Raw genomic sequence first — 285,060 nt, forward strand, 5'->3', positions numbered from 1 at the left:
TCTGGTGGGTTTTTACCTTGCTTCTTCACCTGCTGTGTGTTTTTCTGTCTTCTCATTTTTGCTTATCTTACTGTGTTTGGGGTCTCCTTTTTGCAGGCTGCAGGTTCGTAGTTCCCATTGTTTTTGGTGTGTGTCCCCAGTGGCTAAGGTTGCTTCAGTGGGTTGTGTAGATTTACTGTTGGAGAGGACTAGTGCCTGTGTTTTGGTGGATGAGGCTGGATCTTGTCTTTCTGGTGGGCAGGTCCATGTCTGGTGGTGTGTTTTGGGTTGTCTGTGGCCTTGTTATGATTTTAGGCAGCCTGTCTGCTAATGGGTGGGGTTGTGTTCCTGTCTTGCTAGTTCTTTGTGGTAGGGAATCCAGCACTGTAGCTTGCTGGTTTTTGAGTGAAGCTGGGTGTTGGCTTTGAGATGGAGATGTCTGGGAGATTTTCACGGTTTGATATTACGTGGAGCTGGGAGGTCTCTTGTGGACAGGTGTCCTGAATTTGGCTCTCCCACCTCAGAGGCACAGCACTGACTCCTGGCTGGAGCACGAAGAGCCTTTCATCCACATGGCTCAGATAAAAGGGAGAAAATGTAGAAGGAAAGAAAGAGGATAAAATAAAATAAAGCAAGATTAAAAAAATAGTTATTAAAAAAATAATTATTGGGCTGCCCTGGATGTGCACTGGTTGAGGGTCCACCTGCTGATGCAGGGGACATGGGTTTGTGCTCCGGTCCAGGAAGATCCCACGTGCCATGGAGTGTCTAGGCCCGTTACCCTTGACCACTGAGCCTGTGCATCTGGACCCTGTGCTCCACAATGGTAGAGGCCTCAACCGTCACAGACCCGTGTAGCACAAATAAAAATTTTAAAAATTAAAAATTATTAAGAAAAAAATGTTTTTTAAAAGTAAAAGAAAAAGGATGGGCATACAGAACTCTAGGACATATGGTGAAAGCAATGCTGTACAGACAAAATCTCACACAGAAGCATACACATACACACTCACAAAAAGAGGAAAAGGGGAAAAAATCATAAATCTTGCTCTCAAAGTCCACCTCCTTATTTTGGGATGATTCGTTGTCTATTCATGTATTCCACAGATGCAGGGTACATCAGGTTGATTGTGGAGCTTTAATCTGCTGCTTCTGAAGCTGCTGGGAGAGATTTCCCTTTCTCTTCTTTGTTCTCACAGCTCCCAGGGTTCACCTTTGGATTTGGCCCCACCTCTGCCTGTAGGTTGCTTGAGGGTGTCTGTTCCTCGCTCAGAGAGTACGGGGTTAAAGGAGCTGCTGATTTGGGGGCTCTGGCTCTCTCAGGCCAGGGGGAGGGAGGCGTACAGGTGCCCAGAGAGCCTGTGGTGGCAGAGGCTGGTGTGATGTTGCACCAGTCTGAGGCGTGCCGTGCGATCTCCTGGGATGTTGTCCCTGGATCACGGGACTTTGGCAGTGGCAGGCTACACAGGCTCCTGGGAGGGGAGGTGTGGAGAGTGACCTGTGCTTGCACACAGGCTTCTTGGTGGCTACAGCAGCAGCCTTAGCATCCCATGCCCGTCTCTGGGGTCCGTGCTGATAGCTGCGGCTCGCGCCCGTCTCTGGAGTTCCTTTAAGCGGTGCTCTTAATCCCCTCTTCTCATGCACCAGGAAACAAAGAGGGAAGAGAAAGTCTCTTGCCTCTGCATCAGCTCCAGACTTTTTCCCAGACTCCCTCCCGGGTAGCTGTGGTGCAGTAGTCCCTTCAGGCTGTGTTCACACAGCCAACCACAGTCCTCTCCCGGGGATCCAAGTGAAGCCCAAGCCTCAGCTCCCAGCCCCCGCCAGCCAGAGCAGGTGAGCAGACAAGCCTCTCGGGCTGGTGAGTGCTAGTTGGCACCATTCGTCTGTGTGGGAATCTCTCCGCTTTGCTCTCCACACCCCTGTTGCAGCGCTCTCCTCTGTGGCTCCGAAGCTTCCCCCGTCAGCCACCTGCAGTCTCCGCCCGCGAAGTGGCTTCCTAGTGTGTGGAAACCTTTCCTCCTTCACAGCTTCCTCCCACTGGTGCAGGTCCCGTCCCTATTCTTTTGTCTGTGTTTTTTCTTTTTCCCTACCCAGGTACGTGGGGAGTTTCTTGCCTTTTGGGAGGTCTGAGGTCTTCTGCCAGTGTTCAGTAGGTGTTCTATAGGAGCACTTCCACATGCAGATGTATTTGTGATGTAGTTGTGGAGAGGACGGTGATCTCCACGTCTTACTGTTCCGTGATCTTGAAGCTCCTCCCTTTCTTGTTTTCTTCTTCTGGGACGCCTATAATTCGAATGTTGGTACATTTAATGTTGTCCCAGAGGTCTCTGAGACTGTCCTCAATTTTTTTCATTCTTTTTTCTTTATTCTGCTCTGCAGCAGTTATTTCCAGTATTTTATCTTCCAGGTCATTTATCCTTTCTTCTGCCTCATTTATTCTGCTATTGATTCTTTCTAGGGAATTTTAAATTTCATTTATTGTGTTGTTCATTGTTCTTTCTTTGCTCTTTAGTCCTTCTAGGTCTTGTTAAACATTTCTCGTATTTTCTCCATTCTATTTCCAAGATTTTTGGATCATCTTTTCTGTCATTACTCTGAATTCTTTTTCAGGTATGCTGCCTATTTCTTCTTCATTTGTTTGGTCTGGTGAGTTTTTCCTTGTGCTCCTTCACCTGTTGCATATTACTCTGTCATCTCATTTTGTTTAACTTACTGTGTTTGGTGTCTCTTTTTCGCAGGCTACAGGTTTGTAGTTCCTGTTGTTTTTGGTGTCTGCCCCCGGTGGGTAATGTTGGTTAAGGGGCTTGTGTAGGCTTCCTGGTAGAGAGGACTGGTGCCTGTGTTTTGGTGGATGGGGCTGAATATTGTCTTTCTGGTGGGCAGGGCTGTGTCCAGTGGTGTTTTGGGGTGTCTGTGAACTTAGTATGATTTTAGGCAGTCTCTCTGCTACTGGGTTAGGTTGTGTTCCTGTCTTGCTAGTTGTTTGGCATGGGGTGTCCAGCACTTGAGCTTGCTGGCCATTGAGTGGAGCTGGTTCTTAGGGTTGAGACAGAGACCTCTGGGAGAGCCCTCGCCGATTCATATTACATGTGGCCATGAGGTCTCTGGTGATCCAGTGTACTAACTCAGCTCTCCCACCTCAGAGGCTCAGTCCTGACAGCAAGCTGGAGCACCAAGACCCTGTCAGCCACACAGCCAGGTACGTGGGGAGTTTCTGCCCTCTGGGAAGTCTGACGTCCTCTGCCTGCATTTAGTAGGTGTTCTGTAGTTGTTCCACATGTAGATGTATTTGTGGTGTATTTGTAAGGAGGAAGGTGATCTCCACGGCTTATTCCTCCACCATCTCTATTGGATATCTATCTTATATTTTAAAAGCTCCTAGTTTCATTGATTGTTTTTCTACTCTCTTTTTAGTCTTTTTCACTTATTTCTACTGTGATCTTTTTTTTTCTTTCATTTTACTAACTTTGCATTTGCTTTATTTTCTTTTTCTAGTTCCTTGATATGTAAAGCTAGGTTTTTTGACACCTTTTTTGTTTCTTGACTTATCACTATCACTGTGAACTTTCCCTCTTGGAAATGCTTTTGATGCATAATGTAAGTTTCAGTTTGTTGCACAGTAGTCCCCCTTATCTGCAGTTTTGGTTTTTACAGTTTCAGTTACCTGCAGTCAACAGTGGTCTGAAAATATTAAATGGAAAATTACAGAAATAGACATTTTAAAAAATACTTTAAACATTTTTTACAGTACAGTTTTGAATTGTGCATTGTCCTGAGGAGTGTGATAAAACTTTGTGCCATCCTGTTCCATCTTGTCTGGTATATGAATCATCCCTTTGTCCATTGTATACACACTGTGTGTGCATGTGTATGCATAGGAAAAACCATAATATTTGTGGGGTTAATTACTATTCATGGTTTCAGGCATGCACTCAGTGTCTTGGAATGTATCCCTCACAGATAATGGGGTTCTACTATATTTCCATTTCATTTGTCTCAAGGTACTTTTTTAAATTTCTCTTTTGATTTGTTTAACCTATTGGTTGTTCAGTATCATTTTTAATCTCCACGTGTGAATTTTCCAGTTATCTTCTCATAATGGATTTCTAGTTGTATTGCATTGTGCTCAGGAAAGATGCTTAATATGACTTTAATCTTCTTAAATTTATTAACACTTGTTTTGTGGCCTAACATATGCTCTGTCCTGGAAAATGTTCCACGTGCCTTTGAAAAGATTGTGTATTCTGTTGCTTTTGGATGGAATGACTGGCCTAATGAAGGACCAGTGTTTCTTTCATTTTTTTAAACATCTTTATTGGAGTATAATTGCTTTACAATGGCTTTACAATGGTGTGTGAGTTTCTGCTTTATAACAAAGTGAATCAGTTATACATATATATATGTTCTCATATCTCCTCCCTCTTGCATCTGCCTCCCTCCCCCCTCTGTAGGTGGTCACAAGCACCAAGCTGATCTCCCTGTGCTATGCAGCTGTTTCCCACTAGCTATTTATTTTACGTTTGGTAGTATATATATGTTCATGCCCACTAGCTATTTATTTTATGTTTGGTAGTATATATATGTTCATGCCACTCTCTCACTTTGTCACTGCTTATCATTTCCCATCCCCATATCCTCAAGCCCATCCTCTAGTAGGTCTGTGTCTTCATTCCCATCTTGCCCCTAGGTTCTTCATGACTTTTTTTTCTTAGATTCCATATATATGTGTTAGCATCTGGTATTTGTTTTTCTCTTTCTGACTTACTTCACTCTGTATGACAGACTCTAAGTCCATGCACCTCACTACAAATAACTCAATTTCCTTTCTTTTCATGGCTCAGTAATATTTCATGGTATATATGTGCCACATCTTCTTTATCCATTCATCTGTTGATGGACACTTAGGTTGCTTCCATGTCCTGGCTATTGTAAATAGAGCTGCAATGAACATTTTGGTACATGTCTCTTTTTGAATTAGTTTTCTCAGTGTATATGCCCAGTAGTGGCATTGCTGGGTCATATGGTAGTTCTATTTTTAGTTTTTTAAGGAACCTCCATACTGTTCTCCACAGTGGCTGTACCAATTCACATTCCCATCAGCAGTGCAAGAGTGTTCCCTTTCCTCCACACCCTCTCCAGCATTTATTGTTTCTAGAGTTTTTGATGATGGCTATTCTGACTGGTGTGAGATGAAATCTCACTGTAGTTTTTATTTGCATTTCTCTAATGATTAATAATGTTGAGCATTCTTTTAGGTGTTTGTTGGCAATCTGTATATCTTCTTTGGAGAGATGTCTATTTAGGTCTTCTGCCCATTTTTGGGTTGGATTGTTTGTTTTTTTGATATTGAGCTGCATGTGCTACTTGTAAGTTTTGGAGATTAATCCTTTGTCAGTTGCTTCATTTTCAAATATTTCCTGTCATTCTGAGGGTTGTCTTTTGGTCTTGTTTATGGTTTCCTTTGCTGTGCAAAAGGTTTGAAGTTCATTAGATCCCATTTGTTTTTGTTTTTATTTCCATTTCTCTGGGAGGTGGGTCAAAAAGGATCTTGCTGTGATTTATGACATAGAGTATTCTGCCTATGTTTTCCTCTAAGTGTTTGATAGTTCTGGACTTACATTTATGTCTTTAATCCATTTTGAGCTTATTTTTGTGTATGGTGTTAAGGAGTGATCAAATCTCATTCTTTTACACGTACCTGTCCAGTTTCCCCAGCACCAGTTACTGAAGAGGGTGTCCTTTCTCCACTGTACATTCCTGCCTCCTTTATCAAAGATAAGATGACCATATGTGCATGCGTTTATCTCGGCTTTCTATCCTGTTCCATTGATCTATCTTTCTGTTTTTGTGCCAGTACCATACTTGTCTTGATTACTGTAGCTTTGTAGTATAGTGTGAAGTCAGGGATCCTGATTCCTCCAGTTCTACTTTTCGTTCTGAAGATTGCTTTGGCTATTCGGGGTCCTTTGTGTTTCCATACGAATTGTGAAATTCTTTGTTCCAGTTCTGTGAAAAATGCCAGTGGTAGTTTGATAGGGATTGCATTAAATCTGTAGATTGCTTAGGGGAGTAGAGTCATTTTCACAATGTTGATTCCTTGAATCCAAGAACATGGTATGTCTCTGCATCTATTTGTATCATCTTTAATTTCTTTCATCAGTGTCTTATAATTTTCTTCATATTGGTCTTTTGTCTCCTCAGGTAGGTTTATTCCTAGATATTTTATTCTTTTTGTTGCACTGGTAAATGGGAGTGTTTTCTTAATTTCCCTTTCAAATTTTTCATCATTAGTGTATAGGAATGCCAGAGATATCTGTGCATTAATTTTATATCCTGCAACTTTACCAAATTCATTGATTAGCTCTAGTAGTTTTCTAGAGCTACTAGTTAGCTTCTAGGTAGCAACTTTAGGATGCTCTATGTATAGTATCATGTCATCTGCAAACAGTGACAGCTTTACTTCTTTTCCGATTTGGATTCCTTTTATTTCCTTTTCTTCTCTGATTGCTGTGGCTAAAACTTCCAAAACTATGTTGAATAAGAGTGGTGAGAGTGGGCAACCTTGTCTTTTTCCTGATCTTAGTGGAAATGCTTTCAGTTTTTCACCATCGAGGATGTTGTTGGCTGTGGGTTTGTCATATATGGCCTTTATTATGTTGAGGAAAGTTCCCTCTATGCCTACTTTCTGCAGGGTTTTTATCATAAATGGGTGTTGAGTTTTGTCGAACACTTCTTCTGCATCTATTTAGAAGATCATGTGGTTTTTCTCCTTCAATTTGTTAATATGGTGTATCACGTTGATTTATTTGCGTATATTGAAGAATCCTTGCATTCCTGAAATAAACCCCACTTGGTCATGGTGTATGATCCTTTTAATTTTGGCTTCTCTTTGCTAGTATTTTGTTGAAGATTTTTGCATCTATGTTTATCAGTGATATCGGCCTGTAGTTTTCTTTCTTTGTGACATCTTTGTCTGGTTTTGGTATCAGGGAGATGGTGGCCTCATAGAATGAGTTTGGGAGTGTCCCTCCCTCTGCTACATTTTGGAAGAGTTTAAAAAGGATAGGTGTTAGCTCTTCTGTAAATGTTTGATAGAATTCACCTGTGAAGCCAGCTGGTCCTGGGCTTTTGTTTGTTGGAAGATTTTTCATCACAATTTCAATTTCAGTGCTTGTGACTGGTCTGTTCATATTTTCTGTTTCTTCCTGGTTCAGTCTCGGCAGGTTGTGCATTTTTAAGAATATGTCCATTTCTTCCAGGTTGTCCATTTTATTGGCATAGAGTTGCTTGTAGTAATCTCTCATGATCCTTTGTATTTCTGCATTGTCAGTTGTTACTTCTCCTTTTTCATTTCTAATTCTATTGATTTGAGTCTTCTCCCTTTTTTTCTTGATGAGTCTGGCTAATGTTTTATCAATTTTGTTTATCTTCTCAAAGAGTGAACTTTTAGTTTTATTGATCTTTGCTATCATTTCTTTCATTTGTTTTTCATTTATTTCTGATCTGATCTTTATGATTTCTTTCCTTCTGCTAACTTTGGGGGTTTTTTTGTTCTTCCTTCTCTAATTGTTTTAGGTGCAAGGTTAGGTTGTTTCCTTGAGATGTTTCTTATTTCTTAAGGTAGGACTGTATTGGTATAAACTTCCCTCTTAGAACTGCTTTTGCTGCATCCCATAGGTTTTGGTTCGTCGTATTTTCATTGTCATTTGTTTCTAGGTATTTTTTGATTTCCTCTTTGATTTCTTCAGTGATCTCTTGGTTATTTAGTGTACTGTTTAGCCTCCATGTGTTTGTATTTTATTACAGATTTTTGCCTGTAATTTATATCTAATCTCATAGCGCTGTGGTCGGAAAAGATACTTGATACGATGTCAATTTTCTTGAATTTACCAAGGCTTGATTTGTGACCCAGGATATGATGTATCCTGGAGAAGTTTCCCTGAGCACTTGAGAAGAAAGTGTATTCTGTTAAGTCCATCTTGTTTAATGTATCATTTGAAGCTCGTGTTTCCTTATTTATTTTCATTTTGGATGATCTGTGTACTGGTGAAAGTGGGGTTTTAAAGTCCCCTACTATGATTGTGTTACTGTCGATTTCCCCTTTTATGGCTGTTAATATTTGCCTTATGTATTGAGGTGCTCCTATGTTGGGTGCATAAATATTTACAATTGTTATATCTTCTTTTTGGATCGATTCCTTGATCCTTATGTAGTGTCCTTCTTTGTCCCTTCTAATAGTCTTTATTTTAAAGTCTATTTTTTCTGATATGAGAATTGCTTGTCCAGCTTTCTTTTGATTTCCATTTGCATAGAATATCTTTTTCCATCCCCTCATGTTCAGTCTGTATGTGCCCTTAAGTCTGAAGTAGGTGTCTTGTAGACAACGTATATACAGGTCTTGTTTTTGTATCCATTTAGCCAGTCTATGTCTTTTGTTTTTGAGCATTTAATCCATTTACCTTTAAGGTAATTATCAATATGTATGTTGTTATTCCCATTTTCTTAATTGTTTTGAGCTTGTTATTTTAGGTCTTTTCCTTCTGTTCTGTGTCCTTCCTAAAGAAATTCCTTTAGCATTTGTTGTAAAGCTGGTTTGGTGCTGCTGAATTCTCTTAGCATTTGCTTGTCTATGAAAGTTTTAATTTCTCCATTAAATCTGAATGAGATCCTTCCTGGGTAGAATAATTTGGTTGTAGATATTTCTCCTTCATCACTTTAAATATGTCCTGCCACTTCCTTCTGGCTTGCAGACTTTCTGCTGAAAGATCAGCTGTTAACCTTATGGGGATTCCCTTGTGTGTTATTTTTTTTTCCCTTGCTGCTTTTAATATTTTTTCTTTGTATTTAATTTTTGATAGTTTGATTAATATGTCTTGTCTTTTTTCTCTCCTTGAATTTATCCTGTATGGGACTCTCCGTGCATTAAACTCTGTGCATCAACCCCACTCCTCTCCCTGGACTTGACTATTTCCTTTCCAATATTAGGGAAGTTTTCAACTATAATCTTTTCGAATATTTTCTCAGTCCCTTTCTTTCGCTCTTCTTCTTCTGTGACCCCTATAATTCGAATAATGCATTTAACGTTCTCCCAGAAGTCTCTGAGCCTGTCCTAAGTTCTTTTCATTCTTTTCTCTTTATTGTGCTCTGCAGTAGTTATTTCCACTATTTTATCTTCCAGGTCACTTATCCGTTCTTCTGCCTCAGTTATTCTGCTATTGATCCCTTCTAGAGAATTTTTAATGTCATTTATTGTGTTGTTCATCATTGTTTGGTTGCTCTTTAGTTCTTCTAGGTCCTTGTTAAACGTTTCTTGTGTTTATTCTATTTCCAAGATTTTGGATCATCTTTACTATCATTATTCTGAATTCTTTCTCAGGTAGACTGCCTATTTCCTCTTCATTTGTTCGGTCTGGTGGGTTTTTACCTTGCTCCTTCATCTGCGATATATTTCTCTATCTTCTCATTTTGCTTAACTTACTATGTTTGGGGTCTCCTTTTCGCAGATTGCAGGTTCGTAGTTCCCGTTGTTTTTGGTGTGTGTCCCCAGGGGCTAAGGTTGGTTCAGTGGGTTCTGTAGGCTTCCTAGTGGAGAGGACTAGTGCCTGTGTTCTGGTGGATGAGGCTGGATCTTGTCTTTTTGGTGGGCAGATCCACGTCTGGTGGTATGTTTTGGGGTGTTTGTGGCCTTATGATTTTAGGCAGCCTCTCTGCTAATGGATGGGGTTGTGTTCCTCTCTTGCTACTTCTTTGGCATAGGGTGTCCAGCACTGTAGCTTGCTGGTCGTTGAGTGAAGCTGGGTCTTGGTGTTGAGATGGAGATCTCTGGGAGATTTTCACCATTTGATGTTATGTGGAGCTGGGAGGCCTCTTGTGACCAGTGTCCTGAAGTTGTCTCTCCCACCTCAGAGGCACAGCCCTGACTCCTGGCTGGAGCACCTAGAGCCTTTCATCCACACAGCTCAGAATAAGAGGGAGAAAAAAAAGAAAGAAAGAATGAAAGAAAGAAAGAAGATAAAATAAATTTATTAAAATAAAAAAATATTAAGAAAAATATTTTTGAAAGTAAAAAAACGGGATGAACAGAATCCTAGGACAAATGGTAAAAGCAAAGCTATACAGACAAAATCACAGAAAGAAGAATACACATGCACACTCACAAAAAGAGGAAAAGGGGGGGAAATATATATATCTTTGCTCCCCAACTCCACCTCTTCAATTTGGGATGATTCGTTGTCTATTCAGGTATTCCACCGATGCAGGGTACATCAAGTTGATTGTGGAGATTTAATCCGCTGCTCCTGAAGCTGCTGGGAGATTTCCCTTTCTCTTCTGTGTTCACACAGCTCCCGGGGTTCAGCTTTGGATTTGGACCTGCCTCTGCATGTAGGTCGCCTGAAGGTGTCTGTTCTTTGCTCAGACAGGACAGGCTTAAAGGAGCAGCTACTTCAGGGTCTCTGGCTCACTCAGGCTGGGGGGGGGGGGAAGCAGGGGCACGGAATCGGGGCTAGCCTGCATCGGCAGAGGCCTGTGTGATGTTGCAACAGCCTGAGGCATGCTGTGCATTCTACTGGGGAAGTTGTCTCTGGATCACAGGACCCTGGCAGTGGCGGGCTGCACAGGCTCCCGGGAGGCGAGTTGTGGAGAGTGACCTGTGCTTGCACACAGGCTTCTTGGTGGCTGCAGCAGCAGCCTCAGCATCCCATGCCCGTCTCTGGGGTCCACGCTGATAGCCGGAGCTCACGCCCGTCTCTGGAGCTCCTTTAAGGGGCACTCTTAATCCCCTCTTCTAGCGCACCAAGAAGCAGAGGGAATAACAAGATTCTACCCTCTGCGGCAGCTCCAGAGTTTTTCCCAGACTCCCTCCCGGCTACCCGTGGTGCACTAGTCCCTTCAGGCTGTGTTCTCACAGCCAACCCCACTCCTCTTCCTGGGATCCAACCAAAGCCCGAGTCTTAGTTCCCAGCCCTGGCGGGTGAGCAGACATACCTCTCGGGCTGTTGAGTGCTAATCGGCACTGTTCCTCTGTGCGGGAATCTCTCTGCTTTGCCCTCCGCACCCCTGTTGCTGCGCTCTCCTCCATGGCTCCAAAGCTTCCCCCCTCCGCCACCCATAGTCTCCACCCGCGAAGGGGCTTCCTAGTGTTTGGAAACCTTTCCTCCTTCACAGCTCCCACCCACTGGTTCAGGTTCCATCCCTATTCTTTTGTCTGTTTTTTCTTTTGGCCTGCCCATGTACGTGGGGTGTTTCTTGCCTTTTGGGAGGTCTGAGGTCTTCTGTCAGCATTCAGTATGTGTTCTATAGGATCAGTTCCATGTGCAGATGTATTTCTGATGTAGTTGTGGGGAGGAAGATGATCTCTGTGTCTTACTCTTCCACCATCTTGAAGCTCCCCCTTTCTTGTTTTCTTCTTCTTCTGGGACCCCTATATTTCGAGTGTTGGTGCGTTTAATGTTGCCCCAGACGTCTCTGAGACTGTCCTCAATTCTTTTCATTCTTTTTTCTTTATTCTGCTCTGCAGCAGTTATTTCCACTATTTTATCTTCCAGGTCATTTATTCTTTTTTCTGCCCCATTTATTCTATTGATTCTTTCTAGGAAATTTTTAATTTCATTTATTGTGTTGTTCATTGTTGTTTCTTTGCTCTTTAGTCCTTCTAGGTCTTGTTAAACATTTCTCGTATTTTTCCATTCTATTTCCAAGATTTTTGGATCATCTTTTCTATCACTACTCTGAATTTTTTTCAGGTAGTCTGCCTATTTCCTCTTCATTTGTTTGGTGTTCTGGGATTTTTTTTAATTTTTTTTTTTTTTGCGGTATGCGGGCCTCTCACTGTTGTGGCCTCTCCTGTTGGGGAGCAAAGGCTCCAGATGCACAGGCTCAGCAGCCATGGCTCATGGGCCCAGCCACTCTGTGGCATGTGGGATCTTCCCGGACCAGGACACGTATCCGTGTCCTGTGCATTAGCAGGTTGACTCTCAACCACTGCACAACCAGGGAAGCCCTGGTCTGGTGGGTTTTTATCTCGCTCCTTCATCTGCTGCATATTTCTCTGTATTCTCATTTTGTTTAACTTACTGTGTTTGGTGTCTCTTTTTCACAGGCTACAGGTTCGTAGTTCCCGTTGCTTTTGGTGTCTGCCCCCGGTGGGTAAGGTTGGTTAAGGGGCTTGGGTAGGCTTCCTGGTAGAGAGGACTGGTGCCTGTGTTCTGCTGGGTGGGGCTGGATCTTGTCTTTCTGGCGGGTAGGGCCGTGTCCAGTGATGTGTTTTGGCGTATGTGTGAACTTAGTATGATTTTAGGCAGTCTCTCTGCTACTGGATTGGGTTGTGTTCCTGTCTTGCTAGTTGTTTGGCATGGGGTGTCCAGCACTGGAGCTTGCTGGCCGTTGAGTGGAGCTCGGTCTTAGGGTTGAGACAGAGATCACTGGGAGACCCCTCGCTGATAGATATTACATGGGGTCGGGAGGTCTCTGGTGGTCTGGTGTACTGAACTCAGCTCTCCCACCTCAGAGGCTCAGCCCTGACAGCAGGCTGGAGCACGAAGACCCTGTCAGCCACACGGCCAGGTATGTGGGGAGTTTCTTGCCCTCTGGGAAGTCTGAAGTCTTCTGCCAGCGTTTAGTAGGTGTTCTGTAGTTGTTACACATGTAGATGTATTTGTGTGGAGGAAAGTGATCTCCATGTCTTTTTCCTGGTATCTACCTTATATTTTTAAAGATCTTAGTTTCATTTATTGTTTTTGTCTTCTCTTTTTAGTGTTTATTTATTTCCACTGTGATCTTTGTTATTTCTTTCATTTTACTAACTTTTCCATTTGCTTTTTCTTCTTTTCCTAGTTCCTTGATATGTAAAGTTAGGTTTTTTGAGATCTTTTTTGTTTCTTGATTTATCACTATCACTGTGAACTTCCCTCTTGGAAATGCTTTTGCTGCATCCTGTATGTTTCAGTATGTTGCACAATAGTCCCCCTTTACCTGCAGTTTTTCTTTTTTCTTTTTCTTTTTTAAGGTTTTTTAATTTATTTTTGGCTGTGTTGGGTCCTCGTTTCTGTGTGTGGGCTTTCTCTAGTTGCGGCGAGCTGGGTCCACTCTTCATGGTGCTGCACAGGCCTCTCACTGTCGTGGCCTCTCTTGTTGCAGAGCAAAAGCTCCACACGTGCAGGCTCAGTAGTTGTGGCTCACAGGCCCAGTTACTCCGCGGAATGTGGGATCTTCCCAGACCAGGGCTCAAACCTGTTTCCCCTGCATTGGCAGGCAGATTCTCAAGCACTGCGCCACCAGGCAAGCCCTGCAGTTTTGCTTTTTACACTTTCAGTTACCTGCAGTCAACTGTGGTCTGAAAATATTAAATGGAAAATTACAGAAATAGACATTTTTTAAATACTTGAAACATTTTTAAAAATAAAGTTTTGAATTGTGCAGTGTCCTGAGGAGTATGATAAAACTTTGTGCCATCCTGCTCCATCTTGCCTGGGATATGAATCATCCCTTTTTTCATTGTATACACACTGTGTGTGCATGTGTATGTATAGGAAAAAAACATAATATTTGTGGGGTTAATTACTATTCATGGTTTCAGGCATGCACTCAGTGTCTTGGAATGTATCCCTCACAGATAATGGGGTTCTACTATATTTCCATTTCATTTGTCTCAAGATACTTTTTAAAATTTCTCTTTTGATTTCTTTAACCTATTGGTTGTTCAGTATCATTTTTAATCTCCACATGTGAATCTTCCAGTTATCTTCTCATAATGGATCTCTAGTTGTATGGCACTGTGGTCAGGAAAGATGCTTTATATGACTTTCATCTTCTTAAATTTATTAAGACTTGTTTTGTGGCCTAACATATGCTCTCTCCTGGAGAATGTTCCATGTGCCCTTGAGAAGATTGTGTATTCTGTTGCTTTTGGATGGAATGACTGGCCTAATGTGTCACTGAAGTCCAGTGTTTCTTTATTGATTTTCTGTCTGAATGATGTATCCACTGATGAAATTGGGGCATTAAAGTCCCTTTCTGTTATTTTTTTATTATTTTTTATTATTTTTTTTGCTGTACGCGGGCCTCTCACTGTTGTGGCCTCTCCCGTTGCGGAGCACAGGCTCGGGACGCGCAGGCTCAGTGGCCATGGCTCACGGGCCCAGCCGCTCCACGGCATGTGGGATCTTCCCGGACCGGGGCACAAACCCGTGTCCCCTGCATCGGCAGGTGGATTCTCAACCACTGCGCCACCAGGGAAGCCCCCTTTCTGTTATTGTATGGCTTTCTACTTCTCCCTTTAGACCTGTTAAATTTTGTTTTACATATTCAGATGTTCCTTTTTTGAGTGCATAAATGTTTACAAATGTTATATTCTCTTTTTGGATTTACTCCTTTATCATTATATAATGACCTTTTTTGTCTCTTATAACAGTCTTTATCTTAAATTTATTTTGACTGTTACAAGTATATCTGCCCCAGCTTTCTTCTGGTTTCCATTTGCATGGAATATTTTTTTTCCATCCTTTCAGTCTGTGTGTGCACTTTTATCTCAGGTGATGTTTTTGTAGGCAGTATATAGGTGAGTCTTTTTTTTTTAATTCATTCAGCCACTCTGTGTTTTGATGGGAGAATTTATTATTTGTTTTACATTTAAAGTAATTATTGATAGGTATGTCCTTATTGCTATTTTGTTCACTGTTTTTTGGCTGTTTTGTAATTCCTATTTTCCTGTCTTCTTTGCTTGCTTAGATTCCTGTCTTTTTTGGTATGCTTAGATTCCTTTACCTTTTTCTTTTGTGTATCTACCACAGGTATACCACAGAGATATTGCAGGTTCAGCCCACTGCAATAAAGCAGTTATCACAATGAAGCAATTATCACATGAATTTTGGTTTCCTAGTGTATATAAATCTATGTTTACCCTATATTATGGTCTATTAAGTGTATAACAGCATTATGTATAAAAAGTATATATACCTTACTTTTAAAATACTTTAGAGCTAAAAAATACCAACCATCATCTGAGCCTTCAGTGAGTCATTGTAGTAACATCAAAGATCACTGATCACAGATAAACATAACAAATAGTATAATAATTTGAAAGGAGAAAGGGAAATCAAGATGACAGGGTAGGAGGATGTGGAACTCCCCTACCCCTACAACACATCAAAAATACTTGCTACAGTTCTCACAGAAAATTAACTGGAACCTGGCAGAAGAACTTTTTTTTTGGCCCACACTGCACAGCTTGCAGGATCTTAGTTACCCAACCAGGAATTGAACACATGCCCGTACAGTGGAAGTGCAGAGTCTTAACCACTGGACTACCAGGGAGGTCCCCAGAAGAACTTCTGTACAACCAAAGCCGCAAGAAAGATCTCCATGTAACTGGGTAGGACAGAAAAAAAGACATTAGGTTGGGATCTGTGCCCTTGGGAGGGATCTGAAAGGAAGAGAAGGTTCACACGGGCAGCCCCTCACCTTGGGGAGCAAGCAGGTGGAGCCACAGTCTGTGCATCCCAGTCCTGGCGTCCTGTGGAGAGGAGACTAGCCCTCTTGGCTGCTCGGAAAACCACTGGGACAGTCAGAAGGGCTGGAGAAGCCAAGATGCTACTCGCAAGGAGTGTGCACATGCTGGCTTGTCAACAATCAGCGCAGAGAGAGCCTGGCACTGGCAGCTGCTGCCTCGCCACTCCCCAGTGTGAATTGGGCAAAATTCACTCCACACCACAGCCTGGTGGGAGATCTGGGCCAACTGGGCCCTGGGAAAAGACTCGGTCTGTATACAAAGACAGACCAAGGGTCTTGGGTGTGATCTTGGTGGGGCAGCTGGAAGCAACCATTGTCCTTGCACACACAGGGCAGCACCCCAGGAATCCTGGGCAGACAGGCTCTGGGAGAGGACTCAGTCTAGCTATGCAGAGACAGCCCGGAGAACCCGGGTGTGATCCAGGCAGGGCAGCAGCAGATGTTGTCATGCGTATAGGAACATACAGCAACTCATCTCTCATTGCCCATAACTGGCAATTCCCTATGCATAGGGCAAATGAGAACACCCACATCAAAGTGGGTAGAAGCTGAGGCACTATCTTACCATAACCGGCCCCCAACCCATGTATGGCACCCCACCTTCAGGAAGGCACTCAAAACTCCAAGCTTCTCCTTAAGGAGCAAAGGGTTTAGACCCCACACTTGGCACCCCAGCTTTTAAGAGTCACACATGAAGACAAGCCCCCCAAACATCTAGCCTTTCAGGGGTGGGGGGCACAACCACACAGCATGTGGGATCCTAGTTCCCTGATCAGGGATGGAACCCACATCCCCTGCAGTGGAAGGGCAGAATCTTATAACCACTGGACCACCAGGGAAGTCCCAAAACATCTAGCTTTGAAAACCAGTGGGGCTTGTGTCCATGAGACCAACAAGGCTATAGTGAACTGAGAACAGCTCTTAAAGGGTCCTCTTTTCTAATGTTTCACCTGTTTATATCATTTTCAGACATACCTTATTTTATTGCGATTCACTTTATTGCACTTTACAGATAATGCATTTTTTGCAAGTTGAAGACTGGTTGTAACCCTGTGTGAAGCAAATCTATTGGCACCTTTTTTTCAATAGCATTTGCTCATTTTGTGTGTCTGTCACATTTTGGTAATTCTCACAGTATTTCAAATTTTTGTTACATTTGTTATGGTGGTCTGTGATCTGTAATCTTTGATGGTTAGCATTTTTTAGCAATAAAGTTTTTTTTAGCAATAAAGTATTTTTAAATTAAGGTATGTACATTGTATTTTTATACATAATGCTAGTGCACACTTAACAGAGTACAGAATAGTATAAATACAACTTTTACATGCACTGGCAAACCAAAAAATTCATGTGATTTGCTTTATTGTGGTAGTCTGGAACTGAACCCTCATTGTCTCCAAGGTATGCCTGTACCTCCTAATGAATTTCTTTTACTGTTTCTTGTAAAACCAGGTGTATTGATGTTAGAGTCCCTCAATTTTTTCTCAGAAAGTATTTCTCCATCACTGTTTTTCCTGAGATGCAGCAGTCCTAGAGATTTTTTTTATTACAAAGGCTTATCTGCTTTTTAATATTTTTTATTGAAGTATAGTTGATTTACAGTGTGTGTTCATTTCAGGTATACAGCAAAGTTATTCAGTTATTATATATATATTCAGTTATTTTATATATATAATTATTTTCCAGATTCTTTTCACATATAGGTTATTACAAAATATTCTCCCTCACTTTTGAAGAATAATTTTGCTTGACACAGTTTTAGGATGGTGGTTTTTTACCTTCTGCACTTTAAATATTTCCTTCCACTCTCTTCTTGCTTGCATATTTCGGGTTTTTTTGTTGTTGTTTTGTTTGGTTTTGGTATGTTAATGTTTACAGCAGCTTTATTCATAATCACCAAAACCTGGAAACAACTCAGATGTCATTTGGTGAATGAATAAATTATAGTACATCTGTACAATGCAATCCTACTCAGCAATAAAAAGTAATGAACTGTTAATATGTGCAACAACATGGATAAATCTTATATATATATTCATATATGTATGTATATGTATATATATGTATATATATTCATATGTATGTATATATGTGTATGTATATATATGTATATATGTATGTATATGTGTGTATATATATATATGTGTGTGTGTATATATATATATATATATATATATATATATATATCGCTAAGTGAAAGAACCCAGATTCCAAAGGATAAATATGATGTGATTCCAGTTATATGATATTTCTTGCGTGCATAGTTTTTGAAAAGAGGTCTGATTTAATTCTTATCCTTGTTTAAGTAAAACCAAGGTTTGTTTTTTCCCTCTGGCTTCTTTCAGAATGTTCCCTTTGTCTTTGATTTTTCTCCAGTTGAAAATGATGTGCTTGGCAGTGCAGTTTTTGGTGTTCTTTTTTTTTCATGTTTTGTGTTTTTCTTAGCTTCCTGAATCTGCAGTTTGCTGTCTATCACTAATGTTAGGAAAATCTCAGTGATGATTGCTTCACTTATTTTTTTTGTTCCTTTCTGCTTTTCTATCAATCAGATATTCTCATTTTGTGTATTTTACACCTGCTGTCATTGTCCCAAAGTTCTTAGATGTTGTATTCTTTTTTGTCTTTGCATTAAGCCCTGGTGAAACAGTCTCTTTTGAGGATAGGCCTTGTTAAGAATAGTTATTTCAAAATAGCTTCTTTCTTTTTTTCCAATTTTGGAAACAGTGGTTTGTTCTGTGTCTTCAGTTCTTTGCTTTTCTTCTTGTGAGGTTAGGAAGGATGATTTCTAAGTTCTTTATACAAAGAACAAGAAAAGAGAAGTCTCTGACTCCAGTTTTTTGACTGCTGACAGCTTTGAAGCCTCATCCCTCCTTCCTCCTCTTGTGACCCACATGTATCCATGATGATAGGAAAGCCTTAGTTTCCTTCCTGTGGCAGTGACAAGAGATTCAATTCATGCCTGCCCTTGTATGTGAACTCTCTCTTCAGTCCACCCACAACCTCAACTAAAAAATAAGTCCATGTACTTTTCCTTGCACTCTCAAGCCATTTCATGCCTTCTTGAGAGGCCTGCCTTACTCCCCAGAGACCTCAATTATGGAAGTAATAAACCCTTTGTACACTATTGGCAGTGTGTGGTGTCATCAACTTACATATTCCTGTACTCGGGGCTGGGCTGTTCTGCTTCTGTGCACCATATGGGAGTTCAGAAGTGAGAGATGTTGGGAGGATTGCCTCTGGAGTGGCTGGCCAGGAAACTTCCACCTGAAATTAGAGAATGGAGGTTTTACATTGTTTGGAGGAAAGCACTGTGAATTCTTTATGTATTATATAATCATGGGCAGATTCACCACCAGACCTTTGTGGAGTGTTGTGAATTCCTGTGCAATATGCAGCTCTTAGCCCATTTCTCGAGGTTATTTAGCAAGGGCTTTGACCAAAAAGAAATGTTTTAGCACTTTATCATTTCATTATGTGTGCCTGTGTGTGCTAAAAACTAGTGAGAAGCAGCCCTGAGGCTCATTGTGTATAGGGTTTTGTGGAGGTCTAAGTAGCTGTGTCTTTTTAGCATGTCATATCATGCAAAGTTGTCTGAGCCTTAACTTCTGAATAACTTCCTAGCTCCATGAATGGGACAGAGAGAGAATGGAGAAACTGAGTCTGCAATAAATTTTACACAAGCTAAAAGTACTACTTCTTTACAACAATACTTTAATCTAGCCAGTTGCACCTGGCTATTTCTTATCACCTGGAGTAATTCTCAGGCCAGTATGGCAAACTGATCCTTGTCACAAGTTGGATTTCCACAGGCCTCCTGGACTCTCATGTTTGGTGATGCGAATAGAAGAAAAAGCTTCCAGTTCTTCACTGTGTTTTATTCATTGAAAGCTCCTGCAGATTTGACCTCATACATCATGGAGTGTACTGAGTTAAATGGTGTGTAATAACAAGGGAGATAAGTTTTTCTCACAAGAGATTGATGTGTTTAAAATGATTCATTTGTGTAGCATTTCTCTCATTTCTCCAGGGTGCTCTAGACCCTGACATCAGAGAGCAATAACATTTAAAGTAATCACAGTGAAAATTAATAAATAATTTGCATGTGTTCATTATGCTGTTAAATTCATGAAGAAGTAAGGACATAGAGTCAGTTTCTGATGACCAAGACATAAAATAAATGTTTGAAGGTGACAGAATCATATGTAATCTTCCTGTAAATTGAGTATAAATCCCCAGTTCTGTCAGACTCACACATCTTACTGGAAACATATTTGGTCTGTTTTAGGACCCAGTGACCTTTGAGGATGTGGCTGTGAACTTCACCCAGGAGGAGTGGGCTTTACTGAATCCTTTGCAGAAGAAACTTTATAGAGATGTGATGCAGGAAATCTTGAGGAACCTGGCCTCAACAGGTAAGCATGACAACATTCCTTCACTTCTTCAGTTAGAGAACAAGTATTTCTTGCCCATCAACACTGTTCCAAGATGTGGAATATGGAAAAGTAATACAGTAGTCCCCCCTTATCCGCAGGGGATACATTCCAAGACCACCAGTGGATGCCTGAAACTGCAGATAGTACTGAATCCTATACATACATACCTATGATAATTTTAATTTAGAAATTTGGTGCACAGTAAGATATTGATAACAATAAGAATAGAACATGTAAAATAGACATGAACTTAACATGCATAAGTGTTAAGTGTCCATAACTTGCAGTTTGAGATGAGACAGCAAAACTAAGATCACCTTCTTTTTCCTTCTTTACAATTTCATGATAGAAGATTCATTTTTCCTATAGATCTTAGCAACATCAGTGTATGATTTTTTTCTTCCCTTAAATCAAGAACTTTCATCTTTTCACTGAAAGGAAGCACTTTATAACTTTTCTTTGGCATATCCTAATTACCAACATCACTATTCTTGCGCTTTGGGGCCATCGTTAATTAAAATAAGGACTACTTGAACACAAGCACTGCAATACCACCACAGTGATCTGAAAACTGAGATGGCTACTAAGTTACTGATGGGCAGGTAGCATATACAGCATGGATACACTGAACAAAGGGATGATTCACATCCTGGATGGGACAGACCTGGACATTGCAAAATTTCATCATATTACTTGGAAGGGTGCACAGTGTAAATTAGTATTTTCAGACTGCAATTGACCATAGGTAACTGACACCATCGAAAGCGAAACTGGGGGTAAGGGGGAACTGCTGTACATTGGTAAATAAACTAAGCATGGTCACAGCTCATTGTGGACCTAAAATCTAATATTTTTCTATAATTTCTAATAATTTGCATTATTTTTCTGGGTCTGCATTTTAGGGGAAAAAATGGGACAGTCATAACACTGAAGATTGGTACAAAATCCAAGGGAGAAAACTAAGGTGAGTCACACACACAGTAGATATCAGTGTGCCACATGAGAATCCTGGTATGTCATAAACTTTTTAAAATAAAACAACCCCAGCTTCAAAGTTATCCATAAATTTTTTTCACCAAAAACATTTACTTAAACGTGACATAGATGTCCAGTGTTTTCGGAAACAATATTAAGAAACCCAATATATTAATATTACTGTTTTCATAATAGGTATGTCAAGTCCTCTTACAGAGCTTTCAGTATAAATCACCCTCAAAAAATTCAGAAAGGGCAAAAAACCTTCACTTTTGCTATAAAATATAAAAATGTAATTCTAATACCCTACTAATAAATGTGAAATTGTTAAAGAAATCATCAATAATTTCTCATTTTTTACAGAAGTCATATGGTAGAAAAACTCTGTGAAAGCAAAGAAGGTAATCAAGATGGAGAAATTGTCAGCCAGATTCCAAATCTTAATCTGAACCAGAAAACCCCTTCTGGAGTAAAACCATGTGACTGTAACATGTGTGGGAAAGTCTTCATGCGTCATTCATTCCTTAATAGGCACGTCAGATCTCACAGTGGACACAAACCATATGAGTATCATGAATATGAGGAGAAGCCATATAAATGCAAGGGATGTGGGAAAGCCTTCAGTTACCACAAATCTGTTCACAGACATGAAAAGACTCACACTGGAGAGGAATCCTATGAATGTAAGGAATGTGGGAAAGCCTTCACGTGGTTCACAACCTTTCAAAGACACATGATAACACACACTGGAGAAGGACCCTATAAATGGAAGGAATGTGGGAAAGCCTGTAGTTATTCCGCTTCCTTTCGAGCACATGAAAGAAATCACACTGGCGAAAAACCCTATGAATGTAAGCAGTGTGGTAAAGCCCTCAGCTGTCCCAGTTCCTTTCGAAGACATGAAAGGATTCACACTGCAGAGAAACAATACGAATGTAAACTGAGAAAACCTTCAGTTCTCCTCTAGGTTTGCGAATACATGAAAGAATTCACACTGGAGAGAAACCCTATGAATGTAAGGAATGTGGTAAAGCCTTCATTTCTCTTTCAACCATTCGTACACACATGATAACACATACTGGAGATGAACCTTATAAATGTAAGGAATCTGGGAAAGCCTCCATTTGTCCCAGTTCGTTTTGATCACATGAAAGGATTCACACTGGAGAGAAGTCATATGAATGTATACAGTGTGGTAAAACTTCCAGTTGGCCCAGTTCATTTCGAATACACGAAAGAACTCACACTGGAGAGAAACCCTATGATTGTACAGAATGTGGGAAAACCTTCATTTATCACACAACCTTTCAAGGACACGTGAGAAAGCACACTGGAGAGAAACCCTATAAATGTAAAGAAAGAATGTGGGAAAGCCTTCATTTCTCCCTCAAGTGTTCAAACACACATGGTAACACACACTGGAGATGGACCTTGTAAGTAAGGAATGTGGAAAAGCATTCAGTTTTCCCAGTTCATTTAGCATACTTCAAAGAACTCACACAGGAGAGAAACCCTATGAATGTAAACAATGTGGCAGAGCCTTCAGTTGTTACACATCCTTTTGAACACATGAAAAAACTCACACTGGAGAGAAACTTTATGAATGTACAGAATGTGGGAAAACCTTCATTTACTGCACTACCTTTCAAGGACACATGAGAATACACACTGGCGAGAAACCCTACAAATGTAGATAAGGTGGGAAAGCCTTCAGTCGACCCAGTTCCTTTCGAAGGCATGAAAGATCTCATACTTAATGGAAACTTCTTGAATGTAAGCAATGTGGGGAAAACATCAGTTGGCCTTCATTCTTACATGTGAAAACTCCCACTGAAAAGAAACCCTATATGTGTAAGAAATCTGAGAAAGTCTGATACAAATTAATCCATGTATAATATTCCAGAAAAAAATAACACGAAAGAATAATTTTTAGAGTTACATCGCCTTTATCAGTGCCTCATTCTTAAAGGGGATCTCTCGACTGCATATTTACTACTTACGTTCAAAAATGAACACTGAAGGTTTTGGATGGAGCGCAGGGTGAGGACTGGGGTTGGCGGCTTGAACATAGCCTGAAGGGGTTAGTGCACCACGGCTAGCCGGGAGGGAGTCCGGGGAAAAGTCTGCACCTGCCGAAGAGGCAAGAGACTTTTTCTTCCCTCTTTGTTTCCTGGTGCGTGAGGAGAGGGGTTTAAGAACGCTGCTTAAAGGAACTCCAGAGACGGGCGCAAGCCGCGGCTAAAAGCGCGAACCCCAGAGACGGGCATGAGCCGCGGCTAAAAGCACGAACCCCAGAGACGGGCATGAGCCGCGGCTAAAAGCGCGAACCCCAGAGACGGGCATGAGCCGCGGCTAAAAGCGCGAACCCCAGAGACGGGCATGAGCCACGGCTAAAAGCGCAGACCCCAGAACGGGCAGGAGACGCTAAGGCTGCTGCTGCCGCCACCAAGGGGCCTGTGTGCGAGCACAGGTCACTCTCCACACCCCTCTTCCGCAGAGCCTGTGCAGCCCGCCACTGCTAGGTTCCCAGGATCCAGGGACAACTTCCCCGGGAGAACGCACAGCGGGCCTCAGGCTGGTGCAAAGTCACGCCAGTCTTTGCTGCCGCAGGCACGCCCCGCACTCCGTGCCCCTCCCTCCCTGCCAGCCTCAGTGTGCCAGAGCCCCCAAATCAGCGGCTCCTTTAACCCCGTCCTGTCTGAGCAAAAAACAAACACACTCCAGCGACCTACACGCAGAGGCAGGGCCAAATCCAAAGCTGAGCCCCGGTGAGCTGTGAGAACAAAGAAGAGAAAGGGAAATCTCTCCCAGCAGCCTCAGAAGCAGCAGATTAAAGCTCCACAATCAACTTGATGTACCCTGCATCTGTGGAATACCTGAATAGACAACCAATCATCCCAAATTAAGGAAGTGGACTTTAGGAGCAAGATCTATGATTTTTTTCCCTTTTCCTCTTTTTGTGAATGTGTATGTGTATGCTTCTGTGTGAGATCTTGTCTGTATAGTCTTGCTTCCACTATTTGTCCTAGGGTTCTATCCGTCCATGGTTTTTTTAAAATTTTTTTCTTAATAATTAGTTTTAATTTTAATAACGTTATTATACTTTACCTTCGTTCTTTTTTTCTTTCCTTCCTTCCTTCCCTCCTTTAGACAATGAATCATCCCAAATTGAGGAGATGGTCTCTGAGAGCAAGATTTATGATTTTTCCCTTTACCTCTTTTAGTGAGGGTGTATGTGTATGCTTTTGTGTAAGATTTTGTCTGTATAGCTTTGCTTCCAACATTTGTCCTAAGGTTCTATCCGTCCCTTTTTTTTTTCCTAAATAAGAATTTTTTAATTCAATAACTTTATTATACTTTATTTTATTTTTACTGTATCTGCTTTCTGTCTTTTTTCCTTCTTTCCCTCCTTCCTCCCTCCCTCCCTCATTTCTTTCCTTCTTGCCTTCTTGCCTTCTTTATTTCTTCCTTCCTTCCTTCCTTCCCTCCTTTCCTTCTTTCTTTCCTCATACTTCTACTAATTCTCTCTACTTTTTCTCCCTTTTATTCTGAGCCGTGTGGATGAAAGGCTCTTGGTGCTCCAGCCAGGAGTCAGGGCTCTGCCTCTGAGGTAGGAGAGCCAACTTCAGGACACTGGTCAACAAGAGACCTCCCAGCTCCACATAATATCAAACGGCGAAAATCTCCCAGAGACCTCCATCTTAACACCAGCACCCAGCTTCACTCAACGACCAGCAAGCCACAGTGCTGGACAACCTATGCCAAACAACTAGCAAAACAGGAACACAACCCCATCCATTAGCAGAGAGGCTGCCTAAAATCATAATAAGGCCACAGACACCCCAAAACACACCACCAGACGTGAACCTGCCCACTAGAGAGACAAGATCCAGCCTCATCCACCACAACACAGGCACTAGTCCCCTCCACCAGGAAGCCTACACAACCCACTGAACCAAACTTAGCCACTGGAGACAGACATCAAAAACAGCGGGAACTACGAACCTGCAGTCTGCAAAAAGGAGACCCCAAACACAGTAAGATAGGCAAAATGAGAAGACAGAAAAACACACATCAGATAAAGGAGCAAGATAAAAATGCACCAGACCTAACAAATGAAGAGGAAATAGGCAGTCTACCGAAAAAATTCAGAATAATGATAGTAAGGATGATCCGAAATCTTGGAAATAGAATGGACAAAATGCAAGAAACAGTTAACAAGGACCTAGAAAATAATGATGAAACAAGCAACGATGACAAACACAATAAATGAAATTAAAAGTACTCTAGATGGGATCAATAGCAGAATAACTGAGGCAGAAGAACGGATAAGTGACCTGGAAGATAAAATAGTGGAAATAACTACAGAGCAGAATAAAGAAAAAAGAATGAAAAGAACTGAGGACAGTCTCAGAGACCTCTGGGACAACATTAAATGCACCAACATTCGAATTATAGGGGTTCCAGAAGAAGAAGAGAAAAAGAAAGGGACTGAGAAAATATTTGAAAAGATTATAGTTGAAAACTTCCCTAATATGGGAAAGGAAATAGTTAATCAAGTCCAGGAAGCACAGAGAGTCCCATACAGGATAAATACAAGGAGAAATACACCAAGACACATATTAATCAAACTGTCAAAAATTAAATACAAAGAAAGCATATTAAAAGCAGCAAGGGAAAAACAACAAATAACACATAAGGGAATCCCCATAAGGTTAACAGCTGATCTCTCAGCAGAAACCCTACAAGCCAGAAGGGAGTGGCAGGACATACTGAGAGTGATGAAGGAGAAAAACCTGCAGCCAAGACTACTCTACCCAGCAAGGATCTCATTCAGATTTGATGGAGAAATTAAAACCTTTACAGACAAGCAAAAGCTGAGAGAGTTCAGCACCACCAAACCAGCTTTACAACAAATGCTAAAGGATCTTCTCTAGACAAGAAACACAAGAGAAGGAAAACACCTACAATAATGAACCCAAAACAATTTAGAAAATGGGAATAGGAACATACATATCAATAATTACCTTAAATGTAAATGGACTAAATGCTCCCACCAAAAGATACAGATTGGCTAAATGGATACAAAAACAAGACCCTTATATATGCTGTCTACAAGAGACCCACTTCAGACCTAGAGACACATACAGACTGAAAGTAAGGGGATGGAAAAAGATATTCCATGCAAATGGAAACCAAAAGAAAGCTGGAGTAGCAATTCTCATATCAAACAAAATAGACTTTAAAATAAGGACTATTAAAAGAGACAAAGAAGGACACTACATAATGATCAAGGGATCGATCCAAGAAGAAGATGTAACAATTGTAAATATTTATGCACCCAACATAGGAGCACCTCAATACATAAGGCAAATACTAACAGCCATAAAACGGGAAATCGACAGTAACACATTCATAGTAGGGGACTTAAACACCCCACTTTCACCCATGGACAGATCATCCAAAATGAAAATAAATAAGGAAACACAAGCTTTAAATGATACATTAAACAAGATGAACTTAATTGATACTTATAGGCCACTCCATCCAAAAACAACAGAATACACATTTTTCTCAAGTGCTCATGGAACATTCTCCAGGATAGATCATATCTTGGGTCACAAATCAAGCCTTGGTAAATTTAAGAAAATTGAAATTGTATCAAGTATCTTTTCTGACCACACCACCATGAGACTCGATATCAATTACAGGAAAAGATCTGTAAAAAATACAAACACATGGAGGCTAAACAATACACTACTTAATAATGAAGTGATCACTGAAGAAATCAAAGAGGAAATCAAAAAATACCTAGAAACAAGACAATGGAGACACAACGACCCAAAACTTGTGGGATGCAGCAAAAGCAGTTCTAAGGGGGAAGTTTATAGCAATACAAGCCCACCTTAAGAAGCAGGAAACATCTAGAATAAACAACCTAACCTTGCACCTCAAGCAATTAGAGAAAGAAGAACAAAAAAACCCCAAAGCTAGCAGATCATAAAAATCAGATCAGAAATAAATGAAAAAGAAATGAAGGAAACAATAGCAAAGATCAATAAAACTAAAACCTAGTTCTTTGAGAAGATAAACAAAATAGATAAACCACTAGCCAGACTCATCATGAAAAAAAGGGAGAAGACTCAAATCAATAGAATTAGAAATGAAAAAGGACAGGTAACAACTGACACTGCAGAAATACAAAAGATCATGAGAGATTACTACAAGCAACTCTATGCCAATAAAATGGACAATCTGGATGAAATGGACAAATTCTTAGAAATGCACAACCTGCCAAGACTGAATCAGGAAGAAACAGAAAATATGAACAGACCAATCACAAGCACTGAAATTGAAACTGTGATTTAAAATCTTCCAACAAACAAAAGCCCAGGACCAGATGGCTTCACAGGCAAATTCTATCAAACATTTAGAGAAGAGCTAACACCTATCCTTCTCAAACTCTTCCAAAATATAGCAGAGGGAGGAACACTCCCAAATTCCTTTTACGAGGCCACCATCACCTTGATACCAAAACCAGACAAGGATGTCACAAAGAAAACTACAGGCCAATATCACTGATGAACATAGATGCAAAAATCCTAAACAAAATACTAGCAAACAGAATCCAACAGCACATTAAAAGGATAATACACCATGATCAAGTGGGTTTATTCCAGGAATGCAAGGATTCTTCAATATACGCAAATCTATCAATGCGATAAACCATATTAACAAATTGAAGGAGAAAAACCATATGATCATCTCAATAGATGCAGAGAAAGCTTTTGACAAAATTCAACACCCATTTATGATAAAAACCCTGCAGAAAGTAGGCATAGAGGGAACTTTCCTCAACATAATAAAGGCCATATATGACAAGCCCACAGCAAACATCATCCTCAATGGTGAAAAACTGAAAGCATTTCCACTAAGATCAGGAACAAGACAAGGTTGCCCACTCTCACCACTTTTTTTTTTTTTTTTTTTTTGTGGTACACGGGCCTCTCACTGTTGTGGCCTCTCCCGTTGTGCAGCACAGGCTCCGGACGCACAGGCTCAGTGGCCATGGCTCATGGGCCTAGCTGCTCCACGGCATGTGGGATCTTCCCGGACTGGGGCACGAACCCATGTCCCCTGCATCGGCAGGTGGACTCTCAACCACTGCGCCACCAGGGAAGCCCTCACCACTCTTACTCAACATAGTTTTGTAAGTTTTAGCCACAGCAATCAGAGAAGAAAAGGAAATAAAAGGAATTCAAATCAGAAAAGAAGAAGTAAAGCTGTCACTGTTTGCAGATGACGTGATCCTATACATAGAGAATCCTAAAGATGCTACCAGAAAACTACTAGAGCTAATCAATGAATTTGGTAAAGTGGCAGGATACAAAATTAAGGCACAGAAATCTCTGGCATTCCTATATACTAATGATGAAAAATCTGAAAGTGAAACAGGAAAACACTCCCATTTACCATTGCAACAAAAAGAATAAAATATCTAGGAATAAACCTACCCAAAGAGACAAAAGACCTGTATGCAGAAAATTATAAGACACCGATGAAAGAAATTAAAAATGATACAAATAGATGGAGAGATATACTATGTTTTTGGACTGGAAGAATCAACATTGTGAAAATGACTCTACTACCCAAAGCAATCTATAGATTCAATGCAATCCCTATCAAACTACCACTGGCATTTTTCACAGAACTAGAACAAAAAATTTTGCAATTTGTATGGAAACACAAAGGACCCTGAATAGCCAAAGCAATCTTGAGAACGAAAAAAGGAGCTGGAGGAATCAGGCTCCCTGACTTCAGACTATACTACAAAGCTACAGTAATCAAGACAGTATGGTACTGGCACAAAAACAGAAAGATCAATGGAACAGGATAGAAAGCCCAGAGATAAACCCACGCACATATGGACATCTTATCTTTGATAAAGGTGGCAGGAATGTACAGTGGAGAAAGGACAGCCTCTTCTATAAGTGGTGCTGGGAAAACTGGACAGGTACATGTAAAAGTATGAGATTAGATCACTCCCTAACACCATACACAAAAATAAGCTCAAAATGGATTAAAGACCTAAATGTAAGGCCAGAAACTATCAAACTCTTAGAGGAAAACATAGGCAGAACACTCTATGACATAAATCACAGCAAGATCCTTTCTGACCCACCCCCTAGAGTAATGGAAATAAAAACAAAAATAAACAAATGGGACCTAATGAAACTTCAAAGCTTTTGCACAGCAAAGGAAACCATAAACAAGACCAAAAGACAACCCTCAGAATGGGAGAAAATATTTGCAAATGAAGCAACTGACAAAGGATTAATCTCCAAAATTTACAAGCAGCTCATGCAGCTCAATAATAAAAAAACAAACAACCCAATCCAAAAATGGGCAGAAGACCTAAATAGACATTTTTCCAAAGAAGATATACAGACTGCCAACAAACACATGAAAGAATGCTCAACATCATTAATCATTAGAGAAATGCAAATCAAAACTACAATGAGATATCATCTCACACCAGTCAGAATGGCCACCATCAAAAAATCTAGAAACAATAAATGCTGGAGAGGGTGTGGGGAAAAGGGAACACTCTTGCACTGCTGGTGGGAATGTGAATTGGTTCAGCCACTATGGAGAACAGTATGGAGGTTCCTTAAAAAACTACAATTAGAACTACCGTATGACCCAGGAATCCCACTACTGGGCATATACCCTGAGAAAACCAAAATTCAAAAAGAGTCATGTACCAAAATGTTCATTGCAGCTCTATTTACAATAGCCCAGAGATGGAAACAACCTAAGTGCCCATCATCAGATGAATGGATAAAGAAGATGTGGCACATATATACAATGGAATATTACTCAGCCATAAAAAGAAACGAAATTGAGCTATTTGTAATGAGGTGGATAGACCTAGAGTCTGTCATACAGAGTGAAGTCAGAAAGAAAAAGACAAATACCATATGCTAACACATATATATGGAATTTAAGGGAAAAAATGTCATGAAGAACCGAGGGGTAAGGCAGGAATAAAGACGCAGACCTCCTAGAGAACGGACATGAGGTTATGGGGAGGGGGAAGGGTGAGCTGTGACAGGGCGAGAGAGAGTCATGGACATATACACACTAACAAACGTAGTAAGGTAGATAGCTAGTGGGAAGCACCTGCATGGCACAGGGATATTGGCTCGATGCTTTGTTACAGCATGGAGGGGTGGGATAGGGAGAGGGGGAGGGAGGGAGACGCAAGAGGGAAGACATATGGGAACATATGTATATGTATAACTGATTCACTTTGTTATAAAGCAGAAACTAACACACCATTGTAAAGCAATTACACCCCAATAAAGATGTTAAAAAAAAAAAGAACACTGAAGTGAGATAATTCTGTAAGTACTCTGTAAGCAGTACTACATAATGATTAACAGGTATTGTTTTGCCCTTAAAGCAATTAACACTTTTCTCTTTTCATTTTGGAGCCTGTTTGATCCATGGTTGAACTGATATGTATTCCTAATATGCAGGTTGGTTTAATTTTTATGTTTTGATCATTTTGTATGGGGCTATTGATAAATGACATTTTGGTATTTGTTGGGATTTTCCTACTGGCCTCCTGTAGTGCCAGGTATTGGATATTCCTTACCCATTATATAGTCCATCCTTCTTATGAGAAAATCTACTCTTGTTTTGGCCAGTAGAGCCTTATTTCATTTTCCTTGCTAGTAAAAGATGGCATAAATTTGTAAATATCATAGTGTATATAGTCTCATGTGAATTATTTCTATGTTTTGCCCTTTGCTCTTTGTCATTCCTTCTGGCTAGGATTTGAATAATAAAGAGTTTGCATTAACACATAATTGACCAGGGGAGTTTTGCAGAAACTAACACCTGTGGCCGGCAATTTGTTATGTAAATGAATATTGAAACACCCACATTTGAGTAAATATCAACAACTTTTTTTGCACTTAATGTATTTATTTGAAACTTTGTACATGTCTTACAAAAGCATTCTAATATTTCTTTAGAGTGTGATAGGCAGTATAGCAAGCAGAACATCTATTACAAACATACCGTGTTTCACCGTGCTTTCCCCTGCAAGAGCAGACTTTCTGGCGGCATTTTTTTTTTTTTTTTTTTTTGGTCCTGTGGGTATTATTTCCTCTAAAATATGTTCGTTTATTTTACCTGATAGTCGACAAGGTGGATCTTTGCAGGGGACTCTTTTAAAAACGTCACAAGAAGGACCAGGTGCGGGACTACCACTGCATTCACCAGAATGGTCAGTTACCCATTCTCTAGCTACTGCTAACAACAATTGCTTGTAAGTCATTTCATTAAGACTACAATAAATTTTAAATGCATTGAATAAACCGCAGTTACTCAAATGGAAACCCACTTTCTTATACCATTTTCAAGTTTTCCAGAGGATATTGAAGTTTGCCAGATACTGATCAGATCGATCAACTCCTTTCATATATTTATTATACTCTAATATACAAATGGGCTTAGTTATCTGATGGCCAGTCCTCCTGTTTTCCTTTCCTGTAGATGCTATGGAAGCATCATGAATAGTTGTCACCCTGCGGACTAGCCTCTTGTCTTTCCATATAGGAAGAATCACTTCTCCCTTCCATAAGGATGTTATTTCTCCCCTCTGTAGATTTTTAGATTTCTCCTTTAATTGGTTTGGTAGACCATGATTCTCTTATAGTCCCACAAACTCTGGTTTTATATTTCAACAGTATTTCAGATGTGAACACACTGTTTTATTTTTCAGTAGTATTTCAGATGTGGACACACTGTTGTAATAATTGTCTTGGTAAATATGGTGCCATGAACCAAGATAAGGTTGTACGACTGATAATATTGTTTCTTGCAGTTTCTTTACTTCACCTGTGTAAATCTCAAGGTTGCATATATAACCAGTTTCACTTTCGCTAACAATTCTGACCAAAATTCCATATTTTGTAAGTTTTCCAGGATTTGAATCTGAGTTGTCCTCTCCACTTTATCATTCTCTCGTCAAGTGATAGCTCTTGTTTGGATATACAGATTGATTGAAATTTTGATAGAAAATAATCCAGAAGAGGTTTAACTTTTGAAATTCTGCAGGAAGTGGAGTTTTCCGAGTTATCATTAAAGTGAAGAAATGTCTATTTGTTCAAACCTTTTTCTCTTCATAATCTTTCGAAAGATAGGTGTTTCAATTAAGGGATCAGTCGACCAATATTCTTTCCAGTGTGACTTTCTTATTTGTCCCATCGAAAGTATTAACCCAAGAAACTTCTTTGTGTCACTGTTGGTTACATCAGTCCATTTTAAAGCCTTACCATACTTTTTATATGATTTTTCATTCTGTTGGTGATACAAGTTTGTTTGAGAAGGAACCAACTCAAGAAAGTTGTTACCAAATATTGTTATTTCACTAACACTTTGTGGGTTATTTGCACCTGGCACACTGTAGAGTCTTCTGATTTTCATGAAATGTTGTCTTCACTCTTCTGTAGAAGCAAAGGAGCATTCTCCAGCACTGTGAGTTTCATTTTCATTTCCTGTATCAGAATCAATCACTAAGGTTTTTTGTCTTTTTGTTGGTCTAATATTCACATCGTCTGAATCAGAACTATATTCTGAGACACTAGTATATATGTCACATGGACAATCAGAGAAAGTATCTGCATAAAATTCACCAAAAAATTCTTCTTCACTCAAAATTTCACGATGCATCATTTTTGAAAATTGTATGGCCATAAACTTGCGTTTATAATAGATAACAAGGTTGGAACAAAAACCTAATGGAGCAAAGTGTGAATGATAATGACAATCACAAGTTGTATAATGAACCTTGATCAGTTTTAAGCTCTAACAACTGCACAGTCATGTTAATTGTATCACTCTCTAAAAACGTATTGGTACATCTCTGGTCAATAACATTCAGGTAACAAAAGATATATTAATACACCTCTTGTCAATAATGTGTTAAGAGGGACTTCCCTGGTGATCCAGTGGCCAAGACTCTGCACTCCCAATGCCAGGGGGCCGGGTTCGATCCCTGGTCAGGGAACTAGATTCCACGTGCTGCAACTAAGAGTTCACATGCTACAACTAAAAATAAAAATTCCACATGCTGCAACTAAGACCCAATGCAGCCAAATAAATAAATAACTACTAAAAAAAATAATTGTTAAGACAGACCCGTCACTGAACAATAAAATGTAGAATTGGAGTTGGCTTTCCTACCTTGTTTTGTCACCTGGGTAATGTGACATTTTCTATAATCCATTTCTCTTATGGTTCCATGTGAGAATTCACATGTAGCCTCACTTGCATGAGATTTGAAATTCAGAAGTACAGGAGGCATTAGTCAGATTTCAGCAGCGTCCAGGGAGATAGACGTGCAGGAACTTTGAGGACACTTGTTCTAGCCTGTTTTCCTGATTCCTTACCCTGCCAATCCAGAGGATCCTGGAAACCATTATCAGCTGGTTGACTTCCATTTTCTTAGACGTGTAAGTTTCCACACATCTTCACAAGTTCCACATCAAAGATCCATCATATTTTGGATTTGGATTTTCCTGCAAGTTTCCATGAGTCCACCAGGCAACTAATTCTAACTTTCATGGTTCAGAGTGTTCTCTGATGCTTGGACGTCCATCTTCTCTAGATCAAATTCATATAAGGTCTAATTTGTGTAGTAAACACCTAATTCTGGTAATACTGATAGTGACCATGTGTTCCTGATTCCACTATGACAGCTATGGTTGCACAGTCCAAAAGAACCATATTGGAGTTTGTTCCTCTGCTGCACTGTTCAGTGACTGCCCTGGCCCAGCCCCTCCAAGTGAGAATTGGCACCTTCCTTATATCAGGCAGACTGTGGGTGCTTCCCGTTGCTCACAGCTGTACACAATTCCTCAGTACATTTTCAATTATGTTTGATTGTGATTACAAACAATACATTTTTGTTGAACAAAATCTTCTGTTGTTTCTTAGAAATATTTTCATTAACTGTTTTCATACAATTTGCACACTAATAAATGTGTTTTTCATTTCCTGAACACGTATATTTAAATATTCTGTTGTGACTATGAATTTTCAGGTGAACTTTGTAATTTGGTCAAGTTAATTGCTACACATTCTCATTCAATAGTCCCTTGTGTATACATGTTCCGGTATTTCTTTCCTCGGGTAAATTTTATTTTTATTTCTACATAGTTATGATTTTTGTCTTGAAACGAATTTCTCATTTGTTTTGTCAGTGTCATGTGGCCAGAACCCACTGGGATCACACCAGCAGTCAACAAGAGTGGTGTCATAAATTGTAGTACTCAGAATGACCACAAACCCTAAATGACTGGATTTATCAGTAAGGGTGCTCAAAAGGATTTACAATTTGGCTTTTGGTAGGTGATTTGATTACTCTTCAGGGAAGCAACATGTTTCTGGATGTACTGGATGCTGCAAGAAGGTGAACTTAATTCTATCATAGGTAATCATAATCAATGTTTTCTAGAAGACAAAAACAGTGTAGTGAAGCTAAATCTAATTCACAGGAAGCTCCACAGTCAGTCATATTATTGAGAAGAGCAGAATCTTGGTAATTTTTATGATTTGGAACTGGCTCATCGTTTTTAGTGATATGGTTACAAAATACCCTTATTTTTGTCTTGATCCATTTGTGATCACTGAACAGCTTTGTCTGATGATGCAAGTGTTTGACATTTTTCTCTTCAACATGATAAAAGAACACAAGGCCAGCATCCAGTCCCCTGGTGTTACTTTTTACCTTTCCTACCCATTATCTAAACACTCTTATACTTCCTGTGGTATACTGGATGGATAGTGTTTACCATAAAGTACCTCAGTGAAAATATATAACTTCACTTCTTAGTAAAGTATACGATACCTTTTAATATCTCCTTTATAACTCAGCTGATACCTATATGTTCAGGTAAATTGTGAGAGAACACAAACCTAGCAAGAGAGAAAGACAGGATCACTGTTCTAGTTAAGCATTTCTTGCTCAGAGACTATACTCTTGATGCTATTTCAACATGCCTGGCACTAGATTCAACACATACCCAGTTTAGCACAAATAAGGCACTCTAGGATTTGGATATAGAGGCATGAAACAAGTTCTTACAGTCCTGGTGCTCATATTTTTGTGGGAAAAGGGAGATAGTTAACAACTGATGAAGCTTTGGTTTATAAGATGGAAATGAGAGCTTTGAAGGAAAGTAAATAATGACATGTCAGATAATAGAGAGGCTGGGAGTGTGTGTATATCTTTCTTATGAGGGTAGGAGCCTCAAGTGAGTGAGGATGTCATTATTGATCACTTGCATTTCTATTAAGTTACAGGAACTGCTTGGGTGTGGAAGTAAATAGAGGGCAGCAGTGTAGAAAGTCCTGCTTTCTTTGATTAACAGTAAAGATTCCCCATAAAGGTAAAGATATAGATATGGTTCATCTTCATTTTTACAGTTTCCTGTACACAACATGTGATCATGAGTTTGGACATAGGTTTCTGGGACTTGAGACTTTCCTTTGATCTGGCCACAGATATTTGTGGCATCATTTTGTTTAACATCCTTTAAGAAACTATTCACTTTAACTATTTCAAGTTTTATATTTGGCATTTTCATTTTGCTTGTATACTGACTGAAACAGTATATACTCTATTAAACCCTGGAGTTCCCCCCAGTCTGAGAAAAGGTTATGTTCATCTGCACTGTTCTAGCCCAGCCTGAGTTTATACCGTGAGTAGAGTGATATTCATGTAAGTCTACTGTGATTTCCTGGTGGAAACAACAAAAAGAGCTATGGATGTTTAGAAGGCAATCATCCAAGGAATAACTGAGGTGAGCTACAGAGAGAGGGTATAATTTTGAGTAATATCCTAATTTAATGTGAAAGGAGATAGTGGAAAATTTTAATGCCTTTCTATAAGAGAATTAGTTGAAAGCTTTTTCTTTTCAGTGACCCACAAAGCCTCATATTCCATCTTACTGTTCACAGGTATCATTTCTATATGCTTAGACTTAAAGCACATATTCTAGAGTAGGAGGATACAAAAGTAACAGCTCTGAGTTTTATTAAAGAGCAAAGGAAAGCCAAATTCTGTCCATTTTTAGTGCTAACTTACATTTTCTTAGCACTGTAAAGATTGTCATTTCACAATTATTAGTCTCCCTTTTGACGTCCCTGCAAGTCATTCCTTCCATCATTTCTAACGTCTTAACGAGAAGGTTAACCATGGTAGAAGAGGTTATTACCCAAACGTACAGAGCTCACAGTAATGGAATCTCAGTTTTGAAAGCCTAATGTATGCCACCAACTTATCACTTGTCAAAATTTTAAACTCAGAATAACACTGCAAGGGACTTCCCTGGTGGTCCAGTGGCTAAGACTCTGTGCTCCTAATGCAAGGGGCCCAGGTTCAATCCCTGGTCAGGGAACTAGAACCCACATGCCACAACTAAAGATACTGCATGCTGCAACTGAAGAGCCCATATGCTGCAGCTAAGACCTGACACAGCCAAATAAATAATTTTTTTAAAAAAGAAGAATAACACTGCAAGAAATTACTCACTTTGAAAGAAAATATGGCATCAAATTTCACAGATGACTCAAGTGGCAATATGTTCTATTTATGTTACATTCTGGAAAGGCATACATAGGGATCTAAACCATCAGTCAGTGGTGAAGGGGTTTGGTAGAAAGGGGCATCACAAAAATGTTCTTTTGGGGTGATGGAGTATAACCCATCTTTTGGTGGTAACGTTACTGTACATTTGTGAAAACTCACAACTACACTTAAAATATGGTATATATAGGTATTTAAAATAACTAACAAAAAGCAATGCTTTCACATGCTAGGAAAATGTTAATCTTTACTGAATCTTGATTTTTACATGTGCAACAGTTATTTCCACCACCTTTTGGTACTACTTACAAAGAATTGAAGGACCAGGAAGAAGGACTCAGTCCTCAACAGGCCTCTCTTGAAATCTCAATTTAGAAAACACCCTCTAGGGCTGCACTGGCCCTCATCTCATAACAGGAGTGGAGTGAGAGGGCTCCCAGATCTTTTGAGTTTAAGTTAGGTTCCACGGTCAGATCTTTGGAAGTACTATGGTTCTGAAACATAAAGGTGTATCCCACAGTCTCCCCAAGTGGAATCTGCCTGGGAACATCCTAATTCATGATCATCAGCATCATATCTTTTCCAGGCTCATCTTTAGGCCATTTCCAGCTCTACATTTTCCAGCTCAAGCCTACTCTGTGCCCCCTACTGGCAAACATCTTTAGAAATCCACACCTGCCCCACTCTGGAAAATTTCTCTGTGGCAACACCAGGGGGTTGTGAGCCGAGATGGTGGAAGAAACAGTGGTCAAACCCATGTCATGGGTACATACCTCTCAGCTGCAACAATCCCAGGTGTCCCATAATTATCATCTCTACTTGCTTACAAAATACTTAAACATCAGCAGATTTTGAACAGGAAAACAAAAGGATCTAGACTCTGACCAAATAACAGGCACTACGTTAGCGTTGCCCTCCCCACACTCCTACACCACAAAGGCCCTAGCAGCCACCCCTCATGCCTCTCAAGTCTCTAAACCACCCATGATGGCCATAAACCAGGACATTCTGGTGTAAGAAACTATTCTCAGCCTAGTGCTAAACACAGAGCAGCCACTGTTGGTAATGGACACAGTCTGGAAATGGAGGATCTCAGAGGCCCTGAGCTGATGATTCAGTGTAGCCAGGTTTCCATTTTGTCTTGAGTCGTGAAGCCAGGATCCCTCAGGCTTTTTTCACCACAGAGGCTTCCTCATTGAAAGGATAATGGTACCTATAGGATAAAGCCAAAATTGGGACCTCTGGCACATCTCAACTACAGGAGAAAGTGTGTTCCCTTCTGAGTAATGCAGTTGTTCTGGAGGAGGTCACCCCTTTTCTAGACTCATTGGCCATTTGGAGAGTCGCTTAGGATCACATGAAGGACCATGAGAGTTCATATACTTTATAGACCATGTGCTACCACCACACCGATGGAGTCCACTGGAGAGAATGGCAGGTTCTGCCCCCGATCAAAGAAGATATCCCTGATAAAAACTGCACCCAAGCATCCGCTCAAATTCCAGCAAGCACACTAGCACTACAGGATGCCCTGGCCAATAGTCAAACTCATCTGCACATTTTCACAGATCCTCTGACCGTTGCCAATGATCTTGCTATCCAGTCCCACCAATAGTGACAAGAACTCCTTATCACCACTCTGGAATAAAGAACTCTGGGAATGTCTTGCTTCACAGTTACCCAATCAAGGTCACTCCTAACTCTGCACATATGAAACTCTGCACTCCCAACTCTGCACATAAGAAACCTCTCAAACCTGATGGTATTAATCTTGTCTCTGTGGGCCCATGATGTGTGAAACCGTTGAGAGACCTCTACCCTAAAGCTCTAGGCTAAAGCTCTACCCTAAAGCCCATAAGCTCTAGAATGCAAGGGACTCCCCTCTGCCATGGCTAACTTACTAACTGTCAAGTGTACCTGATAAGGAAAACAATGCCCCTAGTAGTATAATCAATGGACATAAGTTGCAGGCTGAGGAAGGGGTCCCTACAGCTGATGGAAAATAGACCTAATAGGACCCTTCATCCCCTCAGCAGGACTACTTGCTATGCTCTGACCATGGTATATACTTATATAGACATACTCCTCACTTATCCTATTAGACACACCACTGATGAAGCCAAAACGGAAGGACTCACCAAGACACTGATGTGACCTACTCATTTCTCAAAAACAAACCAAAAAAACCCTCAAGACACTGGGCTCTAGAAAAAGGCATTCTGTGGCACTTTTACTTCTTATGACCCCAGGATACAGCCCTCATAGAAGTTAGAATGGCTTCCTTAGACAAACTGTGTTAACTCCTAAATGAGTCTTCCTGCTGTTTGAGGCATTAGTTAGACCCTCCCACCCACCCCCCACCTCGGTACATGGGCCCATTACTTTGTTCTGATCCTCAGGCTTAGTGACACCTTATAAATAGAGGCCTTTCTGCACGAGACATTTCTGTCAAATGGTCATTCTCAACAATCCTTTTGTTTACTGTAAGAGTTTCCAGTAGCAAACACTCATATCCCACCACCGGACCTTCCTCCTAACACCACCTATACTCTGTACCCTGGATGTCAATATTTTATTTGGGGCATCCTCCTTCATAACACGCTGTGGCCCTTCCCAACACAAATGTGTTTTCCTACCGATTGCACTCACTGTCCTGAGAGTCACTGGCATTGCCCAGGGTACACACGATGCCATTCAACAAACTCACATCGCTGATCCCAGTCAAGAAATGTCTGAAACACTCTAAACACATGCAGCAGGCAACTAACATTCTAGAGACTTTCCATGAAGGGGAACTCCCTGGCAGCCATGGTGGCTGATAACTAGTTGGCTTTAGACTATTGGCCACCCGGGGAAAGTTCTGTTCCCTTAAAGGATTGCTTGCTGCCTGTGGGTAAACAACATGGCAAGGGGCCACCAATAACATGAGAAAACAAATGAAAATAATGAATAACATAACTAAGGTAATTGAATTGAGTTCTGGAACCCCACTGACATATTTTCCTGGATTTCTCCAACTCCTTAGGATGACTGGAATTGGAATGCTTTTTTCAAGACTTCCTCATCTTAACATGTTGCTTTTCACATGGCTACTCAAATTCTTGTGAGATGTGGCATAATTCCGTCCACAATCATCAGGAGTGACTTTAATAAAGACACTGATTCCACTTTCAATGTGTGACTGTTAATTGGTTTTAGATACTCACCCTGCCTGGTCCGCAATAGGCAATCAAGTTACAAAGGTAGACACATGCCTCTTTTCTCTTTGTGCCAGTGGATAGGAGGGTCAAACCCTGAATACCCAAACTCAACTCTTTGATACATTAGAGGCCCAACCCACTCTCCTCTTTGCTGCAGCCACCTGCACCCACTTACACTTGCCCTACTCTCCTAAAAATTGCCTTTGCGGAATAAACCGGGAGCAGAAGCCACTCGAGCCAGTAAACTGTAGGAACACATGAATTGCTGGAGACACAGTGTAAACTAGCTCGAGAATTAAAAGGTCTGCAGAACCCAGTCTTAGAGGGCCACCCACAATTCATGAATTCTTCCTGAAGGAGCCAAACCATGTTCTTACCATAAATATTTTTTTTTAAAAATTGCCTCATGCTTCATGCAGCAAACAGGGAAATATTTTGATATATACACAGTGCATTCTGTTCTTTGCATCTTAGGCTATTTCTCAAAGGAAACTAGCTTGCCAACGCTTTATCTGATTAGAGAAAGAGCAATTATGCAACTCCAGCCCTTTTCAGCTTTCCTCTCTGATTTAAAAAAAAAAAAAGGAAAAAAAGAAGGGCTGAGAACTTTCTCTGATTTTCATAGTCCAGTCCATAGAAACAGTCCTATGCACAGTCTCCTCCACCAAAACACTGCAGGCTCAATCATAACATAATAGAACATATTCCATCCCAAAGACCTTACCTAATATATCATTAGGGTCCCAATACAGTAACAGTGGATTAAAACAGAGAGCTGCAAGACATAGACTCTACTCAAGAATGAGCTTCTGGGAGTACTCAAACACGAGGAAGAAAAATTCAAGGGCACTAGAGGATATTGAAGCTCCTGATACTTACAGCTATGTCAAGCATTAAACATACTCTAATCTCCTGTTCAAGAACACATAAAACCTCACACTAAAGACCTATTTACCTCAAATTACCTGATACATCTGGTTTTCAACCAAAAATTAGAAGGCATACTAAAAGGTAAGAGAAAACACATTGTATGGAAACAACCTAAGTGCCCATCATCCGATGAATGGATAAAGAAGATGTGGCACATATATACAATGGAATATTACTCAGCCATAAAAAGAAACGAAATTGAGCTATTTGTAATGAGGTGGATAGACCTAGAGTCTGTCATACAGAGTGAAGTAAGTCAGAAAGAGAAAGACAAATACCATATGCTAACACATATATATGGAATTTAAGGGAAAAAATGTCATGAAGAACCTAGGGGTAAGGCAGGAATAAAGACACAGACCTACTAGAGAACGGACTTGAGGTTATGGGGAGGGGGAAGGGTGAGCTGTGACAGGGCGAGAGAGAGTCATGGACATATACACACTAACAAACGCAGTAAGGTAGATAGCTAGTGGGAAGCAGCCGCATGGCACAGGGATATTGGCTCGGTGCTTTGTGACAGCCTGGAGGGGTGGGATAGAGAGGGTGGGAGGGAGGGAGACGCAAGAGGGAAGAGATATGGGAACATATGTATATGTACAACTGATTCACTTTGTTATAAAGCAGAAACTAACACACCATTGTAAAGCAATTATACCCCAATAAAGATGTTAAAAAAATAAATAAATAAAGTAATGGAAAAAAAAAGAGAAAACACATTGTGAATAGAGAAAGCAATCATCAAAACAATACTCAGGTACAGGAGAGATTTTTGAATGACCCGACTATTAATTTAAAATAACTATTAATTTCACACAAAGCTGATTTCAGAACAAGGAAAATTATCAGGGAGAAAGAGGGGCATTACATACAGATAAAAAGTGCCAATTCTCCAGGAAGACATAATAAGCCTTTATTATACATGTGCTGAAACAGACTGACAGAATAAGTGATGCAAAAATGTAAAAAACTGGAATATGAGGTAGACAAATCTACAATTCTAACTGAACATTTCAATGTCACTGTCAGTAACTGACAAATCCTGCAGGCAGAAAGTCAGTAAACATATTTTTGAAGAGAACAGTACCATCAATCAACTGGTTTTATTTGATATTTATAGAATACATCATCCAACAACAGCAGACTAGCCATTCTTCTCAAGATAACATGGAACATTTACCAGATAGACCACATTCTGGGCCATAAAACACGCCTGAAAAGTAAAGAATAGAAGTCCTACAAATAGGGAGAGATGGAGGGAGAGGGAGAGATGGAGGGAGAGGGAGAGACATGGAGGGAGGGAGGGAGGGTTTATTATATCCTATAATATGGTTTATTATAGGATATTGAATATAGTTCCCTGTGCTATACAATAAGACCCTGCTGTTTATCTATTTTATATATAGTATATTTTATCTGCTAATCCCAAACTCCTAATTTATCCCTCCCCTACCCCCTTTCCCCTTTGGTAACCATAAGTTTGTTTTCTATATCTGTGAATCTGTTTTTGTTTCATAAGTTCATTTGTATCACAGTTTAGATTCCACATGTAAGTGATATCTTATGGTATTTGTCTTTCTCTTTCTTCACGTAGTATGATAATCTGTAGGTCCATCCATTCTGCTGCAAGTCCTAATGACCTCATTTTAATTCAATCACTTCTTTAAAGACTCTATCTCCAAATACACTCACATTCAGAGGTACTGGGGGTTAGGGCTTCAACATATGAATTTCGGGGGGACACAGTTCAGGTCATAAGACAACTCAAAAGTCTATCAACAAATGGATAGACAAAAAACTGTCTTCCATCTCTACAATGGAGTACCATGTAGCAATAAAGAGGGGCAAATGACATTGATGCATGGTGACATGGATGCATGTCACAGACACAAAACAATAGATACTATATGATTCCATTGGTATGAAATTCTCAGGCGAAACTAATGCTTAGTAACAGAAATCAGAACTGTGACCATCTCTTAATGGGGATGGGACCCACTTGCGAGGGGTGCCAGGCAGGTGATGGGAATTTTCTCCATCTTGATCTGGGCGGTTGATGACACAGACAAATACACACATTAAAAAATCCAGCTACCCTTAAAAAAAAGAGTCAGACCCTTAAAAAAAATCCAGCTGTACATATAAGATCTTTACATTTTAATAATAAAATCTGGAGAGGCACAAAGCAAAGATCAGAGTCACTCTATCCCAATTCTCTGCTTTATTTTGATTGTAGAAGTTCTCACTCTTTCAAATCCCCTTGTTCGTTGTGGAGTTTGCCTGCCTGCCTTGTTCTTGAGACAGGCCGGGGCGGCATTGGTCTGTCTTATTGCTACATGCATGCCCAGCCCCGGAACCAGGACTGTAACAGTCAGCAGTAGATCAGTGGTTATGTGACGATGTCTGTGTAAGTTTTTGATTAGTAGTTGCAAACGATTGCATGTCAGTGTGGACAAAGCTCACAGGCATATTACACATGTGCCTGACCATGGTCACTGTGGTGATGATGGGGTGTTAGAAAGGCTTCCTTATGACACAGAAAGAGGAAACAAGTGCTGACAATTCGTTTTGGCTGTCGTGAGATTCAATGTCTTTTTTTCTATAGCTTGCTTTTTAAAAACTGCAAACATGCTTGAGGGAGAAAAGCAGGTTGCAGATAGATATGTGTGGTAGAATAGATTAACCTAATGTGTTTTTGTTGTTGTTGTTTTCTTTTTGTGGTACACGGGCCTCCCACTGTTGTGGCCTCTCCCGCTGCGAAGCACAGGCTCCAGATGCACAGGCTCAGCGGCCATGGCTCACGGGCCCAGCCGCTCCGAAGCATGTGGGATCTTCCCAGACCGGGGCACGAACCCGTGTCCCCTGCATCGGCAGGCGGACTCTCAACCACTGCGCCACCAGGGAAGCCCTAACCTAATGTTTTTAAAGACACAGAATAACTGAGTTTAGGGACAAAAGATAACTGTGGAAAAACCTGGACAGGAAGGAGACAGACCAACACTTTCATAGTGGTTGTGTCTGGGGAAGCAGCAGACGGGGATCCGAGATGGCACACAAATGGGCTTCAGCTGTTCCTTGAATACTTATTTAACTAAATAAAGACAAAAAGAAAAACACCCTGCTGTTGTGGAAAACAGTATGACAGGTCCACAAAAAATTAGAAATAGAATTACTGTAGAATAGAAATATAACCCAGCAATTCTACTGGGAATTGCAAGTGTGGTCTCAGGACTTCCCTGGCAATCCAGTGGTTAAGACTCCACGCTTCCATTGCAGGGGGCATGGGTTCGATCCCTGGAACTAAGATCCCACATGCCATGCAGCATGGCCAAAAGATTAAAAAAAAGGGGGGGTCTCAAACAAATATTTGTACATCCACATTCATAGCAGCATGATTCACACTAGCCAAAAGGTGGAAGCAACCACAGTGTCCATCAACGGATGAATGAACAAAACGTGGTCCATTCATACAATGGAACATTATTCAGTCTTAAAAACGAGGGGGCTTCCCTGGTGGCGCAGTGGTTGAGAGCCCACCTGCTGATGCAGGGGACACGGGTTCGTGCCCCAGCCCAGGAAGATCCCACATGCCGTGGAGTGGCTGGGCCTGTGAGCCATGGTAGCTGAGCCTGCATGTCTGGAGCCTGTGCTCTGCAACGGGAGAGGCCACAGCAGTGAGAGGCCCGCGTACCGCAAAAACAAACAAACAAAAAATAAACACGAGGGACTTCCCTGGTGGTGCAGTGGTTAACAATCCGGCTGCCAATGCAGGGGACACAGGTTCGAGCTCTGGTCTGGGAAGATCCCACATGCCGTGGAGCAACTAAGCCCATGCACCACAACTACTGAGCCTGCACTCTAGAGCCCGCAAGCCACAACTACTGAACCCGCATGCCACAACTACTGAAGCCCGCGTGCCTAGAGCCTGTGCTCCGCAACAAGAGAAGCCACCGCAGTGAGAAGCCCACTCACTTCAACGAAGAGTAACCCCTGCTCGCCACAACTAGAGAAAGCCCGTGCACAGCCAAAAATAAATGTTTATTTAAACAATAATTTTAAAGACTATTAAAAAAAATAGGAAGGAACTTTTGAGAATTCCCTGGCGGTCTAGTGGTTAGGACTCTGTGCTCTCACCACTAAGCGCCTGGGTTCAATCCCTGGTTGGGGAACTAAGATCCCACAAGCTGTGCAGTGTAGCCAAAAAAAACCCAAAAGGCTAAAGTATTTTTAAAAAAAAAAAGAGAGGAGGAACTTCTGACACTTGCTACAATGTGGATGTACCTTGAGGACATCATGCTCAGTGAAATAAGTCAGTCACAAAGAGCAAATACTGTGTGATTCCACTCATATGAGGTCTCTAAAGGAGTCAAATCCAGAGAGACAGAAAGCAGAATGGTGGGTGCCAGGGGCTGAGGTTGGGGAGGGATGAGGAGTTAGTGGGGGGTTTTTTGCTTTTTTTGTTTTAATTGAAGTATAGTTGATTTACAATGTTGTGTTTATTTCTACCATACTGCAAAGTGATTCAGTTATACATATATATATTCCTTTTCATATTCTTTTCTATTATGGTTTATCGCAAAATATTGAATACAGTTCCCTGTTCTATATAGTAGGACCTTGTTGTTTACCCATCCTATATATCACAGCTTACACCTGCTAACCCCAAACTCCCAGTTCTTCCCTCCCCCAACACCCCTCCTCCTTGGAGACCACAAGTCTGTTCTCTATGTCTATGAGTCTGTTTCTGTTTCTTAGGTAAGTTCCTTTGTGTCATATTTTAGATTCCACACGTAAGTGATATCATATGGTATTTGTCTTTCTCAGTCTGACTGACTTTGCTTAGTATGATAATCTCTAGGTCCATCCATGTTGCTGGAAATGGCATTAGTTCACTCTTTTTATGGCTGAGTAATATTCCATTGTGTATACATACCACATATTTTTTAAAATTTTATTTTATTGAAGTATAGTTGATTTACAATGTTGTATTAATTTCTGCTGTACAAAGTGATTCAGTTATAAATATATATACATTCTTTTTCATATTCTTTTCCCTTACGGTTTATCACAGGATACTGAATATAGTTCCCTGTGCTATATAGTAGGACCTTGTTGTTTATCCATTCTCTATACAGTAGTTTGCATCTGTTAATCCCAAACTCCCAATCCATCCCTCCTCCACACCCCTAGGAGTTGGTGTTTAATGGGGACAGAGTTTCAGTTTCACAAGATGAAGAGAGTTCTGGAGATGGATGCTACTGATAGTTCCACAACGTGAAATTACTTAGTGCCATTGAACTGTACACTTAGAAACGGTTAAGATGGTTTAAAATTTTTTTTAAATCTCAGTCATGATTCTTGACTGAATAAATTAGATCATTAAGGATTACAAAATGATTACCTCAGTTTATTCTTTCACCTACATTTATTAATTGTCATTCTATTGGAAATAGAGCTTTCTTCTGATCAGCAGGCATGATCTGGTTATCGTGAAACACAGTCCCTGCTGGAAAGAAGGGAAAAGAGTCAATGATTTAAAAATGTGGCATTTGTAGGAATTCCCTGGTGGTCCAGTGATTAGGACTCAGGGATTTCATTGCCGGGGCCTGGGTTCGATCCCTGGTCAGTGAACTAAGATCCCATAAGCCGCGCTGTGCAGCCGGAAAAAAAAAATTGGCATTTGTGAATAGTCACTTCAAATGGTAATGAGGTTTTTGTGTGTGTGTGTGTGTGTTTGTTTGTTAATTTTATTTATTTATTTTTGGCTGTGTTGGGTCTTCATTGCAGTGCACGTGCTTCTCATTGCATGGCCTCTCTTGTTGCGGAGCACAGGCTCTAGGTACGCGAGCTTCAGTAGTTGTGGCACGTGGGCTCTAGAGCACAGGCTCAGTAGTTGTGGCACACGGCCTTAGTTGCTCCATAGCATGTGGGATCTTCCCAGACCAGGGCTCGAAGCCGTGTACCCTGCATTGGCAGGTGGATTCTTAACCACTGCATAACCAGGTAAGTCCAGTAATGAGGTTTTGAGCACCAGTGGATTTCCATTGATTAAATGTACTCCAATCTGCAGCCACTGTGGAAGACAGTATGGAGGTTCCTCAGAAAACTAAAAATAGAATTACCTCGGGGGTTACTTACAATTTGGGACCTCCCTGGAGGTCCAGTGGTTAAGACTTCACCTTCCAATTCAGGGGGTGTGGGTTCGTTCCCTGGTCAGGGAGGTAAGATCCCACATGCCTTGCGGCCAAAAAGCCAAAACATAAAACAAAAGCAATATTGTATCAAATTCAGTAAAGACTTTAAAAATGGTCCACATCAAAAAAAATCTTAAAAAAAAATTATCATATGATCCAGCAATCCTGGGCATATATCCAGACAAAACTCTAATTCAAAAAGATACATCCACCCCTATGTTCATTGCAGCACTATTCACAATAGCCAAGACATGGAAACAACCTAAATGTCCATCAACAGATGAATGGATAAAGAAGATGTGGTATATATATATATATATATATATATACACACACACACACACACACATACACACACAATGGAATATTACTCAGCCATTTAGAAAAAGAATGAAATAATGCCATTTGTAGCAACATGGATGCAGCTAGAGATTATCATACTAAGTGAAATAAGTCAGAAAGAGAAAGACAAATACCACATGTTATCACTTATATGTGGAATCTAAAATATGGCACAAATGAACCTATCTATGAAATAGAAACAGACAGACATAGAGAACAGACTTATGGTTGCCGATGGGGAGGGGGAATGGGGGAGGGATGGACTGCAAGTTTGGGCTTAGTAGATGCAATCTATTACATATAGAATGTATAAACAAGGTCCTACTGTACAGCACAGGGAACTATAGTCAACATCCTGGAATAAACCATAATAGAAAAGAATATTTTAAAAATGTATATATGTGTATAACTGAGTACAGCAGTACTTTGCTGTACAGCAGAAATTAACATAGCATTGTAAATCAACTATACTTCAATTAAAAATTAATTTAAAATAAATAAACAACATTCGTAAATAAAAACCCAACAAGGGTTTAAAATCAAGATTGAAAGTTACTTCACCACAGTGGAGTTAAAAAAAAAAAAAGGACAATGCAGAATATCACAATATATTGGTACCTCACCTTCACAACAAAAATATTTTTCTGTCTTTCACTACATTACAGATTTCATATGCATTCATTTAAGTTTATTTCATATCTTTACTATCTGATGTAACAGATGCATCTAATGATAATGATGACAATGAGTGTCTGTGTTGCCAGGATGCATGTAGAAAAGAGGATGTACCTAAGTAGTTTTAACCCTCCACTATGGTTTAGGGGGTGAAACAGAAAATCAGCTTTGCAACGGAAATAGTCTATATTAATTTTTAACTGGATATTTTTCTAATAAACATCTGGAGTTAGGCTGTTATAAAATTATAAAACAGACTCACAACTGTGACATTTAGCATTCTGGACCTAGGCCTGGCCTGCTCCTGAGGCTTTGTCCTTGTGAATTACACCTACTGGTTGACACTTGGTGTGGTACTTCTCCAGGAAGGGAAGGCTCACAGACAGTTAATTCCCCGAAACTCAGCAGCAGCCACTACGTAGATAAATGCTCATGATTTGTTTGGTTGAGGGATTTCTACAAAAAAAATGTACTTTTAATAAAATAATAGCATAGAGGACTTCCCTGGTGGCGCACTGGATAAGACTCTGTGCTCCCAATGCAGGGGGCCCGGGTTTGATCACTGGTCAGGGAACTAGATTCCCACATGCATGCCGCAACTAAGATTTCGCATGCCACAACTAAGGAACCCACGAGCCACAACCAAGGAGCCTGCCTGCCTCAACTAAGGAGCCCATGTGCTGCAACTAAGGAGCCTGCAACTGCAACTAAGACCCAGCACAACCAAATAAATAAATAAATATTTTTAAAATAAATAAAATAATAGCATAAATATAGTAGACTTTAAAATACTTTCAGCCCAGAAGATTTAAAGAAAAAAGCTACATAGACATTATTGAGCAGACTGATGTGAAACTGTCAGTGCCTATTTAAATAACTATTGTTTTGTAAGCTTAAAAAAAAATACATTCACACCTATGCTGACAGCAGCACTACTCACAATAGCCAAGACATGGAAACAACCTAAATGTCTGTCAGCAAATGAATGGATAAAGAAAATGTGGTACAAATGCACAATGGAATACTACTCAGACATTAAAAAGAACGAAATAATGCATTTGCAGCAACATAGGTGCAACTAGAAATTATCATACTAAGTAAGGTCAGTCAGAAAGAGAAAGACAAATACCATGTGATATTGCTTATATGTGGAATCTAAAATATGACACAAATGGACTTATCCACAAAACAGAAACAGACTCACAGACATTGAGAACAGACTTGCAGTTGCCAAGGGAGGGGCCGAGGGGGGAGGAATGGAGTGGGAGTTTGGGGTTAGCAGATGCAAACTATTATATACAGAATGAATAAACAAACAAGGTCCTACTATATAGCATGGGAAACTATACTCAATATCCTGTGATAAACCATAATGGAAACAAATATGAAAAAGAATGTATAGGGAATTCCCTGGTGGTCCAGTGGTTAGGACTCCATGCTTCCACTGCAGGGTCCCTGGTTGGGGAACTAAGATCCTGCATGCTGTGTGGTGCAGCCAAAAAAAAAAAAAGAATGTGTGTGTGTGTGTGTGTGTGTGTGTGTGTGTGTGTGTATATATATACACACACACACACACACACACATGTGTAACTGAATCACTTTGCTGTGCAGCAGAAATTAACACAACATTGTACGCCAACTCTACTTCAATTTAAAAAAAAGAACTGCTGTCATCAAAAAGTCTACAAATAATAAATGCTGAAGAGGATGTGGAGAAAAGGGAACCCTCATATACCATTGGTGGGAATATAAATTGGTGCAGCCACTATGGAAAACAGTATGGAGGTTCCTTAAAAAACTAAAAATAGAACTACCATATGATCCAGCAATTCCATTCCTGGTCATATCTGGGAAAAATGAAAACTCTAATTTGAAAAGATATATGCACCCCAATGCTCATAGTAGCACTATTTATAATAGCCAAAATATGGATGCAACCCAAGTGCCCATCATCGGATGAATGGATAAAGATGTGGCACATATATACAATGGAATATTACTCAGCCATAAAAAGAAATGAAATTGAGCTATTTGTAATGAGGTGGATAGACCTAGAGTCTGTCATACAGAGTGAAGTAAGTCAGAAAGAAAAAGACAAATACCGTATGCTAAGACATATGTATGGAATTTAAGAAAAAAAAATGTCATGAAGAACCTAGGGGTAAGACAGGAATAAAGACACAGACCTACTGGAGAACGGACTTGAGGATATGGGGAGGGGGAAGGGTGAGCTGTGACAGGGCGAGAGAGAGTCATGGACATATACACACTAACAAACGTAGTAAGGTAGATAGCTAGTGGGAAGCAGCCGCATGGCACAGGGATATTGGCTCGGTGCTTTGTGACAGCCTGGAGGGGTGGGAAAGGGAGGGTGGGAGGGAGGGAGACGTAAGAGGGAAGACATATGGGAACATATGTATATGTATAACTGATTCACTTTGTTATAAAGCAGAAACTAACACACCACTGTAAAGCAATTATACCCCAATAAAGATGTTAAAAAAAAAAGATGTGGTATATACACACACACACACACACACACACACACACACACACACACACACACACAATGGAATATTACTCAGCCATAAAAAAGAACGAGATATTGCCATTTGCAGCAACGTAGATGGACCTAGAGAATATCATGCTAAGTGAAATAAGTCAGACACAGAAATAGAAATACTGTATGATATCACTTATATGTGGAATCTAAAACATAATACAAATGAATCTATATACAAAACAGAAACAGACTTACAGATGCAGAAAACAAACTTATTGTTACCAAAGGGAGCAGGGAGGAAGGGAGGGAGAAATTAGGAATATGGGATTAACATAAAAAAACCACTATATGTAAAAATAGATAAGAAACAAAAATTTACTGTATAGCACAGGGAATTATACCCAATATCTTGTAATAACCTATAATGGAATATAATCTGAAAAAAACTTGAATCACTATACTGTACACCTGAAACTAAAACAACCTTGTAAATCGACTATACTTCAATAAAAATTAAAATTAAAAAAATAATAAAAATGAATGTATATGCAAAACAAAAACAGACTCACAGATATAGAAAACAAACCAGTGGGTATCAGTAGGTAGAGGGAAGCAGTGAGGGGCAGTTAGGGGTATGGAATCAAGAGGTACAAACTGCTATATATAAAATTCATGTGCAACAAGGATACATTGTATAGCACAAGGAATTATAGCTATTATCTTGTAATAACTTTTAATGGAGTATAATCTTTAAAAATATTGAATCACTATGCTGTACACATAAAAGTAATATAATATTGTAAATCAACTATACTTCAATTAAAAAAAGAAAATCAATAATGTAATCTTCCACTGTAGGAAACTAGGGTAAGACGAATTAGAAGAAATAAGATGATCAGAACATAAATCAATGAAATTAAAATAACAGGGAGTTTTTAATAGAGAAAATCCATAAAAACCAAAGCTAATTCTTTGGAAAGGTCAATGAAATTGATAAACTTCTAGCCAGGCTAGCCAAGAAAAAAAGAGAAGGCACAAATTATTAATATCATAAATGAAAGTGAAGCCATCACAAATGATCTCATTGGCAGTAAGGGATAACAAAGGAGTATTATGAACAATTCCATGCCCACAAAGTTGATAATGTAGATCAACGGAACCAATTTACTGAAAGACACAATCTACTAAAACCCCCGAAAAGAAACAGGTAATCTGAATAGACCTATATCTATTAAAGTAATTGAATCAATAATTGATGACCTTCTAAAAATAAGAAAGCACCAGGCCCAGATGAATTCACTGGTAAATTCTACCAAACACTTAAGAATTATATCAATTCTCTTCATTCTTTTCCACAAAACAGAAGCAGAGGGAATACTCCCTAAATCATTCTATAAGGCCACCATTACCTTAATACCAAAACCAGAAAAAGACATAAAAAAGGAGAAATTCAGATTATTATCTCTCATGAACATAGATGCAAAATCCTCAACAATAATAGCAAACTGGATCGAACAATGTATAAATAGAATTATAGACCATGACCAACTATAGACCATGACCAACTGGAGTTTATTCCAGGTATGCAAGGGTAGATCAACATTCAAAACTCAATTAAAGTAATCCATCACATCAACAGGCTAAAAGAGAAGTCATAGAATCATATCAATAGATGAAGAACAAGCATTTGAAAAAATCCAACACCCATTCCTGATTTCAAAACAAAACTATCAGCCTTCTAGGAATAGAATGGAAATTCCTCAACTTCACAATGAACACGTAAGAAACCTTTCAGCTAATATCATACTTAATAGAGAGAAACTAAACCCTTCCTCCTCCCACCCTGAAAACTGGGAACAAAATAAGGATGTTCTCTCTCACCACTCTTATTCATACTAGAAATCCTAGCTAAGGTTTTGGGGGAAGATGGCGGAAGAGTAAGATGCGGAGATCACCTTCCTCCCCACAGATACAACAGAAATACATCTACACGTGGAACAACTCCTACAGAACACCCACTGAACGCTGGCAGAAGATCTCAGACCTCCCAAAAGGCAAGAAATTCCCCACGTACCTGGGTAGGGCAAAAGAAAAAAAACAGAGACAAAAGAATAGGGACGGGACATGCACCAGTGGGAGGGAGCTGTGAAGGAGGAAAGGTTTCCACACACTAGAAGCCCCTTCGTGGGTGGAGACTGTGGGTGGCAGAGAGGGGGAGAAGCTTCAGAGCTGCGGAGGAGAGCACCGCAACAGGGGTGCAGAGGGCAAAGCGGAGAGCTTCCTACACAGAGGAACAGTGCTGACCAGCACTCACCAGCCCGAGAGGCTTGTCTGCTCACCCGCCAGGGTGGGTGGGGCTGGGAGCTGAGGCTCGGGCTTCGGTCGGATCGCAAGGAGAGGACTGGGGTTGGCGGCGTGAACACAGCCTGAAGCGGGATAGTGCACCACACGTAGCTGGGAGGGATTCCGGGGAAAAGTCTGGACCTGCCAAAGAGGCAAGAGACTTTTTCTTCCATCTTTGCTTCCTGGTGCGCGAAGAGAGGGGATTAAGAGCGCTGCTTAAAGGAGCTCCAGAGACGGGCGCGAGCCGCGGCTAAAAGCGCGAACCCGAGACTGGCATGAGAGGCTGAGGCCGCTGCTGCCACCACCAAGAAGCCTGTGTGCAAGCACAGGTCACTCTCCACACCGCCCCTCATGGGGGCCTGTGCAGCCTGCCACTGCCAGGGTCCCGTGACCCAGGGACAACTTCCCCGGGAGAACGCACGGCACGCCTCAGGCTAGTGCAACCTCTCGCTGGCCTCTGCCACTGCAGGCTTGCCCCGCACCCCATGCTGCTCCCTCCCCCTAGCCTGAGTGAGCCAGAGCCTCCAAATCAGCTGCTCCCTTAACCCCGCCCTGTCTGAGCGAAGAACATACGCCCTCCGGCGACCTACACGCAGAGGCGGGGGCAAATCCGAAGCTGAACACGGGGAGCTGTGCGAACAGAGAAAGGGAAATTTCCCAGGCAGCCTCAGGAGCAGCGGATTAAATCTCCACAATCAACCTGATGTACCCTGCATCAGTGGAATACCTGAATAGACAACGAATCATCCCAAATTGAGGAGGTGGACTTTGAGAGCAAGATATATTATTTTTTCCCCTTTTCCTCTTTTTCTGAGTGTGTATGTGTATGCTTCTGTGTGAGATTTTGTCTGTATAGCTTTGATTTCACCATTTGTCCTAGGATTCTGTCTGTCCATTTTTTTGTTTGCTTGTTTGTTTGATTGTTTTTTTGTTTTGTTTTTTTCTAACTTAAAAAAATTCTTTTTCTTAATAATTACTTTTTAGTTTTTATTTTAATAACTTTATTTTATCTTACATTACTTTATTTTATCCTCTTTCTTTCTTTCATTCTACTTTTTCTCCCTTTTATTCTGAGCCGTGTGGATGAAAGGCTCTTGGTGCTGCAGCCAGGTGTCAGTGCTGTGCCTCTGAGGTGGGAGAGCCAACTTCAGGACACTGGTCAACAAGAGACCTCCCAGCTCCACATAATATCAAACAGCGAAAATCTTCCAGAGATCTTCATCTCAACACCAGCACCCAGCTTCACTCAACGACCAGCAAGCTACAGTTCTGGACACCATATGCCAAACGACTAGCAAGAGAGGAACACAACCCCACCCATTAGCAGAGAGGCTGTCTAAAATCATAATAAGTCCACAGACACACCAAAACACACCACCAGACGTGGACATGCCCACCAGAAAACAAGATCCAGCCTCATCCACCAGAACACAGGCACTAGTTCCCTCCACCAGGAAGCCTACACAACCCACTCAACCAACCTTAGCCACTGGAGGCAGACACCAAAAATAATGGGAACTACGAACCTGCAGCCTGCAAAAAGGAGACCCCAAACACAGTAAGATAAGCAAAATGAGAAGACAGAAAAACACACACCAGATGAAGGAGCAAGATAAAAACCTACCAGAACTAACAAATGAATAGGAAATAGGCAGACTCCCTGAAAAAAAATTCAGAATAATGATAGTAAAGATAATCCAAAATCTTGGAAATAGAATAGAGAAAATGCAAGAAATATTTAACAAGGGCCTAGAAGAACTAAGAGGAAACAAGCAACGATGAAGAACACAATAAATGAAATTAAAAATACTCTTAAAGGGATCAACAGCAGAATAACTGAGGCAGAAGAACGAATAAGTGACCTGGAAGATAAAATAGTGGAAATAACTACTGCAGAGCAGAATAAAGAAAAAAACATGAAAAGAACTGAGGACAGTCTCAGAGACCTCTGGGACAACATTAATCACACCAACATTTGAATTACAGGGGACCCAGAAGAAGAATAGAAAAAGAAAGGGACTGAGAAAATATTTGAAGAGATTATAGTTGAAAACTTCCCTAATATGGAAAAGGAAATAGTTAATCAAGTCCAGGAAGCACAGAGAGTCCCATACAGAATAAATCCAAGGAGAAACATGCCAAGACACATATTAATCGAACTATCAAAAATTAAATACAAAGATAAATATTAAAAGCAGCAAGGGAAAAACAACAAATAACACACAAGGGAATCCCCATCAGGTTAACAGCTGATTTTTCAGCAGAAACTCTGCAACACAGAAGGGAGTGGCAGTACATATTTAAAGTGATGAAGCAGAAAAACATACAACCAAGCACTGAAATTGAAACTGTGATTAAAAATCTTCCAACAAACAAAAGCCCAGGACCAGATGGCTTCACAGGCGAACTCTATCAAACATTTAGAGAAGCGCTAACACCTATCCTTCTTAAATTCTTCCAAAATATAGAAGAGGGAGGAATACTCCCAAACTCATTCTACAAGGCCACCATCACCCTGATACCAAAACCACACAAAGATGTCACAAAGAAAGAAAATTACAGGCCAATATCACTGATGAACATAGATGCAAAAATCCTCAACAAAATACTAGCAAACAGAATCCAATAGCACATTCAAAGGATCATACACCATGATCAAGTGGGGTTTATTCCAGGAATACAAGGATTCCTCAATATACGCAAATCAATCAACGTGATACACCATATTAACAAATTGAAGGAGAAAAACCATATGATCATCTCAATAGATGCAGAGAAAGCTTTCGACAAAATTCAACACCTATTTATGATAAAAACCCTGCAGAACGTAGGCATAGAGGGAACTTTCCTCAACATAATAAACGCCATATATGACACACCCACAGCCAACATCATCCTCAATGGTGAAAAAATGAAACCATTTCCACTAAGATCAGGAACAAGAAAAGGTTGCCCACTCTCACTACTATCATTCAACATAGTTTTGGAAGTTTTAGCCACAGCAATCAGGGAAGAAAAGGAAATAAAAGGAAACCAAATAGGAAAAGATGAAGTACAGTTGTCACTGTTTGCAGATGACACGATACTATACATAGAGAATCCTAAAGATGCTACCAGGAAACTACTAGAGCTAATCAATGAATTTGGTAAAGTAGCAGGATACAAAATTAATGCACAAAAATCTCTGGCATTCCTATACACTAATGATGAAAAATCTGAAAGTGAAATCAAGAAAACACTCCCATTTACCACTGCAACAAAAAGAATAAAATATCTAGGAATAAACCTACCCAAGGAGACAAAAGACCTTTATGCAGAAAATTATAAGACACTGATGAAAGAAATTAAAGATGATACAAATAGACGGAGAGATATACCATGTTCTTGGATTGGAAGAAACAATATTCTTAAAATGACTCTACTACTCAAAGCAATCTACAGATTCAATGGAATCCCTATCAAACTACCACTGGCATTTTTCACAGAACTAGAACAAAAAATTTCACAATTTGTATGGAAACACAAAAGACCCCGAATAGCCAAAGCAATCTTGAGAACGAAAAGTGGAGCTGGAGGAATCAGGCTGGCTGACTTCAGTCTATACTACAAAGCTACAATAATCAAGACAGTATGGTACTGGCACAAAAACAGAAAGATAGATCAATGGAACAGGATAGAAAGCCCAGAGATAAACCCACGCACATATCGTCACCTTATCTTTGATAAAGGAGGCAGGAAAGTACAGTGGAGAAAGGACAGCCTCTTCTATAAGTGGTTCTGGGAAAACTGGACAGGCACATATAAAAGTATGAGATTAGATTACTCCCTAACACCATACACAAAAATAAGCTCAAAATGGATTAAACACCTAAATGTAAGGCCAGACACTATCAAACTCTTAGAGGAAAGCATAGGCAAAACACTCTATGACATAAATCACAGCAAGATCCTTTTTGACCCACCTCCTAGAGAAATGGAAATAAAAATAAACAAATGGGACCTAATGAAACTTCAAAGCTTTTGCACAGTAAAGGAAACAATAAACAAGAGCAAAAGACAACCCTCAGAAAGGGAGAAAATAATTGCAAATGAAGCAACTGACAAAGGATTAATCTACCAAAATTAAAAGCAGCTCATGCAGCTCAAGAACGAAAAAACAAACAACCCAATTCAAAAATGGGCAGAAGACCTAAATAGACATTTCTCCAAAGAAGATATATAGACTGCCAACAAATACATGAAGAAATGCTCAACATCATTAATCATTAGAGAAATGCAAATCAAAACTACAATGAGATATCATCTCACACCGGTCAGAATGGCCATCATCAAAAAATCTAGAAACAATAAATGCTGGAGACGGTGTGGAGGAAAGGGAACCCTCCTGCACTGTTGGTGGGAATGTAAATTGATACAGCCACTATGGAGAACAGTATGGAAGTTCCTTAAAAATCTACAAATAGAACTACCATATGACCCAGCAATCCTACTACTGGGCATATACCCTGAGAAAACCATAATTCAAACAGAGTCATGTACCAAAATGTTCATTGCAGCTCGATTTACAATAGCCAGGTGATGGAAACAACCTAAGTGCCCATCATCCGATGAATGGATAAAGAAGATGTGGCACGTATATACAATGGAATATTACTCAGCCATAAAAAGAAACGAAATTGAGCTATTTGTAATGAGGTGGATAGACCTAGAGTCTGTCATACAGAATGAAGTAAGTCAGAAAGAAAGAGACAAATACCATATGCTAGCATATATATATGGAATTTAAGAAAAAATGTCATGAAGAACCTATGGGTAAGACAGCAATAAAGACACAGACCTACTAGAGAACGGACTTGAGGATATGGAGAGGGGGAAGGGTAAGCTGTGACAAAGTGAGAGAGAGGCATGGACATATATACACTACCAAACGTAAGGTAGATAGCTAGTGGGAAGCAACCGCATAGCACAGGGAGATCAGCTCGGTGCTTTGTGACCACCTGGAGGGGTGCGACAGGGAGGGTGGGAGGGAGGGAGACGCAAGAGGGAAGAGATATGGAAACATATGTGTATATATAACTGATTCACTTTGTTGTAAAGCAGAAACTAACACACCATTGTAAAGCAATTATACTCCAATAAAGATGTTAAAAAAAAATCAACGCACGGAAATCTCTTGCATTCCTATACATTAATGATAAAAATCTGAAAGTGAAATCAAGAAAACACTCCCATTTATCATTACAACAAAAAGAATGAAATATCTAGGAATAAACCTACCTAAGGAAACAAAAGACCTGTATGCAGAAAATTATAAGACACTGATGAAAGAAACTGAAGATGATACAAATAGATGGAGAGATATACCATGTTCTTGGATTGGAAGAATCAACATTGTGAAAATGACTCTACTCCCAAAGCAATCTACAGATTCAGTGCAATCCCTATCAAACTACCACTGGCATTTTTCACAGAACTAGAACAAAAAATTTCACAATTAGTATAGAAACACAGACGACCCTGAATAGCCAAAGCAATCTTGAGAACAAAAAACGGAGCTGGAGGAATCAGGCTCCCTGACTTCAGACTATACTACAAAGCTACAGTAATCAAGACAGTATGCAACTGGCACAAAAACAGAAAGATAGTTCAATGGAACAGGATAGAAAGCCCAGAGATAAACCCGCACACATATGGTCACCTTATATTTGATAAAGGAGGCAGGAATGTACAGTGGAGAAAGGACAGCCTCTTCTATAAGTGGTTCTGGGAAAACTGGACAGGTACATGTAAAAGTATGAGATTAGATCACTCCCTAACACCATACACAAAAATAAGCTCAAAATGGATTAAAGACCTAAATGTAAGGCCAGAAACTATCAAACTCTTAGAGGAAAACATAGGCAGAACACTCTATGACATAAATCACAGCAAGATCCTTTCTGACCCACCCCCTAGAGTAATGGAAATAAAAACAAAAATAAACAAATGGGACCTAATGAAACTTCAAAGCTTTTGCACAGCAAAGGAAACCATAAACAAGACCAAAAGACAACCCTCAGAATGGGAGAAAATATTTGCAAATGAAGCAACTGACAAAGGATTAATCTCCAAAATTTACAAGCAGCTCATGCAGCTCAAGAACAAAAAAACAAACAACCCAATCCAAAACTGGGCAGAAGACCTAAATAGACATTTCTCCAAAGAAGATATACAGACTGCCAACAAACAAGTGAAAGAATGCTCAACATCATTAATCATTAGAGAAATGCAAATCAAAACTACAATGAGATATCATCTCACACCGGTCAGAATGGCCATCATCAAAAAATCTAGAAACAATAAATGCTGGAGAGGGTGTGGAGAAAAGGGAACACTCTAGCACTGCTGGTGGGAATGAGAATTGGTACAGCCACTATGGAGAACAGTATGGAGGGTCCTTAAAAAACTACAAATAGAACTATCGTATGACCCAGCAATCCCACTACTGGGCATATACCCTGAGAAAACCGTAATTCAAAAAGAGTCATGTACCAAAATGTTCATTGCAGCTCTATTTACAATAGCCAGGAGATGGAAACAACCTAAGTGTCCATCATCGGATAAATGGATAAAGAAGATGTGGCACATATATACAATGGAATATTACTCAGCCATAAAAAGAAACGAAATTGAGCTATTTGTAATGAGGTGGATGGACCTACAGTCTGTCATACAGAGTGAAGTAAGTCAGAAAGAGAAAGACAAATACTGTATGCCAGCACATATATATGGAATTTAAGAAAAAAATGTCATGAAGAACCTATGGTAAGACAGGAATAAAGACACAGACCTACTAGAGAATGGACTTGAGGATATGGGGAGGGGGAATGGTAAGCTGTGACAAAGCGAGAGAGTGGCATGTACATATATACACTACCAAACGTAAAATAGCTAGCTAGTGGGAAGCAGCCAAATAGCACAGGGAGATCAGCTCGGTGCTCTGTGACCACCTAGAGGGGTCGGATAGCGAGGGTGGGAGTGAGGGAGACGAAGAGGGAAGAGATATGGGAACATATGTATATGTATAACTGATTCACTTTGTTATAAAGCAGAAACTAATACACCATTGTAAAGCAATTATACTCCAATAAAGATGTTTTAAAAAATCCTAGCTAATAAGACAAGAAAAGGAAACATACTCCTTCCCCCTTGCTTACAGTTTTCTCTATTTTTAACATTTTGCATTAGTGTGCTTTTGTAAAAATGGATGAACCAACATTGGAACATTAACTAAAGTCTGTAGATAACATTACAGTTCATTCTTTGTTTTGTACACTTCTACGACTTTTGACAAATGCATGATGTCATATATGTACCGTTACCATATTTTCCAGATACTGTTCACTGTCCAAAAAATCTCCTGTACTTCACCTATTCATCCCTATTTACTTACCTCACCACACACTCCCATTTTTCAGATCCTTGGCATTGGTGATATTTTATTGTCTCCACAGTTTTGCCCTTTCCAGAATATCATATAGTTGTAATCATACAGATTGTAGCCTTTGGGGGTAGGAGGGTTTTTTCACTTAGCAAAATGTATTTAGGGTTCCCATATATCTTCCTGATAGTTCTTTTCCTTTTAGTCACTGAATAAATATTCCATTGTTTGGATATACCATGATTTGTTTATCCATTCGTCTATTGGGCCTCTAGATTGCTTCTAGTTTTTGGTATATATGAATAAAGCTTCTATACATGTGTGTGTGCATGTTTTTATGTGGCCATAGGTTTTCAAATCATTTGGGTAACTATGTAGAGGCACAACTGCTGGATCATATATATGGTAAAACTTAGGTGTAGTTTTGCAAGAAACTATCAGACTGTCTTCCAAAGTGAACTTCTCAGGCCCAAGATATATAGTTGGAATAGATGCACTTATTAACCTATATTGGTTTCTAACACTTTTGTTGAGGCACATTCTGGCAGGAAAGGCCAAATGGATGCTTCTTGATCTGTTCCCCAGCCAAGATAGTAACTCAGAAGTGACACCTTATCCATGGAAGAATTACATAGATAAGTTCTGTCATCAAAGACCTGAAAGATACAGGAGCATTTTTTTTACCACCTTCTTTTCAAATTCACATGTTTGTTACAATACAAAACTATGGTGAGTTTATAATATTACATACATAAATAGTTTGGGATGTTAATCACAGCTGTTTTCTAACTATAATATCATTACTGGAGCATAGGAACAAGCTTTGTGGCATCTGGTATGCAGCTTCTGCTTTTTGTCCATCTCTGCCAGTAGAGTTCATCAGAATCAATTTTCCCTTTCTTGGCAATCACAATAGTGTATTTTTACTGTCTTGTCTTAGGGCTAGGTCGTAAGTCCTTACCTTTATCAAAATAGAGTACAGACACGCATATCAGATATCAGGGTATAAGTGCCATGAACGCACATGGCCAGGTATGTTTGTGGATTTTCTAGGGTTTCAGTTGTCTGAGAACAGGATGAAATATGACCTGCAGTATGTGAGATAAATTGGTGCACCTTGTACTGTCCTCCATCAGGTAGGTAGCAAGGTCAGTGGGAATGTTTAGATTATGGAGACCATATACATATTTGAGCTTGCCACTCAGACTCATCTACTGGTCACACATAAGAGTGCCAGTTTTGCATAGGAACCAGAACAGGAAAAGTTCTGCATCATGTCCTTGAAGAAACTGCCTTTCTATTTAGGTCTTATTACACAGATCTGATTGGAATATGCTGTGTGGAACGGATGGAAATCCCAAATAGTAGAATCACAGAGTAGATCCCTGAAATTGACAGTCTGGTCATACCCTCTTCTCCTGAAAACCTTTCAAACTTTGAAAAATAACCTTGGCTTCCTACTGGGTTCTGGTACAGACTAAATTTCTGACCACAAGGGACTATATAACGTTGACCTTTAATGCCCATCATCCCTGGGCACTGAACCATAAAACTGCATTAAGAATAGCATTCATTATAATATGGGAAAGGTATACATATACGACTGGGCCTGAGCATGTTTCAGAACACAAATTCCAGGACTCCCCTGGCAGTCCAGTGATTAAGACTTCGCCTTCCAGTGCAGGGGCTGGGGGTTTGATCCCTGGTCAGGGAGCTGAGATCCCACATGCCTCGAGGTAAAAAAATCAAAACATAAAACAGAAGCAATATTGTAGCAAATTCGATAAAGACTTTAAAAATGGTCCACATCAAAAAATAAAAAGAACACAAGTTCCTTTTTTAAAAAATTAAGATACAATTGGTATATAACATTGTGGAGGTTTAAGGTGTACAATGGGTTGATTTGATCCATTTATATACTGTAATATGTTTACCACTGAAGCTTTAGCTAACACCTCTATCATGTCATGTAATTATTACTTCTTTTGTGGTGAAAACATTTAAGGTCTCATCTCTTAGCAGTTTTGAAGTATATAATACAGCATTATTACTATAATTACTGTGCTGTGCATTAGATCTCCAGAACTTTTCATCTTCTAGTTGCAAGTCTGTACCTTTGTAAAACATCTCCCCAATTCCCCCACGCCCTGGTAACCACCACTCTGCTGTTTCTATGAGTTTGACTTTTAATTAGCAGGTAGTTCAGACTTCCTTTGTACTTGTGCCTAGTAATATCCTATCATCTTCACCCTTAGCCCACATCTCTGTTCTCCTGGGTGTCTTGAGTCAGATTCTTTCAATGTATATTACCCAAAGATATTTAATGGGAAGTTTTGTACATTTCCAGGTGGAAGAGCCTTCTTGTCTTTTGTTTTTGTTAATTTCTATTTTTAGATGTGCTATTTTGCATTATCTTCTGAGACCATCTTAGTCATATTTCGGCATTATGGACACATTGATATTTTGTTATGCTTTAATCTATATTTTGGTGAATGCCATGTCACCTAAGACAAACGTACATTCTTATCATTAGAATGCTGTCTTCCATATATATCCATTGGATACATCCTATTCAGAAGTGTTATATTTTCATCATGAACTGTGGCTTTTAGCATCAAAAAAGTGTCCTTCAAAATAAATAAACAATGGAAACCAGGAAAAAGAAAAAAAAATTTTAAATAAAAAAGTGTCCATTATCACCTTTAATGCTTTAGGCTTCACTTCTACTTTGTCAGATACTGGAACATTACCCCTGCTCTCTTTTTGTTTACATTTGCCCAGTGTACCTTGTCTATCCTCTTGGGGTTTTTTGTTTGTTTTTTGGGTTTTGTGTTTTGTTGGCCGTACTGACTGCTTTCATTTTTTTTAACATCTTTATTGGAGTATAATTGCTTTACACTGTTGTGTTAGTTGCTGCCGTATAACAAAGTGAATCAGCTATACATATACATATATCCCCATATCCCCTCCCTCTTGTGTCTCCCTCCCACCCTCCCTATCCCTCCCCTCTAGATGGTCACAAAGCACGGAGCTGATCTCCCTGTGCTATGCGGCTGCTTCCCACTAGCTATCTATTTTACATTTCGTAGTATATATATGACCATGCCACTCTCTCACTTCGTCCCAGCTTACCCTTCCCCCTCCCCGTGTCCTCAAGCCCACTCTCTACGTCTGTCTTTATTCCTGTCCTGCATGTCTTCTGAATACAGTATACACTTGCATCTTGTTTTGTAAACTAAATCAAAAATATTTTTCTTTTAATATGTTTATATTCATATATGAATGGTATGTTTGGTCTCAACCCTGTCATAATAATTTTCATAAAACTTGCTATTTCTAACAATTTTAGATTTAGAAAAAATTTTCAAGGATAGTAAAGGGAGTTCTTATTTACTTGTGCTCAGTTTCTCCTACTATTAACATCTTAACATTAGTATGGGAAATTTGTTACATTTAATGGACCAGTATCCACAATTATTAATAATTTCCATACATTATTCAATTTTCTTGTTTTCCTTGATGTCATTTTTCTGTTCCAGGAGAAGATTAAGGCTATCACATTACATTTGGTCATGCATCCTCTCAGGTTCTCCTTCACTGTGCCCATATGTCACTTTCCTTGTTTTTTATTAACTTGAGAGTTTTGAGGAGTACTGATCAGATATTTTTGAAATTGTCTCACTTTGGAATTTTTCTGAAGTTCTTTCTCATCATTAGACTAGGATCATGGGTTTCGGGGAGGATAAGCCCATAGGTAAAGTACCATTTTTATTATGTCATATCAAAGGTACGTACCCTCAACATGACTTACCGCTGTTCATGTTGACCTTGATCACCAGACATAGGTTGTGTTTCTTGAGTACCTACATTATAAAGTCTTTCTCATCCCAGTTGCCTACTGTACTCTTTGCAAAGTATTCATTATGCAGAGGTCACACAGAGTGGGGAGTTACCTCCTCAAGGGAAAAGTATCTAAGAACATTATTTGGAATTCTTCTGCATGGGAGATTGGCTCTTCTCCTGCATTCATTCATTCATTCATATCAATAAGGATCACGGATATTTATTTTAAACTTTGGGTCATATCCTAATATGACATTATTTACTTTGTTGCTCAGATTGTTCCAGCTTTGGTCACTGGCAGCTCTTTCAGTTGGCTCTGTGTCTTTTTGTCATACTGTTTTTAAAGCATTTGCTGGTATTATACGATGCTCCAGGCTCATCTGTTATTTCCTTCCCAGTCCTAAAATCAGCAATTTCTCCAAGAAGCTTTGGTTTCTTTTATTCGGTAATAGTCTTAGTGACCAAGACACGGGTATAGGTAAGCTTTTTGCTATTAGGATGTCCTTTTTTTCTAAGTATCATAAGGTTTTACAATTATGCATATTTTGTTTTCTATGCTGTTTCTTTATGAGATATGTATTCTTTGCTCCTTTTGAAATTTAAGGCTTGCAGTTTTGTTCTATCGATAATTGTTATCTTGGTACTTATTCCTTTTTAATACTTCTATTTCTGTTTGCTTATTTAACTGTTCACTATCTGGGTAACTGTCAGGTTTGTTTTTATATCCTTTAATGCCCTCCTATTGCCTATACATCAATGAGCTTTACTCTGCTTCATTTTTCTATCTCCCTTTTCCTCTCATTCACAATTACATTATTTCTACCTTGTCAGAATGTGAATATTTGTACCTTTGTCTTCCACCCTCATTCCCATGTTTGGCTTAGTCTGCGACTTATATTTACATATTTTAAGTGCTCATCATCAGTCCTTTTGCTGCAGTTTCCCAATTCTCACTTGGGTGGAAAATGTTCATCATCGAGTAGACTCAAGAAGCTGATGGTAGCTAAATACTCTATGTTCTTATCTGTTGCAAGCTGTCTTTACATAGCCCTGACACTTGACGGAAAGCGTGTAAAATCCTTGGTTCATAATTACATTGTCTTTTTAAAAACACTGATCCACTGTTGACTTTTTTGTACAAGAAACTAATAAAATTATTACCTACGTACTTTGGGGTAAGGAGACAGAAATGTGAGTTGACATACTAAGAGCAAGTCCTCAGGTAGACTGTTAAATGTCAGGCTGATTGTTTGAAACTTGACATTTGCTGTTAATTCATAACAAACAAAAATTTGTATTAATCATATGTGATGTTTAATTTTACAAGTCAAGTTGGCTGGGACATGGTGCTCAGATATTTGGTCAAACAGTATTGAGCATGTTTCTGTAAAGGTGTTTTTTGGATTAAATTAACATTTAAATCAGCTGATGTTGAGTAAAGCAAAGTACCCTCCAGAGTGTATATACCTCATCCAATAAATTAAAGACATTAATAGAGCAAAGACAAACCTACCCTGAGCAAGAAGGAATATTGCCAGCAACTGCCTTTGGAATGGAACCACAAGTCTTCCCTGGGTTTCCAGTCTGCCTGCCTACACTGCAGCTTTTTGACTTTTCAAACCTTCAGCATCACATGATCCCATTCCTTAAAATTAATTAATCTCTGTCTTTCCATCTCCATATATATACGCATACACATGCTCCTGGTTCTGGTTCTCTGGAGTACACAGAGTGGTTTTGGAGGAATATAAGCTTAAGGATTCGTTTTCTACAATGTTTTTGGAGTCTCTGGAATTGGCTAATATGATTAGATTTAAAGACATTAATGACTCTATTTCCAATAGTAAAGAGAGCACTGATGGTGCATAATGTGATGTGGCAACAGAGGTACACAAAATACCACCACTGCATATTCCTAATCAAAGAAGTATAAGAGGCAGAGTGCTGTATGCTCATGTATATGATACCTTTGAACATTTTTGTGAAACTAATGAGCATAAAGAGATTGGCTGGTTGCTCCTAATATGATTCATCAAAGCAGGAGAAGAAGAGGACAGGCTCAGAGATAGGAAGTCCCAGATAAAGCTGCATAAATGATATGAAAGTTGACAAATCTGCCCTGAAAAAGACCCATATCTCCTGTAGCTGCAGAGCTGAGGCTGCTAAAAACCAAAACGTAGAATCTCATGCTTTGAACGGCTGAATTACAAGATAAATTGAATTCCCAATTCATAAGACGTCTACTGTTAAAGTGAGGGTGGGCATTGTCTGGGAAGGAGTTGGATCCTGAAAATTGGAGTGGGGATGTACGGAAAGACCCTGATGAAGCAGGGGTCCTTGAACCCCTAAATTGCGACGAGTCTTCTTTGCCAGAAGAAGCAGCCTCTCCACCCCCACGTAAGGAAATTAACCCTGCATTTATTCAGGAAACTATAATAACACAAGACACTGCTGATTCTCCTCAGGAACTACCCCTATTAGCCCTCTTTTCTTCTAGACTTATAACTAGACTCAATTCCCAGCAAGCCCCTAAGGGTGAAGTACTGAGTGTGACCCATGAAGGGAAGCATTACACTCCAAAAGAAATACTTATTTTTTCTAATTTATAGAGAAAGAAATCCAGAGTATATGCATGGGAATGGATATCAAACATGTAAGATAATGGTGAAAGGAACCTAATGTTGCTTCAGGCTGAATTTATTAATATGGGCCTACTTAGCAGAGATTCCACATTTAATGTTGCACCTTAGGGAACTGAGTATCTATCTGCCAGTTTTGTTGGTTAGGTAGGTGAAACATAGACAAAAAGGCAACTAAAAGTAAATGAGCCTGCAATGCCAAGACTCTCTTGGTTTACTGCAGCGGAAGGGATTCAAAAATTTATGCAGGGCTTCCCTGGTGGCGCAGTGGTTGAGAGTCCGCCTGCCGATGCAGAGGACACGGGTTCGTGCCCCGGTCTGGGAAGATCCCACATGCCGCGGAACGGCTGGGCCTGTGAGCCGCGGCCGCTGAGCCTGCGCGTCCGGAGCCTGTGCTCCGCAACGGGAGAGGCCACAACAGTGAGAGGCCCGCGTACCGCAAAAAAAAAAAAAAAAAACTTACGCAGAATGGAATTAAAGTAGATTTGTCACCAAAGATCTACTCACTCACAAGTTGGACACACCTTTTATCACAACTGTGAGAAATTAGTTTATGAGGGGAGCTTCGGCCTCCTTGATGAGCTCTGTGATAACTGTTTTCCTTAGCCCAGAATTTACACTGGGAAATCCTGACACTGAGTTGGGAAATCTAAATGCAATAGGAGTAATTAGATCCTGGGATAGCAGGGGCCAAGCGGTAGCATGGAATTCGCCAAAGGCAAGATGGACATGGTTACCATCATGGACATAAGAGTCAAAGCAGGAATCAGAAAAGTTTGTCTCAGGGAGACCTACAGCACTGTCTGGTTGATAATGTTGTTCCTAGAAGTGAAATACATAGGAAGCTTAATAAATTCTTACTTGATCTGTATAAGCAGAAAGGTTCTAGGTTAGTGAACAAAATTCTAACTTGAATCATCAAAAGACAGTCACAGTCCCTCACTCAATTCCCAGACTTGAGTCACTTTACAGTTCCAGAACCCCTTGAATGAAGAGGAGAATAATTCCCCATGAGGAAGGACCCAGGTACACTGCCAAATGTATACATTTCATCTTTTTCCCAGCCTTCCCAACAGGGCCTTATAGTCAGGGTGACAGTACATGGGGAAAAGGAAATGATCAGACCTACTGGAGATTAATTACATTAATTCCAGGAGACCCAAAATGTCACTACGATCCACTACTCAGAGGGGCTTAAGAAGGTCAGATGATCTATGGAGATTTAGCTCAGATCCATCTCAGAGGGGGCCCAGTGATTCCCTGGACTTATCCTTTGGTTACTTCCATAGTTCTGGAATTCATAATTGAAATAGACATAGTCAGCAACTGGCAGAATCTCCCATTGGTTCCATGACCTGTGGAGTGAGGGCTACTATGGTGGGCAAAGCCAAGTGAAAGCCACTAGAATGGCCTCTACTCAGAAAAATAGTAAACCAAAACCAATTCAGCATTCCTAGAGGGATGCGGAATTAATGCCACTATCAAGGACTTGAAAGATGCAGGCAAGGTTATGGCCAGCACATCCCCATTCAACTCACCTATTTCTCCAATACAGAAAACAGATGGAACATGAAGAATGACACTGGATTACCATAAGCTTGACCAGGTGGTAACTCTAATTGCAGCTGTTTTATCAGATGTGGTTTCACTGCTTGAACAAATTAACATAACCCCTGGTACCAGCTATGCAGCTGTTGATCTAGCAAATTTTTTTTTGGGGGGGGGGGTTGGTTTTGGGGTTTTTTTGCGGTACGCGGGCCTCTCACTGCTGTGGCCTCTCCCGTTGCGGAGCACAGGCTCCGGACGTGCAGGCTCAGCGGCCATGGCTCACGGGCCCAGCCGCTCCGTGGCATGTGGGATCTTCCCGGACCGGGGCACGAACCCGCATCCCCTGCATTGGCAGATGGACTCTCAACCACTGCTCCACCAGGGAAGCCCTAGCAAATGTTTTTTTCTCCATTCCTCTTAATAAAAACCACCAAAAGTAATTTGCTTTCACATGGCAAGGCTAGCAGTTCACCTTCCCTTCCTACCTAAGGAGTATATCAATTCTCCAGCCCTAAACCATAGTATACTTTTCCAGCCTTGATCACCTCTTCATTCCAAAATATGTCATATTACATTGATGGTCCTCTGCTGACTGGAACTAGTGAGCAAGAAGCAGCAACTACTCCAGACTTCTCGATAAGACATTTGCATGTCAGAGGATGAGAAATGAATGCAACAAAAATTCAGGTGCCTTCTACCTCAGTGAAATTTCTAGGGGTCTGATGGTGTGGAACATACCAAAATATTCTTTCTAAGGTGAAGGGTATATTATTGCATCTGGCCCCTCATATACCAAAGAGAGGAAAATGCCTAGTGGGCCTCTCTGGATTTTAGTAGCCAACATTAACCTCATCTGTGTGTGCCACTCCAGCCTATTTACGAGGTGATCCAAAAGGCTCCTAGTTTTGAGTGGGGCCTGGAACAAGAAAAGGCTTTTTAACAGGTCCAGGCTGCCTACAAGCTGCCCTTCACTTAGGCCATGTGATCCAGAAGATCCAATGTCGCTTGAAGTGTTAATGGCAGATAGGATACTCTTTGCAGCCTTGGGCAGGCCCATATTGGTGAAACATGGCAAAGACCTGTAGGATTTTGGACCAAAGCCCTGATATCCTCTGCCAATGATTCACCTCCTTTTGAGAAAAGGTTTGCTAATGATCCTTAGTAGAAACTAAACATTTAACCACGGGCTCCCAGGTTGCCACGCTAACTGAGCCACCCGTCATGAACTGGGTGTTATCTGACAGACCAAGACATGAAGTTTGGTATGCAGAGCAGCACTGTAGCATCAAAAGGAAGTAGTATAGGGACTTCCCTGATGGTCCAGTGGTTAAGGCTCCACGCTCCCAATGCAGGGGGCCTGGGTACGATCCCTGGTCAGGGAACTAGATCCCACATGCTGCAACTAAAATAAGATCCTGCTCGCAGCAACAAAGATCCCGTGTGCCACAACTAAGACCTGGTGCAGCCAAATAAATAAATAATTTAAAAAAAAAAAGAAGTAGTATACACAAGAAGAGGTACAGACCATGAAGGCGCCAGTAAGTAAGTGGATCAAATGCCCATAGTCTCCACTTCTGCTACACTACATTCTCCCTCCCGACCTGTACCTGTGGCACCTATGGGGAGTTCCCTGCAATCAGCTGACAGAGAAAAAGGAGTCTAGGGCCTGGTTAACAGAAAGTTCTGATGCAGGCACCACCTGAAATGGACAGCTGCAGCAGTATAGCCCTTTTCTGGGACCTCCCTAAAGGAGATGGTGAAGGGCAATACTCTTCAGCAGGCAAAACTGCAAGCACTGCACCTGTTTGTTCACTTTCCTTGGACGGAGCAATGGCCAGAAGTATGATTATACACTGAATCATGGGCTGTGACCAAAGGTATTGGCTGGATGGTCATGGACTAGGAAGAAACATGATTGGAAAATGGATGACAAGAGAGTTGGTGAAAGTGTTATGTGGATAGATATCTCTGAATGGTTGAAAAAAGTGAAGATATTTGTGTCCCATGTGAATGCTCACCAAAGGGTGACTGCAACAGAAGAGGATTTTAATCATCAAGATTTATAGGATGACCCATTCTGTGGATAACAGTCAGCCTTTTTCCACAGCCAACCCTGTCTTCACCCAATGGGATCATGAACAAGTGACTATGGGGCAGGAACAGACGTTATTCATGGGCTCAGCAACATGGACCTTCGCTCACCAGGGATGACCTGGCTACACACACTGAGTGCCCAATCTGCTATCAGAGACCAACACTGAATTCCTGATAAGGCACCATTCTCTAGGATAATCAGCCAGCCACTCAGTGGCAAGTTGATTTCATTGAACTGTTTCCATCATGTAAGGGGCAGCATTTTGTTCTTTCTGGAATAGACATTTATTCTGGATACAGATACACATACACTCATATGCAATGCTCTTGCATAAACTACCATCCATGGACTTACACAATGCCTTACGTACCATTATGGTATTCCATACAGTATTTCTTCTGATCAAGGAGCTCACTTCACAGCAAATGAAGTGCAGCAATGGACAAATGCTCATGGAATTCACTGGTCTAACCATGCTCCCCATCATCCTAAAGCAGCTGGCTTGACAGAACTGTAGAATGGCCATTTGAAGACTGAGTTATAGCACCAGCTGGGTGACAATAACTTTTAGGGCTGGGACAAGGTTTTCCAGGAGGCTGCATATGCTCTAACTTAGCATCCAATATATAGTCATGTTTGTCCCGTAGGATACACAGGTCAAGGAATCAAAGGGTGAAAATGGGATGGCACTGCTATTTCTCCTGATGACCCATAGCAAAATTTTTGCTTCCTGCCCCCTATGAGCTTATGCTCTACCATCCCAGAGGTCTTTGTTCCAAGTAGAGTAATGAATTCATCAGGACATACAACCATGATTCCACTGGACTGGAAGGTAAGATAGCCATCTGGCCACCTTAGGATCCTCATGCTTCTGAATCAACAAAGATGGGAGTTATTGTGCTGGCTAGGGTTACTGATCCTGCCTACCAAGTGGAAATTGGTCTGCTATTCCACCAATGAGGCAAGGAAGAGTATGTCTGATCTACAGGACATCCGTTAGGGTATCTCTTATTATTACCATGCCCTGTGATGGAAGACAATGGAAAACTATCACTACAACAACCAAGTCAGGCAGGATGACAATTTTGGTGAAAATAACAAGCCCCAGAGTGAAAGGAACCAGTCTACAGAGTTGCTACGATGTATCATCTAAAATGTCCCTTCGCAGGACTTCCCTGGTGGTCCAGTGGTTAAGACTCTGTGCTCCCAGGGCAGGGGGCCCGGGTTCCATCCCTTTTCAGGGAACTAGATCCCACATGCCACAACTAAAGATCCCTCATGCCGCAACTAAAAGACCCCACATGCCACAACTAAAAAAGGATCCCACACGCCTGCAACAAAGATCCCATGTGCCGCAATAAAGACCTGATGCAGACAAATAAATAAATAATGTGCCTTTGCAATAAAATTAGGAGACACACAAAGAAATAGGAAAGTGTGAATCATACAACAACAACAAAAAAGCAGGCAATCAAAACTGCATGTGTGAGCAATCAGATGTCAGATTTAACAGAAAAAGACTTCAAAGTAGCCATGATAAATACGTTCATGGAATAAGAAAAAAGCATGATTAAAGAAGTATGTTGAGGGACTTCCCTGGTGGCGCAGTGGTTAAGAATCCGCCTGCCAATGCAAGGGACACAGGTTCGAGCCCTGGTCTGGGAAGATCCCACATGCCACGGAGCAATTAAGCCCGTGCACCACAACTACTGAGCCTGCGCTCTAGAGTCCGTGTGCCACAACTACTGAAGCCCACAGGCCTAGAATGCATGCTTCACAACAAAAGAAGCCACCACAATAAGAAGCCCGCGCACTACAACAAAGAGTAGCCCCCACTCACCACAACTAGAGAAAGCCCACATGCAGCAACCAAGACCCCACTCAGCCAAAAATAAATAAATAAATGTATTTTTTAAAAAAAGATGTTGAAAATGTTTGATCAAAAATTACCAAAAATGTTTGATCAAAAATTACCAATCAAGACACAGAAATTATGAATTGAATCAAAAGGAAATTCTGGAGTTGAGAGGTACATCAACTGAAATGAAAATTTCACTAGGGGCTCTCAACTGTAGATTTGAACTGGAGAAGAATGATCAGACTTGAAGATAGACTGACGGGGAATTCCCTGGTGGTCCAGTGGTTAGGGCTCTGCACTTTCACTGCTGAGGGCCCAGGTTCTATCCCTGGTCAGGAAACTAAGATCCCGGAAAAAAAAGAAGATAGACCAATGGAGATTATGTAATCCAAAAACAGAGATAAAAAAGAACGCAGAAAAATGAACAGAACCTCAGAATAATGTGGAATACCACTAAGTACACCAATATATTATAATGGCAGTATCCATAGGAGAAGAGAGGAAGAAATGAGAAAAGATATGTAAAGAAATAATAGCTGAACTTTTCCAAAATGTATGGAAACACTAACCTACACATCCAGGAGCTCATCAAACTCCAAGCAGGAGAAACACAGAGGGCCACAAAGAGACACAGCATAATAAAAATGCTGAAAGTCAGTCGATGACAAAATCTTCAAAACGTCAATAGTAACTGGAAGAAGAACCAATGTTTACAAGGACACCTCAGTAAAATTAACAGCAGACATCTCAGCAGAAAAAAGAGGGGCCAGAATGCAGAGTGATGACATATTCAAAGTGCATTAAGAAAAAGAAGGTCAACCAAGACATTTGGTCAGCCTATATTCAGTGAAGCTACCTTTTAAAAATGAAGGCAAAGACTTTGCCAAATAAACAAAAACTGAGAAAATGTATTGATAGCCAATCCAACTTACAAGAAATACTGAAGGAGGTTCTTCAGGCTGAAAGCGAGTGAGCCTAGATGGTAATGCATAGCAACATGAAAAAATAAGGAGTGCTAGTATAAGTATTTATGTATTTATGAAAGACAGAATAAGTACACATTTAATCCTTTATTTTCTTAACTGATATCAAATAAATTACATAAAGTAATATGTATATAATGCGATGTTAGGTCTATAGCATAAAGAAATATAACAGGTTTGTAATATGTTTGCCAATAAATCCTACAAAGGCAGAAGCAAAACTGTATTGGGCTGACAAAATGAGCACAAGAAGTAAAGTAATAAGCGTAACAGTGTATTATTGGGTTATACCATTAATAGGTATAACCTGTATGATAATACTACTACAAAATGGCAAAAGGGAATAGAGCTGTACAGGAGTAACCTCTCTATATGTCATTTGAATTAAACTAGAATATACCTGAAGCTGCTTCTAATAAAAAGAATACTATAAACAATAGAGCATCCAATAAAAAATAACATCAAAAATATGGTAAGAAATTCATTCAAAATATTAAAATGCAACATTACAAAATATTCACCTAATGCAAAATAAAGAAATGAAGGAAGAATAAAAGAAAACTCTTAGAGGAAAACATAGGAAGAACACTCTTTGACATAAATCACACAAGATCTTTTTTGATCCACCTCCTAGAGTAATGGAAATAAAAACAAAAATAAACAAATGGGACCTAATGAAACTTCAAAGCTTTTGCACAGCAAAGGAAACCATAAACAAGACCAAAAGACAACCCTCAGAATGGGAGAAAATATTTGCAAATGAATCAACAAAGGAATAATCTCCAAAATATATAAACAGCTCATGCAGCTCAATATTAAAAAACAAACAACCCAATCCAAAAATGGGCAGAAGACCTAAATAGACATTTCTCCAAAGAAGACATACAGATGGCCAAGAAGCACATGAAAAGCTGCTCAACATCACTAATTATTAGAGAAATGCAAATCAAAACTACAATGAGCTATCACCTCACACCAGTTAGAGTGGGCATCATCAGAAAATCTACAAACAACAAATGCTGGAGAGGGTGTGGAGAAAAGGGAACCCTCTTGCACTGTTGGTGGGAATGTAAATTGATACAGCCACTATGGAGAACAGTATGGAGGTTCCTTAAAAAACTAAAAATAGAATTACCATATGAGCCAGCAATCCCACTACTGGGCATATACCCTGAGAAAACCATAATTCAAAAAGAGTCATGTACCACAATGTTCATGGCAGCACTATTTACAATAGCCAGGTCATGGAAGCAACCTAAATGCCCATCGACAGACGAATGGATAAAGAAGTTGTGGTACATATGTACAATGGAATATTACTCAGCCATAAAAAGGAATGAAATTGAGTCATTTGTTGAGACGTGGATGGATCTAGAGACTGTCATACAGAGTGAAGTAAGTCAGAAAAACAAATATCGCATATTAACACATGTATGTGGAACCTAGAAAAATGGTACAGATGAACCGGTTTGCAGGGCAGAAGTTGAGGCACAGATGTAGAGAACAAACGTATGGACACCAAGGGGGGAAAACCGTGGTGGGGTGGGGATGGTGGTGTGCTGAATTGGGTGATTGGGATTGACATGTATACATTGATGTGTATAAAATTGATGACTAATAAGAACTTGCAGTATAAAAAAACAAACAAAAAACAACTAATACTATACTTTCTTTGGGTTATTTATATGGAAATATGTTAATATAAATGTTTCAGACATTACATGAAATTTCTAAAAATCTTATATGTTCTGGTATAATGTTATGTCATAACTCTAGTTATTACTTTAAAATGTGTATCTCAGAAATAACTAAATTTCCTTGTCAATTACATTATTATGAACTTTCATCAAATCTTTAACCATGGTCATTTTTAAGTCTTTTGTCATTTACAGACAGTTCTGGGTGTACTCTGATGCTTTTGCAAAAATGTTCCTATAAAAGGGTTTCATCTTCAAGGAATTCATGGAAAAGACTCTGACAAGTACAGGTTTCTGGTAACTGACTATACTGCTGAACTGAATGAATAAGCATTTTCAGAACTCTAATGGAAAACTGATGAATTCATAAAAGTGCTAACAAAAGATCAAGATGAAAAAAAACTAATTACATGGGACTGAGTGAACTGATGAGGATGATTACAATTTTTGTGACTTTCTGTTTGAATAAAAAAAAAAATCCCACAAGGACTCAGAGGCAAAAAATATACAAATCAATTTTCACTGCAAAGTAAAGGAGCTGTTACAGTGGAGGATTACTGGACTGAATGTCAATATTATGGCATAGTATGAGGGTGTTTCATGTTTCATAATTGCAATCATTGTTGCTTTTGTTGTGGTCATCCATTTACGATGCTTGGTGTCAGTTTATCTCTTGTAAAAATAAAACACAATGTGTGTGTGTGTGTGAAAAAAAATTAAAATGCAACATTACAAAATATTCACCTAGGGCTTCCCTGGTGGCGCAGTGGTTGAGAGTTCGCCTGCCGATGCAGGGGACGCGGGTTCATGCCCCGGTCCGGGAGGATCCCACATGCCGCGGAGCGGCTGGGCCCGTGAGCCGTGGCCACTGAGCCTGCGCGTCCAGAGCCTGTGCTCCGCAACGGAGAGGCCGCAGCAGTGAGAGGCCCGCATACCGCAAAAAAAAAAAAAAAAAAAAAAAATTCACCTAATGCAAAATAAAGAAATGAAGGAAGAATAAAATAACTAAGAATAATGTGAGAACTGTAGAAAAGGTACAATGGCAGATGTAATTGCAACTATATTAATAATACCAAATATGAATGGATTACATAATCCAATGAAGGGGCAGAGATTGTCACCCTAGATTTTTTTAAAATTTTTTAAATCTAAATACATGCTATCAATAGGAGATGCAGGTTAAATTTAAAATACAAATATATTGAAAGTAAAAGAATGGGAAAATATACATCTGTAAACATCACCCACTAGAAAGCTAGAGAGACTACACAAATAACAGTCAAAACAGACTTTAAAACAAAAAATATTACTAAAGATAAAAAGGAACATTATATCATGATAAGAGGATTAATCCATCAAGAAGCTATAACAACTATGAAAATATATGTATCCAATAACAGTGTGCCAAAACACAGGAAGCAAAAAAATGACACAAATAAAGGGAGAAAGAAATCAATCAACAAGAATTGGAAACTTCAATATCCCACCTTGTATGATATATGCAACAACTAAATAGAAGATCAGTAAGGAAATAAGACTTGAAAAACACTATAAACCAGGCATGCCTAAGCATATCTACAGAACACTGGGCCCAACAAAAACAGAATATTCTTCTCAAATGCACAGGAAACTTTCTCTAGGGTAGAACAAATGCTGGACATAAGACAATCCTCATTAAATTTAAAATCTATGGCCTGTGTCCAGAATGGAACGAAATTAGAAATCAGTAACTTGAAGAAAATTGGGGAAATTTACAAATACAAGTAAATTAACGCATTGGTTATTAACGCATCCCTAAATAACCAATAACCATTAACATATAAATGAGAAAACAGTGTGTGTTGAATGAAAGGGCAAAGTTACTGGGCTGCCTCTGAAATATGACTCAAAGAAACGTTTATTGATGTAACTATACTAATATTATGATTTTGTTAAATTAACATTTGTTAAGTGGAATCCCAGGTGGGAGACATATGGTGAGCCACGGTTCACCAAAGACCACGAGGGGAAGTGAAATAGAGAAGTTTATTACTCACAGATCCTGGAAGAGGTACACAGGAAGTCGAGGCAGGGTGCAGGCACACTAAGAGCACCACGCCCTGGGGCATACGACTTTATTCGAGTCCACGGGTTGGATGTTTCTGGGGTTCCCAGGCTGAAGATGGGGATTGGTCGCTTCAAGCCAAAAGGAGCAGGGGTTTCTGGTAGGCCCAACAAGGGTCTTATCTAAGGAGCACAGACGGGAAGGAGCTGGGAAGCAGGAGAGATTTTGCCCCCACATTGTTGGAGAAGTCCTATCAGAAACTTATATTTGCCCTACCACATCCTACCTATAGGAGGCCCTCTCACATTTCAGGTGCATACATCACAAGGCTCAAGTTCTGCCAAGTCCACGCAGATGTTCTGCGCCGCATGCGCTGACCCCGCCCCCAGCCCCTTGCCTCAGAGCCTGCCTCACTTACACCCATCCTGGGCGGGCCTGGAGCCTGCCCGCTGAGACCAATACCTACTTCTTCCTGGAATGGGACCGCTCCTCCGCTCACCCCACCCCACAAGCGCTCCAGCTCTGTGGCCTGCCGGAAATGGTGACCTTGGAGCAAGAGCCCCTCGCTTCACGTGCACCCCAGAATGAAAAGCACGCTCATCTCCTGGAGACTTAAAAGAGTTTCCGGTTCCCCTGAAGTGCACAGTCTCAGGAGGTGGCATCTCCTTTGTCCAAAGTGAGCCCACGGTTCTCGGATGACTATATATACAGTGCGGGGGAGGGAAGTGGCAGAAATAAGGGAGGCCACATTCCCAAGCATGCTAGCAACAGCTTCCAGCCCATTCCTGGGTCCCAGAAGCAATTTCTGTGGCTGGAAACTTGTCTGAGCTCAGGAGGCCTCCTCCCTCCCCCGACAGCAGCAGATGTGACTACAGAACGCAGTCGCCACGCTTGGACCCTGCAGGATCTATGGGAGAAACCTCTATGGACAGATGAGACGCCTGTGGGAGTGCTGTCCACCGAAGAGACCACATGGAGGATGTGGCGGCCGGGTGGGGGGATGCAAACCTTTACAGGCCTTAACTACCCTTACTGGTAGTGTTTGGAAAACCAAAATGAACAAAGGGTCAGGTCAACTACGGTGCGTTTCTGGAGGTGAGTCTGGAGCATGAGGGGTTGGAATTATGTCCTGGCCCTGACTCTCACCTCTTCAACTCCTGTTTTGCGTTTCTGTATAGTGAGCTGAGGAAGTGTGAGATCCCTTCCTCATCAGGAGGGGCAGATGGACCCTCCTTTGGGGATTGCTTTGGGGGCCAGGACACACCCTTCTACCATGTGGCCTGGGGGTGAGAACAGTTCACTCTGTGAAGATCAGGTGGCTGTAGGCCTGAGATTTGTGTAAAACCCCTGTGTGGGGGGGGAGGGGGGGCGGGGGGAGTGTACGTGGGAGTGAGAGGACTCAATTATTCAGTAAGTGTCAATTCCCTCCTGTGTAATAACAGGCCTTCTAGTAGGTGCTGAAGTGAAAAAAGCCAAACAAATATCCCTGTCCCCTTGAAGCTGACATTCTAGGAGATAAGAAATGAGAGATACAAGAAAATACATAATGTATCTGGTAGTGGTTATTCAGAAGGAGAGAAATAGAGCAGGGGAGGAGTCTGGGGGACTGGGCCTGTGCATTTGTGTAATTTTGTATGTCTGTCTGGGGGACTGTATGTGCATGTCCTTTAAAATTTGGAATGCTTTTATATCATTTTCTTGCCTAATTGCTATGGTAGCCCCTCCCTTACCATGTTGAATAGAACTGGCAAGAGCTGAATACCCTTGCTCTGTGTCTGCTCTTAGGGAGAAAGCAGTCAGAGTTTCACCATCAAATATGATGTTAGCTGTTGGTTTTTCTAGATGCCTTACATCAGGTTGAAGAGGTTCCCTTCGGTTTACTGAGAGTTTTCCATGTAAAGTGTTGTTGAGCTTTGTCAAATGCTTTTTCTCCATCTATTGAGATGATCCTGTGGTTCTTGAGTTCAGCATGATTATAGGAGGCAAGATCAATATATAAAAATCAATTGTATTTTGATACACTTGCAGTGAATGGTGGGCAAGTAAAATTAAGACAATTTCATTTACAATAACATCAAAATGTATAAAACACTTAGGAATTTAACATGAGGTACAAAACACATTGAAAACAACAAAAAATTGTTGAAAGAAATTAATAATATTATAAATAAATGGAAAAATACCCCATATTCATGGATTTGAAGACTTAATACACTTGAGATGGCAGTACTCCCCCGAATTATCTACAGATTCAGTGCGATTCCTATCAGAATCCCGGCTAACTTCTCTGTAGACAATGAAAAGCTGTTTCAAAAATTCATATGGAATTGCAAGGGACACAGAAAAACAAAACCAATCTTGAAACAGAAGAAGGAACCACATTTCCCAATTTCAAAACTTACTGCAAAGCAATGGTAATCATGACAGTAGACAGTGTGGTGCTGGCATGATCAAAGAATAAAATTTTGATTTCAGAAATAAACCCATACAAATATGTCAAATGATTTTCAACAATGGTGCCAAGAGCATTCAATGGTAAATAATATTCGTGTCAACAAATGGTGCTAAGACAACTGGATAATCACATGTAAAAGAATGAAGTTTGGCTCTGACCTCACACCATCTACAAAAACTACTCAAAACTGGATCAAAGACCTAAATGTTAGAGTTAAGACTATAATACTCTTAGAAGAAAACATCAAGTAAAATCTTCATGACCTTAGATTTGGGAAAGGATTCTTAGAAGTCACCCCAAAAGCATGAGCAACAAAGAAAAAGGATAAGTTGGACTTCATCAAAACTGAAAACTATGGAGAACAGTATGGAGTTTCCTTTAAAAACTACAAATAGAACTACCATATGACACAGCAAGCCCACTACTGGGCATATACCCTGAGAAAACCTTAATTCAAAAAGAGTCATGTACCAAAATGTTCATTGCAGCTCTATTTACAATAGCCAGGAGATGATAGCAACCTAAGCAATCATCAGATGAATGGATAAAGAAGATGTGGCACATATATACAATGGAATATTACTGAGCCATAAAAAGAAATGAAATTGAGTTATTTGTAGTGAGGTGGATGGACCTAGAGTCTGTCATACAGAGTGAAGTAAGTCAGAAAGAGAAAAACAAAGACCATATGCTAACACATATATATGGAATCTAAGAGGAAAAAAAAAGGTCATGAAGAACCTAGGGGTAAGACGGGAATAAAGACACAGACCTACTAAAGAATGGACTTGAGGATATGGGGAGGGGGAAGGGTAAGCTGTGACAAACTGAGAGAGTGGCATGGACATATATACATTACCAAACGTAAAATAGATAGCTAGTGGGAAGCAGCCACATAGCACAGGGAGATCAGCTCGGTGGTTTGTGACCACCTAGAGGGGCGGGATAGGGAGGGTGGGAGGGAGGGAGACGCAAAAGGGAAGAGATATGGGAACATATGTGTATGTATAACTGATTCACTTTGTTATAAAGCAGAAACTAACACACCATTGTAAGGCAATTATACTCCAATAAAGATGTTAAAAAAAAAGAACTCTTACAACTCAATAATTTTAAAAAACATAATTTTTTAATGAACAAGGGATCTGAATATACATTTGTCCAAGCAAGACATGTCCAAGTGGCTAAAAAGCACATGAAAAGATGCTCAACATCACTAGTCATCAGAGAAATGCAAGTCAAAACCACAAAGAGATATCACTTCATACCCACTAGGATAGCTAGAATTTTTTAATGTTGGTGAGGATGTGGAGACACTGGAACCCTTAAACACTGCTGATGGGAATGTGAAATGATGCAACCACCTTGGAAAACAGTGTGACAGCTCCTCAAATGATTAAACATAGACTTAACATGTGACTCAACAATTCCACTCCTAGGTGAAGAATACCATTCCCCAAATAAATTAAAACATATGCCCATATAAAATGTGTGTATGAATGTTTATAGCAATGTTATTCATAATACTGAAAAAGTAGAAGCAAACCAAATATCCATCAGTGGATAAATGGATAAATCTAGCACCCAATGTGCTAGATCAATACAATGGAATATTACTAGGCCACAAAAAAGAATGAAATACTGATTCATGCTACAACATGGGTATCCCTTGAAAACATTATGCTATTGTAAATGGAATTGTTTTCTTAATTTACTTTTCAGATTATTCACTGTTAGTGTTAGAAATGCAACCAATTTTTGCATATTAATTTTGTATCCTGCAACTTGGCTGAATAAGTTTATGAGAACTAGCGGTGTGTGTGTGTGTGTGTGTGTGTGTGTCTGTGTGTGTCTCTGTGTGTGTATGTATTATATTTAGCGTTTTCTACATGTAAGATCATGTCATCTGCAAACAGAAATAATTTTATTTTCTCCTTGCTAATTTGTATGTCTTTTCTTTTTCTTGCCCATTTGCTCTGGCTAGATTTCCCCATATTATGTTGAATACAGGTGTTAAAAGCAGGCGTCCTGTTTTGTTCCTTATGTGAGAAGAAAAGCTTTCAGTCCTTCATCAGAGTATGAGGTTAGCTGTGGGTTTTCCATATATGGCCTTTATATTATGTTGAGATAGTTTCCTTCTATTCCTAGTTTGTTGAGTGCTGTTATCATAAAAAGGTGTTAAATTCTGTCAAATGTTTTTTCTTCATCAATTAAGTGATCATGATTTTGTGTGTGTGTGATTCTGCTAATATGGTATATTACATTATTTGATTTTCACATGTTGAAAATTCTGCATTCCAGGAATAGCTCTCATTTAGTTGTGGTTTCTAATCCTTTAAGATGCTGCTGAATATGGTTTGCTGGCATATTTTGAAGATTTTTCCATCAGTGTTCATAAGCAAAATTTGTCTGAGTTTTCTTGTACTGTCTTTGGCTTTGAAATCAGAGTTTATGCACACCTCATGGAGTGAGTTCTGAAGTGTTTCCTCCTCTACACTTTTTCAAAAGATTTTGAGGAGGACAGTTGTCAATTCTTTCAATGGTGGAATTCATCGGGGAAGTAATCTGGTTTTAGACTTTTCTTTGTTGGGAGGGATTTGTGGGTTTTTTTGTTTTCATACTGCAGCAATCTCCTTACTAGTTATAGGTCTGATCAGATTTTCTCTTTCTTCATGAATCAGGCTTGGTAGTTTGTGTGTTTATAGAACTTGTCCATTTCATCTAGGTATTTGTTACTGCACCCCTAGAAACCTCTTAAGTAAGGTCTGAGGCGTGCAGTTCCTTCAGTTGTGTTCCCCTGTTATTTTACAGGAGCCCTCTTATGTGGAGGAAGGGAGGAGAATTCTAGAGTCTATATCCTGTGTCCCTGGGCTGTGACTTTCACAAGCGCTTTTCCGTACCCTGCCCCCCAATCTGATTGAGGCAGAAAGGCTAGAGAATGATGGAGTTGGGTGTTTCCCTTTCTCCAGGTCAGTTAGGCTCTGGTAAAATCCTAGTTGGTTAGGCTTTGTAAAATAGTTTCTTTTGAGGGCAGGCCTTCTTAAGAAGTACAGAATACTTGGGACATACTTCAAGATGGATACTTTTCCCCTCCTTGTGCTGGAAGCACAAAGATTTTTCTCAGATCTTCCCTCTAAGAACCTGGTAGGGATCTCTGGATGTAAAATTCACAAATTGGTGGGGACACCCTAAGACTGTGTCCTGTGGGGTTTTTAACACTAAAAGTTGTCCACACGTGACCTCCAGCAATTTGTCAATTACGGTTCAGGTTTTCCTACCTGAGCACATGTGCATGAAAAGTATCACCCTGGGGCTTCCCTGGTGGCCCAGTGGTTAAGAATCTGCCTGCCAATTCAGGGGACACAGGTTCGAGCCCTGGGGAGGGAAGATCCCACATGCCCAACTAAGGCCCTGCGCCAAAACTACTGAACCCTGCACACCTAGAGCCTGTGCTCTGCAACAAGAGAAGCCACCGCAATGAGAAGCCCATGCACCTCAACAGAGAGTAGCCCCCACTCGCCATAACTAGAGAAAGCCCGTGTGCAGCAACAAAGACCCAACGCAGCCAAAAATAAATAAATTAAATAAATTTATTAAAAAAAAAAAAAAAGTATCACCCTGACCCCACACTAACCACAATCAAAAACCAGGCAGTCTCCTTTCCTTGCTTTCTCAAGCCATTTCCCACCTGCTTGAGAAGCCTGCCCTCCTCCCCCTAGAGCCCTCAATTATTTGAGTAATTAATATTTTCATACCCTCTTGGTCTGTATTTGCAGTCCTCAGTCTCAACACTGGCACCAAACTTTGGGTGGATGTCCACCTGCATCACCAGTTGACCACAACAGTTACAGAAAAGGTAAGATAGTTTATACATTGCAGTACTTTGTTCTATTGATAAATCTTCTAAGATCTTTTCATATCAATACATGCCACCTCTCATTTTAATTACAGGTATATATGATGATGACCTTATGTAATCAATTCTTTCTAAATAGACACTGAGCTTGTTTCTAAACTTTTGTTACCAAAATTGTTCATTAAAACTCATATAGTGGGGACTTCCCTGGTGGTGCAGTAGTTAAGAATCCACCTGCCAATGCAGGGGACATGGGTTCGAGCCCTGGTCCAGGAAGATCCCACATGCTGCGGAGCAACTAAGCCCATGCAACACAACTACTGAGCCTACGTTCTAGAGCCTGCAAGCCACAACTATTGAGCCCGTGTGGCATAACTACTGAAGCCCGCACACCTAGAGCCCGTGCTCCGCAACAAGAGAAGCCACCGCGATGAGAAGCCCACACACCACAACGAAGAGCAGCCTCCGCTCGCCGCAACTAGAGAAAGCCTGTGTGCAGCAACGAAGACCCAACGAAGCCAAAAATATTAATTTTTTTAAAACCTCATATTGTGGGAAATCCCTGGTGGTCCAGTGGTTAGGACTCTACACTTTCACTGCTGAGGTCCCAGGTTCGATCCCTGGTCAGGGAACTGAGATCCTACAAGCCACACAGCAAGGCAAAAACAAAAAGCAAACAAACAAAAACTCATGTTGTCATGTTATAAGGCAAACAAGTATATTAAAATTCTCTTCTTTTCCAAATTTAAATAGTGCTTTGAAGTTTTATTTTGAAACATATTCCAGAAAGAATACATACAATGTCTTGTGGTAAGTTTTGGTAATAATAACAATATAAACATTCTTGGACTCATCAAGATTCATAAATGGGCCTTGGGCACTTGTTAGGGTCCTCTGATGTTCCCCTCACTGAACCCATCTCTGACATGGCCCATAGATGACCACCGTTATAATTCTTCATTTATTCTTCATATCTTTACCATGTATTCTTTCTCACTAAGCAGTCTTCATTTAGTTGTGCCTGTTTGGGACTTTCCATAAATGAATATTAAAGCAGTTACACCGAAAAGGGTTTTTTGTTGTTTCTTTGCCTTGGTAGTTTCACTTGGTGGCATCTGAGGCTGCAGGTCATCCAATTTGTTCATCCCTTCCAATGCTTTCGGTGTCTGGGTTTTATCAAAATTATATTTTACTGTTGAGAAAAATACCACTGCTGTCTTTCTTTTTCAGACTCAGGTGTAAATGTACAAGAAATTCTTTGCATATTAGAGAAAGGTTGTTGGGGTGTAGACCATAGTCAAGGCTACATTTACAGGAAATAGCAATGGATGTATCAGCTGACCCTCCTACCACTCTTTGTCTAACTATTTACTCAGTATGGTCATCAACACTTGGGATTGTTTTATTTCCGAATTTTTGCCCCTCTAATAAATGTGAAATGGGACTACTTGAGATTATATCTGGATACTTTTTCATTACCAAGGAGGTTGACCTTTTTTTGATATGTGATCTTTCACCTTTTGTGAAATATGTTCTGGTCACATTCTCCTTTTTAAATTGCTCATTCATTTTTACTCTCTGCACTAATCCTTTTATATTGCATGCAATGCAGAAAAATTTCTCCCAGTTTGTGTATCTTTTAACTCCCTTAAATTTTTTTCATTGAAGTATAGTTGATTTACAATGCTGTGCTAGTTTCAGGTGTATGGCAAAGTGATTCAGTTTACATATATATATATAAAATTATAGAATAGTATATAGAATATAGAATATTCTATAATATAAAATATATTCTTTTTTCAGATTCTTTTCCATCATAGGTTATTACAAGACATTAAATATTGTTCCCTGTGCTATACAGTATGTCTTTGTTGTTTATCTTTTTAACTCCCTTAATTTTAATGTATTTGAATCCTTTATGGCTTACTCATTTTTTTCTTGTATAAGAAAATTCTTCCCTATTCCTGTGTCAAAAGAATATTTGCCTGGGGACTTACCAGGTTGTGCAGTGGTTAAGACTCCATGGTCCCAATGCAGGGGGCCCAGGTTCGGTCCCTAGCCAGGGAACTAGATCCCACATATATGTCACAACTAAGAGTCCGCATGCTGCAACTAAGGAGCCCGTGTGCCGCAACTAAGGAGCCAGTGAGCAGAAACTAAGACCTGGCACAACCAAATAGATATTAAAATATATATATATATATTAAAATATATATAATATATATAATATATAAATAAAATATATATATTTACAAATATATATATTTGCCTGTGGCTTCTGAAGTATTTAGTTTTGTCTTTCACATCGAAATCTACAATAAATTGATCACTGTCCGTAGTATGGAGGGGAATGTCATGTATTTTTCCAACATAGATAACAGTTTGTCCCTGCCCCATGTATTAAAGTGTTCACAATTTTTGCCACTACTCTGTAATGCCTTCTCTATCTAATCAGATTTCCATAACATGCCAGCCCACTGAAGACTGTTTTCCTTTCCCTTGGTCTATTTGTCAACTCTCTGCTAATATACTGTCTGTAATACTATAGTATTAAAATCCTTGATATATATTATGCCAGTCCTCACGTTGTGATTCAGAAAATTTTGACCAATTTTAGACATCTGTTCTTCCTATTAGGTTTGCAGTAGTTTTTGTTAGTTCCTTCAAAGGAAGTGAAATGGACAGACATAGACAGCTAAGTCTTAGAATAAATGTTTGAAGACCACAGAATCATGTGACTTTCTTATGAATTGAGTGTATATACCCAATGCTCTTAGCCTCACCCATCCTCCTATACTCATACATGGGAAGTTTTAGAACTCAGTGGCCTTTGACAACGTGGCTGCGAACTTCACCCTGGAGGAGTAGGCACTGCTGGATCCTTCTCAGAAGAAACTCTACAGAGATGATGCTGGAAACCCTCAGGAACATGGTCTCAGTCAATAAGGTGACATCACACCTCCACTTAGTGAATTAGAGGACAGCCCTCATTAAATGTCATAATGACTTACTTAGACAAACCTTGCTAAGATTACAAAATATCTTTTATTTTAATAAATTTATTTATTAATTTATTTCTTTTTGGCTGCATGGGGTCTTCGTTGCTGCACATGGGCTTTCTCTAGTTGCAGCCAGTGGGGGCTACTCTTCATTGTGGTGTGCGGGCTTCTCGTTGCAGTGGCTTCTCTTGTTGCGGAGCACGGGCTCTAGGCACACGGGCTTCCGTAGTTGTGGCTCTCGGGCTCTAGAGCACAGGCTCAGTAGTTGTGGTGCACGGGCTTCATTGCTCCGCGGCATGTGGGATCTTCCCAGACCAGGGCTCGAACCCGTGTCCCCTGCATTGGCAGGCGGATTCTTAACCACTGCGCCACAAGGGAAGCCGCACAAAGTATCTTTTAAACATGTTCTTCTAAATTAGCATCCCTCCTGTTTGAGGGCTCAACCCCCAGCCTGCAGGGCCTTAATCATCAGGAGCACGGACATCTTACAAATAAAGTCATTCCTATACCAGACACTTCTATCAGAATGGTCACTCCCACAGGCCTTTGATTGGTTGTTTTGTGCTCACTAGCCACCATTCATATCCTACACCTGGGCCTTCCTCAAGGTGCCGATATTTCCTTTTGGATACTTACCCTCAGGCCCATCTCAACACAAGTGTGCTGTTTTCCTACCAATTGCACTCATGCACTCACTGTTGTGGGAATCTCCAGGACTGCCCTGGGCATACATGACATCACTCAACAAACTCACATCATTGACACTAGTCAGGAAATATCAAAAAGTCTCCTAACTCATGCAGCAGACACCTAATGTCTTAGATGCTTTCCATGAAGGAAAACCCTCTCTGGCAGCCATGGGAGCTGGTGAAAGTGTGGTTCTGGATTATTCGTTGGCCAGTCAGAGAGAGCTCTGTTCCCTTAAAAGAGGTTTTGTGCTGCGTGTGGGCAGACAACAATGACAAAGCACCACCAATAATTCAACAAATGAGACAACAGATTAAAAGAACCAATAACATGACTAAAATCACTGAACACAGCTCGAGCCCCACTAACATATTTTCCTGGGTTTCTCCAACACCGGGATGACTAGATTCAAGTGCTTTATCAAACCTTCCTCGTCTTATTTAGAATGTTGCCTGTGCTTTTCACTTGGCTTTTAAAACTCACATTCAAAACCAAATTCATGTAAATGAGATATAGCATATTTCAGTCAACATCAAACATCAGAAGTAAACTCTAATAAAGACATTGACTCCATTTTTGATGTTTGACTATTAACAGATTTTATATACTTATCCATCCTCCCTGCCTGGCCCAACACAGATAACCAAGTTAAAAATGATCACAATGTCCCTTTTCTTTTTGTGCCAGTAGCTAGATTTGTCAAACTTTGAACAGCTCTAGCTTCAACCTATAGACACAACAAAGATACAGCTGACCCTATCTGCTTTATTTGAGCCATCTTACACTTGCCCTCCTTTCCTTAGAAGGTCACACTGAGTAATAAACATTTTTGTATTCACTTGCTGTGTGTGACACCATCGGTTTTGACACTCAAACCCATTTTGGGTACGGGGTTGATCCTTCCCCAAAAGGGGGCAAAGATAAAACCAAAGATCACCTGTGGGAAATGTTTTTGAGGTGATGAACAGGAGCTTAGGGTGGGGAATTTTGAAAGGAATATGAGGATAAAACGTCCAAATACAGAGTTCCCCATATGATAAGCTTTTTAGACCCATTGGTTTAATAACTCTGAAATAACTCAGAGTTTAAAAACTCTGAAACTACACAAATGGTCACTAGCCATAAAATCAACAAGTGAAAATCCTATGGTCTCACAAGGGAAAAACACACAGCAACAGAAGTGAATAAATGGTTTCTGCTCTGACATGAAAAGAGCTTGGAGTCATCAGTTACATCATAAGTAAAAAGGTGAACAAAATGAAAATCAACAATTGTTCTTAAATCCATCAGAGAATTGAGATTATAGGGTAAACCACTGCCCTAAAAACTGGAGCGGGGGGACTTCCCTGGTGGTTCAGTGGCTAAGGCTCCATGATCCCAATGCAGGGGATCCCTGGTCAGGGAATTAGATCCCACATGCCACAACTAAAGATCCCACATGCCACAACTAAAAGATTCCCCCATGCCGCAACTAAAAGAGATCCCGCATGCCGCAACAAAGATCCCTCCTGCCGCAACTAAGACCCGGTGCAGCCAAATAAATAAAAATTTTTTAAAAACTGGAGGGATGGGCTTCCCTGGCGGCACAGTGGTTAAGAATCTGCCTGCCAATGCAGGAGACATGGGTACAAGCCTTGGTCCGGGAAGATCCCACATGCCGCAGAGCAACTAAGCCCATGCGCCACAACTACTGAGCCTGCGCTGTAGAGCCCGTGAGCCACAACTACTGAGCCCGCATGCCACAACTACTGAAGGCCGTGTGCCTAGAGCCCATGCTCTGCAACCGCAATGAGAAAACTGCACACCACAGTGAAGAGTAGCCCCCACTCACCACAACTAGAGAAAAGCCCACGTGCAGCAATGAAGACCCAATGCAGCTAAAAATAAATAAAAATAAAAATAAATTAATTAATTTAAAAAAAAACTGGAGGGATGTGTGAATATAGAGAATTACCAGTCGCTGGGAGCGGAAGCCACTGGAGCAAGCAAACTGTGGTAACACATGAACTACTACAGATGGACTGCTGGAGACACAGTATGGACTAGCTTGAAAGTATTCTGGGGGGACCCAGTCATAGTGTACCCCCCACAATGAATTTTACCTCCAAGAGCCCAAGCCTTGTGCTTCACACAGTTAAAGAAGAAAAACATTTTTAAATACACTCAGAGCATTCTGTTCTCTGTAATTTATGCCATCCTTCAAAGAAAACTAATTCACCAAAGCCTTATCTGACCTGAGGAAGGGCAATTAGCCAACTATAGCCACTTCCAGCTTTCCGGTATGACAAAAGGGGAGGAAAAATAGAGGCAAAGAAACTGTTCTGAAGGTCACAGCCCCAAGAATCTGTCACACCAAATCATCACAGGCTTAATCATATTGTTATAGAACACCCTTGCCTTCCCAAATACCTATCACCATATTAACAGGACTTCAATTTAATAGTAAGAGTAGATTACAACTGACATAGGCAGTAAGACATAGGCTCTACTAAGGGACGAGTTTCTAGGGAAACCCAAGCACAACGGGGCAGAAAAATACAAGGACCGTAAAGGATACTGATGCCCATAACACCCATAGCTACAGCATGCAGGAATTGAACTCCTGTTCAAGAAAACATAAAGTCTGACACTAAAAGCCTGTCTAACTCAAATCTTATTACCTGATCTATCGTGTCCAGTTTTCACAAGAAATTACAAGACATGCAAAAAGGAAAGAGAAACAATTTGAAGAGACAAAGTAAGTATTAAAACAAAACTCAGATATGGCAGAGATCTTTGAAGGACCAGACCAAGAATTTAACTCCACAGAAAGCAGACTTCAGAACAAGGAAAATCAGCAGGGATAAACATGGACATAACATAGTGATAAAAAGGCCAATTCTCAAAGAAGACATAACAATCTATGCTCCTAACAAAAGATTCCCTAATTTGCTATTCCCTAAGGACATTAATGATAATGTTGATCAACTTTTCATATGTTGGATTTGCCATCAGTATATCTTCTTGGGTGAGATGTCTGTTCAGATCTCTTACCTATTTTTTAAACATTTATTTTCTCTAATTTTAATACATCTCTTTTTCTTTCTTTCTTTTTTTTTTTTTTTAACCGCACAATGTGGCTTGTGGGATCTTAGTTCCGCAACCAGGAATTGTATCCCAGCCATGGCAGTGAAAGTGCTGAGTCCTAACCACTGGACCACCAAGGAAATCCCTTGCATATTTTTTAAATTGGATTGTTTGTTTCATTACTGTTTAGCTTTAAGAGTTCTTTTTATATTCTGGATACAAGTCCTTTATCAGATATTTTCTTCTAGTGTGTGGCTTAACTTTCCATTCTCTTAACAGTATCTTTTTCAAATTGCAAGTTTTTCATTTTAATGAAGTTCACCTTATCAATTTTTCTTTCTTAGATCTTGCTTCTGTTCAATATCTAAAAGCCTCATCATCAAAACCAATGTTTCATAGATTTTCTCCTATATTTTAGAAGTTCAATAGTTCTGCATTTTACATTTAGGTCTATGACACATTTTGAGTTACTTCTTGTGAAAATTGTAAAGTCTATGTCTAATGTACAACAGTGTTCACTGCAGCACTGTTTACAATAGCCAGGACATGGAAGCAACCTAAATGTTCATCAACAGATGAATGGATAAAGAAGTTGTGGCACATATATACAATGGAATATTAGCCATAAAAAGAAATTAAATTGAGTTATTTGTAGTGAGGTGGATGGACCTAGAGTCTGTCATACAGAGTGAAGTCAGGAAGAGAAAAACAAATACCGTATGCTAACGCATATATATGGAACCTTAAAAAAGTGGTACTGATGAACCTAGTGGCAGGGCAGGAATACAGACGCAGACATAGAGAATGGACTTGAGGACACAGGGGGGCAGGAGAAGCTGGGGCGAAGTGAGAGTACCACTGACATATATACACTACCAAATGTAAAATATATAGCTGGTGGGAAGCAGCAGCATAGCACAGGGAGACCAGATCGGTGGTCTGTGACTACTTAGAGGTGGGGGATAGGGAGGGTGGGAGGGAGGCTCAAGAGGGAGGGGATATGGGGATATATGTATGCATATGGCTGATTCACTTTGTTGTACAACAGAAAGTAACACAATATTGTGAAGCAATTATACTCCAATAAAGATGTATTTTAAAAGTCTATGTCTAGATGCATTTCTTTGCATGTGGATGTCCAATTGTTCCAGCACCAATTGTTGAAAAGACTATCCTTTCTCCATTGAATTGCCTTTGCTCCATTTTCGAAGATCAGTTGACTATATTTGTAGGGTCTATTTCTGGGCTCTCTATCCTGGTTCCACTGATATATGTTATGCCTGTTCTTTTGGCAACACCCCCGCTGTCTTGATTACCATAGCTTTATAGTTCATACAGAAGTCAATTGGTGTCAATCCTCTGATTGTTTTTCTTCTACAGTATTGTGCTGGCCATTCTAGGTATTTTGCCATATAAACCTTAAAATCAATTTGTTGGTATCTACAAAAGAGTCATCTATAGATCAAATTGGAGACAACTGACATCTTAACAATACTGAGCCTTCCTACCTATGATCACACAATATCCACACTTAATTGGATCTACTTGGATTTGATTTTTTCATCAGTTTTGCCATCTCCTCATATAGATTTTATACATATTTTGTTAGATTTACATCTAAGTAGTTCTCTTTTTTGGCACTACTATAAATTGTATTGTGTTTTTAATATCAAAATCCAATTGTAGGGACTTCCCTGGTGGCACAGTGGTTAAGAATACGCCAGCCAATTCAGGGGACACAGGTTCGATCCCTGGTCCAGGAAGATCCCACATGCCGCAGAGCAACTAAGCCCACGAGCCACAACTATTGAGCCCGCACTCTAGAGCCCGCAAGCCACAACTACTGAAGCCCACGTGCCTAGAGCCCATGCTCTGACAAGAGAAGCCACCGCAATGAGACGTTGCGCACTGCAACGAAGAGTCACCCCTGCTCGCTGCAGCTAGAGAAAGCCTGTGCACAGCAATGAAGACCCAACGCAGCCAAAAATAAATAAATTTATTTTTAAAACTCCAACTGTATATTACCAGTATATAAAAAAGTAATTGATATTTGTATATTTCCCTCATATTCTGTGATCTTCCTCTGATTGCTCATTAGTGCCAGGAGTTTGTTTTTGTGTTTTCTTTTTTTTTTGCAGTACGCAGGCCTCTCACTGTTGTGGCCTCTCCCATTGCGGAGCACAGGCTCCAGACGCGCAGGCTCAGCGGCCATGGCTCACAGGCCTAGCTGCTCCGTGGCATGTGGGATCTTCCCAGACCAGGGCACGAACCCGCGTCCCCAGCATCGGCAGGTGGACTCTCAACCACTGCGCCACCAGGGAAGCCCAGTGCCAGGAACTTTTTAAATAAACTTGGAGGGGATTTTCTACATAGACAATCATATTAGAAAAGTTTTATTTCTTCCTTTCCAATCTCAATACGTTCTATTTCCTTTTCTTGTTCTATTCCATTAGCTAGGACTTGTAGTACAATGATGAATTGAAACAGTGAGAAGGGACATTCTTGCCTTGTTCCTGATCTAAGTGGAGAAGCATCTAGTTTCTCAAAATGAAGTATGATATTTGCTGTGTGTTCTTTTTAGAAGTTCTGTATCAAGTTGAGGACTTGGCCTAGGCCAAGCCGTTCTGGGGTTTCCATAGGAGTGGTAAGATGGGGCAGAATAAACATCTTATGACTGTCTAGTTTCAATAATTACAGAAGGCTTTGGAGCATGGGGGCTGTTACAAGTTGTCTAGCACCTGACCCTGGATTGGTTTAGGACAGAAGATATATTGGTTTGGGTGTGGGAAACAGATAAGGAGGTGGGTGGGGATATGACACTGGATTAGGCAGTCTGCACAGGAAAGGTGGGCTCCTGGCAAACTGTCCACTACCACCACCCCTTGGAATTAGGTACCTCTGGGAGGAGCAATCACTCCCCAGGTCTAAAAGACCCCCAAATGTCAAAACATCTTATGACACAGAAAATATAAAAACATGATTAATACAACCAGAAACAAGACAATGATGTCTGCTATTGCCAGTTCTATTCAACATGGTATGGGAGGGGCAACCAAGGACAATAAAATATAAAGCATTCAAGATTTTGAAGAGTACACACACATATCCCCTCTACTCAGACATACAAAACCACATAGACTTTGTCACTGCACATACAGGTAGACACACCCTGACATAGATATGAACACTCATAAGCCCTCAGAGAAGATGCAAAGACACACAGAGCCCAGGTCCTCAGACTCCTCCCTGCTCTCTCCCCTCCTTTTGAATCATCGCCACCAGATACATTGTATATTTTACTTGTATCTCCTTTCTTATCTCCTAGAATGTCAGCTTCAAGGAGACACAGGTGTTTGTTCTGCTTTGTTCACTGCAGCACCTACTAGAAGGCCTGTTACACAAGAGGGAATTGACATTTATTGAATAACTGTACACACACACACACACACACACACAGGGTTTTTACACAAATCTCACCACAGGCCTACAGCCACCTGATCTTCACAGAGTGAATTGTTCTCACGCCCCAGGCCACATGGCAGAAGTGTGTGTCCTGGCCCCCAAAGCAACCCCCAAAGGAGGGTCCATCTGCCCCTCCTGGGGAAGAAGGGATCTCACACTTCCTCAGCTTACACTGTGTAAAAAGATTATGTCTACAGATCTGCAAAACAGGAATTAAAGAGTGAGAGTCAGGGCCCAAAATGGCTGCAATTATGTTCCAGCCCCCTCACACTGCTATAATCACCTCCAGAAATGCACCCTTGTTAACTTGACCCTTTATTCACTTTGGTTTTCCAAACCCTATCAGTAAGGGTAGAAAAGGTTTGCGTCTCCCTGCCCAGCCGCCACATGCTCTCCTCAGTGGACATCACCTCCACTGGGGTCTCATCTGCCCACAGAAGTTGCTCCCATCAACCCTGCAGTGTCCAAGCGTCCTGACTGCAGCCTGCAGTCACATCTGCTGTTGGGGAAGGGGTGAGGCCTCCTGAGCTCAGACAAGTTTCCAGCTACAGATATTGCTTCTGGGACTCAGGAATGGGCTGGAAGCAGTTGTGAGTGCACTTGGGCACATAGCCTCCCCTCCAGGGCAATGTATACAGTCCTGCAAGAAACTGTGGGCCCACTTCCAACAAGGGAGGGGTCACCACCTCCTGCACATGTGCACTTCAGGGAAAGCGTGACTCCCAAAAGGCTCCAGGACACAGTCTATTTGGAGACGAGTGTACTTTGCATTCCAGGGTGCATGTGAAGTGAGGGGGCCCCAGGGGCTGTAGAGCCTCCAAGATCACCATTTCCAGCAGGCCACGGAGCTGGAGTGGGGTGGGGGGGAGGATCCCGTTCCAGAAAGAAGTAGACAGTGGTCTCACAGTAGGTTCCAAACCCACTTTGGATGAGTGTCGGGGAGGCAGGCTCTTACGTAAGGGGCTGGGGCGTAGCCAGCACATGCACTGCAGAACCTCTCAGAAGGGAATGTGCAAAAGAATTTGGGTCACATGATTCATGGACCATGAGGTGTGAGAGGTCCTCCTATAACTGGGACATGCTAGCGCATCTTTTGGCAGGTTGGAGACTGTTATATGACTTTGCAGGTGGGTGTGGAACTGATGATGACGGGAGAGCAGGGGTTATTGTGGCTGAGGGGGGTATGCCCTGTGACATGGGTTCTGACACTAAGTCTTCTCTTTTACCTTAGAGCCACTGGAGGTTTCCACAGAGAAAAATCCTCACTTTGGGACAGGTGTGGCTATTTAAAGATGTTTCCCAGAAATAAAGCACAGAAGAGGCTTGAGATGGGAAACTTAGAGCTGAAAATGGCCTCAAGATGGCCTTGGAAAGACATGACGCTGATGCCCATGAATTAGCATGTCCCAGGAAGATGTTACTTGAGAAGATCTATGGGGTGCACCTTTATGTTCCAGAGCCACAGTATTTCCAAAGATATGACCCAAGGAATCTGGTGTCAATGCAGACAGATCTTGGCAGCTGTCTCATTTGTCTCCAGTATGTGTGTGAGGTGAAGGCAGGTGAAGTGCTAAAAAGTGTTTCCTAACTTCAGACTGAGTTCCAAAATGGCCTGGTGGGGAACCCAAGTTCTTACTCCACAGTCCTTAAATTCTTCCAAAGAAGGATATCAAGGTGATAGAAAGAAGTGCCGAACACATAAAAATCAAGATTCAGGGGAGTTTAACGTTCTCCTGGCATACGAAAGCAATTTTTTTGTTTTCTATTGTTTTTAGTGCAAACACATATGATTTTAATTGTAACTGCGACTTCTCACAAATATATAGTTATACCACCACCAAGATAATACTATGATAAAAGACAGCCAGAAAGAACAATGGAGCTGGAGGAATCAGGCTCCCTGACTTAAGACTACACTAAAAAGCTAGAGTTATCAAAACAGTATGGTTTGGGCACAAAAACAGACACACAGATCAATGGAACAGGATAGAAAGCCCAGAAATAAACACATGCACTTATGGTCAATTGATCTACAACAAAGGAGGAAAGAATGTACAATGGAGAAGTCTCTTCAACAAGTGGTACTGGGGAAACTGGACAGCTCCATGTAAAAGAATGAAATTAGAACATTCTCTAACACCATATAAAAAAATAAACTCAAAGTGGATTAAAGACCTACATGTAAGACCAGATACTATAAAACTCCTAGAGGAAAACATAGGCAGACACACTTTGATATAAATTGCAACAATATCTTTTTGGATCCATCTCCTGGAGTAACGGAAATAAAAGCAAAAATAAACAAATGGGACCTCATTAAACTTAAAGCTTTTGCACATCAAAGGAAACCATAAACAAAACGAGAAGAAAACCTACAGATTAGGAGAAAATTTTGCAAATGATGCAACCAACAAGGGATTAATCTCAAAAATACACAAACAGCTCATGCAGTTCAATATCAAAAAAACAAAAAACCCAATCAAACAATGGGCAGAAGATCTAAATAGACATTTCTCCAAAGAAGACATACAGATGGACAAGAGGCATGTGAAAAGATGCCCAACATCACTAATTATCAGAGAAATGCAAATCAAAACTACAGTGAGGTATCACCTCACTGCAGTCAGAATGGCCATCATCAAAATATCTACAAACAATAAATGCTAGAGAGGGTATATAGAAAAGGGAACCCTCCTACACTGTTGGTGGGAATGTAAACTGGTACAGACATTATGGAGAACAGTATGGAGGTTCCTTAAAAAACTAAAAACAGAACTACCATATGATCCAGCAGTCCCACTCCTGGGCATATATCCAGAGAAAACCATAATTTGAAAAGATACATGTACCCCAATGTTCACTGCAGCACTATTTACAATAGCCAGGACATGGAAGCAACCTAAATGTCCATTAACAGAGGAATGGGTAAAGAAGATGTGGTTTATCTATCTATAGATAGATAGATACACACACACACATAATGGAATATTACTCAGCCATAAAAAAGAACAAAATACTGCCATTTGCAGTGACATGGATGGACATAGAGACTGTCATACTAAGTAAAGTCAGACAGAGAAAAATACCATATGATATCGTTTATATGTGGAATCTTAAAAAATGGTACAAATGAACCCATTTACAAAGCAGAAATAGAGTCACAGATATAGAAAATCTTATGGTTACTAAGGGGGAAGGGGAGGAGGGATAAACTGGGAGATTAGGATTGACATATACACACTATATATAAAATAGATAACTAATGAGGACTTACTGTATAGCACAGGGAACTCTACTCAATACTCTGTAATGACCTATATGAGAACAGAATTTTAAAAAGAGTGGATATGTGTATATGTATAACTGATTCACTTTGCTGTACACCTGAAACTAACACAACATTGTAAATCAACTGTACTCCAATAAAAATTAATTTTTAAAAAAATTTTTTAAAGCAAAAAAAAAAAGAATATACAATGGAGAAAAGACAGTCTCTTCAGCAAGTGGTTTTGGGAAAGCTGGACAGTTACATGTAAATCAATGAAATTAGAACACTCCCTCATACCATATACAAAAATAAATTCAAAATGGTTTAAAGACCTAAATGTAAGACATGACACTATTAAACTCCTAGAAGAGAACATAGGCAAAACATTCTCAGATATAAACTGTAGTAACATTTTCTCAGATCAGCCTCCCAAGGCGAAAGGAATAAACAAATAGGACCTAATTAAAGTTAAAAGCTTTTGCACAGCAAAGGATATCATCAACAAAGTGAAGAGACAACATATGGAATGGGAGAAAATATTTGCAAATGATGCAACTGAAAAAGAGTTAATATCCATAACATACAAACAGGTCATACAACTCAATATCAAAAAAAAAAAAAAAAAGGGCTTCCCTGGTGGCGCAATGGTTGAGAGTCCGCCTGCCAATGCAGGGTACACGGATTCATACCCCGGTCCGGGAAGATCCCACATGCTGCACAGCGGCTGGGTCCGTGCACCATGGACGCTGAGCCTGCACGTCTGGAGCCTGTGCTCTGCAACGGGAGAGGCCACAACAGTGAGAGGCCCATGTACTGCAAAAAAAAACCCCAAACAACCTGACAGTCACAGAAAGACAGACAAGATGAAAAGGCAGAGGGCTATGTCCCAGATGAAGGAACAAGATAAAACCCCAGAAAAACAACTAAATGAAGTGGAGATAGGCAACCTTCCAGAAAAAGAATTCAGAATAATGATAGTGAATATGATCCAGGACCTCGGAAAAACAATGGAGGCAAAGATCGAGAAGATGCAAGAAATGTTTAACAAAGACCTAGAAGAATTAAAGAGCACACAGAACTGAACAATACAATAACTGAAATGAAAACTACACTACAAGGAATCAATACCAGAATAACTGAGGCAGAAGAACGGATAAGTGACCTGGAAGACAGAATGGTGGAATTCATTGCTGTGGAACAGACTAAAGAAAAAAGAATAAAAAGAAATGAAGACAGCCTAAGAGACCTCTGGGACAACATTAAATGCAACAACAATCGCATTATAGGGGTCCCAGAAGGAGGAGAGAGAGAGAAAGGACCGCAGAAAATATTTGAAGAGATTATAGTTGAAAACTTACCTAACATGGGAAAGGAAAGAGCCACCCAAGTCCAGGAAGTGCAGCAAGTCCCATACAGGATAAACCCAAGGAGAAACACGCTGAGACACATAGTAATCAAACTGGCAAAAATTAAAGACAAAGAAAAATTATTGAAAGCAGCAAGGGAAAAACAAGTGATGAAAGGGAAGAACTTACAACCAAGATTACTCTACCCAGCAAGGATCTCATTCAGATTCGATGCAGAAATCAAAAGCTTTACAGACAAGCAAAAGCTAAGAGAATTCAGCAGCACCAAACCAGCTCTACAACAAATGCCAAAGGAACTTCTCTAAGTGGGAAACACAAGAGAAGAAAAGGATCTACAAAAACAAACCCAAAACAATTAAGAAAATGGTCATACGAACATACATATCAATAATTACCTTAAACGTGAATGGATTAAATGCTCCAACCAGAAGACACAGGCTTGCTGAATGGATACAAAAACAAGACCCATATATATGCTGTCTACAAGAGACGCACTTCAGACCTAGGGACACATACAGACTGAAAGTGAGGGGATGGAAAAAGATATTCCATGCAAATGGAAATCAAAAGAAAGCTAGAGTAGCTATACTCATATCACATAAAATAGACTTTACAAAAAAGAATGTTACAAGAGACAAGGAAGGACACTACATAATGATCAAGGGATCAATCCAAGAAGAAGATATATCAATTATAAATATATATGCACCCAACATAGGAGCACCTCTATACATAAGGCAACTGCTAACAGCTATAAAAGAGGAAATCGACAGTAGCACAATAATAGTGAGGGACTTTAACACCTCACTTACATCAATGGACAGATCACCCAAAATAAAAATAAATAAGAAAACAGAAGCTTTAAATGACACAACAGACCAGATAGATTTAATTGATATTTATAGAACATTCCATCCAAAAACAGCAGATTACACTTTCTTCTCAAGTGCACTCAGAACATTCTCCAGGATAGATAATATCCTGGGTCACAAACCAAGCCTCAGTAAATTTAAGAAAACTGAAATCATATCAAGCATCTTTTCTGACCACAACGCTATGAGATTAGAAATGAATTACAGGGAAAAAACATAAAAAACACAAATATATGGAGGCTAAACAATATGTTACTAAACAACCAAGAGATCACTGAAGAAATCAAAGAGGAAATCAAAAAATACCTAGAGACAAATGACAATGAAAACACGACAATCCAAAACCTATGGGATGCAGCAAAACCAGTTCTAAGAGGGAAGTTTATAGCTATACAAGCCTACCTCAAGAAAAAAGAAAAATTTCAAGTAAACAATCTAACCTTACACCTAAAGGAACTAGAGAAAGAAGAACAAACAAAACTCAAAGTTAGGGTTTCCCTGGTGGCGCAGTGGTTGAGAGTCCACCTGCTGATGCAGGGGACACAGGTTCGTGCCCCGGTCCGGGAAGATCCCACATGCCGTGGAGCGGCTAGGCCCGTGAGCCATGGCTGCTGAGCCTGTGCGTCCGGAGCCTGTGCTCCACAACGGGAGAGGCCACAACAGTGAGAGGTCTGTGTACCGCAAAAAAAAAAAAGAAAGAAAGAAAAACCAAAGTTAGCAGAAGGAAAGAAATCATAAAGATCAGAGCAGAAATAAATGAAATAGAAACAAAGAAAACAATAGCAAAGATCAATAAAATTAAAAGCTGGTTCTTTGAGAAGATAAACAATATTGATAAACCATTAGCCAGACTCATCAAGAAAAAGAGGGAGAGGACTCAAATCAATAAAATTAGAAATGAAAAAGGAGAAGTTACAAGAGACACCGCAGAAATACAAAGCATCGTAAGAGACTACTACAAGCAACTCTATGCCAATAAAATGGACAACCTGGAAGAAATGCACAAATTCATAGAAAGGTATAACCTTCCAAGACTGAACCAGGAAGAAACAGAAAATACGAACAAACCAATCACAAGTAATGAAATTGAAACTGTGATTAAAAATCTTCCAACAAACAGAAGTCCAGGAACAGATGGCTTCACAGGTGAATTCTATCAAACATTTAGAGAAGAACCAGCCTTCTCAAACTCTTCCAAAGATTTGCAGAGGAAGGAGCACTCCCAAACTCATTCTATGAGGCCACCATCACCCTGATACCAAAACCAGACAAAGGTACTACAAAAAAAGAAAATTACAGACCAATATCACTGATGAATATAGATGCAAAAATCCTCAACAAAATACTAGCAAACAGAATCCAACAACACATTAAAAGGATCATACACCATGATCAAGTGGGATTTATCCCAGGGATGTAAGGATTCTTCAATATACGCAAATCATTCAATGTGATACACCATATTAACAAATTGAAGAATAAAAACCATATGATCATCTCAATAGATGCAGAAAAAGCTTTTGACAAAATTCAACACCAATTTATGATAAAAATTCTCCAGAAAGTGGGCAGAGAGGGAACCTACCTCAACATAATAAAGGCCATATACGACAAACCCACAGCAAACATCATCCTCAATGGTGAAAACCTGAAAGCATTTCCTCTAAGATCAGGAACAAGACAAGGATGTCCACTATCACCACTACTATTCAACATAATTTTGGAAGTTCTAGCCACAGCAATCAGAGAAGAAAAAGAAATAAAAGGAATACAAATTGGGAAAGAAGAAGTAAAACTGTCACTGTTTGCAGAAGCCATTATACTATACATAGAGAATCCTAAAAATGCCACCAGAAAACTACTAGAGGTAATCAATGAATTTGGTAAAGTTGCAGGATACAAAATTAATGCACAGAAATCTCTTGCATTCCTATACACTAATAATGAAAAGTCTGAAAGAGAAATTATGGAAACACTCCCATTTATCACTGCAACAAAAAGAATAAAATATGTAGGAGTAAACCTACCTAGGGAGACAAAAGACCCATATGCAGAAAACTATAAGACACTGATGAAAGAAATTAAAGATGATACCAACAGATGGAGAGATATACCATGTTCTTGGATTGAAAGAATCAAAATTGTGAAAATGACTTTACTACCCAAAGCAATCTACAGATTCAATGCAATTCCTATCAAATTACCAATGGCATTTTTTATGGAACTAGAACAAATCATCTTAAAATTTGGATGGAGACACAAAAGACCCCGAATAGCCAAAGCAGACTTGAAGGAAAAAAACGGAGCTGGAGGAATCAGTCTCCCTGACTTCAGACTATACTACAAAGCTACAGTAATCAAGACAATATGGTACTGGCACAAAAACAGAAACATAGATCAGTGGAACAAGATAGAAAGCCCAGAGATAAACCCACACACCTATGCTCAACTAATCTATGACAAAGGAGGCAAAGATATACAATGGAGAAAAGACAGTCTCTTCAATAAGTGGTGCTGGGAAAACTGGACAGCTACATGTAAAAGAATGAAATCAGAACACTCCCTAACACCATACACTAAAATAAACTCAAAATGGATTCAAGACCTAAATGTAAGACCAGACACTATAAAACTCTTAGAGGAAAACATAGGCAGAACACTCTATGACATAAATCACAGCAAGATCTTTTTTGATCCACCTCCTAGAGTAATGGAAATAAAAACAAAAATAAACAAATAGGACCTAATGAAACTTAAAAGCTTTTGCACAGCAAAGGAAACCATAAACAAGACGAAAAGACAACCCTCAGAATGGGAGAAAATATTTGCAAATGAATCAACAGACAAAGGATTAATCTCCAAAATATATAAACAGCACATGCAGCTCAATATTAAAGAAACAAACAACCCAATCCAAAAATGGGCAGAAGACCTAAATAGACATTTCTCCAAAGAAGACATACAGATGGCCAAGAAGCACATGAAAAGCTGCTCAACATCACTAATTATTAGAGAAATGCAAATCAAAACTACAATGAGCTATCACCTCACACCAGTTAGAATGGGCATCATCAGAAAATCTACAAAACAACAAATGCTGGAGAGGGTGTGGAGAAAAGCGAACCCTCTTGCACTGTTGGTGGGAATGTAAATTGATATAGCCACTATGGAGAACAGTACGGAGGTTCCTTAAAAAACTAAGAATTACCATATAAGCCAGCAATCCCACTACTGGGCATATACCCAGAGAAAACCATAATTCAAAAAGACACATGCACCCCAATGTTCACTGCAGCATTATTTACAATAGCCAGGTCATGGAAGCAACCTAAATGCCCATCGACAGATGAATGGATAAAGAAGTTGTGGTGTATATATATACAATGGAATATTACTCAGCCATAATAAAGGAATGAAATTGAGTCATTTGTTGAGATGTGGATGGATCTAGAGACTGTCATACAGAGTGAAGTAAGTCAGAAAGAGAAATATCGCATATTAACGCATGTATGTGGAACCTAGAAAAATGGTACAGATGAACTGGTTTGCAGGGAAGAAGTTGAGACACAGATGTAGAAAACAAACGTATGGACACCAAGGGGGGAAAACCACAGTGGGGTGGGGATGGTGGTGTGCTGAATTGGGCAATTGGGATTGACATGTATACTCTGATGTGTATAAAATTGATGACTAATAAGAACCTGCAGTATAAAAAATGAAACAGACGAACAAAAAACTAATACTAAACTTTCTTTGGGTTATTTGTATGGAAATATGTTAACATAAATGTTTCAGACATTACATGAAATTTCTAAAAATCTTATATGTTCTGATATAATGTTATAAGTCATAATTCTAATTATTACTTTAAAATGTATATCTCAGAAATAACTAAATTTCCTTGTCAATTGTATTATTATGAAAGTTCATCAAATCTTTAACCATGGTCATTTTTAAGTCTTTTGTCATTTACAGACAGTTCTGGGTATACTCTGATGCTTTTGCAAAAATGTTCCTATAAACGGGTTTCATCTTCAAGGAATTCATGGAAAAGACTGACAAGTACAGGTTTCTGGTAACTGACTATACTGCTGAACTGAATGAATAAGCATTTTCAGAACTCTAATGGAAAACTGATGAATTCATAAAAGTGCTAACAAAAGATCAAGATGAAAAAAATTAATTACATGGGACTGAGTGCACTGATGAGGATGATTGTAATTTTTGTGACTTTCTGTTTGAATTTTAAAAAAAGTAGCCTTTAAAAATTGTGAAAAAGAAAAGAAAGAAAAAAAACCAACTACCTAATCCAAAAATGGGCAGAAGACCTAAATAGACAGACATCTCTCCAAAGAAAATACACAGATGGCCAGCAGGCACATGAAAAGATGCTCAACGTTGCTAATTATTAGAGAAATGCACGTCAGAATCACAATGAGGTATCACCTCACACCGGTCAGAATGGCCATCATTTAAAAGTCTACCAATAATAAATGCTGGAGAGGGTGTACAGAAAAGGGAACCATCCTACACTGTTGGTAGGGATGTAAATTTGTGTAGCCACTATGGAGAACAGTATGGAGGTTCCTTAAAAAACTAAAAATAGAGTGGCCATATGATCCAGCAATCCCACTCCTGGGCGTATAACTGGACATAACTCTAATTCAAAAAGATACATGCACCCCAGTGTTCACAGCAGCACTATTTATAATAGCCAAGACATGAAAGCAACCTAAATGTCCATTGAGAGATGAATGGAAAAAGAAGATGTGGTATATCTATATATATAATGGAATACTACTCAGCCATAAAAAAGAATGAAATGCCATTTTCAGCAACATGGATGGACCTAGAGATTATCATACTAAGTGAACTAAGTCAGACAAAGACATATACCATATGATGTCACTTATATATTGAATCTAAAATAAAATACAAATAAACTTACAAAACAGAAACACACGGACATAGAAAACAAGTTTATGATTACCAAAGGGTAAAGGACGGGGGAGGGAAAAATTAGGAGTATGGGATTAACAGACACAAACTACTATATATAAAATAAACAACGAGGTCCTACTGTATAGCACAGAGAACTATATTCAATATCTTATAATAACCTATAATGGAAAATAATCTGAAATATATATATATATATATGATTCACTTTGCTGTATACCTGAAACTAACACAATATTGTAAATCCACTATAGTTCAATTTAAAAAATGAAGTCAGAGACGTCTGGTTTCTGGTCTGGCATATAAGGAGCATAGAAGCCGGTCATGCTGTCCTCATAGGAAAAAAAAAAAACGAACACACTTAAACCAACACCACTTCCAGGAATTCCCTGGTGGTCCAGTGGTTAGGACTCTGCACTTTCACTGCCAAGGGTGTGGGTTCCATCCCTGGTCAGGGAACTAAGATCCCACAAGCCGCACATTGCAGCAAATAAATAAATAAATAAACAACAAAAAACAACGATACTTCCATCAGAGAACTGTGGTCAGAAGGCAAACTGCTGTCTCCAAAATTGGAACAAGGGGGCTTCCCTGGTGGCGCAGTGGTTGAGAGTCCGCCTGCTGATGCAGGGGACACGGGTTCATGCCCCGGTCTGGGAGGATCCCACATGCCGTGGAGCGGCTGGGCCCGTGAGCCATGGCCGCTGAGCCTGCGTGTCCGGAGCCTGTGCTCCGCAGCGGGAGAGGCCACAAGAGTGAGAGGCCCACGTACCGCAAAAAAAAAAAAAAAATCAAGACAAAATTGGAACAAGGGACAGGGAAGTAACCATTCTGAAATATGCCCAGAACATTCTGTTCTTAACAAGGCCTGTCCTCAAAAGATTCTGTTTCAGCAGAGTCTAACTGACTGGGACGCTACCGACTGCCCTGGGCAGAGAGAAATACTAAACTTGAGTCTCCCCTAGCCTTCCTGCCTCAGCTAAGGTGGGGGTAGGGGGCTGAGAAGCAATTCTAAAGGTGATAAGTTTTTTTCCCTCTTGACACCAAATACGTGGTGTCTTGTTCAATACCACTTCTCCACCTCTCCAGCATCAACACAAATGTGTCCTACACTTCAATTCTAAAACTACCTACCTGGAGTTAGCATCAGACGCCACAGGTGAAGGGCTCAATTTCACAAGACTGTTCCACTGCAGATGCCAGTCACAAATAGCATGCCCAGGCTACCCACATTTCTGCTCAGCCAGCTATAGATTTGGGGGCTCCCTCCACACCGCCTCAAGTTAGATATGTCATTAGAACTATGCTCAGAACTCAGAAAAGCACTTTACTTACCATCACCAGTCTTTTTAAGGACACCGTTAAGAAACTGTCAAATGGAAGAAATGAACAGAATGAAGTTTGGGGGATGTGCAGGGCATAAAGCTTCCACATCTCCACTAGCCAGGCCACCCAGAACCTCGATGCATTCACCCACCCAGAAGCTCTCTGAACCCCGATGCTTAAGCGTTGTTTATGGAGGTTTCATTACGTAAGGATGATTGATTAACTCATCGCCATTCATGATTAGCTCAGTCTCCTGCCCCTCTCAATTCTCTGAAGACTGGGGCTGAAAATTCCAAGCTTCTAATAAAGGCTGCCTCTTACTGGTGACCAACCCCCATCCTGAAGCTTAAATCTACGGAGCTGCCAAGAGTTGCTTCATTAGAAGAAAAGAAGTTCTATCACCCCTTTCACTCAAGAAATTCCAAGGGCTTTAGGAGGTCTAGGAACCAGAGACAAAGAACAAATATCTTTCTCATTATACCACAGAAGGTCAGAGCCCAGGGACCCAAGCTCACTAACAGACTGAGATCAAATCACAAACTACAGAAGTCTTCCCCTCCACCCACACTTACCTCTATGTTGGGAGGGCTCCTGTTTAATAACGGTGGACTATGCTGAAGGAAACGCACTTTTCAGACCTTATTTAAGAAGCCTCTAGAGCAGGGGTCCCCAACCCCCGAGCCAAGGACCACTAATGGTCTGTGGCCTGTTAGGAACCAGGCTGCACAGCAGGAGGTGAGCAGCAGGCAAGCAAGTGAAGCTTCATCTGTATTTACAGCTGCTCCCCATCCCTCGCATTACTGCCTGAGCTCCGCCTCCTGTCAGATCAGCAGCAGCATTAGATTCTCATAGGAGCACAAACCCTACTGTGAACTGCACATGCGAGGGATATAGGTTGAGGCAGTGTGGAGGGAGCCTCCAAACCTGTAATTGGCTGAAAGTACAGATTATCCTTAGCAGAAAGGTTTGACTGCACAGAGACCATAATAAATCAATTGCTTGCAGACTCATATCAAAACCCTATCAGTGAGCCTTCCTTGGTGGTGCAGTGGTTAAGAATCTGCCTGCCAATGTAGCGGACACGGGTTCAAGCCCTGGTCCGGGAAGATCCCACATGCCACAGAGCAACTAAGCCCATGTGCCAAAACTACTGAGCCTATGCTCTAGAGCTCACAAGCCACAACTACTGAGCCCACGCACCACAACTACTGAAGTCCACATGCCTAGAGCCTGTGCTCCACAGCAACAGAAGCCACCACAATGAGAAGCCCATGCACCACAATGAAGATTAGCCCCCACTCACCACAACTAGAGAAAGCCCGCATGCAGCAACAAAGACACAACACAGCCAAAAATAAAATAAATAAAAAATAAATTTATTTTAAAAAAACAAAAACAAAAACCCTATCAGTGAGTGGCAAGTGAAAACAAGCTCAGGGCTCCCACTGATTCTGCATTATGGTGAGTTGTATAATTATTCCATTATATATTACAATGTAATAATAATAGAAATAAAGTGTGCAATAAATGTAATGTGCTTGAATCATCCCAAAACTATCCCCCCTCCCCCACCCCCATCCATGGAAAAATTGTCTTCCACGAAACTGGTCCCTGCTGCCAAAAAGGTTGGGGACCACTGCTCTAGAGAACGCCAAAGATGACAGAGGAGACAAAGGAAGGACACCAGAGAAAAGTTCAACCTCTGACACTTGCAGGTACAGCAAATAGTAAACATAGACTAGCCAGATAAACTGAAAATATCACACTAAATGCCCATTTATCTTAGTTCCTTTGTCTCAGCACATCATGTCTGGCTTCCAACAAAAAATTACAAGGCATACTAAGAGACTTAATCTTGAAAGAAATCAGAAGAGAAATAAAACACCTTAGTTATGGAGAAAGAAGGATAAAAATTAAATCAGACTTGTTTTCAGAAATCATACAAAAAGAAAAGTTTGTGTTGAAGATTAAAAAAAAACACCCAGTAAGAGGTCTGTGTTGAGCAAAATTATCTTTCAAAAGTGAGAGAGAAATAATGACTTCCTGAGACAAACAAAAGTTGAGGGAATTTGTCACCAGTACACCTGCTTTGCAAGAAATGTTAATAAATGAATCGCAAACAAGGAAAATGAAAAAGAAAGGTAGAGCATTAGAGAATGAATAACTGAAGGGAAAACGAAATCATTTGTTTTTCATACTCTTAATTAATCTCACAAATAACAGTATGTTGAAAATAATAGCAACATTGTTTTCAGTAATTATAGCTTATGGATAAGTGAAATGTAAGCAATGTTATAAGGGCAGGGAAGGGATAATTGGGAACTCTGTTATGAGGAAGTTATACAACCAGTAAGTATTATAGTGTTCCCTGAAAGAGTACATAGGTTAATTGTAAATATATGCTGCAAATGCAAGGGCAACCACTAAAACAGTTTTTTTTTTTTTAAAGCATAATTGATATGCCAAAAGAGGAGGGGGAAAATAAAACAGAATCAGGTAAAATGCTCAATTAAAGCCAGAATGCAGGGGAAAAAAGGTGGAAGACAAAAGAGAAACAAAGAGCAAGCACAACAAATACAAAATAGTAAGAGGGACTTCGCTGGTGGTCCAGTGGTTAAGACTCCATGCTCACAATTCAGGAAGCCTGGGTTCGATCCCTGGTCAGGGAACTGGATCCCACATGCATGCTGCAACTAAAGGAGCCCACATGCCACAACTAAAGGAGCCCATATGCCACAACTAAAGAAGCCCACATGCCGCAACTAAAGAAGCCCACATGCCACAACTAAAGATCCCACATGCCGCAACAAAGATCCCACGTGCCACAACTAAGACCCGGCACAGCCAAATAAATAAATATTTTTTATAAAGGGAAACAGTAAGAGTATGGTAAATACTAATCCTGCTATATGTATAATTATTTTAAATGTCAATGGTCTAAATATAAGAACTGAAAGACAGATACCATCACAGGGTTTTAAAAAATAACAACTTATTGAATGTTGTCCATAAAAAAGCCACTTTAGGAGAAACTGACAGTAAAACAATAATATTTGGGAACTTTAACATCCCACTTACATCAAGGGACAGATCATCCAGACAGAAAATCATTAAGGAAACACTGGCCTTAAATGACACATTAGACCAGATAGCCTTAATTGATATATAGAAAGCATTCCATCTGAAAACAGCAGAATACACATTCTTTTCAAGTGCAAGTGGAAAAGATAATTCCAGGATAGATCACATGCTAGGCCACAAAACAAGCCTCAGTAAATTTAAGAAAATTGAAATCATATCAAGCATCTTTTCCAACCACAATGCTGTGAGACTAGAAATCAATTACAAGGAAAAAACTGCAAAAAACACGAACACGTGGACCTAAACAATATGTTACTAAACAACCAATGGATCACCAAAAAAATCAAGGAGGAAATCAAAAAATACCCAGAAACAAATGAAAATGAAAACAGGATGATCCAAAGCCTATGGGATGCAGGAAAAGCAGTCCTAAGAGAGTTTATAGCAATACAAGATTACCTCAGGAAACAAGAAAAATCTCAAATAAACAATCTAATCTTACACCTAAAGAAACTAGAGAAAGAAAAACAAAACCCAAAGTTAGTAGAAGGAAAGAAATAATAAAGATCAGAGCAGAAATAAATGAAATAGAGACCAAACGACAACAAAAACAGAAAAGGTCAATGAAACTAAAACCTGGTTCTTTGAAAATATAAGCAAAACTTCAGTCAGGCTCATGAAGAGAAAAAGGGAGAAGGCCCAAAATAATAAAATCAACCAGCACCACAGAAATACAAAGGATCATAACAGACTACTACGAACAATGATATGCCAATAAAATGGACAACCTGTAAGAAATGGATGAATTTTTGGAAGAGTAAAATCTCCCAAGACTCAATCAGGAAGAAATAGAAAATATGAACACACAAATTACGAGTAATGAAATTGAATCAGTAATAATAATTTAAAAAAAACTTCCCAGCAAACAGAAGTCCAGGACCACGCGGCTTCACAGGTGAATTCTACCAAACATTTAGAGCACAGTTAATACCTATCCTTCTCAAACTATTCAAAAGCGCAGAGGAAAGAAGAACACTCCTGAACTCACTCTATGAGGCCACCATCACCCTAATACCAAAACCAGACAATGATATCACACAAAAAGAAAATTACAGGTCAATTTCACTGAAGAACATAGATGCAAAAATCCTCAGCAAAATACTAGCAAGCCAAATTCAACAATACATTAAAAGGATCATACACCATGATCAAGTGAGATTTATCACAGGGATGCAAAGATGCTTCAATATATGCAAATCAGTCAATGTGATACACCACATTAACAAACTGAAGAATAAAAACCATATGATCATCTCAATAGATGCAGAAAAAGCTTTTGACAAAATTCAACACCAATTTATGATAAAAACTCTCCAGAAACTGGGCCCAGAGAGAACCTATCTCAACATAATAAAGGCCATATAAGACAAATCCACAGCTAACAACATTCTCAATGGTGAAAAGCTGAAAGCATTTCATCTAAGATCAGGAGCAAGACAAAGACCACTCTCCTCACTTCTATTCAACATAGTTTTGGAAGTCCTAGCCACGGCAATCAGAGAAGAAAAAGAAATTAAAAGAATCCAAACAGGAAAAAAAGTAGGAAAACTTTCACTGTTTGCAGATGACATGATACTATACATAGAGAATCCTAAAGATGCTCCCAGAAAACTACTAGAGCTCATCAATGATTTTGGTAAAGTTGCAGGACACAAAATCAATATACAGAAATCTCTTGCATTCCTATACACTAACCACAAAATATCAGAAAGAGAAAGTAAGGAAACAATCCCGTCTACCATCATATTGAAAAGAATAAAATACCTAGGAATAAACCTACCTAAGGAGGCAAAAGACCTGTACCCTGAAAACTATAAGATGCTGATGAAAGAAATCAAAGATGACACAAACAGATGGAAAGATATACCATGTTCTTGGACTGAAAGAATGAATATTGTTAAAATGACTATAATACCCAAGGCAATCTACAGATTCAATGCAATCACTATCAAGTTACCAATGACATTTTTCACAGAACTAGAACAAAAAATTTTTAAATATGTATGGAAATACAAAAGACCTCAAGCAGCCAAAGCAATCCCGAGAAAGAAAAAGGGAGCTGGAGGAATCAGGCTTCCTGACTTCAGACTATACTACAAAGCTACAGTAATCAAAACAATATGGTACTGGCACAAAAACAGAAATATAAATCAATGGAACAGGATAGAAAGCCCAGAAATACCCACAAACTTACGGTCAGTTAATCTACAACACAGGAGACAAGAATATACAATGGAGAAAAGACAGTCTCTTCAATAAGTGGTGCTGGGAAAACTGGACAGCTACATATAAAAGAATGAAATTAGAACATTCTCTAACACCATATACAAAAGTAAACTCAAAATGGATTAAAGATCTAAATTTAAGACTGGATATCAAAGACTCCTAGAGGAAAACATAAGCGGAACACTCTTTGACATAAATCGTAGTAATATTTCTTGGACTTGCCTCCTAAAGCAAAGGAAATAAAAGCAAAAATAAACAAGTGGGATCTAATTAAAAGCTTTCACACAGCAAAGGAGACTACTGACAAAATGTAAAGACAACATACTGAAAGGGAGAAAATATTTGCAAATGATATGACCAATAAGGGGTTTGTATCCAACAAATATAAACAGCTCATACAACTCAACATCAAAAAAGTTAAAAACCTGACCTAAAAATGAGCAGAAGAGGGATTTCCCTGGTGGTCCAGTGGGTAAGAGTCCATGCTCCCAATGCAGGGGGTCTGGGTTCAATACCTGGTCAGGAAACTAGATCCCACCTGCATGCCGCAACTAAGAAGCCCACATGCTGCCAACTATGAGGCTGCATGCCACAACTAAAAGATTCTGCATGCCGCAATGAAGATCCTGCATGCTGCAACAAAGACCTGGAACAGCCAAAATAAATAAATAAATAAGATAACTATTTCAAAAATAACTTAATTAAAATTTCTAAAAAAAAAATGAGCAGAAGAACTGAATAGACATATTTCCAAAGAGGACATGCAGATGACCAACAGGCACACGAAAAGATGTTCATCATTGCTAATAATCATCAGAGAAATGCAAATCAAAAACACAGTGAGCTATCACCTCACAGCACCAGAATGGCTGTCATCATGAAGAACACAAACAACAAATGTGGAGAGGATGAGGAGAAAAGGGAACCATTCTACACTGTTAATAGGAATGTAAATTGGTGCACCCACTGTGGAAAACAGTATGGATTTGTCTCAAAACACTAAAAATAGAACTGCCATATGACCCAGCAATTCCATTCCTGGGTACATATCCCAAAAAACAAAATTCAAAAAGACACATGCACCTCAACGTTCATAGCATTATTTACAATTGCTAAGATATGGAAGCAACTTAATTGTCCATCAACAGATGAATGAATAAAGAAGATGTTGTATATATATACAATGAAATACTACTCAGCCATAAAAAAAAACACAAAACGAAATTTTGCCATTAGCAGCAACATGGATGGACTTGGAGGGCATTATACTAAGTGAAATAAGTCAGACAGAGAAAGACAAATACCATATTATATCACTTACATGTGGATCCTAAAAAATACAACAAACTAGTGAATAAAACAAAAAAGAAGTAGACTCACAGATATAGAGAACAAACTAATGTTTACCAGTGGGGAGAGAGAAGAGGGGAGGGGCAATATAGGGGTAGGGAATTAAGAAGTACAAACTATTCTACATAAAGTAAGCTACAAGGATATATTGTACAACATGGGGAATACAGCCAATTTTTTTTTTTTTTTTTTTTTGCGGTATGCGGGCCTCTGTTGTGGCCTCTCCCGTTGCGGAGCACAGGCTCCGGACGCGCAGGCTCAGCGGCCATGGCTCACGAGCCCAGCCGCTCCGCGGCATGTGGGATCTTCCCGGACCGGGGCACGAAGCCGTGTCCTCTGCATCGGCAGGCGGACTCTCAACCACTGCACCATCAGGGAAGCCCATAGCCAATATTTTATAATAACTATAAATGAAGTATAACCTTTAAATATTGTGAATCACTATATTGTACAACTGTAATTTATATAATATCATACTCAACTATACTTCAATTTTAAAAACTCAGCAATAAGACAACCACCCCCAATTAAAAATGGGCAAAAGTTCTTAACACACATTTCACCAAAAAAGATATGTAGCTGGCAAATACACATACAAATGATGCTCAACATCACATACCGTTAAGGAATTGCAACTATAACAAAATGAAATACCAGCAGACAATGATTAGAATGGCTAAAATTCAAAACACTGAGAACGTGATATGATGGAGATGTGAAGCAATAGGAAATCTCATTCATTACTGGTGAGAATGGAGGATGACATGCCTAAGGTGGAAAACAGGAAGTCTCTTTCAAAACTAAATATACTCTTAATATTCTAAATGTTTCTATAAGCTTTATTTCTATCTGGCAAGACTTAGAGGTAACAAAGATATCCTTCAATAGGCAAACAGATAGACAATTAGTGGTGAAAATATCCATATGATGAAATATTATTCTGTGATAAAAAGAAATGAGTGATAAAAAGGCAGGATAAGACAAAGGAAACTTAAAACCATATTGTTAAGTGAAAGAAACCAATCTGACAAGGCTACAAAATTCCAAGTATATGACATTCTGGAAAAGACAAAAATATAGACCATAAAAAGATCTTTGGTTGCCAGGAATTTAGGGGTGGGGTGGACAAATGAATGAATAGGTAGAGCACAGGGAGTTTTAGGGCAGAGAAAGTATTCTGTATGTTACTGAAGTGATGAACACATGTCATTGTACATCTGCCAAGAACCACAGATTATATAACACAAAGAATCAACTCTAAGGTAAGTGTGGACTTTAATGCATCAATATTGTTGAATCAATTATAACATGCATACACAGTAATACAGATATAAAAAATAAGGTTAACGGCATGAAGGCAGAGGGATTATATGTGAACTCTGTATTTTCTCAAGTTTTCTGGAAAATAAAAACTCCTCTTTAAAAAGTAGTCTAGGGAATTCCCTAGCAGTCCAGTGGTTGGGACTCTGCACCTCCACTGCCAAGGGCCCAGGTTAAATCCCTGGTCGGGGAACTAAGATCCCACAGGCCACACGGTGCAGCCAAAAAAATAATAAAATAAAATAATAAATAAAAAGTAGCCTATTAGAAAAAAGAAAAGATTAAAACTTAACCTTTTCTTAATTCAAAAAGATACATACACCCCGATGTTCAGAGCAGCATTATTTACAATAGCCAAGACATGGAAGCAACCTAAGTGTCCATCAACAGATGAACGTATAAAGAAGATGTCATACATATGGAATATTACTCAGCCATAAAAATGAACTAATTCCATTTGCAGCAACATGGATGGACCTAGAGATTGTCATACTAAGTAAGCCAGACAGAGAAAGACAAATATCATATGATATCACTTATATGCGGAATCTTAAAAAAATGATGCAAATGAACTCATTTACATAACAGAAATAGAGTCACAGACATAGAAAACAAACTTCTGGTTACCAAAGGGGGAGAGGGGAAGGGGATAAATTAGGAGTTTGGGATTAAAATATACACACTACTGTATATAAAAGATAATTAACAAGGACCTAGTGAATAGCACAGGGAACTATATACTCAATATCTTATAATAACCTATAATGGAAGAAAATGTAAAAAAAGAATATATAACTGAATCACTTTGCTGTATACCTGAAACTAACACAACACTGTAAATCAACTATATTTCAATAAAAATTTTAAGTAGTCTATTAGCAAAAAAGAAAAGACTAAAACAGACACATTAGCATCCACCAGTGATCAGTGATGATTGAAACAGGCCATCGTTCATTTAACTGATTTGAACTTTAGCCATCACGGTGTGCTATGAGGCCTGCAGGCCAAGACTGGGAAGGGAGGTGAAAGTTCCGTTGAATGCCTTTTCCGAGAGCCCAGCCCTGTGTGTCCTGAGAAGTGAAATGAGTGCCTTGGTTATTGTCATCCGTGTCTAGAACTCCAACATGGATAAGGAGCGTGCTGGTGGGTGAAGCCTTGTATTGCAGAGTCAGTATACATGCAGACAAGTGTTACCTTGATTCATATGGTGGGTATCTATGAGGCAAGAGATTCCCAGAGTTCTTTTATCACAAAGGGGGAACTCTTAGACAATCATCTAGGAATCTGTAAACATGTCCAGATGGGCCAACTGTTGGCCAGTGCTCAGATGACAGCCTGATGTTTGGTCAGCTGTGTGACCCTTGGGTCCAGTCTTTTATCAGGGACGTCCCAGTTAAGGGATGAAAGCAGCAGCTCTTCATCCCTACTGAGCACCATCATGTAGGACTGTGGCCATGTCACCCATAAAGTATACAAAGTCCTCATTGCTTTTATTTTTTCACAGATTTTTTAAAATTTTTATCGGAGTATAGTTGCTTTACAATGTTATGTTAGTTTCTGCTGTACAGCAAAAAGTGAATCAGTTATACATATACATATATCCCCTCTTTTTTAGATTTCCTTCCTATTTATGTCACCACAGAGCATTGAGTAGGGTTCCCTGTGCTATACAGTAGGTTCTTATTAGTTATCTATTTTATACATAGTAGTGTATATATGTCAATCTCAATCTCCCAATTCATCCCACCCCACCTTGCCCCCTTGGTAACCATAAGTTTGTTCTCTACATCTGTGACTCTATTTCTGCTTTGCCAATAAGTTCATCTGTACCATTTTTCTGGATTCCACATATAAGCGATATTATACGGTATTTGTTTTTCTCTTTCTGACTTACTTCACTCTGTATGACAATCTGTAGGTCTATCCACATCTCTGCAAATGGCTCTATTTCATTCCTTCTTATAGCTGAGTAATATTCCATTGTATATATGTACCACATCTTCCTTATCCATTCCTCTGTCGATGAACATTTAGGTTGCTTCCATGTCCTGGCTATTGCAAATACTGCTGCACATCACTGCTTTTCATTCAGTTAATCCCAAGGAGCTTCCCAGGGAGCCTAGCAGTCTGGGGAAGGGATGACCTCCTTCAGCATCACGGTACCTGGCAAGGGACTGAGGAGAGGGGAGGCCACCCGCTCTTGCAGGGAGGAATACGGAGGGCCCAGGTTTGGCTCTGTTATGTTGCAAGGAGGTGTCGGTAGCCATGCTGAGCTCATGAGGTGCTGTTTCCAGATCCCAAGGCATAATGAGCAGCAGGGTGGAGGGTCACATGCTCAGGGCCTGGGAGAACCTCTGTTTTCAGGAAAGCACAGTACCTGGTGGAAGTGCAGCTCTAATGACATATAGTGTGGGGCAGAGGAGGGCAATTCTTTGCATCAAAAACCTATGGACAGGGGCTTCCCTGGCGGCGCAGTGGTTGAGAGTCCACCTGCCGATGCAGGGGACACGGGTTCGTGCCCCGGTCCGGGAAGATCCCACATGCCGCGGAGCGGCTAGGCCTGTGAGCCATGGCTGCTGAGCCTGCGCATCCGGAGCCTGTGCTCCGCAACGGGAGAGGCCACAACAGTGAGAGGCCCGTGTACTGCAAAAAAAAAAAAAAAAAACAAAGAAAAGAAAAAACCTATGGACAGGGCTTCCCTGGTGGCACAGACCGCCTGCCAATGCACGGGACATGGGTTTGATCCCTGGTCCGGGAAGATCGCACATGCCACGGAGCAACAAAGCCCGTGCACCACAACTGCTGAGCCCACGTGCTGCAACTACTGAAGCTTGTGCACCTAGAGCCCATGCTCTGCAACAGGAGAGGCCAACGCAATGAGAAGCCTGCACACAATGAAGAGTAGCCCCCGCTCGCTACAGCTAGAGAGAGCCCTCATGCAGCAACAAAGACGTAAGGCAGCCAAAAATAAATTAATTAAATAAATTAATATTTTTAAAAAACCTATAGACAGGGGAACTTCCCTGGTGGTGCAGTGGTTAAGACTCCACGCTCCCAATGCATGAAGCCTGGGTTCAATCCCTGGTCAGGGAACTAGATCCCACATGTATGCTGCAACTAAGAGTTCACATGGCACAACGAAGGAGCCTGCCTGCCACAACTAAGACCCAGCACAACCAACCAAATAAAGAAATAAATAAAACCTATGGACAGGGACTTCCCTGGAGATTCAGAGGTTAAGATTTCGCCTTCCAATGCAGGGGGTGCGGGTTCAATCCCTGGTCGGGGAGCTAAGATCCCACGTGCCTAGCAGCCAAAACACCAAAACAGAAAACAGAAGCAATACTGTAACAAATTCAGTAAAGACTTTAAAAATGGTCATCAAAAAAAAATCTTTAAAAAAATGGACAACTTAAGGCCACGATGCGTAACTCAAGGAGGCATGAGAGAAGTTGCTACACCCTCTACAGTGAGTGCCTGCTGTGTGGTAATTTAAACACACTAAAGACCCTTCTATGGTAGGGGTGCCCATTCAAGGTGGGCCAATTTGCAAGTAACAGCATAAATGGACTCAAGTAAAATTGGTAAACAAGAAATACGTTGCCTCTGAACATCAAAAGAACCAAGTAGATGCTTTGGATGCTGAGAGGGACAAGAGCTATTTCTTACAGTGTCAGGGAGGGAGAAGCCGTCTCATTAACAAAGAATTTTCAGGAGGGAGAAGCCGTCTCATTAACAAAGAATTTTCAGGAACTTAACCAGTGTTAGGGCCTCACATTATGTGTGGGGCAATGACCCATCCATTTTGGGAGGTACTCCTTTTTTCATTATTTCTCTTCCTGAATGAATGTCAAACCAGTGTCCTCAGAGGAGGATATCACTGGCCTCGTGTCAGACCTGTGCTCCTGGAGCCAGGTAAATGTGGTTCAGATCCTGCCTGCAGAGACTGTGTGCAGTGGTAACTGTGCTGAGGTTCCCTGAGGATAGCCAGGTAAAGGTGTATCATGTCCCTTCAGAGGCGGGACCATCTGCAGCTGAGAGGCTATTCAAATAGGCACTGAACAGAACACACTTAGCCAAATCTGGGAGAGCAGGATATTTACCCGTTGCTGAGTGGATGGAGTCAGTAATTCCCATAATGCTGCGGACTGAGAATAGGGGTTTGTGTGGTGAGACCACAGCCTCCAGGTTGCAGTAATGCACTGTGAGGTGTCATTCATTCTCTCCAAGTTTAAGAGCAGGCCAAATTCCACTATTAAAGGAGAAGAACAGTGGATAATCACTTCTTCATTAAATAGGTGTTATACAATGGTTTTCAATCCTTCAAAGTCCTGTTTACTTTGGGACAGATTAAGTAACTTAATTGGGGTGGGGGGCCTTGGTGGGGGTAAGGTCTGTGGAATCCCATTTTTGTCAAGACAATTTGGAAGTGCTAAAGACTTCATTTAAATGTAATTCATGTTGGTACAGCCACTATGGAGAACAGTATGGAGGTTCCTTTAAAAACTAAAAATAGAGCTACCATATGATCCAGCAATCCCACTCCTGGGCATATACCTGGAGAAAACCATGGTCCAAAAGGATACATGCACTCCAGTGTTCATTGCAGCACTGTTTACAATAGCCAAGACATGGAAGCAACCTAAATGCCCATCAACAGATGAATGGATAAAGAAGATGTGGTACATATATACAGTGGACTATTACTCAGCCATAAAAAAGAATGAAATAATGCCATTTGCAGCGACATGGATAGACCTGGGGATTATCATACTAAGTGAAGTAAGTCCGACAGAGAAAGACAAATATCATATGATACTGCTTATATGTGGAATCTAAAAACATGATACCAATGAACTTATTTACAAAACAGAAATAGACTCACAGACATAGAAAACAAACTTATGGTTATCAAAGGGGAAAGGCAGGGGGGAGGGATAAATTGGGAGTTTGGGATTGACATATACAGTCTACTATATATAAAATAGATAACCAACAAGAACCTACTGTATAGCACAGGGAACACTGCTCAATATTCTGTAATCATCTAAATGGGAAAAGAATTTGAGAAAGAATAGATATATGTATATGTATAACTGAATCACTTTGCTGTACACCTGAAACTAACACAATGTTGTAAATCAACTATAGTCCAATATAAAATATTTTTTTAATTTTTAAATAGAAATAAAATATAATAGCAGAAATTTAAAATTTTTTAATAAATTTAATTCATGACTCATTAGTGTAGAGTTTCCCTGCTTGGTATGGGATATTTTAGGACACTGGGTATTATGACCATGGGGAATTTAGGCAAGACAGTAGTTTTCTGATGATTAAGGTGAGGCATACCTATTTGTCCCCCATAGTATATTCAGTAACTCCCCTAAGATGATCATGAGTACCTTGCTTAAATTTAGTGGGACCCCCATATGACTCTACTTTGAGACCTAGTATTGATTAATTGCTTGAAGATTTCTGAATTAGTGCGTTACACCAGATGGCAAAATTAATTCAGAACCTATGTTGTAGAGGGCAAAAGCCAAGCCGTGTCCTTTTACCGTTTTTGTTGCGTAAAATATTTTAGTATATGTTGGATTGCCAACTGGTCAAATTGTTTCAGTACTTTTTTTTCTTTTGCTTCCTCCCTCCTTTCCTCCCCTGTTGTATTTTCATCACTGGATATACTTCATGGGAAGAGGTGTCCTCTCTACCCCGGTGCTTATCATTTTTTCCCTCCAGAGAGCCTCACACCAGTGCCATTAGGGTTAGGGGTCTCCCCCATGACAACTGGTTGCTTCGTAGGGTTTAAGGACCCAGGGCTTAGTTTGAGTTTGTACTAGTACCTTTGCTGGCCACAGAGGTGCCATGGTGTTGTCCCCTATAACCCCAAGAGTAGGATCTTTGTCGCAGTAGAGGCAGGGGCCACAGCAGCAGAGGTACCCAAGGGTCCTGGTGAGCCCCTAGAATTAGGAGGGTGAACGCAGCTGCCATCTACGGGCTGCCGTTCCCCCTCTCTTCTCTTTCTCCCTATTTAAATAGCAGATGTTTCAGGAGTGGCCACCCCTTTTCCAGGGTATAGTCCCCCTCTGCCACCCAAACCCTGGCGGGTGTCAGGGCCAAACCAGCCTCTGTCATCGCTTCACTCTAACACTCAGATAAATCCGGCAAAGGCATCAACACAGAACTACTTTAAGGAGAGCCCCAATCCCATACTCCTGCTCCTAAAAGCTTTAGGAAGTCTCAAAACTGCCATCTCCGGCTGGCTGAACACAGAACTGAGTCCTGGTGGGGTCAACAATGCAACAAAGGGCAGCACAGCTCACAGCACGAGCTCCCCAGCACCCAGCAGCCCACAGCGCCGGCCCCCATCAGAGAGCAGAGCAGGTGAGCGAGTCAGAGCAAGAGAAGACAGACCCGTGGTGGGGTGGTCATGTCCGGACGTGCTGCTCACGGCGCCAACTGTTGTGGTCACCTGCAGAGGTAGGGTTCCCTTGTTGAGGTTGATGCTGATATGCACACACATGCACACATACCAAAAGGGTAGGAAAAGGCTTACAACTCACACAACTGAGGTCTCAGGAAAGGGCAGGGCTGGCCCCTCAGGCAGCTCAGAAACGGCTTCAGAAACCAAAGAGAGGAGCCTGGCCTGGATGTTCACTGTGGTTGAGGAGTGAGGCTAGGGCCAGTGTTCTGCACACAGGGGCCTGTGCGGGTGGAATCTCCTGCTCTAAGGGAGGGACCACCCAGGCCTTCTCATCAGCTTGTCCAGGTGGGGGCACGAGAGGAAGAGGGCGGGGTGAGGCTTAAGCTGTGAGCTGTCAAACATCCAAAAATGGGGAGTCCAGTCCACACTGCCACTGCAGGGGGCCGGGGTTCAATCCCTGGCCCGGAAACTAGGATCTCACAAGCCACGCAGCCAAAAACAGAAAAAAATGGGGTGTCTGCTCATTACAAGCGCAAATGTGTAAGAAAAAAAATGCATTTGCAATTGCTTGTTTTTATATAAAGAAACACAAGAAGCTCAAGAAATGATCAACACAGGTATTGGGGTGGCTGAAGCAAGAGCACTAGAGGCGCCCAGGATATGCTGGTGGGGAATCTTCTTAAGTTAGATTCTTATCTTACAGTTTTTTTAACCTTAACATGCATTATTAAAATAAACAGTATGTAATTTATTACCTACCCGATTATCTGTTAGCCTGTATTTTTAACTTACCTTTGCTTTTTCAAATTCATTAATTTTAACTTTTCTTCATAGGAAACCATTCTAAGATATAGTCCTTTAAACCTTAATGGTTATAAAAGCTTAAGCCATAAAAAAAATGAAAATTTTCAAATCTCTTCCTAACTAAACAAGAGGCTATTTTAAGCTACCTTAAACCCTTTCTGGAACAAGGTTGGGTATAAACAGTGAACTTTAAAAATGAAAACAAATAACAGGAGGCATCAGAGTTTGTCCTTATATATCCAACGGGAGGGTCTTTGGGGGAATGGGTTGCATATTATAATGCACTAAAGGTTTGGGCCTAATCCCATAAACATAGCATGGTTCTCAAAGATTTAAGTAAGCTTTGAGTAGTTTTCCTCCCATCAATTAAAATGGAAATTCATTTGGCTTGGCAATAGTATAGCCTTTTAAATATCCAAATTCTCAGGGATATGCACATAGAAAACCTAATTTAAAAATTGAAAATGTACCTGAAAATTTAAATTTACCCATCTCACATCTTGAGGTTCTCTGCCCTAAAAGGAGCAAATATTCTATTTGTCTCCAGAATTTTCTCGTCCAACACGCACTGTATCTTTCAGTCAACTTAACATTCTCAAAGCCCAAGAAATTAAAAGTCTCACACACTCCCACAGGAAATAAAATTACAAACTTTTTTAAGGGAAAAAAACTTTTTTAAGGGAAATCAGTTACAGGGCCCTAATAATCAACAGGTAAAGGAATCAAGGGGGAAAATCACAAATATTCGAATCAGCTGAAATACGCAGCCTGAGCCCCACAGTTTAGAAGCAAAAGCTACATTCTGAAAGTGAAACACCTTCCCAAGCTTTGGGCTCCAGACTCTCCTCGTTGAGATAGAACCGCCAGGCCAGGTCAGTCCCTGGAGAAGGAGGGTGGGGACACCAGAGCAGTCACAAGAATAAACTCTGGGACCTCCGCCTGCCCTCCTCTCCCTGGGGGATAATGGAAAAAGCTTCCTCTCCCAGGCTTCCATTCTCACAATGAGGAAACTCTCACCCAAATTCAACTAAAGGTTCTGACCCAGAGAACTCCCAAATTCAAGACCCTTCGTCAGAAGACAGAATGCGTGACCTTCACAGATTTTCTCAATGGGCACAAATTACTTGGATCATGCCTAAGCTGTGGATGCCAAACTCCAACCTACATCTAGAAATAGGCACAAAGGGACTACAGTTACAGCCTCAAAAAGGGCATCACTCCACACTGCCACCCCCATTGCAGGTGCATCCCCAGCTTTCCAGGGTTGGAGCTTCTCTCAGTAGAAAGGGCTCCTTCCAGGTGGGTGTGAGCAGGTAAGCATCTGCAGCGGGAGGCTTTCAGGAAGAACCAACTGGCTTTCAAGTCCTTCCCTTTGCAGCCTCAAGGCGGGGGCTTCGCTTAGAGACACTGACCTCAAACTCTGCTCCCAGCCAAGTTGCTCTGGACCAGCATTGACATTTTAAAAGTGACGAACCCACTGTTTGGAGAATGCAGTAAAGTCACTCAAAAGCAGTGTTTATGTGTAAAGGAGGGAAGAAATTTGCAAGGCTAGTTCAATGAGAAAACTCACAAATATCTATTCCCTTCAGAAATGAATATAACAGTTAATTATTATTTCCACAGCAAGAAACTGCTTGGAAAACAATCACATTTGAACACTTCTAAGTGTTGCGAGTCTAAGACCTGATGTTCCACTTGAAACGCCCCCAAAATAAGGACAGACTGTAACCAAGCAGGACCCTATGGGGTCTTCCAGAACAGATCTCCTCCCCCCACCCCCCGCCATGTCCTCCACCTGCCTCTTGTCTGTAGAAAAACTTTAGACTCCTAGGCCTTCCCAGAGTTCCAAAGAGTAAATTTAATCAGAGAAGTGAGAAAATGCAGAAAAAAAGGACAACAGTCAAGCAATATAAAATAATAATACTTTAGCCATTAAAGTCAAGAACCTTTAGTTCCTCCTCAAGAGCTATAGATAATATTCGCAGCCATGTCCTTTGAGCTGTTCTGCAGATACTGAAATCCTCACCAGGTGGAAGATGTTAACTGTATGCTGCCCACCAGCACCTAGATCCCAGAACAGCTGGAAACAGAAGGTTGATGATGCTGACTCCCAATTACCTCACTGCCAACCAATCAGAAGAATGTGCACAAGCTGATCATACACCCCACAACACCCTCTCCCTCACCCCATCTTTAAAAATCTTTCCCTGAAAGCCTTTGGGGAGTTCAGGACTTTTAAGCACTAGCTATCTGGACTCCTTACTTGGTGCCCTGCGATAAATGCTGCACTTTCCTTCACCACATCCCAGGGTCAGTAGATTGGCTTTACTATGTGTGGGCGAGCAGACCCAAGTTTGGCTCCTAACAAGACCTCAGAATATTTATACACGCTCCCAGGGGAGTAAAAAGGAAACAAGAAATAAACGGAACAAACGTAATAATACTGAAATACATTATTTCATTTCTTAGAAACTCATTTCTTTGTAAATATTTTATACTGTCTTTCAAGATCTATTCATTAAATACATTTTATATATTGAAAAACTGAGACTCAAGGGAATAAATTTTTCAAGGTGACAAACACAAAGAGGGGTAGGGCTGACAGGTGAGAACACCCAGGAAAGTTTCCAAAGACGTACCGCTGCCCCAAAGACTTCCCATAGGATATAGGTATCCAGGAAAGATCCAGGGGGAGAGACACAAGGATTTCATATAAAGTAGTTCCAGCTGGTAATTCTCTGATTTCCTTTCATGTAAAATATCCACAAACAAAAAATAAATCTTTTAAAAAGAGCCATCCATCGGCTGTGGAGAATAAACAATTAAAATATTGGGTCCGTTTGAAATGCACCACGGAGAACGAACAGCTGATAATGATGCTGTGAATTCGAGAGGGCAAGTGGGCCTTGGGAAGGTGGGAGGGATCTGAAAGTTTAGGGATTTACTTCCAGTCCTAGGAAGAGCTAGGCTTGGGGGACAGTGTCATGGATTTGAGGTCCTGCTTCCTAAAATTTTAAAAAATTCGAAAGAGAATGGGTGCCGCCTGGGAAGAAAACAGGGACTGGGGATACCACAGACCACAGCTCCTCCCACGCACGAACCCCGGAAACCGAGTCACGACTGTCCCTTGATGACCCTCCCCAAGGTCACCGTACAATCTGGGGGACTCGGGGGGCTGCGGGCGCAGAGCTACCCAGGAGCCGAAGTCACGGCGCGAAGCGACGGGACAGGACTCCCGGGGTCCCGGCTGCCGGCCCCGCCCCCACTAGCAAGACGGAGGGGACTGAGGTCCGAGCGGCGCCCCCGGCCCACGCGAGTTCGCAGACTCCAGAGTTGACTGCAGGGAGGCCAGCGTCCCGCCACGGCAGGTTCCGACTCAATCCCCTCTCCCCGTCCTGGGACACATGGCCCCGCACACTCACCGTTTCCCCCCTTCTGGGGTCCCCGGCGTCCTCCCTTCCACTCCCGCGGCCCGGGCAGGTCAAGGCGCAACAGACGGTCCAGCAGAGACACCTGAGGCGGTTAAGTGCCAGTAAGCCGCGATCCCGGCGCATCCACAAGGCATAGCGATGTCCACGCCCGGCCGAGCGTCGCCCCACCCACCTGCCCTTGATGTGCCTGCTAGAGGACTGTTCGCAAGGACCCCCTCTCACCACCACCACCACCCCGCCCCCAGAGTTAACAGCAGGTGGAGGTCACGTGGCCAAGCAGACCCGGCTTCCGCTCTGGCCCTCCAAGGATCTTTGCTTTCAACCAAATCCTGCTTCGGACCTGAATGGGGCACAGGTGTAAGCAGGTTACTCAAAGCTGTTTCTAGATGGACCGACGCTTTGAGGAGCAAGTCGGTTGCCAGGACCAGGCCAGACTGGAGCAGGAGGATCTCCTCTCACCAGTCACAAGCTATGAGACATGTTCATTAAATTCTTAGATGTATGGGTTTGGTTTTTGTTTTTTGTTTTTTTGCGGTACGCGGGCGTCTCACTGCTGTGGCCTCTCCCGTTGCGGAGCACAGGCTCCAGACGCGCAGGCTCAGCGGCCATGGCTCACGGGCCCAGCCGCTCCGCGGCATGTGGGATCCTCCCGGACCGGGGCACGAACCCGTGTCCCCTGCATCGGCAGGCGGACTCTCAACCACTGCGCCCTAGTGGGAAGCCCTAGATGTATGTTTTACATTAGTTTTTCAGTGTGTTCTTAAAGCACTTTGAGAAGTAAACAACTGTAATAGCCCTACAGCAAAATTCCTGTTTTCACTGATAAAAGAAAAACAATAAATTATAAATGTCATATATGTCCCACAATATTATAATTGTTATAAATGTCCCACATTAAATTATAAATGTCCCACATCATATAAATGTGGGATGTACCCAGAAACTATTAATATGCTTAAGAGATTGGATTGCAAACTCTTAATGCATTTAGCCATTTATTTGAAAGGCTTTGTTAAGATGCAACACATACTATACAATGGACCACTTTAACATGTACAGTGCTGTGGTTTTCAGTATATTCATCACTATGGTCAATTTTATTTTTTTTTTATTTATTTTATTTTATTTTATTTTTGGCCACCACTGCGTGGCATGTGAGATGTTAATTCCTCAACCAGGGATGGAACCCGTGCCCCGGGTGCAGTGGAAATGTGGAGTCTTAACCACTGGACCACCAGGGAAGTCCCTGTGGTCAATTTTAGAACATTTCCATCATCTCAAAAAGAAACCCCTGTACCCTTTAGCTATCAGTATCTTCCCATTTTCCTCCTTCAGGCCCCAGGCAGTCACTTATCTACTTTTTGTCTGTGTAGATTTCAGTATTCACTGACTTCCTATGAATGGAATTATGTAATATGTGGACTTTGTTGTTGGCTTCATTTACATAATTTTTTCAAGGGATATCCAGGTATCAATACTTCCTTTGTTTCTGTGGCTGAATAATATTCCATTATATGGGCATAGCACGTTTTCTTTATTCATCTGTTAATGGGCATTTGGATTGTTACTACCTTTTGACTATTATGAAAAATGTTACTATAAGCATCTGTAAAAAAAATTAATAAAAGTTAATAAACATTTATTTGTTTAAATAAAACTTGTTTAATTAAACAAATTAATTAAATAGAGTCAGGAGAGCAGAAGGGGGAGCTCCCACACCCTGCAATCATAGCAGAGCCCAAGAGGAAGGAGAAAGACTCCTTTCTTGGCAAAGATTCAGCCAGTGAAAAACCATAGACTGTTTACTATAACCCTCCCAAAGTCCTTATCCCTTCTGTAAAAGCATTCTCCTTCCCTTGCTCTGGGGAGACTTGCACACAGCTTGCGGTGGTTGCACACCCTGAATTGCAGTTCTCTGCTGATCCTGAATAAACCCATCTTTGCTGGAGAAATAGCTGACAGTCTGTTTCAAATCAGTGCTGTCATGTACAAGTTTTTGGGTAAACGTGCTTTTATTTCACTTGGCCATATGCCTAGGAGTGGAATTGATGGGTCATGTGGTAATTCTAGGTTTAAGTTTTGAGGAAATGCCAGACTGTTTTCCAAAGTGGCTGCATCATTTTGTATTCCCACCAGCAGTATAAGAGGGTTCCAATTTCTCCATATCCTCAAGTACACTTATTCTTTCACTTTTGATTCTAGCCATTCTAGTGGGTATGGAGTTGTATCTTATGCGGTTTTTTTAACTGTTATAATTAACATATAACATTATATTAGTTTCAGCTGTACAACATGATGATCCCACATTTGTACATATTGCAATATGATCACCACAATAAGTCTAGTTAACCTCTCTTACCACACATAGTTACAAAAAAAATTTTATCTTGCAATGAGGACTTTAAAGCTCCACTCTTTTAGCAAGTTTCAAATCTGCAATACAGTATTTATTGACTACAGTTGCCATGCTGTACATAACATTCCCATGAGTTATTTTATAAATGGAAATTTGTATCTTTTGACCCCCTTCGTGCATTTCACCTAACCCCCACCCTTGTTGTGGTTTTGACTTGTATTTTCGTAATGTGTAATCGTGTTCAGAAATCTTCATATGTTCTTGACCATTAGTATATCTTCCTTGGAAAAATGTCTGTTTTGCCACTTTTTTAAATATTTATTTATTTGGCTGCACCGGATCTTAGTTGTGGCATGCAGGATCTTTTAGTTGTGGCATGAGGAATCTTTAGTTGTGGCATGCGGAATCTTTAGTTGCATCATGCAAACTCTTAGTTGCGGCATGTGGGATCTAGTTCCCTGACCAGGGATCGAACCCTGGCCCCCTGCACTGGGAGTGTGGAGTCTTAGAGACTGGACTACCAGGGAAGTCCCAAGTGTTTTGTCACTTTTAAACTGGGTTATCTGGCTTTCTATTATTGGTTTATAGGAATTCTTTATTTACTCTTGATGCAAGTCCCTTATCAGATACATTATTTTCAAATTTTTATTCCATTCTGTGAGTAGTGTTTTCACTCTCTTGCTTTAAAACTTTATACTTTTAATTGTGATGACATACACATACCATAAAATTTACATCTTAACTATTGCTAAGTGTACAGTTCAGCTGTGTGAAGTACATTGACTATGGGAAACCAATCTCCAGAGCTGTTTTCATCACGCAAAACTGAAACTCTATACCCAATTAAACAGCAACCCCCATTCACACCCTACTCCAGCCCCTGAAACCATTCTATTTTCTGTCTCTATAAATTCGACTGCTATAGGAACCTTATATAAATGGGATCATGAAGTATTTGTCCTTTATGGACAGGCTTATTTTACTTAGCATAATGTCCTCAAGGTTTATCTATGTTGTAGCATATGTCAGAATTTCCTTTCTCATTAAATCTGAATACTATTCTATTACATGTATATACTACATCTTGTTGATCCATTCATCCCTTGATGAACACCTAGGTTGCTTCCACATTTTGGCTATTGTGAATAAGGGTCCTATGAACAAATATACAAATATATGTCCATGTTTTGAATTCTTTGGGGTATATACGCAGTAGAGGAATTGCTGGATCATATAGTACCTGTATAATTTCTGAGGAACTGCCATATTGTTTTCCATACAAGCAAAATGATTTTACATGCCCACCAATAGTGCACAAGGATTCTAATGGGTGTGTTCCCTTTCTTGATGGTGTCCTTTGGTGCACAAAATTTATTAATTTGGTGAAATCCAAAATATCTTTTTTTGCGGTTTCTGCTTTTGGTGTCATATCTAAGAATACTTTGCCAAATCCAAGGTCATGAATATTTCTGCCTATGTTTGTTAAGAGTATTGTAGTTTTACTTCTTATGTTTGGGTCTTTGTTCCATTTTTTGTAAATTATTGTGTGTGGTATGAAGTAAGAGTCCAACTTCTTTCCTTTGCATGTGGCTATCCAGTTGTCCCAGCACTGGGATTTTACACAAACCTTATCACAGGCCCACATCTACTTGACCTTCACAGAGTAAATTGTTCTTACCTCCATCCCATGTGGTAGAGGGGAGTCTCCTGGTCCCCAAACCAATGCCCAAGTTGGGTTTACCCAAATGAGTTGAAAATTTAAGGCTGCACAAAAACCTGCATGTGGATGTTTATCGCAGCTTTATTCACAATTACCTAAACACAGAAGCAATTGAGATGTCCTTGGTGTAGATGAATGGATAAATAAACTGAGCTACCTCCAGACAATGGAATATTACACAGCACTAAAAAGAAATGAGCTATCAAACCATTAAGAGACATGGAGGAAATTTAAATGCATATTACTAAATGAAAGAAAACAATCTGAAAAGGCTAAATACTGTATGATTCCAACTATATACCATTCTGGAAAAGCAAATCTATGAGACAATAAAAGATCAGTGGTTCAATGTTCATTGCAGCACTATTTACAATAGCCAGGACATGGAAGCAACCTAAGTGTCTATCGACAGATGAATGGATAAAGAAGATGTGGTACATATATACAATGGAATATTACTCAGCCATAAAAAGAAATGAAATTGAGTTATTTGTAGTGAGGTGGATGGACCTAGAGTTTGTCATACAGAGTGAAGTAAGTCAGAAAGAGAAAAACAAATACCGTATGCTAACACATATATATGAAATCTAAAGAAAATAAAATAGTTCTGAAGAACTGAGGGGCAGGACAGGAATAAAGACACAGACATAGAGAATGGACTTGAGGACACGGGGAGGGGGAAGGGTAAGCTGGGACAAAGTGAGAGAGTGGCATGGACTTATATATACTACCAAATGTAAAATAGATAACTAGTGGGAAGCAGCCACATAGCACAGGGCTCGCTGCTTTGTGACCACCTAGAGGGGTGGGATAGGGAGGGTGGGAGGGAGACTAAGCAGGAGGGGATATGGGGATATATGTATACATATAGCTGACTCACTTTGTTATACAGCAGAAACTAACAAAACATTGTAAAGCAATTATACTCCAATAAAGATGTTAAAAAAATAAAGATCAGTGGTTGACAGGGGTAGGGTTGAGGGAGGGAAAAATAGGCAGAGCGCAGAGGATTTATAGGGCCGTGAAACTATTCTGTATGATACCATAATGGTGGATGCATGTCATTATGCACTTGTCAAAATCCATAGCATGTACAACACCAAGAGTGAACTCTAACGTAAACTACAGACTTGTGCGTGATAGTGTTGTGTCGACGATGTAGGTTATTGATGGTAACAAATATACCACTCTGGTGCAGGACACTGAGAGTGGGGGAGGAACACATGTGGGAGGAGCAGGGGCACATGGAAACTCTTGACTTTCCATTCAGTTTTGCAGTGAACCTTAAACTACTCTAAAAAATAAAGTCTAGGGCTTCCCTGGTGGCGCAGTGGTTGAGAATCTGCCTGCCAATGCAGGGGACACGGGTTCGAGCCTTGGTCTGGGAGGATCCCACATGCCGCGGAGCAACTGGGCCCGTGAGCCACAACTACTGAGCCTGCGCGTCTGGAGCCTGTGCTCCGCAACGAGAGGCCGCGATAGTGAGAGGCCCGCGCACCGCGATGAAGAGTGGCCCCCACTTGCCGCAACTAGTGAAAGCCCTCGCACAGAAACAAAGACCCAACACAGCCATAAATAAAATAAATACAATTTAAAAAAAATAAAATAAAAAAAAATAAAGTCTATGAAAAACAACAAAACCCAGGTCCAGAGAGCTTTACTGCTGAATTCTACCAAACATTTAGAGAATTAATACCGAGTCTTCACAAACTCTTCCAAAAGATAAAAGAGGAGTGAGCACTTCTCAACTCATTCTACAAAACCAGTATTACATTGATAACAAAATCAGACTAAGATTACACTCTGATTTCTTATAAATATGGATATAAAATTGTTCAACAAAGTACTAGACAACTTAATTCAGGGACATATAAAAGAACTATACATGACTAGGGCTTCCCTGGTGACGCAGTGTTTGAGAATCTGCCTGCCAATGCAGGGGACACGGGTTCGAGCCCTGATCTGGGAAGATCCCGCATGCCGTGGAGCACCTGGGCCCGTGAACCACAACTGCTGAGCCTGCGCGTCTGGAGCTTGTGTTCCACAACAAGAGAGGCCACGACAGTGAGAGGCCCGTGCACCGCGATGAAGGGTGGCCCCCACTCGCCACAACTAGAGAAAGCCCTCGCACAGAAACGAAGACCCAACACAGCCAAAAATAAATATTAAAAAAAAAAAGAATTATACATGACTAGGTAGGTTTTACTCCAGGTATGCAAGGTTGATTTAACATCCCAAGATCAACTATTATAATGCATCATATCAGTAGAATAACAAAAATCCCATGATCATCTCCATAGACACAGAAAAAGCCTGTGACAAAATCCAACACTGTCTCATGATGAAAACATGCAGCAAACTTTTTTTTTTTTGGCCGCACTGCACAGCATGTGGGACCTTAGTTCCCCAACCAGGGATTGAACCCGCACCCCCTGCTGTGGAAGGGCATAGTCTTAACCATTGGACCACCAGGGAAGTCCCTGCAGCAAACTGTTAACAGAAGGGAACCTCCTCAAGCTGACAAGCGACAGCTATGAAAAACCCACAGCTAAGATCACACTTAATGGTGATAGAGAGGATGCTTTTCCTTACAAGAACAGAAACAGAACAAGAATGTCCACTCTTTTTTTTTTCACACACACACACTGTATTTTATTTTTACAAGAGATAAATAAACTGACACCAAGCATTGTAAATGGATGACCACAACAAAAGCAACAATGATTGCAATTACAAAACACACTCATACTATGTCATAATATTGAGAATGTCCACTCTTGCTGCTTTTATTGAACATATCAGATGTTTTATCATTATTTATCATAATTAGACTAGGAAAAAATAAAAGGCATCCAGATTGGAAAGGAAGAAGTAAAATTATCTCTATTCACAGATGACATGATATTGTACATAGAAAATCCTAAGGATTCTGCTAAAAAACTATTATAACTAATAAGTGAGTTCAGCAAGAGTGGAGGGACAAAATTAATATACAAAAATCAATTGTATTTCTATATGCTTGCAATAAAATATTTTAAAATAAAATTAAGAAAACAAATTCATTTACAACAACCAAATGCTAAAATACATAGGAATAAGTTTAACAAAAGAAGTGCAAAACTTATACTCTTAAAACTACAAAACATTGGGACTTCCCTGGTGGCGCAGAGGTTAAGACTCTGTCTGCCAATGCAGGGGACATGGGTTCGAGCCCTGGTCCGGGAAGATCCCACATGCCACAGAGCAACTAAGCCCATGTGCCACAACTACTGAGCCTGCACTCTAGAGCCCGTGAGCCACAGCTACTGAGCCTGTGTGCTGCAACTACTGAAGCCCACACACCTAGAGCCCATGCTCTGCAGCAAGAGAAGCCACCGCAATGAGAAGCCCATGCACTGCAACGAAGAGTAGCCCCACTCGTGGCAACTAGGGAAAGCCCACGTGCAGCAACGAAGACCCAATGCAGCCAGAAATTAATTAATTAATTAATTTTTTAAAAAAACTACAAAACTTTGTTGAAACAAACTTAAAATCTAAATAAATTGGAAAATATCCCATGTTCATGGATTATAAGGCTTAATATTATTAATATGTAATTTCTCCCCAGTTTGAACAATAGATTCAACATGATCCCAGTCAAGGATATTTTACGGATAATGACAACTGGTTAAAGTTTATGCAGAAAGGCAAAAGACCTAGAATGATCAACACAATACTGAAGAACAATGTCACAGGACTATCTGACTTCAAGACAGATAGTCTCTTAATAGAGAGCTACAGTAATCAAAACAATGTGAAAGAATAGACAGACTGGGACTTCCCTGACGGTCCAGTGGTTAAGACTTTGCCTTTCAATTCAGGGGGTACAGGTCCGTTCCCTGGTCAGGGAGCTAACATCCCACATGTCTCAGGGCCAAAAACCCAAAACATAAAACAGAAGCAATATTGTAACAAATTCAATAAAAAGACTAAAAATGGTCCACATCAAAAAGTCTTTAAAAAAAAACAAAAAGAATTGACAGATTAATGGAACAGAACAGAGAACCCATAACTGATTCACTTTGATATAAAGCAGAAACTAACACACCATTGTAAAGCAATTATACTCCAATAAAGATGTTTAAAAAAAAAAACCAAAGAACCCAAAAATAAACTCACATATAGTCAACTGATCTTTGACAAAGAAGCAAAGGCAACTCAACGAAGAAAAAAAGTTTTTTCAACAAATAAGTCTTCTTAGCAAATGACAATGGAAAACATGGATAGCTATAAGCAAAAAAAATTAGACACAAACTTCAAAACTTTCACAAAAATTAGCTCAAATGTACCTCATAAGCCAAAATGTAAAATGCAAAATTTTAAACATCTGAAAGATAATGTAAGGGATTTCCCTGGCAGTCCAGTGGTTAGGACTCAACACTTTCACTGCAGGGGCCTGGGTTCAATCCCTGGTCAGGGAACTAACATCCCACAAGCCAAACAGAGTGGCCAAATAAATAAATAATAAAAAATTTTTAAATAAAAGATAATATAAGAGAAAATCTAGATGACCTTGGGTCTGGCAATGAGGTTTTAGACACAACCCCAAAAGCATGATCCATGAATGAGAAAACTGATCCATTAAAGTTCATTAAAATTAAACTTTTCTGTTTTTCCAAAGATACTGTTAAGAGAATGAAAAGACAATCCACAAACTGGGACAAAATATTTGCAAAACATATGCCTGACAAAGAACAATGTGTGAACTGAGTGGAAATATCAACAAAGAAATAGAAAACATAAAAAGAAACCAAAAAGGGACTTGCCTGGTGGCACAGTGGTTAAGGATTAGCCTGCCAATGCAGGGGACACGGGTTTGATCCCTGGTCCGGGAAAATCCCACATGTTGCAGAGCAACTAAGCCCGTACGTCACAAATACTGAGCCTGTGCTCTAGGGCCCAAGAGCCACAACTAGGGCACGTGCCAGCTGCTGGTGGGGACTCTGACGCCCAAGGAGACGGGAGGAACCCCAGAATGAACTGGTAGGTTGTAGAGGGACTGACGGCAGAAGAGAAGTGGAGGCCAGACAAGATCGGCACCCCTGAGGTGGGGGAGATCAGGAGAGGCAGGTGGGAGGGACTCTCCGGGAAGAGTGGGAGAGGAGTGGAGGGCGATCACCTAGCCCACTGTGTCTGGGGAGGCTGCTGAGCTTCCAAGCCGGTTTCCCCACCCCCCAAGGCCCCATCCAGGCCACGTGGGTCCTAGGGGCAATGGAGGGAGGCCGAAGAGATCAGGTGAGGCAGGTGGGAGGGGCCCTCCAGGAGGAGTGGGAGAGGAGCAGAGGGTGATTGCCTTGCCCACTGGGGCCCCGGGGAGACTGCTGAGCTCCCAGGCCAGTCCCCTGCCTTCCAAAGCCCTCTCCAGGCTGCATCGTCCTTGGGGGCATAGGAGGGAGGCTGGGGAGATCAGGAGAGGCAGGCAGGAGGGGCCCTCCCAGACTCCAGACTGGAGAAGCAGTAGAAGAGAGGAGGGCATATGTCCTGCCCACTCAGGCCCAGGAAGCCTGCTGGGCTCCCAAGTGAGGTCCCCTGCCCTCTGAGACCAGGAGTGGGGGTACTCCTGGGCCCCTTCTCTTCCTTGAGCCTAAGCCTCACCGCCCACAGCCCTCAGGGCCTTTTCCAGCCCTGTAGGTCCTGAGCATTGGCCTTTCCCACCACCCAAACCTCGCCCTTGCTTAGGCTCCGTTCTCCACAGCCAAAGCCCGTCCCCCAAAACCCCCTTTTTTTTTTCCTTTTCCCTCCTCCTCTTTTTTACTACTGTGGTACTGACGTACCTTCCAGTTGTTGATCCATCTATACTTTTATTTTTACATTTTTTCTAACATATCTGTTAGTTTCCTAGTCTAATTTTATTTTTTACTTTATTGTTCTCTTTTCTTTTTTTTCCACCCCATGCAGCTCGCAGGATCTTGGTTCATGAGCCCAGGGGTCCTCATATCAGCACAAAGACCCAGCTCTACTCAATAGGCTACAACCTCCAGTGTTGGAAGCCTCAGGCCAAACAACCAGTAAAAGAGGAACACAATCCCACTCATTAAAAAAAAAAAAAGAGACAGCAAAAAAATATGTTACAGATGAAGGAGCAAGGTAAAAAACTACAAGACCAAATAAATGAAGAGGAAATAGGCAATCTACCTGAAAAAGAATTCAGAGTAATGATAATAAGATGATCCAGAGTCTCAGAAATGGAATGGAAGCATGGGTTGAGAAAATACAAGAAATGTTTAACAAAGCTGTACAAGAACTAAAGAACAAACAAACAGAGACGAACAACACAATAACACAAATGAAAAATACACTAGAAGGAATCAATAACAGAAGAACGGAGGCAGAAGAACAAATAAGTGAGCTGGAAGACAAAATGGTGGAAATAACTGCCAAGGAGCAGAATAAAGAAAAAAAATGAAAAGTATTGAAGACAATCTCAGAGACCTCTTGGACAACACTAAACACGCCAGCATTGAATTATAAGGGTCCCAGAAGAAGAAGAGAAAAAGAAAAGGTCTGAGAAAACATTTGAAGAGATTATAGTGGAAAACTTTCCAAACATGGGAAAGAATAGAGTCACCCAAGTCCAGGAAGCACAGAGAGTCCCATACAGCATAATCCCTAGGAAAAACACACCAATACACATATTAATCAAACTACCAAAAATTAAATTCAAAGATAAAATATTAAAAGCAGCAAGGGAAAAACAACAAATAACATACAAAGGAATCCCATAAGGTTATCAGCTGGTCTTTCAGTGGAAACTCTGCAGCCCAGAAGGGAGTGGCAGGATATGCTTAAGGTGATGAAAGAGAAAAATCTACAACCAAGATTGCTCTACCCAGCAAGGATCTCATTCAGATTCGATAGAGAAGTAAAAAGCTTTTCAGGCAAGCAAAAGCTAAGAGAATTCAACACCACCAAACCAGCTTTACAACAAATGCTAAAGAAACTTCTCTAAGCAGGAAACACAAGAGAAGAGAAAGACCCACAAAAACAAACCCAAAACAATTGAGAAAATGGTAATAGGAACATACATATCGATAATAACCTTGGATGTAAATGGATTAAATGCCCCAACCAAAAGACAGAGACTGGCTGAAAGGATACAAAAACAAGACCCATATATATGCTGTCTACAAGAGACACACTTCAGACCTAGGAACACATACAGACTGAAAGTGTGGAAAAAGATATCTCATGCAAATGGAAATGGAAATCAAAGAAAGCTGGAGTAGCAATGCTTGTATCAGATAAAATAGACTTTAAAATAAAGACTGTTACAATAGATAAGGAGGGACACTACATAATGATCAAAGGATCAATCAAAGAAGATGTAACAATTATAAATATTTATACACCCAACATAGGAGCACCTCAATACATAAGGCAAATGCTAACAGCCATAAAAGGGGAAATTGACAGTAACACAATAATAGTAGGGAACTTTAACACCCCACTTACACCAATGGACAGATCTTCCAAACAGAAAATAAATAAGGAAACACAAGCTTTAAATGACACAATAAACCAGATAGATCTAACCAATATTTATAGAACATTCCACCCAAGAGTGGCAAAATACACTTTATTCTCAAGTGCACATGGAAACTTCTCCAGGATAGATCACATCTTGGGTCACAAATCAAACCTTGGAAAATTTAAGAAAATTGAAATCATATCAAGCATCTTTTCTGACCATAACACTATGAGATTGGAAATAAATTACAGGAAAAAAAACTGTAAAAAACACAAATACATGGAAGCTAAACAGTGTGCTACTAAACAACCAAGAGATCACTGAAGAAATCAAAGAGGAAATTTAAAAAATACATAGAAACAAATGACAACAAAAACACAATGACCCAAAACCTATGAAATGCAGCAAAAGCAGTTCTAAGAGGGAAATTTATAGCAATTCAATCTCATCTCAAGAAACAAGAAAAATCTCAAATGAACAATCTAACCCTACACTTAAAACAACTAGAGAAAGAAGAACAAAGAAAACCCAGAGTCAGTAGAAGGAAAGAAATCACAAAGATCAGAGCAGAAATAAATGAAATAGAAATGAAGAAAACAATAGCAAATTTCAAAAAAAAACTAAAAGCTGGTTCTTTGAGAAGATAAACGAAATTGAAAAACCCTTACCCAGACTCATCAAGAAAAAAGGGGTGGGCTTCCCTGGTGGTGCAGTGATTGAGAGTCTGCCTGCCGAGGCAGGGGACACGGGTTCGGCCCCGGTCCGGGAAGATCCCACATGCCGTGGAGTGGCTGGGCCCGTGAGCCATGGCCGCTGAGCCTTTGTGTCCGGGGCCTGTGCTCCGCAACGGGAGAGGCCACAACAGTGAGAGGCCTGCATAACGCAAAAAAAAAAGGGGGGGGGGTGGAGAGGATGCAAATCAATAAATTAGAAAGGAGAAATCACAAAAGACAGTACAGAAATACAGAGGATTATAACAGACTACTACAAACAACTATATTCCAATAAAATGGACAACCACAAAAATTGAACAAATTCTTGGAAAGTTACAATTTTCCAAGAGTGAACCAGGAAGAATTAGAAAATATAAACAGACCTATCACAAGTAATGAAATTGAAACTGCAATTAAAAATCTTCCAACAAACAAAAGTCCAGGACCAGAAGGCTTCACAGGTGAATTCTATCAGATATTTATAGAAGAACTAACACCTATCCTTCTCAAACTCTTCCAAAAAATTGCAGAGGTAGAAACTCTCCCAAATTCATTCTATGAAGCCACCATCACCCTGATACCAAAACCAGAAAAAGGTATCACAAAAAAAGAAAATTATAGACCAATATCACTGATGAACATAGATGCAAAAATACTGAACAAAAAATACTAGCGAACAGAATCCAGCAGCACATTAAAAGGATCATACACGATGATAAAGTGGGGTTTATCCCAGAGATGCAAGGATTCTTCAATATACACAAATCAATCAATGTGATACACCACATTAACAAACTAAGGAATAAAAACCATATGATCATCTCAATGCATGCAGAAAAAGCTTTCAACAAAATTCAACACCCATTTATGATAAAAACTCTCCAGAAGGCTTCCCTGGTGGTGCAGTGGTTAAGAATCACAGGGAGAAGCTGGGGCGAAGGGAGAGCAGCATCGGCATACACTACCAAATGTAAAATAGTTGGCTCGTAGGAAGCAGCAGCATAGCACAGGGAGATCAGCTCTGGGCTTTACGATGACCTAGAGCGGTGAGATAGGGAAGATGGGAGGGAGGCTCAAGAGGGAGGGATATGGGGACATGCATATGCATATGGCTGATTCACTTTGTTGTGCAACAGAAACTAACACAGTATTGTGAAGCAATTATACTCCAATAAAGATCTATTTTTTAAAAAAAAATTTTTAAAGAAACCAAAAAGGGACTTCCCTCGTGGCGCAGTGGTTACGAATTTGCCTGCCATTGCAGGGGACATGGGTTCGATCCTTGGTCCAGGAAGATACCACATGCCGTGGAGCAACAAAGCCCATGCACCACAACTACTGAGCCTGTGCTCTAGAGCCCACGAGCCACAACTACTGAGCCCGCATGCTACAATTACTGAAGCCTGTGCAGCCTAGAGCCCACGTGCCACAACTACTGAGCCCAGTGCCGCAACTACTGAGGCCCACACACCTAGAGCCCATGTTCCACAAGAAGAGAAGCCACTGCACTGAGAAGCCCATGCAATGCAACGAAGAGTAGCCCCCGCTCGCCACAACTAGAGAAAGCCTGCGTGCAGCAATGAAGACCCAACGCAGCCAAAAAAATAAAATTAAATAAGTATCTCAAAATTCTCAAAAATATTTAAAAAAAAAAGAAATTCTGGTTACATACATGCACCCCAAGGTTCATAGCAGCATTATTTACAATTACCAAGATATGGAAGCAACCTAAATGTGTCCATCTACAGATGAATGGATGAAGAGGATAAAGAAGGCGATATATATATATATATATATCTCACATGGATGGACTTGGAGGGTTTTATGCTAAGTTAAATAAGTTAGACAGAGAAAGACAAATACAGTATGATATCACTTATATGTGGAATCTAAAGAATAAAACTAAGTAGTGAATATAACAAAAAAAAAACAGTCACAGATATGCAGAACAAGTTAATGGTTACCAGTGGGGAGAGGGAAATGGGGAGGGACAACATAGGGGTAGGGGATTAAGAGGTATAAACTATTCTGTATAAAATAAGCTACAAGAATATATCGGGGCTTCCCTGGTGGCGCAGTGGTTGAGAGTCCGCCTGCTGATTCAGGGGACGCAGGTTCGTGCCCCAGTCCAGGAAGATCCCACATGCCGCGGAGCGGCTGGGCCCATGAGCCATGGCCACTGAGCCTGCACATCCAGAGCTTGTGTTCTGCAACGCGAGAGGCCACAACAGTGAGAGGCCCGCGTACCGCAGGAAAAAAAAAAAGAATATATTGAACAACACAGGGAATATAGCCAATATTTTATAATAACTATAAATGGAATATAATCTTAAAAATTGTAAATCACTATACTGTATACCTGTAACTAATATAATATTGTATATCAACCATACTTCAATTTTAAAAAAGAAAAGAAGGGAAATTCTGATTACAATTTTCATTTGTCAATTATACCTTCATTTGTCAATGAAGATGGGAAAAAATAAACCTAGGGGGGAAAAAGAAATTCTCGAGCTTAAAAGTATGAAAACTGCAAAAGAAAATTTCTGAAAGAGATCAAAAGGCGTAATTGAACAGACGGAAGAGAGAATCAGCAAACTTGAAGGTAGAAAAATGAAAATTATTGAGTCTGAAGAACGGAAAATAAAATAAAATTGAATTAAAGTGAACAGAGCCTGGGACTTCCCTGGGGGTGCAGTGGTTAAGAATCCACCTGCCAATGCAGGAGACACAGGTTCGATCCCTGGTCCAGGAAGATCCCACATGCCGTGGAGCAACTAAGCCATTGAGCCACAACCACTGAGCCTGTGCTCTAGAGCCCGCAAGCCACAACTACTGTGCCCAAATGGCACAACTACTGAAGCCCACGTGCCTAGAGACCATGCTCCGCAACAAGAAAAGCCACCGCAATGAGAAGCCTGTGCACCGCAAGGAAGAGTAGACCCCACTCGCTGCAGCGAAGACCCAAGACAGCCAAAAATTAATTAATTAGCTAATTATTTTTTAAAAAGTGAACAGAGCCTAAGGAACCTGTGGGACACCATCAAATGGACAAATATACACATTGTGGGGGACCCATAAGTAGAAGAGAATAAAGGGGAAGGAAGAATATTTGAAGAAATAATGGCTGGGCTTCCCTGATGGCGCAGTGGCTGAGAGTCAGCCTGCTGATGCAGGGGACACGGGTTCGTGCCCCGGTCCAGGAAGATCCCACATGCCGCGGAGTGGCTGGGCCCGTGAGCCATGGCCGCTGAGCCTGCGTGTCTGGAGCCTGTGCTCCGCAACGGGAGAGGCCACAACAGTGAGGGACCCGCGTACCAAAAAAAAAAAAAAAAAAGAAATAATGGCTGAAAACTTCCCAAATGCAATAAAAGACATGAATATAAACATCAAGAAACTTCAAGTAAGATGAACTCAAAGAGACTCACACCATGACACATTATAATCAAATTGTCAAAAACCAAAGACAGAGAATTTTGAAAGCTGCAAGTGAGTAGTGATTCATCACCTACAAGGGATCCTCAGTAAGATTATCAGCAGATTTTTCATCAGAAACTTTGGAGGCCAGAAGGCAGAAGACTGATACATTCAAACTACTAAAACAAAAAAACTGTTCACCAAGAGTCCTTTATCCAGCAAAACTGTCCTTCAAAAATGAGCAAGAAATTAAGACATTCTCAGATAAACAACAGCTGAGGGAGTTCATTACCACTAGTCCAGCCTTGCAAGAAATTCTAAAGAGAGTCCTGTAGGGTGAAATGAAAGGATACCAGATAGTAATTTGAAGCTGTATGAAGAGATAAAGATCTCAGTAAAAGTAAATACATGGGTGATTATAAATGCTAGCTTTATTGTAACATTGGCTTATAACTCCACTTTTTGTTTTCTACATGATTTGCAGAACCGACACAAAAAGGCAACATGCGTTGGCAAGGGTGTAGAGAAACTGGAACACTTGTATGCTGTTGGTGGGAACACAGAATGGTGTCGCCACTATGGAAAATAGTACGGGAGTTCCTCAAAAATTAAAAGTAGAACTACCACGTATAGCACAGGGAATATAGCCAATATTTTATAATAAATTTAAATGGAGTATAATCTATAAAATTTTTGAATCACTATGTTGTACACCTGAAGCTAATACAATATAGTAGATCAACTACAGGTCAAATTTTAAAAATGATTGGGAAATAAATAAGTAATAAGAGCTGGAGCAAAGGGGAAAAACCATAAGGAAGACACAAACCTAATATAGTAGTAGTACTTAAGGCAAAATGTGTTGGTAATTACTGGTCAATGAAAACAACAATAATAATATCTAACATTCACTATATGCTTCCTACTTACCAGGCATTAATTTAACTAAGTACTTAGCACGGTCATTAATGCTTCAACAGCCCTGGGAAGTACGTACTGCTATTAGGATAGAATAAAAAAGCAGTCTCGTGGAGGCTGAGTAACATGCCAAGTTCAAATAGCTTGTAAATGGCCTTCCTGAAATTTGGGCTTTAAATTCATATCTGTCAGATTTCAAAAGCCTAGCCATTTTCTTACATTTTATTCTGCCTCGTAACAACATAGCACTTTATGCAAGGGCTACGGTCCTATCTCCCCAGCTGCTTCCCCATCCAGCCCTATCTTTAATAAAACAACCACACATTTTTCCATAATAAAACACCGTAAATAAGTAAAATGTATCCTACAAATTCATTAATGTCTCAACATTAGGAAACCCAATAATATACAATTTTATTACTTGTGCTTAAAGTCTATTTAAAAGAAACCATGTAACCATTTTTTTTCTTTTCTTGTGTATTAAGAGCTTTTCAGTTCCAGCCATTACAACTTACTTCAAGAATGAAAATGAAAGCCCTGAGATTTCAGAAAATACGAAGCTCTTTTGCATGTTTATGAAACGGCTTCCTGAATATTATGTTGCAATGTAACTTTGCTAAGACAACTTTCCCTCTATGTTTGTTTGTTTGTTTATTGAAGCATAGTTGATTTACAATGCTGTGCTGATTTCTGCTGTACAGCAAAGTGACTCAGTTATACACATATACACATTCTTTTTTTTATATTCTTTTCTGTTATGGTTTATCCTCTATGTTTTATAAATAGATCTATGAGTGCCTACGTTTAGATATATTGAAGGAAAACAGAAGTTTCTGAAAATAAAGAAAAATTTTGTTCAGATATTTCAACACACTTTTCTTATATAAAAATTATATGAGGGCTTCCCTAGAGGCGCAGTACTTGAGAGTCTGCCTGCTGATGCAGGGGGACATGGGTTCGTGCCCCGGTCCGGGAGGATCCCACATGCCATGGAGTGGCTAGGCCCGTGAGCCATGGCCGCTGAGGCTGTGCGTCCGGAGCCTGTGCTCTGCAACGGGAGAGGCCACAACAGTGAGAGGCCCATGTACCGCAAAAAAAAATAATTAATTAATTAATTAAATAAAACTACAATTTCACTTCTGGATATTTATCCAAAAGAATTGTAATCAGGATCTCAAGGAGATAGAGCTCCCATGTTCACTGTGGCACTATTCACAATAACCAAGATGTCAAAACAAACTAAATGCCCATCAGCAGGTGAATGGATAAAAACACTGTGGCATATACATAAAATGCAACATTGCTTAGACATAAAAAAGAAAGAAATCCTGCAATATGCAGCAATATGGCTGAACCTTGAGGATGTTAGGCTAAGAGAAATAAGCCTGTCACAGGAGGACAAATACTGCAAGATTCCATTTATATGAGATATTTAAAATAGTCAAACATATAGAAACAAGGAATAGAATCGTGGCTGCTGGGGGCTGGAGGGGAGGGGGGAAGGGGGTTGCTAATCAATGGGTATAAAATTTCAGTTATGCAAGATGAATGAGCTCTAGAGATCTGTAGTACAACATTGTGCCTACCGATAAGAAGACTGTATCATAACTTAAAAACCTGTTAAGAGGGTAGATCTTATGGTAAGTGTTTTACCACAATAAAATAAAATCTTAAAAATATTTATAAGATGAGACAATGGTAAATAATGTGAAGGTAATTCTAAAACAACAACAAAAAACAAAAACTGAGGTTTGGGACTTCCCTGGTGGCGCAGTGATTAAGACTCTGCACCCTCAATGCAGGGGGCCCGGTCAGGGAACTAAATCCCACATGCATGCCGCAACTACAAGTTCACACAACGCAGCTAAGGAGCCCACCTGCCGCAACTAAGACCCAGCACAACCAAATAAATAAATAAATATTTTTTTAAAAAACCTGAGGTTTGAGAAATGCTGCCCTAAATAAAGAAAGTGCAAAAGTTGACCATCCTTTATCAAGGACATGTCTTTCTCCACACATCAATAGTTAAAGAGAATCAAGTTTATTTTTTCAAAATTAAAAAAAAACACACAAAAAAGAACTAATACATTTTAAAAAGCAAATATTAGTCTAAAAGCTACTGTTATTGTAACATTAGTTTGTAACTCTGCATTTTGTTTTTTACATAATTTAAGAGGCTAATGCATTTTTTATATAAATTTATTTATTTATTTTTGGCTCCGTTGGATCTTCGTTGCTGCACGGGCTTTCTGTAGTTGCGGAGAGCAGGGGCTACTCTTCGTTGTGGTGCATGGGATTCTCACTGCAGTGGTTTATTTTGTTGCAGAGCAGGGGCTCTAGGCACGCAGGCTTCAGTAGTTGTGGCGGGCGGGTTCAGTAATTGTGGCTCCTTGGCTCTAGAGTGCAGGCTCAGTAGTTGTGGCGCACGGGCTTTGTTGTTCCGAGGCATGTGGGATCTGCCTGGACCAGGGCTCAAACCTGTGTCCCCTGCATTGGCAGGCGGATTCTTAACCACTGTGCCACCAAGGAAGTCCAAAGAGGTTAATGCATTTTTTAATTATTAATTTATATTTTTGACATACAATGTATAAAGATGTAATTTTGTGACATCTACAACTGAAAGGGGTGGGGAATGAAGCTGTAAAAAAGCAAAGTTTTGTATGTTATTGAAATCAAGCTGGCATAAATTCAGATTACAGTGTTATAACTTCAGGATGATAAATGTAACCCCCATGGCAACCAAAAAGAAAATAGCTATAAAATATGCACAAAAGGGAATAAGAAAGAAACTTAAACTTTATACTACCAAAAAAAATCAACTAAACACCAAGAATACAGTAAGGCAGGAAATGAGGGATAAAAAACAATGATAAGGCATATAGAGGACAAATAACAATGTGACAGAAGTTAAGTCCCTCCTTATTTAAAGTAAAATGTTTACTTTAAATGTTCATAGATTCAATGCTACAATCAAAAGACAGATTTTGGACTTTGAATTTTGAAAATATTAGGATTTCCCTATCACTTATTGATTAAAAGTACCAGACATTAAACCATCATGAGCTGGATGCTGAAACCCCCGGTTAAAATAAAGGAGTCAAAACATCAGACAGTCATTAATTAAAACACCTTTAATCCACTCGTAAAAGCTGTAGCATTTTCCATCAGATAAAATGGACATGTTTGGAAAATAAGACAAGATGAATGAGTATAACAAATGAGTAAATGAGCCTGTTTCTTTTGAAAATTAAACACACACACACACTCACACACACTAGTATCAGAGGACACTTCGCCATACCAAAAGGATAAAGTACCACACTGTAAGATGCACTCCTCACTCCTCACATTAACTGCCCCAGGAATAATGTTATGTTTATTTGTTCCCAGAGAGGTATTTAGAGAAAAGACAGTGTATCCAACTATGTCGAGGGGGGATGTTTATTTACGGCTTTTGTATATGTCTACAGATTGCAGCAATTCAATAGTTGACTATTGTGTTGATTTAAATATGTATAAAAGATTTCAGACAAAATAAGCGTTCACATTACCATGACGGGAAAAAAAGTTAGGAATGATCATTCCTGTAAGAAATTATCCAAAAAATCCAGGGAAGAGGTAAGAAACCTGTAGGTATAGAGCTGGAGGTAAGCTCTGAGAAACCACATTTTGGTGGGGAATTTGGGGACTGCAAAAGGTACGTGCACCAAAATTTATGTGTAGCAGTTCAAACACAAGGTAGAGAACATATGGGTTGAGTTCTTCACAGTGGCTCTATGACAGCATCAGGGATTTTTGCATTAGGATGTTTCTTTTTTGTCTTTAAGCACACACACACACACACACACACACACACACACACACACAAATTCCTTCTCCACCCCTCAGTCAAAAAGATATTCTCTTACGTCTGCTACTAAATTTATATTTTTACTTTTCAACATTTCAGCATGAGTTAATTTTAATGTATGGTGTGAGGTAGGGAGTCTCAGTTCATCTTTTTACCTGTCCATATACAACTGTCCCCAGCACCATGTGGAACAGACTTCCTTTTTTTTTTTTTTAATATTTATTTATTTATTTATTTTTGGCTGCATCAGGTCTTAGTTGCAGCACACGGGATCTTTCATTGCAGTCTGTAAGCTCTTCATTGCCATTCACAGGCTTCTCTCTAGTTGTGGTACATGGGCTTAGTTGGCATGTGGGATCTTAGTTCCCTGACCAGGGATCAAACCCACATCCCCAGCATTGGAAGGTGGATTCTCAACCACTGGGCCACCAGGGAAGTCCCTCCCCATGGAGTTTTCTTGGGCCATTTGTTGAAAATCGATTGACCATAAATGTAGGGGATTATTTCTAGACTCTCAATTCTGTCCCATTGATCCATATGTCTAAATTTATGCCAGTACCACACTGTCCTGGTTATTGTAACTCTGTAGTACTTTTTAAAACGTACTACAGTTAACTTGCTCCTGTTCTAGATCCCATTCATCTTCTCTGAAACCCAGTGGCTCTCCTCTTCCCTACTACTCTATCCAATTGGGACCCTGCTCTTCCATCCTACATAACTCCTCCCACTCTGGTCTTCCATCCCCCACACCACAGGACCCTGCTATTCCTCCTTCTGGAGCCCTAGCCTTTGTCTCTTTGGAAACCTACTCTCTGCTTCAACATTCTTCCTCCTCACTCTTATTTCCAGAATCTCCTTTACCCCCAGGATGCTTGGTCTCCTCTTCCTGAACCGATTCCTCTTCTGTGGGCAGAACTCTACCCTAGGTTCATCTCCTTGCAGTGGTCCTTATTTTCACAGAGCCTTCACTGGGATGGGCATGACAAGCACTGGCCCCAGGTGTGAATGGCTCACAAACATCTCTGGGGAGGCCTTTGCCTCAACTCCTACTTCCTTTCTCTTACCTGTCACCTGGTATCCTGGGGCTAACTCAGGGATAGCCATGAGAGTTTAGGAGAGGGGACCTTTTACCAGGGCAAGGAAAGGGGCTAAAAAGATCAGATGGATGCTCTTCATACAAAAGACAGTACATATACGAGTTTTTACTGAATTGAGCAGGTCATTTGTAACACAAATTTTCAGCAGCACCTGAAAATATGTGATTTACCACCTCCTCAGGGGGTTGTATCCTTCAAGCAGAGTAGGAATCACTTATTAAGCTACTGTCTCTCAGCTTCAATCTCATCCCTACAGATTTTTGTGTGTGTTGCTGAAACTGGGTCTCAGCAAACCATGTTTCTGCCTTGGTGCAGGCTCCCTCTTAAAGGCTACCAATAGAGGGTGACAGAGAGCCTGAAAGGCTGTAGGCGGGAGAAGGGACTTGATTCTTCCAGTTTCTGGTCAAACCAGCTTCTTCACCCTGGCAGAGGCACGTCGTCCTAGCATCAGCTTCTAACTCCAGCTGGTAGTTTTCTCATCAATCGCAGAACCAGCCTCCTTGAGGCTCCTCAGAGAAACAAGCACCAGTCAAGATGCACCCCTCTTTCCCTCTCTCAGGACTCTGTGTTCCAACCCCACAAGACCCATCTTCCATGTTTCTAAAATTGAAACTATATATAGATAGATATAAGATACTACTACTATACTATACTTAAGATTGGTAACCATCGAAGACCTACTGTATAGCGCAGGGAACTCTACTCAATATTTTGTGATAGCCTATATGAGAAAAGAATCTAAAAAAGAATGGATATATGTATATGTATAACTGAATCACTTTGCTGTACACCTGAAACTAACACAACATTGTAAATCAACTATACTCCAATAAAACTAAAATTTTATTTTTTTTTGGCTGCATTGGGTCTTCTTTGCAGTGCATGGGTTTCTCATTGAGGTTGCTTCTCTTGTTGCAGAGCATAGGCTCTAGGCACACGGGCTTCAGTAGTTGCAGCACTCGGGCTCAGTAGTTGTGGTGCACGGGCTTAGTTGCTCCGTGGTATATGGGATCTTCCCAGACCAGGGATCAAGCCCGTGTCCCCTGCATTGGCAGGAAGATTCTTAACCACTGCGCCACCAGGGAAGTCTAAATCCTCCTTATTAATATAACAAAGATGGCTTGTCTCTTCTGACTGGACTGTAGATGCTATAACACCATCCTCAGATGAACAACAAGGTCCTACTATATAGCACAGGGAATTATATTCAATATCCTGTGATAAACCACAATGGAAGAGAATATGAAAATGAATGTGTGTGTGTGTGTATATATATATATATATATATATATATCTGAATCACTTTGCTGTACACCAGAAATTAACACAACATTGTAAATCAATTATATTTGAATAAAATAACTTCTTTTTACAAAGCCCATCCTCCAACTCCCTTAAGTCTAGACATTTTTTGCCAGCCTTAGGTGCCAAGGGAGTTTGAATTCAGACAGACCTCACCTCTGCTGGACCAGTCTCTTGATGGGGTCTTTGATCCCTTGCGTTGGCCAGTTCTGTCTCTGAGAGACATCTTCCCTTTCTACTGTGGCCTCTGCCTTTCTTCCCTTTGGGCTGTGACAGTAGCCCATTGCCCAATTTTAGGAACCTGGCCCTTGAACTGTAGGGAGCAAAGCAGACCTTACCCACTCATTGTTGTGTAAGTCTGTTCTAACCTGTTCGGGAGATGCTTGGAGGACAGGTGCAAGGCACTGGTCTCTCTTGAGCCTAACTCAGCTCTCAGGTAGGAAAAGCAGCAGGCACTGCTCGTAAAGCTGCACAGCAGACTAGAGACCCACAAATATCTGGGGCAAGAGATTATGGAGTTTAGACATACCATCGACTGCCCAAATTCTGGAGGAGATGCTGGAGTGAGATTCTTTGAGATATTGGGACATTCAAAGCAGCTGTGTAGGGAAATCCTTGGCCGTCCAGTAGTTAGGACTCCCGTGCTTCCACGGCAGGGGGCCCGGGTTCGATCCCTGGTCCTGGTCACGGAACTAAGATCCCGCAAGCCGAATGGCAGCCCAAAGGAAAAGAGAAAAGCAGCTGGGTAGAAAATGATGTCAGGGATGATGGTGGAGAAGGAAGCACCAGGTACCTGATTCTCCATGTAGACAACAATTATACTGCCACAAACTCTCTGAAGTTAACTCTTTTGAAACGATGGAGTCTTATTTGAATTAGTGGCTTCCATGGGAAATCTTGGCTACTCCACTGCAGCAATTTCAGTCAATTTCAGCCTTTAGTGCAAGAGTGACTACCCATCCCCCACCACTCAGCCCATGGCAGACAGCTTTGGAGACAGTGGCACCTATGCCAGGTGTGGCTTGCTAGACCCAGGGTGGGACAAAAAGACCTTGTCCTCCAATTATCTGGGTTCTATGTTCTGATGGCTGATTACTGCTTTTGATCACTGAGGTGCAGACACTGAGGCTGGCTAGCATTGTTTCAACCCCTACCAGCCGAAGTGGCTTCCAGGAGATTTTAAGGAACAGTATCTGTGTTTCTTGTTTCTTTCTTTTTCCCTTTTTCACCTTTTTGATTTAAGGATTACAATACTCACAGGCAACCAGATATATGGCAGAATTTAGAAAGTGACTGCAGATGCCCAAGGAAAAAATTAAGAGGTACAAACTATTATGTATAAAATATACTATAAGGTGGGAGTTTCCTGGTGACCTAGTGGTTAGGATTCCGGGCTTTCACTGCTATGGCCCAGGTTCAATATCTGGTTGGGGAACTGAGATCCCGCAAGCCACGCAGCACAGCCAAAAAATAATAATAAATAAAATAAAATATACTACAAAGACACATTGTACAACAGAGGGGACATAGCCAATATTTTATAATAACTATAAATGGAATATAACCTTTAAAAAATGTGAATCACTATACTGTACACCCGTAACTTACATAATGTTGTACATCAACTATACTTCAATTTTAAAATATTTTTTTTAATTTAAGTGAGCCAATAGAATCCAAAATTTAAAACAGAATATCATTAACAATTGCAACAAAGGAGATTAAATACTTAGGTGTAAATCTAACAAAACATGTACAGGATATGTATCCTGAAAATTACAAAATACTGACGGAATCAAAGATCTAAATAAATGAAGAGACATACCATGTCCATGGATTAGAAGACTCAACATAGTAAACATGACAATTCTCCCCTTGATAGATAAGTTTAAAGTCATTTCTGTCAAAATTCCAGCAAGATTTTGCATAGACATAGACAAACGTCTTCTAAGATTTATATGGAATTGCATAGGTCACAGAATAGCTGAAAACAATTTTGGAAAAAATATAAAATAGAAGGGATCACTCTGCCCAATGTTGAGGCTTACTGTACAGCTACAGAAATCAAGATATGGTGGTACTGGTAAAAGGATAGATACCTAAAACAATGGAGTAGAATAGGGAACCCAGAAATAGACCCACAAAAATATGCCCAACTGATTTTTTTTTAAGACACAGAAACAGTCAATGGAGAAAGGATAGACTTTTCAACATATAATGCTGGAGCAACTGGACATTTATGGGAGAAAGAGGGAAGAAGCACTATCTAAATCTTTCACTTTGTACCAAAATTAACTCAAATTATGGATGAAATGAAAATGTAATGCATAAAACCATAACACTTTTAGGGAAAAAAGGAGAAAATCTAATCTTTGGGACTTAGGACTAGTGAAGAGTTCTTAAACTTGATACCAAAAATAAGATCCATGAAAGGAAAAACCAATAAATTGGACTTCATCAAAAGTATAAAATTGTTTGCTCTGCCAGACACCCTGGCAAGAAGATGAAAAGACAAGCTGCAGACTGGGAGGAAATGTTTGTAAAACACATATTGCAAAGGACTCTTATCTAGAATATATAAAGAACTCTCAAAACTCAACTATTTTTATTTTTTTATAAATTTTATTTATTTATTTTTTGGCTGCATTGGGTCTTCGTTGCTGCTCACGGGCTTTCTCTACTTGCTGCGAGTAGGGGCTACTCTTCTTTGCGGTGCGCCGGCTTCTCATTGCAGTGGTTTCTCCTGTTGCAGAGCATGGGCTCTAGGCGTGCGGGCTTCAGTAGTTGTGACATGCAGGCTCAGTAGTTGTGGTTTGTGGGCTCTAGAGCGCAGGCTCAGTAGTTGTGGCATACGGGTTTAGTTGCTCTGCAGCACGTGGGATCTTCTTGAACCAGGGCTCGAACCTGTGTCCCCTGCATTGGCAGGCAGATTCTTAACCACTGTGCCACCAGGAAGTCCCTCAAAACTCAACTATTTAAAAATAAAAAAAGAAGAAGAAGAAGACCCCAATTAGAAAATGGGCAAAAGACATGAACAGACATTTTATGTGAAAGGACATAAAGTTGGTAAGTAAGCACATTTAAAAAAAAAATGTCAACATGATAAGCCATTATGAAAATGCAAATTCAAACCACAATGAGACATCACTGTGCCCCTTTCAAAGGGCTAAAATAATAAAAGGCAATATCACCAAATGCTGGTGAGGATGCAGAGAAACCAGATCACTCGTGCTTTGGTGGTGGGAATGTAAAATGGTACAGCCCCTCTGGAAAAGAGTATGGTGATTTCTTAAAAAACTAAATATGTGCTTTCCATATAACCCAACAATTACACTCTTAGGCATTTATATTAGAGAAATGAAAACTTAAATTCACACAAAAACTTGTACATAAATGTTCGTAACAGCTTTATTTGTAATAGCCACAAACTGGAAACAACCCCAATGTTCTTCAACGGGTGAATGGTTAGACAAACTGGTACAAACCATGAAATACTAGTCAAAATAAAAAGAAACTATTGATACAAGCAACAACTTGGACATATCTCAAGAGATTTGTTTTGGGTGAAAAAAAAAGAAGCCAATGTCAAAGATTACATACTGTATGATTCCAGTTATACAATGCTCTCTTTTTAAACCACTTGAGATAGAATTCACATACCATACAATTCACCCATGTAGAGTGTGCAACTCAATGGCTTTTAGTATATTCACAGAATTGTGCACCATCACTACGATCAGTTTCAGTACATTTTCATCACTCTTACATAAAAACCCTGCACCGTTAGCTGTCAGTCCCTTTTATCCCTGGCACCCCACCCCCTACCCTCAATCCAACAGCCCTAGGCATCGCTAATATACCTTCTGTCTCAATAAATTTGCCTATTCTGGATATCGCACATAAATGGAATCCTACAATACGTGGTCCTTTGTGACTGGCTTCTTTCACTTAGCATAATGTTTTCAAGATTCATCTGTGTTGGGCTTCCCTGGTGGCGCAGTGGTTGAGAGTCCACCTGCCGATGCAGGGGACACGGGTTCGTGCCCCGGTCCGGGACGATCCCACGTGTCGCGGAGCGGCTGGGCCCAGTGAGCCATGGCCGCTGAACCTGCGCGTCCGGAGCCTGTGCTCCACAACAGGAGAGGCCACAGCAGGGAGAGGCCCTCGTACCGCAAAAAAAAAGAAAAAAAGATTCATCTGTGTTGTAGCATGTATCTGTGCTTCATTTCTTTTTATTGCTGAATAATATTTCATTGAATGGATATACTTTATAACAGTCTTGAAATGTCAAAACTGTAGACGTGGAGAATAGATGAGTGGTTTCCAGGGGTTGGCAGGGGGAGGTGACAGGGACTACAAAAGGGTAGCGCCAGGGACCCTTGTGATGGAACTGTTATGTATCCTGGCTGTGGTAGTAGTCACACAAATCTAGTCATGTGACAAACTGCAAAGAGTTAAACACACACACTCGTGTGCATACACACACCAGTGCATGTAAATCTGGTAAAATCTGAATAAGGTCAGTGATTGTATGAATTTCCTGGTTGGGATATTGCACTGGAGTTATGCAAGATGTTACCATTGGGAGGAAATGGGTGAAGGTCGTACTGAATCTCTGTATTATTTCTTAAAACTGCATGGGAATCTACAAGAGTATCGAAATTAAAAGTTTGTCTTTTTTTTTAAGTGCTTCACTAAAGTCTGACCCACACTCAAGGCAAGGGGAATGAGGCCCCACTATCTGAAGGGAGGATGCTATGGACAGAATATTTGCATCCCTCAGAAATTTTTATGTTGAAGCCCTAACCCCCAATATGATGGTACTTAGAGTTGAGGCCATTGGGAGGTAATTAGGGTTAGATGAGGTCATGCGGGTGGGGCCCTCAAGGTAGAATAAAGCCCTTATGGGGGACTTCCCTGGCAGTCCAGTGCTTAAGACTTCATGCTTGCACTGAGGGGGCCACAGGTTCAATCCCTGGTTGGGTAAATAAGATCCCACATGCTGCAAGCCACAGCCAAAAAAAAAAAAAAAAAAAAGAGGAGGTAGCCGTCTGCAACACAGGAAGAGAGCCCTCACCAAAAAGTGAATAGGCTGACACCTTGATCTTAGTGTCAAGATCTTCCATAACTTCCCAGCCTCCAGAATTTTGAGAAATAAATGTCTGTTTCAAGCCTCCCTGTCTGTGGTATTATTATAGCAGCCTGAGCTAAGACAGAGGAGTAGCAAAGAAGTTAAACCTATCACACCAGAGATGTGCCATGGAGCGGACAGAGTTGGAGTTAAGCCTCTGCTTCGGAGTTGGAAAAAACTGAGTTCACAGGCATGCTAGTGACCTTGGACAAGTCCCTTGACTTCTCTGAACCTCAGAATGTCCTTCTGTAAAACGGGGATAATAAGGCTGTTGTGAAAGAGCCTTTTTTTTTTCTTTTGGCTGTGCCGCATGGCTTGTAGGATCTCAGTTCCCCAACCAGGGATTGAACCCAGGCCATGGCAGTGAGAGCCCAGAATCCTAATCACTAGACCACCAGGGAACTCCCTGAAACTGCCTTTATACTGCATGACCCACAGCCTGGCAGCATGTAAAGTGGGTATTTGCTGTTATTATTATTTTTGTTATTATTGTTCATGTGTTGTTCATGCTAACTAGATGGTGGAGCAGGCAGGGCCAGGTCTTCCACGACTTCAGATGCCAGGCTGAATGGCTTGGACTTGACCTCCAGAGCACTAGGGAGCAATGGGAGGTGTGTGAGCAGGGGAGAGCGAGAGAGATTCTTTTGGGACTGGGATGGATGACTAGGAATTGAAGGCAATTAGGACAGACAACTATGGCCCAGGTGATGGCTGTCTGGCCCTGGGTGATGGCCATGGGGATGGGGGAGTGAGAGGAAGAGACACATTCAGGATAAGTACTAGGTGTGGGGCTCACATGGTGACCCCATGACCCAGGTTGAGAGGAGCAGTTAAGCGGGGGGTGGGGGGGGTAAGTTAGATCAGGATTTTAGTTTTGACCTTGCTCTGTACATACCCTTCCCTCTGCCTAGGATGTCTTTTCTTACTGTGCCTTCCTAAAAAACTCCTACTGGTCCTTGGAGACTCTGCCCAAAGACCCCTCCTCTGAGAATCTGGTTTGCAATTTTCTGAGACGCGGGCTGCTCATCGGATTATCCTGCAAACATCTGAATCCCCGTGTAGCTCACTCATCCCTCCCCCCGGGAGCTTCTGGGGTGGGGGGTGAGGCAGACCTTGGCTGGCTCCATTGCCCGACCCTCCACACCCCACACAAGGGGGCCTTTGCGCACCAAAAAGGAAACACGGTTTGCAGGACGTTGCTGCAGTTCAGGATTTGCCCACGCGGAAGCAGCAGTGGACAGGTCAAGAGTCTGAGGAGGGCGCCCGGCATTCTGCTGGGGGTCCCGGGGAGCTTCCGAGGTCAAGATTCTCAGATTTTGTTTACCGGGTTTGGGGGAAACCAACAGGATCCGGTTTTTCCCACCGGTAGCACCCACCACGTAGCTGTGGTCCACAGCCCAACAGCTGGTGGAAATTATGCAAAACCTGTTGATTAGTCCCACCTCTGCTCAGAATTCTCCGCGGCGCCCTCCTCCCTGGGGATAAAAACCCTCTTCCCTGCAGCCCCCAAAGCACTCGCACGCACCCCTTACCTCCCTGCCTTCGTTTCCTCCCACTTTTCCCCTGGCTCCCTCTGCTCGAACCACACTGGTCTTTGCGTTCCTCAAATCAAACAAACTCACGATGGTGTCTGGATTTGGGGCAGCTTTGGTGCCTAGAAAAATCCATCTTTGTGGTTACTTTGCAAGTATACAGTCAGTTTAAATTATACCTTTAAAAACAGAGTTTCTCTTAAGTCTTCGGTTCCAATTACAGCTATTATGTTACTTATACACCTGGCAAAGTGGACCATCACTTTCAGAGAGGTCATTGGATACATATTTGGGTCCATTTAGAAATGTAGTGGGTTGAAATCTCTTAAATATTGCAGATGGCATTTATAAAAGTGTTATATTTGATTCTTTAATCTTAAATCCCTCCACCAAGCAAATGCTTCTGCAGTCCTTAGCGTTGTTACAAATCTAAAAATTAAACATATAAATAGGAGTTTGAAATATGTTCTTTTAAACATTCCAATACTGCTTCTTAATTCAACCAAATTATCATATGACTTTTCAACTTAAATTTAGCAGCCCAGGGCTTCCCTGGTGGCACAGTGGTTTAGAATCTGCCTGCCAATGCAGGGGACACGGGTTCGAGCCCTGGTCCCAGGAGATCCCACATGCCACGGAGCAACTAAGCCCCTACGCCACAACTACTGGGCCTGCGCTCTAGAGCCCGCGAGCCGCATTACTGAGCCCGCGTGCCACAACTACTGAAGCCCGCACGCCTAGAGACAGTGCTCCAAAACAAGAGAAGCCACCGCAATGAGAAGCCCGCATACCTCAAAGAAGAGTAGCCCCCGCTCACGGCCACTAGAGAAAGCCTGCGCGCAGCAACAAAGACCCAACGCAGGCAAAAATTAAAAATAAATAAATTAAGAAAGAAAAAAAAGGTTACCATCCTGAAATCAATTAACCAGCTCTGGAAGGAGACACAAAAATCTGGTAACTTTTGTTCCCTCCAAAGCGGAGGACCAGAATGGGAAGGAGACTTCTCACTGTAAACTATTTAGGATTTTTTTAATTGAAATTACAAGGGGGAGAGGACTTCAACTTTATCTCTACTAGTTTTTTTTTTCTTTCATAAAAAGGAAAATGTATATCTGAAGCAATTACAACATTTGCCTCTTCATGTGATGGTAGAGGGGTGTTTTAGGATTATCTTCTGTGCTTTTCTGGTTTTTCTTTTTTTTCAACTTTGGTAAAATGCAAATAACATAAAATTTACCATCGTCACCATTTTTCAGTGTACAGTTCAGTGGCACTAAATACATTCACATTGTTGTGTAACCATCACCACCATCCATCTCCAGAACTCTTTGCATCTTGCAAAACTGAAACTGTCTTCATTAAGCATTACCCCATTCCCCCTCCCCCAGCCCCTGGCACCCACCATCCTACTTTCTGTCCCTATGAATCTGACCACCCTAGGGACCTTGTAGAAGTCGAATCATACAGACCTTTGCTGACTGCCTTATTTCACTGAGTATAATAATGTCTTCAAGGTTCATCCATTTGGAGCAGGGGTCAGAATCTTGACTATGTTTTTCAAATTCCAGTTAAATTAAAATACAAAAGCACGTTAAAAAAATACAAAAGCACATGCACATGATTAAAACAAATGAGACATTTTGCAGGGCATGAAGTCTTAGCTTTCTCTCTGGGCATCTCCACGATTCTGAATACTGAATACGCTCCTCTCCCTCTAATCACGCACAGGTGAATGGAGCTCTCATCTGCTGATTTTCTGCAGCAGTGGATCAGGATTTAGCTCACAGCCACCCTTTCCTTCCACCTGCCTTCCACGCCAGTGTAGATCCCATGCTTAGGTTCCTCTGACGGCCATCTTTGAAATTTTTCAGCAATATACTTACCTCTTTATTTCTTCTTCCACCAAGAGTAATTCTTTTCACTGTTCCAACTGGGTAATATTATAAGTAAGTGTTTTTAAGGCATTTAAAAAAATTTTTTTTAATATTTATTCATTTATTTTGGCTGTGTCGGGTCTTAGTTGCGGCACACGGGATCTTTGCTGAGGCATGCAGGATCTTTAGTTGCAGCATGTATACTCTTAGTTGCAGCATGCAGACTTCTTACTTGTGGCACGCATGCAGGATCTAGTTCCCCAACCAGGGATCGAACCCGGGCCCCCTGCATTGGGAGCATGGGAGTCTTACCCACTGGGCCGCCAGGGAAGTCCCTCAAGGCACTCCTTACATGCCAGGCACTCCTCAGTATTTCTACACGAATTCACGTGTTCAATACCCACGACAACCACAATCAGATCTCAGACAGGCACCCTTACTCTTCCCATTTTAGAGATGAGAAGCTGAAGCCCAGAAAGGTTAAGACACTCCCTCCAGGTCACAGAGCTTTGCAAGTAGCAGAACCAGAGCTGCCTCCATTTACTTCTATTTTTTGTTTTGAATCTCACGGGGGGTTGAGTAAGTTCTTTCTTTCATGACTGTAGCTGAGGTTTATCAGAACTTGCCCAGTGTACACTTAAGGCTTGTACATATCATTGTATGTAAATTTCACATCAGAGAAAAGAACTGTAAACAAATATCGAATTCTAGTTAATGGTATGAGCACTGAAGCCTTGGCAGGGAAGTGTGCAGATGTCCACAACATATTAAAATAGGTAAAGAGTAAGATAGATGAGTGAACGGATGGATAGATACTAAAGCAAATATATGCAAATCTTAATTGCAGTATCTAGGAGCAAGTGTGTGGCGGTTCGCTGGACAATTCTTCCAACTTTGCTGTGTGTTCGAAATATTTCAGAATAAGATACTGGGACCTCTGTCCCGTGATCCCCACAGGGAAACCTGTCTTCTCCCGCCCAGACAAGCAAGGGGCCCCTCAAATTCAATGTACCCACGCTCAGGTTTGTCCACTTCCCCAAAAATGGTTCCTCTCCCTGAGTTTCTTCCTTGGGTCTGGGTTCTCATTCGCCAGACCTGAAAGCTGGAAGTTGCCAGAGATTCCTCCCTCTAACCACTGGGTCCCAAGATTTACCTTAGGGTGACCAACTGTCCTTCTGATTTACCCAAGACTGAGAGGGTTCCCGGGATGTGGGACTTTCTATGCTAAAATGAGGAAAGTCTCCGGCAAACTGGGATGAGTAGGTCCCCCAACTTCTTATTTCTGCCTCTTAAACTTGTTCAGTTTCTCCAAATTGCCACTGCCCTAGTCTATAATAATAATAGTCTATAATAATAGTCTATAATAATAATAATACACATAATAGTAATGATAATAATAACAAGCAGTGGCAGCTAGCTTATAGGGGGTGCTGGCTATAATAATATTAGTCTATAATAATAATACACATATAATAATAATAGTCTATAATAATAATACACATAATAGTAATGATAATAATAACAAGCAGTGGCAGCTAGCTTATAGGGGGTGCTGGCTATGAACAAGGTCCTCTGCTGCATGTTCCATCTGTGACAGGACTTTTGGTGCCAGTACACGACACTCTGTACTGAATAACTGTAACATCACCCGTGTTAAAGATGAAGAAATAGGGCTTCCCTGGTGGCGCAGTGGTTGAGGGCCCGCCTGCCGATGCAGGGGACACGGGTTCGTGCCCCGGTCCAGGAAGATCCCACATGCCGCGGAGCTGCTGGGCCCGTGAGCCATGGCTGCTGAGCCTGCGCGTCCGGAGCCTGTGCTCTGCAACGGGAGAGGCCACAACAGTGAGAGGCCCACGTACTGCAAAAAAAAAAAAAAAAGATGAAGAAATAGGCACAGAGAGGTAAAGCCCCTAGCCCACAGTCACACAGCTAAATAACAGCAGAGGAGCTGGAATTTGAGCTCAGGCAGATGGCTGCAGAGCCCCCTGACTCAACCACCTTTAAACAGCCATCCTGGAGGGCTGACCCAACTATACCAGCCACTTGGGGGGGGGGCGGTGTCCCCCTCATTGTAGGCTCACCCTCCATCAACAATCATCTGTACCTCCATCAGAATGGTTACTTAGGTAAATACTGTTTTCCTGATTACAAAATCTTTACTAGCTTTTAATTTTTAAAGATGAATTCAGTAAAGTAGAAATTGATAATTTCCCAGGGCAACCATCCCTGGAAGAAACCACTCTTAATTTTTTTCCTGTGGGCGCCAGAATTATTTCTTCTTGGTGAGTAGCAAGCAAGCACTTGTAGTTTTGTATCAAGATATAGTGTGATAGACAGATTGATAGATAAAAATAAAGGGATGGATAGATAGAGATACAAAGAGATGGATATAGATAAATGGATAGATACACAGATAGATAGGTAGATAGACAGATAGATAAAAATAAATGGATAGATAGAGATACAGATAAATAGATGGATAGATGTAGTTACACGGATATACAGATAGATAGATATAAATAGATATAGAAATGAGACTTCCCTGCCAGTCCAGTGGTTAAGACTCTGCACTTCCACTGCTGGTGGCGTGGGGTCGATCCCTGGTCTGGAAACTAAGATCCCCACATGCCATGCAGCCAAAATAATAATAATAATAATAGATATAGAGAGACAGGCGATATAGATCTGTCTGTGACGTGCTTTTTTCCAGACTGACCTTTTAAAAACACAGCTTGGACCCTATCCTGCAAACCTGTCACCCTCCAGATCAAGTCCACACTCCGTAGCTCCAGGCCATTAGCTCCTGATACCTCCCACCTCAGGCTCTCCTCACGACATGTACCAATCTGCTGCACACCTCCCTTCACTGACCGTGCTTGTCAGAAGTCATGCTAACCGCCTGCCCCCTTCTGACCCCATCGAGTGGACATTTGTTGTCCACCCAGACCTGCTGTCGTGGGAATTCCTTGGGGGGCGGGGGACTTGACAACAGTAGAGACAGGGGACTAGGTGTTGGGTGTGTGTGCTGAGTCAGGGTGTCAGGGTCGACTGAGGAAGTGGCATTGAAGCCAAGTGCTCAAGGACAAGAAGGTGGGGGAGAGTGGGCCAGTGGAGGGCACAGCAAGTGCAAAGGCCCTGAGGTCAGAACACACTGTCCTTAGTGTGACTTGTGCGCAGTGGCCCCAACACAAAGGAGATGCACACATTGGCATATCTCCAAGAGTCCTGGACAGATTATCAAAAACAACCACAACGTTTGGGACTTCCCTGGCGGTCCAATGGTTAAGACTCCCTGCTTCCAATGCAGGGGGCACAGGTTCCATCCCTGGTGGGGGCACTAAGATCCCACATGCCACGCAGCCTGGCAAAAAAACAAAGAAAATAACAACAAAGTTTAGATCTGAAGCAAGCTGTAAAGGAGTTAGTGGTATCCACTCAAGGGATGAAGCCAGGAGGGCGGGGGGAAGCCGCACATTCAGACTGGAGGGAAGGTTGTGTCGTGCAAGCAAGTCCCTTCATTTCATCCTTCCCCAGATAATTCCTGAGCAGCTGCCTTTGTGGGCCCCAGATTCTAAAAGCCAGAGAAGCAGCAGCAAACACCACTGACTGCAGACAGCTCTTGTTGCCTCAGACCTCATTCGGGTGGGGAGACAGACTGAAAACAAGATAAGCAGAGTTTGGCTCATCAGGCCTTGATAAGGGCTACTGAGAAAACTACAGCAAGTTAAGAGGGAGTCAGGATGGGGGTGGGAGGGATGCTTTTTAGATAAGTTAAAGGAACTTAAATACAGTGGGAGGGAGCCACGGTGGTAGCTGGAGAAGGAACAGCCTTCTAGGAAAATGGAACTGCAAGTACCAAAGCCCTGAAGTCAGAGTGAGGGCTCCTATTCCGGGAAGGGTGAGAAGGCCAGAGGAGTGGTGAGAGCTGGGGCGGAGAGGGGAGGGGAGGACAGGGAGGAACTCAGCCATGGGATTGACGTTGTTGTTGGGAAGCAAGGCAGGAGTGGAGGGGGAGGGAGGCTCAGAGCCAAATCCTGATCCACCTCCACAGAAAATCAGCAGAAGCGGGCTCCCCTGAGTGAATGGAGGGAAAAGAGTTTACTCGGAACCCCAGAGGGGACCAGAGAGATATAGCCAAGGGTTCACAAGTTTCATTACACACTCCGCAAGAAGTCTGATTTCTTTTCATGTGCATGTGCTTTTGTACTTTTTAATTTAAAAGATATAGAAGATGTTAACATTTGACAAACTTAAAAAATTGTATCAGTAGGGAATTCCCTGGCGGTCTAGTGGTTAAGACTGCACGCTTCCACTGCAGTGGGCATGGGTTTGATCCCTGGTCAGGGAACTAAGATTCCTGTGTGATGCACAGCATGGCCAAAAAAAAAAAAAAAAAAAAAAAAAATGGTGTCAATAGCATACCATTTTTCAGAAGACACATGTAGGCATAGAAAAATTAATGGAAAAAAATTACTGAATAGTCACTCTCTACGCAGACGAGTGTAATCATTTTCCTTGTACTTTTCAGTATTTTCCAACTTTTCTTTAAAGACCAGGTAATACGATATGATAATAAATATCATAATTTTGTGTGATCTCAAAAAAATACAGAAAGCATAGAAGATAACCCCTCAAACACCCCCAGACCTGCCACATGAAGAAGCAAATGTTAACATTTGGTCCTAATTGCTTCAGATAATTTTTTTTTTCCTTTTCTGTGAAAGGAAAACAGTAGGGATAAAGTTGAAGCCCCCAGCCTGACACTCCCTTGTCCCTGAGCCCCAATTCCATTCCTCTTCCTGTCTCCCCAGAAAACAATCCCTGCCCTGGATCTGTGATGAGGTCTTTGCTTCCCATGTTTACATTCAGACCACAGATACGTTAGGAGGAAGTTTGCATTTATTCTGCTGGCAAAATAACAGCGATTTTCAAGCAAAAATCCAAACAATACATAATGTATAAAATGGAAAGAGAATGCCCCACCCCACCCCCAAAGAATGGAAAGTAATTAACAGCTAGAATATAAATTTCACCAGCACATGGGGCCCCAGCAGAGCAGGTATTTCCTATCTGTCTTGTTCCCTGCTGGGTCTGCCAGTACTGGGCATACAGCAGGTGCTCAGTGCATGTCGAATCCATGTTTAAGTTTCTTGGATCATGCCTATTTTCAAAGTAAACTGTTTTATTTTGGAGTAATTATAGATTTACAGGAAAATTGCAAAAAAAAAAAAAGCAAAGAGTTCCAACATACACCTCACTGTTGCCTCTATGGCCAGCATCATCTGAAACCACGATATACCTGGAACATGTACGCGATTCTGTTTCTTAGTTGTGTTACTATTCACAAAACTCCAGGCTTTCTTTGGATGTCACCAGTTTTTCCACAAGTGCCCCTTTTCTGGCCCAAGATCCCACATTCACTTTGTCCTCCCGGCTCCTGGGTCTCCTCCAGTCTGTGACAGCCCCTCAAAGGTTGCTTTTTCATGACTGGGCCATTCTTGCAGAGTTCTAGGCAGGTACTCTGTAGAATATCCCTGGATTTGGGTGTATCTGGTATTTTTCTCATCATAAGCCTGTGGTTACAGGTGACAGGAGAAACCCAGGAGGTGAGGGGCCCTTCTCATGACATTATGTCAGGGCCACGTGATATCAATAAGACATCACTATGCTGTTCACCTGGACCATCTGTTAGGGCGGTGTCTGCCAGGTGTCTCCACCAGAAAGTTCCCGTCTTTTGCTTTCCCTTGTTTACTCTTCAGATGAGACTCTTTTGCCTCCCACCCACCTTCAAAAGGAGGCGGGAAGGGTTGCAGCCCCAGCTCCTGGAGGGGTGTTTCAACATAAATTATTTGCGATTCTAAGTAAGATTGGACTCTTCTGCCCTCACACCTAAAGACCAGGAAATTGAGGTTGTAGATGAGACTTCCTCACTAGAGGGTGGCGCAGCCCGGGGCTGAGGCCCCACCCAGCGCTGCGATCGTGGGGGCCGTGGGCGCCCCAAGTGCGCAGGCAGGTGGAGACTCTGCCTGCGTGGGGACAGAGGGAGGAAATCGGGTCCCCGAGCCACCCTGCCCGGCCGAGCTGCAGCCCAATCGGCAGGTGTGCGCCGCCCTCCAGGGAGCGTTACCTCCTGTTACAGAAGTGCGCCCCGCAGGCGTGGTGGCGCGCAGGGGCCCAGCAGCATCCCCGGGCGCGCCGGCCTGGCCAGGAGGCCCAGGCGCCCGCGTTTGCAGCCGGGGATCGCCTGGGCCGCCCCCTGCCCGCCGGCAGGGCGGGCTAACTGCCGCCTCCTTAAAGCCCGGGCAGCCCCGACGGCTAGCACCCCGCACTCCTGCAGCTCGGCTCGCAAGGCCGCGCCTGGCCTTGACCCCTGGCCCAGCCTTTGCCAGGTGAGACCGCCCGGCGGCGGGAGGTCTCCACCCGGAGGAGCTGTCTCCGCCTGCCCTCGTGACCCACTTCCTGTTTGTCGGGGCTGCGGGGCTGTGAATGAGGGGCCCCCATCCACTCTCGCAAGAGGCTGTAGGGAACCAGCGTGAGTGTGCAGGGGGCAGTCAGGGCCGGGAGGAGGGAGGCAGGGAGGGGAGGGGCAGGTCAGAGCGGCCTCAAGTGCAGGGGCCCCGCTGCCCCATAGCCTGCCCCCCTGCCCTCGGGGTCTGAGGGTCGAAAGTCTGTGGTCACACGGCTTGTCACCAGCTGCCTCCTGCCTGGGTTCCTCCTCCTGAATGGGGGGTGGGGCAGAGAGGAAGGTGTGGGCAGGACTTCCTGGAAAAGGGAGCCCCTGCTGTTTGGGGGAGGGGGGGTGACCCTGGGACTCGGGCTCAGATGTTGTCAAACACACCTCACACACCGGACCTACAACTCAGCTGAGAAACACAACACAGAGACACACAACTCGGCTCGGCCACATGACAGGGACACACAGCTCCCCGTCGCACACACACAGTTCCACTTGAGGACGCAGGCGCGCGTCACAGGCTTGCCACACAGGCCCTGCCAGCGCAGTGTCCACAGCCACGGGGACATGGGACTCCCAGGCACACAGCAGACATGTGACCGAGGCAGGCACGCTTGGCTACACACAGAAAACAGCTCAGACACACCCAGGCACTGGCAGACAAACACGTCCGCGGAAGACACGGACACACATACGGGAGGTGCAGGGCCGGGGCGCACAGATAGAGCTGCGCACACAGCACACACGAGGCCCACGACACAAACGCGCTCCTGTGGGCAGACGCAGAGCTTGTGGGGCAGGCGCGGCTGCACTCATAGGCCAGACCCCCCCCACCCCCCACTCCCGCTCCCGCCTCGAATCCCGTGTCCGGGCCGCCGGGGAACTAACTCCAAGGCTCACATGACCCGAGGGGAGGGCTTCTGGAACAGTTGGCGGAGAAACTGCATCATCCCCTCTAATGATCCATTTCCGCCCCCAGGGAATAAAGGCTCAGTGACGGCCAGTTCTGCTCTGGAGCTCACCTGCCTCTCTGAGCCCCCAGCCGACTGACTTGTGCCTCCCCCAGGGTGAGTACTGGGTCCGGCATACCCCTGCTTCCCCGCCCCGCTGGCTGGACCCTGCCCGCCCCCTGACCCTCCCAGCCAGCTCTTGCACTCAAGTCCCGGGAGCTCGGGAGCCAGGCCATCCCTGCAGGGAGCCGTCTCCTCCTTTCTCAGAACAGGGCAAGTGGGGATCCCTGGGGGGCGCACGCTGCCCATGCCCCAGACGTTTGTCTCTCCCCTCCCAGATGGACACGTGGACGGTGCTGCTCGTCCTGCAAGCCTCGCTGGTGCTCCCCCTGGTGCTCCCCTGGGCTGCCGGCATCAGTACCAACACCCGCACCGCCCCCGCCCCTGTCCTGCGCTTTGTTGCCGTGGGTGACTGGGGAGGGGTCCCCAATGCCCCGTTCTACACAGCCCGGGAAATGGCCAATGCCAAGGAGATTGCCAGGACCGTGCAGATCCTGGGCGCAGACTTCATCCTGTCCCTGGGGGACAATTTCTACTTCACTGGCGTGCAGGATGCCAAAGACAAGAGGTTCCAGGTGTGCGCCGCTGGAGTAGGTGTGGAGGCGGGGGGATGCGTGGAGAAGCCACTCGACCTTTTGACTCTGGAGAGGGCAGAGGGAAGATGACACTTGTAGACGCCTAGCACACTCAGCGTCTCCCTTGTACATAGCGCCTGACTCGGTGGGAGCATCCAATGGCTGCTTGAACCTGCGGGGGGGCGGGGCTCCCTTCTCTGTCTGCTGCAGGAGACCTTTGAGGATGTGTTCTCTGCCTCCTCACTCCGCAACGTGCCCTGGTACGTGCTGGCTGGCAACCACGACCATCTGGGGAACGTCTCGGCACAGATAGCCTACTCCAGGATCTCCAAGCGCTGGTGAGCCTGCCCCACCTTCTATCCATCCCTCCGCCAGCCTCGCTCAGGTGGGCAAAGAGATCCATCAGCCAGAGCTGAGCCTGGGGCTTCTCTGCCCAAGACGGGCGCCCACCACCTCCATCCCATCCACAGGAACTTCCCCAGCCCTTACTACCGCCTGCGCTTCAAGATCCCACGGTCCAACGTGTCCGTGGCCATCTTCATGCTGGACACGGTGACACTGTGTGGCAACTCGGACGACTTTGCCAGCCAGCAGCCCGAGAGGCCCCGCAACCTGGCGATGGCCCGCACGCAGCTGGCCTGGATCAAGAAGCAGCTGGCGGCGGCCAAGGAGGACTACGTGCTGGTGGCCGGCCACTACCCCGTGTGGTCCATCGCCGAGCACGGGCCCACCCACTGCCTGGTCAAGCAGCTGCTGCCGCTGTTGACCACGCACAAGGTCACCGCCTACCTGTGTGGCCATGACCACAACCTGCAGGTGAGGGAACTGAGGGTGGGCGAGAGCCTGGTAAGGGGTCCCCAGCCCAGCCACTGTGCCACGTGGCATATTGGGGTCCTCCTGCTGTGTGGGAGCCCCCGGAACGTCACTCTCTCTCAAACTCTATGCTCGCTAACCAGAAAACAGCCCAAAGTTCCCTAAAAGCCATCTCACGGGTTCCAGTTGACTATTGATTGCTCAGAGCAATACACTCTCACACGTGGGAAAACTGAGGCCCAGGACAGGAGGGGGTGGGGTATGTCCCTTGCTCAAGGTGACTCTGTGGTCCATCACAGGCCTGACCCTGGACTCAAGACAGGTAGACACCAAGCCAGTGGTAAACCTCACTGAGGGGCTGGGGACTCCACTGACCCTGCTTCCTCTGTCCGCAGTACCTTCAGGATGAGAACGGCGTGGGCTTCGTGCTGAGCGGGGCCGGGAACTTCATGGACCCCTCGAAGAAGCACCTGCGCAAGGTCCCCAATGGCTACCTGCGCTTCCACTACGGGGCCGAGAACTCACTGGGTGGCTTCGCCTACGTTGAGATCAGCCCCAAAGAGATGAGCATCACTTACATCGAGGCCTCGGGCAAGTCCCTCTTCAAGACCAAGTTGCCAAGGCAAGCCAAGTCTGAGCACCAGCACCGACGGGGGCTCCACGCTGGGGCCTGAGTTAGGGGCGCCTCCCAGCTGGTGGGTGAGTGGGTCCCGCTGGGACCCCCTGCCCATGGGCAGGCTTTCTCAAGGGCCGGTGGTGCTACGGCAGAGCAGGAAGGAGAAGGACAGATGAGAAACTGTGGTGCCACGTGGCCTTTGTGACAAGGATGCCCATATACGTGAAAGAAGCATGGACACGTGTTCCGGCCAGAGTGCCAGGCCCCTTGGCCGGGCTCGCCCAGCCTGAGTTCCGGGCATTGGGGGACAGGGAGGGAAAGCCCTCCCCTGGATCAGGCATCCTTCTGTCACTGCCAAATAGTCAATAAAAAAAAATAGTTGCAGAGGCTGAACGTGTATCGTGAGCATCCCTTTCCTCACCTCACCGGCGAGATGCATCACCTGGGTTTGAAAGGGTCTGGGCTCCCCCACTTGCTGGCCTGCGTCTCCATCTCTAAGCCTCATCCATAACCAACTGGCCTCATACATGGATGCGATTTTAAGTAAAGACCAAACACAAAGAAGGGTCCAACGTGAAGCAAGCCTTCCTCCCCCATGCTCACCTTCCTAGGGACAGCCATCATCATGTTCTTTCCTTCCATAATAAAAACATCCTCCTTTTTTCACACAAAACATCACAATGTATACGCATTTCTTTTTTCCTTTTTTTTTTTTTTTTCTTGGCGGGATCTTAGTTCCTAGGGATCGAACCCATGCCCCTCACGGTGGAAGCACGGAGTCTCAACCACTGGACTGACAGGGAGGTTCTTTTTTTTCTTCTGGGGTTGTGGCGGGTGGGGGGGGGGGTCTATTTAACCACAAGTGGACTGTTCATATCAGAACATTCATTTTTGTTCATTTCACTGTGGAATCGGTGCTATTCATATGGTTCGAAAATCTAAACTGTAGAAAGGTAAAATATCTCTCACCCCCTTCCCATCTGTCCCTCCACCTTTCCAGAAAGGAAATAGCTTTCTGTAAATGCCTTGGGCTTCCTTGCAGGATTTCAGTGCGCAAATGAAAGCAAACCTGAACGGGTTTTTTCCTCCCCTTTCCCACTGATCTGCACCTTGCTTTTTTGGTTTTGGTTTTGTTTGCTTTTTCAAACTAACTTCATTGTGGTCTAATTGACACCTTTTGAAAGTCTGCAGTTCAGTAAGTTTTGACAAAGGCATACACCCACAAACCCACCACCACAATCAAGATAAAAGCATTTCCTGCACCCCCAAAGGTTCTCTTCTTCAATTTGCTGTTTCTGCCTGTCGTACCTGGAGATCTGCCCATCAGCCCTCTGGGGGAGCTTCTTTCTGCAGCTACAGAGGCCCCACTGTGTGCCAGTCCCCAGCTGTCTATCTAAACAGCCATCTACTGAGGGTCGCCTGGATTGCTATCCTCAAACAATGCTGCCATAAATGACCCACACATTCATTTCCTACATATGCAGATATGCTTGTAGGATAAACCAATCTTTTCCAATCTCTCCCTCTTACCAACATAGCTGCAGTGGACACACCTGGACCCATGCTTTTGCACATCTGTGCAAGTACGTACGGAGGAAAACTTCCAGAAGCAGAATTATTTCAGGGCCTGTTGCTGCCGAGGAATGCTGAAAGCAGAATGCTCACCCTGAACTGAAAGCTGCAGAGAAACCCAGTTCCCCTCTGGCCTTCTGAGTTGACTAACACCCACCACAAACGGCCTGAGCCAGCCCGTCACAGGAACTGCTCTCTTGGCCTGCCCTCAACGGCCACTTCAGCTGCTACGGGGCCAGGGACCCAACTGTGTGGGTCCAGCTGCCAGCCCACCTAAATAGAACGAAATAGCACCCTGGGTAAAATAAGTGAGGTTACTGAGTTCTGGGCAATGGGGGTGCAGCTGTCTCCTGAATCAAGCCTCCTTTGGTCACTGCCAAATAGTCAATAAAAGAATACCTGCAGGGACTTCCCTGGTGGCGCTGTGGTTAAGACTCTGCACTCCCAATGCCGGAGGCCCGGGTTCGATCCCTGGTCAGGGAACTAGATCCCACATGCATGCCGCAACCAAGAGTTCGCATGCCACAACTAAAGGAGCCCACTAGCCACAAATGCTGCAACTGAGACCTGGCGCAACCAAATAAATAAATATTAAAAAAAAAAAAAAAGAATACCTGCAAAGCCTGAACGTGTGTCATGAGCATCCCTTGCCTCACCTCTCTGGGGAAAGGAACTTGATGGAAGTGGCACCTTCTGCTTGCTACTTTGTAGCAGTCAACACTGCTGAATTTGTTACAAGGTAACATGTGTTACTATTAAAATTAAGCAAAGCTGGGGCTTCCCTGGTGGCGCAGTGGTTGAGAGTCCGCCTGCCGATGCAGGGGACGCGGGTTCGTGCCCCGGGCCGGGAAGATCCCACATGCCGCGGAGCAGCTGGGCCCGCGGGCCATGGCCGCTGAGGCTGCGCGTCCGCAGCCTGTGCTCCTCAACGGGAGAGGCCACAGCAGTGAGAGGCCCACGTACCGCAAAAAAAAAAAATTAAGCAAAGCTGTCTTACCAGAATGCCAGCCCTGAGTTCTTTCCAGCTGACATTACCACCCACCAAGCTCTATGCCAAATTAACCCGCCATCCCTTCTAATCCTGACCCAGGAGGAAAGGGCCGGTGTCATCCTGGCTTCTCAGAGGACAGAAGCTCAACAGATTAAGTCAGGTGCCCAAGGTCATATCCAGGAAGCGTCAGACCCTCAATCTTAACCACGACAGTCAAGGCAGCTCACGGCCACCCTGCCTCTTCCCACTGACTCAGAGGCTCCAAGCCGGCAGGGGTCTGAATCAGAAGTCAGCCCAGTGTCCCTGTTTGCAGGGCCCGGAGTGTGGAATTAGCCCAACATCCCAGTTCACAGGGCCCAGAGGGTGGAAAGGAGAAGTGACACATCCAAGCTGACACAGGGAACTAGTGGCAGAGAGGGGGATTGGCCCCCCTCCTCCACAATGGCCAAGCATGTCTACCAAGCACCAAGGACCAAGTCCTGTGCCAACTCAAGGAGCACCCAAAGGAATAAGGCAGGATAGACACATGCCCTCCTAGAGGGCTTCCTTCCAGCTCAGGGGACAATGTCAGCCAGCACACGGCCATGGGTGGAAAGATTCCTTGTAGGAAGCAACCTAAGTGTCCATCGACAGATGAGTGGATAAAGAAGATGTGGCACATATATACAATGGAATATTACTCAGCCACAAAAAGAAATGAAATTGAGTTAATTGTAGTGAGGTGGATGGACCTAGAGTCTGTCATACAGAGTGAAGTCAGAAAGAGAACGTAGAGAATGGACTTGAGGACACGGGGAGGGGGAAGGGTAAGCTGGGACGAAGTGAGAGAGTAGCATTGACATATATACACTACCAAGTGTAAAATAGATAGCTAGTGGGAAGCAGCTTCATAGCACAGGGAGATCAGCTCGGTGCTTTGCGACCACCTAGAGGGGTGGAATAAGGAGGGTGGGAGGGAGTCACAAGACGGAGGGGATATTCGGATATACGTATGCATATAGCTGATTCACTTTGTCATACTGCAGAAACTAACACAACACTGTAAAGCAATTACACTCCAATAAAGATGTTTAAAAAAAAAAGATGCCTTGTAAATTACAGGAAATAAGATGGCAGAATTCCTGGAGACCAGTCACAGAGTCTCATCTCTTCCCGCTTTTCCTGAGCAACTGCATCTGATTCAACCATCACGGATATTATCATCTCCCCACTCCCCTCCTCACACCAGGTGCTGGGCCTGGCACCGGCACCCTCACTCAGCCAGGAGGTTGTCAATGGAGAGTCAGGCCACATCCACCCTCTCAACAGCCTCCAAGGCCAAGACTCATGAATAGCAAGGTGAGAAAGCCGCCTTGCCAAACAGCAAAACGCACTGTCATCAAAACAGCATGACCCTGGCTCCGGGAAAATGTCCAGAGGGAATCCGGAAACAAATTCAAGAACACATGAGAACGTGATGTAGGTTAAGGTGACATTACAACTTCCCAGGAAAGATGTTATCTGCCTTGTCGGTTAGCCCAGAACAAAACACGACCTGAACCCTACTTCAGACCGTATACAAAAATGAATTCCAGAGGAATCACATGTTTTAGTGTAGAAATAAAATACAGTAGAGTAAATCAACTACCCTCCAAAATAAAATAAAAATTAAATTTAAAAAATACAGTAGAAAATGAACATCTACACAAAGATCTGAATGAGACAGTACATAGTAGCTTTATTCATAATCGTCCCAAAAAGGAAACAACCCAAATGTCCATCAGTAGGTGAAAGGATAAACAAACTGTGTCCATCCCTACAACGGAATACAACTCAATGATAAAAAGGAACAACTACTGATAAACACAACATGGACATAGGGAATTCCTTGGCGGTCCAGTGGTTAGGACTCCACGCTTTCTGAGGACATGGGTTCAATCCCTGATGGGGAACTAAGATCCCACAAGCAGTGTGGCCAAAAAAAAAAATGGACACGTTGCAAACGTACTGAGCTGAGTAGAAGAAGCCAAATTCAAAAGGCTACGTTTTGTATGATTCTGTTTATGGGACTTCCTCAAAAACACAAAGCTATAGGAACTGAAAACAGATTAGTTGGTGTCAAGGGCTGAGGGTGGGGTAGGGACTGACTACAAAGAGACATAAGGAAACTTCTTGGGGGGATGGAAACAGTCACTATCATGATTGTGGTGATGGCTTCACAGGTGTATGTATATGTCAAAATGTGCCGTTTATTGTCTGTCAATTATATCTCAATAAAGATGTGAAGGAAGGGAGGGAGGAAGAAAGGGAGGGAGGGAAAGAGAGACAGAGAAAGAAAGAGAGGAGAGAAAGGAAGGAAGGAAGGAAGGAAAGGGAGAGAGAGAGAAGAAAGGAAAAGGGAAAGAAAAGACACAAAACCTGTGAACCTGGCAATCATGACTACGGCAGCCACACAATAATTATCTGTATGTGTATTGACCACTAAGTGGAAATAGCAAGTTGCAAGGTAACATGTATGGTATGATCCCATCCTGTGTGTATCCAGGTTCGTACAAGCACGGAGAAGGGGTCCTCCAGAGAGGCACTGCCAAGGGTTAAGCTTGGCCGTTCTGAGAGTAACACTGCCCTCTAGAGGACTTCTTGGAGATAGGTCTATTGGAAATACATCGATAGATCTCTTGACAAGTTATTTTCCTAATCGCTCCAATGAAAGAGCTCTTATCAAGATTGCCAGGGACCAAACACTTGCCAAAGTCAACAGTCAATTCTCTTTCCTCATCTTACTCAAACTCGCAGTCACATGTGACACAGCTGATCACTCTCCTTGTCTTGAAATACCTGCCTCTGGAGGCTTCTGGGAGAGGGCAACCCACGTCTTCCTCCTCCTACCTCACTGTTCTGCCCAGTCTCTTGCTGGCTCCTCCTCCTAACCTCTAAGGCTGGGGAGCCCTGGTGTCCTTCTTAGCCCTCTTCTTTTGCTACACTTTGCCCCTTACCCCTGAAACCACGTGACCTCCTCTGGCCCCAAGACTTTAAATAACCTCCATATGCAGATGACTCTCAAAATCACATCCAGATCCTTCTCCTGAGCTCCTGGCGTCTCTTCCAAAGGCCCCTTCCAGAGCCCCTCTTGCTTGTCTCAGACTAATCACAGCCAAACACAACCCTTGACCGCTCCTCCGAATTATCTCTGTTGAGCCTGCCTCATCTGAGTAAGAGGCAGTGCCCAGGGTCTCCACCCTTGACACTCCTCTCTCCTTCACTCCCTCTTAAGTTCTATAGGTGCTACTTCTGTCTGTGTGACTTCCACTCAGGCTTTGGATTCCATCCTGAGCATCGGCCTCCCAGGGAAGCCTTCTCTAACCTCTCGTACTAGTTTGGCAGCCCCCTCCACCATCACATGCTCTGAGATCCACACACTCCTCTCTGCTGCGCTGAACAGTGTAGCAACTGACCCTTTATATTTCTGTCCAGCCTCTTCACTACATCGTGGGAATTGTGGAGCTTTGTTTTCCCCTCCCCCAGCCCCTACCTGCCTGTCCAAACTCATGTATGATAACTTCGGCACTCAAAGTGTGGTCCCGCAGACCAACAGCACGTATGGCACTGGGGACCTAGTTAGAAAGTCAGACTTCCAGGCCCCACTTCTGACCTAATGAACCAGAACCTGAATTATAGTAAGATCCACAGGTTCTTGTTAAAGTTTGAGAAGAGCTTCTTACAAGCTTCCCCCGTTAACTCTGATTCAGCCATACTGGTATCTGTCGTTTCTTAGCACTGAGATATCTGAATGTGCCCGACATCGGGGAGACCCAGGTGAGCTGCGAGGAGCTGGGGCTTGAAGTGGGAGAGAAGGCACGTGAAGATGCTGCAGCCATGGGAGAGGCTGCCTTTCCAGTGCTGCTATGGCCCGGTCCACCGCTCCTGAAACGCGGGAACTGCCACCGCGGAAGCTCACTAGAAGTAGCGGCCACTTGCGCACCAACTGTGAAATGCGGTCCAGCCCCCGCGCACGCGCACTGCGATCCCGCCTCCGGGCCCGGAATGAGAGTACAGAGAAGACTTACTCTCTGTGCGTGCGCACACAGACACTGGAGGAGGCGGGGCTTACTCGCTGGGAGGTCCCGGCCTCGGGTGGGTGAGACTGAAGGGGAGAGGAGGGATTTCCGCTTCCGCCGGGAGCTGGAAGTCACTGTCTCCCGGGTGAACGAGGCTGTCGCAAAGATCGTTGGCGAGTGCAGGTGAGGGATCGCGCGGGCGGGCTTTGGGGCCGGGTGGGACAGGGCGCTCTGCGACTCCGGGGCGCTTACGGGGTCCTGGAGGAGGGGCCCAGGGCCCAGGGCTTGGGGGGCGGCCCATCGGGGAACTTGACTCCCCCGGGTCCCAGCGGGTCCCAGCCCGCTGTTCGGAGGCCTGGCTTCTACCGGCGGCCGGCGGGAGGCGATGCCGAAGCCTCGGTGAGCCTGGAAGGACGGCCCACCGGCCTCCTCTTGCGTCCCGGTAGGGTCGATGGCTGAGCCCTTTTCCAGCCCCCACCTTGGCGCGCTTTGGACTTAGATCGCCACAGAAGTACAGTCCGAGGCCCCTGGAGTTTTATGTGCAGGCCAGACTCCCTTTTCTGGAGTGTGGTTGGCGGGTGCTGTAGTCACCAGGGAAAATGAGTTTCTGGGGCCCACCTGTAGCTTCTGATTCAGGAGACTTGTTTATATTCAACAGTTATTGAGCTCTTAATGCATACCAGGAACTGTGCGTGCTGGGGATTCAGCAGTGGGCAAATCATGCTCCCACCCGAACCCGAAAAACTGACATTCTAGTGCCGGGAGATCTGGGGGTTAGGTTCAGAAATCTGCATTTTTTGAGCACCCCCAGGTGATTCTGGTGCGGGTGGTAACCAGGGCCAGGCTTTGGGGGGAAAAATTCAACAGAACACTACCCCTGTACCCCCGAAGGTGAGAACCTGGGCAGCAGAACTGGCTCCGGCTTACTAAAGCCTACTGGGTCTTGTAGGGTCTGGCCGCTGCTCTCCTGTTGCATCTCACACCCATCTCCCCGTTACTCGCTGGGCTTCAGCTGTACCAGTCTTCTTTCTCTTTCTCAAGAAAAGCTTCTTCTGCCTTGGAGCCCTTGCAGTTGTTATTCCCTCTGCCTGGACTACCATGCATGGTAGCCTTCTCTTATTCAGGCCTCAGCTTAAATGACTCTTACCCAAGGATTCTTCCAGCTCCACCCTTAGGTAGCCCCGTCCCAGAAGCGTTCACTCAGCCCTGTTTCATTAACCTCATAGCACTTAGCAGTATTGGAAATTATCTCCCTTATTAGTTAGCTGAAGGGTCTGTCTTCCTCTGCTAGAATATCAGTTGCACAAGAGCAGATACTTTGCCTGCCTGGACTGCAGCAGTGCTGTGGTTTACTGTAGGCTTGGCATTGGTCATTCATTCATTCAGTAAATCTCTGTTGGGAGCCAGCTCTGTGCCACGAGCTGTTCTAGGCGCTGGGGATACAAAGAAAAGACAGAAATCCCTGCCTTCAAGGAATTCACATTTGGAGGGTGCTGGGCAGAGTTAGAGATGCAGGGAGACCAGTGAGGATGCTGTTGTGATAATACAGGCCAGAGATGACTGGAACTCAAGACTCAGACCACGGAGCTGGCCCTGGGAGTGGTGAGAAGTGGTCAGATGCTGGATGTCTTTTAAAGGTAGAACAGTAGGGTCAGGATGGGATAAGGGGTGTGAGAGAGGGCGAAAGGAATTGAGGATGAGTCTAAGGTTTTTGGAAAGATGGACTTGCTGCCTGTGGGACAACACATTGAGGTGTTCGGAGCTCGGTTTTGGACAGGTTCTGTTTAAACGTTTGGTAGCACCGGGTAGGAGTGTGGCTGAGGCAGGTGGCTAGGGGAGCCTGCAGTTCAGAGAAGACATTGATGTAGAGAAGGCATTTGAAGCCCTGACGCTGGATGAGATCTCCATGGAAATGAATGGAGATGGAGAGGGGAGGGGTCCAAAGACTGAGCTTGTGGACTCACCATCATTAGCGAATTGACGGGGTGAGGATGGGGTTGCAGCAGCAGCAGAGACTGCAAGAAGCTGCCACTGAGGAGGGTGGGAGAGCCCTGTGAGAATGGTGGGAGGAGGAACCGGTGTGTCCAGTACGCTGAGGAGTGAGGGCTGCCCCTTGGGGTGGACAGCATGGAAGGGGCTGTGGAGAGAGGGTAGGAGGGAACGCAGACAGCTCTGCTAGAAAAGCTCACAGAGAACGAAGGGGTGGTTTTTAATGATGGAAGAGGTCATAACAAGTGTGTTTGTTAATGATCCAGTAGAGAGAGAAAATGTGACGTTGGGATCCAAGGCACAAGGTAGCAAATTGTTTTCGTGGGGCGCGTGGACGTTCTTCCATAGCAAAGGAGAGAAGGTCGAGTGGGTGGTCCTGGGGACTTGTGGATTGTGGATGTGGTCTGACTGCTTCTGTCTACTCAGTGAATTGGAAGCACCCTTAGTTAAGAACAAGAATATTGCATAGAGAGTGGTCTTAAGTATAAGTGAAACTCTGGTCTTTATCTGGCAGGCTGCTGACCTCCGCTGTCACGGAAGAACGATGCCAGAATCGGGGAGGCGGGGGGGGGGTGGGGATGACCGCTTCCTACAGCGTCGAGCCAGAGGGACGCGTGGGTCCCACGAGTCGCTGACTTCTGCCCCCATCCTCCCACAGGTTTGCCCTCCTGCAGACATGGGGCGCAGAAAGTCAAAACGGAAGCCACCCCCCAAGAAGAAGATGACAGGCACCCTAGAGACCCAGTTCACCTGCCCCTTCTGCAACCACGAGAAGTCTTGTGACGTGAAAATGTGAGCGGGGCCCAGGATCCTGCCTCACGGGGCCGGCCCTCTCCTTCCTCGGTCGGGGGGTGGCTTCCCCCCACCCCCACTGTCTTCCATTCTGTCCCCAGCCCTCCTGGTTAGGGGGATCGTCACCCACAGACACAGGCCCTTTCGTTCACTAAGTCCCCGCATCTCCTCCCGTTCCAGGGACCGGGCCCGCAACACCGGAGTCATCTCTTGTACCGTGTGCCTGGAAGAATTCCAGACGCCCATCACTTGTATCCTTGGGAACCCGGGCTTTCCCCAGGGGACGGGGGCGGGGCGTCAGGGCTGCTCTGCCCAGAGTGGGCTGCTCAAGGGCACCCAGCCCTGCTGCATGCCCTGGTGGTGTGGCCACCGAGAGGAACCAGTGCCACGTGCTGACTTACATGGGGTGACAGGCTTCAGGGCGGGGGTCTGGCTAACAAGTAGCGTGAACAACAGAAGTATGTATAGGAAAGGGGTCCAGTGCTACCAGTTGCCCTTGACCTCAGCGGCTCAGATCTGTCGGAACCAGTGGATGTGTACAGCGATTGGATAGATGCCTGCGAGGCGGCCAATCAGTAGCAACGCAGAGGACCCACTCCCTTGGCAGCCTCACCCGCTGGGTACCAATCCAGAGACATTCCAGGGTCCAGGGTGTGGGTCCAGGGCCTCTGCAGCCCTGTGTGTGTGTGTGTGTGGAGTGAGTGTGGGCATGGGTGTGAGTGGGTGTGGCTGCAGGTGTGACTGGGGGTGTCCTTGTGGGCATGGGGTAGAGTTGAAGGGTTGCTGGGCCCCAGGGGCCTGAACTGCCTCCCTTGGCTCCGAAAGCCTTTGACTTACTCCCTCCTCTGGCACCTGGCCACCTGGCTTTGGGGCCCTGGCTCCTCCAGGGACCTGTGTCCTGACATCGTAGGTGAGGGCAAGCCCAGCAGAGGCTGCCTCGGGACTCTCCAGCGTCTTACCCCGCCTCACCAGCACTTGTCCATTTGAACTGGACCAACTGCTCATCCTCCTTCCCTGCCTTCCAAGGTGTGTGGCCTGGGACTCAAGCCACAGCCCCACAGGCCCCCTGGCAGGGCGGCCTGTTTTCACGGTTGGCCACTTTTGTAGAGGAGGGAGGGGCTGGGTTGGGGATAGCTGTCGATCACCAGCCCTTAAATAAAGCAGCCAACGCGAAACTCCCAGCTCTCTGGTTTCCTGGGCTCTGGGTCAGACCCAGGGGCTCAACGAGGGAACGGGGGAGACAGGCATTCAGAGGTGGCCTGGCGGGCCATTGGAAGGGGTCAGCCCTTCAAACCGTACGACGTTTTATCCACTCTACAAGCATTCAAGGTGAAACCAGGACAGTGCTGGGCTCAGGGGACAGGGATGAACCCACAGACACCTGGCCAGGCGTTTACATGTTTATGTCTGATGTTTGCAGTCACAGCAGAAACCGGGGCCAGCAGAGCCCAGGGTGGGGATTGGGGGGGTCAGAGAAGGCTTCCTGGGGGACAGCCTGAAGGAGCTAAGGCTCAGGGGCCACACTGGGCCAGAGGCCAATGTTAGGTTTGCCTGCCTTGCCCCCATGTCGCGACAGCCGCCCTGAGGAAGGAAGATGCTCACGGATGAGGAAACAGGCCCGAGACAGGAGGTCACCGGCCAAAGGTCCCACAGCCAGAAGACTGCACGGCTGCCGGGCCTTGTACCCAGGAGGCCTGGCTTCACAGCCCAGCATCTTACTTCCTCCTGAGTCCAGGGTCCAGGCTAGGGGAACAGCTCCTGGCTTCCTGGGGGGTGGGGGGGGTGGGGGCGGTGGGGAGCACTGGAGAAGAGTAAGGGACCCTTGTCCTAGGGTCGCAAGGAGTCTCTCTCGGAAGGCTGGAGGTGGAGCCAGATGCACGTGTAGGGTGTAAGAAGAAATGCCTGGGCTTTGTCCCTGGCTCCTGGCAGGAAGCTTCTAAAACCCTTGGAATTTCCTGAGCAACTGGAGTACTTTTTGTCATCCATAAAGAGCCCCTTTTGATCACAGGTGAGATTATGCTAATGAAGTGACTTAGAGTGGGGCCCTAGATAGTCTCAGGAAGGGTCAGGATGCAGAGGAGGAACCCAGTCAGCCACACCCACCAACCTTCGGGAAGGGGAAGGGACCTGCAGATGAAGCACAATATGAGGACAAGATTTGGTGAGCTTCCGCCCTTGGTGAACACAGGGAGGTGCTGGGACACTTGGAGAGGGCATGGAAGCTCCACCCTCCTTCCTCATACCTTGCCCCAGGCATTTCTTCCATCTGGCTCCTCCCGAGTTATATCCTTTTATAATAAACCAGTGATGTAATAAGTAAAATGTTTCTCCGAGTTCTGTGAGCCACTCTAGTAAATTAACCAGATCTGAGGAGGGGGTGGTGGGGGCCCGATCTCCAGCTGGTGGCTCAAAAGCACAGGTAAACCACCTGCACTTGTGATTGGCAGCGTAAGTGGGGGAGGGGCAGTCTTGGACAGAACGCTTATCCCGTGGGATCTGACGCTTCCTCCAGGTAGAGAGTGTCAGAACTGAGTTAATTGCTTGGTGATATTGGAAAAAACACACCTTAACAAGGCTGATGGTGAGACCCCAGATGGTCTCGTGGTGCGGAGGGCCTGACGCTTCGGCAGTGTGGGGCGGGTCCATCTCCTCCACCTGGCCTTGTGAGCCTGGGCAGCAAGTGACTTGTGCTTTGGCTTCCTCGTTGGTACAGTGGGAAGGATGATGGAACCTTCCTCCCAGGGCCACGCTGAGGATGGAGGCACCTGTCATGATTCCTGGCACAGTTCCAACAGACTCGGACCCACCAGGGCAGCGGGGGATGTGAACGGCCGAGAAGATGCTGACCAGGCCAGAAGCCCTGGCCACCAGGCCCAGCCACTGGGTCCAGCATGTGTCCCCCAGGGCCCTCTCTACCCTGACATACCCCTCCTTGGTGCTCCCACCTCCCCCTCCAAGGCCCTAGGTGGGGTCCCCTGGCTGAGGCAGGACCCAGCGGACACAGGCAGAGTGGTGGACAGGTGCCGGGGCGGGGGGGGGATGCCCTCTGGGGTGCAGGGAAAGGGGCCTCCTGCCAACCAGGGCCCGCCCACCCCAGTCTTACAGACCAAGTGCTAATATGGTGCTGTTTTCCCAAGAAGGCAGGGCCCTAGGCCAGGCATGGATCCTCCTCAGCATAGCTTCCCCGAGCTGGCCCCATGGTAGCAGGACTTTGGGTAGCAGGACTTAGGGTAGCCAGGCCAAGAGCGCCTGGAATCCAGTTTACGAGGCCCCAGGGGCCGTGTGCGTCTGTGCGAGCGGGTCTTCCGATGTCTGTCTCTGCAGGTCCCCACATTGCAGCCTCGCCCCCTGCCCTGGGGAGGGAAGGGGAGAAGACCGCTGTGCCCCCAGCATGGCCGCATCCTCTCGTTGGAACCCTGGCATTTGATAACTTCTGGGCAGGTTAGCTGGGGCGCACATCACCGGGAGAGCAGGGTCTCCTCTGAAATGTGGGGAGGTTGGGACCTTGTCCAGACTTCTGGGATCCTGGGCTGGCAGGCCAGGCGCCTGGGCCAGCTGCACCCTGCAGTCAGCTACTTAACTGCTCTGTGCCAGTTGGTAAAGGGCTATTGCCAAAGTGCCTCCACTGTGCCCATCCAAAGTGGGCACATCTTTCCAAAGTGCCCATCTTTCCCCACTGCCCTGTCCCCTCCCACCTTCCCACAGTCTACTTCAGGACTAAAGGGTTCTCCCTGCCCACAGGGGCCTCCAGGACCTGGCTGGTTGTCCATCCTCATGGTCAGTACCAAATGTCATCCCCTGTCCGGAGGCGTCATTTCATTTAAGCTCCCTGTGACCCCACAAGGTTCCATGTCCTCATTTTCCTAATGCGAAAACAGGCCTAGGGAAGGGAAGTGACTTGCCCAAGGTCACCTAGCTGGCAAGCTGCAGAACTGTGATTTACATCCCATCTAGCCCGTTCCGGCACTTGGCCTCAACGCAACCCACAGGCTCCCAGGGAAGGTACATGTGTGTGTGTGTGTGTGTGTGTGTGTGTGTGTGTATTGTGTACCTGTGTGAGGGTTTATGTTTTTATGTGCCTTGACGTAGGAGTGTGTACTGCATGTGTATCTGTGCGTGAAAGGGTATGTGCAGTAAGGCTGTAGAGAGCGTGTGTACACCATACGCACGAAGTGTGCGTGCATGTGGATTTTGTGTGTGAGTTGGGGGGGGGAGCCCATCCTGGGTCCAGCGAGCTCTGTGAGCTCTGTGTGCGTATCTTAGGGTGCATGTGAGTGTGCGTGTGGGAGATGGGGTGTATCTGAGCGAGGCCACTTATGCGTGTGCTGGAGCCACCCAGCCTCTGTGACAGCAGCCCTGAGTCCTCAGATGACTTTACAGCCATTTATTGTGCTCCAGTGAAGTAGAAAAAGAAAGTGCTCGCGTTACAAACACCGCTGTCACATCCCTTAACGCCAGCTGCAAACCAAACCGCGTGTGTCCGCTGGGGGTCTGGGCATGCAGTTTGCTCCCACTGTGGGAATGGGGGAGGGGGGCGAGCCTGGGCTCTGGGGGCTTCGCTTGGGGGGGCTTCTTGTCCTGGGGGACCCACCTGTGGGGAGTGGGGGACAGCGGGGTAGCTTTGCTCAGTGCGTCCTTTGGGTGCTGTTGGTAACACCCGGCTCTATGCTGGACCCAGGGAGGAGCCCCCTTTCCCCCCCCAGGCCCCCCCCAGTCTGCTCCCCCCAAACGCTAACCCTGTAGGCAGGTGCCAGGGGGCTGGAGGAGCCATGCAGGGGGAGGGGGTCGGCGGGCCGGGCTGGGCCCTGCCAAGAGCAGCACCGGCCTCCCTGGGGGAAGGCGGGAGGCCCAGGGCCCTAGGCGGAGTTGTAATAGTTGTGCGGGTGGTGGTCGTGGGCAGGCTCGCCCAGCTCCGGGTACTCGGGCGTCAGGCAGTACTTGGGGTCGTAGACCTGGCGGGGCAGCCCATACACTGTCATGCCCCGCTGCGAGGCCCCCTTGTTGCTGCCCATCTGCAGGCTGACATTGAGCGTGTCGCAGTGCTCCATGCCCAGCCCTGGCTCGAAGATCTGCCGCTTGGTCCCAGGAGCAGTCATGCCGGCCTGCGGAGGGCAGTGCAGTCAGGCCGAGGGGACGGCGAGGGGCACAGCCCCACCAGCCCGCCCCATGGCCCCCCACACACCTGGCTGGCTCCCTTGTTGGTGCCCATCTGCAGGCTGATGGTGGCCTGATCCAGGGGCTGGTCTGTGCCCAGCTTGGGGTCGTAGAGGTGGCGCCGGGTGCCGTAGGCTGTCATGCCCTGCTGGCTGGCAAACTTGTTGGTGCCCATCTAGGGAGCCAGAAGGAGAATCACCCCTTACAAATCTCACGGTGGGCCACAAGATGTAACTCATGTCAGCAGACACTTACATGGCCCTCTAAGGAGGCACTGTTTCCACCCTCAGGCTACAGACTGGAAACTGAGGCCCAGAGAAGGTGGGTCACATGACTGATAGGTGGCCTGACTTCCAGGGTTCAAGTTCCAGCCCGGCCACTCATCACATGGGCAATCCTGGCAAGTAAGCGATCTTCTCCAGGCCTCAGTTTTCCCGTCTGTATAAAGGGTATGCTGGTAACAGTACCCACCCCCTAGAGCTGTCGGAGGAGTGAGTTAGGGTATGGAAAAATGCCAAGCGTATAGTCTAGTAAAGGCCAGATATCCTGCCACCCCCCTGCCAAAGCCTGCAGGGACCAGGGCGCCCTCCCAGCCTCCTCCGCTCCCTGACCCTCTGCTCAGCTCAGCAGTGAGACCCGGATGTAGAAGGGGCGGTACCTGCAGCCCGATGATGTTCCGCCCTTCTCTTAGCTTCCCTGGCTCAAATTTCCGTTCCTGCTTCTCTGCGTATTTCACTCCCACGTTCACCTTGTTCCCTTTCGTCTTGGCCTGGGGAGGGTGAGGGAGGCAGGGACTGACAAGGAAGCCCTGGGCCACACTGCCCCCTCGGAGACCCTAAGCCGCACCTGCTTTCCCCCTCCCACCCACGCGGGGCTCAGAGGGCACAAGCGGCCCCACCCGCATCCCAGCCCCGAGCGCCCGCAGCCTCCCGGCCCCATGCCCACCCTTCAGCCACACTCACCATGCTGGCCAGGGCCAGGAGGGTGGACTGCACTTGGGTGTGGTTGGTGTTCTCGAACAGGTCGTTGGCCTCGAAGATGTCATGGGGCCTCACCCCGTACTTGGTGATGGCCTTGATGAAGTTGCCGATGTTCTCCAGCTGGAGGGGAGCCGGTGGCGGTCAGGGGTGGGAGGGGAGTGGGGGTCTGGGTGGAGCTCTGAGGGGCTATGGGCCAGGGGTCGAAAGAGTTAAGAGAGTCTGGGCTCACCTGGTGCCAATTCTGGGTGGACTCATTGACCTTCTTCACAGAGCCTGGCTGGAGCTTGTTGATGAACCTGCAAGGCGCAGGGGAGGGCACTGAGGAAGGGGACCCCTACTGCCCCCACCCAAGCCCAGCCCAGCGGGACAAGGGGTCAGGATGACCGTCAGTGGGAGCTTTCCTTTTTTCTGTTTCCCACTGCAGTCAGCCCCCAGCTGCAGCCCCACCACAGACCGTCCGCACACACAGGCAGGACCCAGATGGGAAACCAACCCCGGGGAGCTAGACTCGTTCAGGTCAGAAAGTCTCCCGATGGAGGGTGTAGGGGAGTCGCCTGGGTGCACCTGCCTCGCTCGTGACCGTGTTTCAATCTCCTTTTGCGAACCGCTACACCTCGGAGAGCCCGCAGCTCAGAACTGGGGCCTTTTCTCTGGCTACACTCACCCCCTTGATCTCATCCAGTCTCTTGGCATTTTATTTTTTTTTTGGCCACGCTGTGCGACATGTGGGATCTTAGTTCCCCGACCAGGGATCGAACCCGTGCCCCCTGCAGTAGAAGCGCAGAGTCTGAACCACTGGACAGCCAGGGAAGTCCTCTCTTGACTTTAAATGCCATTCACATGCCAACAACTCCCCAACATCTTCCTGCAGCCCACCTCTTACTCTCCATTCCAGCACCCCACATGGGTGTCTCAAATCAAATTCACCCTACCTGGACTCCTGACACCGACTTTCCCCCACAGAACTCCCTCCATCCTCCCCGGCTCAGTAAACCCAGCCCTCCAGGTCTCAGACAAAGCCCTCTGCCGCCCTTGACTCTCCTCTCCCTCTCTCTCACCCCCACATTCCATCCCTCAGCAATTCCTTTTACTCTGCCTCCTGAAGACTTCCAGAAGCCCACCTCCGCCCTGCTCTGAGCCACCAGTGTCTCTTTCCTGGGCTCTTGCCTTGACCTCCCCTTGGGCTCCCAGCTTCCACCTCATCCCCTCCAGATGCTTGTCATCCCATGGCTAAAATGGCCTTCTTAAAACAATTCCGTATGGTTTATCATAGGATATTAAATATAGTTCTCTGTGCTATACAGTAGGACCTTGTATAACTTTGCTGTACAGCAGAAGTTAACACAGCTGTAAATCAACTATACTTCAATTAAAAAAAAAAAACTTCCAGTTACTCCCCAGTTCAGAGCACTCCCATGGTTTCCTATTGCCTTGAGAATAAAAGCCTAACTCCATAGTATGAAGGATGAAGAGGCCCTGTACCATCTGGCCCCCAGCTAACTCCCTCCACTTTCCCTGATCACTGAGGCATGCTCCCACCCCAGGGCCTTTGCACTGGCTGTTCCCGCTGCCTGGCCCACTCTTCCCTAAGATGTCCTGCCGGCAACTTCCCTCACTTCATCCAAGATTCTGCTTCAACATTACCTCTTCAGAAAGACCTCCCAGACCATTCTGTACAAAGCAGCAACCCTTCACCCCATGCCCCCCGCCCCCCATCCTTCCCAGCTTGACTCTTCCTCATGGCATTTCCCACCACAGGCAAGTATGTGATTATTTCATCAATTATTTGTTCAATCACCCCCACCAGGACTAAAGCTCTGTAAGCGCCCCAAGTCAAGTCTGTGTTGTTCACTATCCCCAGCGCCTAGACCTGGCTGGCACACAGCAGGTGCCCCATAAATGCACCTCCTCCAGAAATGGGTGGGTGGCCCTGCACTCTTTAAGGCCTGGGACACCAGACCATCCCCCGATTCCTTGGATATGGTAGAACATCATCCCCCAGCCCCTCTCTTTCCAGCAGCTAGGGCTTGGTAACGCTGTGCCTTCGGGAAGCTTCCCTAGCACAAGCTCTGGCTCTTAGGGTCACCCTGCCCTGGGTCAGACTCAGAGAAAAAGACAGGACCCCAGCTGGGCTCAGGGCCCCACCCAGAAATAGGGTTGCAGTGAAATCTAGGAGGTGGAATCTGGAATCGGGGCTTGGGAGCTGTTGAGGGTTTTCCTCTCCCTCAGTGATTAGGTTCTGAGAGGGGGAGAAAATCAGGGCCCACTTAAATTACTGTGGCACATCGCTCAGGTCACCAAGCCAGCAGTGGACAGCTGATGTGGCCCAGTGCCTTTTTGCTGTGACCTCCCTTTCTTGGGACTCTAGAGACCATACATGTGGCTGCCCCGTATGCGTTGGCGGTTCAGACTCTAGATTCGGAAGTCATTTCTGTTGGAACAGCGTGGGACTTTGGGCGACGTGTTTTACGTCCCCAAAACTGGGCTCAGTTTTCTTTCCTGTTAAATGGGCACAGTGGTTATCTTTATATCTGATACCTCACAACAAAGGTATCAGATATAACGTGCCCAATCCAGCTCTGAGCTCTTGGTCATTTGAGGGGCTCAGGTAGTAGAGATGAGGGGTTGGGGGCAGCCCAAGGCAGAGTCTGAGCCATGAGTGCCCCACTCACTCGCAAAGAATGATGCCGTCTTTGAGGCCGTCCATGAAGTTGTTGCCAATGCGGCGCCCTGTCACCCCCTCGATCCACTCTCGCAGCTCCTGTTCCCGCTGGTGGTCGTACTTCTGGGCCAGCTGGCGGTGGGGGACACAGGGAAGGTGGTGAGGACGCAGTGGGGAGCAGGGTTGGCTCCCAGGCCCAATCCAAGCTTCCCTAGGTCTGTTCTCTTCCCTCGTCCCTTCCCAACTAAGGCAATTCTGTCCCAACGTCCAGTTGAGGGGGGTGGGGGGGGGATGTGCTGAGGGCCAGTGTTGAGGCGGCACCTGCCCAGGGCCCATTCCAGGCATTCTGAGGTTTGGCACCACCGAATGTGGATTAAGGGGTGGAGAACGAGATACTCAGAGCTGGGGGGCGGCGCCTGGCCTCTTGGTTCCCCCTGCAGACCAAACTTGGGGTTTAACTTCCCCTGACCCTGCCCCCCTCCTGGGAGCTTCAGGCAGGGGAGGAGGAGCCCTAAGGAGGTGTCCCCTGGATGCCGCCTTGCAGGGGACAGCTCTGTCTTATATCTCTGTCTCAGTGTCTCTCTAGGTCCTCATCCCTGGGGCCCCCTCTCTGGCTCGGGGCGAGGGCCTGTCTTTGCCTTACTCCTGGCCCCGTGCGTGTCTGTATTTCTCTGTCTCTGTCCCCATGGCACGATGTCCTCAGTCTCTCTCCCAGCTCTGTTTGTCTTTCCTAGGCACTGTCATCCTGTCCCCATCTCTTCGTGTCCGGCTGGGGGTGGGCCTCATAGATCGTCCATCTCTGCTTTCATAGGTCTCTCTCCATCTCTCCGACTCCAGGTTCCCTGCCTCGGGCGAGGATGGGGCTCAGCGGTCTCTCCACCTCTCCATCCCTGTCTCAGTCTTATCTTGCTCCAGGCTCGCCCTCCCCCATCCGTCCCTCTCAAGTCTCAGGCTTCCAGTATCTCTGCGTCTCTCCCCCACCTCTCCTCTCCCGCTTTGCCCCCGCTCCGTTTCCCCAGAACTCTCTACCCCAGCCCAGACAGGCTCCGGGCCCCTGGGAGACCCGGTCGCCCCTTCTTCTGGGGGAGGGGAAAGAGGAGGGGAAGGCCCCCTCACCTGGCCCGGGCCTTGCCGCCCCCCTCCCCATCAGCCCGGCTTTATAAAGCAAACCGGCCCTTATATAGCGCGGCCCCGCGGGCCGGGCTCCCGAGGCCGCCTTATATGGCGCGGCGGCTCCGCTCGGCTCCTGGGCCGGCGCTGGGGGGAGGGGGGGCGACGCTGGGATCTGTCTCCTGCCCGAGCACCCGTCCCCTACCCGCCCCCTCCTCCAGCCCCGAGGATTCCCCCGACCCAGGTTCCCAATTCCAGCTCCCCATTTCCTGCCTGTGGAACCCTGGGAAAAGCCACCCTGAGCCTCAGTGTTGCCCTCTGTCAAATGGGGCTGGGACTCCTCCCTGGGCAGTGCTCAAGGGATTGTACCAGTGGGTTGGGGACTTCAAGCTCGCTGCCCTGGAGAAGCTGATGCCATGGGGGACGCGGGCCGCAAGTTCAGGGGCCCAGTTCTGAATCTCTCTTATATAGGACCTGAGCTACTTGTCTCTTCTTTCTTTCTGAACCTCAGTTTACCCATCCATAGCATGAAGGCGATGTCCCCATGTCCTCCCACCCCCAGAATTAGGAGACCCCTGCTTTGTCCCGAATGCCCACTCTCTGCCTATCCCCAGCTGTCTCCGTTTCCTTCACAATCTCCAACACCTTGGGGCCTCACCCCCCAGGAACCCCAGCTCTGGAGCACTCCGCAAATTCTTTGTCGGGCTAGGGGGTGTGGGCAAAATCAAGTCCTTCCCCAGACCCCCAGAAACAAAAAGGGTTAACGGGGGACTCTAATCAAGTGGGGTTTCACAATGGGCCAACCGCCTCAGTTTACCTGTGACTGCCTGCATGCCCCCCCCCCCCATTTCACACCCCAACAGGAGCTGAGGGCTCTGGGATGCTCAGGCCAGGGAGGAAGGCAGCCCCTTCCCCATATACTCGTCCTTTTTCTCTCTCAGGTTCCAAGTCATATGGGATAGGCAGGAAGGGGGTCCAGGGAACCCCAAGTGTGGGGCCTCTGGCCTGGCAGGGCAAGTGGGCCAGGTCGCGGGGAGGCCCTCCAGCCCTACCTTGTTCTTGACCTCAGCTGACAGCCCATAGGCGGGGCCTCGGTTGAAGTGAGCAGAGGACATGCCGGCTGATGGTGGACAGCGGTGGCAGCAGCGCTGAAGAAGGCGGCAGCAGCTGAAGATCCGTCTGCACCCTCTTCCCTCCTCACATGTTTTTGAAGCTCGGGAGGCGGCCCGGGCCTCTTCCAAGGCCCATCCCATTGGCCATAGAGGCCTGCCAAGGGGCGGGGCGCCCCCCACCTTGGCCAGCCCCCCTTCGTGATGTCAGGGCCTTGGTATTGGGAGCTGATTGTGTCATTGTTTCCACCTAGGGGGGCGCCCTGGGTTATTCATTTTTGGGGTGGCTGGCAGCTTGGCCAGACAGAGACCACCAACCTTTCCCCACTCCCCACTGTTCATTAGGCCTCTGGCTGGGTCTCCTAGTCTCTTTGTGTCTGTCTCTGAGGCCATCTCCCCACATCTCTGAGGTCATCTTTCTTCATTTCTCTCCTGTCTTGAGGCAGGACTACCACCTGTGGTAGTTTATGGAGCACCACCCTGGTTTTAAGTCCAGACACCAATAGTCTATAAATGTAGGCCAGCCCCTTCCCCTCTCTGAGCCTCTGTTGCCTCACCTGTAAAATAGACGAATGATAGTGCCTGCTCATGAGGGTGTTGTGAGGATCAGAAGAAATAATGCCTGGGACCTCCCTGGTGGTCCAATGGTTAAGACTCTGTGCTTCCACTGCAGGAGGCACGGGTTTGGTCCCTGGTCAGGGAACTAAGATTCCACAAGCCGAGTGGCGCAGCCAAAAAATAATGCCTCCAATATGCCCAGGGCAGTGCCTGGCACAGGGAAGGACAGGGAATAGCAGTATTTCTGCTGAGAATCTGGCACCCCACTTCTGTCCCCTCCATCCCCTCATAAGGACCTGGGGGAGCAGAGATCCTGGATCTCACCCTCCCCATCCACCTGTGGGTTGCCTGAACCACGGAGTGGCTGTGTTAGTGGGTTCCAGGCCATGGACATCCCCATATATTCCTGTCCCAGCCAGGCTGGCCTGGAGGGAACACCTGCAAGCAGCCCTACCTGTCCAGATCTCACCCCTGTACCATAGGGGTGGATGACATGCCCACGTCATGCCATGTATGTTTAGGCCATGTTAGTGACACTTGGATACCATGTCAGCAACCATATCACACACTAATGATACATCAAGGACATGCGATTTGCTGGCCACATGCTAAGGGCACAGCCGTGATGTACTAATAATGACAACGGCCCTTATGTTAGGCCCTGGTCCAAATGCTGTACATGTATCCACTCGTACATACCTCACAACACCCTCAGAAGTGGGTGCTGCTATTATATGCACTTTACAGATGTGGAAACTGAGGCACCGTGGTGTGGAATCCCTGTCCCAGTGTCACACAGCTCACTAGTGACAGAGCAGAATTTGAACCCGGGCCTCTGCCCCTAATGCTATGAGGCTAAGGCAGGGTTTCTCAATCTTGCTACTGTTGACACCCCGGCTGGATAATTCATCGTGGGGGCGGGGGTCTGTCCTGGGCATTGCAGAACTTGAAGCAGCATCCCCAGCCTCTACCTACTCAGTGCCAGAAGCAACACCCCCCCCTCACTTTAGTCTTTTTTGTTTTGTTTTGGCCGCACTACATGGCATGCGGGATCTTAGTTCCCCATGGGGGGTCTTAACCACTGGACCGCCAGGGAAGTCGTTCCTCCCTTCCCCCCACCCCACCTTAGCCTTGACAAACAGGAATGTCTCCAGAGGTTGCCAAATGTCCCTGGGAAAGCTATGGGGGTGAGGGGTCGGCAGCAGATCGCTCCCATTTGAGAACGACTGAGCTAAGGCAACTACCGACAAGTTGATAGCGTGTAATGGTATATTGAAGATACGCTAAAATACATAAAATGAGCAAACAATTAGCTCCTACTACGTACTGAGTGCTTTGGATCTGTCAACTCATTCCTCACAGCAGCCTTATGATGTGGGGTCTAAATGTTGTACAGAGAGGTGAAGCTGACTGCCCGGAGTCACACAGCTCCAGGGTGGCGGAGCCAGGATTCAAACGCGTAGGTTTTTGGATCCTGCCCACACTCAGCGGGCCACAGGTCGCTACTGCGCATGAGAGGACCCCCGCCTCCGCTAGCTCTCGGCCGGCGCCCCCTGGCGGCCCAGGAGGACGGGGGCGGGGCCTGGCGGCATCCAGGCGGCGATGACGCAACGCGCTGACTCATTCGGCCCCGCCCCCCGGCCCGCGGTCGCTTGGCCATTTATAGAATCCGCGCCGGCTCTGAAGTCACTGCCCAGGCACGACGGGGGCGGGGTGGGGGAGCACTTGGCTTGCCCCCAGACGGGGCAACCCGGGGTCTCCCTAGGGAGCAGCCCTTTTTGGGTCCATTTGTCCCTCCAGTTCTGGGTCGGTGTCGCTGTATCTCTTGCAATATCTTTTGGTCGTTCTGTGCCCGTCTCTCAGCGTCGCCTAGCCTTTTTCTGTCTCAGCCTTTGTCTCTCTCTGCGTCTCTATGAATCTGCCCATCTCACTGTCTCTGTCTTTCTCTCTGTCCCCGTGTCTCCTCTCTCTTTATCTCGCCGTCTCTGCGTCTCAGTTTCTGTTCCGCGCCTCTTGGTCACCGTTTTTCACTGTGTCTCTGTATCGTCTCTGTTTCTGTCTGATGGATGGGGGTAGAGGCGGAGAGAGGGGACTGATCCCATCCCGAGGCCCCAGCCCCAGGGGACTCCCCCATCACTGGCTGCTCGGTGTGCAGACCCCCCGCTCAGCTCCTGTTTGGCGCTTCCCAGGCCGCAGCCCCTCTGTGCCTCAGTTTGCCATCTAAATGAGAAGGATGGGCTTTAGTAAGGAACAGTTTCTTTTCTCGAAGAGTCCAGGACAGTCATGAAAGAAAAGCTCTGCCTTTCCTCAATCTTAGGAGATCCCCCAGAAACTTTCTGACTCTCAGAACTCACACACACACACACACACACACACACACACACACACCCCCTTCACTTGCCTATCTTGGCAGACCGTGTCTGCCAGCACCCCCAAACCCACCCCCTACCTAGCTCTCCTTTCCCCAGATGGCTTCTGTTTCTGGAGGGCTCACTCCATGCCAGACACTGTGCCAGGCACAATCTCACTTAATCCTCACCACCACCCTCTTGAGAGGGGAAGTCTTAGACCCCTTTTTATTTGGGGGGGGCGGGACGGTGGGGCATGTGGGATCTTAGTTGCCTCCCCAGGGATCAACCGGAGCCCCTTGCTTTGGAAGCACAGAGTCTTAACCACTGGACTGCCAGGGAAGTCCCTTAGACCCTTTTATAGATAAAGAAAAGGTTCAGAGAAACCAAGTCACTCTCCCAGGGTCACGCTGCTTCTGCTGCTCCCACATCCTTCCACATGTATTTCTTGAGTGCCCAAGCACACTCTCATCTTTGTAGTCCCTTCTGCCTCGACACATTTCCACAAGATGCCTGTGAACCCTCTCCCTCATTTCCTCTGCTCAGATGTCCCCTCTTCAGAGAGGCCCTCCCTGACCACCTGCTCTAAAATAATGTATCCCACACCCCCAGACTGTGAAAGGATGGGCAGGAGGGAGCTATTCACTTAAGTGTTTGCACCTGACAGTGGATACGTACGTCTGCTTCCCTAAAAACTTCCATTTGAATCAGTGATTTTAAAAAGCCCCCTTGGGGCTTCCCTGGTGGTGCAGTGGTTGAGAGTCTGCCTGCCGATACAGGGGACACGAGTTCGTGCCCCGGTCCGGGAAGATCCCACATGCCACGGAGTAACTAAGCCCGCGCACCACAACAACTGAGCCTGTGCTCTAGAGCCTGCGAGCCACAACTACTGAGCCCGCATGCCACAACTACTGAAGCCTGCGTGCTCTAGAGCCCGTGCTCTGCAACAAGAGAAGCGACTGCAATGAGAAGCCCGTGCACCACAACGAAGAGTAGCCCCTGCTCGCTGCAACCAGAGAAAGCCCACATGCAGCAAGGAAGACCCAACGCAGCCAAAAATAAATAAAATCTTAAAAATAATAATAAAATTTAAAAAATAAAAAGCCCCCTCCACAGGACTTCCCTGGTGGTCCAGTGGTTAAAAGTCCGCGCTTCCACTGCAGGGGGCGCGGGTTTGATCCCTGGTCGGGGAACTAAGATCCTGCATGCTGCATGGTGTGGCCAAAAAAAATGAAAAAAATAAAAATAAAAGAATGGCCCGGATTGGCAAAAATCAGAACGACTCATAACAACAAATGCTGGGGAGGCTTAGGGGATATCTTTGATGGACATGGGCAGTTTGCTGATAGCTTTCAAAATGATATCCTTACTTTTTCTGGTGGTTACTTTTACGTGTCAAGTCAACTGGGCCAGGGGGTGCCCAGATACTTGGTCAAACATTATTCTGGGTATGTCTTCAAGGGTGTTTTTGGATGAGATTAATATTTGAATTTGCAGTCTGAGTAAAACAGATTGCCCTCCCCAATATGGATGGGCTTCATCAGATCAGTTGGAGGCTTGAATAGAACAAAAAGGCCGATTCCCCCGCCCACTAAGAAGGAACTCCTCCTGCCTGACTGCCTTGAGCTGGGACATGGGTCGTTTCCTGCCTTCAGACTGGAACTGAAACACCAGCTTTTCTCTGGTCTCAAGCCTGCCAGCTCTTGGACTGGAACTTATACCATTGATGCACCTGGTTCTCACACCTTTGTTCTTGGACTGGAAGTACATCATCTACGCTCCTGGGTCCCCAGCTTGCCAACTGCAGATCTTGGACTTGGACTTCTCAGCCTCCATAATCACATAAGTCAATTCCTTATAATAAATCGTCTCTCTCATATATATCAATATATATATGTATGTGTACATACATTTTTTTTTTGTTTTTCTGGAGAACCCTACCTATGTAATACACCTTCTGAACCAGCAAATCTCTTTTTTAGAATATTCCTAAGAAGTACAAGTGTAGGTATGAAGAATCACATTTATTGCAGTGGCCTTTTAATAACAAGTCACCCTGTAGATCTATCAACAGGGAACACGTGAGATAGATAAAGATGACAGCAGAATATGCAGCACTTTGTTTCAATTAAATAAAGGCACTGTGGTGCTGTGGTTAAGACTGGGGGGGGGGCTCTGGATCCATATTCCATGGGTTTGGGGCATACCCTGGTGCTTCCTGGCTGTGTGATCTCAGGCAGGTGTCTTAATGTCTCTGTGGTTGAGTTTCCTCCTCTGGAAAATGAGCACATTAATAGTGTCCGCTTCCGTAGGCTTGTTTCTTTTTAACTTTTTGTTTGGAGATAATTTTAAGCTTACAGAAAAGTTGCGAAAAAAATAGCACAGAGAGTTCCCAAATACCCTTCACCCTGCTGCCCCTACTGTTGACATCTTACATAACCATAGTACGCTTATCAAAACTAAGAAATTAACTTTGGCACAATACTATTAATAAACTACAGACTCCAGTTTTTTAACTCATGTCCTTTTTCTGTTCCAGGACCCAATCCAAGATCCCTCATGGCATTTAGTTGTCATGTTTTCTTAGACTCCTTGGTCTGTGACAGTCCCTTAGTCTTTCACGACCTTGACACTTTTGAAAAGTACTGGTTAGTAATTTTATAGCCTGTCTCTCAATTTGGTTTGTCTTGATTAGAGTGAGGATTTTGCGTTAGTGAGAAGGATCCCGGAAAGGTGATGTTCCCTTCCCATACCAAGGGCTTATGATGTCACTATGACTTATTGCTGGTGATGTTAATCTTGGTCCCTTGGTTAAAGTGATGTCTGCCAGGACCCTCCACTGTGAAGCTGCTATTTTCTTTGAGTTGTTTTGAGGACTGCGTGTTAAAGGGTTTACATGAGGGCTTCACACATACTATTGTGCTCTGTGTTTAAAAAAAAAATACCCCCCCCCCAAAAAAGTACATGTCCGTGTTTGAATCAACTACTTCTGGAAGGATAAATTAGAAAATGAGAGCTGCAAATGCCTCACTAGGAAGAGGAACAACGGGAGCTCTAACGGCTGCGGCCAGGTTGGTGAGCCCACCACCACCCACGCGTGCCTTCACCCAGACCCAGCTGAGCAGATCGAACTGCGCCTACTTATAGCTGGGCACGCCCAGCAGAGGGCAGTAGCACTCCCAGCAGCTGCCCACGTGGCTGTCAACGTGCTGGGGAGGGTGCGCAAGCCCTCCTGGACCGGCAGTTGATTGGCTGTAGCGCCTCTTAGATCTGCCAATCACAGGAATCTCGATGGCAGATGTGCTGCGGCTGCGCAGAGTCGTGGAGGCATCCTAAGGGTGGCTGTGAGCATCTTTCTGTCCCCCTGCCAGCACCCTGTGTCATGGAGGCCAAGGGATTGCAGAAGTGGCTTTATGGGAGCGGAGAAACATCATCGCCTGGAGCCTCTGCCACTGCCAACCCCCCATTTTATGTGCTAATCTGTTGGGGTAATTAATAGCCTAAAACCAGGGCTTTCTGGGGGAGCCCAGGAGCCCCACCACCACCACTCCACTCTGACCTCCTCATATTTCCCTCAGTTCACTCCATTCCAAAGGCCTTTGCAGTTGCTCCTTATGCCCCAAGTGTTCCCCAAATCTCCAGATGGTTCACTCACCTCCTTCAGGTCTTTACTCAAAGATCACCTGCTCAGTGACACCTTCTCCTAACCAGCCAGTTTCAAACTGCAAACCCGTCTTGCACCTCCTTCCTTTTTCTACTTCACTGTTCTCTGTATCACTTATCATTTTTAAGTAGACTTTTTCAAAATTGTGGTAAAATATAGAACACAAAATGTCCTGTTTTTAAGTGTACAGTTCTGTGATATTAAGTACATTGATGGTTTTGTGCAGCCATCACCACCATCCATCTCCAGAACTTTTTTCATCTTCCAAGACTGAAACTCTGCCCCCATTAAACAGTAATTCCCCACTCTCCCCCTCCCCCACCTCCTGGCAACCATCAATCTACTTTCTGTCTCTATGATAATTTGATTACTCTCTAGGTACCTCACATAAGTGGAATCATACAGTATTTGTCCCTTTGTGATTGGTTTATTTCATTTAGCATAAAGTCCTTAAGGTTTAGCTATTTGTAGTATGTGTCAGAATTTCTTTCCTTCTTAAGGCTGAATAATATTCCATTGTATGTACATACTACATTTTGTTTATCCATTCATCTGCTGATGGACACTTGAGTTGCTTTGGCTATTGTGAATCATGCTGCTATGAACGTGGGTGTGTGACCATCTGTTCAAGTCCCTGCTTTCAGTCCTTTGGGGTATATACCCAGAAGTGGAATTACTGAATCATATGGTAATTCCATTTTTAATTTTTTTAAGGCACTGCCATACTGTTTTCCATGGTGGTTGAACCAGTTTACATTCCCACCAGGAGTGTACAAGAGTTTCACTTTCTTCACTTGTTAGATTCTATTTTTTTGATAATGGCCACCTAATGGTTGTGAAGTGTTTACATAGACTTTACAAGTATATCACACATATAGAAAAGTGTACAATTATAGCTCAATGAATCAATTATCACTTTAAAAATATTTTTAATTGAGATATTACTTAAAGTAAAATGCACACATCTTAATCGAGAGCTCAGTGAATTCTCATACACACCCATGTAATCACCATGCACACCTCAAGCTATAAAATATTTCTTTTTGAACAATTCTTAATCTGTTTATTAATATCAGCCCTTTTGTTAATTACATGTAGCATTTTACATTTTTACTTCATGAAAATATACCCTTTCTTGGAAACAGATTCTAAGTACTTGGAGAACTTAAATTTCTTTTCCTTTTTCAAATTAATTTCATATTTCCTTCTGGATCTAGCACAAAACACGTATTTGTTTTAAGTAATTAATTTGTTGAATTAACGAAAGTATTCTGATGCTTTGTTTGAGATGGCAGAATGACAGAAGGCATAAATCTAAATACCTAAATTAATACACAGAACACAAAGAATCAAGCTCTACACACAAGCAAAACAGGGACTAAAAATTGCTGTTAATTACAAAAGGTTACATGTTCTACGCTCAAAATCACTGAAGATTCGCAAGATGATAGACAAAATCATATCCTAAACAGTTCTGAAGTTGCACTTAATATTTTTTCAAGCTGCATATAGTTATGAAAATATTTCTATAGAACATGGGTCTTTCGGACTTCCCTGGTGGCGCAGTGGTTAACAATCCGCCTGCCAATGCAGGGGACAAGGGTTCGAGCCCTGGTCCAGGAAGATCCCACACGTCACGGAGCAACGAAGCCCGTGCGCCACGCACAACTACTGAACCTGCACTCTACAGCCCATCAGCCACAACTACTGAGCCTGCGCTCTAAAGCCCGCGACTATGTGCTGCAACTACTGAAGCCCACGCGCCTAGAGCCCGTGCTCTGCAACAAGAGAAGCCACCACAGTGAGAAGCCCGCGCACTGCAACGAAGAGTAGCCGCCGCTCGCCAAAAGCCCACGTGCAGCAACAAAGACCCAACACAGCCAAAAATAAAAACAAATAAATATTTATTTTAAAAATAGAAAAGAAAAGAACATGGGTCTTTTTTCCATCTCCTCCACGAGCATGCCGCTCCCCCAGGTCAGGAATCTTTTTTTTTTGCTCACTGCTTTTCCTCAACACTTAGAACGGTGCCTGCTACAAAGGAGGCTCTCAATAAATGCTTGTGTTTTGTGTGTGTGTGTGGTTTTTTTGTTTGTTTGCTTGTTTTGTTTTGTGTTTTGCCGCACCACCCAGCTTGCGGAATCTAAGTTCCCCGACCAAGGATTGAGCCTGGCCCCTTGGCAGTGAAAGCGTGGAGGCCTAACCACTGGACCGCCAGGGAATTCCCTCAATAGGTGCTTGTTGAGTGACTCTGAGCCTTCTCGTGAAGGGGTGGGCACAGCCTCAAGATCCTATGCACAGCTTCCCTTTTTTTGGCCCTGGGTCTAAGGCTGCAGCAGAATTGAGGGAAGCTCTTCCAGATTGCCTCAATCCCTGCCCACACTCTGCTCTGGCGTACTCTGAGATGGCTCCCCAGCCTCAGGCCCCGGACAGGATGCGGTATATCCATAGAATGTTAAGGATGTCCAGGACCAGCAATAGACAAGGTCATCACCCCTCGAATTTTAGAACCGTATCACAGTGCTGCCAGCTATATAGACTCCAGCCATGGCCACACCAGCAAGGCCACTGGTGAGCTTTGGGGGCAGCTCACCATACTCAGGAACCAACTGTGGACAGGAGGGGAGCGATCAGGAGTGAAGGAGAGGAAGGTGAATGCAAGAGAGCAGCAGGAAGGCCCTCACATGCCCCCCAGACCCAAGTGCCCCAAATTGACAAAAGGCTGTGACAGACACAGATGGGCATAGAATTCTACAAGGTAATGCAGCCTGTCCCGGGGCTGGAGAAAGAGGAGCGAAGGCAGTGGCAGGGTAATTAGTCGGGCATGCCGAAGGCAGTCACATGGGGCTGTCACAAGGGACCGTTTGCAGGCTTTAAAGGTTCGGGTGAGTTTCAGGAACATTCACCCATTCGTTTACTCATTTTTGTAGCTAACATCTATTAAGCACTTCCCATGTTCCAGGCTCCGTCTCTAATGCTGGGGACACCACACCAAACAAACAACCAAAATCTCCCTGTCCTCTTGGAGCTCATGGTAACCAAGCCCACAGGAGATGTTCAAAGCATGCGGGCAGGGTGGTGGGAGAGGTGGTGTCTCCAAGGGTCTTTATAGAAGCAGGAGAAGCCGAAGAGAGAAACTGCATGGTAACACGGGAACAACTGATCCCTGTTGTGGAGAATCACCACCAGGTCTGAAGGGAGCAGGGTTCAGAAGTGGACAGGGGATTGAGGGAATGTGACCCCCAGTCGCACGCAGCTGGATCCCATCTACCACAGAGCAGGTCAACAGAGTCATCAGCCACAGTCTATGGGATGGGAGGAGTGGGGGCACCACTGGACCCCCACCCTGGACATCTCTGGACAGGACAGCTGGGGGTCTGGTATGGAGGGGTCAAGGCCCAGGTCTGGGCTCTGCCTGGGCTGAGGTAGAGACAGACAGTGGGCTGGCCCATGAGGCTCCTTAGCTGGGCCAGCCTCACTCAGAGAACCTTCCCGGAGGGATATCTCCCTCCTCTGGACATCCTCAGCAGTGTCCAACCCCTTTCCCCATGCTGCCGACTCCCCACCCCTACAGGAGCATAGAATAGGGGTGAAGTGGAGAATGTCCACTTGGGCCCAGCTGACCCTTACAGAGTGAGGTTGATGTTGATTGTCTCCACAGAGAGCAGGTTGTACCAGCAAAGGGTACTGATGGCCAGGGAGAGGAGGATGGCGACACACCTGGGGAGGGGGCAAGGCAAATTAGGCCCCGCCCCTCTCTTCCGCGTGGCCCCGCCCCCTCACCACCTGGAGTCCCACTGGAGGAGTTTGCGTGAGTCCAAACTTGCTCCCAGGCTGGCGGGAGGCTGCTGAACGAGCGCTGGCTGAGCGCCTAGGAGCTCCTTTGGTGCAAGACGAAGCCAGGAGGCTGAACCACGGTGGGTGGAGGGGGAGGGCCGCCATAGAGACGGGTAGGGGTGGTTATTGAGCTGTGGCTGTGGCCACGTCCACGCCTCGGGCACCTCCTCTGCCCGGAGGCCCAGCTCCTACAACCAGCGGGGCAGGTGCCTGCTGCACCACCTCCAGTGTTGCCATACCCTGAGGCAAGGGAATTATCCGGGGATCACAGGTCTGCCGCACACAGGGGAGAAGAAGTAAAATCTGGGGACCCAGACGCTGCGTCTCTCACACACACTCCTGGGTACAACCAGCGTGAGTAGACCCTGGGAATCAGACGCACAGCCACACACAGATACACTCGGGGAGCTACAAATACAGCGACAGTCCCCACTATGGTTGGGTGGACAGTCATACACAGAGGCATAGGGACACACCATTGTAACACACACAGACAGATCAACACAGTCATAATCGACCAATATTGAGGCACGGTCATAGACACACAGTGTCACATACTGTCACACATCGATGGTGGGGGGCACCTATACAAGTCACACCCATACAAGTCAGAGACACACAGTGTTACAAACACATACCAATGGTTGGACACAACTACACAATGGAGTCCCACAACGTCAGAGACCATCCCTGGCATGGTCAGACCTTTATACCATTGCTGGAACACAGAGTCACACACAGTCAGAGACACACAGGGTGCCATGAGCACAGCCATGCACACATGAAATCAGATTCATACGGTCACAGACACACACCGGTAGACACAATCACACACAGACTGATATAGGGTGTAACAGTCACATGCGTTTTCACAGTGGGACACAATCATTTATCCACAAGATGGGAACACATGAGGTGTCACAAACACAGTCATCAATCCACTGGTGTTCAGACATGCAATCACACTTGCATTATTGCATGGAACATCAAAGAAATGTTGACACACCTACTCCCAACCCTCAGAATTGTGGGACAAATTCCACAGCCTTACACACACACAAACGCCCAGAAGCTGGTACGATCACAGATGCACATGCAGCTAATAGCACGTGAACACACAAAGACACCCACACACCAACGTCCCAACTGGCCTGGCTCACACTGACACACACATGGGGGCCACACCTGACCTACGCTCACACAGCCACACACAAACCTACACACCTTTGCTTGAGTTCTAAGACACTACAAAGACACATGAAAACCTCCACACTCTATCACCCCAACACCACAGTCACACACACACACACACACACACAAAATCATGACAACACTACAGGACCCTCAGCTCTCCATGAGGGTGGCCCAAGGTGTCAAACCAGCCTCCATGCCCTTCCAGTGAGGGAGGTGGAGGGAGGTGTTAGGGTGAGTCCCCCATAATAACAATAGCATAGGGAATTCCCTGGTGGTCCAGTGGTTAGGATTCCTCACTTCCACTGCAGGGTACACAGGTTCCATCCCGGGTTGGGGTGGGGAGGGGCGGGGGGGGGCGTGTGGAACTAAGATAGCACAAGCCGTGTGGTGAGGCCAAAACAAAAAACAAACAGGGCTTCCCTGGTGGCGCAGTGGTTGAGAGTCCGCCTGCTGATGCAGGGGACACGGGTTCGTGCCCCGGTCCGGGAGGATTCCACATGCCGCGGAGCAGCTGGGCCCGTGAGCCATGGCCGCTGAGCCTGCGCGTCCGGAGCCTGTGCTTCGCAACGGGAGAGGCCACAGCGGTGAGAGGCCCGCGTACCACAAAACAAACAAACAAAAACAAACAAAACAAACAAAAAATCCCCAGCATACACTTATATGGCTGTTCTGCATAAACTCAATTAAATCTCAAAAACAAAAAACAAAAAAAACCATGAGGTTATTATAATTGGCCCATTTCAGGGTTGAGACAATCGATGCACAGATGGGTTAAGCACTAGCCCAGACCCATGAAGCTAGATTAGCAGAGCCTGCCACCTTCCCTAGTGTTAGTGTCCAATCCTCAGTGCCTGGCTCAAATGTTTGTTGAACAAATGAAGGAATCCACATCACTTCCACCTTTAATATTTCATTCCCACATTTCAGGTGGGAAAACTGGGGCTGCCAGTAGGATTCACAGGCCCCACCCCCACCCCAAGTCCAGCCTCCCAGCCCGGAAATGGGGCAGTCACTCCTTCCCGAACCAAAACTCCTTAATTCCTAGGTATGAGACGCCGCTTGCCTCATTGAGGGCGGGGCCTGGCACATTACGAGGCGGGACCAAGGCCTTTCTACCTTCCTATTGGTGCTCCTCTCTTGGGGGAGGGACCTCTCGAAACCGGTGTTCTTGATTTGCTGTAGCCTTGGCGGCCCGTGACCCGGATAGTGCAACATGGCGGCGCCCAGCGGTAAGGTAGAACCGGCAGGGATTCCGCGGCCGGCCGCGTGAGTAGGTAGGTCGCGCATGGGGAGGCAAGCGCGAATATCTGGGCCCCGGGGCGGCCAGTTCTGTGCTGGCACTGCGGAAGGGTGGCCCCGGAGGGCCGCGGCTGCAGGGCCAGGGCACTGTGACCTTTCCGGGTACGGGGCGGGGATGTGCTGGAAAAAACCGCCCTCTCTGTACCCGCCTCCCCACATCCCTAATCTCTAATTTTGCAGATGAGACTGCTGAGGCTCAGAGAGGTTAAAGCCTTCTTCCAAGGTCACGCCGCAAGTCATCAGCTAGGCTGGAATTGGATCCCGCGTCTGTCCCTTTCTCCGAAGGGACTCAAAATCCTGGCAGCCAGCCTCAGCTGTTGTAGGTACACCCTGCCTAGGGATTAAGATTTTTAGAAGTTTTGTAGAAATTTAGCTCTTCCCATTAACTGATATTTGCTGGGTACCCACCATATACCAGGCACTGTCCCAGGTCCTGGAGACGCAGCAATAAGGCACACAAAAATCCCCGAGCTCCCCGGGAAATCTCCCCGGGAAGCCAGACATTGAACAAATCAGAAGTAAATGAAACATGTGATTTCAGATGCTAATAATTGCTAAAAATACATTCATCAGGGTGACGGGACTTTAGATTGGGAGTGGGGCGTTGGTCAGGGAAGGCTTCTTATTTGACTATAGACCTGAATGACCAGAGACAGCTCTGGACTGATGGGAGCGGGTGTGGCGCGGGGGGGGGGGGGGGGTGGGGTGCGAGAAATTTACAGAAAGAGAAGCAAGTTCAAAGGCTCTGAGGCTAGAATAAAGTCAGCTTGTTTAAGAAACGGTGTAGCTGGAGCTGCCAGTACTAAGAGTTGAGTTTGGAGGGGCGGACCCTGCCTGATTTTGTCTTGTGTGATATAACATTAGTGATTTTAGGCAGAGAACACTGAATTTACTTTACATTTAAAAAGCTCCCTCTGACCACTGGGGGGTGAACTGAGTGGAGGCAGGTAAGGAAAGAAGTGTGAGGCTGGGTAGGTGGAAAGAGGTCATGGACTGGAGTGGTGGCCTGCAGATGGAGAGAAATAGATGCATCTGAGGTGGATTTGGAAGCAGTCAACAGGAGTAGCTGATGGATTGGATGGGGGAGTGAGGGACACAGTGGACTCAGAATTCCCAGGTTTGTGGTCTGAATGACTGGGAATGGTGATGTCATTGGCTAGGATGAGGAAGAACAAGTTTCAGCAGGGATATAATTTGGAGCAACATAAGTTTGAGATGGCTGGGGAATACACCAAAGTGGCAGTTAGGTATGGAGGCTGGAGCTCATGGCATATATCATCATTTCTCAGACTTTAACACACAGAGGAGAAACCTGGACTTTTGTTAAAATGCAGATTCTGATTCAGCAGGTCTGGGTTAGGGCTGAGATTTTGCATTTCTAATAAGCTCCCAGATGATAATAACCAATGCAGCTGGTCCCTGGGACACACTTTGAATAGCAAAGGTTTAGATTAAAGTCTTAATCTCAGCTGCATGTTACAGTCATTTGAGTGCTTTAAAATGCTGATACCTGGGCCATGCCTCTAGATATTTGGATTCAGTATATCTGGGGTATGGCCTGGACAAGGGGATTTTTAAAGCTCCCTAGATTATTCTAATATGAACAAAGTTTAAGAACCATTAGAGCTGCCTACAGGAATACAGAGAGGAGAGGAACCTCTCTTGGAAGCTGAATGATGCCTTAGAGTAGCAGACAGATAAATTCAGAACGTGGGACTCTTTGCAGCCTTATTACTCAAAATGTGGTCTCCAGGCTAGCAGCATCAGCATCACTTGGAAGTTTGTTAGAGGTATGGTCTTTGGCTCCACCCCAGACCCACTGAATCAGAATCTGCATTTTAACAAGATCTTTGGTGATTCATCTGCAAATTCAAGTTTGTAAACATTGCAAACTTTAGAGAAGGAAGCAGGTCTTACTGAATGGTTGAGAAATAGACCTGGGTACTAGGAAGAAAATCAAGAGTGTCAAGGTGGGAGGAGGACCTCACCTATGCCAAATCCTTCTGAGAAATTGAGCAAAATGAGCCAAAGAAATGGCTCACTGGCTTTGTTAAATGTAGAAGACACAAGGGGTCTTTACAGGAGTGATGTCAGTGGAGTGGTTGGGGCAGCAGCCAAGTTGGAGAGAGTGAGGAGGGAACACAGCGTGCAGACATCTCTTGGGAGAAGCTGTGCTATAAATGGAGCAGAGATGTGGAGCAGAGGCGGAAGAAGATGCTAGAGAAAGTTTAAACAGTGATAAAAGTGATCCAAATACTTCCCAACTCATTTTATGAGGCCAGCATTACCCTGAAACTAAACCAAACAGACACGACAAGAAACGAAAACTACAGACCAATATCTCTTATGAACATGCATACAAAAATCCTCAACAAAATGTTAGCAAACCAATTTTAGCAACATATAAAAAGAATTATACACCATGACCAAGTGGAATTTGCCCAAGGAATGCAATATGAGTTTAACATTTGAAAATCAGTTAATGTAATACACCATATTAATAGACTAAAGGACAAAAAACACATGATTAGTTTGGTAGAAGCAAAAAAAAAAGCATTTGACAAAATCTGATGCCCTTTCTTATAAAAATACTCAGCATCTAGCAATGGAAAGGAATTTCCTCAACCTGATAGGTCATCTGTGAAAAACCCACAGCTGACATCGTATTTAGTGATGAAAGACTGGATGCTTTCCCCTCTAAGATCAGGAACAAGACAAGGATGTGCACCCTGGCCACTTCTATTCAACACTGTACTGGAGGTCCAGCAAGGACACTTGGGCAAAAAAAAGAAATAAAAGGCATCCAGATTAGACAGGAAGAGGTAAAACTGTCTATGTTTGCAGATGACATGATCTTGTATGTAGACAATCTCAGGGAATCCAATTAAAAAAAAAAAACTATTAGGACTAATGCAAGTTCAGCAGGGTTGCAAGATACACGATCAACACATAAAAATAAATTGTGTTTCTGTACGCTAGCAATGAACAATGTGAAAATGAAATTATACAGTAGCTTCATAAAGAATAAGATACAAATAAATTTAACAAAAGAAGTAAAGGACTTCTACACGGAAAACTGTAAAACATCGTTGAGAGAAATTAAAGATCTAAATTAATGGAGAGGTATCCCATGTTCATGGATCAGAAGATAATATTATTAAGATACCAGTATTTCCCAAACTGTTCTACAGATTCAACACAATCCCTACCAGAATCCCAGCTGGATTTTTTCCAGAAATTGACAGCTGATTCTAAAATTTATATGTAATAGTGAGGGATCCAGAATAGCCAAATAATATTGTAAAAGAAGAACAAAATAGGAGGACTTAACACTTCCCAATTTCAGAACCTACAAGCTACAATAATCACAACAGTGTGGTATTGGCATAAGGCTCAACATATAGATCAACAGAATTAAATTGAGAGCCCAAAAGTAAACCCTTACATTTATGGTCAATTGATTTTCAACAAGAATGACAATGAGAAAAAAATAGTCTCTTCAACAAATAGTACTAGGACAACTGGATATCTACATGAAATGAACCCCTTCCTCACACCATTCACAAAGATTAATTCAAAATGGATCAGAGGGGAATTCCCTGGTGGTCCAGTGGTTAGGACTCTGAGCTTCCACTGCAGGGGGCATGGATTCCATCCCTGGTGGGGCAACTAAGATCCCTACAAGCCACAAGGTGTGGCCAAAACAAACAAACAAAACATAGGAGTAAATCTTCATGACCTTGGGCCAGGCAATGGTTTTTTAGATAAAACATAAAAAAAAAAAAAAGCAAAAGCAAAGCTACAAAAGTAAAACAGAAATTGGATTTCATTGGAATTAAACATTTGTGCTGCAAACAATAACATCAGGAAAGCGAAAGACAATTCAAAGAATGGGAGAAAGTATTTGTAAATCATAAGCTTCTAGTATCCAGAATATATAAACAACTCAATAATAAAAACATAAATAACCTAATTTTTAAATGGACAAAGGATCTAAATAGACATTTCTCTGAAGAAGATACACAATGGCCAATAAACCCATGAAAAGATGCTCATCATCATTAACTTTTAGGGAAATGCAAATCGGAACCACAATGAGATACCACTTGACACCCATTAGGATGTCTGTAATCAAAAAGAAAGACAACAGCAAGTATTGGCAAGAATGCAGAGAAATTGGAACTCTTATACATTGCTGGTGGGGATGTAAAGTTGTGCAGCCACTTTGGAAAACACTTTGGCAGTTTCTCAAATGATTAGACATAGAGTTACTATATGTCCCAGCAATTTGATTTCTAAGTATATACCCAAGGGAAGTGTAAACATGTGTTCATACAAAAGCTACACAAGTGTTCATAGCAGCAATAGTCATATAGTCAAAAAGTGGGAAGAACTGCAAGTGTTCATCAATGGAATGGGTAAATAAAATATGGTTAAATCCATATAATGAAAAAATTTTGGCAATTAAAAGGAATGAAGTCTGATACATATTACAATGTGGATAAACCTTGAAAACATGTTAAGTGAAAGAAGGCAGTCACAAAAGAGCCCACATTATATGATTCCATTTATATGAAATTCCCAGAGTAGGCAAATTTATAGACACTAGATTAGGGGTTGCCTAGGGTTGAGGGTGAAGGGAAATAGAGGGACTGCTAATGGGTATAGGTGGGTTTTTTTTGGGGGGGTGACAAAAGTGTTCTAAAATTAGATTTAGTGATGGTTGCACAATTCTGTGAATATACAGTTGACCCTTGAACAATGTAGGGGTTAGGGGTGCCGACCCTCCTCACAGTTAAAAATCCAAATATAACTTTATAGTCCGCCCTTCATATCCACGGTTCCACATCCTAAGATTCAACCAACCACAGGTCGTGTAGTACTGTAGTACGTATTTACTGAAAAAAAAATCAGCGTGTAAGTGGACCCATGCAGTTCAAAGCAGTGTTGTTCAAGGGTCAACTACTGAAAACACATTGGATTTTATACTTAGGTTCAACTGTATGGTACACAAATAAAGCTGTTAAGCAAAACAGAATGATCTGGTGGTGGGGGGGGGGACGAATGCAGGAGCAAATTCCTCAAGATAGTGAAGGGTTTGGCCCAGAAGAACAGGGACCTTTGATTGTAACAGTCACTTCTGCTCCACCTTGTGCATGCAGTCTGGGACGTGACCTCTGCCCAAGAGAGGGGTCTCATTGCCTTTAGCGGGTGGGGTACCAGGCTGATGCTCTTTCTTCTCTCTTTCTAGGTGGTTGTCCGACAGGCAAAGGCATGAGCTGGGCCCAAGCCATCCTGCTGGCCCGGGGCCTCTCTCGGGGCTGGGGAGGTATCTGCAGCACTGCCCTCACCGGAGCCCCCTTCTCTCAGGTAACTGCCAGTCATGGGGTGGAGAGAGGCAGGCAGGCCTGGGATTTGCTCACAATCCCTCCCAGTGATCCCTCCCAGTGAAGCCAGCTCGGGGTGGCGGGGGTGGGGGTGGGGGGGTCTGGGCTGGCCTGTCTGCTCTGAGGGCCAGTTGAATGTCTCTTCTTATTTTAAGAAGTGTTGGTGCGCCCATGAGTGAGGGGCTTGAATTTGAAATCAAGAAGGTCTGAGCTAAGTAGATTTGGGTGGTGACTCTGGGTGACTCCTGTATTCACTTGTAAAGATGTGAATTGAATTTCGTTCCCTTACCCTAAGTGACCAGGCTGATCAACGGCCATAAATTATAACAAGGATGGTGATGATGGTGACAATATTAATAGCTCCCTTATTGAGCACTTCCTCTGGGCCAGGCCCTGTGCTATGCATTTCATTTGCATTATCTCATTTGTGGTGTCTCCCCTTCTTTGGAGCATTCTAGAGCTTCTTTTCTGCTTTCTGCCCTAGGCACATACCACCTGTAGTATTAGTTTCCTACACTTTCACTTTATTTATTTTTTTAAAATATAAATTTATTTATTTATTTTTGGCTGCGTTGGGTCTTCGTTGCTGCGCACAGGCTTTCTCTAGTTGCAGCAAGTGGGGGCTACTCTTCATTGCGGTGCGCAAGCTTCTCATTGCGGTGGCTTCTCTGTTGCGGAGCACTAGCTCTAGGTGCGTGGGCTTCAGTAGTTGTGGCACACAGGCTTAGTAGTTGTGTCACACGGGCTTAGTTGCTCTGCGGCATGTGGGATCTTCCCGGACCAGGGCTCGAACCCGTGTCCCCTGCATTGGCAGGCGGATTCTTTTTTTTTTTTTTTTAATAGAGAACAGGAGTATTTATTTATTTATTTATTTATAAATTTATTTATTTTTATTTTTGGCTGTGTTGGGTCTTCCTTTCTGCGCAAGGGCTTTCTCTAGTTGTGGCAAGCGGGGGCCACTCTTCATCGCGGTGTGCGGGCCTCTCACTATCGCGGCCTCTCTTGTTGCGGAGCACAAGCTCCAGACGCGCAGGCTCAGTAGTTGTGGCTCACAGGCCTAGTTGATCCGCGGCATGTGGGATCTTCCCAGACCCGGCCTCGAACCCGTGTCCCCGGCATTAACAGGCAGATTCTCAACCACTGCGCCACCAGGGAAGCCCTGGGAGGCGGATTCTTTACCACTGTGCCACTTTAAATGAATGCCTTTTTTAAAAAAAAACATCTCCTTACCTAAGCAGGATATTGGGATGGCTATTGGGTGCAGCAGAACAGAGGGCTTCAATCTCAGCTGTGCTGCTTTGCTGCTGTGTGGCACCAGGCATCTTGTTTCATCTCCCAGGGCCTCAGTTTCCTCATCTGTAAAATGGGTACACGAAGAGGCACTCCTTCAATGGACAGTTGAGAAGAGTAAATGAGCCTCACTCTCAGAAAGTACTCAACAATGCCTGGAACATAAGAATATTCCATAAGGGACTTCCCTGGTGGTCCAGTGGTTAGGACTCTGTGCTCCCACTGCAGGGGGCCCAGGTTCGATCCCTGGTCGGGGAACTGAGATCCCTCAAGCCACACAGCCCGGCCAAAAAAAAAAAAAAATTCTGTAAATGTTAGCTCTTATTAGCCATATATTTGAAAAGATGCCTTATGTATAACCATTCTAATTTAAACATTCAATTTAAATGAAAGTAAATCTATTAGGGTACCATCTAGAGCAGGGGTTGGCAAACTTTTTCGTAAAGGGTAAGACAGTGAATGCTTTTGGCTTTGTAGGCCATGTGGTCTCTGTCACAACTACTCAACTCTGCCACTGCAGCACAAAGCAGCCCCAGACCAGACATAATGAAGGCATATGGCTGTGTTCCAATAAAACTTTATTGACAAAAGCAGGCAGCTGACTGGATTTGCCCCACAGACTGTAGTTTGCCAACTTCTGTTCTAGAGGGATCTGACCTGCTCCCAGCAGCATACACTCCCCACTCTGGGGAACAAGATCTCCTTGACCCAAGGGAGGTACCATCATAATAGATGGGGAGAGAGGCCTGAGCATTAGAGTGGGTTGTGGGTATCACCAGGTGGAGGACAGTCACGCTGAGGCTCCTGCTGACTCCAGAATCTGCATTTTCTTTTTTCAACTCAATTTTTTTTTTGGTTTTTTTTGGGCCATGCCACGTGGCTTGTGGGATCTTAGTTCCCTGACCTGGGATTGAACCCAGGCCCTCAGCATTGAAAGCATGGAGTCCTAACCACTGAATTACAAGGGAATTCCCTCAACTCAGTTTTTGAAATCTATCTTTTAAATAGGTAATTACAACAGACAATATAGTTCAAAATTCAAAAAGTTCTGAGGCTGTACCGTGACAAGGGTCTCTCTCTCTCTTGCCTGGCCACCGCTTAGCTCCCTTCTCTAGAGGCAAGATGTTGCCTGCTTATTGTATTTCCTTCCAGAGATGTTTTTCACAAAAGCAAAAAATATGTACCCATACAGTCGATTCTCATTATTCACAGTAACATTCTAGAAAGTCACTGCATACGCTGAATTAGCGAATACCAAACCATTGCTGCCAGGGGAGATACGGGATAAGGTTCCTGTGAGCCTCAGGTCGTAACATTTTCATCAACCAATCAGTCATAACATTGTTGTATGTGTGTTTCTGTTTAAAGACATCCTATTTAATATAGATTTTTGATTCATTAACATTGAACCCACGGCCAACAGCACTATAACTCATGCCTGAGCTTACCTACCACATGTATCTTCTCTAAGGAACAGCAGGGCCTTCTTGCACGTAGGAGCACTAGGCAGGCTTAGGGGTCCTTTTCAACCACAAATCAACAAAAAAGATGCAGAAAACATACACTAAATAAACCTCTAGGGACTTTCCTGGTGGCACAGTGGTTGAGAATCCACCTGCCAACGCAGGGGACACGGGTTCAAGCCCTGGTCTGGGAAGATCCCACATGCTGTGGAGCAACTAAGCCCATGTGCCACAACTACTGAGCCTGCATTCTAGAGCCTGTGAGCCACAACTACTGAGCCTGCGCTCTAGAGCCTGTGAGACACAACTACTAAAGCCCACATGCCTAGCGCCTGTGCTCTGCAACAAGAGAAGCCACCGCAATGAGAAGCCTGTGCACCTCAACAAAGGGTAGCACCCGCTCACCACAACTAGAGAAAGCCCGCGCACAGCAACGAAGACCCAACACAGCCAAAAATAAATAAATAAAAATTTTAAAATAATAATAAATAAACCTCTAAAAGGACACTCGTTGGGAATTCCCTGGCGGTCGAGCGGTTAGGACTCAGTGCTTTCACCGCCGGGAACCCAAGTTCGATCCCTCGTTGGGGAACTAGTTCCTGCAAGACATGCAGCACAGACAAAAAAATAAAACAAAGTAATATAAAATAAAAGGACACTTGTTGACAGCATGGGGGCTGATACAAGAAGGCCAAGCATTGCCTTGTTCCATCTCAGCTGGGAATATAGGCGCTGGGCAACTCAACTTTCCACCCCCCTGCACGTGTCTGCAAATGGCCAGAAAGTGCCAAGAGTTTTGGCTTTGGGAGTATAAATGAATTTTAGCAAGTAGGCAACTTTGCAAACATGGAATTCGCAAATAATGAGGACCAACTATATATAAGCTGTTGTTGTTTTCTTTTTTTTACACAAATGGGAAGCTACTGTACACACCGTTTCACACCTTGTTTTTTTTTCATTTAATGGTATACCCTGGAGCTCACTCCAGGTCACACAAGACCTCCTCAGTGCGCCTTACAGCGGTAGGTGCTCCTTGTCCAGGTGCTTGGCCATTTGCTAAATTATTTCCTTGCCGATGCACATTTGGGCCATTTCCACTGACGCAGCAGACGAACGAAAGTCATTTGGTGCAGGTGCTTTTAGAGCTATCCGATTTAAATACCAGATGCAGGATTGCTGCGTCAGAGGGTGTGTGTCTGTCATCGTGGTGAACATTGCCTCCGTCGGGGCGTTACCATTGCTCTCTCACACTTTGTGATGGTGCCTGATCATGGGTCTGTAACGCGCGCAGCACACTTCTTCAGTGGCCCTTAGGGAGGCCTGCTGGCACCTTTCTCAGCAAAGAGCCAGTGCGGCAGTCCCCCAGGGGCACTGGGAGACCCACATTCCAGCAGTGGTTCTCTATCCGCAGGTGACGCCCCAGGCCCCGCGGGGCCTCCACTGCAGCACAGCCGCCCACAACCCTGACTCGCCGCTGGTCCCACGCCCACCCGAACCCCAGAGGGGGCTGGTCAAGGCCCTGGCACCCCATGAGGAGCTGTTTAGGCAGGCGCCAGATGGGGTGCGGGACAAGGCGAGCTTCGTGCAGGCGGTGCAGAACTTTACGCAGTACAACGTGCACAAGCGGGGCCACGTCGACTTCATCTACCTGGCCCTGCGCAAGATGCGGGAGTACGGCGTCGAGCGGGACCTGGCTATCTACAACCTGCTGCTTGACATCTTCCCCAAGGAGGTCTTCCGGCCTCGCAACATCTTCCACAGCATCTTCCTCCACTACCCACGGCAGCAGGAGTGCGGGATCGCTGTCCTGGAGCAGATGGAGAACCACGGTGAGGCCAGCAGGCCAGCTCAGGCAGGGGCGGGGGCCACCTCCCTCTCCAGGGTCTCGGGGCCCTCCATGGCTCCTTGGCTCTGACTCGTCTCCTCTCTGTCTCTCTGTCTGGCTTCCTCCTCTGCGCGCCCACCCCCATCTCTTGCTCATCTCTCTCTCCCAACATCCCTTCCCTCTTCTGCCCCCTCCCTGAGGCTCAGCCTCCATCTGCCTGGCACAGGGGTGATGCCCAACAAGGAGACGGAGTTCCTGCTCACTCAGATATTTGGGCGCAAAAGCTACCCCATGCTCAAGTTTGTGCGCATGAAGCTGTGGTTCACCCGCTTCAAGAATATCAACCCCTTCCCCGTGCCCCGGGACCTGCCCCAGGACCCAGTGGACCTGGCCAGATTGGCCCTGCGGCACATGGAGCCCGACCTCAGTGCCAGGGTCACCGTCTATCAGGTATCCACCCTGTCCACATCCTCGGCCGCCTCTGTGGCAGGGCCCCCTTCAGTAAGCCCAAGTGATTGTGGTGAGACAGGCCGTGATTCGCTGGCAGAACCTCCGCTAGAGTCCAGGGCCCTTGGCACAGCTTGACCTCTGACCTCGGCCCCTCTCCCCACATTCACTGTATTCCGGGCATGGCTTTCTGTTCCTTGAGCAGTCTGTGGCAGCTCCCCCCTGAGGCCTTTGTGCTTGCTGTTCCCTCTGCCAGGAACACCCTTCCTCCGGGACTTCACTTCCTTCAGGTCTGAGTTCCACCGACCTTTCCTCAGGACCTCTTTCCTGACCACCCTGGCTGAGCCTGGTTCCCTGTGACTCAGTTTCACCTGTGTCTCCCAAGGCCCAGCACAGGTTCTGGCACAAAGCGGACGTTCCACAGCTGTTTGTCGAATGACTAAATGAAATATTCCCCATATCCTGGGGGCTGTGGGAGCCCAAAAGGGAGCAGGGAGGGCTTCCTGGAGGAGGTGAGGGTGAGCTGGGCGCAGGCAGAACAGAAGAGGGGAGGAGAGCATTCCAGGCAGAGGGAGCAGCATGGGCCAGGGCTCGAGGGTGGCTGGGAGTGGCTGGAGATGCTGAAAGGGCTTCCTTTGGCCGGAGCAGGGAGTTGGGGTGAGAGAGAAGAGGCATGTAGGACACCGGGTTAGTAATGAGAGGGCCACGGGGAGGTTTTAAGAAGAGGAGGGTTGGGGTGCAAGTCAAGTTTCTGGAAGGATTTGCGCCTTTGAAAGCGCCCCCTGGCGGCCGTGTGGATGGTGTTGGATTGGGGGCAAGGCGAAGAGGACAGAGGGGCTAGGAGAGTGGTGATGCGGTGTCCCAGTGAGAGAACATATTGCAGAGGAAGTGCAGTTTTTAACTCATTTCTTCGTTTTTTAAAGTAATGCATTAAAAGGAATTCCCTGGTGGTCCAGTGGTTAGGACTCTGCGCTTTCACTACTGAGGGCCTGGGTTCCATTCCTGGTCAGGGAACTAAGATTCCACAAGCCGGGCGGCATGCCACCACACACACCCCCCCTAAAAAAAGTAATGCATTAAAAAGCCAAACAGGGAACTGCACGGGTTCAATCCCTGGTCAGGGAACTAAGATACTGCAAGCCCACACGGCACAGCGGGGAAAAAAAAAAGCCAAATGGTACACAAGAACACACAGTGAAGAGTTCCCCTCTCCTACCCTGACCCTTTAGCCCCCAGGCTACTTCCCCAGAGGTGACCACTTCCATGTCTCCTTCCCAAGAGATCTATGCATTTGCATGCAGATGTATACTTTTTTTTTGCATATATATCCTTTGTATTTAAATATCCCTTTTTTCCCCTGTTTCATTATTAAAAGTGCATACAGAAGGGTTGAAAACATGGTAAAATGATCACCTACACCACCTAGATTTTTTTAAAAACTTTATTGAAGTATAGTTGATTTACAATGTTGTGTTAGTTTCTGGTGTACAGCAAAGTGATTCAGTTATATATATATATATGTTTACATATATATTTTTTCAGATTCTTTTCCATTATACTTTATTACAAGATCTTGAATATAGTTCCCTGTGCTATACGGTAGGACCCTGTTGTTTGACACCACCTAGATTTAGAATGGGAACAATCCAAGTATCTATCAAGAGAGACTTGTCCATGTCCACTGTGGCACCTCAATCAGACTGGTGAAAAAAGTGAAAGGGTGAGGCATGCACAGTGGTGTAGTAAGCCACCTAAAGTGTGAGAAGGGAGGAGAAATAAAAAGGCATATAGCTATTTGTTTATTTTCACAAGAATAAATAATGCAGGGAATTCCCTGGCGGTCCAGTGGTTAGGACTTAGAGCTCTCACTGACAAGGGCCTGGGTTCAATCCCTGGTCGGGGAACTAAGATCACGCAAGCCAGGCGGCATGCCCAAAAAATAAAAAAATTTAAAAAATAAGTAATGCAAAGATAAGTCAGATATGGATAAAAATGGTCATCTCTGGGTGGGCAGAGGAGATAGGGATAGAGAGAAAAGAATGGGAGGGAGACATCTATTTAATATGGGTTGGCTTCTAAACTATGGAAATGTTTAGTCTATCAAAAATATATATAGGGCTTCCCTGGTGGCGCAGTGGTTGAGAGTCCGCCTGCCAACGCAGGGGACATGGGTTCGTGCCCCGGTCTGGGAAGATCCCATGTGCCATGGAGCGGCTGGGCCCGTGAGCCATGGCCGCTGAGCCTGCGCGTCCGGAGCCTATGCTCCGCAACGGGAGAGGCCACAACAGTGAGAGGCCCGCGTACCACCAAAAAAAAAAAAAAAAAAAAAAAAAAAAAAAAAAAAATATATATATATATATATATATAAAATCAAAAAAGAGGGGAAAGAACCCAATTGACAGCATAACCAGTGAGAGAAGAAAATTCTGAGTCACTGTTGTCTGACATCCTTAGTGGCCTGCATTCTGAGAATCCTGAACTTAATCCCCTAGCGTTATGGTCAGCTGTAATATCATAATCATTTATGTATATTGATGGATAAGTCAAATAAGCATGTGTATGACTTGTAATAGGAGCCAAGATTTTGACTGTGAGAGAAAAAGATATACAATGTTAGAAAAAATGTTATTTTAATATTAAAAATAACGAGAGAGGCCCACTTACCGCAAAAAAAAAAAAAGAAAAATTAAGTATTGGACTTTTTTTTCTTGATGTGGACCATTTTTAAAGTCTTTATTGAATTTCTTACAGTATCGCTTCTGTTTTATGTTTTGGTGTTTTGGCCGCAAGGCATGTGGGATTTTAGTTCCCTGACCAGGGATCAAACCCACATCCCCTGCATTGGAAGGCAAAGTCTGAACCACTGGACCGCCAGGGAAGTCCCAAAGGAGTCCATTCTTTTTAACCTGAAAGGGTGGAGGATATGTGTGCCAACAGTTGTCCACTCACAGGTATTTCGGTCAGAGTATGTGCATTTTTTCAAAAATGCACTTCATTTAGTTTTGGTTTTTGTTTTTTAGCCACGCTGCTTGACTTGCAGGATCTTGGTTCCCCAACCAGGGATTGAATCTGGGCCACAGCAGTGAAAGTGTCGAGTCCTAACCACTGGACCACCAGGGAATTCCCTCATTTAGTTTTTTGTTTTTTGTTTTAAAAGGCTTTTTTTTTTGATGTGTAACATTATTTTTTTTAATCTTTATTAAATTTGTTACAATATTGCTTCTGTTTTATGTTTTGATTCTTTGGCCGCAAGGCATGTGGGATCTTAGCTCCCCAACCAGGTATCGACCCACACCCCCTGCACTGGAAGGTGAAGTCTTAACCACTGGACCGCCAAGGAAGTCCCTCATTTAGTTTTTAAAATCACATTTCAGAGTGTAAAATTAGAAAGCTACAAAAGGCTATTCTTTCCCTCCCTGCCCTCCACAGAGGCAAATGCTGTGACTTGCTTCTTGTGTCTCCTTCCTGGCATATTCTGTTTGCATGAAATTCTTTTCCTTTTTTAAATTTCACATGCACTGAGCACTTAGCATGTACCAGGCATCGTTCTCGGCATTTTAGAACCATCTCAACTAAGTGCTGTTATTGCCCCCATTTTGAACTGGGGAAACTGAGGCACACGGTGACTTAGCCAAGGTCATGCAGACAGTGGCAGAGCCGGGATTTTAACGCAGGTGAGCCAGCTCCAGGGTTCCCTCCATGTGAGTATATCCAGGGTCAGTGGCTCTTACCCAATTAGATAGAAGCAAGAAGGCGGTGGGCTCGAGTGATTGTTGGAGGCCCAGTAGACAGACCCAAGAGGGGTCCTGAATTCACTGGAATCCCCATTTCTCTCTCCCGGGCTCCTCCGTAGGGGCTGTGGGGGCTGCAAGCTTCCACTCCGACTTTCCTTGCAGATGCCTTTGTCCAAAGACTCCACAGATGCCACGGATCCCACGGAGCCCCACATCGTAGGTAAGGTCCTGCGGAGGGAAGGAGGGAGGGAGCGAGCGCCGGGTTCTCGGCAGGCCTGCTGGGTGGGCTCCCTGGGCCTCTGGGCATAGCCCCTCAGCCAGGACGCCCCGGGAATGTGTGTCTCCACATCAGGAATCCAGAGTCCTGATCAGCAGGCCGCCCTGGCCCACCACGACCCAGCCCGCCCGATCTTCGTTGAGGGTCCCTTCTCCCTGTGGCTTCGAGACAAATGCGTCTATTACCACATCCTCAGAGCTGACTTGCTGCCCCCCGAGGAGAGGGTGAGGGCCCAAAGTGGGAGTCGGGGGTGGTAAGAGTGAGTTGGCTCAAAGGTGGGGAGGGGGGTGGGGGTATGGGAGGGCAGGGGCCGGGGGAGAGGCGGCAGGTGGCTGCAACATCCTGGGCCTCTGCCTGCACCTCCGCGGGCCCCCACCCCCACCCTCGGGTTAGGAAGTAGAGGAGATTCCAGAGGAGTGGAACCTCTACTACCCGATGCAGCTAGACCTGGCCTACGGGAGGAGCAGCTGGGATGACTACGAGTTTAACATCGATGAAGGTAAAAACTGGGATGGGTAGGATTCTCAACACTGCACGGGATGGGGTGCCACCTCTGGAGTCGAGGGATGGGGCCCAGGCCGAGACCTAGTCCAGTTACACACACACACACACACACACACACACCACCCCCCCACCACCTCGCCCCACGAAAGCACAAAACTCACCACTCAGGGGCTCCAGACCTGTCAGCCCTCAAACATCCTCCTTCAAACGTTTATGGAGCACCTCTGTGCTGGCTACTGGGCGTGACCAGGACAGGCCCAGTCCCTTCCCTCAGGCCAGCGGTGGATCAGACAAGTTACATTCTTGGGGAGGAGCACACAACTCAGCCTCAGGTGGGAGTCAGGAGGATTTCCTGGTGGAAACTTGAGCCAGGAGGTGTCACCTAGGTGAAGCATGGGACAGGCAGGCTAGGCAGAGCATGTGCAAAGGCTTGGAAACACAGAAAAGGACAAAGGGAGCTTAAAGCCCCCATCCTTGGCCTGGAAGGGATGTGGGCTTGAGGGGGCTGCTCCAGTCCCTACTGCACAAACTGAGGGCCTGTCTCTCCTGACAGTGGAGGAAGGCCCTGTCTTCGCCATATGCATGGCGGGTGCTCATGACCAGGCCACGCTGGCCAAGTGGATCCAGGGCCTGCAGGAGACCAACCCAACCCTGGCCCGCATCCCGGTGGTCTTCCGCTTGTCAGCGTCCTCCGGGGAGCTCCTGGCATCCTCCTCAGGGCTGGAGGAGACACCCCTGACCCCACCCGAGGGCCGGGAAGAAGAGGAAAACAATCAGCAGCGACAGCAGCAGAGCCAGAGCTGAGCCTAAGCAGTCACAGGAGCACAGGCGGTGGACTGGTGTGAAAGCATGAGATGACCTCTTAGTGTACAGCAAATAAAAGTTTTCCGGCTTGGGGCTGCCTTGCCTCCTCTCTGGCAGTGTAGCGTCCCTGCCCCTTTAATGCCTGGTGTTACGTCTTTTCAAGTGATGGAAACATCATCCAGAACTGACCGGTCGAGCCGCTGGCCTTCCGTCCGCCTTTTCTGGACAGCTCCCACCCTTCCTTTGTCATCCCCACAATTCATTCAGGATAAAGGTGCGGAGGAAGAAGCCCCCATCACCCCAGGGTCTACGGGCTCTCCTGGCTCTTCCCAGATCAGCCTCAAACCTTCCGCTACCCCTTCCGTCTCTGCCTTGTCAGAAAGTTTAACAGAGAAGGGAGTAAAGGGAGAGTGGGTTGTTGCTGGCGCTTATTGCGCGCATGCGCAGCTTCCACTCTCGATCTTCTTTTGGCGCCGCGAGCCAGTGAGAGTCCATGAGAAATTTCTCGGCGGCGCGGAACATGCGCGCCACTTCCGGCCGGGCTCCTAACAACGGGGGAGGCTAGTAACCAGGGAGGGGGGGATGGCGGAGCGGGCGCCGGAGCCCGAGGCGGAGGCGGAGGCTGAGGCGGGCGCGGGCGGGGAGGTGGCCGCCGAGGAGGGCGCGGCGGGCCGCAAGGCGCGGGGCCGCCCGCGGCTCACGGAGTCGGACCGGGCCCGGCGGCGGCTCGAGTCCCGGAAGAAGTACGACGTGCGGCGCGTGTACCTGGGCGAGGCGCACGGGCCCTGGGTGGACCTGCGGCGCCGCAGCGGCTGGAGCGACGCCAAGCTCGCCGCCTACCTCATCTCGCTGGAGCGCGGCCAACGTAGCAGCCGCCACGGGTGAGGGGGCCCGGCCCAACGGAGGGAGGGAGCGAGGGAGGAGACGCCCCCATCCCCCGCTGAGCCTGGTCCCGCCCCCTCCGCCCTCAGGGCCCCGCCCCTGGCACCTGTGAACCCCGCCCAGCGCCCCGACTGCCGGCCTGGGTCTCTGACTGCTGGTCCTGGGACGCGCCTGGCTCGCGGCCCCGCCTTCCTTCGCTCCGACTGCCCAATCCTAGGATACGCCCAGCCTCTCGACCCGCCTCCTGGGCGCTTGGCCCTGCCCCCTAGAGCTCTGGCTGCCCAATCCTGGTACGGGCCCCACCTCCAAGCATTCTAACGGCCCAGTCCCTGGAAGGGCGGCCCCGCCTCCTGAGCCCTGAGGGGCCCGAGGTCCCTGCTGGTCCCCGGCATGTCACATGCCTCATTCCCTAAAACTCCCACAATGTAGCCTGGGGCTGTGACTGGACACCCCGGGCCACCCAGCCCTACCCCTCATGAGGTTCCGGTGACCCACCTGGGACTGCGTGTGGCCCCATTCCCACACTGGAATGGGGCCACTGGGGAGGCCCCACACTCCCAGAGCACCCCTCACAATCCAGATCTCACTCCCCTAAATCTCTTGGCTCTTGGGGAACACCTCTGCCCAGGGAGACTCAGGTGAAGAGGAAACCCCGAGTTAGCTGCTCAGGTGGAGGGCAGAGGCCTTTGCATAATCTGAATCTCGAGAATGAGCAGTAATGGAAGGAATATTTCTCTTCTTGCCTTATAGGTTGATGTGATGATTAAATGAGTTAAAATACAGCAGAGGGCCTCAAACGGTGCCAGGCACATAGTGAGCAGTCCGGATATTAGCTGTCATGATGATGTTTGTTTCCTGTCACAAACAGTGCTGCAACAAAACCCTTGTTCTGCCCTGGTTTTCACTTGTATACATTCACATGTTTCTCTCAGGGGAGATTCTGAGGGCCAAGAATCAACCAGAACCTGTTGAATTGTACCCACCCCCTCCCCAGGGTGGCAGGCTGGTTTATATGCCCAAGAGCAGGGCAGGAAATGCTGGGAGCTTATAAAACTTCAAGCCAGAGTCCCAGCTATTGGAGTTTCTGATTCAGTTAGTCTGGGTGGAGTTGCAGACCCTGTATTTTTTTCTGAAGAGCTTCCAGGGAGACTTGATGTACAGCTGGAGTTGAGAACCACTGACCAGAGGGAGCCCCTGGAGGTTCCGAAGCTGAAAGTGGTATTTACAGAAGCTTGTCTGGCTGAGCTGGAGGTGTGTGGGAGCTGTGCAGGACCGGGGCAGGGGCACTGAGACAACCCAGGCAGTGTGTGGCAAAACCTGACCCCGGGGCACATGAGTAGTCAGGAAAATACACTAAGGGATATTTATTCCTTCAAACTGCATGGCAGTTCTGTGTGGGAGGCACTGTGGTTACCCCCACTTCACAGATGGGAAAACTGAGGCCCAGAGGGGACCAATCCTGCTTGAGGTCACATAGCCAGTCAGTAGCAGAGATAAGACTTGAACTTGGATCTGACTGACGCCAAGTCTGTCTCCACCACGATGTGGCATTCCCCGCACCCCAGCCGTGGTGAGGCTATGAATGGGTGGAGGTGGTCACGGGTGTTTGGATTTGGGTTTGGGTGAGGATCTAGGCAGCCAGCCTGGCCCCTTGGAGGGGAGGTGGAGCCTTGGGAGGCTCCCGGGATGGTACAAGGGGACATGGATTCCTGGGCAGAGGGCAGAGCCTGGGCAGGAGCCCCAAGGAGCTGTCCTGGGCTAGACATGGGGTGTTGGGGCTGAGGATTGCTATCAGGCTGGACAAGAGTCACTTAGGGTGGGCGGTGGAGCTGAGGAGAGACCCTGGACTGGTTGTCAGGACGTTGGTGGCAAGAGCGTGGCCCCAACCACAGCGAGGAGACCCGTGTTCCAGTGCCTGGCTCTGTGATAATACTGAGAATCATAATGGTCATCGTTACCATTTGCTGAGTGATTCTTAATTACCAGGCTCTTTACAATGCGTGACCCCACGCCAACCCCATGAGGAAGGTACTGTTTTGAGCCCACACTACACATGGGGAAACTGAGGCACAGGGAGGCAGGGTTACTCACCCAGGGTCACAGAGCCTGCTGCTGTGGTTTAGAAGAGGAAGAGCAGGGAAGCAGTCTGAGTCAGGTGGGCAGGTCCTGAAGCATGGTGGCAGGAAGGCAAAGGGAGGCCCTAGCAGGTCCAGGAGAGATGGCTCCAAAGCACCTGCCTGGAGCCTGTGCTGGGTCACAGCTGAGTGTGCCATGTAGGGTCAGGAACCTGCTTGGCAGATCTGGTGGCCATCCTGGTGTGGGAGGCCATGGGGGCCCCTGGCCTTAGGGTCTGGCCCTGCCCTGGGCTCCCCAAGGCCATGGCTCACTGGGACACACAGTCAGGGTATTGGGACCCAGGCAGAGCGGGGAAGGCCCTAGAGGTAGGCGGACATGATGGCGTGGCCTTTGGGCCTGAGCTGGCTGCAGGGTCAGGACCCTCATAGAGCAGGCAGTTAGGACCCAACCATCTCCCCAGGGCTCTGGGCCAGCCTCAGGACCAGGATCTGCAGGTCCTTGGAGGGGGTAGTCCAAAGTCAACTCCATGACTGTTCTACTGGGTAACAAATGACCACAGACTTAGTGGCTTTAAAACCCCACAGATTTATCATCTCACATTTCTGCAGGTCAGGAATCTGGCACATTTTAGCTGGCTCCTCAAGTCAGGGTCTCAGGAGGCTGAAATCAAGTTATCAGCACGCCACAACGTCACCTAGAAGCTCGCCCAGGGAAAGATCTGCTTCTAGACTTGTTCAGAGCATTGGCAGAATCCATTTCCTCCGGGCTATACGGCTGGGGTCCCTGCGGTCTTGTTGACCATCAGCTGGGACTGCTCTCAGCTCCACAAGGTCGTTCTCAGGTCCTGGTCCCTCACAGGCCCCCTCATGCTCTCAGCCCCCAGTCTCTGACTTCAGCAGGGCCCTTTTAAAGGCTCCCCTGATTAGGTCAGGCTCCCCGAATAAGCTCTCTCTTGATAATCCACTCCCCAGCCACGGGATCCTGGGCAGGCGGCTTTACCCTCAGGGCCTCAGTTTCCCACTCCGTGAGGTGGTTGATGACAGTAGACCCCTGCCAGGGCTGCTGTTGGTGCAGGAGAGCCCAAGTGAAGGGGCAGGGGAAGTAGACCTGGCCCAGGAAGCGGAAGCCCACATTCTACCCCAGCAGGATTGGCATGTCATCATCCATCAGGCCCCAAGCTCACTCCCCGCTGCCCCCTCTCTCTGTTACAGGAAGCCTTGGGAGCAAGTCCCCAAAAAGCCAAAGCGGAAGAAAAGTAAGTGGCGCTGCAACCAGGGTGGAGGTGGCGTTGGGAGTAAGTTGCTTTGTGGTTGGTTCCCTCCCTCCCTCAGGGACTGCTTGTGGAGGGTCCGCGTGTGCCAGGAGCCGTGCAGTCCGGGACAGACCCAGCCTTGCCCTCCCAGAGCCCGCAGTCTCATAGGAAAGACAGGGGACAGGCTGAGCAGGGCTGTGGTGGGGAAGTAGAGGCACGGGGGGGCCCAGAGGAGGGGTCTGACCCAGCCTGGGTCGGGGGTGGGGATGGGATAGGAAGGGTTGGAGGGGCCCCGAACCTGTGCTGTGCCCACCGGGGGTGCTCTCATCATCCCCATCTGACACAGAAAGGCTGAGTCACTGCCCCAGGCTGCACAGCCAGAAAGTGGCCGGGCCAAACTGCAAACCCAGGACCACGTGTCTCCCGAGGGGTCCCCTTTGCTCCTCTGCTCTCCTGCCCGGTGCGTGGGAGTCAGCCGGGGAAGAGCCAGGCAGAGCAGAGGGAGCAGCTTGTGCCCAGGCCTAAAGGGCGTGTGCTGTGCCAGGCTCAAGGGGAGCCGGGCGAGGGCAGTCGGAGCAGAGGCTGGAGTGCGTACTCCCACCCCCTGAGCACGGCCCCTGAGCCCTGGGCTGTGGGTCCCAGGCCATGTCCAGCAGGGTGAGGGCTGGTGGTCCAGGGACGGCCGTCTGATGGCAGTGAGGCCCTCTACTTATCACGGTGCTCAGAGGCAGAAGCCGAGCTAAGACTGAGACCCCCAGGCCGAGAGGTGTGTCCTTGGTCCCCCCGGCCCCGTCATCTCCCAGCCCAGAAGGTCAGGGGCACACCTTCAGAGCTGAGTGAAGGGCGAGGGGCAAGGCAGGTGTCTAGAGGAAGAGGGCACAGCCCTTGCAGAGGTCCTGAGGCAGGGCCATACTTGCCTAGTTTAGGAACAGGGAGGAGACCCTGAGGCTCGAGTGGAGTGATCCAGGACAGCAGCAGCAGGAGGTGACAGGGCAGAACACACAGGGCCTGGTGAACCTCAGGGAGGACTTTGGCTCTTACCCCCATTGAGGTGGGAGCCCTGGTGGATTTTTTCTTTTGGCTGCATTGGGTCTTCATTGCTGCGTGCGGGCTTTCTCTAGTTGCGGCGAGCGGGGGCTACTCTTCCTTGCGGTGCACGGGCTTCTCATTGCAGTATCTTCTCTTGTTGCAGAGCAACAGGCTCTAGGCGCACGGCTTCAGTAGTTGTGGTGCACAGGCTCAGTATTTGTGGCTCGTGGGCTTAGTTGCTCCACGGCACGTGGGATCTTCCCGGACCAGGGCTCGAACCCCTGTCCCCCGCATTGGCAGGCAGAGTCTTAACCACTGCGCCACCAGGGAAGTCTGCCCTGGTGGATTTTGAGTAGAGAAGGGATGTGGCCCTGACTCAAGTGTTCAGAGACGCCCTCTGTCAGCTGCCGCGGGCAAGGGTGAGAGCTGGGAGACTAGGGCAGAGGGACTGAGCTGGTGCAGGCGGGAGACGCTGAGTTGATGAGGACGATTATAACTGTAACTAACAGCTGACAGTCGTTGCGTGAGCACCTGCCATACACCAGGCTTTATTATGTATATGACTTGACTCAAACAATGAGGACATTCCCTGCCAGTCTCTGTTGTCTCCGGGGCAGGTCTCACATCTCTGAGCCTCAGTTTCCTCATCTGTAAACTGGGGACAGGCCTGGATAATACTCAGGAGGGTGTCTCAACCCCCAGAGCTATAAGACCCATGTGGTTCTGGGGGCCGTGCTGCCCAGAGAGGGTGGTAGGGGTGAGCCGTGCCCCTCATGCCTGCCCGTGCCCCACGTGCGCAGGGCGGCGACGCAACGTAAACTGCCTGAAGAACGTGGTGATCTGGTACGAGGACCACAAGCACCGCTGCCCCTACGAGCCACACCTCGCCGAGCTGGACCCCACCTTTGGCCTGTACACCACGGCTGTGTGGCAGTGCGAGGCTGGGCACCGCTACTTCCAAGACCTGCACTCGCCCCTGAAGCCGCTCAGCGACTCAGACCCTGAGAGTGACAAAGGTGGGTCTGCGAGGGGAGGGCTCACGGTGGCCTCCAGTGTTTGGGGCTCTACAGCCCCTCATGGGCCCTGCCAGCCTCAGGCCAGCATCGCGGACCTCACAGCAGCTGACATGGCCCTGGCTCTGGATGGCCTTGCAGTCTTTGAGCCCTTGCAGAGCCCAAGAGCTGGTCCCCATTTTGCGGAGGGACAGCCAAGGTGCGGCGCAGTTTGCTCATCTGGGCCTGAGGTCAGTCGCAGGCAGGGCTGAGGTCCAGGAACCTGGCTCAGCGGCTGGAGGGACAGGCAGGTGCTGGGCCTCTCCTGGCCTCTTTGTTCTCCTTTACATCCTCCGGCTCTCTCTCAGGCTCTGCACTGTCTCTCGCAGCCTCACCCTATTTCCCGCCCTCCAGCCTGTTCTCCTCTTTACACCCCGTTCTCTGCTCTTGAGCTTTCTCTTGTTCCTGATCCTCCCCTTTCACCTTTCTGTGTTTCATCCTCTCTCTCTCTCTCTCTCTCTCTCTCTCTCTCTCTCTCTCGCATCTCCTTTCGTTTTCTCTCTTCTTCCCACTGTCTCTCCTCCATCTCACTCTCTCACTCCCATTTTCATCCCTTTCTCTCTCCTCCACACCACGGCCCCACCGTCCCCATCTCTCACTGCCCAGCCCCTCCCCTGCCATCCCACATTGGTCACACACACATGTGAGCTGGAGTCCTTCTCAGGACTGGGAGGGACTCATTTATGAAGGTCCAATTGGCCCTGGTAGGGGAGCAGAGGAGATGCCATGGGTGGTGAGGGGCTGCCCGCCTGCCTCGGGGGCTTGGCATCAGGGGGAGCATGGGGCCCTCTGCCAGGCACCCTGCCGGAGCTGAGGGTGGGGTCAGTTACCAGGGCTGAGCCCGCGCTGGCAGGCATCTCTGAGCAGGTGGCATCCCAGCTGGCCGAGGGGAAGCCGTGGGCGAGAGGTGTTCCAGGTGGGCACCCCAGCCAACGGCTGTCCCGTTGTGTGTCAGCCAGGCTCCCAGTGTGCAGCCAGCCCCTCAGCCGTCTTGTCCTCCCGACTCCAGGCCCTGCCCCAAACCACCCTGAATCCTCCGCAGCCTGATGACAGCCCTGTCATTAGCGGTCGAGGAAACCGAGGCCCTGGGAGTAATGTGACTGGCCCATCTGGCACTGGGTCTGGCCGGGATGGGGGTGGCACCCAGAGGAGTCCCCTGACAGCCCAACCCAACTCTGATACCAGTGCCCTCTGGATCTGGGCTCTCAGGAATGAATGCTGGAATCGATTAGCCAGATCTTCTGTGAGGGAGTGGCTGTGTCCCTGTCCCAGCCTGGTCCCTCCGCAGCACCCTTATCAGTTCTCTGCCGAGGGCGGCCCTGCCACCTCGCACTCAGTAAGAAGACCTCGCAGCAGGACTGTGGGAGGCCGGTGGGTGCCCTGCCAATTCTGTCATTAATGTCGTTATCAACTGGCAAGAAGTCCAACGTCGGCTTAACAGCCGGACATTGTAATTGGGGATCCAGGCACAGGCCCTGGCCGTGCCCCCAACTCACTAGGCAACTGCCCCTCCTTCATAGCGGAGCCACGGGGCTCAATCCACCCTGCAGATTACAGGGTGTTAGAAGGAGGGGCGATCCCCCTACCCTGCCCCTGCTGCTGCCCCAGGGCTGAGTCAGGGATGGGGTGTTAGGATAATAACGATAATGGGAAACACTGATAGGGTGCTTACTGTAAGTTCTGCTGTCCTAGTTACTCATTAAATACCCCAAACAGCCCCTGAGTAGGTACCAAGTTATCCCCAGGCCCAGAGAGGTTATAAGGCATCCCCCCCTTCACACAGCTGGAGGAGTGGGCACCAGGATCCCGTCCCGGCAGTCAGCCTGCACTCTCCATGTGACCTTCTGGGAGTGTAGAACACGTAGTACCCAGACAGCACACCCAAACTGTGTCACGAGTGTGTGTAACTTAAGGGGCAGGCATTCATTTTTCCTGTCCCCAGTTTCTCCCTGCTTGCAGACATTAGCACCAAACACCTGGGTAAGATGCCAGCCCTCTTGGCCTTCATCACAGCCTTGGTCATGGGTTCATTCATTTTTATAAACGTGCACTCAATGTGTACCAAGCAGCACTGTGTACCTGGGCACTGGGGCCTGTGCACAGGGACCCCCATCCTTGTGGAGTTTACGGTATAAAGGGGAAGCAGACAGTAAACAAGATAAACAAGTAAAATCTAGAGTGCAGTGGAAGGCGGTAAGTATTGGGGGGAAAATAAAGGAGAGAAAAGGGTGCTATTTGAGACCAAGTGGTCAGAGGCCTCCCTGAAAAAATACCATTTGAGGAAGGGTCTGATGGAGGTGAAGGAGGGAGCCCACGCAGGTGTCTGAGAAAAGAGGGTTCAGGCAGAGAGAGTGGCGAGTGCAGAGGCCCTGAGGCAGAAACCTGCCTAGTGTCCCTGGGCACAGAAGGGAGGTCAGTGGGGCTGGAGAGGAGGTGACAGGGGCACATGTTCAGGCTGTGTGGCCATGGTGAGGGCTTTGGCTGCTATGCCAAGTGAGTTGGGAAGGGCGTTAACTGAGGTAAGACCAGCTGCCGAGATAGACGCACCCCAGCTCCTGTGACCCAACACAGCTCACTTCCCCCCGCATTCCGGTGAGACTCAGCTGTATTGCACACCTAATGGCAAAGGATGCTGGGACATGTAGTCCACCAGGTGTCAGGAGGAAGAGACGGGTTTGGTGAGCAGCTGGCCTATCTCTTCCACAGGAAGTGATGAGCAGATTCTCAGTCAAAGAGGGACGTGACCTGAGCAGGTGTTCACAGGCTCCCCCTGGCCAGTGAGGGGAGGACAGACTTGGGGGTGGGCAAGGATGGGAGCGGGGGCACCCAGAAGAAGGAACTGCATGGTCCTGGCAGCGGGCTGGCGGGGCCATGACCAGGGTGTGCGGGGGAGGTAGGAGAAGCCGTCAGCCTGGGGATGTATTTTGGAAGCAGCGCCAACAGGTTTTGCTGACAGATTGGAAGTGGGTGTGAGAGAAAGGGAGAAGTCAAGGAGAGCCCCAGGACTTTGGCCTGAGCAACTGGAAGGGCAGAGCTGCCGCCCGCTGAGACGGGGGTGTCTGTGAGCCATGCAGCCTTTCTCTGAGGGAAGATTTGGAGCCTAGAGTCTGAGATGCCTGTAAGACCCCTCAGAGGGAGCAGTGGGGCGTGATGGACTGCAGCTCCGCGGGAGGTCCAGGCGAGAACTGTCCACTGGAGACACTGGGGTATGGGTGGTGACGGTATAATAAAAATAGATGCAGGCAGACCTAGGCGATATTGCAGGTTTGATTCCAGACCACCACAATAAAGTGAATATCGAAATAAAAGGAGTCTCACGAACTTTTTCGTTTCCCAATGCATATAAAAGTTATGTTTACACTATACTGTGGTCTATTAAGTGTGCAATAGCATTGTGGGGAAAAAAAAGGTACATTCCTTAATTTAAAAATACTTTGTTGCTGGGGACTTCCCTGGCTGTCCAGTGGTTAGGACTCTGCATTCCCACTGCAGGGGGCACGGGTTCAATCCCTGGTCGGGGAACTAAGATCCTGCCTGCTGAGTATGCTGCTCGGCCAATGATAGATAGATAGATAGATAGATAATAAAATTTTTAAAAATACTTTATTGCTAAAAAAATTCCACCATCATCTGAGCCTTCAGTGAGTGGCAATCCTTTTGCAATAGTAACATCAAAGATCATTGATCACAGGTCACCATAACAAATATAATAATAATGAAAAAGTTTCAACGGTTACCAAAACGTGACCCAGAGTGATCAAATGCTGTTGGAAGAATGGTGCCAATAGACTTGCCCGAGGCAGGGTTGCCACAGACCTTCAGTTTGTAAACAGTGTTTGTAATGAGCCCCTTTCGCAAGAGGCCCCTTGGGAACACACCTGAGTCTAATGAAGTGACTCAGGTAGGGGCCCCTAGAGAGCTTTACGATGGGGGCTGGTCCCCAGAAAGGCCAAACCCAGGGTTAGAGGGTGGCAGCTCTCAGCCCCACCCCCAGCCCCCAGGAGCAGATGGGGGCTAGAAACTGGGTTATAAAAACTCTTTTATTTATTTTTTATTTTTATTTTTTTGGCCACGCCATGTGGCATGCAGGATCTTAGTTCCCCGACCAGGGATCGAACCCGTGCCCCCTGTTTTGGGAGCATGGAGTCTTAACCACTGGACCGCCAGGGAAGTCCCTATAAAAACTCTTAAACAGTGATCCGAGAGCTTCCAGGTCGGTGGACACGTTGAGGCGCTGGGAGATTTACATGTCTGTAGAGAGCATGGCAGCTCCGTGGCAACCCCCAACCTCCCCCCGCCCCCCTACCGATTACCTTCCCTTGTATATCTGTTCATCCGGCCATTGCTGAGTTGTATCCTTTATAATAAAACTGTGATCAGAAGTAGAGCACTTTCTTGAGTTCTGTGAGTTGTTCTAGCAAATTACCAAAGCTGAGGAGGGCGCTGTGGGAACCTCTGCTTTATAGCCGGAAGTATGGGTGACCCGGGACTTGTGACTGAAATCTGAAGTGGGGGCAGCCTTGTGGGACTGAGCTCTTTAACCCTCAGGGTCTGACACTGTCTCCAGACAGATAGTGTCAGAACTGAATCGAATTGTTGGACACCCAGCTGGTGTCAAGGATGAGGGTGGTATGAGCCTGGTGGATACCCTGGGATGAGTGGAGCGCTGAGGAGAGGCCCCAGTGAGAGCCTCCCAGGCCCATAAGAACAGAAGAGGCTGAGCAGGGGCCACCAGGGAGGAGCCAGGAACCTGAGTGTGGGTCTGGAGGCTGAGTCAGGAGAGCATCTCAAGGAGTAGGGCCGGCTGTGGAGGATATGGACCGAGCTGACCGCTCTTATGGGGGTAGGGGAGTCACAGTGCTCAGCCCCCGGGGAGCCTTCAAGCAATACCAGCTGCTGCCGCCACTGTCGTAACTGTCCCCTCTCCTCTGTCACCACAGTGGGCAATGGCCTGGTGGCCGGCAGCTCTGACTCGTCCAGCTCCAGCTCCGGCTCCGAGGAGCCCCCTGAGGGCCAGCAGGCCAAGGCGACAGTGGCGATGGCGGCAGTTACCCCCACCAGCCCAGCGGGCAGCAGCGGGCTCATCACACAGGAGGGCATGCACATCCCCTTCGATGTCCACCACGTGGAGAGCCTGGCTGAGCAGGGCACCCCACTGTGCCCCAACCCGGCCAGCAGCGGGCCCGAAGCCCTGGAGACAGTGGTGTGCGTGCCGGTGCCCGTGCAAGTGGGCCCGGGCCCTAGCACCCTCTTTGAGAACATGCCCCAGGAGGCACTGGGTGAGGTGGTGGCCAGCTGTCCCATGCCAGGCATGGTGCCCGGTTCACAGGTGATCATCATTGCCGGCCCTGGCTACGATGCCCTCACAGCCGAGGGCATCCACCTCAACGTGGCAGCAGGCAACGGTGCCCCCGGAGGGGGCCTGGGTGATGAGGTGCCCTGCGCAATGATGGAGGGTGTGGCCGCCTACACCCAGACAGAGCCAGAGGGCAGCCAGCCCAGCACCGTGGAACCTGACGCCATGACAGGCATTGAGACCAAGAAAGGTCTGGGGGGCCGTGCCAGTCTGGGAGGTTGGGGGGGCCATGATGGGACCTGGGAAGGGGAGGGCGAGTAATGGCCCCAGAGGAAGCTCCTCAGCAGCCTTAGTCCCCACGGACACTCACCCTGTGTCCACCCCCGTAGAGAAGGAGGACCTGCACGTGCTCAAGAAGGAAAAGGAGGAGCCGGTGGCCCCAGAACTGGCAGAGCTGGCTGCGACGGTGCCTGAGAGCGCAGAGCCCGAGGCAGAGGCGGACGGGGAGGAGCTGGACGGCAGCGACATGTCAGCCATCATCTATGAGATCCCCAAGGAGCCCGAGAAGTGGGTGCTGGGGCAGGCGGGGGAGAGGAGGGACGAGGAGCGGCCCTCGGGCCCGCAGCCCTCCTGGTGTCAGAGCCCCGACGCCATGGGCCCTTCCCCTCCAGGAGGCGGCGAAGCAAGCGATCGCGGGTGATGGACGCCGATGGCCTGCTTGAGATGTTCCACTGCCCTTACGAGGGCTGCAGCCAGGTCTACGTGGCCCTCAGCAGCTTCCAGGTGAGGCCGCCATCCAAGTGGGCTGGGTGGGACTGCTTCTGTGTCGGGCTGCCTGCGCGCTGGGTCTGGGCAGTGCGGCTCGTGGAGGGCCCCACCCGGCCCCTCCAGGTGCCACTGGCCTGCCTGCCGTGCACCCACCCAGCCCCAGGTGATCTCAGCCTCAGCCACAGAGAGGCAGCCGTCACCTCTGTGCCCTCCCCTCCTGCTCTCCAGCCCCAGCCATCCTGCCTCCTCAACCAGCCACAGCCTCTCTCTGCACACCCCGGGGGCCTGCCTGGTCCTGGTGGCTCCCCACAGACTACCCCTCTTCCAGCCGCCTGAACTCTTCCTGCCTTTGCCCAGGCCACCCTGTCAGCTCACGATGCTTCCTCTCCAAGCTCAACTGAGGACGCCCCTCCGCCAGGAAGCCCACCCTAGTCCCCCCAGCCCCGGGTCACTGCACTACCAGGACATACCTGCTGTTTGCCCTCTGAGGTCTGGACAGGGTGCCCTGAGAGCAGAGACAGGATCCCGTCACATGCCCACTCCTGGCGCAGGATGTGGCACCAGGAGAACTTTGGATTTGCCAAGTCATGTTTTCATTAAGCACGTGTTGAGCACCTACCGGGTGCCAGGCCTGGTGCTGGGCGCTGGAGCAGTTGTGCTAGTGAGTTAAAGAATGAAAGAACAAAAGAATGAATGACTCGGGGGCTGCCTGCTCCAGGCGCTAGGGGCAGCTTAGCACTATGCAAAGTGCCGCTGTGGGGCTGACAGCCCTGGACTCCGGTCCTAGCCCTGCCACTGCCCACCTGTGAGACACGGGCCAAACCACTAAGCCTCCAGAGCCTTAGTTTCCCCATCCACAAACTGGGCTCATGGCTGATCCCCTTCCCATGGTTCTGACAAGGCTGACTGATGCCCCAGCCCAGAGCCTGGCTGGAGTAGGTGCTCAGTAAGCTGCTCTTTGATCCCAGTTGTGCCCCTGGCCCCCGGCTCGGATCTGGGAGTCCCTGCTCAAGGGCAAGGGCACCCCTCTTCCTCTTCCTCTTCCAGGGAGGCCAGCCCTAGCTGGCCCTCATCTGTCCCCACCCTGGAGAGCTCCAGAGGCGGGCCCATGGCACCCGCAGCCCCACTCCTGCCCCTCTTGCCCCCAGAACCACGTCAACCTTGTGCATCGGAAAGGGAAGACCAAGGTGTGCCCTCACCCCGGCTGCGGCAAGAAGTTCTATTTATCCAACCACCTTCGGCGGCACATGATCATCCACTCAGGTCAGGCCAGGGAGGGGCTGGCAGCTTGAGCCAAAGGCACGGGGGCCTGGGCCTGGGAGCTGGGGCCGGGGCTGGGGCAGGCAGGCTGAAACCCAGACACGGACTGCCCCTCTCTGAGCCTCCTCTGTGTCCACCACAAGGGCTGGTGTGAGACGGTGGAAGTAAAGTGCTTGACTTAGGGCCCGCTGGGCACCTCCCAAGTAGTCAGTAAGCTGTCACTACACGGGTCACAGGGACATCTGCTATTCTAAGGCATGTGGAGCTGGGCAGGGGTTGGCTATCTCTTCCCCAACTTGGCCCTTGGCCTCCCCACTTCCATGAGCAATTCTCACGTGGGACTCAGTTCCAGGACTGAGGGGGGACAGTGAACCACCCCAGGTGGGCAGGGTGGGGAAGTGAACTTGGGCCAGGATTTCTGTTCCGTCTGCTCCAGGCGCCTCCTTAACCCAGGACACGGGGTGCGGGCCTCATGGGGAGCACTGGTGCCTATACCCAGCAGGAGGGCACGGCTTCAGGTTTTTCGAGAGGCTGGAACTTTGGATTTTTATGTGAGATCGCCCCAATATGTGAAACATTAGAGTCAAATTGAGCCCCACTTTAACTTGGCAGTTTGCACCCTGTGTACCTCGGGAATCCGAGTACGCATTCCTGCTCTGCCCAGTCGCGTTCCTGGGCAGCCTGCGAGCCTCATGCGGGGCCGTAGCTGTCCTTTGTTCTAGCTGCCTTAGCTATTATAGTCGGTATTCGCGCCCAGAGGATGTGGGCTTTCGTCTGCCTGCGCCCAGAGGCCTTGCGCACTACTGGGTCTCGGCAATGCCGCAGTGACCCCACAAACCCCTCTCTCGACGGCGGCCTGCTCAGCCCCGCGTCTCCCCCAGGTGTCCGTGAATTCACCTGTGAAACCTGCGGCAAGTCCTTTAAGAGGAAAAACCACCTGGAGGTGCACCGGCGCACGCACACAGGCGAGACGCCTCTGCAGTGAGTGACGGGCTTCCCGCGAGGGGCTGGGAGGGCATCTGGGCCTGGACTCTCACAGGGCAGCTCCCAAGGGCGGGCGACGTCCCCAGTGTTGCATCTGTGGGGTTTTCAGAGTGCTCCCACCCCAGATGGTGCCCCGCCCCTTCCAGTGGTCTGCCCAGCCTTAGTGGTTGTGTCCCGCCCCCGAGGCGGCCCCTCCCCGGTGCTGCTCCCTTTTGCCCCGCCCTCTCTGACCCCGCACCCCCGGTGCCTCCCGCGTGCTCCCCTGCAGGTGCGAGATCTGTGGCTACCAGTGCCGACAGCGTGCGTCGCTCAACTGGCACATGAAGAAGCACACGGCCGAGGTGCAGTACAACTTCACGTGCGAGCGCTGCGGGAAGCGCTTCGAGAAGCTGGACAGCGTCAAGTTCCACACGCTCAAAAGCCACCCGGACCACAAGCCCGCCTGATCCACCCAACCACTAAACGCCCCTATTTATTCATCCCATCGGACACCATGACCGAGTCTGCCGGGGCCGGGACAGCCGCGGCCAGCCGCCAGGACCTCGGGCCAGAAGGAGGCGCCTCTGCCCTGCTCCAGGGCTGGGCCCTCAGGGCAGGTCCCCCCGACCCCGCCCGAGTTTTGGAGCTGGCACCTGGGGCTGCACTGCTGGGACTGTGTCAAGAGAGCAGAACGAGATTAAAGAGCGAGAAAGGAGCTGCTCTTCCCCTAGGCCTGGATGATTGGGGGAAGGTGGGCCCCTCTCTGTCTCCAACCTGGTTCCTTCCCGAGCAAGACGGGGGCAGGGGCAGATGCCCCTACACACCAGACAGCGCTCCTGCCCTTTCCAGTCAATCTCCGCTCTGCCTCGGCTACCTGGGCCTGGCAACCCTAAACACCCCCTCCTTTGACAGGGTTAGGTGTGGAAGGTTGGGGGCCCTGGAGGCTACTGAACATGTCCCAGGTCTCAGGATCCTGACTCCCTCTCCTAATCCCTCATAGAACACTCATTCCTGGTTCTCAGAGAGCTCAGGGAGCAGTTGGGGAGATGTCCAGTAAACCCCTCAGTAAAACATCTACAGCTGTGACAAGCGCCGTGCAGAAAATAGAGTGATACGCTAGTTCCTGGGAGTGCTGTTCAGGTTGGTGGTCACGGAGGGCCTCTCTGGGGAGGCCTTTGAGCATAGACCAGAATGACAAAGAGGTTCCATCCCTGAAGAAAGACGGGGGAGGCAAATCCCAGGTCGAAGGAACAGCCAGTGCCAAAGCCCCGAGGTGGAACGGGCTCGGCGTGTTCCTGGAACAAGAAGAAAGCCGGAGGAGGGGATTTGGCAGCGGCGGGGCGACTGCACTGGCCCCATTTCCCGGAGGATGATGCTGAGGCCGCCTCCTCCTCCTCCTTATGCGGGCCTTCTGGGAGAGGGACGGGGAGCGATTCCAGGCCACGCGGCCGCCAGATGGCGCGCAAACCTCGTGGGCCCTGGTGGCCGCAGCCACGTGACTCCGGGGACCGCAGCCGCGAGCCAGGGCACGTGCCCGGGGAAGCTCTATGGCGCCACGCGCAGAATGGCCCCGCCGGCCCCTCACCAGCTTGTGGGGGCGGGGCAGCAGCTAGGCCTCATTTTATTTTTCGGACTGGGAGCTACCCCAGCTGGGGACGGATGAGTTGGAGAGGGTGAGCGAGTCCGGCTACTGGGGCCGCCCCCGCGAGCCTCCCCGCAAGGCTCAGTCCCCTTTCGCTATCCCCGCACAACCGGGAGCCAGCAGTTTCCATGGGAACTGCAGCCTGGTCTGCGCGCCCAGGAGTAGCTTCCTTCCCGGCACAAGCACAGTTTCCGATCCGACAGGAGCGAGGATGAACACGGGATGGGGAACAAGCCATCGCTCGGGGTCCCCGGGGTCGGCAGCCAGGTCGCCCTGGCAAATCCAAGAAGGGCCAACCGGGGATCCGCATCGCCACCGCCCAGATTGCGCGGGCCATTATGATTGGCCTTCCCTTTCCATCGTCGTGGCAGCGCTGTCTGCTGCTCGCGCTCCCATTGGCTCAATCTCGAAGGCATCTTCCCTCAATTGGTCCTCTCGGGGGCCATCCCTGATTGGTTCTCAGGCTGGGTTCTCCTCGCTGGGTTTGATGGCACTCTCGGACAGTCTGGAGCTTAAAAGGGCGTGCACGGACGAGGATAGAGTTTGGATAGCGACTCTCGGGTTCGGGGACCCGGGCTACGCAGCCCGCAGCGCCCTGGACAGGGCCGTCGGACCGCTGTCTGTGGTGCTGAAGCCTCACTCAAAGGCTCCCCTAGTGTTCTAGTGAGAACACCTCCTCGCGCCTGGTGGCCGCCCTGACAAAAACGTGCACTCGCGCCCGCACACCACAAGAGACTGCGCCACCCCCTATCGCCTGACAGAAAGGCCAGGTCCCGCTTAGCAGAGAGGGAGTGGGACTCACAGGCGGACCAATCACGAGCCCGGGAAGCCAGGACATTTACATGGCAAAACCGTCCACCCGAAGTTTATGGGGTCCGAGACGGCCCGATGGTTTACTGGGTCTTCAGGGCACCGAAGGGGTTTGCGTGGAACCCTGAGCCCCAAACTTCTTCACTCCCTTTGGAGCAGTGCCCCTGCACTGTGGGATGCCCATTCCCCACCCCCTTTAAACCTTAGAGACGCCTAGCCTGCTCAAAATCCACAGGGTCCCAATTCCTTCTTCAGGCTGACTAGGTCCCCAGCCACCCCCACCTTCCTCCCTTGGTCTTGGGACTACATGTGGTCCTCCCAAACGTGGGGACCCAGGCCTCTGCTCATTGAAGTCTAGGTTCCTCGTTCCTCTGCAGTGCTCTTGGTGGACAGCACCTCCTGAAGGTAGTACAATCGAGCCATCAATATCTCCTCGCCCTCTTTGCTCCTCCAGCTCTGGGTGCTGGACAGAGGGGAACCCTTCCTGTCTTCCGGGCAGAAAGCCCGCCCAAGAAAGGGCGCCAACGCAGGAAGTAGGATCCGTGAGGGCAAAAGGGCCCGAATCTGGCAACCCGAGGCCCCAGGATGTGCCTTCTGGGCGTGCGAAGTCCTGGCCAGCGCGCCCTCTCTTCCACCTGCCGCGCCGTCGGGCGCCGCGAGGAGGCGGGGCTCGGTTGCCGTAGCCAATAAGCGACGCCGGCGCTGGCAGCTGCTGCTATAAAGGGCTGGGGGCGGCGGCGGCGCGGCCCAGAGCGCGGAGCGCGCAGCGCGGGCCGGAGGGAGGGAGGGAGGGCGGGCGAGGGGAGAGGACTGAACACCGGGGACCAGACGGGCCGGGCCGAGGGGCGGCGGCGAAAGGCAGAGCGCAGCGATCTCTGTCGGGAAGCGCAACCTCCTCGGGCCCCGCGGGGCCGCACAGGGGGCGTTCTCAATCCCGCGCCCGCTCCCTCTTTCCATCCCCTGCCGCCCGCAGGCCACCCCGGGGCCCGGTTATCCGCGCGCGCGTACCCGGGCTCGGGCCCGTCCCCGGCCCTCGAGGGAGTCGCTGCCCTCACCGAGACCTCTGCAGCGGCCGCACCAGAGGCCGCCCGGGCAGGACCCCGGCGTGAGCATCGAGCGCCCCCCAAGGAGTGCACGACCCCCGGAGCCACCCTCAACACGGACCGCGCCCGCCGGGCACACAAGAATGGTCACTGTAGGTATTCCCCTGTCGCTGAGAGGGAACCTAGTCGGAGAGGGGTTAGGCACAGGCTCCGAAGAGATGGGAGGGGGGGTAGGACCAGGCCTAGCTAGGCCCGGGTTGGGGGGGGGGTAGGACCGAGCCTCGGGGCCTGAGAGTGGACAGAGCCGCGCCCAGAGTGCTGGGGGCTCTTAGAGTCTGGCTTGAGAGGCCTTAGGGAATCGAGCTGCGATTCGGGGGGCATCCTACGGCGCCCTGGGGGCGGGATTGCCCCCCCTTCAGCAGGCCTGATGGGGGAGGGGACGCCGCGGCGTAGGATGCCTCCTCCATCCAGGCCCGGACCCAGCAGGCCTCCCAGGCAAACGCAGGGCCCCAGTCACTGGTGCTGGGCCAGGACAAGGCGGCAAGGAGTCCCCGAGAGCCCCAGGGAAGGGGTGGCGTCGGATCGCGCGCCCTGGGCCTCGACCGCGCCCTGGAGCCGGGCGTCTCGTCCTCAAGCCCGTCGACCTTGCGGCAAGCGGGGAGGGGAGAGGAGGGGGCGCGCCCGGCGGCCCCGCGGGCCCGCCGCCACCGCCGCCGCGTCCCTTTGTTTCTCGGCGCTTCTTCGCGGGCCGTAGCCTCGCGCGGGCGCCTCAGGCTGCGGGGAGGGGGAGGGGAGAGGAGGGCTCGTAGGGGGTGCTCCGCCGCTCCTGGGCCCCCGCCCCCGGGGGATGGGGTAAGGGGCTCAGACAGGCCCCCTAGGCCAGGTTCAGGCGTCCCACCCCGCCAGAGCTCTGGGCCGCGGGATGACCTTGAGCGCGCCCGCCCGCCCGCACCACTCGCCCCGCGCTCGGGGCTTTCAGCAGCCACAGAGCTGGTCAGCTCCCGAGCGCCCGGCCACGCCCGGCCACGCCCTTACTAACCACGCCCCTGCCCCGCCCATCTAAGCCCCGCCCCAGGGGCCCCAGGGGCCCTGCCTCTTCCGAGCCCTCGGATTTCCACTGGCAGCCCGGGCGTATCCCGGGGGCGGGGCTGGCCAATTCTAGACCCACCCCAGCTCCACCCCCGCCCCCGCCGCGCGACTCTGCTCCCCGCGCTGCCGAGCGTCCTTTGTCTGGTCCTGGCGCCGGGGCCTCCTTCTTCCGCTCTTTCTGTCTCTCGGGTCTCTGTGTGTGTGTCTCTGTACACTGTGTCTCTTCCTGGATCTCTTTTTCGAGTAGTAACGAGCACAGTGGGTGGGGGGATGCTCAGCACTCCCTCCACGCCTGGGCCTCTCCCATACTAGACCCTGGGACCCACCCACCTGGCTCTGAGAAAGGCCTGAGAGAGACCACCCTTTTCTGCTGTGTGACCTCGAGGCAGCTCCTTCCCCTCTCTGTGCCTCACGCTGCTCACCCTGATCTAGGAACGTGAGCGAGGCCTTCTGAGGACCCTCAGCACCCCCACAGCAGTCCAGCATACATTGCTCCGATCTGTGCCCTCATTTGAGAAAGGGAAGCTGTTGCACAAAGGGGAGAGGGTGTGGTCAGAGGTCACACAAGGGCCTTGAAGCCCTTGGAGTCCTGGTCACTCCAATGGAGAGTACTCAGGCAGAGACCCATCATGGGGACAGGCTGGGAGGAAGTGAGGGGATGAGTTGAGACAGTGAGGGCCCTCCCTGCATGGAGGGAGAAGGGCTCAGAAGTAGGAGGCTCACTTAGCACCACGTGGTGGCCCAGCCTTACCATGCATAGCCACTCAATGCCCTATTGTTGCCAGTACCCAGGCATCTGTCACTGTGACTAGGGCCAGGGGGCACAGCTGGGGGCCAAGGGGGTCTGACACAGCAAGTAACCTCAGGTGTGTTCATTGCAAAATCCATATGTCAGATGTTTGTATAATGGTGCAAAAGAGTTGGAGAAAGGGTGAGAGAGAGAGGGAGGGGGAGAAAGAGAAGCGTTCAGAGGGGAGAGATGGACAGAGAGGAGAGATGGGGACAGAGCAGAAGAGAGAGAAACTGAGGGGAAAAGAGGGAAAGAGAAACAGAAAGAGGGAGAGACCCAGAGGAAGAGCTGGAGAGAGTGGGAGGGGAGGTTCCCTTGCTCCATCTTTGATCTGCCTTCCTCCCCTCTGACTTCACCTCTCTACCCCTGTTCTGGGGCAGCCCTCGAAGGTCCCTGTGATCCCTGTGTCATCCCAGGCCACGCATTTACTGTGGGCTGAGGCAGGGCGGGTGTGGCCTCCACCAATCCGATCCCCATTAGCAGCTCAGCCGGCTCATCCTCGGAGGAAATGCGACACTGATCCCTCTAAGCTCTGGCACAGATGGGAGGGAGATGGGGTGGTGGTGAGATTAGTGGGCTGGGCCTCAAGATCCTGAGTGGGAACCCCCCAGTCACCTCTTAACCCCCCCCAAGTTGAGGACAGCATTTCCGGGGGTGGAGGACCAGTAACCCTGTATGTAGGCTCTAGGGTCATCAGATCAAGGGGTCAAACCCTAACACCATCGCTACTACTTCCCTCTGTCATCCTGGGCAAGTCACAGGTCCCATTTACCCTCAATTTCTCCATCTGAGAAATGGAGATGATCTCCAGCTTTCAGGGTGGTTGTGGAAAGGCAATGAAAACAGCACAGGCTCAGGGCCTGGCACACAGTAGGGCTTCCAAAGCTGGGATCTGATGTGTCCTGAAACAGTGGTTTATGTACTGCTGATTGCTTTGGGGGCTCCCATAATAGACATTATCAACAAATCACAGAATTCTAGCTCGCTGAGCCCAGACGGGAATTCAGACTCCATCTCCCCATACACGGGGGACCTCTGTGCCATATCTTTAGTAGTGGGACAGAGACCTAGAGAGGCAACATGAGCGTCAGAGGATATACAGGAGGGTGGAGCCAGCAGCTGGCATATGGTGGCACCTAGTAAATATTTGTTGAGTTGAATGAGCAGACTCAGCCAACAAAGTGGGTTTATTTTTGTTTGTTTGTTTATTCTTTTTGGTTTGTTTATTTTTAAATTTATTTATTTATTTATTTTTGACTGCGCTGGGTCTCCATTGCTGTGCGCGGGCTTTCTCTAGCTGCAGCGAGCAGGGGCTGCTCTTCGTTGCGGTGCGCGGGCTTCTCATTGCGGTGGCTTCTCTTGTTGCAGAGCACGGGCTCTAGGTGCACGGGCTTCAGTAGTGTGGCTCACGGGCTTCGTTGCTCCGCGGCATGAGGGATCTTCCTGGACCAGGGCTCGAACCCATGTCCCCTGCATTGGCAGGCGGATTCTTAACCACCGCGCCACCAGGGAAGCCCCCAAAGTGGGTTTAAATGTAGTGTTGCCTGGGGCTTGGCAAAGAGTGGGTGCTCAGCTTTGCTTTGCTTTGTTTTGTTTTTTTTAAATCGGCCTTTTCATTGAGAGTGGGCTCTAGAGTCTGAACCCTGAATTGGAATTCTTGGTCCACTTTTTACATGCTACCCAAACTTGTGCAAATCCCTCCTCCTTCAATGAGACTCAGTTTTCTCATCTGTTAAATAAGAGTAGAGTCCCATAACATTCAATTTGGGGAAAATTGCCTGGAAATTTTCACATAAAGAATTTTGGCTGGCCCATAGCAGGTCCTCAATACGTGGCCATGTTGTTCGTAAAGTATTAATGTTACAAGACCAGGATGCAGATGTGTGGAAGGTACATTACTGCTATATTTCAGGCGCCTGTGGCAGACATTGCTAATCAACCCAGTTTGTGTTCCTGGATGTGGCTTCAGAATAATCCTCCAGGGAATTCCCCCCCCCGCCCCTCCCCCGCGATGGTCCAGAGGTTAGGATTCCGCACTCTCACTGCTGAGGGCCTGGGTTCAATCCCTGGTCTGGGAACTAAGATCCCATAAGCCACATGGTGTGGCCAAAAATGGAAGAAAAAAAGAAGAAGAAGAAGAAGAATCCTCCAGGCAGCTCCCCCAGACAGCCACTCCCAGCCAAATGGTGCTGCAGGGGAGTTGACCCTCTGTACTATCCTTTAAATAAGAATAAATGACAAGGAAACAGAAGCCCAAAGAAGAGCTAAGATTGTCGCTGAAGACATACAGCTATGTGGTGGCAGAGCTGCCCCCAGTGTATTGGCCAGTCATTAAAAACGGCTCTGAAGTCCAACATATCCAGGTTTGAAATCAGTTTCCCCATTTATATCACCCAATGTCTCTGCGTTATTTCCCTGGTACCTGACACGGTAGGTGTCAATGGACCAGGATGATTATTAACAGCAGCATTATGAGGCAGGGCTTGTCTTGTGGACAAGACAAGCCCACTTCCACTTCTCATGACTGCCTGTGTCAGACATAGCTAACTGATCCCAGAATGCCTTCCAGCTGCACCCACAATTGGCTTTAGATGGGTCTCTGGTCACTATGCTGGTGATTTGGAGTTTTCAACAAAGTGGAGCAGAGGTCGTAGCATAAAGACTGTTAAGTAGCATACCTGAGGACACGCAGCTGGGAAGTGTTAGAGCCAGCACTAGTCTTGGTTGGCAGTGGAAGTTGGAAATAAGATGCCCAATCAGAAAAGCTCATGCGCAAATCCCTGTTTCACCGTTTATGGGCGGCATGATCTTTGGTAATTTTTCAAACATCTCTGAACCTCACTTTCCTCATCTGTTGTCTTACTCAGCTCAGGCTGACTAAAATACCATAAACTGGGTAGCTTAAACAACAGACACGTATTTCTCATAGCTCTGGAGGCTGAGAAGTCCAAGATCAAGGTGTGGGCTGATTCGGCTCCTGGTGAGGGCCGGCTTCCTGGTTTGTAGACAGCTGTGTTATCACTGTCTTCATATGGTGGAGAGAGAGAGAGATCATCTCTCTCCCGTCCCTTTTTATAAGGCTCCACCCTCATGACCTAATAACCTTCCAAAGGCCCCACCTCCAAATACCACTGCACTGGAGAGCAGGGTTTCAAGATATGAATTTGGAGGGGCACAAGCATTTAGTCCATAGCATCTCCTAAGCAGGGGTAATAAAACCCTCCTCCTTTCAGAGTGGTGAAAAAGAAAAGAAACATTCCCTGTAGAGGGCCTTGCACTGTGCCTGGCACATAGTATGCGCAATATTTGGGAACAATTATGGTATTGAATTTTGGGGCAGGGATGGCTGAGATGATGTGTACCTGCTGGCTCTTTCTAATTCTGTGGCCACAACAGATATTGCTCATCAATCACAGTCATCTTTACTGCTGAAACTGAATATAGCTTTAAATCCTTCTTAATTCATCCGTCTAGGAAGACTCTACCGATCTATTTGGGTTTCTAGGTAAGGGCAACCTATTCACCAACTGTGACATAGGAGAAGACCTAAGGAAATGCTAGCTACTTTCCCTTCCCATGCCCATGACAGACAATACCAATCAATCCCAGCCGTCTTTCGTTCTGAGCCCAGACATGGCTTTATAATTCTTCTCTACGTGGCCCTTAAGATAGCCATTACTAATTGTTTTGAATTTTCAGCAAAGTGAACCAGAGGCCCCAGGAGGATAAGGAGCATATCCAAGGACACACAGCGAAGAGTCATCAGAGCTGGTACCTGCCTGGTTGACTGTCATAGAGAATGGTAGAGTGGTCTTCAGGTCTAGACAGGTCTGCATTTGCATTCCAGTGCCACCACTGATATGCTGTGTGACTTCAACAAGTTCCTTAACATCTCGGAGCCTCAAATTCCTTATTTGTCATAGCATAATAAACTTCTACCTGAGCCTCTGTGTGAATTAAATTTTTAAAAAGCATATCTTCCTGAATATAGAGGTTAAAAATCTAAACAAAGAACCATAAAAAAGTTGGCAAATCAAACAATGTATATAAACAAAACTGCAACATAACCAAGTTTAGTGTAGCTTAGAAAAGTTGACTTAATATTGGAAAATCAATTAATGTAATTTATTACATGAACATATTAAAGCAGGCTTCTCCGGTGGTGCAGTGGTTAAGAATCCGCCTGTCAGTGCAAGGGACACAGGTTTGATCCCTGATCCAGGAAGATCCCACATGCTGCGGAGCAACTAAGCCCATGCACCACAACTACTGAGCCTGCGCTCTAGAGTCCTCAAGCCACAACTACTGAGCCGGCATGCTGCAACTACTGAAGCCGCGTGCCTAGAGCCTGTGCTCCACAACAAGAGAAGCCACCACAATAAGAAGCCCGCGCACCGCAATGAAGAGTAGCCCCTGCTCGCCACAACTAGAGAAAGCCGCACACAGCAACGAAGACCCAATGCAGCCATAAATAAATAAATTAATTTTAAAAAATAAAAATAAAAAGCCCTCTTCCCTATCTGTTAAAAAAAATATTGAAGCAAAAAATCATCTCAATAGATGCAGAAAAAGATATTCAATAAAATTCAATATCCATTCCTTAAAAAAAATCTTGTTAAGATACTAGGAATAAAATTAAACATTCTTAACTTGATAAAGGCCATCTGCCAAAAAACCTATAGTAAAGATCATATTTAGCTGTGAAATGTTTAAAACATTTCCTTTAATGTCAAGAATAAAGAAGCCAATGTCACAATGTAGCCCCTGCAACAAGACAAGAAAAATAAATAACAGGTATAGATTGGAGATAAAGAAACAAAACTGTCATTATATTTGCAGGTGTTATTATGATATACATAAAAAACCCAAAATGGCTCAGTGGAAAACCTGTGGGGGTAAATTATGCATGAAGCAAAAGAAATATTAACACATTTGGGATAGGAATTACATTTGGTGGGAAGAGCAAAGTACATGGTCAGGTTTGGGATTATGAGGGCTTCAAAGCTAATAAAAATGTTGTAATTCTTATTCTGAATACAAAGTATTCATTTCATTATTCTAAAAATGCAGACTGGCTGTGGACAAACAGGCAAGCATACGTGCAAATGGGCATACATGGCATTAATATATGGACTTTTTCAGAATAAAATCCCCTGTAAAGTATTTTGCCCAGTGCTCAAGAAGCGGAAGGGACTATAAGAATAATACCTTATCCCCTCTGTATGTTCAAGCCTATGCAGACCTGATTGATCTGTCACCACCAAGCCCCTCCTCACTCCCACTGGTCCCTGGTGTGGGAACTGGGCCGTGAGTGGGTGCGGCCTGTTGTCTCCAGCAGATACTCGGGGCCATGGAGTCTCAGGTGGCGGGGGGCCCGGCTGGCCCGGCCCTGCCCAACGGGCCACTCCTTGGTACAAACGGAGCCAGTGATGACAGCAAGACAAACCTCATCGTCAACTACCTGCCCCAGAACATGACCCAGGATGAGTTCAAGAGTCTCTTCGGCAGCATTGGTGACATTGAGTCCTGCAAGTTGGTTCGGGACAAGATCACAGGTGTGGCTGCTGGCAGGTGGGGGGTGGGGATAGGAGACAGAGGTGGTAGGAGTACAGGAGTACAGGTGTGGTGTAGAGACAGGTGTGACCCCAGGTGGGAGGTGATGGGAGCAGGTGGGACCCTGGGGGGTCTGAGCTGTCCTCAGGATATGGTAGTACTCTGGGGGTAACAAATAAGGGTGGAATCTTGGTTCTCATAACCTTGAGGGGGGTGGTCAGTCTCTCAGGCCGGGGTCTGGGAGGACACTGGCAGGTCCAGGGAGGTCATTGTCCTGGTCCTGCCTGCAGGGCAGAGCCTCGGCTACGGGTTTGTGAACTACTCTGACCCCAACGATGCAGACAAAGCCATCAACACCCTCAACGGCCTCAAACTGCAGACGAAGACCATCAAGGTCAGCGCCCTCGTTCCCCACTGCCACCCATTCCTGTGACTTCCCATCTTGGCTCTGCCCGTTTCCTCTTTATTACCGCCCACCTGGACTGACCCTTTCATGGCCACCCAGCCCCCCACGACCATACCCTCCCCATACATCCATTCCCCCCACTGCTGCCCATCCTCCCCCATGGCTCATCCCCTAAGGGGTTCAAATCAATCCCCAAAGGCTTTCTGGCTGGGGCCCCGGGGCCAATGGCTCTGCCTCTCTGAACCTCAGTTTCCTCTCTTGCCAATGGGGAGATGATCAGCCCCACATTCTCCGGCAACTCAAGGAGTCAGCCAGGCCCTGGAGGTACCCACCCCCTCAGCAGTAGGAGAGAGTGACCAGGGTCTGGTGGGCAGCCCTCTCCTTGCCTTTGTCATGGAAATGGGGGAGAGGTGGGGGCCCATCTGCCATCTGGAGCCTAACTAGGGTCTGGGAGGGTGGGATTAGGGGTGGGCCCTTCCCCCACCTTTGTACAATGCCCCTCGCCCCATGACCTCCCCTCTCAGCAGCTGCAGCTGGGACCCTGCAAGCCCAGGTTCCCGGGAGGCCGTGGGGGTTGCAGGGAATCACCATGGAAACCCCCTCTCTAGGTTTGCCTGTGGGTGTCTGGGCTCCGCCCCACAAATCTGCTCCTGAACCCTGGGGGAGGCTGGGCTGGGGAGGATGCCCATCTGGCCCCCAGTTCGCCATGGGAACAGAGGTGCCGGAATCTCTTCCTCTCCCTGGTGTGGAGGCTGACGAGGGCCTGATGGGTCCCTCCATGGCCAAGTAGACCCAGAAGCCCCCAGGTTGTGAGAGTGGACCCTAGTGATGAACTGTATGACCCAGAGGGCCACTGTGTGCGTGTGATGTGGTGCATATGTTGGGGGGGGGGGACCCTGAGCTATAAGACATGGTGTTTGTGGGACCCCGTGGCTATGGGACCCCCTGGCTATGTGAGTGGCTGTTATCATGTGGGTCTGGCTGTTATAGACGAGGGTGTGTCACCTTGTGTCTGTGAGACGTGTTTATTTGACAGGTGCTTTGTGATGCACTGCAACTCCAGCTGTGACCTGGTGGGGCTGCGTGGGTGTGTCTGGCTGTGACAGGGTGTTTGTGTGTTACGGTGAAGTTGTGTGGGTGTGTCTACTTGTGCCCCATTCAGGATGGAACGTGTGTGACATTGAGGGCTTGTGTGGTGGTGTGACAGGTGTGTGGTTCTGCGACGCTTACTGCAATTATCCCAGACCCCCAGAGTCACCGTGAATGTGGCGGTGGCCTTGTGTCACCCTCCTGCTGGTGTAGTCACCATAGCTGTGCAGTGAATACCAGAGCGTGGCCCTCTGTGTGGGTGTATGTGCATGCATGTGCATCTGCCTTGGTGGCTGTGGTGTGTGGTTGGTCCTGACTAGGTGTTCCAGCAGATTCTGCCCACAATAGTTCCAGCCATTCATCGTGTGCCAGGCCCCGTCCTAGTGAGGGGGTGTGGGAGGAGCCCATACCACGTGAGGGACCTGGGTCAGCCCATGTCATGAAAGGATGGGAAAGGTCCCTGAACACTTACTCTGTGCCTCAGATGACCCCTGACCCCAAAACCCACCCAGGAGCTGAGACTCCCCTCCCCTCTCCCCCAGCTCCAATCCATCAACAAGTCCTCACCCCTCAAAACTCACAGCCCCACGGGGTAGGGGAGAGTGGAAACCATCAAATACATGGCCATGAGTTTTAATTATTATTACAGAAATAATAGCAGCTGTGGTGTTTGTCTTTTTTCTGGAGGATCCCAGGTGTGCACAATTGCATCAGTCAGAATCCCCCTGCCCCCACCCCATGAACACCCTCACCCCCATCCGCCCTTGGCCTAATTTATTCATTTTGTTCGTTTTTTAATTAGCTATTTCTAATGAAGTAATATGCCCTCACAACTCACCACCCCAAACAAAAGCCAGACCCTTTACAATGACCCCCATCTACCCAGAGGTTAATTTAGAAGAAACAGAAAATAGACATCAGCAGAAATAAGGGGGAACGGAGCTTATCCCACCTCGCCTCCCCCACCAGCTCTAGGTCACCCTGCTAGCGTTTAGGGGTGGGCCCTCCAGACCACGTTTCCAGGACATTGATAAACACACAATGAGATGGGGTCGCACAATACTCGCTGCTCTGTAAATGGACTTTTCTTTCCCCCACTTTACAATACTCACCACTGTTTCGGGGAAATAAATATACACGTCCACCATTTTTTAAACAGCTGCAGAGAGTTTCATTGTTGGGCTGGACCATAATTAATGACATGAATCGAAGGATCATACTAAAACGTGTCTACTTCACAGCTGAGAGAAGGGCTTTGACAGAGTAACAGGGATAAGGGTGGAGGACCAAATTCAGATGGGAAAGGACAGGAAGGATATTTCAACTGAGACCTGGAGAAGAAAAATAAGGAAGAGAGTTGCAAGCACAGCGGACAGCAAGTGCAAAGGCCCTGAGGGTGAAGCACACCTAGTGTGTTTGGGGAATGTGGAAGAGGCCCATGTGCCTGGAATAGAGATGTGGAGGGGGACAGAGGGTAGGGGGGTGATGGGGCAGGTCGTGAAGGGCCTGGTGGCCCTGAGAAGCACTTTAACTCAGGAAGGTGGGAGCCACGGAGGGTTCTAAACAGAGGAGGGATGTGACCTGGCTGAGACGCTCACAGGTGCCCCCTGGCTGCTGTGGGGGGAACAGCCTGTGGGGGGGCGAGGGTGGAGCAGGGAACCAGGGCAGAGACTGCTGCACTGGTCAGGGTGAGCAATGGTAGGGCAGTGGAAATGGGGAGAAGTGTGTGAATTCTATCCAGATAATGAGGAAGGTGGAGCTGACAGGATGGATGGTGGTTGGATGCGGGTGTGACAGACAGGCATTGAGGACAACCCGAGGCTGGGGACCTGAGAAGCCAGGAGGACAGAACTGTCATTACTGAGTTAGGGCAAGTCAGGGGTGCTGAGTGTGATCCCCCATGAGGCCTCCTCGTGGGGTACCTGAAGGCAGGTGTCACGCAGGTGTGCAGCTCAGGGGCCAGGCGCATGCTGGGCTCGGACATTTGGGAGTCGTCGGGGTTGAGCTGGGCGCTAAAGATCTGAGGGGCCCACTGTAGTCGGGAAGAGAAGGGGCCAGCCAGCATCCCAGGTTCACTTTCCAAGGGAGTGGGACGTGTCAATGTTGATGGAATATCCAGCCTGAGAACATGAGCTAGAGATGTGAGGGTCCCTGAGGCCCCCAGGGAGACATGTGACCCCAAGGGCGCAGCTCCTTTGACCTCCTCGGATGACAGGTCCCTCTCACCGCTCTACGCGGGCAGGGCCACGCTGTCTTGGTCACAGCCACATCCCCTCCCCCAAGCCCTGGTTGACCCCACCCACCACCCATGGTGACTATTTGCGGTATTTGTTGAATAAACGGATGAGGGATTTCTGTTGCTCAGTGGCGGTTTGAATGTGGCCTCTCCCTCCCCATTTGAAATGGGTCTTGCCCTCACCCCTGTCCGCCTGACACCCTCCCCCAGGTGTCCTATGCCAGACCCAGCTCCGCCTCCATCCGGGATGCGAACCTGTACGTCAGCGGGCTCCCTAAGACCATGAGCCAGAAAGAGATGGAGCAGCTCTTCTCCCAGTACGGCCGCATCATCACTTCTCGCATCCTGGTGGACCAGGTCACAGGTCAGGCTGCCGGGGAGAGTGCACCTGGCGGGGGGGTGGGAGGGGGGGGTGGGAGGGTGGGGGGCACTGGGCTAAGGCACCCAGGTGGGACCAGAGTGGAGAAACCGGAAATAGCAGCGAGGAGGGGGGCGGGGTCACGCAGGGGGGGGCGGGTCCCCAGGAGGGGGCGGGACCCATGACGCCCTCGCGCCCCGGCAGGTGTCTCTCGGGGTGTGGGATTCATCCGCTTTGACAAGAGGATTGAGGCCGAGGAGGCTATCAAAGGACTGAACGGGCAGAAGCCGCTAGGTGCGGCCGAGCCCATCACGGTCAAGTTTGCCAACAACCCGAGTCAGAAGACCGGGCAGGCCCTGCTCACTCACCTCTACCAGTCCTCCGCCAGGCGCTACGCAGGCCCCCTGCACCATCAGACACAGCGCTTCCGGTGAGCCCCCTGCCGCTCCCTGCCCCCCAGACGTCCCAGACCCCCAGGGCCGGATGCCCTAGGCTTGCAGGTGCCCTCGCCGAACCCCATTCCTGCAGGGCGGAGAGAAACCAGGGCAAAAGGGGAAACGTGGGGGTCTGTCAGGTGCTGAGGCCAGACCCTTGTATACAGCAGGCGCTCAATGTGTGCAGGCCACTAAGGGTGGCATTATTGGCGTCAGTAGTTTTAGAATCACCTGACCAGGCCCAGCTCTGACTGCCAACCCACCCCCTCCCCCACCCCGCCAAGGGCACGTGGCTTCAGCTCCCTGCTGGCCAGGCACCCTTACTTTTTCTGCGTAGCGACCCCGTGAGGACAGAACTTGTCCTCATTTTACGGACGGGGACCCTGAGGCTCAGAGAGGCGTTGTCACTTGCCTGGCCCAGGCACTTTGGAGAAGAGACTTCCCTTCTCGGGACCCAAGCCCCGGACGGATTGGGGGGTGGGGGGCAGGCGAGCAGGGCTGGGCGGCCGGGAGGGGGAGGACGAGGACGCCAGTGCAGGCTGGGCAGCAGCAGGGCAGGCAAGAGGCGGTGCCCGAGTGACCACGGTTCCGTGCCAGGCGGTGTCCAGCCTGGCGGGGAGCAGGCAGGCGGGGGCAGGGCTGGCACTGCTGGATGGCTGGGTGGGGGCGGGGAGGGCAGGCTGGCTGCCCGGTGTCACAGCCGGGGGTGTGCCCTGAAGCCACCAGTGACCACCCCTTCTGCCTCCACAGGCTGGACAATTTGCTCAACATGGCCTACGGAGTCAAGAGGTAACAGTGCCCCCGCCCCACTGCCCCCAGCCCCTTGCCGTCCCTCCTTGGACCCTTTTGCCCTTATGGCCCCCATCCCCCACCTCATCCCCCAGGACCACCCCTGTCTGGGCATAGTGTGGCCATTAAGAGATCTGGGGGTCCTTGAGCCTACTAAATGCCTAGAAAGTGCTACTACAGAATCTGGATCTGGGGGGCCTGTCTGTGGCCTCCTCCACCCCACTGAAAGGCAGGCAGTGTTGCCCGGGTCACAGCTGTGCCCCCACTGGCCACTGTTGATCATCTATGCTGAGGGTCACAGAATGCCCCCTTCTGCCTCATAGCTGGGGGTGGACCTTGAGGCCCCCCACCCACTCCATTGTCCACATCCCTGATCCTCTGAAGGTCCCCATGTTTATAGCATCAAGAGCTATTGAGCACATGCTGAGGGCCAGGAGCTTGGCTCTGAGCTGGGGACCCAGCGTGGCCTGGCCAGACTTGGCCCCTGGTGGAGCTGGAATGGTACTGAGCACGGTGCTTGGCATGGAGTGCAGGCTCACTCAGTTTAAAAGGCAGTGTCTCTTATGATTATGGTTACTGTTATTACTTATTTCAGTCCACTGGGGAAGGAGACAGATGAACCGTGATCTGGGCTGTGAAGGGGGCAGGAGACGGGGTGATAAGGATCCAGTGGAGACATCGCTCAGGAGACAGGGCCAGAGCAGAACTGGAGTTCCTGGCGGCAAGAGCGGCTTGTGCAAAGGCCAGGAGGAGGGAGTGAGCCCAGTGACCAAAGGAATGGCTCGGGAAGGCAGGGAGCCAATGCCCCTTCACTCATTCGTTCACTCCACAGACCCCACCCCCACCCTCCGAGGGCCTACTGGTGCTGGGAGCTGTTCTGGGCCGGGACACCGAGGGAATAGAACCTTGCGGGGAAGATGGAGCTAAGGATAAACACATGATTTAAATAGAAAAAGGCCTGGGGACTTCCCGGGTGGCCCAATGGTTAGGGCTCTGAGCTTCCACTACAGGGGGCACGGGTTCGATCCCTGGTCAGGGAATTAAGATCCCACATGCCGCGTGGTGAGGCCAAAAAATACATAACATACATACATAGGAAAAGGCCAGAGAGGGCCAGAGGGAGGAGGTGGCCACTATATGAGTCAAAGGAGGCCACCCCGGGGAAGTGACAGCTGAGCTGAGACCTGAATAACGAGAGGGGGCGCTTAAAGGCCTCGCTCGCACCCTGGTTCCAGCGCTGCCCTTCCGGGTGGGCCTCCACCTGGCAGGGTGGCCAGTGGGGCAAAAGGGGCAGCATCGCCAAGGGCGGGATCAGGGTGGTGCCCAAGTGGGGGTGAGGGCAGGAGTTGGGTGGGAAGAGGCGTCAAGGGAAGGGTGGTGGCCAGTTGTGGGGAGGGGGTCAGTGTCAAGAGGGCTGAGGACCAGGTAGGGTCCAAGGTCAGGGAGTGTCGGGGTGATAGGGGCTCAGGGCAAGATCGCAGGTGAGGACCTAACGTTTAGGGAGGGTCAGAGGTCAGGACAGGGCTCCAGGTCAGGATGGAGATCGGGGGCTGGTGTATCAGAGTGGCTCAGAGTCTGGGGCTTAAGGCGGGGTCACAGATGGAGGTCACGGGGCCAAGGCAGGGGTCACATAGTCCCGAGGTCTCCGCACGGTCAGGGGTCATGACAGGGTCAGGGGGCATGCCGGGGGTAAGGGCAGAGCCCGCGTGACCCCCAAAGTAGTCCCCTGTCGCTCATCGCCAGGTTCTCACCCATCGCCATCGACGGCATGAGCGGCCTCGCGGGCGTGGGCCTGTCGGGGGGCGCGGCGGGCGCTGGCTGGTGCATCTTCGTGTACAACCTGTCTCCGGAGGCGGATGAGAGTGTGCTGTGGCAGCTGTTCGGGCCCTTCGGGGCAGTCACCAATGTCAAGGTCATCCGCGACTTTACCACCAACAAGTGCAAGGGCTTCGGCTTCGTCACCATGACCAACTATGACGAGGCGGCCATGGCCATCGCCAGCCTCAACGGCTACCGCCTGGGCGAGCGCGTGCTGCAGGTGTCCTTCAAGACCAGTAAACAGCACAAGGCCTGAGCCACCGCCGCCCTCCCCACCCTTCCCGGGCAGCAGAGACAGAGAGAGAGAGAGAGAAAGAGAGAGAGATTGAGAGAGAGAGAGAGAGACAGGGGCCCGAGAGAGACAGCGCAGGCAGACCACGGACGGCACGAGGGCCCCGTGTCCCTGCAGAAGCCACAGGGTGAGCACTCGGTGGGAGGGTCTGCAGGGAATGGGAGGGCTCCTGGGGGTCCCCCACCCCGTCCTCCTGCCCCTCCCCCCCAGGCTGGGCTGTTCACTCTCTCGTCTTGGTTTTGTTCATGGTGAAGGTTTTTGTTTCCTTTTTCGGCTAAAGTGAAAGCAGAGACGTGCCCCCAGCACACCCTCAACCGCCCTCCGTGGATGGCTTGGGGGAGGGGTGCTGGGGTGCCCTCCCAAGCCCCCTTGCCCAGGCCTCCCCAACACCTAGGTGAGCCTGAGAGGGGGGAGCAGGTTTAAAAATCCCCAAAAAAGCGAAACGTGAGAGGGGTATGGGCATCCCTGGCCCAGAGCCCCTTGGTGGAATGTGAGGGGCAGGGGGAGGGGCTGGAAACAGAAACACAATGAAAAAAAGGGGGGGTGGGAGGGGAAGAAAAACTCTATTTTTGTAAAAAGGGAAAAAAGACCTCGTGGAGAATTTTTACTGGGGATTCTTGAACTTGAAAAAAAAAAAACACAAAAAAAGACAAAAAAAAAAAAGAAAATATTTTGGCAGGTTATGTTTACCAACTGGGGCAGGGACACAGGGAGCAGGGCTTAGGAGCTGAGGGTCCATGGGGCCACACAGAGAAACACAGCCACGCGAAGACACACAGGGACACACACACACACACCCCACAGGGATACACAGCAGCACAGACGGACCCAGAGACACGCCTCAGGAACTCCCTGGCCCAATTCAGACACGTAGACAAACACACATATAAACAACAGAAGACTGAGGTATGGGGCTGTGTAAATGTGGCCATGGTGGACGTGGGCAGATGCGGCCACGGGCAGATGTGGACACTGGTGAATGTGGCCGGGGACAAATGTGGACACGTGCACACGTGGACATGGGAACATTTCCACACGTGCCTGTGGCCACATGGAAGTGGAGACAGTTACATTTGGACACACAAATCTAGACACCCAGTCATGGAGAAACATAGTCACAATACCCAGAGACACACAGACATGCCCACAGCATCCCTCAGGCCCAGGCGAGAGGTCACAGCCCAGACCCCAGCCCAGTCCATAGCCCACTTCCTCCAGCGAGGCCAGCCCACCCCTCCTCCTGGCACTCAGCCCCACTCGCCCCTGCCCCAGGTTCTCTGCAGAGCTCTCTCCTGGCTCCTCAATGGTCCCTGCCGCCCACGAACACAGGCGTGAACACACAGCGTCCATGCATCCAGACACACGATACCTCGTTGTCCTTTTGGCATCATGGTGGGCTGGAGGCAGCCCACCCAACGCTTGAGGCCAAAGGACCCCCATCCCTGGGGCTGAGCCTCCCTGGGCCGAGGCCCTGGCCCACGAGGCCGAGGGGGAGGCCAGGCCCTGAGCCTCTCCACTCCAGAGCCTCCTCAGCAGCAAGTGCCCCAACACTCCCCTCCAGGCCCAGGGTGGATGGGCCCAGGGGCCCAGCCCCGCATTCCCTTTCCGTCCACTTGTCACCCCCTTTCAGTTTGTTGGGTTTTTCCGTCTTTCCAGATCAGTGAGGGCAGTGGACGCAGCCCCTATCCCGAGCCCCGGCCTTGGCTTCTGTCTGGACTTTCCATCCCCCTAGTTTTCACTCTTTGTAAAAAACAAACAAACAAAAATCCAATAGAAGCCAAAAGCCGGAGCCCCCTGGGAGCCCTTGAAGCCCCCAACCCCCGCAGAGGGCCCAGTCAGAACTGAGAATGGCAAACCCCGATTTTAGCCTCAGTGCCCTTTCTGTGGTGTCCCTGCATTTGGTGTCTGGCCATGGCCCCATCTGACTGCCCAGCTCTCTCTCCCCCACCCCTCCCGGTGTTGTTATTAAACGTCTGTGGAGCTTCTGCTGCAAGGAACAAAAAGAAAAAAAAAAAAAATCAAAAAAGCGACAAAAAAACACAAACAGAAGAGAAAAAGCGACAAAAAAAAGGAAGAGAAAACAAAACAAAACAAAACCACACACACAGAAGAGATTTAAAAAAAAAAAAAAGAAAAAAAAAAAAAAAAAAACAGACATAAACTGGCACCAGTTAACTTTCTTGTACTTTTTTGCCGAATTGAGCTTCTTGTAGTTTTAACTTATTGCTATGTTAACTATTTATCCTCCTTGTTGCCCTGTAAGGACATTTGTGTATATTTCTGTTCCTTCATCCAGTTTGCAAGTTTAAAGGAACCACGATGTTCTCTTTGTTTCTTTAAGTTTTGCCGAGACGTGGTTATGCCTAATTTATTTATAAAAGGGGAAGTGGAATCATTAAAGTAATAATAATTATTAATAACAGTAATGGTAGCCGAGCGGCGCCCTGGGGGACCTGTGCTCTGCAGGGCGGTCCCCACGGCCAGCGACGTCCGGGGTCTTAATGGGATTATTTTTGCTCGTCTTGAGAATTTTTTCAGTCCTATTTAGCTGGTGAAACCCTAGCTTGTTCTTGATACACAAACCTATTTATTCTTGTGGTTTTTAAGTCCTCCCCAACCTCCCCGCTCCCCTCCAGCAGGGCAGGCCCCGCAGCGGGTCCATCCCTCTCCCTCTGTTTTCTTGGGGCTTTCTCCCCTCTGCACTCCGTGCGGTGACACGTGTCCACACGTGGGCAGCGTGGCGGAGGCATCTGTGAGCAATAAGGGCTGGGTTTGTCCCTCACCCTGGGGGGGGCCGGGCTCTGGAGAGGGGGCACCTCCCCATACCCCCTCACAGAGGCCTGAGCCCCTGCCACCCCCAAGACTGGGAGGGGACTCCTTTTTCTAAAACACAGAACTCAGCCCAGCCAGCCAGGCCCCCTTCCTGGAGGCCAGCCCCTCACCCCAGGGGAGGGGGCCTGGGGTCTTCCACATCCCTGGGAGGCAGGGGCAGGGCCCATGGGGAAGGGGCTCAGCCCCTCCAGCCCTCCCTTCATCCTGTTATTTATTTGGATGGTTTCAAATCAAGACAGAGTCCATGTTGGAGGTGATAAAGAACTGTTTAAAAAAAAAAAAAACAAAAAAAAAAAAAACCAAACCCAAAACCCAACAACAAGAACACTTTGCGTTGAGTTTAGACACTATTTATTACCGGGATTACAGGCCTGGCCGCGGTAACAGACTTTTACATGGAATTGTTTAATTATTTGTACTTTTCATGCCAGAAAATAAAAGTTCAGAATCTTACGGCCTCAGATATGTGTACAACGGCGTGCGGGGAGTGTTGGAACACGTGTCAACAGCCCCGCTGTGTGGCTGAGTGCAAGCTGCTGTCCCTCTCTGGGCCTGAATCTCATCTGGAGCCTCTCGGCCTTCCCACAGCACTCTTGTGATTAGCAGGTGGGAGACAAGTCCAGGTGGAAGCCCAGACAGAAGTGGCCCAGGGGCCGTCTGTCCAGTGGCGCCAGGCTGTGCTGTCCACGGGGCATCTCAGGTGAGACCCCCAAATGTGGTGCCAGCCTGATGGGGAAGGAGGCCCGCACAGAATCTGCAGAGCTGCTTCCCCTTGCACTTAGCCCTCTCGCACCCCTGGCTGATTCCACACCCGAGCAAAGACAGACAGATGAGTTGGGGAGATCACGTTTATTGTTTGGAGGTCACAGGTCAAGTCACTCTTCCGCGCCAGGAGGGGAGGCAGATGCCCTGGGTGGGGGACAGGGTTGGGTTGGGGGGGGCACCAGGGCGGGGGTCCAGGGAGGGCAGCCTCCTTTATTCCACCTGTAGAGGCACCTGGGGCCGGGACCGTGGCTCTGCCCCGCCTGCCCCCAGAGCAGGGCATGGAGCCCCACCCGGTTCCTGCCCGCTGGGGAAGGCAAGGAGACCCAGAGGGGCAAGCCTTGGTCTACAGACTGAGGGGCAGGCGGGCAGCACCGCTGGGGGCTGGTTCCACATCTTGAGGTTCTGGGGCCGCAGAGAAACCAAATGAGACACAGATGGAGATGGGTGGGGGGAGCATCAATGCGACCTAGACCACCCCCTGCATCCCCCAGCCGAGGCGGTAGGGGTCTCACCTCCCCACCCACCTCTGGGCCAGGCCGGGTGGGGCAGGGCAGGGCTAGAGTTCATCGTGGTTGCCTGAGGCAGGCGGTTCCGGTGGTGGCTCTGGGCAGGCGGCCGGTGTCATCAGCTCCATGAGGTACTCGCAGCGGCTGGGCTCCGTGGTGCTAGTCACCACTGTCTCCTTCCCACACAGCAGGCGCACCTGGGGCGGGTGGCAGGCAGGCGGGGCTCAGGCAGGCTCGGTGGGCCTGGGTCCCCCGTACCGGCCCAACCCACCGGGCACTCACAGTAGTGGAGCGGTTGGGACCCTGCCAGCAGCCTGTGCCCTGCTCATACTTCATGGCGCTGAACTTGTCGTGGTCGGGGCCAGCCCACGAGCCCCAGGTGCTGCGGGAGAGTGGGGTGCTGAGCGGGGCCGGCCGGGCGGCCGGGGGGACCAGGGGCTGAGAGGGGGGCCCAGCCTGAGCCCACTCACCCGAGGCTGGTGGGGGAGCCACCGAGTTTGGGTTTCTGCGAGACGAGCTTGAAGGGGCAGAGCCGGTAGACGTACCTATCACGGGATGGGGTGCGTGGGTAGGGGAGACCCGGGCCCCAACCTACATGACATCCCCCCCCTGCAGGGGGCACACAAGTACCTCAAACTCCAGTGACTGCTCCTAAGCCCCGCTCCTCACTCCCCCCATCCTTGCTCAGGCCCAGGACCTCCCAGCCCACCCACCCCGCCTGTCCGTGGGGGACGCACTCATTGGTGGTGAGCTCGTAGCACTGGCTGTACAGGTAGGCAAACTCGCCGTTGGGACCAAAATCAAAGGAAATCTCCTGCTCCAGGTTCCTAAAAGGGGAGGCCGGGAGCTTAAGCGGCAGCTGGGGCCGCCGCAGCCCGACTCAGGACAGCACAGGAAGGCCCGCTCCGGTGGCAGAGGGCCTCTTGGGGGCTGGGCTCTGCTCCCCATCACCTGGGGACCCTCCCTGCAGGAGCCACTGCCACCTTGCCCGAGGTCGCCCGGGCGACTCCCCATCACCACCTCCCCTGGGGAGCCCAGCAGCAGGCAGCTGTGGGGCTGGTGCAGACGGCACCGTGGCCACACAGGCACCCATACCTGATGGACTCCTCCACGTCCTTCAGGGACCGCTCGGCCTCTTCAAACTTGTTGCGGGCCTCCTGGGCAGCTGGTGGGGGTAGGGAAGGAGGTCAGAGGTGCCCCGACTCCCAGCCGGGAAGAGAGGGAAGGGGATGCCGCAGCCACGCCGGCTTCCCCCAGCCCCCGGGCCTGCTCTGGACGAGGACTGGGCCCAAGAAGATTCTGTGGGCCTCGCCAGCCCCAGGGCAGACCCCACCCCACTGCCTGGGTTCTCAGCTCCCGCAGGAGCAGGGCCAGGGCTCCCGGGGCCCAGCCAGCTCCTCACCTGCCAGAGGTGAAACAAACAAGCAACAGCCCGTGAGGAGGCAGGAGGGCCCCTGGGGCCGGTGGAGGCGGTGCTAGCCCTCCCCAGGCCCCAGAAGCCCCCTCCAGGCCACCCGAAGTCCCCTGGGCTTGCTCGGGGCCAGCCTCAGCCCGCCTCTGGGAGCAGGTAAGGCCTCTTTCTTGGGCCCCTGCAGGTGCAGGCGATGAGGAGGCACTCACCCCTCCCAGGCTCCACCCTCACCATTGATGAAGGCCTGTGTCTGCTCATCGTAGGGCGGCATTTTGTCCTCCTCTGTGGGGCTGGCTGTCTGGGGGGGCACGACTGGGGGTGGGGTCTCCTGGGGGGTGGGGGGGACAGAGTCAGCGAGTGACCCCCCCCCGCCCCCATCACCCGCCTCTCCCCTGAACACACACCTTGGGCTGCTCCCCTGGCACCTGGGAATCCTCCTCCTCCCCCTCCTCCCCGCCCTCCTCCTCCTCCGTCTCCTCTTCTTCCTCGTCCTCCTCCTCTGCGGGCTGTGAGGGGACCGGGGGCTGCTCCTCCCTGGGCTCCGTCAAGGCGGGTGCAGGAGGCGACGGCAGGTCGGTGGGCAGCACCTGGCAGACGTGCGGAGCAGTCGGTGCTGTGGACTCGGGACTCCACCTCCCACCCCCAGGGCTTGGGTCCAGGCCTCGCGTCTCTAGCCCGTCCCAGGAGCCTGGCGGGAGGGAGGGACAGTCAGCTGGGAGCGGGGAGGCCTCTGTGGAGGGGGTGGGGTTGCCCAGCTGGCCAGGGTGGCCCGGCGCCAGAAAACGGAGGCCGTTCCTTCGTGAGGCATCGAGAGGCGGGGCGGGGGGGGGCAGGACCACATCCCTTTCCCTCCCCCCACTGACCTCGGACCGGTACTTGTCCCGGATGGCAGCCCAGATGCGGTCAGAGAAGGAAGCGGCATCTGTCTGCGTGTCTCCCCCGAGAAGGGTCTGTGTGCGTTATGTTGGGGTGGTGTCAGGAGCAGGACCTCCATGTGCCTCCCTGCACCCCAGGCACTCTCGGAGGGGGTGGGGGGCCCCTCAGGCCGTGGTGCCAGGCACAGCACGCCCTGACCTCCCGTGGCCAGGCCGGGGCCAGGCTGGGTGAGGCGCGGCAGCCAGAAGGGGGCAGCACAGGCCTGTGGGAAAGGAGCGGGGCCAGAGAGGTGTCGGGTGGGGACTGGAGAGACCAGGGAGGGAAACTGAGAGGCAGGGGCACCAGAGGTGCCCAGGTCCCCGGAGACAGAGGCAGAGGGGCAGGGGGGCGCAGTGGGGACCAGCAGGACAGCGACGGACGGGGGACCAAACCAGCAAAGACAAAGAGCTACAGGCCCAGCCGTGAGGAAGGTGAATCAGGTACGTGCACTTGGCGGGGTAGGCGAAGCAGGTGGGGCACGTGTATGCGGAACCTGGCTCCGTCCAGATCAGACACCCCTGGGCACCTGCGCGACCCCACCAGGTCCCAAAGGGCAGGGAGAAGCGGCCCTGGGTGGCGGCCCTGGCCTGGCCGCGTCGGCCACGGTGGGCACCCCAGCAGCCCTGGCCTGGGGCCAGCCGGGAACCATCCACGGGAGGAGCCCACGGCCAGCCTGTCTTGGGCCCCCTGGCCCTGAGGTCCCCCTGGGGCAATCCCCTCCAGGAGTCCCAAGTGAAGGGGCCGGTTGGGTACCTGGGCTTCCCCTTCTGATAATGCCCCGTCCCCATCTGTGTCCAGCTCCGGGTGGGTCTGCAGCTCAGCCACAGAGACCCTGCAGGGGCACAGGCAGAAGCCAATGGACGGGTGAGCCCACTGGCTGCTGGCCAGCTGCCTGCCTCCCCCTGCCAGGCCCCCCCCCGCCCCGAGAACTTGCTTCAGAACCTTGGGGCAGGGAGGGGAGAGCAGCAGGAAGCTGAGAAAAGATGAAGTCTGGGGTTCGGACCCCTCTGGCCCCCACCCCCCAGGAGAAGCAGCCACCCAGTCCCCACCCTCCTACCCTCTCCTGAGGCTCCACAACCCTGAGGGGCTCAAGGGAGGGAAGGACACAGGGGTGGGAGGAGGAGATACCTGGACAACCCTGTGTCCCCCAAGACCCAGCTTCCACGTCCTTCCACCCTTAGAGCCCAGCACATCGAAACTGCCCTTGGCCTGGCGCCCTCCCCGCAGCCAAGCCCCAATACCCACAACGGCCCCAGCACCACATTCTGTCCCTCCACCCGCACCATCGCCAACCAGGGTGCGGACTGCCCCTGCCCATTCTGCCCCCTTGGTCCCTCCGAAGCCTCCCACCAGGGGGCTGCCCAGCCTCCTCGTTCCCGACAGCCCACCCTCCACCGAGCCCTTTGCCTGGGATCAGCCAGCAAGTTCAGGGGCGCAGGGGGGATTCTGACTTTCACCAAAGTGTCCCAGGCCACAGAGTAGGCTTGTGAAAAGTAATGGGATCCCTAGTCCCCTCGCGGGCCCAGCTCCTTGAGGGGTGGTTTCCCTCATCTCCTCCTCCGGGGTTGCTCTAAACCCATCTCATACATGAGCAAGCAGAGGCTCCTTTAGAGAGGGCTTGGGACCAGCTCGGGCCCTGGGGGCCCCAGGGCGAGGAGGTGGGCTCTGGCTGGTTTCTGAAGGCGGGGATGGGAGGAGGGAGCCCAGGGCAGGCAATGCCACACACTCACGCCCCGTCCATGTCATCGTCCAGCTCCTGGAAGGCACTGGTCGCCAGCTCCTGCTCTCGCTGGGCCTTGGAGGCGGCCAGCTGCTCTGTGGAGGGACCAGCCCATCATCCTCTGCACCGTCTACAGCTCCCGCCACCCCAAAATCTGCCCTCCCCAACGCCCCAGGGGGGCCCTCCACTGGGTGCTGGGGCCCTGAGTCAGGCCACTATGGGGGTGGGAGCAAGGAGATGACAAGGGCTGGCCGGTGCAGGGGCAAGGGGGCCAAGGAGGCAGGAAGCACCAGATTGGGGGGAGATCCTGAGGGCTCTGCAGATGGTCTGAACGATCGGTGGCTGTGAGAGGCAGGCGGGGGACCACGCACTAGGTTTGCCATGTCCGGGAGGCCCCCGCGGGAAGAGGCCAAGCAGGAAAAAGGTCAGGGGACGGAGACTGGGGTTGGGGGGCAGCCAGGCGAGGGAGATGTCCTGGGGGCCCAGGAGAGAGGGGAGAGGCCACCTGCGCGGAAAAAGGGAACTGGGAGTGGCCAGTGGACACAGAGCCTTAGCCCCATATCTGCTCTGATGGTCCCTCCTCCGCCTGTCTGTCTCATCACTAGCCGGCTCAGGTGGGGTTCAGGAAAGCAGCCACGGGGGCAGCTCCATTAGGAAGCTCAGCCCTCTCCATCAGGACAAGCGGCCTGTGTCCCAGGAGACCCCACGAGACCCCAGCAGACTCCGCCGACACCGTCCTCACAGACGAGGGCCTGAGGCTCAGGTGGATGAAGGGACCCGCCCATGGTCACCCAGTTGGCAAGGGGCACAGCCGGGGGCCCAAGCCGGGCCGTCTGCCTCCAGAGCCCGTGCTCATCCCCACCACCCTCTGGGAATCTGGGTCAAACCCTGGCATGTTACCCCTGAACCTGAGTCGGCAACTCCATGCTGAGAACTCGGGCTAAGGGAAACGGGGCATGAGTACGCCCAGCCTTGTGTAAAAGGACGCTCGCCGTGGTGCAAAACAGTGGAAACAGAAGCAGAGAGAAGACAAGAGTGAATTCACTTTCTTTTCTTTTCTTTTTTTTTTTGGCCACTCTGCGGCATGCGGGATCTTAGTTCCCCAACCAGGGATCGAACCCACGACCCCCTACAGTGGAAGCACAGTTTTAACCACTGGACCACCAGGGAAGTCCCTGAATTCACTTTCTAACACATGGCCCAGCAAGAAAACATCAGGAACCTGGCACCAAAGATGAATGATAAGAAAACACCGGCAACTTCGGTCACAAAGGGCCAACACCCTAATACACAACAGGCGTTTACAAATGATGAAAACCAGCACTGCGAACCTGATAGAAAAAAATGGCACCTGGATTAAATAAATCCTGCCAGGGTCATACATCGGAATAGACACAACTGTTAAAAGGAAGTAGGGTCCAGACACAAGGCTACAGTGTGGATGACCCGTGACAACACGATGTTCAGGGAAAGAAGTCGGTCACAAAGGCCACACGCTGCCTGGTTTTGTTGATATGAAACGTCCAGAACTGGCAAACCCATAGAAACAGAAAGCAGATGAGTAGTTGCCAGGGGCTGGGGGCCGGGGGGATGGGGAGGGACTGCTTGATGGACATGGAATTCCCCTTTTGGGGAGACGAGAATGCTCTGGAACTAGATAGCAGAGATGGGCGCACATGGTGCATGTACTTGATGCCACTGAACTGTACTCTTCAAATTGGCTGAAATGGTAAGTTGTACATTTTGTGGATTTTACCACAATAAAAAAAAAAGTGAAGGGTCTGAGTGAAAAAAAAGGAAATGAGGTACACATAGACATAGCACAACACCCATACACCATGTAGACCAGTGCTGTCCAACAGAACTTTCTACAAAGATGGACATGGTCTACATCTGCTGGCCAAAATGACAGCCACCAGCTACACGTGGCCACTGGGCACTTGAAGTGTGGCTTTGGGGTCGACACCCAGAGTTACTACCCTCTGAAGAATTGCATCTCTGCCTGGGATGGACAAGAAAGGTCTGGAAAGGGCTTCCCTGGTGGCGCAGTGGTTGAGAGTCCGCCTGCCGATGCAGGGGACACGGGTTCATGCCCTGGTCCGGGAGGATCCCACATGCCGTGGAGCGGCTGGGCCCGTGAGCCATGGCCGCTGAGCCTGCGCATCCGGAGCCTGTGCTCCACAACGGGAGAGGCCACAACAGTGAAAGGCTCTCATACCACAAAAAAAAAAAAAAAAAGGTCTGGAAGGTTTCACGCCTCCTGGTAGAGATTAACCTGGAGGAAAACTCTCCCTTTCTACTTTACTACTTTCAGGATTGTTACCCCCAAAAATCTTTTTAACAGAGAATATGGAAGTCAGATGGGATATTTTAAATCACATGGAAACTAGGAAGAAATAGAGCAGGGAACTCCCAGCCTTCTTTCAAGGCCCCAGTCACATCCCACGTCTCTCACACACACTCACACACCCCACCTCCAATGATCTGGCCTTGGAACTCATACCACCCTTAAAAGTCCAAGCTGGGTGACCCCCTGTTGTGCTGGCCCTTGACAGGTCTGACTTGGTCACCACCTACTCACTCCAAAACCCAAGACGGCAGAGAATAGTAGAAGCAATAAGACCCCAGCAAAGGAGGGTAATTCCAACCCTCAGCTTTACCTTTCCAGCAAACAACCCCACCTGCTTACACTACCCCTCCTCCATTTCCCTGTGGGCAACTACCCACCCGACACTCAGGCCTGACCAATCAGAACCTGTGCTGCACCTCCTGGCTCCAGGGATCGGTTCATGGGCAGCCACGGGACCTGGGACAAGCCAATAGGAGCTTGCCCTGGAATTTGTGTTGGGACTTGTGGGAAAGTGGTATTCTCTACTGGCTGGGGCTGCTGAGCCAGAAGGAAATAAACCTAGTGCTGCCTGTGGTTGTGCTGGCACAGGAGGGCAGAGCCTGCCTGGGAAGGAAGCCCACAGAGGAGGAGGCAGAGCCCAGAGGTGGAGGGAGGACTCCTGCCATCCAGGGAGCCTAGGGTCCCACTGGGCCTAAAGCTTCCACTTTTTATGAAGTGGGTTCAAGTTGGGTTTTTGTCACATGTGATCAGAAGGGCTGATCTCAGGAAGGAAGCTGGAAAGTCTCTGTGGAGGCAGCGCCATCTGAGGGCTTGGGGCACAGTGGGACAGACTCACTGATCTGCTGCTCCCATTTCAAGGTGAGCAGGGCTGCAGGATGGGGCCTCATGTGTCGCTGCTGAGCACGGGGCCTAGAGCCCACTAGACACCTCTGTATTTGCAGTGGGAGTGGCTGGAGCAGAGGCCTGGGAGCAATAAAGGGCAGCAGTTTCAGGGGAAAGGCAATCAGACCAATGTGGTGAGTGCACAGGGTGCAGTGCAGGGAAAAGTGCTCGACTCCTCGAGGCAGGGGGCACCATAACCAGGCAGTGGTGGCCCAAACGCTGTCCCACCCGAGGCACTGGGGAGCCGGGAAGACTGCTGGGCAGAAGAATGGCTTGGCCTGATGGAGGGAGGCCATCAGGAGGCCAGGGCAATGCTGGGCCCTGAGCCAGGCGTAACAGGCAGATGACTCAAGCCTCCAGTTAAGGGACAGGGTCTGCAATCAGAGAGATTTGGGCATCAACCTAGCTGGGCAAGGCCTCAGCTTCCTCATCTGTGAAACAGGGCTACGTGTGGGTGCAGTTCATAGGGAAGGGAGGCAGGAGCGACACGATGATCCTTATGAAACAAGCACTGGGTGCTCTGGTCCAGCTATCATCAGTGTGGGAGAAAATATCAGTGTCTTTGTCAGGGGTCGGAACACTTTACTGTAAAGAGCCTGATGCTAAACTATTTTAGGTTTGGCAACCCATGAGGTCTCTGTTGGCAACCACTCGGCTCTGTAGCTGTATCACAAAAGCAGCTGACGTTACGTAAATAAAGGGGAGAGTCTCCTCTCACTCCCCCACGTGGCCTCCTCGCTGCTCCTTAAAAACTAGACAAGGTGCTGCCTCGGAACCTTTGCACCTGTTCCCTCTGCCGGCACCCCCTCCCTCCCTCCGTGGTCAGAGGGCTTTCTCTGTCTTGTTCAATCCTGTATTGCTGGCACCTGGGGTGCACCTGGCCCATGACAGGTACACAGCAAATGCTTGTTAAATGAATGACTGAATTACCGATTACGAGAAATCAGAGCAGAGATAGGAAAGGAAGGGAGAACGCAGCAGATGCTCAAAGAGATGGATGAGATCACAGAATGGCCTCAGAGAGAAGACTGCCGGTTCCTGGTCACCAGCCCGGTGACCAGCTGGAGCCGCACCTCCAAATCCTCCCAGCGATGCCTGGTCTTTTAACTAGCGTGGAATGGGTTTCTGTCCCCCCTCTCCCTTCTATCCTCCTTCCACCATGTGCCCCTGCACAGAGCAGACTGAGAACAAATGCCAAGGCTTCAGATTTCCCATAATGGCAACACAATCTACCAACAGCAACGAAATGCTGGACAAAGCCTAAGAAAATCATCTTAAAACCAACCAAGACAGTAGGAGTTTCCAGGACCAAGAGAAAATCAAGAAGGTAAGAGAATATGGAAGCCGCTTTCACCCTAAGGGATGTTGCCAATCCTGGCAAATGTGGATGTCCATTTTGCTAACTTGTGAGGGAAGAGAAATGAAAATCAAAGTCCAAGGTGAACCGCCCCCCCCCAGCATAACTGTGACCCCACGGGGCTCCCCTCAGGGATAAGCTGGGCCAGAAATTACCCAGCCTATGCTTAGACCTCGGCTACACGGCCTGTGAGGCCGGAACAATCTCCAGCCTTGAATTTGGATTCAAGGGATCCCTGAATGGTAGTGCTCAGAGATGGCAGGAAGCAAAGCCCCTCCTCTCTGGAGAGGACCTCTCATCCTAGACTGCAAGTTACTCCTACTAATGACTTTTAAACACAGCGACCAACACACAGTCAAAGATAACTGGGCACGCAGGGAACTAAAGTGCCATGATTTAAAAAATCAGCAAAACCACAGACGAGAGATAACCAGCAAGAGGCTCCTGGGCCCAGACTCTTCCCAGCCAGGAGCCAAGGCCAAGTCACGGCCACCCTGGGACGTAGTGATGTACCTTCCCACAGCTTCCGGTGCTGGTCCTTGGCCTCCTTCTCTGGCTTCTCAGCTTCTTCCTTCAGTGTCCGCAGCAACTCCACCTGGTCCTCCAGTGACTTCTTTCCAGCCTGCAGCTCAGTGAGCTTTTTCTGGGTAGGCAGAAGACAGGGGCCAGCTCTCTTCCTGTTCCACCCTCTTCCTCACAGACGGCCATCTCCCTGACTCTATTTCACAGGGTGGCCACAGGATCTTTTCAAAGTACACACCCCTCTCTGGGTCTCCCCCTTGCTATGGTTCCCTGCAGCCCACTGGAGAGAAACCCAAAGACGTCAATGTAGCCCCCGAGGCCCTGCATGACCAGGCCCCTGCCCACCTCTCTAGCCCCATCCACCCCACTGCTATCTTAAACTCTAAGATCCAACTGCCCTGACAACATTCAGAGCCCCACTCTCTGCCTCCAGTTCTTCACACATGCTTTCCTTCTGTCTGGAACACTCTGCCTGGCTAACTCTGAATTACCCAACAGATTTAAGTTTAGATGGAAGCCTCCTCCTCCAGGAAGTCTTCCCTACTTCCTACCCCCAAGACGGGTTCGGGGAACAGAGGGACCGGGCAAGAGTCTTCTCTATGCCTTACAGCCCCGAACATCCCTTCTCCCCTCAGCCCTGGCTATCACTTTGTCTGTGGGTCCCTCCCACTAGTTGATGCACTCTTGAGGCAGTTCCACATCTAGTTCCACGTTTGCTTCTAGCCATGATGCATGAGCCCAGTGCATCCTGGGCTTCTGTGGCTATTTCAAAAACGAATGTGTGTGCTGGGTGGACTCCAGCCTAGGGATGGGGGTCCCAAGCTGTAGGGTCTTAGCCCAAGCCCACACGGGATCACTTTCCTCCCAAGACCTCAGCCTGGTCTGCTGCCAGGATCCTCCCACCTGCCCAGGAGGGCAAAGATCACCCGGAGCCAACCTCACCATGTGGCTCCCCAGCATCCTCTGAACTCGGGAGGTATCACACTGGCTCTGAATTCACTGCCCCATAAATTCGGGAGGTACCTCTCTAGCCAGGCCATGGGGGTGGGAGAGAAAAACCTGGAAGCTGCCCAGGGCAGAGAAACAGAGCTGGAGCCCTTACTCAGTGGGTCGGGCAAGAGCCCAGGAGGAGTGTTGAGGACTCTGACCCATCTAACAGCCAAGAGGGTGGTAGACGGGAGGGAGAGACACACCCCTGGGGGTACACCCTCTTCTGCCCCCCCCAGCACCCACCCTATTGAACTAACGTGACTGCGACTGACTGACCCCCATCTCGAGTCCTCCCCCAGACTGGGAAGTCACATAGCCATTAACCCTAACTTACAGATGAGAGAACCCTGGGACCGGGATGCAGACGTGTCCCTCCTGTCCTAGGGGCGGCAGAGCTCCTCTGAGCCCACTTCAGTCTGCACCCAAGGCCCAGGTCGATGCCTGTACTGGCTGCCACCCACTTGGTACCCGCTTAAGCGACGACTAAGCGCCAAGTGGACAAACGAGTGAATCAAGGCGCAGAGAGACAGTAACTGGCCCCAGGACACCACGAGTCAGGAGCAGACGTCAACCCCAGCCGGCCTCCTCAGCCTATACCTCCAGGTTGTCCTGGGTCAGCCCCACCAGGCCGCTCACCTGCTTCTCCTCTCGGGCCCTCTTCCAGTCCTCAATTAGGATCTTTTTCAGGCGGAACCCCTCGCGGGTCACCTCCGCCATCTGCTGTAGAGTCTCTCTCTCCTTACGGCCCTTCTCTCTGGGGAGAGGGGACACATAGGCACGATGGGGTCGGGGGCACTTAGCATCCACCAGGTCTGCTCCTTCCAAAAGGGTTCAACACCCATGCCTTCACACCCTCTATGTGGGCAAAGACAGGAGAACAAACCCTCCTCTCCCCACCTCCCCAGGCTCTCTTGGCCTCAGAGTCCCTCATCCCTGTCCTTGGGGGGAAGGACAATGGGCAGGGTTCATCCACCCTCAGGGTCAGGGGAGGGACTGGGGGGTGCTGGGATGTGGGGCTGGGAGGTGGCTCCCAAGAGAGGGAGGAGAGAAAAGCACAGAAGTCACAGACCCCCCAGACACTAAGGGCAATCTGGCCGGTAAGCTGTTCTGCTTAATCCACTCTCTGTTTCAAAGACCTTCCATCAAAAGAGTTTACAGAAGTATTGGGACTCTCAGCTTCTTTGAAAAACAAATCCAGCCCTGCCACCTGCCCTCAACTCACAGGAGTGGAGGACAGCTGTGCCTTTAGATGTCACAAGCCCACCACTCCCTACTGCCTTATACTCAGCCTGCTTGTGCTGTTTAGATTACCTACCTGTGGGCATTTCAGTTTTCAGGTCCTGCTGCAGAGCACAGCAGTTAAAAGCATGCAGTCTCAAATTAGACCGACCTGGGTTTGAGTCTCGGCTCTGCTACCTCCTAGCTATGTGACCCTGAGGAAGTCATTCTCCTTTCTAACCTTGAGCTTCCTCATCTGTTCTTAGGCAAACTGCACCTGCTTCCAGGCCAGAGAGGAAATTGCTGATGGAGCATTCCCAAGGCACCTGGCACGGGGTGAGCACTCAGTACACAAAAACAGAAAAGAGAGGGAACCCTGATTCACCCAGTGGGGCAAGGCAAGGTCTGGAGGGGTGGGGGGGGATGGGGGGGTGTCACCTACGTACTTGCAGGTGTTCTCACAGACGATCCCGCTGTTGTATTCGTCCGTCCCGTCGCAGCAGTCTGAGGGAAGAGGTGTGGGCACCATCGGACCCGGCAGCGCCTCTTCCCTCCCTCCACCCAGCACGCTGTTCCCAACCCCAGGGAGATCTCATTCACCACAAACTCCATCGTTGACCCATCTGGAGGAGATGTACAGGGGCTTGTAGCCAGTGTTGGTGCAGTGGAAGCTGCCGTTGGGACAGGCAGCTGTGCCTGGGGGGACGAAGGGAGGGAGGGTTTGTGGAGTGTGCTCAGAATCCAGCGTGTCACACCCACCGCATACACAGAAGGAACAAGGAATGTGAGAGTAACTGATCCCAAGTAAGAGGAGGAAAGACAGCTGCACGCTCGGGGCCTGAAACAAAACTCTTCAGTGCTCCCTCCTGCCTCTCCTCCCTGAGGCCCTCAGAACAGGACCCTGCCAAACCCCCTCCCCCTCCCCCTCCGGGCTCCCACAGCACCTCCCGCTCTCCTCACCAAACCACTGACCACTCGCTTCTGTGCCCGCTTCCCCCCACTCGACAGCGAGCTCTCTGAGGACAGGACTGGGTCTGTTTTGCTCACAGCACAGGACCTGGCACCCACCAGCTGCTCAATAAATGCATGATGAATGAACGAATGAAGAAAGAGCTCACCTGGTTCATCTGAGCCATCTTTGCAGTCACAGTAGTCGTCATTGACCTGATCAAAAGGGACACTGGCAGAGCCATCCAGGCAAGTGAAAGGCTTGGACTCGTCGTAGAAGTGATGGTCTGGGGAGGGGGGCAAGGGGCTCAGCCCAGGGCAGGAAGAGGCCCTTTCCACCCAATGGCTCCTCTCCCCCCACCCACCAGTTGAGCATTGCCACCTTTCCTGCCCAGAGACCAGAACACTGAGACCGAAGGCTGTTAAGTGCCTCTCCCAGGAGCCTCCCACACCCCACCCCCACCTCTGACCACCTCCAGTGGCCGACTCACTGGTGAGGGAGACGCCCCGGGGTCGCTTGACCTCCACGGCCCAACACATGGGCAGCAGCAGCAGCACTAGTAACATCTCGCTGGAGCCTCGGAAGCCGGAAACGGGTTCTGTCAGAGGAAGGAGGCTGCTGGGAGATGCGCTGTGCCCTCGCGCTGCAGCAAGAAAGGGGTGGCAGGTCAGTGGGAGAGGGCTACTTCCAGCCGAAGGAAGGCACCTCTCCCTCCAGCCAACTGGATTCCTCCATCGCTTCCGGGCAATGAGGGCTCACTTTGCTTCCCATACTGGGGGCGGGGGGGGGTCTCCCCAATCCTGCCCAGTGGAGGGGAATCTCACTTGGCCCAAATCAACGGTGGGGAGATCTCAAAACCTCCGCTCCCCATGAGTAGGGGGTGGTTAGCTATCCAATTCCCACCTTCGACTGCCCCCAAGAGGAAATTGGGGTGCCCTCCCGCCCACTAGTTCACCACCTACACGAGGTTGGGGCAAAGGTCAATATCCACCGCGCCCCCCGACCCAGCAGCCAACTGTTCCTCCCGCAGAAAGAAAGCGGAAATGTGTGGAAGCATCACTTCCGGTATCACGCTGCGTTCCCTGAACGGCGGTTCGTGGCCGCCATGTTGTGAGTGGCAAGTGGCGGGGCCGGAACCGAGACGGCCATCTTGGATAGGACTGTGAAGCCTTAAAGGGAATAGTTCTGAAGGTTAGCGCTTAATGGCGGCGCAAGGTACCTCCATCTTGGGAGTGTCGGGTTCTGCAGCCGGAACAGAAAGTTCCTGAAAAACGCCCGCGAACCGCCTCGGCGGGGTTAGGGTGGAGGGGTGGGGAGGAAAAGGGATGAGCACGTGACTCCAAAGTACCCTCCCCCATCTTTCTGAGGAGCTGGTCCGGTCTGTCCCCTATTGGGACCGCCCCTCAGTTCAGCGTCAGCCAATGAGAGCCGTAGATTGGAATGCAGGCGATTTCCTTGGGAGCGCTGGAGGGAGGCGGGGAAGGTTACCTAGCAACCGTAGATGCTGCGAGGCCCCGCCAAGCGGTAGACAAGTGCATTCCCAGAGCCCGAGGAACAGGAGCTGACGGATGCCGGACAGAGGCAATTCCTAGTGGATCCCCTAACCACCAGGGATCCTTGGCCTCAACCCAATTATGACGTCTCCCCTGAGTTGGGCGGCCTCCGCCAACGCCATGCCTTTTCAGGTCCAGATTTCAGCTCCTTCCAAAGTCAAGGGCGGTCAGGCTCAGATCAAGCCCTACCACCCTCGAGGCAAGGGGTCAGTGCAGGCCTGGCACTCACTCCATTCCAAGGCGGCACCTTTCCACGCCAGCGAGGGGAAGTCCGCTGTGCACACGCAGGTGGCTGAGTTACAAAGGAAGCTACAACTGTTAGGTAAGATGGCTCCACAGGGCACAGAAGGGTCGAGAGTCAACAGTCCTCTGAGCTGGCAGGAGCGTTTCACTGGCGTTCATCCAGTGGCCAGTTTCTGAAGGCAAAAACTCATACTGGTTCATGTTTTTCCTCACCTTTCTTGTAAAACTTTTCCTGAGCTCAGAACTGACTGGACTGCATTTCATACTTTTATGTAATTTCAACTCTTCTATCATGCATGGAGTGGTAAAGAATATAGATTTCTAGAGCTGGATTTTCTGGGTTCAAATCCTGGCTCTACATATACTAATTGTTTGACTTTCAGGGACCAAGAGTAACCTCATTGCTCTCAGTCTGTCCAGCCATGAAATGGGGATAGTAACAGTACAACCTCATAGGTGGTTGAAATGCGTAAGGTGCTTAGGACAGTGCCTAGCACATAGTAACACTATAAAGTGTGAACCGGTAGTTCTCAATGGAATAGGGCTATTCTGCAATGTCTGGAGACATTTTGGTTTGTCACATTGCTGGGGGGGGTGGGGTGGTTACTGGCATCTAGTGGGCAGAGGCCAGGGATGCTGCTCAACATCTGACAGTGCACAGGACAGCTCGCCACAGCAAATAATTATCCATCCCAAATGGCAGTTGTGCCAAGATTGGGAAATCCTGGTATAAACCATTATTGTTTTATTATTAGGAGATAATTTTGCATAGTGGTTGAAGGTATGGGCTGGGGAGTCCAACTGCTTGTGACTTGGAACAATATAATAAGCCTGAGTCTTCACATGCGTAAAATGGGTATAATATGTATATGGACATGTACCTATTGGCACACGCTATTTGATACCTAGAAAATTATTAGTCCAGCATCCAACACATGAAAAATGCTCAAAGTGAAATATCGTTACGGTGTTAGGTTGACAATTACTGAAAGGTCTTCCCTCTGGGAAGTGCCCCCTTCCCATGATCCTCTGCTTCTGCCTGCCCACCTCACATGACCCCAGAGGGTGACCGGAAGGCCTTTTATGAGACCAGCCAGTGGAACATCAAAAAGAATCAGGAGACCATCAACCAGCTCCATGAGGAGACCAGGGCGCTGCAATTACAGTTGACAGACCTGCTCCAGGTGAGGTTGAAGAGGTGCCAGGGGGCGGGAGCAGCATCCCCAGGGTCAGAGCACCACCTCAAGTAGAAGTGGCCTGAATCAGTAGTGTGACTGGGCTCTTCTCTCTGCAGGGAGATGAGAAAGTGATCCAGGCAGTGATTCGGGAATGGAAATCAGAGAAGCCATACCTGAAGAACAGGACAGGCCAGGTTTGCCCCACTCCCATTCCACTGACCATCTCCCTTCATTTCCAGCCTGGGTCCCCACCCAACTGGCCTCCCTGCCCACTATCTCGCCTCTCCAATCCCTTCTCCACACCTGGCGCCACTCATTTATTTCTAAACCTTTATCACGCACCTACCATGTGCCTGGCATGGTTTTAGGTGTTGGTCACCGTGAGGTGAAAGAAACAGACCATGTCCCCACTCCCCAAAATCTCATATCTTGGTGGAGAGAACAGACCTCCCCACACACACACACCCAAAAAAAACAAGAACAACAAATATAGAAACAAAGTAATTCCCAGTGGTGACAAGAGAAACAAATAAAATAAAACAGACTGACTTACTCGAGATGGATGGGGGCAGGGGTTTGCCTTTTAGACTGCAGGATGGGGGTCTTTGCTTTCTCTAAGAAGGTGATATTTGAGCTGAGAATGGGACAGGCAGGTAATGATCTGGGGAAAAGCATTCCAGGCAGATGGAATAGGAAGTGCAAAGTGCCTAGGGTAGGAACAAAAGTAGAGTGTTGGAGACACAAAGGAGGTAAGTGTGGCGGGATGGTAGTGAGTGACGGGGGGGTTCTGCAGGAAGTGAGGTCAGGGAGGTCAGCAGGGGCAAGACTTTGCAGCAGCCTTCACTGCAAGAGTGCAGATTTTATACTAAGAATCAGAGAAATGGAAGATGGGCTGTGAGGAGGCAGGAATAGAAGCCAGGAGGAGGTCAACCGGGTGAAAGATGGTGTTGGCTGCACTAGGACAAAAGGGGTAGAAATAGGAAGAAAGAGCTCTCTCTGGAGGAACCTTTGAAATAGAACAGAGAATTGCTAACAAACTGGATGCAGGTGGGAGAGAAAAAGAGAAGGTGAGGATGACATCAAGGTTTGGGACTTGAGCACATGGAAGGGTGGAGCTGCCATGAGCTGAGATGGGGAAGATTCGAGAAGGGCAGGTTTGGGGAAAGATCAAGGACATAGTTTTGGACACGATGGTCTTCAGCTGCCTGTGGAAACATCTGGAAGGCAGTGTAGATATGGATATACCAGCCTGCAGTTCAGGAGGGAGGCAAAATTGGGGTGTCTTCAGTGTATATGTGAGTTTTGAAACCCTGAGACTGGATAGGATCACCAAGGGGGTAAGGTTGGTCAGAGGAGAGAAGAACCTCTTCAAAGGCAAAGGAGATGGAGAAGGGGCAGCCAGGGAGGTGGGTGGAAAACCAAGAAGTGGGGGTCCTGGAAGCCCCAAAAAAAGAGAGTCTGCAGGAGGAGGGGGATCAACCAGGTCAGACACTACTAAGAGTCAGGGGAGGTGAGAACCAAGATATAGGAGAAGGGGGACTTCCCTGGTGGCGCAGTGGTTAAGAATCCGCCTGCCAATGCAGGGGACACGGGTTCGATCCCTACTCCAGGAAGATCGCACATGCCACGGAGCAACTAAGCCCGCGGGCCACAACTACTGAGCCCGCGCACCACAACTACTGAAGCCCGCGTGCCTAGAACACATGCTCCACAGCAAGAGAAGCCACTGCAATGAGAAGGCCGCGCATCGCAACAAAGACCCAACACAGCCAAAAAATAAATAAAATTAAAACAAAAAAAAAAGATATGGGAGAAGGAAGGAAGGACTAGGTGAGGGGTTCAGGCCCCTGCTCTTGCCCCCCTCCCTCAGCAGGCCCTGGAGCACCTGGACCACCGGCTGAGTGAGAAGGTGAAGCAGCTGAATGCTCTTCGGTACCAGCTGGGGCTGCGACAGAAGTGGCTGGAGGAGCTCCAGCTGCAGCACAGTCTGCGTGAGCTGGAGATGGCAGAGGCGAAAGATAGCAACACAGAGGTGGCCAAGGTGGGGCCAGTGAGGTTTGCAGAGGCCTTGATCCTGGGGGAGGAATTGAGGGGGGAAGGGACCCAGCCCAGGCTTGCTTCTCTCTAGACTATGCGGAACCTGGAGAACCGCCTGGAGAAGGCCCAGATGAAGGTGGAGGAGGCCGAACACATCACCAATGTGTACCTGCAGCTCAAGGCCTATCTACAGGTAGGGACCAGGGCGACTGGGGGTGGGAGGCGGCAAGTGGGAGAGCCAGCCTTGTTAGGGACAGCGGTCACAGGCCTGCCTCATCCCTCACGCCCCAGGAGGAGAGCCTTCGCTTGGAGAACCGGCTGGACTTCATGGAGGCTGAGGTGCTGAGAACAAAACAGGAGCTGGAGGAACTGAACCTAGTGAATCAGGAGGCGCTTAATGCGAGGGACATCGCCAAGGTGCCAGCCCGTCAGGTCCTGGGCGGGGTGGGGGGTGGGGGTCCTGCCCCCCGACCCCCGATGCCGCCATGGTCTTCTGTTCTGGCCCCAGCATCTGAACCTCAGCTGTCCCGGAACCCGTCCCATCTCTCTCCCAGGACCCCACAGCCTGACCCAGCTGTGTAGAGTTGGGCCTGCAGCTCTGGCCCAGAGCCCGCAGGTCCTGCTGTCCCCCTTTCCCGCCCTCTAGAACCAGCTGCAGCATCTGGAAGAGACAGTGTTCCGAGAGCGCAAAAAGCGTGAACGCTACCTAACAGAGTGCAAGAAGCGCGCGGAGGAGAGGAAACTGCAGAACGAACGCATGGAGCGCAAGGTGGGCGCACCAGGGGTACGGGGCTGCGACGACCCCAGCCTGCTCCTGCTTAGATGCGGCCCTGCTGTGTCCGGGGCCGCGCCACTACCTTGGCCCAGGCCCTAGACCCTTCGGCAGTTCTGACATTTCTCCTGACTCCGCCCCCATCTCCACTGGATGCCAGGGCTCCTCTCACATCCCTGACCCCGCCCTCCAGCCCTCCCCTTACTCTCAGGTCTATCCTCATCCTTCCCCACAAGACTTGCCTGTGTCGGAAATTTGATCCTGCCTCTAACCCGCCCCTTACCCGACAGGCCCCACCCCTTACCCGACAGGCCCCGCCCCCTGGACCCCGTCCCTCTGCGCTGCTTCTGAGGCCCTGCCAAGCACTCCTGACCCCTTCTGGGTGCCCTTACCCACGCCTGGGCCCCACCCCCTCCCTTACCCAGGGATACTTCCCTGGGTGCGGATACTTCCCCAACCCCCGCGGCCTCTGCCCTAAGCCCTTGTCTGCGAGCTGACCCCGGCCCTGACCTCAACCCACCAGCAGACCCAGCGCGAGCAGGTGCTGCTGCAGTCCAACGACAGGCTCCAGGACAGCATGCACTCCAAAGAGGGGGAGCTGCGGCGGCGCTGGAACATGTACCAGATGGAGGTGCTCTTCGGCAAGGTCAAGGACGCCACCGGCGTGGCAGAAACGCACGTGAGTGCTGCCCTCGGCCCTCCCAGCTCCCAGACGCCCGAGCTGAGCCTGGGAAGCCAACACACCCAGCCTCCCCTTTTTGCCGGGTCAATTCTTCAGCACACAAAAGACACCCCTTCTTCCTCCAGCTACTGCCTCATTAATCCGCTACCTCTCTCAGCAAAACCCACACGAGTTATCTACACTGGCCATCATCCTCTAATGTTCCGGCTTACACTGGTGCTGACGTCTTTGACATATCAGCTCTAGGAGAACTATGAGTGTTTTCTCTCTGCTGTGCCTCCAGCACCTGTAGCAGGGTCTGGGCGCAGTAAAATGCCCAGTGCCAGCCTCAGCCCCAGAGAAGCTGGGGCCCACGCGAGGCAGCGTCTTCCTTGAAATTTCCTAAGACTTTATTTATGTCCCCAGCTGGCGAACACTAATTCCCCTGGATCCCTGTTGGGTTTCTCCACTTACGGCGCTCTCCAACCCACTACTCCTATGGGGTAGCCTCCAAGGAGTTCCAGGACTTGGACATATGGGGTCATCTGGAGCACTGTGGCCAGGCGCCTTTCCCAGCCATATTTCCTCATGGAAGTGGGCAAGATTCACTGCCAGAACGTTGCTGGCATGTTGAGTTTGGAAAGCAGCTGTGCTCACTGCTATCACTGCCCCGCAATCCGATTGTGGCTGATTCAATTTCCCTATATAGACAAGGAAGGGCCCGCAAAAATCATTTTTTCGGGGCTGCACACCCTCGAGGCAGCCCTGGGTCGGACTCACAGAGTGTCTAAACACCATTATGCAGAAGCCATCAGCTCAGCCACTTGTCCTGCGTGCCCCGGGGGAAAGAAGGAGGAGTGCACCCCTGCCTGCCCCAGCCCTGGCTCTGACTCGGGCTGGGCGGCCCCCAGGCGGTGGTGCAGCGGTTCCTGGCACAGGGCGACACCTTCACGCAGTTGGAGACGCTCAAAAGCCAGAACGAGCAGACGCTGATGAGGCTGAATCAAGAGAAGCAGCGGCTGCAGCGGGAGCTCGAAGACCTCAAGTACTCAGGGGAGACCACGCTCGTGAGGTGAGGTCCCGGGTGCCCGAGGGCGAGAGTGGGGCCTGCGGGGTCGGTGGAGCTCCAGTGGTGGCCTCCCTGCTCCCTGCAGCGAGCAGAAGCTGCAAGTCGAGTTGCAGGGGCGCATCAAGGCGGAGGAGCAGCGGCGCGCTGACACACAGGATCAGCTGCAGCTCGCCATGTGGGCAATGCAAATGACCAAAGAGGGCCTAGAACACCTGGCTGGCAAACTGAACCACATCCTAGTGGCAGGCCCCGCCCACGAGGAATCCCCGCAAGACGTGAGAGGCGGTGCCGGCGCACAGGTGTGGGGTTCTGCCCCGTAGCCGACTCGAGAGATCCCACCGCAGGCCCTGTCCAGGACATGAGAGGCCTAGACACAGGGGAAACCTCAACCCACTCCTGAGTCTCCACCCCACGTCTCAGGGGGCACCCCCTTACTCCTCAAGAGGCCCAGGACTTTAGAGACCCTGTCCCATTTCAACCGCCCCCATGGGAAAGTCCCACTTAGCCCCCCCCACACACACACACCCAAAACTTCAGAGACCCCGCTCCGATCCTGGAGCGACCACAGATGAGAGAAGCCCCACCCTGCCCGCAGCAGAATCCCATTTCTTAAGGTCATCCGGCAATGGCCTCTCTCCAGTTAGTATCCCTGCCCTCCCACTAAAAGACTCCCCCTGCCCCCATCCCTTGCCTTGGGTGTCTGGAATTCAGAGGCAATTGCCCTATACGCGTGGCCCTTGACCACAGAATCCCCACCCCACAGAGGATAGCACCACTCGGGTTGGTGGCCCCTAACTTCAAAGGCCTGGTCCCTGAGGAAAAGCCCCGCCCCTGGGTGGAACCTGCCCCAGAGACCCCGCCCCCTTCCAACTCACCTGGTTCCGCCCCCGGCCGCAGGAGGCCGGCCACTTCGCCAGAAAGGAGCTGGATCCCAAGGCAGGTGACTATCTGCCCAACCTACTGGGCCTCGTGGAGGAAAAACTGTTGAAGCTACAGGCGCAACTCCAGAACCAAAACGTGCCAGAGTTGCTGCGCCACATCGCCGACCGCGAGGTACCCCTTCAGCCAGGCGGTGGGGCTGAGGGTGCCGGGGCTGGGGCGGAATACCAGGAGGTCGGGGCATCCCCCAGGAGACCAGAGAGGAGGCCCATGGACCGGGAATGGGCCTTAGGGACAAGGCGTGAGGTTTAAGGAGCTAGGGATGCACCACGAGAGTTTCCAGAGGGCCCTGGCGGGCCAGAGGTCAAGGCTGGGGGGATCAAGGGTGGGGCCTCGAGAGGACCAGAGGTGGGACCTAGAGACCACGGGCGGGCCTGGGAGGGGGAGGGGGAGGGGTATCAGGATGCACGCTGAGAACAAATGACGCGGCAGCGACCAAAGAAAACTTTACAGCAGTGGGCAGATGTGCTGAATGGAATCAGGTTATGTCTCAGAGTGGGCTGGGGAGGAGGGGGAACGGACTTCGCTGCAGCCTCTGCCCACTCACACTCTTCTTTCCCGCTCCCCCCTCCCCCAGTTCTACTCCACCCTAGAGGGAAAGCTGCCGATGTACAACACCCGCATCGCCCTGCCTGTTGCCGGTCTCAAGGACAGGTTCTTCGGTCAGTACGGGCAAGGAAAGGGGGCGGGGCCGGGGGCCCAAGCAGAGCATCGGGAGGTGGTCAGGGGCCGGACCTAGGGCCAAGGTGGTGGTGGGATGGTAAAGGCTGGGAAGGAACATCTGAGCCGGGAATGGGAACTTGATCCCCTCATCGCCCTTTGCAGACGAAGAGGAGAGTGAGGACGAAGACAACAACGTGGTGACCCGCGCGGAGCTCAAGATGCGTTCCCAGAAATTAATCGAATCCCGCAGCAAGAGGCGCGGTCGTTCGCGGAGGTCCTAGACTCGCCCTCGCGCCCATCTGGCGTTTGCGGGCCCCTGCGGAGCCCCCAAACCCCTCTGGGCCCAGCGGCGGGCCCACGGGGCCCCTTCAAGGGCTGAACGCGGCCCGGACGAGGGAGCGGAGCGGGCGGGCGATGCCCGAAGTAGAGAAGGGGGCTGGGCTGCCGGACGTTCCCACAGTAAATCTCCCCAGGCTGGTCCGCGCCGGCCTCGGAATCGCGCATTAAAGGTCAACCACCAGCTCCCTGAGTATTCGCCTCTCCTTGATCCTGCACCACCCCATAGATGGCTGCGCCTCAAACCAGGGCCGCAGATTCAGCCCCCTCCGACCTGGGGAGTGATGACTCCCATAAGCTAGGGACGCAGATTGAGCTCCCTCCGTCCCTGCAGAGAAATGAGAAATACCTCCACACCTGGGGCGGACCAGCCCTCCCCGTCTGAGCAAGCGGACTCTCCTTCTGAGGACGCAGACCTGTACCCCACTTAGCTATACACATTAGCTCCTCCACACCTGGGGACACAAAAAAGAGCCCTCCCCTGGGAGAGAGAGAGGGGCGTCCTGTCTCCCGGGCTCAGATTGATACACATTTATCCGGAGAGCTCGGACCTCTTCCCCAGGGCCCTGGGCTGGGCGCTGGGGTCTGGCAGGGGCAACCGCGAGCAGTGGGTCCACCCCGCCCCGCCCCCGCGCTGCCCGGCCGCCCCGCCCCGCCGGCCCGACTCCCGGCCACTGCTCCCCGACCGGCCCTTCCGCCTCACTCAGCCGCGCGGCAGAGCGGGACGGGAGCGGACCATGGAGCGGACGACGAGCAAGGAGCTCGCCCTGGTAAGGGGACCTGGGGTCCCAGGACCCCACATCCCTGGCGACCCTCAAGTCCAGAAACTCCAGGTCCCCGACCGCCCCTTGGATCCTCTCTCCCCTCAAATCGGACCCTTCGGAACAGCCTGGGAGTCCCTACCTCTGGCCTCCCGGCCCCTGACCCAGTGAAGTGGCTGGCTCCTTTTAGGGATGGTTGGTGGCGGGAGTGTCTCTGAACGCATCTGCGGGAGGGACTAGAGACAGACTCGCTAAGACTGGACCCTGGGACGTCCCCAAATGCCACCCGATCCTCCCAAGGGCTAGGTAGGAGGGTACCCGCGGCGCCGAGGGGACTTCCCGAGCCTGGACCCCTGCCCCGAGTCTCACTGACTCTGGCCGGCAAAGGGGGATAAAACTGGAGGGATCAGGCTTGAGTCCGCGGAAGAGGCGGGGCCGTGGTCCCGGGAGCCTTCCCCCTGCGGCGTCCTGAGCTCGCCTCCGCGTCCAGGCGCCGCTGCAGGACTGGGGCGAGGAGACCGAGGACGGCGCGGTGTACAGTGTCTCCCTGCGGCGGCAGCGCAGTCAGCGCTTGAGTCCGGGAGCAGGGCCTCGGGGCACCCAGGTGAGGAACGGGTAGGAGGCTGGGGCCGAGTGGAAGGTGACCAGGTGAGGGCGGGGCTGAGTGGAGGGGAGGAACTAGGGCCCGAAGGAGGGGCGGGGCTTAGAGGCGACCAGGTAAGGATGGAGTGGGGCCCGGGGGCGGCCAGGTGAGTGGGGTAGATGAGGAGGCGGGGCCAGGTGAGGCCGAGGTGACTTGCAGGACTTGGGGACGGAACTGGACGGCAGGGCCTAGGTAAGCCAGGTTTAGTGGGGCGGAACTGAAGGAGTGGTCTTTAGAAGAGACCAGGCGAGAGCGAGGTGGGGCAGAGAGCCTGGGAACGGGCCAGTGAAGCGCGGCAGGAGAGCTGGGAGCAGCCTGGGGGCGGAGGTGGGGGTGAGGTAGGGGTGGCTTGTAAATGGGGCAGAGGGCAGGGCGGGGCCTGGGCGGATGAGGAGGTTCCAGGCGGGTTTCGGGGGTCGATTGTGCAATGGGGAAGAATGATGAACTCAGGGGGCAGGATTCAGAAGAATGGACAGGATCAGATGCAAGATCGGTGCTTCCCAAAGACACGATTGGAATGGGATGCTGGGGCCCACTCCTCTGTGTCTCACTGCGATCACCCTGCCCCGCAGGCCCCCAGCCCCGGTGCCGACACCTTCCTCCATTACCGCACCAGCAAGGTGCGGGCGCTGAGGGCAGCGCGGCTGGAGCGGCTGGTGCGGGAGTTGGTGTCTGGAGACCGCGAGCAGGACCCAGGCTTCGTGCCTGCCTTCCTGGCCACCCACCGGGCCTTTGTGCCCACTGCCCGCGTGCTGGACCTTCTCCTGCCACCGCCGCCGCCGCCCCTGCCGCCGGGGTCAGTACCAACGGGGGACTCTCATGTTCCCTCCCCAGACCTTCACCTGGATACTCCTCTGCTCCCTCCGGTTTAGAACCAGGACCCCCCCCCCTCCAACCCCAGAATCTTCCTCCTGAGTCCCCTCCAGCCGCCCTCTTCCTCACCTGATGGCGGAGGGGGGATGTCTTTCCAGGGTAGAGATCAAGAAGACAGAGGGAAGAGATCTGACCTTCAACAACAACCTGAGGTTTGTCCTCCCGTCGGGTGTGGGCAGGGGGGCATAGAGGTCAAAAGGATCTGAAGTGTAGGGGCTCCAGAGGTCCAGAGCTCTGGGCTGGGCTCTGAGGCCCCACCCCTCTGGCCAGGGCTGTGGTGTCAGTGCTGGGCTCCTGGCTGCGGGACTACCCTCAGGATTTCTGGGATCCCCCTGCCCACTCGGACCTAGGCAGTGTTTGCACCTTTCTGGGCTGGGCAGCCCCATCAGGGGCTGAGGCCCGGGAGGCAGAAAAGCTGCTGGGAGATTTCCTGAAGAATGCTGAGCCACAGCAGGAAGAAGAGGAGCGGTCCCAGACATGGGCAGGTGAGCGGGTTGGGGAACCGATAGTGTCCGGAACAGGCATTCTCCCTCCCCCAGGGGTCCTCTCCTCTTACGGAGGAGCTACAAATCTTGGGCAAGGTTCTTAACCCTGTCTGAGCCTCAGTTTCACCACCTGTAAAATGGGGATAATAGCCCTTTGTTTAAAGTATTGGCATTTGTCTATCACCTCCCCCACACAACACATCCCAACTACAAAGATAGTCCATCATTGGGTCAGGATACCCTGTGTTTTTGGCTACAAATCATCTATTACTACTTGCCTTAGGAGCTACAGAGACCTGGGTTCAAATCCTAGTTCTGCCATTTGCTGACTGTGCGACCTTGGATAAATCACCTCTCTGAGCCTCAGTTTCCTTATCTGCAAAATGGGGGCAATGACAGTACTTACCTCATTGGCTTCTTCATTCATTCAACAGATATTTAGCCACTGGCTCTGGGCACGTAACAGTGGACAGGAGCTCCCTGTTCCCTGGGGAAGACAATTAGTGGACAAGTAAATAAACAAGTAATGAGAGCTTGGCAAATAGCATTATTTTCATTACTGTTGTTATCACAGATTCTTACTTATTAGAATCTACCACTTATAATGAAATCGATACAATAAATCATACTGATGTTTTCTAGTGAAGTGGGTGTCAGCAAATTATCTAGCCTTTTATGGAAAAGTTTGCTGGGACTTGCGTGGTGGTCCAGTGGTTAAGACTCTGCGTTTCCATTGCAGAGGGCATGGGTTCAATCCCTGGTCAGAGAACTAAGATCCCACATGCCACGTTTGTTGCTCTCTACAGCAGAGGTCTACAACCTCTGCTGTAGAGAGCTTTGGGGGGAAGGAAATATAACCACATACTTCACGCAGATCTTTTTTCAGTTGTCATCTCCTCAGACATGCCTTCTCAGATCCCCTCCCAACAAATACAGCCTCCCACTCTGAGTCCTATTACCTGCCTTATTTTTCTGCATAGAACCTATTGGTCTTGTCCCCAACGCTATCCCCAGGGTCAGTTACAACACGGATTTGTCTACTGAGTAATTGCATCCTGCTTATAAAGTATCATCTTTCACCCATCTGTGTTTGATCTGATCCCTGTCACAAGAGCTTTATATCCCTAATCCATTCTTTAATCCTTAAACTGGCCACATTCCTCTCTGCTTTACAAAGTAGCAACCACTTCTCTCCCCTGGTGAGAGTTATTTATATACATTTTATCCCTTCATCTTCCCTGCTGGTTGCCAAGTATCTTTCTTCCTCTGCCTTCAAGATTTCACCAGCTGATTCCAAGTCATCAGAGCTGCACAGGGCAGTGGGGTAGCCACTAGCCCCATGTGGCTATTAAAATTGAACTTAATTAACATTAAATAAAAATTAAAATCAGTTCTTTGGTCACAATGGCCACATTTCTAGTGCTCAGTAACCACATCGGGCAGCACAGGTAGAAAATATTTCCACCACTGCAGAAAATTCTATTGAAAGTGCTGCCCTAAGCTATGAGTTCTTGAGGTAAGAGGAGAAAATGAACATTTATTGAACACTGACTTTATGCCAGGATCTGGGAACCTTAGTATCCTTGTTTGGGGGTTACTTTTTACCATGGAAAATTTCAGACATATAGAAAAGTAGAGAGAAGTAATGTAAAGAACACTGAAACACCCATCACTCATCTTCAACAATTATCAATTTGACCAAAAAAAAAAATTTTTTTTCAGGATGATTTGAAGGCAAATCCCAGACTTACGTCCCTTCACACACAAATACTTTGGTTCTCACTGGTAATTGACAAGGACTTTAAAATATATATAACTTTCATGCCCACAATCTTTTCCAACGAAATCAGCAATAATTACTCAATATCAAAAAATACTCATATTCAAATTCCCCTATTGTTCCTAAGTTGTCTTCTTTATAGTTATTTCTTCCAAAACCAAAGATCCATTTAAAGTGTTCTTTTTTTAAAAAATAAATTTATATATTTTATTTATTTACTTTTGGCTGTGTTGGGTCTTCGTTGCTGCACGCGGGCTTTCTCTAATTGCGGCGAGCGGGGCCTACTCTTCGTTGCGATGCTCGGGCTTCTCATTGCGGTGGCTTCTCTTGTTGCAGAGCACGGGCTCTAGGTGTGCGGGCTTCAGTAGTTGTGGCACACGGGCTCAGTAGTTGTGGCTCTAGAGCACAGGCTCAGTAGTTGTGGCGCACGGGCTTAGTTGCTCCGCGGCATGTGAGATCTTCTTGGACCAGGGCTGAAACCCGTGTCCCCTGCATTGGCAGGCGGATTCTTTACCACTATGCCACCAGGGAAGTCCCAAGTGTTCATTTCTTAGATCTCTTTTTTTCTATGACTGTTCCTCTTTGCCTTTTGATTAATGGCATTAGGGGAAAATAATGGCTCATTTGTCCCGAGGAATGTCTCACATTCTTCTCCATTTACCTGTTAGCTTTCTCATGGTGACATGAAGCACGTTCCTCTATTCACCATACTTGCTGTAAGAGCTAAAGGTTTGATTAGATTTACGTGCAATTTTTTTCCCCTATGCTCACTTTTTTTTTTTTTTTTGGTGCTCAAGTTATGGGATTTTTTTAAATTTTTATTTTATTTAATTTTTATACAGCAGGTTCTTATTAGTTGTCTATTTTATACATATTAGTATATATATGTCAATCCCAATTCATCCCACCCCACTCTTTCCCTCCTTGGTGTCCATACTTTCCCTCCTTGGTGTTTGTTCTCTACATCTGTGTCTCCATTTCTGCCTTGCAAACAGGTTCATCTGTACCATTTTTCTAGATTCCACATACATGCGTTAATATACAATACTTATTTTTCTCTTTCTGATTTACTTCACTCTGTGTGACAGTCTCTAGGTCCATCCACATCTCTACAAATGACCCAATTTCGTTCCTTTCTATGGCTGAGTAATTTTTCCCCCTATGCCCACTTTTAAAAACTAATATTTTGCAGGACTTCCCTGGTGGCCCAGTGGTTAAGACTCTGTGCTCCCACTGCAGGGGGCACAGGTTCGATTCCTGTTCCAGGACCTAAGATCCTGCATGCAGCATGACAGCACAGCCAAAAAATAAAAATAAAGTAGTATTTTGCAATGCTACCTGTCCTAATACGAAATGAAAGACAGATAATTAAACAGACTTACACAGATAGTTTAAAAATAATAATATGAAAAAAATAATAATATGATGCTGAAATTGTAATAGGAAGGAGAAATAAAACAAAAGCAATTTACACAACAATCAACTATACTTGTTGGTATGTCAATGTCTGGGCATGCCTCACCAGGAGACATGATGAAGTTGTTCAGTGCCTTCGCCTGCCATAGCATCATGGTGATATTGGCAGCCAGAAACTAATGCAGGGGGATGCACTGGCGACACAGATGCAGCAGCATAGATGTTGGTGACATCAATTTCCAAAATGGTGAACAACACTCGCCATTTCCGTACAAAACAAAGTTCACAGTCCTTGCCTTTCTAGAGCCAAAATAATTAGTGTTTATGAGGAAGATAGTTGAGTTCTAGGTGCCAAGTATTGTAAACAGGTTTTTCAAGGACACAAATTTCTTGGAGGGACATTTGGAGGCTGGTGATGCAATTCTTCACTGAGTGCCAAGCCCCTCTTGTGGCAAGATTTCAACTTCCAAAATGTCCCCCTAGGGGGCGCCACCATTGAACGCCACCTCGGAAAAATCATATGTATTGAGTACTTTATAGCCGTCTGGTATGCGTGATTTCATGTGATTAAAAAAAAAAATCCAAGTGAAGAAGCCAAGGCACAGAGAGGTTTAAAGTCTTGCTTAATTCGCACAGCACCCCGGTGGACCAGTTTGGATTTGAACTGGGGACGTTAAGACGATAACCTTTCCTTAACCACAAGGTTATACCACCTCTAACCACCAGAAAAGGGCAGGTGGATCCTATCCTAATACAGGTTCAAAGTCAAAAAGCTCTATTTTCTATTCTAGACTTTGAGCACCTGGCTTCAGATCTCTGCCATTTACTGAAGATGTGAGAGCAAATTCCTGCCTCAGTTTTGCCCTTAAGAAAGGTGCATAATAGTACCTCCCTCTCAGGGTTAGTGTATAAATTTCCCCGTTAATCCACCCAAGATGCTCAATGAACAGTTACTGCTGCTCTGACGTTCTTAAAAACACTCAAGGAGATCTCTGTTTCACAGACGAGAAAAGTGAGGACACAGATGCCCAAGGTCACGCAGCCAGTCCTGGATTCAAACTTCAGAGTTTTTAACCCCCTCTAATGCTCCCTCAGGACATCCAGGGGTTGCCCAGATACCCCGTCCAGACTCCCCGGTAGGCTGCTTGGAGGAGGTGGAAGGACTCGTGCGGGAAGGTCCTGAGCTCCTGGACTTCAGTGTAGACGACGTGGCCGAGCAGCTGACCCTGATGGATGCGGTGAGGATCCCTGCTGGGCGCGGCCGGGTGGGGGCGGGGCGTAGAGGAGGGGGAAGGGGGAGAGGCCCAGCTGAGCACAGATCCTACCCACCCCCAACTCCCGCGCGCAGGAGCTCTTCTCGCGCGTGCGGCCCTTCGAGTGCCTGGGCTCCGTGTGGTCGCAGCGGGACCGGCCGGGGGCCACAGGCACCACCTCCACTGTGCGCGCCACTGTGACCCAGTTCAACACGGTGACCGGCTGCGTGCTGGGCTCGGTGCTCGGGTCGCCGGGCCTGGCCGCCCCGCAGAGGGCGCAGCGGCTGGAGAAGTGGATCCGCATCGCGCAGGTGCCTGTCGGGGGGTGGGTGGAAGGGGGCATGGGGCACCGAGGCCAGAGAGAGGTCGGGGGCGGGCGGAAGGCCGAGGACTGGGGTCTGGGGATACTTGGAGGATTGGGGCTGGGAGGTGCCTAAGAGAAAGCCTAGGACGTGGCTGGACGGGACTGGCGCCTGAGACCGCAGAGGGACGCAGGGCTGGTCTAGGAATAAGGATGGGATGGGGGCACTGGGGAGGGGATAGGCTTGGAGGAGAGACCAAAGCCAAGAGACGGAGGCAGAGGTCCTGAAAGAGACTGGATGGAAGCGGGGCAGGAGCCTGAGCAGAGAGGAAGAGTAGAAATGGGGGCCAGGAAAGAGAGTGGGGGCGTGGCAAGGCGAAGGGGGAAGAAGGGTGACACCTGGGGTGAGACTTGGGCGGGCGGGGAGGAGTCTGGGTCTAGGAGAGATGCTACGGGTCCGTCTGGGGCCCAGGGAGAAGTAAGGAGTGGGGACACGGGAAGCCAAGGTCAGAGGAGAGGAATGGAGGGGCAGCTGGGGGAGGGGCTGGGACTGCAGGTTGGAGAGGGGGAGGGGGCCCCTGGGGGAGGAGGCTGAATCTGGGTAGCCCGTCAGACATGGGGCGAGCTGTAAGGATCTAACCTGGGGTCACAAGTCACGGGATCAAAGGTGGATCATACTTGGGGTTCAGGCTTGGGGGTGTGACCAGCGGTCCCCCACCCCGCTCCCCAGCGCTGCCGGGAACTGCGGAACTTCTCCTCCCTGCGCGCCATCCTGTCCGCCCTGCAGTCTAACCCCATCTACCGGCTCAAGCGCAGCTGGGGTGCCCTGAGCCGGTGAGCAAGGGGCGGGGTGCTGGCGCGGTACTCCTTGCCCACCTCATGCCAGCTCTGACTCTCCCCGCGGCCACCCGTGACCCCTCTCCTGTACCCCCAGGGAACCGTTATCCACTTTCAGGAAACTTTCGCAGATTTTTTCCGATGAGAACAATCACCTCAGCAGCAGAGAGATTCTCTCCCAGGTACAGATGGGTGAGGACCCCTCAGATCCCGGGCCCAGGAAGGGGACCAGGGGCCCGGCAGGGCATTGCTTGTCATTGTCATAACATTCAGTGTCCTTTCCCTATGCCTCGAGAATGACCTTCCTCTTGTTTGTGGGCAGCCCTGCGTTTTTACTCCCTCTGCTGCCCTCATTATAGCTCACACTTGGTGGCTGCCTTATTTATTCATTCAACAAATACCAGAGTTACAGGGAAAAGGTCACTGAAGGCCAGAGTCAGAGCAAAGAGGGAAAAAAAAAAAATTCTGCTAAGGACTTGACTTTGATAAGAAAAAAAAAAAAATGTGCCAACAAGGTTCAGGGCATTTCTGGGGGATCTCCAGGTACAAGGATTTTCACCTGTGTTAAGGCCAGCCTTGGGGGCCAAGGCACCCACAAGCCCCACCTCCCATCATCCCCAGTGAGCCCTGCCCCCTGCTGCTTATCTGTTCTCTCCCCCTCCCTGTTCACTCTCCCTTGGGTATGGCCTTTACAACTGCTTGTGATGGAGGCATCTTCCCCGAGGGAGGGGACAAAGAGAGCCCAGGACTGCTCAGTCCTTCCCCTTCCCCCAGGAGGAGGCTACCGAGGAGAATGCCCCCCCAGGAAGCCTGCCCTCAGTGAGTGATGTGGTTTGGGATGAGGGACAAGCAGGATCCTGGGTGGGGGGTGGAGCCTGGTGGGGTCGGTGATGGCTGAGAGTGACTGGAGCTCTGGGGGCCACAGAAACTGCCCCCAGGCCCCATCCCCTACCTTGGCACCTTTCTCACGGACCTGGTTATGCTGGATACAGCCCTGCCGGACATGCTGGAGGTCTGAGCCCTGACCCTTGACTCCTGACCCCAGCCTCACTCACCCTCAGCACAGAGGGCCTCCTGACCTCACACCCATGACCCTGCCTTGTGCTCCTGACCCCAGCCCCCTTAGTGCGGTAGGGCTCCTGACATCCCAACCCCTGACCTTGACCCTTGATCCTTGACCCTGGAGGCTCCAGTTCAGACAAGATTTGCCCCCAGGGGGATCTCATCAACTTTGAGAAGAGGAGGAAGGTAAGTGGGCACTGGGGTGGGCATGCCGGGGTGGGGGGGGGCGGTCCAGGATGGGGGTTGGGCATGGATGGGGTCTCAGAGGCCACCCCCTCAGGAGTGGGAGATCCTGGCCCACATCCAGCAGCTGCAGAGGCGCTGTCAGAGCTACTGCTTGAGCTCCCACCTGCCCATCCTGGCTGCCCTGCGCACCCAGCGCCAGCTCAGCGAGGAGCAGAGGTGACCAACACGTGGCCTGGCCTGACCAACCTCCCACCCACTGACCCTGGGTCACACACTGGATCCACCTCCCCCATGCACCTCTCCAGCTCCTCCTAAGACCCCCTTCCTGAGCCCTGACACCCCCCCACCCAGCCTGTCACCTTGCATTGTCTGCGGCCCAGTCGAGGGCCCCAGTTGACCTCTGACCCCAAACCTTAACCCATCTGACTTTCTGACTTCAACCTTTAACATGCAGCTGGCCATTCCATTCAACCATCTCATCTTTTCTTCCCCCCCGCCGGCCCTATCTGACCCATGACCCCATTCATAACCCCCATCTGACTCTCTGAGCCCAATCATTGACCCCCAATTCTGAGCAACTGACTCTTATGTCAGAGCATCCAACTCAACTGTCCCAATGGTTTCTTTTCATTCTACTGAATCCATGATCCAAACAATTGACCTCAGTGATTATCTGACCTTGAACTCTATCCCCGACCCAATTTGACTCCTCAGTCCCACTCTGTAAACCCCTGTGTGACCTGCCAACCAAGCCATCTCATCTCATCCCTGATAAGACCCCACAGCTGTAACGGCCCTGACCCCAACATTGGGTGCCCACCCCCTGGCTGTTCCCACACACACACACCCCCAAAACCCAGCTCCCGACCGATTCTAACTCATTTCCCAACCCCCCCATCCCATCTGCATCTTGACCCCTCAGCTACCGCATCTCCCGGGTCATTGAGCCACCGGCCGCCTCCTGCCCCAGCTCCCCACGCGTCCGGCGGCGAATCAGCCTTACCAAGCGCCTCAGCGCGTGAGTCTCAGGGAGTATGTGGGGAGTGACGTGGGCAGAGATGGCATCCGCTCCTGGGACTGAGTCTGGGCTCAGCCTCACCCCCTGTCTCTATTTTCAGGAAGCTGTCCCGAGAGAGAGGCTCATCCCCTGGTGGGAGTCCCAGGGATCCCTCATCCTCCACCTCCAGGTCAGCATCCCATTTGGTAAAGGGGCTGGAGAGGACAGGATCAGAGATCAGGGCAGCCACCCCACTTCAGACTCTGTGTCTCCCCCAGTCTGTCCCCAGCGTCCCCCCCATCCAGTCCTAGAACGAGGGACCCTCCTCCCGGCAGTCCTCCGGCCTCTCCAGGGCCGCAGGGCCCCAGCACCAAGGTACCAGGACTATGTGTACATGTGGGACTGCGGGCACCCGGGGCTGTGTGTGTGTGTGTGTGTGTGTGTGTGTGTGTACAGGATTTGGGGGCTAGGTATGTACACAGGAGACTATGCACACAGCTGGCTGAACACTCTAGGGATATGTCCAGGAAGGCACGTGCATTTCCATGGCCCCGTTTGAGGGACTGTCCATGAGTTATGCTCAGATCTGGACCAGAGCTTCCACTTAGACACAAGGTACTCTGGGGTGCAATCACCCACTTTTGCACAGATATGCATTTTCCTAGGAATTTGCATACCTGGAGGGGAAATGTGGGCGTGAATATCCACAGTGTCCACAGGACCATGTGCAGGGTTTTTCATGGACATGGGCTTGTGCGTATCCAACAATTGTGAGCAAATGGGTGCAGTCGCCGCTCTCTGGTTACACAGGGTTTCTTGTGTGTGAACATGAGTCGTGTGTGAATTCATGTAACAGGGCGTGAAAGTCTGTATGTGATGGGATTGCATAGATGTGGGCTTGTGTATGTACCCTAATTGCATGTCCCAGGCTTGGGGTGTGCAGGAAGACGTGTTGCATACAATGAGGGAGGGGCCTCGTGCTCTCACCGCTCAGTCCCCACCCCACTGCCTACAGCCGCCACTGAGCCCAGACCTACCAGGCCCCCGGACCCTGGCCTTGCCCTTGAGTGGCCCTCACATCTCCCTCCCGGGGCAACAGGGCTCAGAGGCCTGCGTCGTCCGAGTCAGCATCGACAATGACCATGGAAATCTGTATCGGAGCATCCTGGTGAGGGGCTGTGCCCGGGACCTGCTGGTGGCAGCCCTGCCCTTGGGGCTTGGGCTGTCATCCCTCACCTCTCGCCCTCTCTTCCCAGCTCACTAGTCAGGACAAGGCCTCCAGCGTGGTGCAGCGAGCCTTGGAAAAGCACAATGTGGCTCAGCCCTGGGCCCAGGACTATCAGCTCTTCCAAGCCCTTCCTGGGGACAGGGGTGAGCAGGGACAGCTTGGAGCCAGAGCTGGGGGGGGACAGCTTCAGGAGGGGGGCGGCAGACTGACCGGGTTGGTTCTGGCACAGAGTAGGGGTGAGATGAAGCAGGGTTGGGGTAAGAGGCAGAAAAATATTGGTACCTTCATTAGGTGGGGTCATGAGGTTGTCCTGTCTCAGTGTGAGGGAAGCGGGCACCAAAGGTGACTTCCTAGGATTTATGGGGAAATGAGATTGTCCAGGGTCCAGTGGAGAGGGAGTGTAGAAGGTCATCCGGGCTTAAACGTGTAGAATCATGAGGTTCTTCAGGCTCAACCTGGTGGAGCACAAGACTGAAGCAGGGTCTGGGCTTGGATCTGAGGGGAAATGAGTTTGTCCGGGCTCAGCATGGGGACTCTGAATTTGGCATAGGAGAGGGCCACATGGTACTGAAATTCAGGGTAGGGAAGCATGAGATCGTTCAGTGTACAGGTGAGTAGGAGGTTATCCAGTTTTCAAGAGGGA

At 47.1% G+C, this 285,060-nt stretch overlaps 9 protein-coding genes, 4 long non-coding RNA genes, 2 other non-coding genes and 1 pseudogene across 47 annotated transcripts in view; 12 read left to right on the forward strand and 4 right to left on the reverse strand.

Moving 5' to 3' along the window:
• Nucleotides 1–3,361: 3,361 nt before the first annotated feature.
• On the reverse strand, nt 3,362–124,005 carry LOC141278387 (uncharacterized). Its single transcript, XR_012331070.1, has 2 exons — nt 123,880–124,005; nt 3,362–18,750 (listed from the first exon to the last, which is right to left on the reverse strand). It is a non-coding gene; the product is annotated as an uncharacterized lncRNA (long non-coding RNA).
• On the forward strand, nt 20,828–29,691 carry LOC101326747 (uncharacterized; annotated as a pseudogene).
• On the forward strand, nt 36,298–36,370 carry TRNAR-CCU (transfer RNA arginine (anticodon CCU)). Its single transcript has one exon. It is a non-coding gene; the product is annotated as a tRNA-Arg (tRNA).
• A 37,461-nt stretch (nt 124,006–161,466) lies between the features above and the next one.
• ACP5 (acid phosphatase 5, tartrate resistant) lies at nt 161,467–165,162 on the forward strand. 2 transcript variants are annotated; one of them, XM_019934005.3, is made up of 6 exons: nt 161,467–161,837; nt 162,739–162,826; nt 163,048–163,344; nt 163,555–163,682; nt 163,815–164,160; nt 164,553–165,162. In XM_019934005.3, exons 3-6 carry the CDS (start codon nt 163,048–163,050, stop codon nt 164,829–164,831), a joined length of 1,050 nt encoding a protein of 349 aa, XP_019789564.1. In that variant the 5' UTR covers nt 161,467–161,837; nt 162,739–162,826; the 3' UTR covers nt 164,832–165,162. The 2 variants fall into 2 exon arrangements, with proteins under 2 accessions (XP_019789564.1, XP_019789566.1); XM_019934007.3 differs by having other exon boundaries at nt 161,467–161,694.
• Nucleotides 165,163–171,410: 6,248 nt separating this feature from the next.
• On the forward strand, nt 171,411–175,941 carry ELOF1 (elongation factor 1). Of its 4 annotated transcripts, none has more exons than XM_033854219.2 (5): nt 171,411–171,556; nt 174,021–174,154; nt 174,335–174,405; nt 174,669–174,774; nt 175,731–175,941. In XM_033854219.2, the coding sequence occupies exons 2-4, from the start codon at nt 174,039–174,041 to the stop codon at nt 174,731–174,733; spliced, it is 252 nt and encodes an 83-aa protein (XP_033710110.1). In that variant the 5' UTR covers nt 171,411–171,556; nt 174,021–174,038; the 3' UTR covers nt 174,734–174,774; nt 175,731–175,941. The 4 variants fall into 4 exon arrangements, 3 of the variants coding, with proteins under 3 accessions (XP_033710110.1, XP_004316058.1, XP_073659331.1); XR_012331071.1 differs by having other exon boundaries at nt 171,412–171,556; nt 174,669–175,180; nt 175,731–175,939; XM_004316010.4 differs by lacking the exon at nt 175,731–175,941 and having other exon boundaries at nt 171,412–171,556; nt 174,669–175,332.
• Nucleotides 175,942–175,985: 44 nt separating this feature from the next.
• Nucleotides 175,986–190,582, forward strand: LOC117311743 (uncharacterized). 6 transcript variants are annotated; one of them, XR_012331078.1, is made up of 7 exons: nt 175,986–176,162; nt 176,868–177,004; nt 177,479–177,595; nt 177,896–178,156; nt 179,599–180,804; nt 181,367–183,165; nt 185,130–190,582. It is a non-coding gene; the product is annotated as an uncharacterized lncRNA (long non-coding RNA). The 6 variants fall into 6 exon arrangements; XR_012331074.1 differs by having other exon boundaries at nt 176,868–177,595; nt 178,033–178,156; XR_012331073.1 differs by having other exon boundaries at nt 176,868–177,595; nt 178,109–178,156.
• CNN1 (calponin 1) lies at nt 178,869–185,249 on the reverse strand. Of its 2 annotated transcripts, none has more exons than XM_033854217.2 (7): nt 185,113–185,249; nt 182,961–183,082; nt 180,518–180,584; nt 180,271–180,408; nt 179,967–180,077; nt 179,337–179,483; nt 178,869–179,256 (listed from the first exon to the last, which is right to left on the reverse strand). In XM_033854217.2, exons 1-7 carry the CDS (start codon nt 185,173–185,175, stop codon nt 179,011–179,013), a joined length of 894 nt encoding a protein of 297 aa, XP_033710108.2. In that variant the 5' UTR covers nt 185,176–185,249; the 3' UTR covers nt 178,869–179,010. The 2 variants fall into 2 exon arrangements, with proteins under 2 accessions (XP_033710108.2, XP_073659329.1); XM_073803228.1 differs by lacking the exon at nt 185,113–185,249 and adding an exon at nt 183,594–184,101.
• A 7,310-nt stretch (nt 190,583–197,892) lies between the features above and the next one.
• ECSIT (ECSIT signaling integrator) lies at nt 197,893–213,893 on the forward strand. 7 transcript variants are annotated; one of them, XM_033854223.2, is made up of 9 exons: nt 197,893–198,044; nt 198,250–198,392; nt 203,321–203,439; nt 207,604–208,038; nt 208,261–208,484; nt 212,378–212,435; nt 212,568–212,716; nt 212,886–212,991; nt 213,550–213,893. In XM_033854223.2, the coding sequence occupies exons 2-9, from the start codon at nt 198,250–198,252 to the stop codon at nt 213,798–213,800; spliced, it is 1,485 nt and encodes a 494-aa protein (XP_033710114.1). In that variant the 5' UTR covers nt 197,893–198,044; the 3' UTR covers nt 213,801–213,893. The 7 variants fall into 7 exon arrangements, with proteins under 7 accessions (XP_033710114.1, XP_033710116.1, XP_033710115.1 ...); XM_033854225.2 differs by having other exon boundaries at nt 212,934–212,991; XM_033854224.2 differs by having other exon boundaries at nt 197,894–198,044; nt 198,250–198,388; nt 207,621–208,038.
• LOC117311744 (uncharacterized) lies at nt 204,307–213,554 on the reverse strand. Of its 2 annotated transcripts, none has more exons than XR_012331072.1 (4): nt 213,158–213,554; nt 212,213–212,443; nt 206,199–208,016; nt 204,307–204,812 (listed from the first exon to the last, which is right to left on the reverse strand). It is a non-coding gene; the product is annotated as an uncharacterized lncRNA (long non-coding RNA). The 2 variants fall into 2 exon arrangements; XR_004526038.2 differs by having other exon boundaries at nt 204,316–204,812; nt 207,143–208,016.
• TRNAG-CCC (transfer RNA glycine (anticodon CCC)) lies at nt 204,932–205,004 on the forward strand. The gene has a single exon. It is a non-coding gene; the product is annotated as a tRNA-Gly (tRNA).
• A 489-nt stretch (nt 213,894–214,382) lies between the features above and the next one.
• ZNF653 (zinc finger protein 653) lies at nt 214,383–228,980 on the forward strand. Of its 5 annotated transcripts, none has more exons than XM_033854221.2 (9): nt 214,383–214,681; nt 217,970–218,013; nt 219,840–220,055; nt 225,032–225,637; nt 225,777–225,954; nt 226,059–226,170; nt 227,304–227,418; nt 228,280–228,396; nt 228,668–228,980. In XM_033854221.2, exons 1-9 carry the CDS (start codon nt 214,383–214,385, stop codon nt 228,721–228,723), a joined length of 1,743 nt encoding a protein of 580 aa, XP_033710112.1. In that variant the 3' UTR covers nt 228,724–228,980. The 5 variants fall into 5 exon arrangements, with proteins under 5 accessions (XP_033710112.1, XP_033710111.1, XP_073659325.1 ...); XM_033854220.2 differs by having other exon boundaries at nt 228,297–228,396; XM_073803224.1 differs by lacking the exon at nt 219,840–220,055 and having other exon boundaries at nt 228,297–228,396.
• A 2,671-nt stretch (nt 228,981–231,651) lies between these two features.
• LOC141278236 (uncharacterized) lies at nt 231,652–238,232 on the forward strand. Its single transcript, XR_012330586.1, has 2 exons — nt 231,652–232,025; nt 237,452–238,232. It is a non-coding gene; the product is annotated as an uncharacterized lncRNA (long non-coding RNA).
• Nucleotides 238,233–238,880: 648 nt separating this feature from the next.
• Nucleotides 238,881–248,808, forward strand: ELAVL3 (ELAV like RNA binding protein 3). The gene is made up of 7 exons (XM_073801968.1): nt 238,881–238,907; nt 239,091–239,307; nt 239,596–239,699; nt 243,247–243,400; nt 243,599–243,824; nt 244,579–244,617; nt 246,340–248,808. The coding sequence occupies exons 1-7, from the start codon at nt 238,881–238,883 to the stop codon at nt 246,689–246,691; spliced, it is 1,119 nt and encodes a 372-aa protein (XP_073658069.1). The 3' UTR covers nt 246,692–248,808.
• Nucleotides 248,809–250,393: 1,585 nt separating this feature from the next.
• PRKCSH (PRKCSH beta subunit of glucosidase II) lies at nt 250,394–264,244 on the reverse strand. 7 transcript variants are annotated; one of them, XM_033854236.2, is made up of 17 exons: nt 264,107–264,244; nt 263,635–263,787; nt 263,314–263,430; nt 262,796–262,891; nt 262,642–262,699; nt 261,614–261,731; nt 259,979–260,108; nt 254,887–254,971; nt 253,910–253,988; nt 253,105–253,191; nt 252,646–252,828; nt 252,473–252,569; nt 251,926–251,995; nt 251,568–251,657; nt 251,301–251,375; nt 251,113–251,212; nt 250,394–251,027 (listed from the first exon to the last, which is right to left on the reverse strand). In XM_033854236.2, exons 2-17 carry the CDS (start codon nt 263,708–263,710, stop codon nt 250,881–250,883), a joined length of 1,608 nt encoding a protein of 535 aa, XP_033710127.1. In that variant the 5' UTR covers nt 263,711–263,787; nt 264,107–264,244; the 3' UTR covers nt 250,394–250,880. The 7 variants fall into 7 exon arrangements, with proteins under 7 accessions (XP_033710127.1, XP_073659336.1, XP_073659334.1 ...); XM_073803235.1 differs by lacking the exon at nt 264,107–264,244 and having other exon boundaries at nt 250,394–250,468; nt 250,849–251,027; XM_073803233.1 differs by lacking the exon at nt 264,107–264,244 and having other exon boundaries at nt 250,394–250,726; nt 250,849–251,027.
• Nucleotides 264,245–264,525: 281 nt separating this feature from the next.
• On the forward strand, nt 264,526–272,779 carry ODAD3 (outer dynein arm docking complex subunit 3). 5 transcript variants are annotated; one of them, XM_073803232.1, is made up of 13 exons: nt 264,526–265,019; nt 266,003–266,124; nt 266,235–266,312; nt 267,989–268,159; nt 268,247–268,348; nt 268,447–268,572; nt 268,802–268,924; nt 269,451–269,606; nt 270,512–270,660; nt 270,743–270,956; nt 271,555–271,710; nt 272,174–272,258; nt 272,422–272,779. In XM_073803232.1, exons 1-13 carry the CDS (start codon nt 264,779–264,781, stop codon nt 272,538–272,540), a joined length of 1,842 nt encoding a protein of 613 aa, XP_073659333.1. In that variant the 5' UTR covers nt 264,526–264,778; the 3' UTR covers nt 272,541–272,779. The 5 variants fall into 5 exon arrangements, with proteins under 5 accessions (XP_073659333.1, XP_033710122.1, XP_033710121.1 ...); XM_033854231.2 differs by having other exon boundaries at nt 264,527–265,019; nt 269,454–269,606; nt 270,500–270,660; XM_033854230.2 differs by having other exon boundaries at nt 264,536–265,019; nt 270,500–270,660.
• A 483-nt stretch (nt 272,780–273,262) lies between these two features.
• RGL3 (ral guanine nucleotide dissociation stimulator like 3) overlaps nt 273,263–285,060 on the forward strand; it is a 14,736-nt gene continuing 2,938 nt past the window's right edge. The window contains exons 1-18 of one of the 2 annotated variants that reach the window (XM_073803237.1): nt 273,263–273,365; nt 273,847–273,960; nt 274,572–274,795; nt 274,971–275,024; nt 275,143–275,357; nt 279,649–279,791; nt 279,902–280,117; nt 280,838–280,941; nt 281,042–281,126; nt 281,719–281,763; nt 281,870–281,956; nt 282,160–282,192; nt 282,287–282,408; nt 283,115–283,210; nt 283,311–283,379; nt 283,468–283,564; nt 284,289–284,357; nt 284,446–284,560. In XM_073803237.1, the coding sequence (XP_073659338.1) occupies nt 273,333–273,365; nt 273,847–273,960; nt 274,572–274,795; nt 274,971–275,024; nt 275,143–275,357; nt 279,649–279,791; nt 279,902–280,117; nt 280,838–280,941; nt 281,042–281,126; nt 281,719–281,763; nt 281,870–281,956; nt 282,160–282,192; nt 282,287–282,408; nt 283,115–283,210; nt 283,311–283,379; nt 283,468–283,564; nt 284,289–284,357; nt 284,446–284,560 (1,921 nt within the window). In that variant the 5' untranslated portion in view covers nt 273,263–273,332. Of the gene's footprint in view, nt 273,366–273,846; nt 273,961–274,571; nt 274,796–274,970; nt 275,025–275,142; nt 275,358–279,648; nt 279,792–279,901; nt 280,118–280,837; nt 280,942–281,041; nt 281,127–281,718; nt 281,764–281,869; nt 281,957–282,159; nt 282,193–282,286; nt 282,409–283,114; nt 283,211–283,310; nt 283,380–283,467; nt 283,565–284,204; nt 284,358–284,445; nt 284,561–285,060 lie in introns of both variants that reach the window. The other variant, XM_033855104.2, reaches the window with a different exon arrangement.

The sequence above is a fragment of the Tursiops truncatus genome, chromosome 3 (assembly GCF_011762595.2).
Source record: "Tursiops truncatus isolate mTurTru1 chromosome 3, mTurTru1.mat.Y, whole genome shotgun sequence".
Classification (NCBI taxonomy): Eukaryota; Metazoa; Chordata; class Mammalia; order Artiodactyla; family Delphinidae; genus Tursiops; species Tursiops truncatus.

Coding starts and splice junctions, on each gene's coding strand:
- ZNF653 (XM_033854220.2), top strand. CDS start 214,383: ATGGCGGAGCGGGCGCCGGAGCCCGAGGCGGAGGCGGAGGCTGAGGCG. Junction 225,638..225,776: donor AGGCATTGAGACCAAGAAAG/GTCTGGGGGGCC, acceptor CCACCCCCGTAG/AGAAGGAGGACCTGCACGTG. Junction 227,419..228,296: donor GCACATGATCATCCACTCAG/GTCAGGCCAGGG, acceptor CGTCTCCCCCAG/GTGTCCGTGAATTCACCTGT.
- ELOF1 (XM_033854219.2), top strand. CDS start 174,039: ATGGGGCGCAGAAAGTCAAAACGGAAGCCACCCCCCAAGAAGAAGATG. Junction 174,155..174,334: donor AAGTCTTGTGACGTGAAAAT/GTGAGCGGGGCC, acceptor CTCCCGTTCCAG/GGACCGGGCCCGCAACACCG. Junction 174,406..174,668: donor ATTCCAGACGCCCATCACTT/GTATCCTTGGGA, acceptor TCAGCGGCTCAG/ATCTGTCGGAACCAGTGGAT.
- CNN1 (XM_033854217.2), bottom strand. CDS start 185,175: ATGTCCTCTGCTCACTTCAACCGAGGCCCCGCCTATGGGCTGTCAGCT. Junction 180,409..180,517: donor CCACCCAGAATTGGCACCAG/GTGAGCCCAGAC, acceptor GCTCCCCTCCAG/CTGGAGAACATCGGCAACTT. Junction 179,484..179,966: donor GGAACATCATCGGGCTGCAG/GTACCGCCCCTT, acceptor CTGGCTCCCTAG/ATGGGCACCAACAAGTTTGC.
- ACP5 (XM_019934005.3), top strand. CDS start 163,048: ATGGACACGTGGACGGTGCTGCTCGTCCTGCAAGCCTCGCTGGTGCTC. Junction 163,345..163,554: donor CCAAAGACAAGAGGTTCCAG/GTGTGCGCCGCT, acceptor TGTCTGCTGCAG/GAGACCTTTGAGGATGTGTT. Junction 163,683..163,814: donor TCCAGGATCTCCAAGCGCTG/GTGAGCCTGCCC, acceptor TCCCATCCACAG/GAACTTCCCCAGCCCTTACT.
- ECSIT (XM_033854223.2), top strand. CDS start 198,250: ATGAGACTGCTGAGGCTCAGAGAGGTTAAAGCCTTCTTCCAAGGTCAC. Junction 198,393..203,320: donor GCCAGCCTCAGCTGTTGTAG/GTACACCCTGCC, acceptor CTCTCTTTCTAG/GTGGTTGTCCGACAGGCAAA. Junction 212,992..213,549: donor CGAGTTTAACATCGATGAAG/GTAAAAACTGGG, acceptor CTCTCCTGACAG/TGGAGGAAGGCCCTGTCTTC.
- PRKCSH (XM_033854236.2), bottom strand. CDS start 263,710: ATGTTACTAGTGCTGCTGCTGCTGCCCATGTGTTGGGCCGTGGAGGTC. Junction 251,376..251,567: donor TACGAGCTCACCACCAATGA/GTGCGTCCCCCA, acceptor ATCCCGTGATAG/GTACGTCTACCGGCTCTGCC. Junction 251,028..251,112: donor GTCCCAACCGCTCCACTACT/GTGAGTGCCCGG, acceptor CACCCGCCCCAG/GTGCGCCTGCTGTGTGGGAA.
- ELAVL3 (XM_073801968.1), top strand. CDS start 238,881: ATGGACTTTTTCAGAATAAAATCCCCT. Junction 238,908..239,090: donor TTTTCAGAATAAAATCCCCT/GTAAAGTATTTT, acceptor TGTCTCCAGCAG/ATACTCGGGGCCATGGAGTC. Junction 239,308..239,595: donor GGTTCGGGACAAGATCACAG/GTGTGGCTGCTG, acceptor TCCTGCCTGCAG/GGCAGAGCCTCGGCTACGGG.
- ODAD3 (XM_033854230.2), top strand. CDS start 264,779: ATGACGTCTCCCCTGAGTTGGGCGGCCTCCGCCAACGCCATGCCTTTT. Junction 268,573..268,801: donor ATGCGAGGGACATCGCCAAG/GTGCCAGCCCGT, acceptor CCCGCCCTCTAG/AACCAGCTGCAGCATCTGGA. Junction 270,957..271,554: donor GAGGCGGTGCCGGCGCACAG/GTGTGGGGTTCT, acceptor CCCCGGCCGCAG/GAGGCCGGCCACTTCGCCAG.